Source organism: Ahaetulla prasina, chromosome 18 (assembly GCF_028640845.1).
Source record: "Ahaetulla prasina isolate Xishuangbanna chromosome 18, ASM2864084v1, whole genome shotgun sequence".
In the NCBI taxonomy this organism is placed as follows: domain Eukaryota; kingdom Metazoa; phylum Chordata; class Lepidosauria; order Squamata; family Colubridae; genus Ahaetulla; species Ahaetulla prasina.
This window is the reverse complement of record NC_080556.1, coordinates 9024764-9230000: the sequence shown is the minus strand read 5'-3', so window position 1 is coordinate 9230000 and position 205237 is coordinate 9024764. Positions and strand designations below refer to the sequence as shown.

At 46.3% G+C, this 205237-nt stretch overlaps 1 protein-coding gene across 7 annotated transcripts; it reads left to right on the top strand.

Annotated features, from left to right (window-relative positions):
* The first annotated feature begins 7397 nt into the window (after window positions 1–7397).
* Window positions 7398–153092, top strand: PAX7 (paired box 7). 7 transcript variants are annotated; one of them, XM_058160903.1, is made up of 9 exons: window positions 7398–8007; window positions 13546–13781; window positions 14909–15035; window positions 19265–19393; window positions 76648–76847; window positions 87803–87968; window positions 89532–89728; window positions 141680–141926; window positions 147736–153092. In XM_058160903.1, exons 1-9 carry the CDS (start codon window positions 7923–7925, stop codon window positions 147849–147851), a joined length of 1503 nt encoding a protein of 500 aa, XP_058016886.1. In that variant the 5' UTR covers window positions 7398–7922; the 3' UTR covers window positions 147852–153092. The 7 variants fall into 7 exon arrangements, with proteins under 7 accessions (XP_058016886.1, XP_058016888.1, XP_058016887.1 ...); XM_058160901.1 differs by having other exon boundaries at window positions 7399–8007; window positions 19259–19393; XM_058160902.1 differs by having other exon boundaries at window positions 7399–8007; window positions 14906–15035.
* The last annotated feature ends 52145 nt before the right edge of the window (window positions 153093–205237 follow it).

Below are 205237 nucleotides of genomic sequence, written 5' to 3'. Positions count from 1 at the left end.
AATAAAACGCATTAACGGAGGCGGCGAAAGTCCTTGGAAATCGTGTTTCTAATATATCCTGCGAGGATCCAAATCTGTTTGTGTGTGTGTGTATATGTGTGTGTGTGTCTTTGGTTAGTGCGCTGCCATAAAATACCGGATAATGGTTTGTCATTATTTTCCTCCTCTGTTCTCGGAAGAAACACCCAGCGAAATGTGCCGCTGGGAAAGGATGGGAGTTGTAGTCCAGCAGGCCTAGAGGGGACATCCCACAGAGGACAAGGATGACGAGGAAAACCAGTACAAGCTGGCACTTTAGCGCTATCCCTGGTGGGAGGGTGGTACTGCAATTGTCCATGCCAGAGGGGTCATGTGGTTCTCCAGCCATCAATCAAAGTCCCTGTGAATTCCCAGGTTAGGGTGCAAATTCTTTAAAAAAAAAAAAAAAAAGACGGAATTCCAGATAGTCCTTGACTTATGGCCACAATTGGGACCATAGCTTCCTTTACTAAGCCGTAGGGTCGTTCAGTCAATTTCAACCACTTTCTTTGCCAAGGTCGGTAAGTGAATCGTGTCATCATTGAGAAAACCCACCCGTCTTCATGGCATGCTTGGCAGGAGTGACAACCGCCATAAATACTAGTGAGTTGCAATCAGGTGACTCCAGGGATGCTCTGACGGTCGTAAGTACGAGGATCGTAAGACACTTTTTTTCAGTTCCATTGTAAGGTCGACCAGTTGCTCACCTCAACGTTCATAAGCCGAGAGACTTCTTGTACTCAACGCGGAGCACCAGAAATGTTTCCATATTTGGAGGAAACCTCTGAAGACTTTTTAGGTTGGTCTTTTTACCCCTATCCATGGGGTGGCCACTGTTTGGGGGCATCCATCACTGTCACTGGGGTTTCCAGTTGTAAAAGGAAAGCGGTTTATAGAGCCAACCTATTGCTCCCCCACCTCCCAACAATCTGGGTTCTCGTTTTACCCACTTCGGAAGGATGGAAGGCTGAGTCAACCTGCAGCTGGTCAGGATCGAACTGTTGACAGTGGGCAGAGTTAGCCAGCAATAGCAATTAGACTTATATACTGCTTCACCAGCCCTCTCTAAGTGGTTTACAGAGCCAGCCTATTACCCCCCACCAAACAATCTGGGTCCCCGTTTTACCCACCTTGGAAGGATGGAAGGCCGAGTCAACCTGCAGCCAGTCAGGATCGAACTGTTGACAGTGGGCAGAGTTAGCCAGCAATAGCACTTAGACTTATATACTGCTTCACAGTGCTTTACAGCCCTCTCGAAGTGGTTTACAGAGCCAGCCTATTACCCCCCACCAAACAATCTGGGTCCCCGTTTTACCCACCTTGGAAGGATGGAAGGCTGAGTCAACCTGCAGCTGGTCAGGATCAAACTGTTGACAGTGGGCAGAGTTAGCCAGCAATAGCACTTAGACTTCACAGTGCTTTACAGCCTTCTCTAAGCGGTTTCCAGAGTTAGCCTGTTGCCCCCAACAATCTGGGCCCTCATTTTACTGTCCTTGGAAGGCTGAGTCCACCTCAAGCCTGGTGAGATTCGAACTGCCAAGTTGCAGGCCAGCCGGCAGTCAGCAGAAATAGCTTGCAGTACTGCATTCTAACCACTTGCGCCACTGAGACTCATTGATGGTAGAAGGTCCAAAGGAGAAAAGACGCTTACCATTAAAGCTCCATTTCTTGATGATGAGACCCGTCCGATAGATCTGACAGGACTTAGATACTTTTGGGTTCAGTGTTGAGAAAAAGATCACTCAACTTCCCTGTCTTGGAGGAAGACCAACCAGGACCTTCCATGACTTGAAGCTTCCAACCTTCACCGTGTCTATCTGGCCAACGTCCAAGGTGCTGAAAACTTCTTTGGTCTTTGGTGATGGTGAGAGGAGTCCATCTCAACTCCATCTGTTGTCAAGGAAGCCACGGGAAAGATGTCCTCTTTGCTTCCAAGTGAGTCAAAAACCTAAGGGGACATCTCATAGAGCTTGGTAGGGTGGGATTTCATGACTGGTACCCATAGAAATGAACAGGTGAGGAAACCATGGAAACAAGAGAAGGAGATCACTATAAAGTAGTCTTTCTACCCCAAAAAAGAAACAAGCTTTGGAGCCACACATGGCGGATCTTCTAGAGAAGGGAAACTTCTCTGGCTCTTCTGAGGACACTCAACTGTATCCTTAAGAAATCTCCAAGCCCCAAGTTTCCCTTCTCTCCCTTCCCCTATTCAGGGGTGAAATACTACCGGTTTGCACCGGTTCGAGCGAACTAGTAATAAAAAAAAATGCTACCGGTTTACACCGCTTCGAGCAAACCGGTAATAAAAAAATGCTACCGGTTCTCACCAGTTCAAGTGAACTGGTAATTAAAAAAATGCTACCGGTTCGTACCGGTTCAAGAAAACCGGTAATAAAAAAATGCTACCAGTTCGTCCGAACCGGTATTTCCAACAATCAGCTGTGCCGCGTGATTTACATTCACTAGAAAGCAGGAAATCCTGCACAGCTCTTCCCCCCACCCCCACCCCGTTGTTCCACTTACCTTCTTAAGCCTCCTTTTCCAGTGCTATGCTGGAGTGCCTGTGGTGCCCATTGTGTGTGCAGTGTGCGTTTGATGCGCACTGTGCATACGCGCATGAGCAGCATGCATTTGTCGCCCCACCCCAGGCATGCGCACGCAGCGAACCGGTGGCAGACCTCGGAGGATTTCATCATTGCCAACCAAACAATGCTTGGCTCAAAGATTCAAGGGTGTAAATTTTCATCTCTTTGCAACTCTACTTGTGCCAGCAGCAAACGGAGCCTCCACATTCTTGAACCCAACTGGTTGAGGGCTTTCTATCATCATCGGGGGACTGGTCCCCCTGGAAGATGGTTCCCTTGGCTGCTGCCATCCTGGTTACTGAACCCAGAATGATTGAATCTAAAATCGGTCCCTTCTTCCTTGACATGTCCTTTCTGGAAGAAATGATGAAATAAGATTTCCAACAGAAGTGAGTTCCTGTCCTCCACCATCCTTTGGAGTCCATTTAAACTCATTCATGCTTCAGTGACTCCATCCAGCCACCTCTGTCGTCCCCTTCTTCTTTTGCCCTCAATCTTTCCCAGCATTTGGCTCTTCTCCAGGGAGTTTGATGACTCCTCCTTTAATTTTAATTTTTATTTTTTTGAGTTGAGCAAACTCAACATTTAAGAGACTTCATGTTTTATGGTGCGAATCCAGAAGTGGAACGCTGAGCGTCTGGGATGTAGGCTCTCTGGGATGAAATGAACACAACCCCACACTTAAGCGAGCGGCAATGGAGACCTGTTGGAGCTGAAGATACCATCTTATGGTTGATGTTCTCCAAGTATCCAGACAGGCCAGGAGTGAAATCCAGCAGGTTCTGGAGAACCGGTGGCAAACCTCGGAGGATTTCATCATTGCCAACCAAACAATGCTTGGCTCAAAGATTCAAGGGTGTAAATTTTCATCTCTTTGCAACTCTACTTGTGCCAGCAGCAAACGGAGCCTCCACATTCTTGAACCCAACTGGTTGAGGGCTTTCTATCATCATCGGGGGACTGGTCCCCCTGGAAGATGGTTCCCTTGGCTGCTGCCATCCTGGTTACTGAACCCAGAATGATTGAATCTAAAATCGGTCCCTTCTTCCTTGACATGTCCTTTCTGGAAGAAATGATGAAATAAGATTTCCAACAGAAGTGAGTTCCTGTCCTCCACCATCCTTTGGAGTCCATTTAAGCTCATTCATGCTTCAGTGACTCCATCCAGCCACCTCTGTCGTCCCCTTCTTCTTTTGCCCTCAATCTTTCCCAGCATTTGGCTCTTCTCCAGGGAGTTTGATGACTCCTCCTTTAATTTTTATTTTTACTTTTTTTGAGCTGAGCAAACTCAACATTTAAGAGACTTCACGTTTTATGGTGCGAATCCAGAAGTGGAACGCTGAGCGTCTGGGATGTAGGCTCTCTGGGATGAAATGAACACAACCCCACACTTAAGCGAGGGGCAATGGAGACCTGTTGGAGCTGAAGATACCATCTTATGGTTGATGTTCTCCAAGTATCCAGACAGGCCAGGAGTGAAATCCAGCAGGTTCTGGAGAATTGGTAGCGGAAACTTTGAGCAGTTCAGAGAACTGGCAAATACCACTGGCCCCAGAGTGGGGAGGGAATGGAGATTTTGCAGTATCCTTCCCCCTGGAGTGGGGAGGGAATGGGGATTTTGCAGTATCCTTCCCCCTGGAGTGGGGAGGGAATGGGGATTTTGCAGTATCCTTCCCCCTGGAGTGGGGAGGGAATGGGGATTTTGCAGTATCCTTCCCCCTGGAGTGGGGAGGGAATGGAGATTTTGCAGTATCCTTCCCCTACAGTGGAGAGGAAATGGAGATTTTGCAGTATCCTTCCCCTCTCACGCCCACCAAGCCACGCCCACCAAGCCACACCACGCCCACCAAGCCACGCCCACATTTTTTTAAAAATTGGATTTCCCCACTGAGACAGGCCCAAAGTTGGCGACTTCAAAGAAACAGGCCATGACTGTTTGCAGTTGTGGGCTTCTCGCTCTTTAAACTGAGACGGAAAAAGAAGAAGAAAAATAGAAACTCGGGCCTATCCAGAGGCCTCTCTCCTCTGGCGGGCAGGGTGATCCCCCTTCTGAAGTACCCCAAAATCTTCCTTCAGAAGGTTACACCTCTTCCTCACTTTTTCCCACCTCCACAATTCCACAATTCTGGAAGGGAGAGGAAATTGAAGGGCATCCCAGCAACACTCCCCCACCCCACCCCACCCCCGGAAAAGGCTGTCAAATTTATGCCTTGGAAAACCAAATTCCCATAACTTTAACTTTCAACTGTCTACTGTTGACCTCACCCCGTTCCTAAGAAGTCCGCAAGAGGCGTGCATAAGCGCACCGCTCTATCCTACTGTCCCCATCTATTCGTATCCTAAATCCTGAGGCCCTCCTCCCAGCTATAAAGACTACCTCACCTTTCATTCATTTTTTTTCCACTTGCAGGTAGAAAGACTTGTGACTTGGTCAGACTTGGGGAGGGAAAGCGGGCCGGATTTGGGGACGGCAAGTGGGCTGATGATGATGTAGTATGTTGTATGTTGTATGTTGACTTGTTTCAAAAAACGGGTGTGTAGTGTGCTCACCTTCCTCCTTCAACATAAGGTAAAGGAAAAGGTTCCCCTCGCACATCTGTGCTAGTCGTTCCCGACTCTAGGGGGCAGTGCTCATCTCCGTTTCAAAGCCGAAGAACCAGCACTGTCCAAAGACGTCTCCGTGGTCATGTGGCCGGCATGACTCAACGCCAAAGGCGCACGGAACGCTGTGACCTTCCCACCAAAGGTGGACCCTATTTTTCTACTTGCGTATTTTTTTTTTACATGCTTTCAAACTACTAGGTTGGCAGAAGCTGGGACAAGTCACGGGAGCGGGGCACTAGGGATTGGAACCAGTGAACTGCCGACCTTTCGATCAACAAACTCAACGTCTTAGCCACTGAGCCACCGGGTCCCTTCCTCCTTCAACATAGCTGCCCGTAAATCTGATGTATTGTCTAGCGCTGGGTTTGACTGCAGGGGGAATTTGTGTCCTACTGAGTGCCGTGTGTGTGTGTGTGTGTGTGTGTGTGTGTGTGTGTGTGTGTGTGTGTGTGTCTGATGGGGACTGATGGGGAAGGGAGGGGTTGGGGTGGGTGGCTCAGCCCTTTTCTAGGGATAGAGAATCTGGAATTCCAATCCCATTTCTGGAAAATTGGGGAGCGAGGGAGAGCGATTCTTGTTGGGATCCCTATAACTGGGCGGGGATGGGGGTGGGGAGGGACGACAGGAGATGCGGTGCTTTTCAAGAACAAGAGTCTGGGCTATGCCGGCTGGGGAACATGGGGCCCGAGGGTTGTGTCCCCCCAAAGGCGGAAAAGCTGCCAGAGACTGGAGCCTCTCTGCGGGTTACACACACCTGCCCTGTACACCTTTCCTTTCTACCTTAAAGCTCCCCACCCCAGCCTCTAGTCCTCTTCCAAATATATCTGGGGGGGGGCAGAAATCGCTAGACGCCCCCCACCCTGGTTTTGTTAGGACGGCATGACATTTTTGAGGCGGTGGGCGCTGCGTTTTTTGAAACCTGTGGCAGCCAAGAGAAAACCTTCAACCTTCAACCTCTTCTCCCCCTCTCGGAAAGCCCTTGTGGTTCTTAAGGGGCAGACAGAGGGACCCCGAGGATCCCCCATCGGGGTGCTTTCGCTTCCTCTCCCACCACCCACCCACCCTTCACCCACTCACCTTCCTTCCCTTTGGAAAAGGTGGCCAAATCCTGAGACCCTCCGCCCGAGGTGGGCCCAGGAGTGGGGCGGGAAGGGAGTGGGGGGGCGAGCGTCCAGGAAGACTGACCCTCGCCGCTCCGCTCGGCAGACGGGGGTGGTGGTTAGAGAGCTGAGCACATCTCGCCCCCCCCCCACATCTTTTCCCGGAGTTTTGGGCTGCGCTGGACGTGGGGAGTGGGGAAGCGGGGCTGGGCGAAAGCTGGGGGGAAGAACGGACGCCGGGGCCGCCTGGAGCGCCCACTCTGCGGCGGGCAGAGCCGGGGGTCGGACGGGAGGGGTGCCTCCTTGCAGGAAAATGAGCCTCGGAACGGGCTGAGACTACGGGAAAGCGCCCGCGGGCGTCCTTCCTTCCTTCCCCCGACCGGACCGCTCCCCGGTTGCCTCTGACCCTCTTCCTTTGGGGAGGAAGGGGTCTTGCGCGGGAACCAGGAAAGGAACCTGCGGGGAGAAGCCCCCATCCCACCCAAATTGAACCGAGTCTTTGGGGGTCCCAGGCCGTGGGGCTTCCCTGGCGGAGGAGACCCCTGTCACAAGGTGGGCTTTTAACCAGCCAGACCCTCCCAAAGCCCCACCGACCCGTAGGGCAGAGCAAGAGGACTCTGGGGCAGCCCACCCGCCACCCCCACCCCCGGAGGCGTCCCGTCGCAGATCCCATCCTCCTCAGCTGACCTTTGAGCTGCGGATGATGGGGACACCCTCCGGGGTGTAGAAGGGGCATCACTGTGCCTCGGCCTCTTCCTGAGCTTTGGGGGAGGGGTGGGGCGGAGGGAGGGAGGGAAGGCGCCCCCCCCCGCCTTCCCGCCACCTCAACTTTGCCAAAAAAAAAAAAAAGCCGGGCGGGCCGCGGCGGCGGGGGGGGGGATAACGGGGAGACCCCGCTGAGGTCTCCTAGGGGCGAGCTCCTAGGCGCGATCTCGGGGGCAGCCCTGCAGAGGAAGGCGCAAACGGGGAGGGTGTGTGTGTAGGGGGGGGCCGCCTCCTAGCCTGCCCCCTCCCCCATTGGCTTCCTCGCTGCCAACTCCCTGCCTTCAGCTCATGAATAAAAAGAGGCTTGGATTGGAAGTAGAGCGGGTTGGGGGGGGGGGCCGGGCGGGTGGCAAGAAAGGAGAGGCAAGCTGCGGAGGCCCCTGCAGCCCGGCACAACTCCTTTACTCCCAGCCTTGGCCGAAAGTTCCCTGGTGGTGGTGTTGTTTTTTTTCTTCTTCTTCTTTTTTTCTTTTCTTTTTTTTTCCCAGCAGACGCCCCCCCCTTCCCCCCCCCACTCCCGCCTCCCGCCCCCGAAGTAGCACAAAATCCAAGGGAGACGAGCCGGGGAGCCGTTTTCGGGAGGCAGAGAGAGACCGGCGGCGGCGGCGTGGTTGCTTTGCCCGGTGTGCCAGCTGCAGAATTGGGGCGCTTTCCCAAACACCCCCTTAAGGAAAGCCTGCCCGCCCGTGCTGGCGCTGCTCCCCGGAGGACAGCAGCTCGGGGAGGGTCGCTCTGCCCCCTCCCACCCACCCACCCGCCTAGCCTCGCCTCGAGTTAGGGACCAAGGAGACTCCGGCGCTGCCTTCGCCGCCGCTTCTTCTCCACCGAGCCCGGCAACCTGGATTGGAGCATGGCCGCCCTGCCCGGGACTGTCCCCAGGATGATGCGCCCGGCGCCCGGGCAGAATTATCCCCGCACCGGATTCCCGTTGGAAGGTAACGTGGGAACCTCGGGACGGGTGGGAAAAAGCTGAACCGGCCGCCCCGGGTCTCCTTCGGAGAACCTTCTGCCAACTTTCTGGTTCTTTCGATGCTTCCTTTTTTTAAAAAAAGATGCCGTTTTCGCCCTCTCCCCTTCGGCGAAGGAGGGAAGGGGGGCGCCGCATCCATTCTTTCTTACCCCCCACCCACCCAGCCACCTTCTTGGGGGAGAAAACTCCTCGGACTTACAAAACAAACAAACAAAACCCCAAAGACAAAAGTTTAGCGCGTCCTTCGAAATTCCCAGCGGACTCGGAAAAAAGTCCCCGCGGGAAAAGCAGGGGACGCGGCTTCCGGGACAGCCGGTGGGCTCCTTTCGGGTGGGGGTGGTCTTTCCAACCGGGGGAGGGGGCAACTTTGGGCTTTGGACATCCCTTCCCCGAAAAGCCCCTCTCCCTGCCCATCGACGCGAGCAGCGGAGCTCCCTTGGTATAAGATTCGGGAGGGTTGAAGAAGAACGGAGGGGGACGCGCAAAATCTAGCCTTTGCCGTTTTGGGTGGGTTTTGGGGGGGGACGGGATAAAAAGAGTTTGGTCGCTGCTCAATCTTCTCTTAACCGAATCGGAGGGTGCGGGGGGGGGCGCTTCTTTTCCCCATAGTGTTTATTCATAATTTGTTGGCATCGTTATTTTTGTTTTACGGTTTAGATTGCTCGGACGCGGGCGGCGGAAAGGCGGGCGCGCGTGGGCTTTCCAAATATATATATATATATATATTCGTTCCTTTTCTCGCCCGGCTTTCCTTCTTTTCCCGCCGGCCCCGGAAAAAAAAAAATCTGGGAAAATGGGATATGAATTCATCGGAAGACTTTCCCTTAGCCGCCTCGCTTTCTCTCTCTCCCCCACCCTCCCTACATCCCATCCCTCCCGCCCCTCCGACCGTTTCTTGGCTGCTGCTCCTCCGCCGCGGAATTAAAACAAACTCGGGAGTCCCTTTCTGCATTTATTAAAGCAAATTGGGTGCCCCTCAAGCGTGCTCAAGTGGGAAGCCGGGAAGGGTGGCGAGGAAAGAGGGGAGCCGCGGCCGGCCCGCGAAAACACACACGCGCGCGCGGCGAGGATTGGCGTGAAGTGGCTCTTCTCTGTAGCGAATGGAAAGGAAACAGTCCGGGCAAAAGAAAGAAGGATCAAAAGGATTACCAAAATATTTGTACATCGTGATGGAGAATAATGACCGCGCGTCGGCAGCGGCGGCGGATGGTCCACTCGAGGCTTAGCCGTGGCTAATGAGGTATCACTCCGAGTGACTTCGAATTAGTGGCGCGTGATTCTTGGTTAAACAGCCAGGCGAGGGTCTGGAAACGACTTTTTTGTGTGCGGGGGAACCGCGTCAAAGGGGCAGAGGGACAAACACGCACCTACACAAACCGTCATTTAAAAAAAAATATTTATAATAATAATTATTATTATATACTTTATTCATTAAACATGAAACTCAGTCAACTGAAATAATATTTTATTTACTTTATTCGTTCAACATCAAACTCAGTCAACTGAGTTACTATTATTATTATTATTATTATTATTATTATTATTATTATTATTATTATTATTATTATTATATACTTTATTCATTCAACATGAAACTCAGTCAACTGAAATAATATTTTTATTTACTTTATTCATTCAATATGAAACTCAGTCAACTGAGTTATTATTATTATTATTATTATTATTATTATTATTATTATTTATTATTATATGCTTTATTCATTAAATATGAAACTCAGTCAACTGAAATATTATTAACTTTTTTTTATTAAACATGAAACTCAGTCAACTGAGATGATATTATTATTATTATTATTTATTCATTAAACATGAAACTCAGTCAACTGAGATGATATTATTATTATTATTATTATTATTATTATTATTATTATTATTATTATTATTATTATTATTATTATTATTATTATTATTATTATTATTATTATTATGCACCCAGTGTGATAGGTTGGTTGGATCTCGACCAGCCGGGATGAGAAAACGGCAACGAATTTGCACTTAAAAGCACCCGTGGGCGCATGAACCCGCCTGATTAATCGGACAGACTTTACATATTTCAAACGGGTGGGAAATTGAAATTTCTCCCGGGTTGGGGGGGGGGAACCCCGCAACACGGGATAAATTTAACTCCGAAATAAGAAGTGTCCCTAGCTTTCCTTTGAAAATACAGAACGGAAGCTGGGCTCCCCGGCGGTTGTTAAAATTTATTTTTAATTGTGCGCTGATTGGTGTGTGGTTGGTGTGTGGCCGTCCGTTTTTTTGTTTTGTTTTTTAATGTAATTAAGAAAGTGAGGCCATTACGAAAATCTTAAATTTTAAGGTTAGGGAAATCTTGTTTTTAAAACCGGCTTTTGCAAAGGCGGCGGACAAAGCAAATTCCGCACTTTTTGCTAGTTTTTCTCCCGCGCCTAAAGTAGAAAAACCAAGGAGAAAGTTTTTAGAATAGCAAGAAGATTCTTTCAAATATGTAGGCGGGGGGCGGGGGGGGGAATTGCGTCCGGAGATTGGAGAAAAGCATTTTTTTTCCCCATTTTGTGTTTTAGGATGTTTAACTTCTCCAACCGAAAGCAAACCGGGGGGTTAGTAAAACGGGCAACCAGATGTAAACGCTGGGTGCATAGCTGGAAATTAAAAAAAACAAACCCGAGGAAAATCTTTTTAAACCTTTACCTTTAGGGTGAAAAGCAGAGCGGGAGATGGCCGCCCGTTGGGCAATTAAAAGCACCAGATGTGCTTAAGATGTGTTTGTTAAATAAACCACACTCGGTTGGTTTTTGTGTCACACCCAGGACTGACCGACACCAAAGTGACTCTCTGGGTAGTGGAGGGAACTCATGAAAAGGCAGGTTTTGCACACCTACATCCAATTAAACTAGGTAGTGTTAAGTGTACACACTGGTTTACTTAAAGGGTAGGCAACTTGGACATAGCAGCATTCAACACTCGGTCATAAAGTGAGGCAATGTAACGGTTCACGGTACAGTCAACCAGATGTTTAGACTAGCGTTTTGACCACCTATTGAGACCTTCCCAAAAACCTGGGGTAGTATTATTATTTACACAAAATGACAGTATACACAGCAAACGAGATAACTATGCTGGATTTCGTATTATTATTATTATTATTATTATTATTATTATTATTATTATTATTATTATTATTATTATTATTATTATTATTATTATTATTATTATCTTTTATTCATTAAACATGAAACCCAGTCAATTGAACATTTAAAAATGTATCACAAATATCATTGACTGGAGCTGAAGATTGATACAGCTTGCTGCCAGCATCCTAGGTATCAATCAAGTATCTTCTTAAATATTATTATCATCATCATCATCACCATCACCGTCTCTTTTATTCATTAAACATGAAACTCAGTCAACTGAACATTTAAAAATATATCACAAATATCATTAACCGGTGCTGAAGGTTGATATGGGTTACTGCCAGCATCCTAGGTATCAACCAAGTATCTTCTTAAATATTGTTATTTTTTACTTTATTCATTAAACATGAAACTAAGTCAACTGAACATTTAAAAATGTATCACGAATATCATTAACCGGCGCTGAAGGTTGATATGGCTTGCTGCCAGCATCCTAAGTATCAACCAAGTTATCTTCACTATTATTATTATTATTTAGTTTATTCATTAAACATCAAACTCAGTCAACTGCACATTCAAAAATGCATTATTATTATTATTATCATCATTATTGTGACTTATTATCATTGTAAGGGATCGCATGCTGAAAAGCTAGCTGTTGGCAGAAAGTTTTCCCAATTTCCGCCCCTTTTTAGATGTTACTGGGCATTTTAATTTTTCCCAAAGAGAGGTTTCCCCCCCCCCTCCCGCCAGCCCCGTTTTCATTGCAGGTTGCAAAACAGAACAGATCCGGGGTTTGGTTTTGTTTTTCCCCCTCTGTTTTGCCACGTTTACCCGTCGGTCCGTGGGTCCCGCGTTTGGGATTTGCAAAATTTAGCGAACCAACCCAAAGGAGAAAAAGAGGACGTCTCGTTGACTCCTCCGACGAAGGGTTTGACCCGCTGTAAGTAGATTCAGCGGCTGGAGGTTTCTCTCTCTCTCTCACTCTCTCTCTGCGTCCCCGACTTCCAGCCTTGTTGGATTGCCCACCCGCCCGCCCACCGATGGATGGCTAGCCCGGACTCCGCCGCTGAGAGATTTCTTCTCCTAAAACAGACTTTGGAGAGACAGCAGAGGCGACCCTTCCTTTCCCCCAAAGACCCTCCTGTGGGATACCCACGGGGTGGGGGGGCAGAACAGGGAAAAAAAGAAAAAAAAGAACGGGGAAGGAATTGCCCCGGCTCAGCCTTCACACTCCAAACGCCAACTCTTTTAAAAAGCAGATTCTGGAAGGGAACGGCGTACACAAGAAGAGTCTAGGCGCGGGGGTCGTCGTCGCCGTCGTCCCCTCCTCCGTGTTTGGTAGGAAGAGGAGACCCCCTGGGACCGAGGAGAGGTAGCATCCCCCCCCCTTACCCACCCACCCAAGCCATTAATCAAGGGGGCTTTTAAATGGCTGCAACTGCATAGCCTCACTTCATCCCCCAATTGTCTCTAATCCCCCGTTCCTGCATATAGGGCAGGGTACTTCTTTTTTTCTGAGGGGGGGGGTGCAGAAGGGAGGATTGAGGGAGTGGGGGAGAGAGAGAGAGGTCTGCACCCTCCTCGTAAAACCAGCGCTGGTTGCTGGTGGGGCTCCGGGCACCTGAATTTCGCCGTTCTGCCCTCTTCAAAAGAGAATGCAAAGTATGGTGCGGGCCCTGCAGAGACCGAATGGATGGGAAACGATGCTATGTAGGAATCGTGTTGTCGGGTAGTCAAACGGGGGAGGGGGGGCGTTGTGGAAATTTAAGCGGCCCCCACCCCACCTCAGGATGTACTTTCGCGCCCCCCCTTTTTTTTTTCTTGCTGGAGAATCCGTCCAAGGTGGAGCAGAGGGGAGAGGAGACAAACTCCCCACCCATCCCGCTTTGCAGCTTTCCATCTGGAAGAGCTCTCTCTCTCTCTCTTACACACACACACACCCTAAAAGTGAGCAGGGGGAAGCAAATGTTGGCTGCTCCCCAGGAAAGAGGAGACGGGGTCTCCTCGCTTGGGTCGTCTTCTTCATCATCAGCATTGTAGCGTGATGGTTGAGCTGCCATCGGAAGTCTGCGGAGGGGTGTCCCGGTCTTCGGAATACTGTGAGGGTCTCGGGATGGGGGGTGAGGGGGGGCCTTGACTGGACCCTTCCCCAATTCTCAGGCTAGAAGCTGAGCTACCGAGACATCTCCAACCGGAGAAGCAACCTATCCGTATCAACTTCCACGGGATTTTTGCACAGGGGTGGGTGGTGGGTGGGATGGTTGACGCTGTGCAGTCTAGGGGCTAAGAAGGGGCAGCCCTTGTAGACTGGGCAGGTTACACCTTGACCCCTTTCCCTCCCTCCCTCCCTCTCCCCCCCCCTGCAGTCTCGACCCCGCTGGGCCAAGGGCGAGTCAACCAGCTGGGAGGTGTCTTCATCAATGGGCGCCCGCTGCCCAACCACATCCGCCATAAGATTGTCGAGATGGCGCACCATGGCATCCGGCCCTGCGTCATCTCTCGCCAGCTGCGGGTCTCCCACGGCTGCGTCTCCAAGATCCTTTGCCGGTACCAAGAAACAGGATCCATCCGGCCGGGAGCCATCGGTGGCAGCAAACCCAGGGTGAGTGAGGGAGGGGAGTAGAAAGCCCACCGAGAGAGGGCAGTGGCGACCTCAGCAGCTGGCCAGGCCAGGAGAAGCCAGTCTGGGTTCTGTGCCCCCTTCCTGGCCTTCCATTGGCAAGGAGAATAAGGGGGGAATGTCAAGAACTTGGGACACGGTGGCTCAGGGGGCTAGGACGTTGAGACTTGTCGAATCGAAAGGTCGGCAGCTCAGCGGTTCGAATCCCCAGTGCTGCCTTGTAAGGGGGTGAGCTCCCGTGACTTGTCCTAGCTTCTGCCAACCTAGCAGTTTCGAAAGCAGGTAGAAAAAATAGGGACCACCTTTGGTGGGATGGGAACAGCCTTCCGTGCGCCTTTGGCGTTGAGTCATGCCGGCCACATGACCACGGAGACGTCTTCGGACAGCGCTGGCTCTTCGGCTTTGAAACGGAGATGAGCACCGCCCCCTAGAGTCGGGAATGTAAGTGCGAGGGGAACCTTTTCACCTTTAGCTTTACAAGAACTTGGGTAGATGCCCTTGGAGTGAGATCTGCTTAGGTGAGGGAACAGCCTCCCTCTTCCATCCTCCCTTACGTGGCTGGGCTTAGCCACTTTCCTCAAATTTCCTCTCTTCAGGACGATCTGGTCTTCTGTCCTTTCTTAAGAAGTAGAAGGAAGGGTGGCTGGTCCAACCTTCTTGAGAAGTGGGCCTTCTGGGCTGAGCACGGAAAGGACTTCCCCAGATCAAACCAGCTTGGCAGTCCATTGCTAGCCAGTAGAATTTGAATTTAAAAGTGCATTTTTGTTCTCTCTCTTTCTCTCTCCCTCCCTTTCTTTCCTCCCTCTCTCTTTTCTGTTCTCCCTCCGTTTGTCCCTATCTTCCTCTTCACCCTTCCTTCCTTCCTCTCTTTTCTCTGTTCTCCCTCCATTTCTCCTTCTCTTCCTCTTCACCCTTCCTTCCTTCCTCTCTTTTCTCTGTTCTCCCTCCATTTCTCCCTCTTCCTCTTCACCCTTCCTTCCTTCCTTCCTTCCTTCCTTTCTTTCTCTATCTCTCTTTTCTCTGTTCTCCCTCCATTTCTCCTTCTCTTCCTCTTCACCCTTCCTTCCTTCTTCCTTCCTTCCTTTCCTTCCTCTTGACCCCAAAAGCAGGTTGCCACTCCAGACGTGGAGAAAAAAATCGAAGAATACAAGCGGGAGAATCCTGGCATGTTTAGCTGGGAGATCCGAGACCGGCTACTCAAAGATGGCCACTGTGACAGGACCACTGTCCCTTCAGGTGAGAAGGAAGCCAGACCGCAGAGTTAAGATTTTTCGGTTCTGTATTTCCTGTGGCCCCAGTTCCACAATGGCCAATGTCCTTCAGCTTAAGGAGGGAAACCTTGTAACTGGACCTTCACTCCCTTTAACCCAACTTCCTTCGTGACTTTAGGCCAAATCTAAACAAGCCACAAGGGATGCGATGGCTCAGGGGCTAAGACGCTGAGCTTGTCGATCGAAAGGTCGGCAGTTCAGTGGTTCGAATCCCTAGGGCTGCGTAATGGGGTGAGCTCCCATTCCTTGTCCCAGCTTCTGCCAATCTAGCAGTTTGAAAAAAATGCAAGTAGAAAAAATAGGGGCCACCTTTGGTGGGAAGGGAACAGCGTTCCGTGCGCCTTTGGCGTTGAGTCATGCCGGCCACATGACCACGGAGACGTCTTCGGACAGCGCTGGCTCTTTGGCTTTGAAACTGAGATGAGCACTGCCCCCTAGAGTCAGGAACGACTAGCACAGATGTGAGAGGGGAACCTTTACCTTTAAACAAGCCACAAGAACTGGGTTTGCACATCTGGAATTTCACTCTGTGTCGCCAACCCAAACCGTATACTTAATTTTGGGCTCAGCCCTGTGTAGGCTCAGAATATTGGGTTAATTGAAGATGGAGCAAAGTCCTAGCAATTTAGCCCAAATATCTTTCTAGCCACTCTACAGAAGACTTCTTGGGTTTTCAAAAACTTTCTTTAATCTTCATCAGAATTTGGCCTGTACCATTTCACTGAGGGGGGGGGAAGCATTTTCCTTTAGCCCTAGGCTTTCTGATGAGGTTCACCTCCCTTGACCAAATTGGACCATTCTTGGCAATGGCAATGGCAGGAGCCACATTCAGCCACGGCTCTCTAACATCTGATGAAGTTGAAGCTAGAAAGCCATTTCAGCTTCTTCTTTATCGAAGAAGGCCAAAGTCGGTTATGGTGGACGTTTTAAACGGAGACCCCTTTAGCCTGCAGTATATCAAAAATGGCAAGATTTTATTTATTTTTGCCCCCCCACCCCAGCTTGCAAGTCAGAATTTTTTTTTATCGCGGCCATTTGAAGACGAGGACGATGTCCTTGCAAGAAAACAAAAAAAAACTTCCATTTTAACATTTTTTTTAATTTGTTCTCCTCGTAAGAAAAGCAAATCAAGAAAAAAGAAAAAAAAAAGGAGACCAAAAGGAGACCAAAGGGCCCAGGAAAATTTCTAGGGCCCTGCAGAAATGGTTTGGCTTAAAATCCAGTCTTAACTCTGCATCACCAACGTGATGTTCAAAACAACTTCCTCGCAGGAATGTCTGCTGAACAAGTCTCTTTTACGATGTGCATATTCACACATGTGGGTGTGTTTGTGAGTGGGTTTTTTTTTTTTTACAATTAAAGATTGATCGCTAGCTTCCCACACACCTTTAAGAAATAGGAAGGAAACCTAATTTGATTAGTGTGTGTGTGTGTGTGTGTGTGTTTTCATAGGTTTTCACAGGTATAGGTCTTGACATATTCGGGTTTTCTCCCGTGTAAGGTTGAGAGTATCTTGGCGACTTTTCGACGAGACCCCACTCGTCATCTTCAGGCTGGGGCTTTCGGCTTCGTGCTTGTGCGAGCAAAGCGTGGTCGGAGCTGCCGTCTCTCTATAAATACTCCCCACCTCTCCACCAGTATTTATAGAGAGATGGCAGCTCCGACCACCCTTTGCTCACAGAAGCACGAAGCCGAAAGCACCAGCCTGAAGATGAGAGTGAGACCTCGTCGAAATGTCGCCAAGATACTCTCAACCTTACACGGGAGAAGACCCGAATATGCCAAGATCTACAATATATATACACACATACATACATACATACATACATACATGTTCAGTGATCCATGCGGAGTTATCTACCTTCTCGAAAGAAAGCTATCGACGCTAACCAGAATGTTGTTTTTTTTAAAAAAACCAAACACCAGTTAATCTTAACTGACAACCAAAATATGAGTCTCCAACCATTTCAAAAGCCACTTGTGGTCTCTATCACCACACTGATGTATTTATTAGGGCGAGGTTTGTAAAAGGCAGGAAGGGTTTCTGAGATGTTCGGAGCCCTTTACAGAGCTTATCTCTCTCTCTCTCTCTCTCTTTTTTTCTTTCTTTCTTTCTTTTTTTTTTTCAATTTTCTCCAGGCCTTGATAGCCCTTCTGAGTCTCGCCCTCCCCCCCCCACCATTCCCGCTCCCCTGTTTGTTTCATGGTTCTGCTTTTTTATCCTGAAAATAATCACTCGCAGGCAGGGGAATCGGAGGTCCTGTAGCAAAGCAACCTGTTGAAAACAGATTCTCCTTGGGACTGCCGGTGCGGTGTGTACGCGTTGCCTGCAAGCGCATTCAAAACCCAGGGTCCTCTTGCTTGTCATCTTATTCCTTTCGTTAGAATATTAATTGTGCGCAATAAATAAATAAATCGGCTCTCCTGAGCCTCTTGACACCGGAACAGATAATATTGTAATGTCCAAGAAAGTACCATGGAGGAAGGAATTAGCCTTCAAGAACGGCAGGGGATTAAACAGCAGTGTGGAAGGGCGGTTATTTTATTTAGACGGGCGGCGTTTACAGAAGCGGGCGGACGTATTAATAATCCATCACAATTAAATGGGTAGCTGCAGCACTTAGGCCCCGCGAGTTGCCCGTGGGCTTGTTGTTTACCTAAAGTACCCAATTTTATTCCTGGCTCTGTCCTTTGAGTTGTTCGTGTCTTGGAGCACCATTTTTTTTTTCTTTCTCGGGCGCGCGCATGCATGTTTGAAGTTGTGTGACTGCAGCGTGACTCGGAGTGGCTTACCATTTCATGGTTCAGCCCAGTTTAAAATAATAATCATCACAATAATAAATTACAAAACAGAGAAGTCAAAATATGGTTTCAGTTGATTGCCAGCCACCCTCCAGGGATTCTGACTTTTAACCTCTGACCAGGAAGTTCTCTGTGAATGGCGCTCCAAAGAGGCATGGATTATATTCAATAGGTTCTAGATTCCTGCATTGTCTGTTTCTTTGGGTGCTTCCAAAAATGACATCTTAAGGGTTTGGTGGCACCCTCTTGCATCGATAGAAGCCCCCAAACCAGAAGCAAACATCGAAAAGTCGGCAGGCAGCTCAGCGGTTCGAATCCCCAGTGCTGCCGTGTAACGGGGTGAGCTCCCATGACTTATCCCAGCTTCTGCCAACCTAGCAGTTTCAAAAGCACATAAAAATGCAAGTAAGAAAGAATAGGGACCACCTTTGGTGGGAAGGGAACAGCGTTCCGTGCGCCTTTGGCGTTGAGTCATGCCGGCCACATGACCACGGAGACATCTTCGGACAGTGCTGGCTCTTCGGCTTTGAAACGGAGATGAGCACCGCCCCCCTAGAGTCGGTAACGACTAGCACATATGTGCGAGGGGAACCTTTACCTTTATGGATGAATTAAACAATGCATCCTGGGGGGGGGGGTTGCATGGAATTATTTTCAGTCAGCATGCTAGTTGAGAACGATGGGGTTCTGAATAGACGAGAGGAGGTGGCCTTCAACCACATGGATTGAGGTGTGCTGCTTTCCCAGGGTCTTGGAGGTGGCCTCTGCACAGGAGAAGGCAGGTAACCACGAGTAAAGAAAGAAAACCAATCGATTTGGGTTGGCCATTGAATGAATTTCTCGATTGGTTCAGATCTTCAGCCAGAGGACAGGCCTTGCCCCGTAAGCAGCCAGCCCAACAGCCTCAGATTGGTTAACCATGTTAATGTGTCTGGTGTTAACGAGCATCCCGGAAGATGCTGTGACCATCTAAAATCTAGATCATGGGTCGGCAACCTTAAACACTCAAAGAGCCACAAAAGTCCTAACCCGAAGCCACCAACCCCATGTTCAATTCTGGAGCCGAGCGGAAGTTGGTTTCCCCCCCACCATAGAGCAGCATCCTTTTTTCCTCTACCTGTCCTAACCGAAAACCCTATCAATTGTGGAGCCGATCCAGCGACAGGGAGCCTCAGCAGAGGGATGACAGAGCCACATGCGGCTCCAGAGCCCCGGGTTGCCGACTCTTGACCTAGATCAAGCCGGAATCTTGTCGTCATTTTCACCTAACGTTTCTCCGATTCCAGGCCGCTGGTTTTTTTTGGGGGGGGGGGCTCTTCTGGGTCCCCCCCCCGCTTCCCTTCCAAAGCAGCTTATATGTTCTTCTTCTGTCTTTGACTGTCTGAGGTTTAGTGAGTTCGATTAGCCGTGTGCTCCGAATCAAGTTCGGGAAGAAAGAGGAAGAGGAGGACCACGAGAAGAAGGAGGAAGACTGCGAGAAGAAGGCCAAGCATAGTATCGATGGCATTTTGGGTGACAAAGGTAGGCGTGGCTTAAAAAGAAACCCCTCCCCCCCAAAAAAATTATCTCTTTTTTTTTTTTTTAAAGTTTAGAGGTTCCCCTTTCAATTTCCCTGCACGGTTTCTTCCTGAGTAAATGAAATTCACATCGTGTTTCCTACTTACGATGGCTTTCTATATATACCGCTCTACTTTTCACTCTAATAATTTATTTTCTTCCCAGCGGACGGTCGAAATTTCTATAACTCTCCGTTTCCCAGTTTCAAGATTTTCCTTCTTCTAAAGAAATGTGCACTTTTACAAACTTAAGGGTTTTGTTCCTCCCCCCTCCCCCCCCCTGCAGATTTGGCAATGGATGCCTCAAGACAAATGGAAAAAGCCATTTGTCTGAAACTGGTCTAGGGTTTCCTGCCTGAGCAGGGGGTTGGGCTAGAAGACCTCCAAGGTCCCTTCCAACTCTGGTTGTTTTGTATTCTATTCCGTTTGCTATCGGTCTGCATTAAATTCTGCATATGAGACTCTGGAGTTAGCTAGATTTCTACTTTACTGGATTCCCCTGAGCGGCTAGTTTTCTGTGCTTGGGGAAGAGGCAGTTTTCCACACAAGGGACCCACCGCTTTGTCGCGATGTTGAAATGGTTGTTTTGTTGTAGCACGTAAACAAAAATAAGTACACTTGTTTCCAAGGGTTAGTTTATCCTGGTGGCTAGTTCAACAGAGCACTTGGTTTAAATCGAATAAGAATTGTTGGGTCCCTGCAAACCAGCCGCTTACGATTTTACGAAAGAGAAATCGGTGCAAAACAATAAACGAGAATCATTAAGCTTATTTCAGTTGTGCATAGGGGTGTGTTTGGTTTAAATGTGGATGTGCAGTTTGCAAAATGTTATATATTAGCCCAGGGGTGAAATGTAAAATTTGTTACTACCGGTTCTGTGGGCGTGGCTTGGTGGTGGTGGTGGGCGGTAGTGTGACTGGGTGGGTGTGGGCAACTTTTTTTTTTACTTTTAAAAGCATTTTTTCTACAACCTCTTCAGCCGAAGAGGTTGTTAAAAAATGCTTTTAAAAGCCTCTGACGATCAGGCAACTCAGCTGGGATCACCAGAGCCTTTTAAAAGCATTTTTTTCTACCGAAGGGTCTGACGATCCGGCAACTCAGCTGGGATCGTCAGAGGAGCCTTTTAAAAGCATTTTTTTTACAACCTCTTCAGCCGAAGAGGTTGTAGAAAAATGCTTTTAAAAGGCTCTGACGATCCCAGCTGAGCCCCGCGATCATCAGAGGCTTTTTTTTACTTTTAAAAGCATTTTTTTCAGCCGAAGAAAAAATGCTTTTAAAAGTTTTTTTTAAAAAAAACCTCTGATGACCACATGGCTCAGCTGGGCATGCGGAGGGGCAGGGATTTTTGCTACCGGTTCTCCGAACCACCCGCCGCCATCGCTACCAGATCAGGCGATCCGGTCCGAACCGGGAGCATTTCACTCCTGAATTAGGCTCTTTTTTTGAGGAAATGAGTTGTTTGCTTTAATCTATGAAGACATTCTCAGACAGGTGACATTTAAGCTAGAATAAGACCTTTGAGAAAGTAATAAAATCTTGGATGTCTTTTTCTGACACCTTTAAGGAATTAACTAAATATTCACAAAAATTGGAACTGTACAAAATCTTGGGTAGTATCTATACAAGACTCCCCCCCCCCCAATATTTTAAAGCAGGAAGAAATCAGATTTTTTTTAAAAAAAAATACAGTATATTTAAGATCAGTTTACCTCTTTCTCTACCTGTTTCATATTCTAGAAGACCATCAGTGTTAGTATATTTTCCGGTTAAACAATGGGGAAAAAAACCCTTAGTAGAAATTAATACATTTTTATTAAAAAAATTTACTTATTTTATAATTTATTTTGCATTGGAGTTTGAGGCGCAGAGTCATTAAACGCATTTCTTCATTCGCTCAACTGGGGCACTGTATCAATTCTTGAGACATTTGGGATTTTAGATTTTTTTTTTTACATTACCTTTCCCAGTTTGAGGCCAGAAAGCCTACAAACTGAGGGGTGGGGAGGATTTTTTTTAAAAAAAAAACAAAAAAATCTATTTCACACTTTTAAAACCATGTTTGAATTCATAATAACGGAGAACCAACAAAATTAAATATTTTTAATAAACTCTTTATTTATAATAAAGTCTTGAATGTGGGTGAGAGAGAGAGAGAGAGAGAAGAGAAAAAGAGAAAGAAAGAAAGAGGGGGGAGAGAGAAAGAGAGAGAGAGAAAGAAGGAAAAAAGAGAAAGAGAAAGAGAGAGAGAGAAAGAAAGAGAAAAAAGAAAAAAGAAAAAGAGAGGGAGAGGGAGAGAGGGAGGGAAAAAAGAAAGAAGGAAGGAAGGAAGGAAAGAAAGAAAGAAAGAAAAAAAGAAAAAAAGAAAGAAAGAAAGAAAGAAAAAGAAAGAAAGAAAGACATTGTGATATTAACAAATGCACAAACCAGGCATGCTTCTTCCTAGGGACTTCCGCCTTGGTTTTCTTTTTTAAATAGAATAGAATAGAATAGAATAGAATTTTTATTGGCCAAGTGTGATTGGACACACAAGGAATTTGTCTTGGTGCAGATGCTCTCAGTGTACATAAAAGAAAAGATACCTTCATCAAGGTACAACATTTACAACACAATTGATCAATATATCAATATGCACCCAAACAATAAATCATAACACAATTCAGAAGGCAGGGATGAGCAAGGACAGTGCCCGCATTTGACACGAGCATCATCGCGAAGTGTTCAAATCAATCCCACGTGAGTTGCTTTCTTTTATTTCCCAAAATCAAAGAAGAAGAATACCGAAAAGGGAAAGGGAAAGGAAAAAAAAGAAAAAGGCTGGGAAAATAGGGAAGGAAGCGGGGAGGCAGGGGAAAGGTGGTGGGGGGGGAATGTTCCCTTCCCTGCAAATTCATCCCGAGAATTACAGGATAAAATTGGGAGAGACACAAATTGCCCCCCCAGAGGGAAATGTCTGTCCTTTTCTTTCTTTCTTTCTTTCTTTCTTTCTTTCTTTCTTTCTTTCTTTCTTTCCTTCCTTCCTTCCTTCCTTCCTTCTTTCTTTCTTTTTTTCCTTCCTTCCTTCCTTTTCTTCCTTCCTTCCTTTTTTCCCCAAGAAATAATGCTTGCATTGCCAATTGAAACTTAACTCTTTCTTCCTTCCTTCCTTCCTCTTTTCCTTCCTTCCTCTTTCTTTCTTTCTTTTTTCTTTCTCTTTCTTTCTCTTTCTTTCCTTTTCTTCCTTTTCTTTTTCCTTCCTTCCTTCCTTTTCTTCCTTCCTTTTTCCCAAGAAATAATGCTTGCATTGCCAATTGAAACTTAACTCTTTCTTCCTTCCTTCCTTCCTCTTTACCTTCCTTCCTCTTTCTTTCTTTCTTTTTTCTTTCTCTTTCTTTCTCTTTCTTTCCTTTTCTTCCTTTTTTCCTTTTTCCCCAAGAAATAATACATGTGTTGCCAGTTGACACTTCTCTTTCTTTCTTTCTTTCTTTCTTTCTTTCTTTCTTTCTTTCCTTCCTTCCTTCCTTCCTTCCTTCTTTTTCTTTCTTTCTTTCTTTCTTTCTTTCTTCTTTCTTCCTTTCTTCCTTCCTTCCTTCCTTTCTCTTTTTCTTTCTTTTTTCTTTCTCTTTCTTTCTCTTTCTTTCCTTTTCTTCCTTCCTCCTTTTTTCCCAAGAAATAATGCATGTGTTACCAGTTGACACTTAACTCTTTCCTTCCTTCCTTCCTTCCTTCCTTCCTTCCTTCCTTCTTTTTCTTTCTTTCTTTCTTTCTTTTTTTTTGAGGCGGGGGGGGAAACATCTTTAAATACAAATCTCAAAGGCCACTAATCAAAAATTAAAATTATAAATTATAAATTATAAAAGAATTCCGGTGAGGGAGGGGAGGGCGTCGTGGCGAGCTCCCCTCGAGGTGTTGGTGCGTTGTGTTACTTTTGGCATCCAAATTGTGTATGTGTGTGTGTTCAAATTGAGAGGGGGGGTTCAGATGGGGAGGGGGATTTGGACTGTTTCTTTTCTTCTTCTTTTTTTTAAAGTTGAAAGGGAGAAGAGGGCGGCCGTGGGGCGGGGGAGGGAAGGTTGAGGAGGGGGCTCCGGCTGGGAAGCGGAGTCACTACGGATCACTTGCTTTGAGAGCCGCCGCGCGCGCCTGCTTAAATGGCTCTGTTAAAGAGATCAATTCCGCTGCCTGTTTCTTCTCCTCTTTTTAAACGGTCCCCAGGAACCTCCCGTGACAGCTGAAGGATGCCCCCGGGGGGACGGGGGGGACGGGGGGGGCGGTGGACGGGACAGGGGACATCAGATTCAATTATTCGCGAATATCGTTCGGAGGAGGGAAGGGGAGGGGAGGCATCCAGGAGAAACCCCCGTCAAATTCTCTTTAAAAAAAAACCACACACACACAAAACGGATTCTGCCTGCGTTCGGGAGGGGGGAGGTCAGGCGAATTTAGGGGGTCGTGTTGCAATCGAATGGAACCGTAACCCCCTTCTTTCTTTCTTTCTTTCTTTCTTTCTTTCTTTCTTTCTTTCTTTCTCTCTCTCTCTCTCTCTCTCTTTCTTCCTCTCTGTCTTTCTTTCTATCTCTTTTTTTTCTCTTTCTCTCCCTTTCCCTCTCTCCCTTTCTCCCTCTGTATTTTCTCTTTTCTCTTTTTCTTTCTCTCTCTCTTTCTCAATTTTTTTCTTTCTCTTTCTTTCTTTCTTTTTCTCTTTCTCTTTCTCTCTCTGTTTCTGTCTGTCCTTCTCTTTCTCTCTCTCCCTCTCTTTTCTTTTCTTTTTTCTTTTTCGCTTCTCTCAAAGGGAAAAACTACTTTTTTTCAAAGGGAAAAAAAAACCCTTCGTCTCTTTTTTTTTCCGCCTTTTTTTTTAAAAACGCATCTTCCATATTTCGTTTGGAGGGCGGGCGAAGAGAGAGAGAGAGAAAGAGAAAAGGCGTCGCCGCGATTTCGCGTTTGGCCGGCCGGCCTTTTCTGTTTCGCCGGCCGGCCGGCGTGGGTGGGTGGAAAATAAAAGATCATTTTCGGGATACCCGGCGGGGACCCATCCGGAGCCGGGGGGAGGGGGCTGGGGGTCGGCAAAGGGATTTGGCGGGCCCCCAAGGGAAGGTTTCCCCGCTAACCGCGGCGGGGTTCGGGAAACAACGCTGAACTTGCGGCGGCCGACATCGGCCGGCCCTTCCCCGGCCTGTAGCCGAGTCGGGAGCCGCGATAGGACCGGGCGGGGGGTTTCTCTTGCCGCCGGGACCCTCGCCAAGAAGCGGGCCGCGTTCCGCCCTGTCGAGTCGGGAAAGGGATGGGCAAGAAAGCCACTCTGCACCCGACTTGAGCCAGCCCATCTGGAGCGACTGAAACCCCTCCTGGATGGCTCGGCTCGGCTCGAAAACGACTTCCCCAACGACCCCCGATGGCGCTTGGACTCTCGGTTGGCGGCCGGTCGGAAAAGCCTGGCGAATCCGGCGTTACGGTCTCTCCGGGCCCAGCGGGGACGCGCCGGGAGCCTCGAGGTCCGGCGTTCGGCCAGCCGAGCCCCCCCTCCTCCTCTTCCTCTTCCCTCCTCTTCCTCTTCCTCCTTTTCTTCCTCTTCTTCTTCCTCCTCTTCTTCCTCCACCTCCTCCCTCTTCCTCTTCCTCCTCTTCTTCCTCTTCCTCCTCCTCCCTCTTCTTCCTCATCCTCTTCCCCTTCCCCTCCGCCGCCGCCGAGTTGTTGAACTTCAGGGGCGAGGGGCGGCGGGGCGGCTGGGCGGACCCGGGGCGGCTCTTTCCACACAGGCACCCCCCCCCACTCCACTCTCTCTATCTCGCAAGCCGCCCCTTTGGGTCGGGGGCGGCGGGGTGGATGAGTGTCGCGGGGGTCGCGCTTATTCTCATTCAAAGGCTCGCGCGCGGAGCAAAGTTGGGAACAAAAGCGACGGGGGGTGGGTGGGAGAAAGGAAAAGTAAATTATTCCGCGCGACACACACACCCTCCCCCACCTTCCCCGGCCGGCCACTGTTTTGTCCGAGTGCCCGCGCCGTCTATTTGGGGGGCGGGAGTCGGGGGGGAGGGTGGGCGCTTTCTCCCCTACCTCCTCCAGCCCGCCCGGGGGCCGCCGAGACGCCCCGGCAAAAGGCGCCTTTGTGCGCGGACCTGCCCGTTCGCCCGCCCGGCTCTCTCTGTCTCTCTCTCTCTCTCCTCGGCCGGAGTGCGGGTCCCCCCCCCCAAACCGCCTTTTGGGGGTGCTTCAGAAAGGGTCATGATGATCCAGGATGCGTTCCTCCCGGAGGCTCCGCGTCGGGGTCTTCTTGGTTCGTTAAGACAAGTGGAAGAAAACCCGAATGATGGTTTTATATATTACAGTAACGCCCCCCCCCTCCACTTCGATCACCCCCGCATTTCACAATCCGTTTAGTGTTTCACCCGCCCTCCCCCACCCCACCCCGAGAAAAGGGGCGGTTTCAAGCGCCCCCATCTTTCGACTCCTGTCCAGCGGGCCCGCTTCCTACGTCCAGGGATGTTAAGGCGAACCGCGAGGAGGAGGAGGCAACCGGGGGTCGGGGGTGGGGGAAGCACCCCGAAAGCCAGCAGGGGAGCTTTCTCGCGAGGAAACCCCCTTTTTTTCCCTCCAGTTTCCTTTCCCAACCCCGTCCCCGCCTGCTGTGGCTTCTCCAGCGAAGTTTGTGGGCTTTCGAAATTTCCCACCTGCCTTGGGGAGCATCCCGCAGCATCCTTTCTCCTCCTCCTTCAGAAAATGTGGAAGTTGGAGGGGATCCGCAGGGTTTTCAACTCCTGATTTGCAAAATTCAATTCCTTCTGTCCGTCTGTCTCTGACTCTCTTATTTTCTTTCTCTCTTTTTCTCTCTCTCTCTCTCCCCCTCTCTCCCTTTTTCTCTTTTTCTTTCTCTCGCTCTTTCCTCACTCTTTCTCTCCCACCCTCTCTCTCTCTTTTTTTCTTTTTTCTTTTCCCCCCTCTCTCTCTTTTCTTCTCCTTCTCCCTCCTTCTCTCTCTCCCTCTCTCTCTTTTTTCTCTTTCTCTTTTCCCTCCCTCCCTCCCTCCCTCCCTCTCTTTTTCTTTTTCCTTTTTCTCTCTTTCTTTCTCTCTCTCTCTTTTTTCCCTTCTCTCTCTCTTTCTCTCCCTCTCTCCCTCCCTCTTTCTTTCCCTTTTTCTTTTTCTCTTCTCTCTCTCTCTCTCTCTTTCTCCCTCTCTTTCTCTCCCTCTCTCCCTCTTTCTTTCTTTTTCTTTTTCCCTTCTTCCTCCCCCCCCTCTCTCTTTCTGTCTCTGTCGCTGTCTCTCTCACACACACACACTTTCCCCTCCTCCTTTCCAAATTCTTTCAGGAGGCAGAGAGATTTCAAAACCGCTGGTAGAACCTTACAGAAAGCAGCTGACCCAGAGTCCCGTCTCCCCCAAGTTGTTCCATTCACACCTCTGATAGAGAGTCTTAATAGCAATAGCAATAGCCCTTAGACTGGTATAATGCTTCACGGTGCCTTTATGGCCCTCTCTAAGCGGTTTCCAGAGTCAGCCTCTTGCCCCCAACAATCTGGCTCCTCATGTTACCGACCTTGGAAGGCTGAATCAACCTTGAGCCAGTCAGTCAGGATCAAACTTCTGACAGTGGGCAGAGTTAGCCTGCAATACTGCTTTCTAACCACCTGGGAGGGAGGGAAGGAGGAAGATAGATAGATAGATAGATAGATAGATAGATAGATAGATAGATAGATAGATAGATAGATAGACAGATAGATAGCAATAGTACTTAAGACTTATATACTGCTTCACAGTGCTTTTACAGCCCACTCTAAGCGGTTTACAGAGTCAGCCTCTTCCCCCCAACAATCTGGGGTCCTCCTTTTACCCACTTCGGAAGGATGGAAGGCTGAGTCATCTTTGAGCCTGGTGAGATTTGAACTGCCAAACTTCTGGCAGCCAGCAGAAGTATCCTGCAGTACTGCATTCTAACCACTGGGAAGGAAGGAAGGAAGGAAGGAAGGAAGGAAGGAAGGAAGGAAAATAGCAATAGCACTTGACTGCTTCATAGCTCTCTCTAAGCAGTTTACAGAGTCAGCCCCTTGCCCCCCAACAATCTGGGTCCTCATTTTACCCACCTCGGAAGGACAAAAGGCTGAGTCAACCTTGAGCCAGTCAGGATTGAACTGCATGCAGTGGGCAGAGTTAGCCTGCAATACTGTATTCTAATCATTGGGAAAGGAAGGAAGGAAGGAAGGAAGGAAGGAAGGAAGGAAGGAAGGAAGGAAGGAAGGAAGGAAGGAAGATAGCAATAGCACTTCTTAGACTTATATACCGCTTCACAGTTGCTTTTACAGCCCTCTCTAAGCAGTTTACAGAGTCAGCCTCTGTTAAAAACAGGAAGTAACGACGACTGGGTGGGTGGGTGGAGCCTCATGCTGACGTCGCTACAGGTTCTCTGAACCACCCGCTGCCATCGCTTCCGGTTCGGCCAAACCGGTCCGAACCAGTAGCATTTCACCTCTGACTTGAACTGTTCAGTTTCTACCGGTCCCAGATTGTGAATTGAATTGAAGTTTTAACAATGACAGTAATACATTCTGTTCCAAAATCAGGGAGCCCATATTGGCATTGCGAGCTGCCTCTTGGTCATATATATGTCATGCAAAGAGTTGCATGCCAATCCTTCTGCCTTGAATGCATTCCCTGAAAAAACAAAAAAAACCCACCATGCGTTGTCTTCTATTTGTCGGGCCAAACTCTTTGTCATGGCCACTTTTCTCAAAACGTCCCTGTAAGGTAGTCTCACCTTTGGGGTTTCCCTAAAGCAGGGGTGTCAAACTCAAGGCCCGGGGGACCAGATCCGGCCCGCGGGGTGCTTAGATCCGGCCCATGGGGCCAGCCTGGAAGCAGCAAAGGATCGGCCCCGCAGTGCCTCTGCCAGCGAAAATGGAGCATGTGCGCTCCGTTTTCACTGACAGAGGGCTATCAAAACAAAAGAAGAAATGTTCCCCCTTTTGCATTTGAGCGTGCAAGAAGGGGCAGGAAAGGAGAAAGGGAAAGAGGAAAGACAAAGAGGAAGAAGGGAAGGTGGGAAGAGAGCAAGGAAGGAAAAATAAGGAAAGAGGGGAAGGAAGAAGAAAGGAGAAGGGAGAGGGAAGGAAAAAGAAGAAAAGGAAAGGAAGGGAAGGGAAGGGAAGGGAAGGGAATGGAGGAAGGAAGGAAGGAAGGAAGGAAGGAAGGAAGGAAGGAAGGAAGGAAGGAAGGAAGGAAGGAAGGAAGGAAAGAAGGAAGGAAGGAAGGAAGGAAGGAAGGAAGGAAGGAAGGAAGGAAGGAGAAAGAGGAAGGGAGGAAGAAAGGAAGGAAGGAAGGAAGGAAGGAAGGAGAAGGAGGAAGGAAGGAAGGAAGGAAGGAAGGAAGGAAGGAGAAGGAGGAGGAAGGAAGGAAGGAAGAAAGGAGAAGGAGAAAGGAAGGAAGGAAGGAAGGAAAGAAGGAGAAGGAGGAAGGAAGGAAGGAAGGAAGGAGAAGGAAGGAAGGAGGAGGAGGGAAGGAAGGAGGAGAGGAGAAGGAGAAAGGAAGGAAGGAAGGAAGGAAAGAAGGAGAAGGAGGAAGGAAGGAAGGAAGGAAGGAAGGGAGAAGAAGGAAGGAAGGAGAAGGAGGAAGGAAGGAAGGAAGGAAGGAAGGAAGGAAGGAGAAGGAGGAAGGAAGGAAGGAAGGAAGGAAGGAAAGAAGGAGAAGGAGGAAGGAAGGAAGGAAGGAAGGAAGGAAGGAAGGAAGGAAGGAAGGAAGGAAGGAAGGAAGGAAGGAAAGAAGGAGAAGGAGGAAGGAAGGAAGGAAGGAGAAGGAGGAAGGAAGGAAGGAAGGAAGGAAGGAAGGAAGGAAGGAAGGAAGGAAGGAAGGAAGGAAGGAAGGAAGGAAGGAAGGAAGGAGATTATAATGAGAGGGAGGAAGGGTCTCAGGGAAGTCCTGCCTTAGCACTTGGCCACTACAGGTGCCCCTGACATGAATCCCGTGTCACGCCCACCATGGCCCCTCTGAGGTCAAACACAACCCTGATGCAAATGAAATTGAGTTCAACACCCCTGCCCTAAAGTGTCAGGAGCAGGAAATCTCCAGCGGCCATGAATTCGTTCACAAATCTCGCGCCCCACCACCCCCCACCACCACCCCATGGGTAAAATTCAAGAAAGGAAATCTTTCCGAACACTTCTTTCTAAAAACTTCTGTAGCCATTCCTCTTTTTAATCCGGCACCATTTGATGAATAGATACAGACCAGTGGTGGGTTTCTACCGGTTCAGCCCGGTTCGGCCGAACCGGTAGTGGTGACGGCGGGAGGCTCCGCCCAACCCGCCCAGACGTCATCACGGATGCTCTGCGCATCCCGTTTCCGAACCGTGAGCGAAGGTAAGAGGAACCCACTACTGATACAGCCCCTCCTCAGCCGTACTAGAATTGGGTCATTGGGTGAGGTGTTGACATACGAGGCCTTTGAGCTGTAGGGGAAAGAATTTAGCCGAACGGTTTTCATGAAGAGCCGTGCCGATGCTGTGATTGCCCTACTTGAATCCTCTCCCGTCCCCGCTTCCCCGTTTCGTTTCAAGGAACCTCAGGATCTTGTGCCCATTCGGAACAGGGTGGGACCAAATCTCCATGGCTAGATTCCTTATCGTTTTCATCTTTTATTTTTGGCCTGCTACCGGGGGGCGAAGGTGGTGGTGGGAAATGAAGTCCCATATTTTTCAGAGTATAAGACGCACTTCCCCTCCAGCCCCCACGCAAAAAAAGTGGGTGGAAATGTCGCCCATGTGTCTTACACAGCGAATATTGCAGCAGGATGGAGGGGTTCGGTGCGTTGCCGATCAGCTGTTCTCGAACGGGCCGTGGTGGCGAACGGGCCGCGGTGGTGGCGAATAGGGCCACAGTGGTGGCGAATTGGGCCGTGGTGGCAACTGGGCGGCGGTGGCAAGCGGGCCAGATGAATACTGGATGGATGCTGGGAGGCAGAGGCAGATTTTTTTTTTCTTGTTTTCCTCGCCAAAAGCTAATAAGTCCGGAGCGTCTTATAGTCCGAAAAATAGGTTAGCTCACCGTGTATTGTTCTTCAAAGCAATTGAAGGCCACTTTATTTTACTAATTCCAAGCTACCACGTCCGTTTCTCTTTGGGCTGGATGCCACTTAAGAATTGAGTTAATTGCTGACTGCGTCTTGGATTGGCCAAGAAGGCAGCGTAGAAAGTTTTTTTAAAAAAAATTTCACCTGCGCTCCAGGGCAGAGAAAGGTGACCAACAGGTGATTTTTCTGATGGGAGGGCAGATAAGCACAGCCTTACACTTTTTTTCTTTTTTTTTGGCCCTACTCCTCCTCTTCCTCCTCCTCTTCCTCCTCCTCTTCCTCCTCCTCTTCCTCCTCCTCTTCCTCCTCCTCCGCTTCTTCCTCCTCCTCCTCTTTTCCATACAACAACAACCCTGTGAGGTGGGTTTGGCTGAGAAAGAGAGAGAGAGAGAGAGAGAGAGAGAGAGAGACCCAAAGTTACCTAGAAGGGATACTGGCCCCAAACCCAACACAATTGGGTCTCCACACAACCTTTGCTTTCGACCCACCCTTTAACCCAGCATCACTGAGATCCAGGGTTATTTGTGGGAAAAGGGGGATCCTTCTGTCCCCTCCTCCCAAGTCTTCCAAAGCTGCATTTTAAAACACATTTAGGGATGAAAGCCACACAATTATCCCCCCTTATGTTTGCTGAAAATTAGCCCGGAGAGAAAATGACAGCAGAATTGGGGTTGCGCTGTTAGATGCTTGAGAATTTTTTTTAAAAAAAAATGTTCCTAACATTCTAGAATCAGTTCGAAATCTGGTCTGGTTGGCATCTCCTGGCAATTATGTCCAACCTTGGCAACTTTATTTGTACCCTATGACTATCATCAAGTGTTGTACCTTAGGATTCTTGACAAAGGTATCTTTCCTTTTATGTACACTGAGAGCCTATGCACCAAAGACAAATTCCTTCTGTGTCCAATCACACTTGGCCAATAAAACATTCTATTCTATTCTATTCTATTCTATTCTATTCTATTCTATTCTATTCTATTCTATTCTATTCTATTCTGATTTCTTATTCTATTCTATAATTCTCTTTTCTTTTCTTTTCTTTTCTTTTCTTCTCTTCTCTTCCCTTCCCTTCCCTTCCCTTCCCTTCCATTCCATTCCATTCCCTTCCCTTCCATCCCATTCCATTCTATTCCTTATTTCTGTTCTGTTATAGATAGATAGATAGATAGATAGATAGATGATAGATAGATAGATAGATAGATAGATAGATAGATAGATAGATAGATAGATAGATAGATAGATAGATAGATAGATAGATAGATAGATAGATAGATAGATAGATAGATAGATAGATAGATAGAGAGAGAGAGAGACAGACAGACAGACAGACAGACAGACAGACAGACAGACAGACAGACAGACAGACAGACAGACAGATAAATATGTGGACAGACAGATGGTAGGTTAGATAGATAGATAGATAGATAGATAGATAGATAGATAGAGATAGATAGATAGATAGATAGATAGATAGATAGAGACAGACAGACAGACAGACAGACAGACAGACAGACAGAAAGACAGACAGATAAATCTGTCGCGAGTTTAAAACACATTTATTCATCTGCGCAGGACTGGATTAGATTTTAAATTTATATTGGTTTTTAATGGGTTTTATTATTTATATTGCTTTTTAATAATTCGGCCTTTTAGAATAAGTTTTTTAATTGTTATTTTAATTTGTATTTATATGTTTTTACTTGCCTGTGAACCGCCCTGAGTCCTTCGGGAGATAGGGCGGTATATAAATGTGATTAATAAATAAATAAATAAAAAATAAATATGTGGACAGACAGATGGTAGGTCAGATAGATAGATAGATAGATAGATAGATAGATAGATAGATAGATAGATAGATAGATAGATAGATAGATAGATAGATAGATAGATATGCACCAAGACAAATTCCTTTTGTGTCCAATCACACTTGGCCAATAAAGAATTCTATTCTGTTCTGTTCTAGATAGATGGATGGATGGATGGATGGATGGATGGATGAATGGATGGATGGATAGATAGATATATACGAAGACAAATTCCTTTTGTGTCCAATCACACTTGGCCAACAAAAAACATTCTATCCTATTCTATTCTTTAAGACTTGTCGACTTCAACTCCCACAATTCCCCAGCCAGCCGGGGTTGTCCACAGGCCGTTAAAGTTGCCAAGGTGTTGGATGCCCCTGATGTAGACTGTTGGCAAACCACACCTCTACCATCAACGTTGGCAACCAAACACCTGAGGTTATCGCTTTCCAGGTAGTCCTTAACCTTCAGCGCGGTTGGACCAACGCCTCGAGGCTCGACCTCAACACGTTTGGATCGTGGTTTGAGGATGATGCTCCTCCATTAGAAACCGCGCCCGAAGGCCTCCGGTCCAAAATTCGCCCCTGGCCTTTTCTTTTCCAAATCCAGCCTCTGGCGGAGGGCTTAAAAATGGAGCCACCCCCCAGTTCAGAAGCGGAGCGTATATATAAACTATTTTCAGATGTATCGGTCAATTTGCCATGCTCCTCTTCGCCCTGGGCTTTTGAGGTAGAAAGTGTAGGCCTGTTTTTCCACCCTCCCTCCTTCCTGGGATCTCCCTGGGCCCCCCCTCAGGTTTCTAAAATTGGAATGAAGCACTTGGCTTGACCCTTCAAAAAAAGGATGCGGAGCAATGCACTCGCTTTTGAAGGGTTGGTCCACTCATGGCCTCCTTTGTCCGAAGGGCCTAAAGTTCACAGATCAAAGTGACCTCTGGTGACCTCTTCCTCTACAACAAGAAGGAGGGAGGAGGAGGAGGAGGAGGGAAGGAGGAGGAGGGGAGGAGATGGTGGGCAGTCCAAAGTAGGAAGCCCTCTCCTGCCTCCTTTGAATTTCTCCTCCATCTTCGTAGTAGACCGACAGACTCAGCTCTGTTCAGTGTTTCCAACAAAGATACGATTGTGGCTTTAGGGTCTCCAGATTTCAGGTCTTTGTGAAGAAACTCTTGGCCACCGTTGGAGATTTCTTCTTCGTTGGAAGATGAGAACCTCGATTCGTCCTCCAGGCAGACAATTACCATCCCTGGGTCTACCTTCTCTACCGTTTTCCAACCGATCTATTTTTTATTATTTAAAAAAACAAAGAAACAAACAACCTCAATTTTGACTTGCTTTTTTTTGGGCCGAATATCCTCCGTTTGATTATTATTATTATTATTATTATTTATTTATTATTTATTAAATTTTTATACCGCCCTTCTCCCGAAGGACTTAGGGCGGTTTACAGCCATAATAAAAAACAACAGCAATATACACATAAAACCATAGTTTAAAAAACTTATTATACAAATGGCCGAATTAAAACATTTAGAATAAAACCCCAAATTTTAAAATGTTAAAACATTAAAACTAATTAAAATCCTATTAAAATCCTATGCCAGTCCTGTGCGAACAAACAAATTCTCGCGTTCTTGTGAAACGGCCGTAGTAGCCAGGCGGGGTTGGGAAAACGAGCTGTCGGTCGGCTAAGTCCTCAACGGAACAACCGACCATGACGGAGCCCTCCCTCCCCCCCAATGTCCGTTTTACTAAGTGAGACAGTTGTTGCGTCTGTTTTGCGACCTTTCCTCGCCGCACTTTTGGAGTGAATCAACTGCGTTGGTTAACACAAGTGGCAACGTGAACCCAGCTTCCCCGTGGACTGGTCAGAAGGTCACCAAAGACGGGGGGGAGGGGGTTGTCACATGACCCACCCACCCATTCCCTGGGGACGCTACGATCGTCATAAATACGAGTCCGTTGCCAAGAGTCTTGAATTTTGATCACGTGAACTATGGGGTGGGGGGTGGGGGGAGAGGCTGCAATGGTCGTGTGAAAAACGATCCCGTCAGCGCCGTTGTAACTTTGAATGGTCCCTAAACAAACCGTTGTCAGTCGAGGACCATAAGAAAGGCGAATTTCATTCTCGGGCTAAAGATAAAGATAAATTAGGGGCGGCAATTGTGAATCGTTTAGGATTTCCATTGCTATAGCTTCTGCTTGAGAATTACTGAATTTTTATTATTTTCAAAAAAAAGAAAAGAAAAGAAAAGGACTAGAATTTTAAATTTTAAATCTGGTTTTAACTGGGTTTTATTATCTTATTGTAGTTTTAATATTCGGCCGTATTTAATAAGTTTTTTTAAATTGGTGTTTTATTTTGTACTTATATGTATGTTTTATTAGGCTGTAAACCGCCCTGAGTCCCTTGGGAGATAGGGCGGTATAAAAATGCGATTAAATAAATAAATAAATAAAAGAAGCAAAGCCTTTATCCCGGGGTGGGGGGGGGATGGGGGCTTTCCAGCCTGGACCCCTGGATGAATTCTGCAAAGCCTTCCATTATTTTAATCTCTGACGGAGCATCCCGTCTCTCTCTCCCCCCCCCCTCTCTCTCTCTCTCGCTTCTCGGTGCGTTGTTGAACAAACACTCAGCGGGAATGCCTCAATTCCCGCCTTTCAAACTCTGCGTATAGACAGGGGAACCTCGAAAGAAAAGCATTTATATATTTATGTATTCCCGTTGATTCTTTCCCTCCTTCTCCTCTTTTGAAAGGCCCTTGAATTCTAACCACCTTCACAGATTTTAGGCGGGAGGAGTGGGGGGGAAAGAGAGAGAGAGAGAGAAGCATTTAGAATAGAATAGAATAGAATAGAATAGAATAGAATAGAATAGAATAGAATAGAATAGAATAGAATAGAATAGAATTTTTATTGGCCAAGTGTGATTGGACACACAAGGAATTTGTCTTGGTGCATATGCTCTCAGTGTACATAAAAGAAAATAGAATAGAATAGAATAGAATAGAATAGAATAGAATAGAATAGAATAGAATAGAATAGAATAGAATAGAATAGAATTTTTATTGGCCAAGTGTGATTGGACACACAAGGAATTTGTCTTGGTGCAGAGGCTCTCAGTGTACATAAAAGAAAAGATACCTTCATCAAGGTATTTAAAATATCTACCTTGAATTGTATACATTTCCCATCACCAAACCCTTCGGGAGTGCAAGGCAACCCTTCCCTTGCCTGCTCTGAGGAAAATCTCCCTGAATTATGAAGGAGACGGAAGTTTATCCGCCCGGGTTCTTCCCAAGGTTTAATAAATTTATTTTTTGGAACGAAACCGCGACGGATTTTTGACAAGGCAGAAACGTCGCAATAGATCTTTAACTTCGTCGTAGCTGTCCAAAGCCAAAGACATACGAAGGAAAAAGGGAAAAGGTTTAATTTTGAAGTGTGTGTGTGGGTGTGTGTGTATTGTGTTAAATTTATATTTAAGATAAAGGTCAAGGTTCCACTCACACATCTGTGCTAGTCGTTCCCGACTCTAGGGGGCGGTGCTCATCTCCGTTTCAAGGCCGAAGAGCCAGCGCTGTCCGAAGACGTCTCCGTGGTCATGTGGCCGGCATGACTCAACGCCAAAGGCGCACGGAACGCTGTTCCCTTCCCACCAAAGGTGGTCCCTATTTTTTCTCTACTTGCATTTTTTACCTGCTTTCGAACTGCTAGGTTGGCAGAAGCCAGGACAAGTCACGGGAGCTCACTCCGTTACGCGGCGCTAGGGATTCAAACCAGTGAACTGCCGACCTTTCGGTCAACAAGCTCAGCATCTTAGCCACTAAGCTACCGCGTCCCTTCTAAATTTATATTTACTGACAAAGAAATAAAGAGAGGCTAATATAGATCTATTTCAAGCTATTTAGTTCTCATCAGCTAGCCATACCCTTCTGGGATTCGAAACCTATCTATCATCTGTCTATCTATCTATCTATCTATCTATCTATCTTTTCCCTCTTCCCTTCTTTGAAATCCTTCTGTGTTTTGTCCACTTAAAACCTTTCGCCACATTTTTAGAGAAGGAAGGGGAAGGGAAGGGACAATTTCCTTTTTGCTTCTTAACTGCCAGGTGTATCTTGCAATGACTCTTTTATTTTTTCCCCTGAACGGTGCAGTTTTTCTTCTGGTTCTTATTTTCTTCTTCTTTCTTCTTTCTTCCTTCCCCTTCTTCTTTTTCTTCGACTTCTTTCTTTCCTTTTAATTCGCCCTTCGCGGCTCTTCATTGCCTTCGCCGGCCGCTGCATTTCGGCTTTAAGAAAAGACGAGCAACTTTTCTAAAAACTCCGGAGAGAAAACCCGTGCGCCCGCGTGTGTGTGTGTGTGTGTAAGGGCTTTTGAATGAGGGGAAATAGTTGTCCGATTTTGCCATGGTATGCTCAGCCACCGTCGCCTAATCTATCTTTCATTTTGACCGACAAATGTCGAGAATCTGTATCTGTCTCCAACCCCTCGGGAGACTTGATTAATTCACAAAAGGGTACCATTATCCAAAGGAGAGAAACAGGGAGAGAGGGCGAAGGAAACCGTGATCTGCAGAAGGAGGGTGTCTTTAAACGATTGACTTAGTGGGTGAAGTCAAAAGCAAACACACTGGGATCTTTAAAGAGAGGGAGGGAAAGTGGGGGAAGCGAGGAGGCGGTGGGCTTGGGTGGAAAAAACGAAATAGGAGCAACCGAGCCGGAAAGCAGAGGGAAAAGTCATCGTCCCCGAGTATCTCTCTTCCATCTGGTTGCCCTTCTTTGAGCTTCACCCGTCTTCTCAAAAGTTGCGTCCACCTTTTTCTACCGCCTTTTCCTGAAAATAAGACCGGGTCTTATATTAATTTTTTTTTTTTTTGCTTTTTGGGACTTATTTTCTGGTTAGGTCTTATTTTGGTGGTGGGGGTGGGGGGGGAAATGCGGTAATAAATGCATCCATCTGCCTGACAATCTTAACTGGGGCTTATTTTGGGAGGTAGCCGGTAATGAAATCCATTATTTTTTTTTACTACTGGTTCTGTGGGCGTGGCTTGGTGGGTTTGGTATGGCTTGGTGGGCGCGGCAGGGGAAGGATACTGCAAAATCCCCATTCCCTCCCCACTCCTGGGGGAAGGCTATTGCAAAATCTCCATTCCCTCCCCACTCTGGGGCCAGCCAGAGCTGGTATTTGCCAGTTCTCCGAACTGCTCAAAATTTCTGCTACCGGTTCTCCGAACTGCTCAAAATTTCCGCTACCGGTTCTCCGAACTGCTCAAAATTTCCGCTACCGGTTCTCTGAACTGCTCAAAATTTCCACTACCAGTTCTCCAAATTGCTCAAAATTTCCACTACCGGTTCTCCAAAGTGCTCAAAATTTCCACCACCGATTCTCCGAACTGCTCAAAATTTCCGCTACCGGTTCTCCGAACTGCTCAAAATTTCCGCTACCGGTTCTCCGAACTGCTCAAAATTTCCGCTACCGGTTCTCCGAACTGCTCAAAATTTCCGCTACCGGTTCTCCGAACTGCTCAAAACTTCCGCTACCGGTTCTCCGAACTGCTCAAAATTTCCGCTACCGGTTCTCCGAACTGCTCAAAACTTCCGCTACCGGTTCTCCGAACTGCTCAAAATTTCCGCTACCGGTTCTCCTGAACCTTTCAGAACCTGCTGGATTTCACCCCTGGGGATAGGGCTTATATTACGAGCATCCTGAAAAATTATGTTAGGACTTATTTTCCGGTTGGGTCTTATTTTGGGGGAAACATGGTAGATATCTCAGAGATTCCCCACCTCCCACTTTCTTTTCAGTCTGAAGTCTCCAAAATTTAAATTTTAATGGGAACAGTCAATGTTAACAACCCCTTTAACTTGCTAACTGCGTTAACCTGTTTTCTAGGTTTGTCCAAATCTAACCCTATTGAGATGGATTCACCCAAGACCTTGGGCCACCAAAACCTGGGGGGGGGGAGAAATCCTAACCATGATTGGTTAACATTCAAGTTGGTCAGCCAATTGAAGTAGAGCTTTTTTTATTTACATTTATATCCCGCCCTTCTCCGAAGACTCAGGGCGGCTTACAGTGCGTAAGGCAATAGTCTCATTCTATTTGTATATTTACAAAGTCAACTTATTGCCCCCCCCAACAATCTGGGTCCTCATTTTACCTACCTTATAAAGGATGGAAGGCTGAGTCAACCTTGGGCCTGGTGGGACTCGAGCCTGCAGTAATTGCAGGCAGCTGTGTTTTAATAACAGGCTATCTTACAGCCTGAGCCACACCGCAGCCTTGAATTCCACTTGGTTGTAAAAAAAGATATAAAAGTAACAGTTTGAACCCCAGCAGAGATTCTCTCCTGGTTATACTAAAGAGAATCAAAGTGAGGCAACCTTGAGCTTCTATCTCACCTCTTCCGGTCTGTCCAAGCTAACTTAAGGATGGTTAGTTAAATTCTTTCTTCACCTCCATGCCAGCTGGTGGGTGTTTTTTCATTAAATTGGTTGTTGAAGAAACTTGGTCAAAACTTAAAAGAGAGAGAGAGAGAGATAAGAGAGGAAGAAGGAAGGTGGGATGCTAGTAGATGGTCTAAGAGTCTTGTGTGAACGCAATCCCCAAGTGAAATGGCCACAGGGAAGTTCATTGATGTTAGAAAGAAGTTGGAAAGAACAACACAATTGTTGTGCCTCGTCCGCTTTCCCTGCAGCCGGGCCCATCTTATCTGCTTCCGAACGCTGAGGAATGTCCTAGCATGCCTCCCGGCCCCAGCCCTGGCTCCATGCCCAGACAGGCCGAGGAGGAAGAAGTGCCTCCAGCCCCCAGCTCTGGCTCCATGCCCAGGCAAACGGAGCAACTAGACCCCTCCCCCTCCCCCACAGCATGTGAGCCTGAGGAAGGTCAATTACCAACAGCTGCAGACTGGAGTGACCCGCGCTTCAGGAGAATTGATAGGTGGCGGCAACAGAAGGAAGGGAGGGGCAGGCCTGGATAAGTGCTGAGTCATGGAGCCACACCCCATGGCCTATATAAAGGATCTGCTTTCTGGCATTCTCTGAGTCAGGCAAAGTCTAACTTGGATTGCTGAAGTCACTTTCTGGTCTCCTGCCTGCCTTGAGAACTTTGCTAGGACTTTGGCAGAGCTGCAGGGCACACCTGATTCGGATTTCCCTGACCCGGCCGTCAGCGGAGGGACGGGCAATTGAGGCATCTGAGAGAATGAATGCTAGACCAGAGGTCTCCAACGTTGGCCACTTTAAGACTTGTGGACTTCAATTCCCAGAGTTCTGGGAGTTGAAGTCCACAAGTCTTAAAGTGACCAAGGTTGGAGAGCCCTGTGCTAGACTTCTCCAGGGATTCTTTGAAGGCCTTGAAAATACTACTGACAAGTTGGGTGCTACTACCGTGAACTTCACCCTACAGGCATCTTCTAGCTAAGCTAGTCCCAGTTTGAGACCAGAATGACTTCCATCCCAAAAGACTCGGGCCAACCTACATTCTCTAACCTAGCTTATGGGTCTCTGAAGCTGGCCAATTGGTCTCCCTTGTGTGCTGCTGGACTGATGCTCACAAACTGGACCTCAGGTTGATGTGGACCACAAGAGCATGAGTCCAGTTCCAGGTCCACCCTAGAAATCTTGAGTGGTTTAAAAAAAGCTACCGGTTCATCCGAACCGGTAGTTCCGACAATCAGCTGTGCCGCACGGTTTATATTCGCTAGAAAGGGAAGCTAAATTACGTGGCACAGTTGTTTTTCCCCCCGCCCTTGCTGTTCTACTTACCTAGTGAAGTCTTCTTTTTCCTTGCGAAGTATGCATTTGGTGTGCACTGTGCATGCATGCGCTGCATGTGTTTGGCACACTATGCGCCTGCACGGGCAGCGAACTGGTGGCGATCCACGGGGGATTTCACCACAGGGGCACTGGAAACCGGAAGAGCAGCTCCCCGCCACGCACGCTTCTGGTTTCTGGTGTACATGCGCGTGTGAAGACCTGCTGGCTCACACTGGGATGCTCAGCTCAGCTTCCTGGTGTGCGCATGTGCGCCAGGGAACTGCTCTTCCGGTTTCTGGCGCTTTTGCACATGCGAAGACCAGCTGGCCGGCACCAAAACCCATAAGATGGCTGGTGTGCCCAGAGAGATGGCTTTGCATGCCACTTCCGGCCCGCGTGCCATAGTTTTGCCATCACGACTGGTTGTCCAATTTCTTCTTAAAAACTTCCAGTGGTGGAGCATGCACAACGACTGAAGGCAAGTTGTTCCACTGATTCATTGTTCTCACTGTCAGGAAATTTCTCCTTGGTTTCTCTCCTTGATTAGTTTCCACCCATTGCTTCTTGTCCTGCCTTCAGGTGCTTTGGAAAATAGCTTGACTCCCTCTTCTTTGGGGCAGCCCCTGAGAGATTGGAAGGCTGCTATCATGTCTCCCCTAGTCCTTCTTTTCATTAAACTAGGCATACCGAGTTCCTGCAACTGTTCTTCGTATGTTTTAACCTCCAGTCCCCTAATCATCTTTGTTGCTCTTCTCTTAACTGAATAAAAATGGAGGTAGGTTTGCGTCATGTACAAATAGTCCTACTGAACTCCACAGAACAGTTACCAAAAGTTGCATCCAGAGCATTAGAGTGCATCATTCTAGGCCATACTTTCCAACCGCTGTTTGTAGAGGTACTACAACTTCCAGGGTTCCCAGCTATCACACTGACTCAGCCTTCTGGACATTGTAGTTCTGTGCATCTGGCAAGGATCAAGAGTAGAAACCTGATCTTGAAGGGGCCCTCCATATTTCGGGACTTCCCCTAGCATTTGGCTTGTAGTTCTTCTGAAGAGTTGGCTTGGGCGAGTCCCACAGTAACCAGGTAACCAAGGGAGGTACTAACACCACTCTGTAAACCCCTAGTAAGGCCACACCTAGAGTACTGCATCCAGTTTTGGTCATCGCACTATAAAAAATGATGTTGAGACTAAAATAGAAGAGAAGAGCAACCAGGATGATGAGGGGACTGGAGTCTAAAACATTTGATGAACGGTTGCAGGAACCGGGCATGGCTAGTCTAGTGAAGAGAAGGACCAGGGGAGACAGGATAGCAGCTTTCCAATATTTGAGGGGCTGCCACAGAGAGGAGGGGGGTCAAGCTATTTTCCAAAGCACCCGAAGGCCAGAAAAGGAATAATGGATGGAAACTAATCAAGGAGAGAGATTCAACCTAGAACTAAGGAGAAACTTTCTGACAGTGAGAACAATCAACCCATGGAACAGAAGTTGCCTTCAGAAGTTGTGGGAGCTTCATCCCTGGAGGCTTTCAAGAAGAGACTGGACTGCCATCTGTCAGGAATGGTGTAGGGTCTCCTGCTTGGGTGGGTGGGGGTTTGGACTAGATGACCTCCAAGGTCCCTTCCAACTCTGACTGCAAGAAACAGTGGTGGGATTCAGCCAGTTCGCACCACTTCGGGAGAACCGGTTGTTAACTTTCTGAGCAATTTGGCAAACTGATTGTTGGAAGAAATCATTAGGGCAGAGAACCGGTTGGTGAATTACTTGAATCCCACCACTGGCAAGAAACCATGGGTGGAAGTGAATTCAAGGAGAGAAGCAACCTGGAATTAAGGAGCAACAGTGAGGACAGTTAACCAGTGGAACAGCTTGCCACCAGAAGTTGTGGGAGCTTCCTCACTGGAGACTTTCAAGAAGAGAAATGGTGCAGGCAGGGAGGGTCTCCTGCTTGGGCAGTGGGTGGGGTTGGACTAAATGACCTACAAGGTCCCTTCCAACTCTGTTCATCTGGGGGAAAAAACCACCAGTTAATTGAGGGATGCTACCCGAAAGCTAGAAAGGGTAAGGAAGAAGACAGGAAAAACCAAGAGAGGTGGGGGAGGTTTAGCAGCAGTGGGGGGTTTTTTTTTGGCCAGAGCCATAATTAGATGTAAACAAGAGGCGTGCGGGGGCACCTCAGCCCAGGCGCACAATTGTGAAGGGATTAACTCTTCAATAAACTAATAAAAGAGAGCAGAAATTGCAGGAGAGATACAAAGCAAAGCAAGGCTATCAAAGGATGCCGAAGTTCCCAATTTTCTGACAATGCCATGCAGAGGTTCCCCCGCCAACAGAAAGGTAGAAGGAATGTGCCCAGCTGGCATCTTTTCAACCACGCCGTGTAAAAACCCTTCCTGAATCTGGAAAAAAAAATAAAAATAAAAGGCCAGGCCGAGAGAGGTAAAAATGGGACCTTGCGGGGACCCAGCACCCCTGAACCTGCAAACTCGTGAGGCTGTGGGGGAGGGGCGGCTTTTATTTGAGGGGGTTTCTTCTACTCCCTAAATCTTATCTGCTGGTGCTCATGGTTTTAAATCGAGGACAACGGCCTTGGTGTACTTTGCTCCAGCTTGGTCCAGCTGTGGGTTGTTTTTTTTGTTTTTTTTTTGTTTTTTTGAGGTTGCTTAGTTGGGAGCAGGGGTGGTATTGATTTATCTTGACTACCGTTTTGCAAATGTGAGCAACCACCTCCGTGCATGCGCAGGACCTTGTGTGCATGTGCAGAGCATTAAAAAAAAGGATGTGATGACGTCCGGGCGGGTGGGCGGAGCCTCCCACAGCCCCAGCTACCGGTAGAACCGGCAGAATCCCACCACTGGTCGGGAAGCTGAACACAAGGGGAGGGGGAGGGGGCTTCTGCCCAAGAGGGTCCTTCCCTTGAGCCACAGAAAGTGGGCTGGAGTCAGGAGGTCCCCCAGTCTCCATAATTTCCAACCTCAAGGTCTTGGGTTCAAGCTTTGATCTCCTCTCTAGGTAGGACCGAGTAGCTCAGATGAACCTCACAGAACAGAACAGAACAGAATATGTAGAGTAAAATAGAGTAAAGTAGAGTAGAGTATAGAGAATAGAATAGAATAGAATAGAATAGAATAGAATAGAATAGAATAGAATATGTAGAGCAGAGCAGAGTATAGAGAATAGAACAGAATAAGAACAGAACAGAACAGAACAGAACAGAACAAAATAGAATAGAATAGAATAGAATAGAATACATAGAGTAAAGTAAAGTAGAGTAGAGAAGAGTATAGAGAATAGAATAGAATAGAATAGAATAGAATAGAATAGAATAGAATAGAATAGAATAGAATAGAATAGAATATGTAGAGCAGAGCAGAGTATAGAGAATAGAACAGAATAAGAACAGAACAGAACAGAACAGAACAGATTAGAATAGAATAGAATAGAATAGAATAGAATAGAATATAGAATAGAATATGTAGAGCATAGTATAGAGAATAGAATAGAACAGAACAGAACAGAACAAACAGAACAGAACAGAACAGAACAGAACAGAACAGAACAGAACAGAACAGAACAGAACAGAATAGAATAGAATAGAATAGAATAGAATAGAATAGAATAGAATTCTTTATTGGCCAAGTGTGACTGGACACACAAGGAATTTGTCTTTGGTGCATAGGCTCTCAGTGTACATAAAAGAAAAGATACGTTGATCAAGAATTCTAAGGTACAACACTTAATGATAGTCGAATCGAGTCGAATCGAATCGAAGTCCCTACTTAACTTGTAGATGGGCCTTTTGGGGCATATTGACTCCAAATATGTTCTTCCAATGTCTTCTCCTCCAAGTGCAGGAGGGGGGGGACACATCGAGCACCCCAAAAATCACTCCCCTCCCCCCCGCCGTGCTTCCTCTTCTCCGTTCTCCCCTTTTTTTCAACGTCTCTTGATTCTCAGGTATTTAATTCGTCTTTTTTTGCACGGTTCAGTTTCTCTTTTCTTCTCCTGGGCCGTTCCATTCTTTATGTTTGGCTTTAATCCCAAGAGATCAGAGAGTTTAACCTTTTACGGGGTCCACTAAGACGGGGTGGGGGGGTGAAATACCTGGAATTTGGATTTGTGAGGGGGGGGTGTCTCACGCAAACACACACCCGCCCAGCAGGAGTCTCCGAGGGCGAACTGTGGGTCGGGGATGAGGCCAAATTTTGTCGCCAGGTGGATCTTGGTTCTTGGTTAGCTGCACACAACCTACCTAGGGTGTTATTTGGCCCCGTCTTCCGGATTGCCAAAAGATTACCCCTTGCTAGCAGCTGTTTTGTAGCAGGAACAATGGAGAGGCCATAGGAAATAGCACAAGATTGGGGGGGAAAAGAAAACACACACACACACACAAACCTCTCCTAATCAGCTTGAGTCAAAGTTCATCAAGTTAGTCTGCAGGACTTAAAAACCAACTTGAAGTCATTTCCATTCCTTGGTTGAGTGTGTGTTTGTGTGTGTGTGTGTGTGTGTGTGTGGAGGGGGGTTGCATGTGTGTCCTTCCACAAAACTGCCCCCCTCCATCCCATTAATGAAATTCCACCTTTGACAATAGGGCAGAGGTCTCCATGGGGCAAACGGGAGAAACGCTCAAAGGGCAGCCAAGAAAGAAAACTTCGATTATGTGAACGTCGAGTTAAAACAGATTTAATTTCTCTCCGAGTCATTTGGCTTCCTTCCTCGGAAGGTGGATCAAAATGCATTTGCCCCCACTCCCCATCCTTTATTAACAGCTTTTCTGATAGGGAACTACAATTCCCAGCCTCCTCGGCTGTGGGGGTTGCAAGCTTAGTCAAAATTCCAGGTTTTGATTTGTACCAGGGGTGAAATCCAGCAGGTTCTGACAGGTTCTGACGAACCGGTAGCGGAAATTTTGAGGAGTTCGGAGAACCAGTGGCAGATATTTTGAGGAGTTCGGAGAACCGGCAAAATCCCGCCTCTGGCTGGCCCCAGAGTGGGGTGGGAATGGGGATTTTGCAGTATCCTTCCCCCTGGAGTGGGGTGGGAATGGGGATTTTCCAATATCCTTCCCCCTGGAGTGGGGTTGGAATGGGGATTTTGCAGTATCCTTCCCCTGGAGTGGAGTGGGAATGGGGATTTTGCTGTATTCTTCTCCCAGGAGTGGGGAGGGAATGGGGATTTTGCAATATCCTTCCCCCTGGAGTGGGGAGGGAATGGGGATTTTGCAATATCCTTCCCCCAGGAGTGGGGAGGGAATGGGGATTTTGCAGTATCCTTCCTCCAGGAGTGGGGAGGGAATGGGGATTTTGCAGTATCCTTCTCCCAGGAGTGGGGAGGGAATGGGGATTTTGCAGTATCCTTCCCCCTGGAGTGGGGTGGGAATGGGGATTTTCCAATATCCTTCCCCCTGGAGTGGGGTTGGAATGGGGATTTTGCAGTATCCTTCCCCTGGAGTGGAGTGGGAATGGGGATTTTGCAGTATCCTTCCCCAGCCACGCCCACCAAGCCACACCCACAGAACCGGTAGGAAAAAAAATTGGATATCATCACTGATTGGTACCCTGAGTGAAGGAATCCAGCTTGTATCTCTGCATGCAAACGTCAGAAAGGAACGAGTAGGAAAGATGAGTTGGTTGCTTTGCGCCTAGGTGTGGAAGCCAGAAGAACCAGGTGCGGGATAGGAGACCACCAAGAAATCATCAAAAGAAAGAGAGGTCGAAAAAGCATTCTAGCAAACTGCCTTCTGTAGAGCTGAGCTCATGAAGTTTGTAAGAACTGAGCGAGTCCTTACATTTTTTATTAAAAAAATTCTAGCTGCTCCAATCGCAAAGTATATGCCTCTCTTCAACTTTCACAACAGCCTTGCATGATAGACCAGGCTGGGGGGGGGAAAACCCCCACATCTGGCTAAATGTCTTCCCCTGCCTCCCGCGCACACTCTCCCAGTTCCAGGCCTGAAAAGACAAACCATTAGGACACCTTGTCCTTGTTGAAAATAAGACAGGCAGCGGAATTTGTCGGTCACATGACTGATCCCCCATTCCGCCCTGTTAGATTATTATTATTTTTTTTTGCAGCCGAAAAACAAAAGCTGCGGGAAAACTTTTATGGGAAACTTTTATGGGAAACGGGATGGCCAGAAAGTGGTGCACAAATCGGAAAACCAATTTCCTAAAAGGAAACTGGGCATTAGCAAAATCGGACCTGAAGCCGGGGATTTGGCCAGGCCTTGGTTTTTCTGGCCTTTTATTTATTTCATAGAATAGAATAGAATAGAATAGAATAGAATAGAATAGAATAGAATAGAATAGAATAGAATAGAATAGAATAGAATTTTATTGGCCAAGTGTGATTGGACACACAAGGAATTTGTCTTGGTGCATATGCTCTCGGTGTACATAAAAGAAAAGATACGTTCATCAAGGTACAACATTTACAACACAATTGATGGTCAATATCAATATAAATCATAAGGATTGCCAGCAACAAGTTATAGACATACAGTCATAAGTGGAAAGAGATTGGTGATGGGAACTATGAGAAGATTAATAGTAGTGCAGATTCAGTAAATAGTTTGACAGTGTTGATGGAATTATTTGTTTAGCAGAGTGATGGCCTTCGGGAAAAAACTGTTCTTGTATCTAGTTGTTCTGGTGTGCAGTGCTCTATAGCGTCGTTTTGAGGGTAGGAGTTGAAACAGTTTATGTCCAGGATGCGAGGGATCTGCAAATATTTTCACGGCCCTCTTCTTATTTATTTCATAGATAGGTTTATTTTACAAATTAAAACTTGCTGGCGCTACTAAAGCATTAGCAGGTGCCAATCCAAAAGGTGGGTCTGCTTTCCCCAAATTCCCTCCCCAGGAAGATTCTGGGGTCACTCAAGACCCCAACTTAGCCTGCAGTCTTTTTCCGCTCTTCTCTCTCTCTCTTTTTTGTTTTCAAAAAGCATTTTTGAAATACCCCAAGGAGTATAGAAAGCAAGGGTTGGGCGCTTTTTTTTTTTTTTGTCCCTTGTAATTGCTGTGTGCAAAAACACGAGGAGCTATTGTGTAACTCCCAGGTGGCTGTTTAGTTAGGCTTCCCCTGGTATCCAGAAAAATAAATCCTGAGTGTTTAACATCCCTTTATCTTAATTGCTCCATCAAGATAACTCTGGAGGCAGCAGCTCTGCGGTTGCGAAGCTGAGAGTTTTCATCGCTTTCTGGTTGTTGTTTTTTTCCCCCTCTGTTCTTCTTTGAACTCATTTACGGGGGTCTTCTGACAGGCCAGGTTGCTTGCTAAACTAACAATGGCTGCTAAAGTCCTTGTTCTCTGTCGTCTAGGAGAATAGACACCGCTATGGGCGTGTGTTTCACCCATAAAAGAGAGTTCGGATGGTCACAAAACGGAGGCTCAGACTTAGCTTCCGTCTGGAAACGGGGGAGGTGGGGAGAAACGTCTGGGCCGGGCTGTGAATGCTCAATTAAGCTTGCATTTGGCCAAGCTGTCAGTGTATTTTGGAACGAGAGACCCTAATGGACTTGACTCGGAAATCTTGATCCGCTTGGTTTTTTTTTTTTTTCCCTTTTCTTCCCCCCCCCCCTTAAAACAAACTCATTAAACTTGTCAACACTCATTAAGGGTTTTAAACGATGAACTGGAGTCACTGGAGGAATAGCTCAGCAGAGCTGCTGGTGTGGGGGGGGAACACAATTCCCGTAGTGGAGCAGGGAATAGAAAGAGCATACAGAGAGAGAGAAAGAGAGAGAGAGTGAGAAAGCGGAAGAGAGAGAGAAAGAAAGAGAAAGACAGAAAGAGAGCACGAGAGAGAAAGAGGGAGAGAAAAAAGAGAAAGAGAGAGAGATAGAAAGAGAAAGGAGAGAGAAAGAGAGAAAGAGAAGAGAGATAGAAAGAAAGAGATAGAAAGAGAAAGGGAGATGAGAGAAAGAAAGAGAGGAGAGAGAGGAGAGAAAGAGAAGAGAGAGAGAGAAAAAGAGAGAAAAGAAAGAGAGGAGAGAGAGAGGAGAGAGAAAGAGAGAGAGAGAGAGAGGAGAGAGAGAGAGAAGGAGATAGAAAGAGAAGAAAAGAGAAGAGAAGAGAAAGAGGAAAGGCGATATAGAAGAGAGAAGAGAGAGAGAGAGAGAAAGAAGAGAAAGAAGAGAGAAGAAAAGAGAGAAAGAGAAAGGAGAGAAAGAGAAGAGAGAAAGAGAGAAAGAGAAAGAGGAAATAGAAAGAGAAAAGAGAAGAGAGAGAGAGAGAGTGAGAAAGCGGAAGAGAGAGAGAAAGAAAGAGAAAGACAGAAAGAGAGCACAAGAGAGAAAGAGGGAGAGAAAAAAGAGAGAGAGAGAAAGAGAAGAGATAGAAAGAAGAGAGAGAGAGAAAGGGAGACGAGAGAGAGAGAGAGAGGGATAGAAAAAGAAAGAGAGAGAAGAGAGAGAGAAGAGGAAGGCGATATAGAAAGAGAGAAAGAGAGAAGGAAAAAGGAGAAAGAGAGAAAAGAAAGAGAAAGAGAGAGATGGAAAGAGAAAGGAGAGAGAAAGAGAAAAGAGGAAATAGAAGAGAGAGATAGAAAGAAAGAGAAAAAGAAAGAGAAGAAAAGAGAGAGAGAGAGAGAGAGAAAGCGGAAGAGAGAGAAAGAAAGAGAAAGACAGAAAGAGAGCACGAGAGAGAAAGAGGGAGAGAAAAAAGAGAAAGAGAGAGAGATAGAAAGAGAAAGGAGAGAGAAAGAGAGAAAGAGAAGAGAAAGAGAGATAGAAAGAGAAAAAGAGAGATAGAAAAGAGAGAAAGGGAGACGAGAGAGAGAGAGGGATAGAAAAAGAGAAAGAGAGAGAGATAGAAAGAGAAAGGAGAGAATGAGAGAGAAAGAGATAGAAAGAGAGATAGAAAGAAAAAAGAGAGAAAAAGAGAGATAGAAAAGAGAGAAAAGGAGATAAGAGAGAGAGGGATAGAAAAAAGAAAGAGAGAGAAAGAGAGAAGAGAGAAAGAGGGAAAGGCGATATAGAAAGAGAGAAAGAGAGAGAGAGAAAAGAGAAAGAGTGAAAGAAAAGAGAGAAAAGAAAGAGAAAGAGAGAGATGGAAAGAGAAAGGAGAGAGAAAGAGAGAGAAAAAGAGGGAAATAGAAAGAGAGATAGAAAGAGAAAAAAGAGAGAAAAAGAGAAAGGAAGAGAGAAAGAGAGAGAGAGAGAGAAAGAGAAAAATAAGCTAGAAAGATGAGCGCAAACAGGGTCCCCTACTTGCATAGGACTGGCATAGAAATTTTTAGTAGTTTTTAATATTTGGATTTAAATTTTATGGGGTTTTATGGTTTTAAATGGATTTTAATTTGGCCTTATATTTAATAAGTTTTTTAATTACTGTTTTATTGTGCACTTTTTACTGTTTTTACCTGGCTGTGAACCGCCCTGAGTCCTTCGGGAGAAGGGCGGTATAAAAACCTAATAAATAAATAAATAAATACTTCAAAAGCTCTCTAGATCCAAAATTTTACCTGCCCAAATCCAAGCATCAAAATGCTCACTTGGAGAGAGAGGGAGAAACCCTGTCCAAATACTTTCCCTCTTCTGTGCCTTTTTAATATTCGCTAGACCAACCAGGCAGAGGTTTTCTGTCTGCCTCTCACTCCACGGTTCACACAGGAATGTCGTGTGGCACACGGGGATGATGGTCGTGGTGGTGGCGAACTCGTGCGCCAAACACCCGAGGAAGTGAGCCACAGGTGTGCCCTGCAAAGCAGTCTGTCCCAAAGTTGTTTTTAGAGGTGACTTTCACCTCTAGGCGGGTGTGTGTGTGTCACACAGGGCTTGTGGGGTTCACGTGTGTGTCTGGGTTGCGATGCTTGCTAAGTTCCGATGTTGGCCCTGCCTGATCCCCTGATGCCCCAACATAGTTGACGAAAAGAAATTGGAATATTTCTTGATTTGCTGCAAATTTTTAAGTTTCGAGGCGTCTCCTTTGCCGGTGTTTTGCGTTGAAGGAGTGTTGTTTGTTTGCGGCTGTGTACGTGGGGAGGATAATTGAAGAAGAAAATGTGCCTTGTGTAAAATAAATTCCCCTTTTTCCTGCTTTTCCATGGTGTGAGGTAAATTTGCCGTATTGCACAGGCGGCCGAGTCTCCTATTAGAAACTTCCTCAAAGATCACTCTGTTTTTTGTTTTGTTTTATGTAATTCTGGCTAAAATGGATTTTTAAAAAGATGATCTTATTGTGGGTTGAACTGGAAACCGGATTCTCCTGAATTCTGCGTTCCTTTGGGTCGGTTTTACTTAATAAATTTATTTATGAAACAGATTTCTAGGGCCGCCCAATTCGCACACGGGTGACTCCGGCCAAGCAGGAGCCAAATAAGAATTTGTCAGGTTTGGTTTGGTTTGGTTTTTTAAATCGAATTGCAGCTAGCAAAATAGCTGAGAAGAAAGGAAACTTCCAGCATTCAAACCGTCCTAAAATTGACAGCAGACAATCTATAATAAAATAATGAAAGAAGAGCGATTTATCCCTAATATAGAGTGATAAAATAGAGCGATAAATGAAAGAGCACTGCTCTTAACATAACCATGCACTAAAGTTTTATTTTTCCCTCACGGAAGAAAAACTAAAGAAAGTGGCCAATAAGGAAAAAAATATATCAAAAAAAGATGTTTGCCGTGTCAAACATTTGTGTTTCCTGAAATCCCCTTTTTTCAAATAAATAAGATAACCAGGCAGCTGTGACTTCCCTGTCAACCCATCTAAATGGTTTGCCCTTCCTTCCTTCCTTCCTTCCTTCCTTCCTTCCTTCCTTCCTTCCTTCCTTCCTTCCTTCCTTCCTTCTTTCCTTCCTTCCTTCCCTCTCTCTTTCTTTTTCTTTCTTTCTTTCCTTCTTTTCTTCCCCCCTCTCTCTCTTTCTTTTTCTTTCTTTCCTTCTTTCCTTCCTTCTTTCCTTCCTTCTCTTTCTTTCTTTCTTTCTTTCCTTCCTTCCTTCCCTCTCTCTCTCTCTTTTTCTTTCTTTCTTTCCTGCCTTCCTGTCTTTCTTTCCTTTCTTCCTTCCTTCCTTCCTTCTTTCATTCCTTCTCTCTCTCTCTTTCTTTCCTTCCTTCCTTTCTTCCCTCTCTCTCTTTCTTCCCTTCCTTCTTTCCTTCCTTCCCCCTCTTTCTTTTATTTCTTTCTTCCCTTCCTTCCTTCCTTTCCCTCTCTCTCTCTTTCTTTTTTCTTTCTTTCTTTCCTTCTTTCTTTCTTCCTTCCTTCCTTTCTTCTTTTTTTGCTTCCCTCTCTCTCTCTCTTTCCTTCCTACCTTCTCTCTCTTTCTTTCCTTTCTTCTTTCTTTCTTTCTTTCTTTCTTTCTTTCTTTCTTTCTTTCTTTCTTTCTTTCTTTCTTTCTTTCTTTCTTTCTTTTTTGCTTGATTGTTAATTCTACCTCAACACATTTCTCTGCAGCAAAGATCTTGTGGAAGGCAAACATAGGTCTTTGTTATTTATTTATTTTTTTAAAAAAATTATGCTGGGGTTTTCTGAACCTTTTCAAGACTTTTTGTCCCCTTCCTTTTTTTTTTTTTTTTAATATACCGAAATCTCTCTTCCTCCTCCTCTGTTATGGGTGTGTATATATTATATACCCACATAAAAAAAGAGAGACCTTCTGTTAGTCTTTTGGACAATGAGAGTATCGACTATTCAACTGGATTGATTAACTCTCCGAAAAAGTTTATTAAGAGAGCCCAAGACAAAGCCGGTAAGGTTTGGCACAGGCCTGTCCGTTTTATAGACTCGGAGCCATTGTCTGCTTTAAAGAGCGACGCCTGAGTAGCTTTCAATGACGGCGTTTCTTTGGAGTGACAAGGCCCCAAAAAAAGAGAGAGAGAGAGAAAAAAAACTGTGGCTTTTCTTTTTCCTGAATTCCTCCCTCCCTTTATGGCTGCTTCCCTTCATGGCTCCTGCATTAATGGACATCTGCAGTTTGGAGAAGAGAAAGGGGGGGTGGAAAAAAAACACACACCCCCCCGTTTTTCTCTTCTCTGGATGCCCTTCCCCAGCCCCACCCACTTCAACCTCAAGGCCAAACAACTCTCCTCCACCATATGTTCCCGATCAGGATCCCCCCAAATTTCCACCACGTCGTCGTCGCGGTGGGGCAAATACAGAGACAGTCGCGGCCAAAATTGTGGAAACTTTTTGGGGAAAGTTGCATTTTCCTAAAACTAGCTAATAATGCCACTTTGGGGTGTTTTGTGTTTTTTTTGTTTTTTGTTTTTTTGGTGTGGAGGGGGGAGTAGTAGTACCATAAAATTAAATACCAATGGAAAGATAATTTAATCAGGAATGTAATGCAATCACTTTTATGAAGGGTTTGCTGTTGGAATAGCAGTGACGGTATAAGGAAGAAAAGTGAAACACGTAGACCTATAAAAAGCACTGCACACCAGAACAACTAGACACAAGAACAGTTTTTTCCCCCAAACGCCATCACTCTGCTAAACAAATAATTCCCTCAACACTGTCAAACTATTGACCAAGTCTGCACTATTATTAATCTTTTCATCGTTCCCATCACCCATCTCCTTCCACTTATGACTGTAACTTTATTGCTTGTATCCTTACAACTTATACTGATATTGTTTCCTGATTGCTTATTTGTAGCCGATGACTATCGTTAAGTGTTATATCATTAAGTGTTAAATTTGTACCCTATGACTATCATTAAGTGTTGTAAGTGATGATGATGTTGTAAGGGTTGTGATACCTTGTATCTTCTTTTATGTACACTGAGAGCATATGCACCACTCCCTTGTGTGTCCAATCACACTTGGCCAATAAAATTCTATTCTATTCTATTCTATTCTATTCTATTCTATTCTATTCTATTCTATTCTATTCTATTCTATTCTATTTTTATGTACACTGAGAGCCTATGAACCAAAGACAAATTCCTTGTGTGTCCAATTACACTTGGCCAATAAAAAATTCTATTCTATTCTATTCTATTCTATTCTATTCTATTCTATTCTATTTTCTTTTTATGTACACTGAGAGCCTATGAACCAAAGACAAATTCCTTGTGTGTCCAATCACACTTGGCCAATAAAAAATTCTATTCTGTTCTATTCTATTCTATTCTATTCTATTTTCTTTTTATGTACACTGAGAGCCTATGAACCAAAGACAAATTCCTTGTGTGTCCAATCACACTTGGCCAATAAAAAATTCTATTCTGTTCTATTCTATTCTATTCTATTCTATTTTCTTTTTATGTACACTGAGAGCCTATGAACCAAAGACAAATTCCTTGTGTGTCCAATCACACTTGGCCAATAAAAAATTCTATTCTATTCTATTCTATTCTATTCTATTCTAAAAACAATCACCCTAGAAAAAAACGGGATATACAAAAATGATCCCCATGTCAGTTAATCCTTCGTTGGGTTACCTTTAGCATGAATGACGGCCTTACAAGGTCTTCCCATGGAGTGAACCAAGTCTTTGAGTTCTGCAGCCGTTCTAATGGGAAACCAAGATTGAAGGATTGCTTCTATTAACTGGGTTTTATTGCTGGGTCGCTTCTGACTGAACCAGTTTCTTTAGTCGGCTCCGTAAATTTTTCAATGGGGTTAAGGTCTGGGCCATTCCAGCAGTGGAAGAGGATTATCTTGAAACTCCCCACCCACAAAAAAAAAGGGTGTGATTAGCCATCAAACCTCAAAAATACACTTTTCCCAAAAGGTTTTCACAATTTTGGGCCACTGCTGTCCATTCTGCCATTTCCCTGGTAGGAAAATCGCAGAGGGTTCCACGCGTGGCTGGTTTGGAGGTGGGATGGGAGGAAGTTGGTGTCTTCTTTGCAATTTTTAGCAAACAGGTAAAGGCAGTTTGAAGCCCCTTCCTTTGGGCCCACCGCCCATTGATATAGAAAGAACACTTGTAGTTTTTCTTCGACTTACGACCGCCGTTGAGCCCAATGTTTCTGTTGCTGAGTCAGATAGTTGTGAAGTGAGCTTTGCCTCATTTGAACGACTTTTCTTGCCACGGAGGTTCCATGAAACGCTGCCGTTGTTAAATAAGCCACGTGGTTGTTAAACGAATCTGGTTTCCTCATTGACTTGGCTTGTCCGAAGACGGTCGCAAAAGGGGGAATCGCGCGACCCCCGGGACGCTGCTACCGTCTTAAATATGAGTCAGTTGCCAAGCGTTTGCATTTTGATCACGTCACCTCTTGGGGAGGCGGCAAGGGTTGCGTGAAAAATGGTCCTAAGTCATTTTTTTTTCAGGGCTGTTGTAACTTTGAACGGTCACTAAGTGAAGCGCTGTATATCGAGGACTAAGCTGTATGCCGATTTTGTTGGGCTACCTTTCCTCAAGATCGGAGAGCCCGTCAGCGCTCTTTAATCAGTGACATAAGGTAGAAAGACCAAAACGTCCAATTTTGCATCCAACAAGCCAAGTGTTGTGACCCAGGCCCAAGTAGGTGGTAGGAAACTCAGTCCGTGGAAAAACAAACTTTATTCGAACAGCTGGGATTTACTTCATTCCCAACGTCGTTCAAATCAAAGTAAAACAAATGCCTCCCAACACAAATTCCTCAGTTATCTCACAAACCTTAGTCCAATTAGGCAAACTGCCAAAGGCCCTTCCTGGCAAACGTCCAGAAGCCACAAAAACAAAGATGTAGACGAAGCAGAAGATGAAGCAGAAGACGCAGCTACAACGTTGTTTTCCGGCAAAGAGCCCAAACGCCATTGCTGGTCTTTTAAGCCTTATGGGAGGGGCCAATTATTTCTTTGACCTATTCCCGAGTTGTCCTCTTTGTTTGAGCTGCTCTTGCCTTCTGGCAGCTCTTCTCATGCATGCATCAGGAACAGGCTCCTCCGGTTCCTCTGCCTCACTACTGTCAGTCTCTGGAGGCCCTGGAGTCCGCACGTCACTTCCCAATGGCCCTGGCCCCACTTCAGCCTCATCGCTGTCCGACTCCATTGCTAGCTCCGCAGGCTGCTGGCGGACCACAACACCAAGCCTCTGTTCAGGAGGATTGTTATATGTGTCTTAGGGACTAGCGACCCAAATAAATGGTGGTGGGTCTAGCTCAGAAAGTCCATGAAGGCCATTCTTCTCAGCACTCCTCATTGTTGGTCAAGGATGGTCCAGGGAGAAGAAGAGGTCAGGAGAAGTTGCTTTTTAGTAGTCTCAAAGGTGCTTTTTCAGGAGACAACCGGACTTCCTTGTTTTTTCTTTGAAGACATTTCACTTTTCACCCAGAGGTGATATTCAGTCTGTTCAGACCAGTTTGTGCGAACCGGTAGTAGCGACCCAGGGGCAATCCCTTCCTATATCGCTGTGTTTTTGTGATGCCGCACCCATGTGTGGACGGCGTCCATGAGCAACTTGCGCGTTGTTTGATGTTGCACGCATGCGAACAGTGTGTGCGAGCGAATTGATGTGTTTTGTGATGCCGCACCCATGTGTGGACGGCGTCCGCGAGCAACTTGCCGCGTTGTTTGATGTTGCACGCATGTGCGAACAGTGTGTGCGAGCGAATTGATGTGTTTTGTGATGCCGCACCCATGTGTGGACGGCGCGCGCTCAGATTTCCGGTGTTGGACAAACTGGTTGCTACAGTATGTGAAAATTACCTCTTTCTCATCCATATTTATTTGTTTATTTTGTCAAATACATATTAAATTTTATATATATATATATATATATATATATATATATATATATATATATATATATATATATATATATATAGTCTTTAGTTGTTCGGGTTTTCTCCGTGTAAAATTGGAAGTATCTTGGTGACGTTTGACGAAATCCCATTCGTCATCTTCAGGCTGGGTGTTTACAGCTACGTGCTTCTAGGAGAAGCCTGAAGATGACGAATGGGATTTCGTCGAAACGTCGCCAAGACACTTCCAATTTTATACGGGAGAAAACCCGAACAACCAAAGACCTACATACAAACACCCGTGAAAACCTCAAAATATATATATAGGTAGGTAGGTAGGTATGTATGTATAAGCATGAATTGAATACATAAAATGAATACAACTGAAGGAACATTAAGACAGGGATGGTAGGCGCACTGTCTTAGCTTCTTGTATTTCGCTTCTTCGTACATTTATATAAATCCTTCTATTCTCCGCCATTTAGTCAGAGCTGAAGAAGCTTCTTGGATGAGAAGCGAAACGTCTTCAAAAGAAAAACCAGAAAGTCCAGTTTCCTCCTGAAGAAAAGGCGCCTTTGAGACAAGGGTGACCTGGAGGACGGAGAATCTCCATAGACTTTTCCCTCTTTAGTAGTTCGGAAGCTGGAATCCTTAACAGGGTTGGTAGGCCCACCAACCCAGTAGAACATCATCCCGTTCAATTTTCTGTAGAACCCTGTCTGGTACCTACACGGCCAACTTTTTACTTCTTCCAGGGTCTGATAGGAAGCCCTCCAGCTGTTTAACGGTAGCTCCCTTCGGGCCATGGATGGGGCGTGATGGGAATGGCGGCCCAACATCTGCTTTTAATAACAAATCGCCGTCTCATTTTATCTTGCATTTGTTTTTAAGAGGTTTATTTTGGGAGTTTGTGTGTGTGCGTGTGCGGGAAGGGGGGGGGAACTGAGACATTAGCGCGGTTTTTTTTTAAAAAAGTAAATAAATACGAGATAATATCTCAGCCTCTTCAAGATGATAAGAGTGCAAGAACGTCCTGTGTAGATCTGTTGATGCTTTCCTATTTTAGAGGAAACGTTCAAAAAGATTTGAGGATAAAAGGTTATATTTCATACTTATTCCTTCCAGGATGAAATAGCTATGTAAGGACAAATCCTCGACTTACAACCAGATTTGGGATGGCATTAAACTACTCTGGTTAGTGAATTAAGTCGTTTTTTTTGAGCACCTAACTGCACCAGTGATGGCTAACCCTTTTTCTCTTCGGGTGCCAAAAGCGAGCGTACATACGTGTGACAGTGCACATGCGTGCCGGCACACATAATGCAATGCGCGCCCCCCGCCCCCCACTCCTCCCGCACATGCGCATGCGACTCCTCATGGGCGTGAGGGGTGGGATTCAAAACTTTTAGCAATCTGCACCACTGGCCCCTTTCGGGACTTCCGTAACTTCTGGGAGGCCTGTTTTTCGCCCTCCCCAGGCCCTGGAGGCTTTCCTTGAGCATCCGGGAGGGCAAAAATGGCCTCCGTGGGCTCCAGCGGCCCCTCCAGAGGCTGGAAACGGGCCCGTTTCCTCACTTCCGGAACACTCACACTGCTTCCCCCCACGCTACCCCTGCCCCCCGCTTATGGACACCCACCTCCTGTATGTCCCCTGTCCCCTGCACATCCTGAAAATAAGCTAGCAGGCGGGAGGTGCGTACACATGCACAGTGGACAGGAGCTGGGTGATGGCTCGCGTGCCCACAGAGAGAGCTTTGCGTGCCAGCTGTGGCACACGTGTCATAGGTTCGTCATCATGGTACTACAACATAGGAACGTAGACAATGGGATGGCTTCTTACCACGCAATGCCTCACATGCAAACTCAGAAACCACACCATGCAAGGCTTGCACTGAGCCAGTTGAAAATAGTGGGTTGAATTGTTGGGAAGATGTAACATGGATAAAGACCATGTTTGTAGAAGGGCCCCTTTTTCTAAAAACATTGAGGTCCTAAGCAGAAGAGGGAGAATCCAACCCAGAAGGTAGACCTCAAATAAGTTTCTGGGTCTCAGACGTTCTCAGCGGACTTGAGAATCTTTTTTTTTTTTTTTGCAGAATTTATGGGCATTTATTTATTTATTTTTAACCGACGAAGAAAGGTTTGCCACTCGAGGTGTCACCTTCCATGTCTGAAGGGGGGATTAAGGATCTGACAGACAGTCGAAATGTGAAGGCTTGAAACATGTTAGAGGAAACTAGGGCCAGACTATGGTTTCAGAGAGGGGTGGGCATCAAAAATTTTAGCAAGGGGTTCTCTGCCTGGTTGCTAGGTGGGCGTGGCCTAGTCGGCCTCCTGCACTAAGGTGGGGGGGGCATTTTTGCCCTCCCCGGGCTCCAGAGGCTTTTCTCGAGCCTCCGGGAGGGTGAAAACAGCCTCCCCAGGCTCTGGAGGCCCTCTGGAGGCTGGGAACAGACCTGGAACTTCCAATAGTCCCATTTTTCACCCTCCCCGAGTCTCTGCCTGCACTTACCTGCATCCAAAACGGGCTGCGTGGGGACTCCTGGGAGGGGAGGAGCAGTGTGGGGAGGTGGTAGCCAGGAGTGGGATTTGGGGGTTCTCCGAACGGCACCGAATCTTAGCTGGAGGTTCTCCCGAACCCCCTACGAACCCCCATCAGCCCCACCCCTGGTTTCAGAGGAGATGGGGGGAGGCGGGGATAAGACGGCTGGGTCTTGGTTAACTCGTGAAGCTCATTCAAGGTGGGTTGGAGAGCCACACCAGGCTTAACGTGCCTTGAGAGGCGACATGGACGGCTTTGTGTGTCGTCATCTCTCTCTCTCTCTCTCTCTCTCTCTCTCACACACACACACACACACACACACACACACACACCAAATTGAAGAAGCAGAATCACACCAACAATCGCATCAGGAGGAGAGAAAATGAAAGAAAGTGCTTGGTTGCCTGTCTGCTAAGTAGAAGGCCGCCTGTCTTTTGGGGTTTAAAAGAGAGAGAGAGAGAGAGAGAGGGAGAGGGAGAGAGAGAGAGAGAGAGAGAGAGAGAGAGAGAGAAGTGTCTTTTTCCAAATTGAAAAGACCCCGATGCTTACCAAAACAGAGGGGCGGGGGGGGGGAGAATGGAGAACTAAGGAGGAAGGTCCCTCATCCTTCTCCTCCTCTTCCTCCTCTTCCACATGCCTAGAACAGTAGCTGTTTCATGGCTGGCTGAACCGTTCCCCAGGGGAGATATTTGACATCTGACCCCCGTAACCTGTGTTTAGCACTTTTAAAAGAGACAAGACCACCGCCCCCCCGTCTCCCCCTTGGAGAGGTGACCTTAGCAAGGTCTCAATTGCCAGGGCAAAGAGAGGCTATATATATATATTTAAAAGACGGTGTTGAGAAAGGTTGGGAACAGGGCAAAAGGCGGGGAGGGGGGGGTGGCGAGGCGGAAGACGACTGAACGTAAAACCAGAAGTCCTCCCAGCTAGAGGCACCATTCTCAAATTAACCAGCCTGGGCTACATTTAACACGCTTCCCAAATGCCTCAGAAGGGGGTCAAAAGGGGGGCGCACGGGCTGACCCTGGCGTCAACAGGCCTGTGGCAGGTGGGGGACAGCCAGCGAACCTGGGGGGGGGCAGGTACTTGCTGGCGTTGCTCCCAGGGGTCCCGGCTCTGCTGAGATCTTCAAACAGCTGGCAAGGAAAAGATCGGAACAGGGCAAGCAGGAGGACAAGCCGGAGGACGACGGAAAGATTTCGGGTTGTTCCTCAGGGACGTGGCTGCAATGCTGCACCCCCGTAAAGCTGCCGTCCTCCCCAGCCCGAAGAGCTCAGGAGTAGAGTCGCAAATGGGTTGTCAGATTAACGCCGATGATTCTGTGATTTCCCGAATTTCGATTCGGGAATCGGTTGATTTTCCTGAACGAACTTCACTCCTGAAATGGGTCTCCCCAAAACTGGGGAGATTGACTTCCAGGGTGGGGCCTCCCCCCACCCAAAAGGCCTAAATCATAGCACCTCTTTTGTCCAATTCTTCGCAAGGGGGAAGAAACGACTCTGTTTGTTCCAAGTGGGCTAGGTAGGACTATGGGGGATAGAGGGAGCGTCTCGGAGCTTCCATATAACACCTCTCCTACACAAGCTGCACTGGTTGCCGGTGGTCTTCCGGGTGCAATTCAAGGTGTTGGTGATCACCTTTAAAGCGCTCCATGGCATAGGACCAGGTTACTTACGGGACCGCCTACTGCCGCCAATAGCCTCCCATCGACCTGTGCGCTCCCACAGGGAGGGTCTCCTCGGGGTGCCATCAGCTAAACAATGTCGGCTGGCGGCCCCCAGGGGAAGAGCCTTCTCTATGGGGGCACCTACCCTATGGAACGAATTGCCTCTGGAGTTACGCCTCCTTCCCGACCTCCGGGCCTTTAAGTGTGAGCTCAAGACTTTTTTGTTTCAACGAGCAGGGTTGGCCTAAGAGTAATTTTTAATTGAGTGGTTTTATTTCTTGTTATTTTAATATTCGGCCTTATGGTTTCAGATTTTTAAATTTCAAATATTGTGTTTTAATTTTTGTATATGTCTTTTTAACTTGGCTGTAAACCGCCCTGAGTCTTCGGAGAAGGGCGGTATAGAAATTTAAATAATAAATAAATAAATAAATAAGGCTGTCCGGCCGGCTAAATAGGAGTCATCTGACCAATGGCCGAATGGCACCCTTGTGACATCCCGGTCTTCAGGGGTCAGATGAGCGCCAGTGGCTTTCATGCCTCTTCCAGAATTGAGCTTCTCCAACTTGGCGCCTCGAAGAGAGGTGGCGGGCTTCCAACTCCCAGAATTCCCCAGCCAGCCGTGGAATTCTGGGAGATGAAGTCCACCCATCTTCCGCTTGGAAAAGGTTGAGAAACACGGCTTTAGAACAGGGCTTTCTCTCCAAAAACAGGACGCTTGGACGTTTCGCCTCTGTTTCCAAGGATGGAGAAGGTTGTACCTCAAGGAGGGAAGGAAGTTGGAGGACCATTTGTCTGAAATGACCTAGGGCCGTGATGGCAGAGCCTTCTTTGCAGGCACACGTAGGCGCTCTCGCCATCTGGGCATGTACCAGTTGGTTTTCACGGGTGCCGGAGAGCCAGAAAACGGTCTGAAAAATGACCTAGGGCCATGATGGCAGAGCCTTCTTTGCAGGCACATGTGCTCTCGCCATCTGGGCATGTACCAGTTGGTTTTCACGGGTGCCGGAGAGCAGAAAACGGTCTGAAAAATGACCTAGGGCCATGATGGCAGAGCCTTCTTTGCAGGCACATGTGCTCTCGCCATCTGGGCATGTACCAGTTGGTTTTCACGGGTGCCGGAGAGCAGAAAACGGTCTGAAAAATGACCTAGGGCCATGATGGCAGAGCCTTCTTTGCAGGCACATGTGCTCTCGCCATCTGGGCATGTACCAGTTGGTTTTCACGGGTGCCGGAGAGCAGAAAACGGTCTGAAAAATGACCTAGGGCCATGATGGCAGAGCCTTCTTTGTAGGCACATGCGCTCTCGCCATCTGGGCATGTACCAGTTGGTTTTCACGGGTGCCGGAGAGCGAGAAAACGATCTGAAGAATGACCAAAAAAAACCCCAGGCCGTTTTCTGGGGCTTTTGGGGGGGGCGTTTTGGGGCCACTTTCCAGCTATTTTTGGCCCTAAAAATAGCCTGAAAAACAGTCTGGAAATGGTCCCCAAAAACGACAAAAAAAAAAAAAAGGCATGCACGCACTGCCCGGCTGGTCTTGAGGTTTCCAATGCTCTGGCGCATGCATATGCAAACACATGCATGCACATTCTGGTTTCGGCACTGGTTTGCCATCACTGATATAGGGTTTCCTGCTTAAGCAGGGGGTTGGACTAGAAGACCTCCATGGTCCCTCCCAATTTTGCTACTCTGTTCTGCATTTTGCTTCTCTCCCGAAGATCTTTGTGGATCTGCTTGTTTTCTGAGGCTAGTCATGATATCTTTAGGTCTTGTTCTCGTTTATTAACAAGCATCATTTGAACCCAGTTGGAGGGCTCCGAGGGTTGGGGCGGAGGAAGCAGTTCTTTCTCTTTGCGTCGGCTGATAAAAATCAAAGCAAATTCTCCATTTAAGATGCAGGATGAAGGCAGAAATGCGATTTTTTTTTCCTCCCCTCCTCTTCCCTTTGAGCAATTTTTCCCCTTCTTCTTCTTCTTCTTTTTCTTCTTCTTCTTCTTTTTTTTTTTGCTGTCATTTAGGGAAATAAATTTCAGCTTCAGTAGCATCCACGGTGTCTTTGATGGGAGCATTGTTTTCAGGAAAAAGCTCCAGGCGAAGTCAAAATCGGCTCGACGTTTTTTTTTTTTTTTTTTGAGAATGGAAAGGGAGCGGATCTGTTCGTCTGTTGAGAAGGGGAAAAAAAGCTTAGCTCTTCTTAGGTCTTCAAGACCAGCAGACCTTGGAAAACAACCGATTGATGGAAGCTTCTCAGAGCCAATAAGGAGGCATTGTTGGGAGAACTATCTCCTGCAGTCGTAGTTGGTCCATCTCTGCAAAGGCAGGAAGAAAGTTCATCTTGCTGTTAAGCCAAATTCCCAAATATTTGACTTTTTTCGTTATCTGCATGCCCGTCTTTTCCATCAATTCGTTCTTCGGTTGATTTGTAAAGTCCTGTGATGACCCGAGGTGCGACACAAAGGCAACGCAGCCAGAGGACCGATAGGAGTCCTTTTATTATCACCCAACTGTGCCCCCAATGTCCTTTTCAACTCTCCGACCTGGAGAGAGAGCTCTTCCACCAACCTGTCATAGTCTTTGGCTGGCAATATTTCAGTCCCAAACGTTGTAAGCGGAAAACTTCTAACAAAAAAAATCCAACAAGGCAAGACCAGGTTAATTAATCCAGCAGGGCAAGCAAAATAAGGAATTCCACAAGTAAAATAGCACGGCAATAAATCAAGCCCGTTGGGAGGATGGCAGGATTCCAAGAAACACCAGATAAACTCAACGTTTGTTCCTGACAAACGCCCCTCCCATTTGCCTCTCCTTTTAAACTCCAGCAGCACCTGTGCCTTGTAAAGAAGATCGGGTCCCTTCTCTCCCTCGTAAGCCACGCAACTCACCTTGCTCTCTTCTCCGTTCCTCCCTGCGCTGCCTAGGATGAGGAGAGGGTGGACCTTAGTCTTCATCTGAACCCCCTCTCCCTTGTTCTACCTCTCCCCTGCTCTGCCCAGCCTGACTTTGCCCTTCCCCAGTTTTTTCCACAGCCAACGGAACCACTCTCTCACTCTGTTCCTCTTCCCCTTCAGATTCAGACTCCGACAGGGGCATGACAAGTTCTTGGTATTATAAAATACAAAATACAAAAGTAAATAAAGGAACAATGAGGAGGAAAGGGGGAAGAGAAGTGAGGAAAGGTAGGGAAAAAAGAAAAGAAAAAAGAAACGTTGACTTCCAACTCTCTGTGGCAGTAAAATAAGGCATTTAGCATCAAAACACAGCTTTTTTGTTTTCCCATAGTAATATGAACAAGTCATTTCTATAAAAAAACAATCTCTCAGTCATCATCTCCCTTTTATGACCCCGTCATAATCCTTTGCGGGGTGGACTCAGTCTACACAACTGAGTGGAGCTGAATGTTTACTGGCCGGATGCTCTTCTTGTCACCAATGCAGAGTCTACAAAAATCTTATCCATCTAGTCTGTAAAAACCCCAAAGTCAACGTTACATTCTTTTCCACACCAAGCACGAAATTCGGAAAGCAGTTTCCACGCGGAAACAAGAGGCATTTCTGTTCTTTTCTTTAATCGGAGTAGTCAGTTTTGCCCTTTTCAGCCAACTTCCATCTACTTCTGCAACCGTGCTTCCGTGGTAGGTATCGAAGCGTCTTCCCAGTTTTGCGCGTACAATACAGAGATGCGTTTCACATAATTTTAACCACTGGTTCGCCGTGCACTGAAAATGTGAGTGTCCAAGCGAAGTGAAGCCTTTTGCGCATGTGCTTTGCTTCCGTGCGCGGCTTGCATGCGTGCACGCGGCTTAGAAAACGTGGCTAAATAAGACGGCATTGCGCTGGGACGGGTGGGCGGGCCCATCCGTAGGTTGCCACTACCGGTTCGCCTGAACCGGTCTGAACCGATAGTCTTGCTGCTGTCAACATGTGTAGTAACAAAGTTCCATTTTTTTTCTCCAATTCTTTTTCCATTAGTCCCTACCCTATCCTGAAAGTTTTGACGCACCGGTCAAGCCTCAGGTTTGATTCCAGAGGTCTCTAGGTCCAAGCTCTTAGCTTCTAACCCTGTGTCTGTCTCTGACCCATCTCTTGGTTTGGACTCAGAACAGAAAACAGGTACGCTTACACACCTGTGTCCCAGGTAGGCAAGGCAGCTGGAGGACTTGGGCAGAGGCCAAGTACAAATCCATCCCTGCAGTTGCCACTACCGGTTTGGCCGAACCGGTTTGAACCGATAGTCTTGCTGCTGTAAGTACGAATCCATCCCTGCAGTTGCCACTACCGGTTTGCCCGAACCGGTTTGAACCGATAGTCTTGCTGCTGTAAGTACGAATCCATCCCTGCAGTTGAAACAAAACGTGGTTTCTTCTGGTCCCCAGGAACTGCCGGAAGGGCATTGGTGGAGACCAAGAAAAAGTGAGCCCTTCTTGCTGAGTGTTCCTTTTCTTTTACTTCTTAAACCACCTCGCCCCATCGGGCTTCACTTAAGCCGATGTCCCTACAAGCGAGGGGAAGGGGGTCTTTGGCGAAGGGGGAGGGGCATTTGAAATGCTTTAGATATGGAAATCTTGGCCAGTTGTTTGCAATTTTCTACCCTCCAATAACCCGAACCTGATGGACTCAAATCGTTTCTAAGCCTCGATGTGATTTCCTACCTCTGAAAGTTTTAGAGCCCATCCAGAGATTGGGAGGCAAATGGTTTCCATAAGAGAAGAAAATACTTTTTTTCGGGGGTGTGGGAGGGAATTTGGATGGGGAGAAAAAGGCAGAATTTGTGTGGGGGGTGTGTGGTTTCTTTTTAAGGAATAAGCTTCCTTGCACCCGGGGCCCTTTCCCACACTTCGTAAATAACTTTTTATTTATTTTTTTGTAATTATTCTTATACGTCAAGGGTGCCTATCAAGAGTCAGGAAGGATCAAATAATCCTCTTTTCGTCGCCACAATCTTATTAAAAGGCAAGGGCGTTTAAAAAAAAAAAAAAGTGCTTCAAGGCGGCCTCCGATTTTGGCCCGTGAAAAACAAACCCACCCTCATTACAAAAGGATTTTTGATTTTTGTACTGAGCGATAATAGCCAAGCAATAACCAACGGGGTGGGGAAAATTTGGAATCCGAGTGGGATTTCAAGACCTCTTCATTTTTATATTGGCTTCCATCCAGTGGTGGTGGTATTCAGCCGGTTCTATACGGTTTGCCCGAACCGGTAGCGGGACATCATCACGTCCCGGTTTGGACGTTCTGCGTGTGTGCGGAAGGCTCTGCGCATGCGCTCACATTTGACAACCGGTAGCAAAGGTCAGGGAATACCACCCCTGCTTCCATCGCCTCTTACTGGGAGCTTTACCGCAGTTTTAGAGACAAAGCGAGTTTGCTAAGCGAAAGCTTAGCGCCGATCCATGTTTGTTTCTCCAGAGTCTGCAAAGCAATTCATATTGAAGGAATTCACCGGGGAATGTTTGATCTGAATCATCTTTCAATGATTCGTCTTTAAATGAATCATCCAGCTGCGACAAGCTGGCCACAGAGAGGTCCTCTTTTGCAATTAGAGCTGGCCACTGGCCTGAGTAGAGAAATATGACCGTTCTAAGTGACCCGGTCAAAGGAGATCACAACTTGAATTTTCCTTCTGCACCAGTGGTGGGTTGCTACCGGTTCGCCCCGGTTTGGGCATACCGGTAGCGGCGGCGAGACGTTCCGCCTACCCGCCCAGACGTCATCAAAAATTCTCTGCCATGCTACTGGTAGCGAACTGGTAGCGCCGGGAATTGAAACTCACTACAGTTCTGCACCTAAGCTCATTCCCCTCTCCTGGAGAACATCCAGGTGTTCTCCTGGATCTTTGTCTCCGTCGGTCAACGGACCAGGCTGAAACCTTGGATCCTTTTAAGAAAGAGGGGGTATCTTCAGCTCCGCCATGAATGAGGGATGCTGGGAACTGTAGTTTACCCCTTTCTGAAGGACCAGAAGAAGGCCCATGTTGACTCAACAGGATACCACCCCAACATGGGTCAAAGACCCTCTATCTGGGTCTGTTTGCCCTTCGGGAGCCCATCCCTCAGCCTTCCCCTTTTTTTTGCCTCCTCCTCCTCCTCCTCCTCTCACTTGGCAAACCTAGAAGCCGACATCCGCTGGCCGCCGCGATCTGTCAGCGTGACTTAATACGTACCGCTAATTAAGAAATAAGTTGCTGGGCAGGTTCCGCAGCAATCATTTAAGAGAGTTTACTAACCACGGTCGGCTGCTTAAAAAATCATCATTACACCATGCCACTTACGGGCAGAAAATTTCTCGTTTTCTGCTTTTCACCGGCCTCACCCTGGAATCTTGGTCGGGCTTTATTTATAAATTTGCACTCAAACAATAGCAATAAGGCCATTCCTAGAGTGTTGCAAATCAGAAATTTGTCAACGTGGTTCCCCGCACCCACCCACCCTCTGCACCCGCCACCTTGCAGGGGTAACGTTTCCCCCCCTCTCTCTCTTTTTTTTTTGGCTTGGGAACTGTGGCCAGCTGGGAAAAAGGGGACTAGCAAGGGGGCAAGGGGGGCGGGGAGCAGGACGAAGATTGATTGGAGCCAAGGGGGGGGCGAGCAGTGTGCGGAGAGAGGGGGGAAGCTAAAACTCAGCCCCTTTTACAAGGAGGAGCTGCATTGAGCGCCGTTGCAAGGACGTTTCGACCGACCCTCTGAGTTCGCATCCTGCAAACGACACTTAAAACCCAAATTTGGCTTCGATTGCAAGACCCCCGAGGCTCAGACTTGGCTCCCCCACCATGAACCCCCCCTCCCCATTGCCCAGGGCACCCCTCGGACATCCCCAACCAAAGCTTGGACGGCAGGGTTTATTTTAAATGCACAGTGTTCTTTAGAAGCGAATTGGGTGCGTGGGTGGGTTTCTTGGGGACTTTCAGATTATTTCTTAAAGGTTTTCAGTGTCGGTTCCCGCTTTGCTGTGACCTCCGCAGGGCCTCGGTTTACCAAAAATGATTCTCCCCACCCACCCACCCTCAAAACCTTCTGGGGTGGGGTCCACCAAAACCCACTCCCAGCATCCTCTTTGGAGGCCTTGTCTGGGCAACGAAGCATGAACGGTCAATATTTCTATTACGCAGTCATCTTTGGCATGGGTGGGGGAATAAGGTAGACGTGTTTAACGGAGTGGTTTTTCTTCCGTTTATTTTATTTCTTAAACCCCATCCTCCTCAACTCCTGGTGTAGTCAGTGTAGTCAGTGGGACTCTGAGGTCTTGTGTCTTTTGTCCCCCAATTGTTCACAAACTCCCCCCTCCCACTTTTTGCTTCTGAGGCTTCCCAAGCAGACATAGGCTTCACATACTGCAACAACCGGTTTGCCCAGCACCGGAAATGTGAGTGGCCGCCATCTGTGCAGGCTGTCGGCCCGTGCGCGCGGCATCAAAAACTCAGCGATGTAGGACGGGATTGCGCCCGGGCGCAAGCGGCAGGTCGCTACTACCGATTCGCCTGCAAAAAAATTTGCCGAACCGGCTGAATCCCACCACTGTCGGCAAGGTTGATCTGAGGGTTTTGCAAACCTCCAGCAATGAGTTATAATTTGCTTTTTAAGGTGGGCAAAACCTGCTGGAGGATAGAAGAAGATATTATTAGTCCCTTTTGTTAAAATGAGTGACACGCTAGCATGAAAGGACAATTCCAGGAGTAAAATCACGTCTCAAGTAAGTGGGACACGGGATGGCCTTACCTGCTCTCGCCTCACATGTTTTTCTCTCTGTGAGATGAATCGCTCAACCTTTGGATGTGGGGAGAGCTTACTTTCCCTTGCAAACCCCCACGTTCTTCCTCTTTTGATCGTCATCAACAGATGGAAAAAAATCCAGAAGCTCCGTGAATCCGCCTAGGGTCCGTCTCTTGAGCTTGGAGTGAACTCCTAGGACAGTTACCAATTTGACGTTGCTAAATCGTTCAACCGGATTTGCACCCCTGAATTAGATTGGTTATGTTTTTCCACCAGGTGCATTGCTTCATTTGGACAGACAGGTCAAAACGTGGCCCTCTCCAGGCTGGTATTAGTAAAAGGGGCTTTTGGATCCACGAAAGTTGAGTATTGCCGTGTTTATTTTCCTACATGGAAAGTAATTACTTCACGGCTAAGATATGAGCGTCCTTAACAGTTCGAGCTTAGTTCTACCAATAATGGGTATAGTGGACAGAAAAGGTTTTTCCAATGTCTATCTCAAGATGTGATTTTAGGGCCCGTTCAACTTTCTTGGTCTTTTCTGAACTCTCCTTTCAATTTCAGTTAGGACTAGAACTTCAGTCGGTAAGCAAGGTGATAAAACTAGTCTAGTGAAGAGAAGGACCAGGGGAGACAGGATAGCCTCTTCCAATATTTGAGGGGCTGCCACAGAGAGGAGGAAGGGGGTGAAGTTATTCTCCAAAGCACCCGGAGACCAGACTAGGAATAATGGATGGAAACTGACCAAGGAGAGATTCAGTCTAGAAATAAGGAGAAATTTTCTGACAGTGAGAAACAATCAATCCATGGAACAGAAGTTGCCTTCGGAAGTTGTGGGAGCTTAATCACTGGAGGCTTTCAAGAAGAGACTGGGCTGCCATCTGTCAGAAATCTGCTTGACTGGGGGGTTGGATTAGATGACCTTCAAGGTCCCTTCCAACTCTTGTTAATCTGCTTATCAGAAGCCAGCTGGAAAGGTTGCAGATGGCAAGTCAGATGGCCCCCAGAACCTCCCAACCAACCAACATACATACATACATAAGTGTTGATTGCCAAGGGCCCAAATTTGGATCATATTATGGCTGTAAGGATGCTGCAAAAGTACAACAGTAGTGGGTTTCAAATTTTTTTACTACCGGTTCTGTGGGTGTGGCTTGGTGAGCGTGGCTTGGTGGGTGTGGCAGGGGAAGGATACCGCAAAATCCCCATTCCCACCCCACTCCAGGGGAAGGATACTGTAAAATCTCCATGCCCTCCTCAATCCAGGGGAAGGATACTGCAAAATCCCCATTTCCTCCCGATCAGCTGGGACTCGGGAGGCAGAGAATAGATGGGGGCAGGGCCAGTCAGAATTTTTACTACCAGATCTCCGAACTACTCAAAATTTCCGCTACCGGTTCTCCAGAACTGGTCAGAACCTGCTGAAACCCGCCTCTGAAGCGTGAGGACTGGAGGAAAGAAAATAAGGAGGTGTGTTTGTAGACCCTTGAAAGACTCCAGCTGCTGGATTATCATTTTCAGAAGACCGACATCGAGAATAAACACATTTTTAATATTTTAGCACAGAAGTACCCCTTAGGGTGCTCATTGGCTAAGGCTGAATTTCCCCCCACACTCGCTGTTCAGAAACAACTAGCGAAATATCCCCTATTTAAAACAAGTTCGCGCTCACAAATTAGACTCAACAAGTCCTGTGTTTTCCCTTTTAATAAACAATTTTCCTATTAACGGGGTTTTTCAATACCCATTTTAAGCCCTTTCTATTGGGGGAAAAAAAAAAACCAGAACAAAAAACAGGTCCGTTGCTTGCATCGCTTGCTCTGTGCATCATTTTCTAGGAAAAAAAATGGATTAATTATAAATACTGTATGTGGTTGGGAAACCTCTGGAGTTGTTGTTGTTGTTTGTTTTTTTAAAACAATTGCAAAAAAAGAAAAGAAAAGAACTTGCTTGGCACGGATGGTTAAATCTGCTGTGTCGACATCCCTTCTCCTTTTTCAGGACTTTTTCGAAAATAGGAAATTGGGGGTTAGTGATGGAGTGATGGTTAATGTACAGGGATTATTGAAGATGTATAAATATAATTAATGTACGGTTGGGTCTGCCCAGTTGCCATTTTAGAACGGTGGGGAGGGAAAAAAGAGAGAGTAGGAGGTAGGAAAGAGGAGAAGAGGAAGGAAGAGGGGTAGAAGAGGGAGAAGGAGTGTAGGGTGGAGGGAGGAGAGGAGGTAGATAAGAGAAGGAGAGGAAGGTTTGGAAAGTAAAAGAAGGTAGAAGAGGGAAGAGTGTTAAAAAGGGGGGTGGTGACTGGGCAGGCCCGACTAATTGTATATAACTGTACATTGGATGAATTATTTGATATGATTGTAAAAATAAAACTTTTTTATAAAAAAGAAAAAAAAGAAAATAGGAACTTGCAAAAAAGAAAAAGAAAAAGAAAAGAAAAGCAAGGAGCCAAGCTTAAAATTTAAGGAGCGCGGGTCAAACAAGATGGGTAGAATTTTAGTGTGCAAATTTGGCCCTGCCCGAAAATCCCTGCACAAGCATCGTTTCTGGGGCTGGGAAATGAGCATCTTTCTTTGTTTGTTTCTAATTTTTAGCAGAGAAAGAAGTTTTAGAAATAAGTAAGCGCGAGACCCGGAAGATGTTTTATCTCGCTCCTTAGTGGAGTTTTCCCCCTTCCTCCTCCTCCTCCTCCTCCTCCTCCTCCTTTTCTCCCTGTAAGCGACCCTCCTCGCCCGCCGCCCCCAATGCCTTTTTCCAGGCCACTGAAGGGGTCTCTTAATATTCAAGCCATACCTTCTCCTGCAGGCGCATCAAGGGGTTGACATGGGCCGCTTTATTGAATATCACTTTGCAAAGCTGTCAGCAGGACATTCAGTGCCCTGCGGCCCCCTAAGGTGCCCGTCCAGGCAGTTCTAAAGAGATTCGCACCAAACAGGGGGAGAAAATGATGGGGAGATCACTCTCTCTCTCTCTCTCTTTCTCTCTCTCGCTCTCTCTCTCGCTCTCTCTGTCTCTCTCTCTCTTTCTTTTCTTTTCTGATTTTTGTCCAAGGTGAGACAATGCAGGCGGGAGAAAGAGCAACAGAGGACGGGTGATAAAGGGCCCAACGACGCAGGGATATCTTTCTTTTCACTTGGCACCCCGATTCTTTTCTTCTTCTTTTTTTTTTCCTTTCTGTCACTTCCATTCTCTTCTCCCTCTTTTTCTTTCCCGCCTTTTTTTTTTTTTTTGCTCTGGGAAGGAAGGAGAGGCGGACGGTTCAGTCGCGAGGACTGTCACTCTCTTTGTTCGGTATTGTTTCTCTTTTAAAGCCAGCTCCCTTTCTAAGCCCTTCTGTCTTTCTTTCTTTCTTTCTTTCTTTCTTTCTTTCTTTTTCTTTCTTTCTTTCTTTCTCTTTCTTTCCTCCCTCCCTCTTTCTTTCTTTCTTTCTTTCCTTCCTTTCCTTCCTCCCTCCCTCCCTCTTTTTTCTTTCTTCCCTTTCCTTTCCTTCCTTCCTTTCCTTCCTCTTTCTTTCTTTCTTTCTTTCTTTCTTTCTTTCTTCCCTTTCCTTCCCTTTCCTCCCTCTTTCTTTTTCTTTCTTTCTTCCCTCCCTCCCTCCCTTTCTTTCTTTTCTTCCTTCCTTCCTTCCTTTCTTTCCTTCCTTCCTCCCTCTTTCTTTCTTTCTTTCCATTCCTCCCTCTTTCTCTTTCTTTCTTCCCTCTTTCTTTCCCTCTTCCTTCCTTCCCCCCTTTATTCCTTTCCTTCCCAATGCCAGCAGTTCGATTCTGACCGGCTCAAGGTTGATTCATCCTTCCATCCTTCCGAGGTGGGTCAAATGAGGACCCAGATTGTTTGGGGGCCAGAGGCTGGCTCTGTAAACTGCTTAGAGAGGGCTGTAAAAGCATCTGTGAAATGGTATATAACTCTTAAGTACCCTTCCTTCCTTCCTTCTTTCCTTCCTTCCTTCCTTTCCTTCCTTTCTCCCTCTTTCTTTCTATCTTTCTTTCTTCCCTTCCCTTTCCTCCCTCTTTCTCTTTCTTCCTTTTCTCCCTCTTTCTTCCTTTCTTTCCTTCCTTCCTTTCTTTCCTTCCTTCCTTCCTCTTTCTTTCTTCCCTTTCCTTCCCTTTCCTCCCTCTTTCTCTTTCTTTCTTTCCTCCCTCTTTCTTTCTTTCTTTCCTTCCTTCCTTTCCTTCCTTCCTGCTTCTTTTTTTCTTTCTTTCTTTCCTTGCTTCCTTCTCTCATTTTTCCCTCCTTCCTTTTCCTTCCTTCCTTCCCCCCTTTATTCCTTTCCTTCCCAATGGTTAGAATGCAGTATTGTAGGCTAACTCTGCCCACTGCCAGCAGTTTGATTCTGACCGACTCAAGGTTGACTCATCCTTCCATCTTTCCATCCTTCCGAGGTGGGTAAAATGAGGACCCAGATTGTTGGGGGCCAGAGGCTGGCTCTGTAAACCACTTAGAGAGGGCTGTAAAGCACTACGAAGTGGTATATAAATCTAAGTTTAAGTGCCATTGTTAAGTGCGATTCTTGGGGACGCCTCTGGGACAACTATTGAAAAAAGAATGATCTTCTACGCAGCATACGCTATTCCGCCCAAAACCTTGTAAACTCAGAAACGGGCATTGCAGCTTCGGTTACAGTTGGCTAGTTCCAGGCGCTGCATTGGCCATTGATAAGGTGCCTCTGACGCTCATCCCCAGCTGAGCTTTAAATGACTTTTTTCATTTTTCTAGTCCCGCCGTCTTGTCTGTTTGGTATTCTCGGGCCTCCTTGCCAATGTGCGTTCTCATTCTGCTGCAACCGAATTACTAGATTAAAACGCATATCAACGATTACACTATATATATATATATAAATAATAAATATAAATATATTTATATATAAATATATAAATATATATATATATAATAAATATTATTTATTATATATTATATATATATAATTTTACCCCCTTCACCTCCAGGTTTCGTGCCACGCAAAACCTTAAATTATGTTAAAGTGTAATCAAAACTTGCCTGGAGGGCAGGAATAGGAGGAGAGAGGTTGGGGGGAAGAAGAAGAAGACGACGAAATGAGTCAGATGCATTTTGGTTCTGTCTAGCAATCGAGAACTTCATCTTGGCAGTTAAAGAAGAATAAACTATGTCAAGGGTAGAGTTGTATTTACTTTGCAGGATATCGTTTGGTCCAGATCGCCACCTCATCTCTCATGTTGGAAGAAGCAATGGGTGGAAACTGATCAAGGAAAGAAGCAACTTAGAACTAAGGAGAAATTTCCTGACAGTTAGAACAATTAATAAGTGGAACGACTTGCCTGCAGAAGTTGTGAATGCTCCAACACTGGAAATTTTTAAGAAAATGTTGGATAACCATCTGACTGAGATGGTGTAGGGTTCCTGCCTAGGCAGGGGGTTGGACTAGAAGGCCTCCAAGGTCCCTTCCAACTCTGTTGTTATGTTATGATTACAATATATATATATATATATATATATATATATGTAGGTCTTTGGTTGTTCGGGTTTTCTCCCGTGTAAAATTAGAAGTGTCTTGGCGACGTTTCGACGAAGTCTCATTCGTCATCTTCAGGCTTCAGCTTCGTGCTTCTGGGAGCAATGTGTGAATGCAGCTGTTTCTTCCTTTTTAAGGAAATGCTAGTGGGGGTTTGAACTGATTGGGTGGGAGCTTGGCTGTGCTCTGATTGGATGGAGGTTTTTTTGTGCTCTGATTGGCTGGGTGTGTGTCCTGTCTGGGTGGGGGTTTGGTTGTGCTCAGATTAGTCTGAGTTGCAGGGGGATTTGAGCTGGTGAGCTGCATTGCTGTTGTTTGGCTTCGTGTTTGTGGTCGTGCTACATCTTCATAGTGGGTGTCTGTCTGCTGTATGTATGGATTGGAGGGGTTTGAAATGGCACAACCAAACCCCCACCCAAACAGGACACACCCCCAGCCACTCAACTGTGCCCAGCTCCTGCAACCAAAGTAAACAGACCAGGGAGTTATCTGCAACTCACCACCCCAAACACTGTTTTTCGTTGGATAATAGCATAATAGCATAATAGCAGTGACGAGGCGGATTCTTCTGCATTTACAGGGCAGGACAGACTTATAATTATTCAGACAGTGTCACAAGTGACATCATTTAGGGGCTCCTGATTAAGAGTTATTGTTCTGTCCCCCTCCTCAGTCCAGGAGACACAAGCGATGACTTAACAAGCCGGCAACTATCAGCTCTGGTAGCAAACTAGAGAGCGTCTGCCAAGTGTCTCTGTTATCCCCCTTGATGCCGATGAGTCAGCCAGGAAACCAGGAACAAAGAGGACTTCAGCTCTAGTTCTCTCCCTCTAAGCAGTTGATTTGCTCGCCACGAAGGGGTATAGCAGCCCTTGCTGCTTTTATATCCTGTGGGGTGTGGCTCCATAACTCAGCACTTCCTAGGCCTGCCCCACCCCTGCTTCTGTTGCTCCCTCCTCTCCTGCCTACGAAACCTAGGGTCCAGCCAGGCCTGATTGCCATCAGCCGGGTCTGGAGGCGTGGCCTGGGGGGGAATAGTCAGGGGACGGAGGCCTCGTTATCTCTTCCACCTGGCCTGCCTCTGGCTCCTGGAGCTGAGCCAGGGAAGCCGGTGCTCCAGAGGTAAGTCCTGATGGCCCTTCCCCCTCACTTTCTGGCAGGGGGCCCTGCTCGGGGTGCGCAGACACAACAGTTATCAAGTCTTCCCAATGTGCTCACAAGCGCCGACTACCAGTTTCTCATCATCTTGGGACAACCGGTTCGCCCAGCACCGGAAATATGAGCGTGTGCGGCATCACACGCGTGCGGTGTCACAAAAACACTGTCCACACATGTGTGTGCCGTCAAAAACACAACTATATAAGATGGGATTGCGTCCGGGCGGGTCGCCACTACCGGTTCGTCCGAATCGATAACGAACCGGCTGAATACAATTTCTGGTCTTGGTGTCCTCCCACGGATTGCAACTCCGAACGTCTGCAGCCGGCGTGGCTGCTTCGATCAGGAATCTGGCAAGCGTGCTCCAGATTGGGAATCCTCAAGGGAAAGAAATTACGGCTATCCAGATGGGACCGGAAGGGAGGAGAGGCGAAGGAAAGGCAAGAGGAAGGGATCTGGTTTGGATTCTGCCTCTCCGAAGGCGCGAGCTCCCCGTCTTTTAATGAATGCGTCTCCATGTATAGCCTTCTGAAGGGTTCTTGAGGGAAACGAAGCCGTTCCTCGGTGCTCTTTGAGAGCCGGTAAAAAGATGGAGGGTCTCAGCGTGGCCAATTTCTGCCTAATCCTGTTGATTAATTTAACTTCAAGGGTTAGTGTCCCTCTGAAGTGAGGGAAGCATTGTACGGGTGTGAGCAGCGGGAAGGAGGACGGGGAGGGTGGGGGAAAGCAATTCTTCCTTCTCGCGTTGGATGGAGGCAGAAAGCAAGGGCTACTCGGGAGGAAGTGACATTCTGGAATAAGTCCGGGAAGAGCTTTTATCAGTCTTGGTCGGACTGAGAAGAGGGGTGTCAAACTCAAGGCCCGCAGGCCGAATCCAGCCCACGGGGTGCTTAAATCTGGCCCGCGGGGCAGGCCTGGAGATAGCAACTGACTGGCCTGCGGTGCCTCTGGCAGCCAAAAACGGGGCGCAGACAGAGGTGGGTTTCAATACTGTTACCACCGGTTCGCCCAGCACCGGAAATGTGAGCGTGCGTCGTCAAAAAAACAGTGATACAGGACGGGATTGCGTCCGGGCGAGTGGGCGGTACCCGCAGGTCACTACTACCGGTTCGCTTGAATCATGCCGAACCGGCTGAATCCCACCTCTGGCTCAGGGGCCACATACGGCCCCTCTATGACCCGTTTTTTGGCCGGCAAAATGCTTCTAGGAGTTGTGAGCGGTCCAACACTCGCAAGTTTTAAAGAAGAGATTGGATAACCATTTGTCTGAAATGCGATAGGGCTGTGATGGCGAATCGATGGCACGCGTGGAGCCATGTCGCCTGGTACGCACGGCTTCTCCTGTTCCTCTTCCAGGTTTCTGGCGTGCATGCGCGGGCGACGATCAGCTGACCTTTGTGTCTTTTCCTTGTTTATTTTAAGTCCTGCCACTGCACCAAACTCTTCTTTATTTTTTTACTAATTTGGGTCCCGTTATGAATGGTTCCTCCAAAATAAATACCAAATCATCAGCAAATGCTTGTACTTTATATTGTTCTTTTTTTTTTTTCATCTTCAGATCTTTTATTACCCGGTATTGTCTGGCCTGTCTGAGTAGGACTTCCAGCATTAATATTGTTCTGACCTAGGCTTCCTGAGACAGTAAAAAACACACAATTAGTCCCCAAAACCCTCTTTTTATTTCAACGGCTGTGAACTCTGTTCATTCACAGCCCGTCATGAGTCACAAATAGTTTGTAAAGAGTCCGACAGAAGTCTGCCGCAGTCCTTCGGGATAAGATCGATAAACACCCACCTTTATCTCCCCTGATATGCTGCCAAAGACCTAATTGGCAATTAGCTTTGCAAGGCCACACGGAGCACAGAGTCAAAACAGAGCTTCAGAATTTAAACCGACCAGAATGAACAAAGTTGCTTCCTACAAAGGCTCAGGTGCCTTTGCTCCTCCTTTATGTCTGGGGAATTCTGGATTTTTTTTAAAAAAAAATAATTAAGAAGAGCTAATGAAACTGGCTTGGTGAGTGACTAAGGAGCCTCCCCTGAAATTGAAATAATCTGGTTTTTTTCCAATTTAAACCCGTCTCTCCGTTGTTCCTCAACAGTTAACGCCCTTGAGAGAATAAATATAAAAATTAGAAATACAAATAGACGAGTGGGAATAGGGAATTATGTATTAATAGAGTTAATAAATAAATCAAGAAGAGGATTGTCATAGTGTTAGATATTTAATGTATCGGTATTAAGCTAGATGAATAGATGAAACAACGAATATGGCTGTCAACTTTTAACTGTGGTTGCACAAAATATTTGTACCCGGACGACACATTTTTTAATGGAAGATGGATTGTTTGTATTAAAAAAACAACAACAACCAGTTATGCCCTGTCTTCCCTTTTTAACCCTATTTTTCTCTTTTCTTTTTTCCTGCCCCCCCGCACTAACCAGGCGGTAGATTGGATGATGGTTCCGATGTCGAATCCGAACCGGATCTTCCTTTGAAGCGCAAACAACGCCGCAGTCGGACCACTTTTACGGCCGAGCAGCTGGAAGAGTTGGAAAAAGCCTTCGAAAGGACCCACTACCCAGACATCTATACTCGAGAAGAGTTGGCCCAGCGGACAAAGCTGACGGAGGCCCGCGTCCAGGTCAGCGAAAAACATCTGCCTTGGGTTGGGGGGGGGGTTGGAAGGGAAGCTGTGGGAACAGGCATGCCAAGGGGGCGCCAAGAATTTGAAAACTGGAATCGCCCCAGATGCAAACCGCCTCTTTAAAATTGTGCTTTGCTTTTTTTTTTTTTCCCCTGGGTGAAAAAAAATAATAATAATATTTCCTTTGTTTGCTTTCCCCATTGCATTGGGGAGCTGTTTCTCTCTGCAACACCGAATTACCGAGAATTTATTTAAAAAAATAAAAATAAAGAGGCAAGTCAGAGAGAAGGGATGGATTTAGCCAACCCTTTACAATTTGTATCATTTTTAGAAGGGTTAGGGTTAGGGTGGCTCAGTGGTTAAGACGCTGAGCTTGTCGATCGAAAGGTCGGCACTTCGGCGGTTCGAATCCCTAGTACCGCGTATAACCGGGTGAGCTCCCGTGACTTGTCCCAGCTTCTGCCAACCTAGCAGTTCGAAAGCACGTAAAAAATGCAAGTAGAAAAATAGGGACCACGTTTGGTGGGAAGGTAGCAGCGTTCCGTGCGCCTTTGGCGTTGAGTCATGCCAGCCACATGACCACGGAGACGTCTTCGGACAGCGCTGGCTCTTCGGCTTTGAAACGGAGATGAACACCGCTCCCTAGAGTCAGGAACGACTAGCACATATGTGCAAGGAGAACTTTTACCTTTACCTTACAATTTTAAAAATCTGGTTGATAAATCTAGGATCAACATGGCACAGGTGAGGATTGTGTCGTGAATGTCCGGAGTGAAATGCGAAGGAATTTATGCAAGGAGGAAGACAGGAATGGCACTTTGGGCATCTTATAAATTTAATTCACCATTCGTCTCAAGGGTTTTTGGGTGGAGAAAACTTTTTTCACTCTGCCACCTTGTGGGAAAACTCTGCGAGTCCCAGAGTTATATATTCCAGAGGGTTCACAAAGCAGCAACTTCTGTTTAATTCAATTTTAATTGTGCATTGGCACCTACGGAGTTTTGAAGGGACATTCACCTAGCCGGCGTCTTTATTGGCCTCTTAATGAAGTTTTTGGGACGACCGTCAATGAAAAATGGCCCCGATGGAAAGGGTGCGCAACTTGGGCGTTCTCCTGGATGGACAGCTGTCTTTTGAAGATCATTTGACGGCCGTCTCCAGGAGAGCTTTTTACCAGGTTCGCCTGGTCCACCAGTTGCGCCCCTTCCTAGACCAGGATGCCTTATGCACGGTCACTCATGCGCTCGTGACATCTCGCTTGGATTACTGCAACGCTCTCTACGTGGGGGCTCCCCTTGAAGGGCATCCGGAGGCTGCAGTTGGTTCAGAATGCAGCTGCGCGGGTGATAGAGGGAGTCCCTCGTGGCTCCCATGTTACACCAAACCTGCGCAGACTGCACTGGCTACCTGTGGCCTTTCGGGTGCGCTTCAAGGTTTTGGTTAGTATCTTTAAAGCGCTCCATGGCATAGGGCCGGGTTACTTACGGGTCCGCCTACTGCCACCGATTGCCTCCCACCGACCCGTACGCTCTCACAGAGAGGGACTCCTTGGGGTGCCGTCCGCCAGGCAGTGCCGACTGGCGACACCCAGGGGAAGGGCCTTCTCTGTGGGGGCTCCCACCCTCTGGAACGAGCTTCCCCCAGGGCCACGCCAACTTCCCGACCTCCGAACCTTCCGCCGCGAGCTTAAGACACATCTATTTATTTGCGCAGGGCTAGCCTAGGGTTTTTAGTTTTAAATTTAGTTTTAATGGGGTTTTATACTATTTTAGTGATATTTTAATTTCGGCCTAATTAATCAGTTTTTTAATTGTTGTTTTTATTTGTATTATTCTTATGTTTTTTTTTTGGCTGCACACCGCCCTGAGTCCTTTGGGAGATAGGGCGGTATAAAAATTTGAATAAATAAATAAAAATGAAACGTTTTGAGAAAGGCAGGGGATGTTTTGTTTTTTTAGCAAGGACAGCCTCTTTTTACCTGAAACATTTCAGCGTCCGCCGTGTTAGTTTAGGGAAAAGGGGGAAAATCTCTATCCAAAATCCAAAGCTGCAATTTGCAGGATTCCTTCTTCCACGTTCGTCCGTCTTTGCCAGCCCACTTCCAGCAGCTGTTCATTCCCCTGCGTTTCTCATGGGTTTCTCCCACCTCCTTCTGGCTCCGTCCGCATCTTCCCACCACTCTGCCCCCTTGAAAATTTTCTGGGTATCAAAAAAGGGATCTTTTTACTGGCTCCAGGAGACATCCTGGATGGCAGCGTGGAAAAAAAAACCGAGGAGCCAAAAAAACCTTTCCTTTTTCCCCTCCCCACTCTTCTCCCTTTTTCTTCTCTTAGTGACAAGGGAACCCAATGAAAAATTAGCCACGTGCAGGTTGATGTTTGGAGTTTCTCCGCTGGGGGAGAAAAATAAAAAACCAGAGTTTTGTTGAGGTTTCAAACCTTGAACCCAGGAATGGAGGAGCGAGGGGATGGTGGTAGGATGGCCAATGGAGAAGGGTAAGATCAGATAATGTCAGGTCACGTGTGTTGCCGCTTTTTTCTGTGAGCACACTGGCATACGCGACGGAATGAAATCCCGATGCCTGCTGTCAAAAGAAAATAAATGAGTCACCATACACATACATGCGCACACGTATACATATGCTATATATACACATGCACACAAATATATATATATGCATATATATAGACATATACACATACACATGAAATTTGAGATTTGTATTCTGAAGTATGTATGTATGTATAGGTGTGTGTGTGTGTGTGTATGTCTTTGGTTGTTCGGGTTTTCTCCCGTGTAAAATTGGAAGTGTCTTGGTATTAATTTGTACAAATAATTTATAAAGGATTGATTTATAAGTGAATAAATTAGCCTTTTGTTGTGTTCCTGGCTCGATTCTCTCCCAAGCAGTGGGAAGTTTCAAGAAACTATTTTTTGGTTTACACCGTAGAATAGAATAGAATAGAATAGAATAGAATAGAATAGAATAGAATAGAATAGAATAGAATAGAATAGAATAGAATAGAATAGAAAATAGAGTAGAGTAGAGTAGAATAGAAAATAGAGTAGAGTAGAGTAGAGTAGAGTAGAATAGAATAGAATAGAATAGAATAGAATAGAATAGAATAGAATAGAATAGAATAGAATAGAATTTTTTATTGTCCAAGTGTGACTGGAGACACAAGGAATTTGTCTCCGGTGCATATGCTCTCAGTGTACATAAAAGAAAAGATACCTTCATCAAGGTACAACATTTACAACACAATTGATGGTCAATATATCAATATAAATCATAAGGATTGCCAGCAACAAGTTATAGTCATACAGTCATAAATGGAAAGAGATTGGTGATGGGAACTATGAGAAGATTAATAGTAGTGCAGATTCAGTAAATAGTCTGACAGTGTTGAGGGAATTATTTGTTTAGCAGAGTGATGGCCTTCGGGAAAAAACTGTTCTTGTGTCTAGTTGTTCTGGTGTGCAGTGCTCTATAGCGTCGTTTTGAGGGTAGGAGTTGAAACAGTTTATGTCCAGGATGCGAGGGGTCTGTAAATATTTTCACGGCCCTCTTCTTGATTCGTGCAGTATACGAATAGAATAGAATAGAATAGAACATTGAAAATAGAAAATAGAAAATAGAAAATAGAAAATAAGAGTAGAGTAGAGTAGAGTAGAGTAGAGTAGAGTAGAGTAGAGTAGAGTAGAAAATAGAAAATAGAAAATAGAAAATAGAAAATAGAATAGAGTACAGTACAGTAGAAAATAGAATAGAATAGAATAGAATAGAATAGAATAGAATAGAATAGAATAGAATAGAATAGAATAGAATAGAATAGAATAGAATAGAATAGAATAGAATAGAATAGAATAGAATAGAATAAGAATTCTTTATTGGCCAAGTGTGATTGGACACACAAGGAATTTGTCTTTGGTGTATATGCTCTCAGTGTACATTAAGGGGAATAAAATACATTCTTCAAGAATAAAAAGATACAACACTTAGTGATAATCAAGGTTACTAATAAACTATCAAATCGTACTAGGAAACAAATAAAAACAATATAAATTGAAAGAAACAAGCAACATGGTTATAGTCATAAGTGGGAGGAGATGGGTCATGGGAACAATGAGAAGATTAATAGAAGTGCAGATTCAGTAAATAGTCTGACAGTGTTGAGGGAATTATTTGTTTAGCAGAGTGATGGCCTTCGGGAAAAAACTGTTCTTGTGTCTAGTTGTTCTGGTGTGCAGTGCTCTATAGCGTCGTTTTGAGGGTAGGAGTTGAAACAGTTTATGTCCAGGATGTGAGGGATCTGTAAATATTTTCACGGCCCTCTTCTTGATTCGTGCAGTATACAGGTCCTCAGTGGAAGGCAGGTTGGTAGCAATTATTTTTTCTGCAGTTCTAATGATCCTCTGAAGTCCGTGTCTGTCTTGTTGGGTTGCAGAACCGAACCGGACAGTTCTGGAGTGTCAATGGTGAAACGTTCAAACAGTAGGGTTGATGTGACATCACCGGGTGGTGACGATCATCATGCACGCACAATAAAACAAATAAGGTAGCCCCTGACTTACAACAGTTGGTTTAGTGACCGTTCGAAGATACAACACCAGTGAAACACCTACGACCGTTCCCGTGGTCATGTGATCAAAGTTTGGACGCTTGGCAACTGGCATGTACTCATGACGGTTGCAGTGTCCCGGGGTCAGGCGATTTCCTCTTTGACGACTGTCTAACAAGCCAAGTCAATGGGGAAGCCAGATTCACTTAAAAACCGTGTGACTGGCTTAACAACTGCTTAACACCTGTGGCAAGAAAGGTCATATAACGGGGCAGCCACTCATTTAACAGATGTCTCACGTTAACAGAAATGTCGGGCTCAACTGTGGTCGTAAATCGAGGACCACCTGTAAAACTGCTAGAATTCCAGCGGAATGGGGTGGGGTGGGGCCAATGAGGGGGCTGTTTCCTATTTTTAAGAAGTGGGAGGCGGAGCTTAGAGAGGAGGTGGAGCTAAGGACTTGCCCTGGACTTATGACCCCAATTGGAATTTCTCTTGTTAAGTGAGACATGTGTTAATTGAGCTTTGCCCCATTTTCACCACCCCTTTCTTGTCCCCGTCGTTAAGTGAATCACTGTAGTTGATATAAGTTAGTCGCCCGGTCATTAAGCGAATCGGACTTCCCCATAGACTTGGCTTGTCAAAAGGTCGCAAAAGGCGGGTCCTTGGGACACATACGACGGTCGCGAATACAAACCCCGGGTCTGAATTTTGATCCCGTGACCGTGGGGATAGCCGAGAAAGGTCGTAACCATGAAAAATGGTCGTAAGTCACTTTTTTCCCCAGTGCTGTCGTCACTTTGAACAGCCGCTAAACGAACTGTCGTACGTCGAGAGGGCTACCTACATTAGGCAGAAGGATTGGGTTGGGTTTGGGGCAGTAGTGAAATTCAGTTTTTACTACGTTCTGCGGGCGTGGCGTGGCGGGCGTGGCTTGGTAGGTATGGCAGGGAAAGGATACTGCAAAATCTCCATTCCCACCCCACTCCTGGGGGAAGGATACTGCAAAATCCCCATTCCCTCCCCACTCCAGGGGAAGGATACTGCAAAATCCCCATTCCCTCCCCACTCCTGGGGGAAGGATACTGCAAAATCCCCATTCCCTCCCCACTCCAGGGGAAGGATACTGCAAAATCCCCATTCCCTCCCCACTCCTGGGGGAAAGACACTGTGAAATCTCCATTCCCACCCCACTCCGGGGCCAGCCAGAGGTGGCATTTGGCCGGTTCTCCGAACTACACAAAATTTCTCCTACCGGTTCGCCAAAACCTGTCAGACCCTGCTGGATTTCGCCCCTGGTTTGGGGAGTTAACGAAGTTTGAACCCGCTGAAATTCAGCGTGGCCGTGGCAGGATTCTTAAGGTGGCTTTGCTGGCTGGGCTGGTGGAGGATGATGGACGCCGGAGTCCGAACAACTGGAAAACTCTGCTTAGCAGTAACAACGTTATGGTGGGAACTTCTCAGTCTGGACCAACCTCCAGGCATCCAGAATCACCTTAGGCTTCAACTGTGGGGGGGGGACCTTTGATTATTTCTGGGATGGGGTGGGAGCAGAGGCCATCTTTAAACTGCTCTGTCCCCCCTCCCCATTTCTTATTTCTTCTCCGGTTGGCCCTATGGGGAAGCCATGGGTCTCCATCGGGAGACGAGCGCCAGTCTGTTTATTTTTTGAAACGGATCCCCATGGCAGGAGAGGCTCCTCAAACGGCTGATAAAACCTTAAACAGTGATGGAGTGAAAACAGCTTTGCTTTGAAGTGGGTCTCGCATTACCCTCTCCCGCTCCAGCCTGTATATTTTATTCACCCATAAAATGATTTATAAGCATTAAAAGAGAGAGAGAGGGAGGGGAGGGAGGGAGACATCAGCTACCGTTTGGAGAAGCGGAGGGTGGGGGGACACATTACGGATGGTCGGAACCGCTGGGCTGTATTTTAAATCGTCTGCAGTTTCTTCTTACACACAAACACACACACACCTCTCTAAGTAACAGCAGGGGGCTTTGAGGGGTGGGCAATGAATCCATTTCTGTCACTCATTCCCCAATTTTTCCTTTCTGTGTTGGGAGAAGAAAAAAAACAACACACCACCCAACAACAACGAGAAAAGAAGAACGCTACAAGCTGGAAAAGATGATTAAAAAAAAAAAAAAAAGACAGGGATTGGGGTTGGACTAGATGACCTACAAGGTCCCTTCCCGCTCTGTTTATCTGTATCATCGATGTCAGTGTTGGCGAAACTTTTCGGCCATGAGCGCCAAAACGGGAGAGTGCAGGCGTATTGGAGCGCGGGAAACCAAAACAGTAGCTTTTCGGTGTGCATGTGCCGGAGCGCCAAAGACCAGAAGAGCATGCGCGCGCCAGGAAGCTCAGTTTCTGTTTTCCGGCGTGCGCATGCACCCCCGTCACCTGGCCTTCCTGTTTCCTAAGACCAGTTGAGCTTCCTGGCACATGCAGCCAGGGAGCTGCTCTTCTGGTTTTTGATGCTCTCCCGGGTGCAAAGTCCAGCTGGCTGGTACGCATGTGCGCACTGGAACCCAGGAGAGCAACGGGCGACAGCTGGCATGCCTGGAGAGATGGCTGCGCGTACCACTTCTGGCACACATGCCGTCGGTTCGTCATGATGGATCTATATACTGCTTTGCATCCCTGAGAGACAGGTCTTTCGTGATTGGCCAGGTGGAGCCTCCATAGACAAGAGCAGTGGAACTCTACGGGCAAGGAAGCAGCCTGGAGCGCTCCTAATTTCGTTAAACTTCCTCCTGTTCTTTAGCTTGACCGCCTTCCCCTGGCGACAGGATAGCAGGCACCGATTTTTATTCTTAGGTTCTGCTGGTAATCCTTGCTGAATGACCGCAGTTGGGGCCGGCAGCCCCAATCGCTAAGCAGTGTGGTCATTAAGCAAGACATCGTGTGGCCGTGGCTTGCAATTTCATTCCTGGTTTTTCCATTGATTCGGCTTGCCGGAGGCTGGCTGTGACGTGCGCCGATGCTGACCCCGAGTTATTTTTCCCCGCATTGTCATCACTTCAAACGGTCACTAAACAGGGCAGCCGTTAAACGAGGACTCTGTTGTGGCTCCGGCCCCCGAGGGGGAACAGAACAGACTCCCCGTGTATAATATATGAATTATAATATATATAATAATTGAAGATGCAGAGTTGAGGAAGAGAAGATTACTGTGTGTAGCATAGAGGCTGTGCCAATTTTTTTTTTTAGCATACCCGTCTGGAGGAAGATAGCGGCTTCCTGGATTTCGCCCCCCAACAGCTGCTGTTCAGGGATATACTCTACCTGAATAGGGAGGCTCTAATCTCAGTAGCTTTAATGTAATCTCAGGTTTTTAAACCGAGATTGGGCAGTCATTTGTCTGAAATAGTATATGCTCGAGCAGCGGGTTGGACTACAAGACTTCCAAAGTCCCTTCCAACCAGGGATAGAAATGTTACCAGTTCGGGCCGGTTCGCCCAAACCGGTAGTAAAAAAAATGTAAAAAAAAAAAAAAAAGTTCCAATGATCAACTGAGCGACGTGCGATCGTCAGAACTTTTTTTTTGTTTTGTTTTTTACTTTTTAAGCATTTTTTTTACTACCGGTTCAGGCGAATAGGTAATAAAAAAAAAATGCTTTAAAAAGTTTTTAAAAAGGCTCGGATGATCGTGCGATGCAGCTGTGATCGTCCGAGCCTCTTTTTTTCTTTTAAAAATTTTTTAAAGCATTTTTGTACTACCTATTCGCCCGAACCGGTAATTATAAAAAATGCTTTAAAAAGGTTTTTTTTAAAAGGTTCCCAAGATCGCACATCACAGCTGATTCCCCTCTCCTCCCCCACCCCCGTGCTGTTCTACTTACCTTCCCAAGCCTCCTTTTGCGCAGGTGCGGTCAGCAAACCGGTAGCAAACCGGTTCATATTTCGCCACTGCTTCCAGCTCTGTTTTTCAGTATTTTGTGTACCTAATTTGATTTGGAAAACTTCTTGTTTCCATAGGGAAAGGAGAGGCTGGGCATGCTCATATAAAGACCAATAACTCCCAGGGGCCCAAATCTCAGATAGCAGATATATATATATATCAGTGGTGGGATTCAGCCGGCTCGCACCACTTCGGGCGAACCGGTTGTTAACTTTCTGAGCAGTCTGGCGAACTGGTTGCTGGAAGAAATCATCAGGGCAGAGAACCGGTTGTTAAATTACATATATATGTAGGTCTTTGGTTATTCGGGTTTTGTTTTCTGAGGTTTTCGCGGGTGTTTGTATGTAGGTCTTTGGTTATTCGGGTTTTCTCCCGCGTAAAATTGGAAGTGTCTTGGCGACATTCCAGCCTGAAGATGACGAATGAGACTTCGTCGAAACGTCGAATAGATGCCATTTTAAATTAATGCCGTCATTCTCCATCCACCACTGAAGCCATTGCAGATCCGATGAGCTTCATCGTCCGGCGTCGCACCTGGCTTGTCCATTACATGTCAGCCAAAAAGGAAAAAAAAGAAGGAAGAACCAACACACACATATCCTATCTCCCCCCCCCCCACGCAATCTAATCCATCAAAAATCTTTGCCAGGGGAAATTTGGGGAAAGAAATCTCTACCATCCTGGGCTAATGGACGAGATCGGTGTCTTCAAACCCCAAGCTCTAGCCGTAAGGGATTAAATATATATATATATTTGCGTTCTTTGGCTTAGCAATTCTCCTTCAGCATAACAAGGGGGGGGTAGGGTGTTTTACGCAACAGTTCCCCCCAACTCAGCAATTTCTCTCACTTCTCAATTCCTGGAGTACGGATTTTTTTTTCTTTTTTTCCTGTTTATTTTTTCACTTCCCCCCCCCCAAAAAAATTCCAGTTGCTCTGAAATTTAATCACGTTACTCATCCTGTGAGGCCTCGGAAAATATTAAGCAGCTGCAATGCCGACACTCCTAAAAGCTAAAAACTTGCCAATTGTTCATCCCGTTTCCCAGCCTCCTTCCTCGCCAACCTGTGTGAATTTATGGCTGACAATTTTTGCAAAAAAAAATATATGTATATATGAAGGTTTCCCTTATAAGATTGTGGTTGCCCGGAACGGGTCCGCATTCCAATAAAGAGGTGGCAACGGTGTCAATGAGAGAAATGGCATGTCGTGTTTGCGTACGGATTTTATATTTTGTTTCCCCAAAAATAAGACCCAACCGGAAAATAAGTCCTGGCATGATTTTTTTCAGGATGCTCGCAATATAAGCCCTACCCCCAAAATAAGCCCCAGTTAAGATTGTCAGCCAGATGGATGCATTTAGTACCGTATTTCCCCCAAAATAAGACCTAACCAGAAAGTAAGTCCATAATGCGTCTTTTGGAGCAAAAATTAATATAAGACCTGGTCTGGGAAACACGGTAATATTTTATTTAAAAAGTCACTATACAAATATGGGGGGGAAATCGTTGATTGTCCCTTAGAACAGTGTTTCTCAACCTTGGGAACTTTAAGACATGTGGACTTCAACTCCCAGAATTCCCATGTGGATTTCAACTCTCAGAATTCCCACGTGGATTTCAACTCCCAGAATTCCCATGCAGACTTCAACTCCCAGAATTCCCATGTGGATTCCAATTTCCAGAATTCCCACGTGGATTTCAACTCCCAGAATTCCCATGCAGATTTCAACTCTCACAATTCCCACGTGGATTTCAATTTCCAGAATTCCCATGCAGACTTCAACTCCCAGAATTCCCATGTGGATTCCAATTTCCAGAATTCCCACGTGGATTTCAACTCCCAGAATTCCCATGCAGATTTCAACTCTCACAATTCCCACGTGGATTTCAATTTCCAGAATTCCCACGTGGATTTCAACTCCCAGAATTCCCACGTGGATTTCAACTCCCAGAATTCCCATGCAGATTTCAACTCTCACAATTCCCACGCGGACTTCAACTCCCAGAATTCCCACGTGGATTTTAACTCCCACAATTCCCACGTGGATTTCAACTCCCAGAATTCCCATGTGGACTTCAGCTCCCAGAATTCCCTAGCCAACTGTCTGGGGAATTCTGGGAGTTGAAGTCCACATGTCTTAAAGTTGTCAAGGTTGAGAAATATTGCTTTAGAAGGTAGAAATTTGTCTGTGAGCAGCAACTGCCAGGCCAAAAAATGGCAAGAAGAAGGAAAAAAAACACACTTGTATTTCCTAATTCTCCGTTTCTTGCTCTCCACGTTTCTACCAATAGTTCGCTTGTTCCTTATCTGGTGTCCCTGCGGGACTTCAGTTCCCATAATTCTCAGCCTCCCTGAGGATTCTGGGAGTTGTAGTCCCATGCAAGAAGATGCCTTTCTTTCCCTCACTGGTGATGTATCAGATGCCATCAAGGTGTGCGTAGCCCCTAACAGGCTCCACCTCTTTCTCCCTCCCCTCGCAGGTGTGGTTCAGCAACCGAAGAGCTCGTTGGCGCAAGCAAGCCGGGGCCAACCAACTGGCCGCTTTCAACCACCTTCTGCCCGGTGGCTTCCCTCCAACCGGAATGCCAACGTTGCCACCCTATCAGCTGCCCGATTCGACGTATCCGACCACCACTCTCTCCCAAGGTGAGCTCCTCTGAGTCTTCCCAGGTAGGCCCGACCGGGAACACAGCCGGTAGAGCTAATTCTAATTCTAATTCTTTCTTGCAAAGCCGTATTGAAACCATGTAGGCCTGCCTGTCCCTCTTACAGAATTCCCTTCCCATCGTTTTTTCAGAAGAGAATGGACAAACGTGAGTTTGAAAGGTTACAGGGTTTTCTTGCTTAAGCCGGGGGTTGGACTAGAAGACCTCCAAGAGTCCCTTCCAACTCCATTGTTCTGTTATGCAGCCTCTTTCCCCATCTGTTATGCAGCTGGGGGAGGTGGGGGGGGGGCTAGGCTGCCTCTTATCTAATCATCCCTTAATCATCTTCACCCCTTCTTCCAACATCTTTCTCACATCGCCATAGCACAGGGGCGGGCTTCAAAAATCTTAGCAAGGGGTTCTCTGCCCGGTTGCTGGGTGGGCGTGGCCATGGTGGGCGTGGCCTAATTGGCCTCCTGCACCCACAGCGAGGGGAGGGGCGTTTTTACCCTCACCTGGCTCTGGAGGTTTTTCTTGAACCTCCGGGAGGGCGAAAAGGGCCTCCCCCAGGCTCTGGAGGCCCTCTGGAGGCCAGAAATGGGCCCATTTTCGGCCTTCCCGAACTTCCGGTAGGCCCGTTTTTCGCCCTCCCTGAGCCTCCGTGCGCGCCCTGCACTTATCTGCATCCAAAAACGGGCCGCGTGGAGACTCCTGGGAGGGGCAGGGTAGGCAGGGCCAGCCAGGAGTGGGATTCTCCAAACTGCACAGAATTTTAGCTAGAGGTTCTCCCGAACCCCCAGCAGCCCCACCCCTGCCATCGCAGCCTCCAAGCCTGCGTGCCACTTATTTTATTTACAATCAATGTCATCTCCCACTTTGATTTGCCCAAAACAAGGTGTCAGGGCATCAAACGCCCCGCCTCTTCTTCTCTTCCTTCCTACAAACCGAAACAAACAACCCTACAAGGTGGGTTGGGTTGAGCTGTGCGAAGTCACCCCAGCCCTCTTGCGTGAAGCCGAAACTCCCATGCCGGCTGGGGCATTCTGGGAGTGGAAGTCCCCACGCGTCATAAAGCCAACCAGGTCGAGGAATACTGGCTGCCTGTTCCCTCTCGCGGAGGGTGGTGTTTCTTCTCCTCAAACTTTGTGCGAAGTTCAGGATGAGGTCCTTACTACAAGTTGGGGGTCCAAGGAAGTGAGCGATGGCCTCAGATCTGTTGGTTGTCTGTGCCTTCAGACAATTGTGTGGGGTTTACACAAAAATGCATTGCAATTCCTTTCTGGATTGCTCAGTGTTGTTGACTTCACAAGCTAGCCTCCCCTCCTGGTGGTCTCCTTTCCAGTTCTCTTTACTTCTTTTCAGTCAACTCTCAAAGGAAATGCACGTTCCCTTCTGAATCGTTAGTCTCGTTGACTTCTCAAGCTGGCCTTCCATCCTGGTGGTCTCCCATCCAATCCTGGTGGTCTCACATCCAGTCCTCCTCTAGCTTCTTCTGTCAGCTCTCCAAGGGAAATGGTTTGACTGCAGGCACCTCTTTCTCACGGCTCCTTCTTTTCCCCCGCAGACGGAGGCAGCACCGTGCACCGGCCCCAGCCTCTCCCGCCGTCCACCATGCACCAGGGGGGCCTGTCGGCAGCCACACCTGACTCCAGCTCTGCCTACGGAGCCCGGCACGGTTTCTCCAGCTACTCGGACAGCTTCATGAACCCCACCGCTCCAGCCAACCACATGAATCCCGTTAGTAACGGCCTGTCTCCACAAGTAAGTCATTCTTACTTTTCCTCTCGTAGCTATTTGCAAAAAACAACGACAACAACAGGGGGGCAGCGGAGTCCCATGGACGAGTGATGGCTCCCCGTGTGGGGCCCTTTGGGAATCAGAGGTCCACAACCGGGGTGGGCTTACTGCTTTTCAGATATATCAGATTCTTGCCCACCAACACAAAGATTGACAAAGCATCACACTCTATAATGAGCCAAGAAAATCATTATTTGTTCGTCGACATCACCTGTGGTTTCCTCCTTGTATCAGCCCCACCCCACCCCTGGCAGCCCTCAACAGGGGCTCAGTTTTCCCCCCTCAGATTTTGCTAAAATAAAATTTGCCCTTGCGTTGGGCCGATATTGCTTATCTTCAGAAATCCTTCCTGTCAGGGGTGAAATCTACTTACTTTCCTTACCGGTTTGGAAGCGCGCGCACCATTTTCACATCCGATTTTAGACCCTCCGCGCACGCGCAAAGCCTTCTGTGCATGCGCAGAGGGTCAAAAACAGGTTATTTCCCGGTTAAAACCCGGAAGTAAGGTGGGCGGAGCCTCACGCCACCGCTGCTACCAGTTTGCCCGAACCGGATCAAACTGGTAGCATTTCACCCCTGGTCCCTGTATCCCAAAACTGTTATTTTAATTTTCCGTGACTCGCGAGCATTTCGTTGGGATTGGAAACATGCCGTTGTTTGAATTTCGTCCAGAAAATGGGATCTGGCTTATGGAGAAGCTGTGGATTCCTGCCTGGTTTGGGGGATCCACCTACCCAATTTTGGCCCACTTTGACGGAGCGAGCAAAGGCAGATCCATCCACTGCGTTGTCCCCATGTCAACAAATCTCAGCCGCTCACTCTGAAGATCCAAACGGCTTTTCTCACGCATCATTTAAGTTTATTACTTGGTGTTTTGAGCGAGGCATGAGAAAAATTCAGATCTGGAAACCTTTTTCTCCTGCGCACAGTTTTTTAGACAGTTAGTTTATCGACGGAGCAGTAAAGTTTGGTCCCCGATCAGCAGCGGAGAAAAGGATTTCTGAGAGAGAGAGAGAGAGAGAGAGAGAAAGAGAAATTCACCGCACCAAACTTGTCTCTTCTTTTGATGTGTTTCTCTGTGACATTATTTTGATTTTACTGCATGGTCTTGTAACGGATTTAAAGATGTTCTCACTTAGGTCATTCTAAGGAAAGGGGTCGGCAACCTTAAACACTCAGAGACCCATTTGGACCTCTTTCCCACAGAAAAGAAAACACCGGGAGCCACAAAAGTCTTCCCGTGCCTGACTATTTCTTGAGCGGCCACAAAACTAGAATATGTAGTTGAATTAAACATTCTGCTTTCTTCTGAAACTTCTTTTCTTGGATTTATCCATGGTTGGCCTACCGGAGATTGAAAAGCTCAATAAATTGCGTGCCACCGAGTGTCGCACATTGGCGATTGTGACGCATATTTTGAGTGGCAGCGAGCCGCAGCAGAGGGGCTCCAGAGCCACATGCGGCTCCAGAGCCACAGGTTGCTGACCTTTATTCTAAGGGAAGGGGTTGTAACTTGTTCGTTTTGTTGATTTGCAAACTGGAAAAGCACGCCTTCTTAGTTTATTCCTTTTTGAAGTTTCGTTTCCATCCGAAGGGATAGTGGAGATCTACAGAAAAAGGAATAAAGGAAATTCATCAGACATAAAAATAACTGGGGTTTTTTCCCCAAAATTTAGGCATGTTTTGGGTACGAGGTGGAGGGGACTGCGAAACCGCAAATGTGTGGGTACAAACTGTCTACATTTCTTTCCTGCAAGGCTTAGTTTGGAAAAGTCAAAGATCTTTCTTCATGTGCAAAATTAGAATTTCCTAATTATGTGGGTTCTAACCAGGAGAAGACACTCTGTACATGCTCAGAGGCCGGTTGAGGAAAGTCAGAAAGACAGAAGTGAGGGTTGAGCAGTCAGATAGAAACCCAAACAGGAAGAGATAAATTTAGTTGACCGATTTCAGACACCTGGAAGTTGGTTTGCAAGCCAGAAGAAATCCTTTTTCAACCCAATTAGCCAGTAAGAAAAATAATATTTTAATCTAGTTCTGCCAATTTTCCACTTAGGAGAGGGGGGGAAAAATCAGAATAATTTCATTCCAAAACACACGGACCTGCAAAATTGGGAGAAAGGGGAAAATAATGTTGCATTATGCAGGTTCCTTTCAAAAATTCCTAAAAAGGCGTGGGGGAGAGGGAGAAATAGATGACATCTGTAATTCTCTCTTCGCAAGAGGAGAAACTAAATTAAAACTTGTATTCGCGCTCACGCCAAACTACTTTCCGCGTCGATCGCCTTTGGTTTCCGAAAGGCCTGACAGGAAATTAGGAGATTAATCTTTTAGAAGGTAAAAAAGAAAAGAAGATTCTGTATAATCTTTTATCCAAAATAAAAGATGGCGTGAAAGTCCATTCGAGGAAGGCGTTTTTATCCACGGTAAAAACGCTCCCCCACGGCCGGTTGTTTTCTTTCGGCCTTGTTTGATGGCCAGCTTCTAGGTTTCACAGAATTCTTGCGGCGGGACAGTGAGGAATTGGAAAAGCGTCTCATTGCATCCGCCTGTCTCAATTAGCGTCTCTCTCGAGCTGTGACGGGGGGTCAGTTGTACAACCACGGCCCTCCTGGGTGTCTTTTGACCCCTTCCTAAATTGGACGGCGGAACCATCTTCCCGAAAACCTGCCAGTCAACAGCAGGTGTCAACTTCATTGGCTCTCTTTGTTTTGAGCCAGGCGCCCAAAGGTTGAGAGTGTGGGTTTTGGGAAAGGGGGGGAGGGTTTGTGCATTTCTTTCTTCTTCTTCTCCTCTCTCTCTCTCTCTCTCTCTCTCTTTGCAAAAGTCTTGTACCTACACGGTGCTAAGCCGACGACGAAGCTACGAAGGGTGTTCTTTCCCCAGCCGCGGCCTTTTTTTTGCAAATTGGCGAGCGCGCCGGGGTCTCTAATGCCTCTTCCTCCTTGTGTCGCCATAATGCCGCGATGTTCCCAATCTGCTTTGAGGGATGGAAAGATTAAGAATAATAAAAAAATTGCAATAAAATATGTGTGAACGCGGGGGTAATTGTGGACAAATGCGGCATTCAAATTCATTTTTCCACTTCTTTCACATACCATTTCAATCTTATTTTCTGCTTATTAATGAGATCTTGTTGGCTGGAATGGGTAGAGCTGCCCGTTTTCTGGAGTAATTGCACATAATTTTCTTTTCCAGCAGTGATTTGCATCTTCGCTGCCACCCCCTTCATTCTTCACTGTTTAACCCCCACTCCCCCTTTCCAAATCTCCCTCTCTTTTTTTTTTCTCTCTCTCTCCTTATTTCACCCCTCCCTGCCTGTCTGGCAAGACTTAATTTTAAATGCTTATTATACACTTAGACACTTGGACCAAACCAAGCTACGGGTGGCAGAACGAAACCATCCGTGTCAACCTCCCTCTCTCCTCCTCTTCTTTTTCTTTTTCTTTTTTTCTCTTTGGCTCCCTCGTTACCAGCCTTATCGCAGTTGTAATTAACGCTCTTAAAAACTGGGCGAAATCAGTTTTCTAGTTGCGGGAGAAACAGCCCCCGACGTGGCTCGAAACTTTTTTTTTCTCGAAAGAAATTCAAAACGGAAAAGGGCGCTAATCCCCAAAGGTGGATTTTTTTCCCCCCCAAGTTGTTCGGTTGTTTGGAAAAGGGAATGGTGTGGACCGGTGTCAACAATGGGACACACAGTTTTGTGACCTGGCTTTGTCTAGCCTGGGTCTTCCATTGTGAGAGATAGCAGTGCCACCTTCTCAGTTAACTGGGGGGGGGGAAAACTGTTCAGCAAACGATGAGGAATTATTTATTTATTTATTTATTAATTAAACTTTTATACCGCCCTTCTCCCGAAGGACTCAGGGCGGTGTACAGCCAAGATAAAAAGCAGTAAGTATACAAAGTTAAAAATCAATTTAAAATACCTATTCAATAGTGGCCGAATTAAAACCGTCAAATTGACCAACCTAAAATACCCCATATAAAATTACAGAAAATTTAAAAATTTAAAATTTAAAATTTAGAAATTTAAAAAATCTAAAAAATCAGTCCAGTCCCGCTTGGATGAATAAATAAGTTTTAATTCGACGAAAGGTCCGAAGGTCAGATATTTGGCGCAAACCGGGGGGAAGGTCGTTCCAGAGAGTAGGAGCTCCAACAGAGAAGGCCCTTCCCCTGGGGGCCGCCAGCCGGCATTGCTTGGCGGACGGCACCCTGAGAAGACCCTCTCTGTGAGAGCGTACGGGTCGGTGGGAGGCATGTGGAAACAGCAGGCGGTCCCGTAAGTACCCGGGCCCTAAGCCATGGAGCGCTTTGAAGGTGGTAACCAAAACCCTGGAGCGCACCGGAAGACCACAGGTAGCCAGTGCAGACTGCGCAGGAGAGGTGTTACCGGGAGCAACGCGGTGCTCCCTCAATCACCCGCAGCTGCATTCTGGACTAACTGCAGTCTCGGTACACTTCAAAGTAGCCCCATGTAGAGAGCATTGCAATAATCCAGTCGAGAAGTGACGAGCATGAGTGACCGTGCATAAGGCATCCCGGTCAAGAAAGGCGCAACTGGCGGACCAGGCGAACCTGGTAAAAGCTCTCCTGGAGACGGCCGTCAAGTGATCTTCAATCGACAGCCGTTCATCCAGGAGAACGCCCAAGTTGCGCACTCTTTCCGTTGGGGCCAGTGACTCGCCCCCAACAGTCAGCCGCGGTTGCAGCTGACTGTACCGGGATGCCGGCATCCACAGCCACTCCGTCTTGGATGGGTTGAGTCTGGGTCTGGTTCTCCCCATCCCGACCCGTACGGCCTCCAAACAACCGGACAGCACTTGACAGCTTCGCTGGGGTGGCCTGGGGTGGAAAAGTACAGCTGAGTATCATCAGCGTACAGATGATAACTCACCCCAAAGCCACTGATGACCTCGTAGCGGCTTCATGTAGATGTTGAACAGGAGGCGAGAGAATCGACCCCGCGGCCCCCCACAGGTGAGGCGCCCCGCGGCCGATCCCTGCCCCCCTGTCAACACCGACTGCGACCGGTCGGAGAGGTAGGAGGAGAACCACCGATAAACGGTGCCTCCCACTCCCAACCCCTCCAACCGGCGCAGCAGGATACCATGGTCGATGGTATCAAAAGCCGATGAGAGATCCAACAGGACCAGGGCAGAGGAACAACCCCTATCCTGGCCCTCAGAGGTCATCCACCAACGTGACCAAAGCTGTCTCCGTGCTATAACCGGGCGGGCGGACTGGAGCAGGTCTAGATAGACAGCTTCCTCCAGGTACTGAGGAACTGCCGTGCCACCACACTCTCTACAACCTTCGCAACAAAGCGAAGGTTGGAACTGACGATAATTACCCAAAATAGCTGGGTCCAGGAAGGCTTCTTGAGGAGGGTCTCACCACCGCCTCTTTCAAGGCAGCGGAAAGACCCCTCCATCAAAGAAGCATTTATAATACCCTGAGCCAGCCTCGTGTCACCTCCTGAGTGGCCAGCACCAGCCAGGAGGGCAGGTCCAGTAAACATGTAGTGGCATGCAGCCTCCCAGCAACCTGTCCATGTCCTCGGAGCCACAGAATCAAACTCATCCCAAACCACATCAACAAGGCGAGCCTCAGTCATCTCATCTGGATCATCGCAATCTTGGTCCAAGCTATCCCGAGCTGAGCGATTTTATCGTATAGATAACCACTAAACTCCTCGGCACGCCCCTGTAGGGGTCATCCCGTCCCCTGGTGAAGAAGGGAACGGGTCACCCAAACAGGGCGGCCGGGCGGTTATCTGCCGGCGCAATGAGGGAGGCGTGGGCGCCTCGCCACCCTCAGTGCCACTAGGTAGGTCTTTGAAAAGACCTAACTAGTGTCGATCAACCGGGCGGCTGGACCTCCAGGTGCTCTCTAGGCGTCTTCTCCGGCGGTTCATCTCTCTCAGCTCCGCAGAGAACCAAGGAGCTAATCGAGATCTGCGCCGGGTCAGAGGGCGCAAAGTCACGGCACGGTCCAAAGCCCCAGCCGCGGCCTGTTCCCAGGCCGCGACTAGTTCTTCAGTCGTGCCATGGGTAAGATCCTCAGGGAACGGCCCAAGCTCCGTCTGGAACCTCTCAGGGTCCATCAGGCGCCTGGGACGGAACCAACGCATTGGCTCCGTCTCCCTGCAGTGGTGAGTAGCGGTCTGAAAGTCTAGGCGGACCACTCCCTGCAGTGGTGAGTAGCGGTCTGAAAGTCTAGGCGGACGTGAAATTAGGTTCACGTCAAACCTTATTTTCACAGCCTAAGAATTATTATAGAGGTAGATGATAGACAGACAGACAGACAGACATGGTAAATAGATAGACAGATAGACAGGCAGAGAAAGAAAGGAAGGAAGGAAGGAAGGAAGGAAGAAAGAAAGAAAGAAAGAAAGAAAGAAAGAAAGAAAGAAAGAAAGAAAGAAAGAAAGAAAGAAAGAAAGAAAGAAAGAAAAGATAGACAGATATCTGTATTGCCATTAGCAGCAATTTGGTTCTGAACCCAGCTACTTTTGCAAATAATACATTTGTCTATCATTAAGTGTTGTACCTTAGAATTCTTGATGATCTTTTATGTCCACTGAGAGCATATGCACCAAAGACAAATTCCTTGTGTGTCCAATCACACTTGGCCAATAAAAAATTATGTTCTGTTCTACAATTCTTTTTATGGATTTATCCTCCCCCCCCCCACATCCCCTCATTCCCGCTTCTCCTGCGACAATCATTAGATGGAAAGCTTTTGCAGAATTACCGTGATTATAGCTACTACGCACAGTCGGATTTTGAAGAAAAAGTTTTGGGAGGTTTTTTTTAGCCATTAGCTGGGAAGGAAGAAATAAGGGTCTCTGTAGATCAGGAAAACCTGTGAAGACGGTGGTGGGGGGGACCTTTTAAGAGTAGTGTCCTTCTTGTCTAGAGTCAGAAGGTGTTTCCTGAAAAACAAGAGTGCCATCCAAACTGCTCAGAGTGAATTTCTCTGCAGCCTTGTGCTTTTTGATCAACTTCTTTTCAACCCCATCCTATGCGATGGGGGTCTCTTTTAATTGCGCATTTTGTAAAAAAAAAACCCTAAAACCCTCCGGTCCTCTTCCTTGTGTGTGTGTGTGTGTGTGTGTTTGTGTTTGTTTCTCAGCTCCCTCCCTACCCCCAAGCCCCTCTCCCAGAGTCTCGCTGGCATGACTCAAAGTTTGGTAAATTATTAAACTCGAGGATCCCACAAAGCTGCTATTTCTTCACTCTTTCCCCACCCACCCCCACCTCTTCCATCTGTTCCTGTCAATTCGATGTGTCAGCTACAGGCTTTGGGAGGGGAGAGGAGAGGAGAAAAGATGGACTTTCTCGTGTGAAAAGAGAAAGACATTTATTTTCCCAGAATGTCAAGGTGTCGGCCCTTATAATGCAGGCCCAGAAATCTCCTCGTCTCTGTTGCGGACAGGTTGAAAGTCAGGAAAATAGATGGCAAAGATAGAGAAGGCTGGTTTTGTATTTAAAGCACATCCATGGAGGTCGGATGGAGAGAAGGAGCTTTTGATGAAGGTAGGGTGGACAGAAGAAGTTTTTGATGAAGGTAGGGTGGAGAGGAAGCTTTTGATGAAGGTAGAGTGGACAGAAGAAGCTTTTGATGAAGGTAGGGTGGAGAGAAGCTTTTGATGACGGTAGAGTGGACAGAAGAAGCTTTTGTTGAAGGTAGGGTGGAGAGGAAGCTTTTGATGAAGGTAGAGTGGACAGAAGAAGATTTTGATGAAGGTAGAGTGGAGAGAAGGAGCTTTTGATGAAGGTAGAGTGGACAGAAGATGTTTTTGATGAAGGTAGAGTGGAGAGAAGCTTTTGATGATGGTAGAGTGGACAGAAGAAGCTTTTGTTGAAGGTAGGGTGGAGAGAAAAAGCTTTTGATGAAGGTAGGGTGGAGAGGAAGGTTTTGATGAAAGTAGGATGGAGAGAAGGAGCTTTTGATGAAGGTAGAGTGGACAGAAGATGTTTTTGATGAAGGTAGGGTGGAGAGAAGCTTTTGTTGAAGGTAGGGTGGAGAGAAAAAGCTTTTGATGAAGGTAGAGTGAAGAGAAGAAGCTTTTGATGAAGGTAGAGTGGACAGAAGAAGCTTTTGCTGAAGGTAGGGTGGAGAGGAAGCTTTTGATGAAAATAGGATGGAGAGCTTTTGATGAAGGTAGGGTGGACAGAAGAAGCTTTTGATGAAGTTAGGATGGAGAGAAGAAGTTTTTGATGAAGGGAAGAATGAAGAAGCTTTTGATGAAGGTAGAGTGGAGAGAAGAAGATGTTGTCCTAAGATGGACAATATCAATGGCTGATCCTGAATTCTACTTAGAAAGGAAAAGGTTCCCTTCTCCTGACAATGTGCTGGTTTGAAGGAGCCCAAACCCATCTCCTTAGGTGCCCCATTATTCTCTTTTTTGAAAAATAGTAAAAGGGAATCAGGCTTGTAGCGAAACTTTCATCCTCTCCACCATCTATCTTCTTTTCCAAAAAATTTGCTCTCAAATTTTCCAAGCGTGTGCAAAAACCTGAGTCTCTCCTCTTCCCCATCCATCCAGTCTCCCTTCATGGGCAGTCATGTTTTCTTGGTGCATTATGTGCTGTGGTTTTCTGTTTTGCTTTGCTTTTTGAAAGCCTTTCAACATGCCAACATCTCTGGTACCTTCACCATTTCCCTTTTCGCCCAGAGATGTTTTCTAAGCCAGGGGTCTCCAACCTCGGCAACTTTTAAGACTTGTGGACTTCAACTCCCAGAATTCCTCAGCCAGCTTTGCAAAGCTGGCTGAGGAATTCTGGGAGTTGAAGTCCACACGTCTTAAAGTTGCCAAGGTTGGAGACCCCTGTTCTAAGTCCTTTCAAATGTCCCTTCTTCTCTTAAACGAGAGAAAAAAAACAAAACAGACATTTCCCATCATTCCCTCCTGCCATTTCAGAGGCGGTATTCACCGGTTCGGACCGGTTCGAACAAACTGATAGCTGCGACTACGGGTGGGCCTGCCGACGCGCCCGGACGTAATGCCATCCTATTTAGCCACGTTTTCAAGGCCAGGCGAATGTGTGTAAGGTGCACATGCAGCAAGCATGCGGAAGGCCGGGTGCCTGCGTGAAGGTGTGCACGAGTGAGGTGAGAGGATGCACGCATGGCGAACCGGTGGCAACAATATGTGAAACCCACTCCTGTGCCCTTTCCAGCGGCTCTCTGTCTTTTTCCATGCCCAGGTGTCTTAACGGGTGTCCACGGCTCTTGGCCACGGAGAATTGCTACGCAGAATGAGATCCCTCTGCTTGTCGTTTTTTATCCTTCTTTCCGAGACTAATATGGGAACCCGGGAGACAAGTTGAGGCAGGCCAAAGAGAGGAGAGAAAAATGAGAGATTAGCAATTAGCAACGCAGCCAAGCCCCAGGCGACCTCTGGACTTCAGGGACGTTTCTCCTTATGACCAGCTGCAAAGCGTTGTCCGGGTGGTGGGATCCAATCTCTGAGAGGATCCCCAAGTCAGAGCAGGGAAGGAAGTCCAGTGGATCTCCCAGCCTGGGTGCAAAATTGTGAGTGATCCTCCTGGTCTGTGGCAGGGGTGAAATCTACTTACCTTCCTTACCGGTTCGGAAGTGCAGACGCCGCCCGCCTGCGCACACACAGACTTTCTACGCGTACGCCGAGGGCAAAAAAACACATTACTTCCTGGTTAAAACCAGGAAGTAATGACACCCAGGCGAGTGGGCGGAGCGAAGTTACTGGATCGCCGAACCACCAGCCACGATCGCTACCGGATCACGAGATCCGGTCAGAACCAGGAGCATTTCACCCCTGGTCTGTGGGTGATGCCAAGAATGATTGGCAGGGGTCCCTTTGAATTGTCCATCACCCTCTTGGTTTATCTCTCTTGCCCAATTCTCCAGCCAGTGCAGAATTTGGTGGAAGTCCAGCCCCCTTCCCTACTCCAGAGCGCTCTATCCTCGGAACATAGAGCGAAGGTTCCATGGAGAGTTTCACTGAGAAACTGACTTGTCCACTGTACAGTTGGAGACAAAAATGTTGCTTGGGAAGAGGGGAATGGCCTCAAAAGTGCAGAGGGTTTCCCCACCCCCTACCCCCCAAGGTGGAGGGTGCCAGGTTCTTCCCCTCGAAGGAGAACGGGGCCGTTTCCAGCCAGGCGAGACGAGGAAGGCGTCCCCGGCTGGAAAGCCCCACACACACATGGGTCGCCAGGCTGAAAGGAGGGAAACTGATCAAAGGTGTGGACAGCTGGAGCTTCCCCGATAAGGCCGGCATTAAGGCTTATCGGGTGCAGGGATGAGGCCTATCCGGTTGCAGTCAATAAGGGCTTGAAAACGGATCACGGCTCCCTCGGGAATCCCAGCAGAGAGCAGGGGGGGGAGGTGGTGATAGGGGCTGCGATTTAATCGCAGCTCTGCAGCCAGAGGGGACCGAAACGGGCTTCTCTCCCAGCCATCCTCCCTGTCTCGGCTTCTGCTCTGCAGCCCCACACGGGTTACAAATAGGGCCAGTCCCTGGGACAAAGGAATAATGTCTTCAGCCGCGCAAGGACAGAGGAGGGGTGGTGGTATCCCCCAGGCCCCTTTCTGACAGCCAACACAGCAATCAACTTCTAAGGGTCTGTTCGTCTCTGGCCAGGGGAATGTAGAGTGGCCTTAAGCGGGGTGCACCAGGGGTGGTATTCCCTACCGGTTCACCAGTGTGCGTTCACATCCACGCAGGCGCACGGCCTTCCCCGTGTGCGCTTTGCTTGCTCGCGCACCTACCACGTAGGCGCCCAGGCCTCAAAAACATGCCTAAATAGAATGGCATAGAGACAGGACAGGAGGGCCCATTTGTTATTTCCACTACCGGTTCGGGCAAACCGGTCCGAACCGGCTGAATACTACATATGCTGGGCACCATTTTTTGTGTGTGGGGCATCAAGGCTCCCTCGTACCCTACGAGCACCGGAACGTGACCCAGAGGGAAGAATTCCAACCCCCCCACACACCTTCCTCCTGTTTCTTGGCTTGCCAAACAGCCTCTCCCACCCAAGCCCCCCAGACTCAGGTAGCACAGAGGAAAATATCCTGGACCAACCTGGCTTCTCCATCCGAACTCAAGCCCTCCACTCTGGTTTTATCGCACTGAAGCCATCCTGCCTCCATCCCCTTCCACCCCACCCCCATGGAAGGGCTGGGCACCCCACGGGGGGCGAGGGGCACCTCCTTAGTGCAAAGTAGGACGATGTTTGGTGGACCCTGCTGCGTCTGGAGATTTGTCCATCCCTAAAGAGGTTAGAGTTAGGGTTGCGGGTCCAGCCCTGCCTCGGTCAGTCGGTGTTAGGAGATGGCTGAACTACTTCAGACACGTCATCCCTCCCCAGCTGGAGCATTTGCAGGCTTCCCTTCTTCCTGGCAACGGTCTCTTCACCTTTCTTCTCCTCTTCCTTCTCCATTTTATCTCTCCCTCCTCCGTCTTCTCCTCTTCCACTTTCTCCATCTCCATTTCCTTCTTTGTTCCTTCCTTCTCCTCTTCTATCTCAATATCTTCTCATCTTCCTCCTTCTTTTTCTTCTCTACCATCTTCTCCTCTTCCTTCTCCATTTTATCTCTCCCTCCTCCGTCTTCTCCTCTTCCACTTTCTCCATCTCCATTTCCTTCTTTGTTCCTTCCTTCTCCTCTTCTATCTCAATATCGTCTCTTCTTCCTCCATCTTCCTCCTTCTTTTTCTTCTCTACCATCTTCTCCTCTTCCTTCTCCATCTTATCTCCCCCTCCTCCATCTTCTCGTCTTCCACCTTTCTCCTTCTCCTTCTCCTTCTTTGTTCCTTCCTTCTCCTCTTCTATCACAACCTCTATCTTCTCCTCTTCCGCCATCTTCCTCCTTCTCTTTCGCCAGCTTCTCCTCTTTCTCCACCTCCACCTCCTCCCCTTCCTCTTCCTCCCTTCTCCTTCCCTTTCTTCTCCATCTCCTCATTCTCCATCTTCACCTCCGTCTTCACCCGCTCCTCTGTTTGGAGATGCCAGCCCATGCCACCCAGCCCATCTCCCAGGTGCCACCTTCGCCCCCACCTCCCCTCTGTGCCGGACCCTCCCTTGCCCTCCCCCAACATCCAAGGTGAAATTCAATTTTTGTTACTACCGGTTCTGTGGGGGTGGTTTGGTGGGCATGGTGCGGTTTGGTGGGTGAGGCAGGGGAAGGATACTGCAAAATCCCCATTCCCTCCCCACTCCTAGGGAAAGGATATTGCAAAATCCCCATTCCCTCCCCACTCCTAGGGAAAGGATATTGCAAAATCTCCATTCCCTCCCCACTCCTAGGGGAAGGATATTGCAAAATCTCCATTCCCTCCCCACTCCTAGGGGAAGGATATTGCAAAATCTCCATTCCCTCCCCACTCCTAGGGGAAGGATATTGCAAAATCTCCATTCCCTCCCCACTCCTAGGGGAAGGATATTGCAAAATCTCTATTCCCTCCCACTGGGGCCAGCCAGAGGTAGCATTTGTCGGTTCGCCAAACTACTCAAAGTTTCCGCTACCAGTTCTCCAAACTACTCAAAATTTCTGCTACCGGTTCGCCAAACTACTCAAAATTTCCGCTACCGGTTCTCCAAACTACTCAAAATTTCCACTACCGGTTCTCCTAACTGCTCAAAATTTCCACTACCGGTTCTTCGAACTGCTCAAAATTTCCACTACCGGTTCGCCAAACTACTCAAAATTTCCACTACCGGTTCGCCAAACTACTCAAAATTGCCACTACCGGTTCGCCAAACTACTCAAAATTTCCACTACCAGTTCTCCGAACTGTTCAAAATTTCTGCTACCGGTTCTCCGAACTATTCAAAATTTCCACTACTGGTTCTCCAGAACCTGCTGGATTTCGCCCCTGCCCACGTCCCTTCCCTGCGCCCCATCTAGGCCCCCTTTTCCTCCTCTTCCCATTTGTTCTCCCCTCCTTTGATGTCGAAGAGAGCCACCCGCCCGCCCGCCTGCCCATCGCTGCCGCCGCCGCCTCTCCCGTTGCTGCCACGGAGGGATCAGAAGTTTGCTGTGTCTTCCGCGGCCTCCTTCTTTGATCCGTGTCCTGAGGCCCCCTTGACGGCGGGGGGAAAAAATAAAAAAATAATATTAAAAAAAAACGACACAAAACGAGTCACTCAGAGTGATTCCTGACAAGTGTCTCCTTGAGATAAGGAAGCCGTGGGTGTCTTGGGTCTCCCCCCCACCCCTTTCATTTTTAATACCTCTCTTCCTTTTCCCTAAGAAGCGGCTGCGTTAAACTGCCTAGGAGAGCAACCGAGCCTTTTCTCTCTCTCTCTCTCTCTCTCTCTCCCTCCCTCCCTCCCTTTCTCTCTCACTCTTTCTCTCTCTCTCCTCTCTCTCCTTCTCTCTCTCTTTCTCTCTTTTGCTCTTTCTCTCTTTCTCCTCTCTCTCCTTCTCTCCTTCTCTCTCTTTCTTTCTCTCTCTCCCTTTCTATCTCTCTCTTCCTTTCTCCCTCCCTCTTTCTTTTTCTCTCTCCCTTTCTCTCTTTCTTTCTCTCTCCCTTTCTCTCTCTCTCTCTCATTCTCTCTCTCTTTCTCCCTTCTCTACTTCTCTTTCCTTCTCTCTCTTTCTCTCTCTTTCTCTATCCTCTCCCTCTTTCTCTCTCTCTCTCTCTCTTTCTTTCTCTGTTTCTGTTTCTCACCCTTTCTCTCTCTTTCTCTCTCTTTCTCTCTCTTTCTTTCTCTTTCTTTCTCTCTCTCTCTTTCTTTTTTTCTCTCTCATTGTCTCTCTCTCTTGCTATCTTTCTTTCTCTCTTCTCTCTTTCCCATTCTCTCTCTCTCTTTTGCTCTTTCTCTCTCTCTCTCCCTTTCTCTTTCTTGTTATTTCTCTTTCTTTCTCTCTCTCTTCTCTTTCTCTCTCTCTTTCTTTCTCTCTCTCTCTCTTTCTGTCTCTCTCTTTCTCTACTTGCTACCTCTCTCTCTCTCTCCTTCTCTCCTCTTTCACTCTTTCTCTCTCTCTCTTTCTCTCTCTTTCTCTTTCACTCTCTTTCTCATTCTCTCTCTCTTTCTCTTTCACTCTCTTTCTCTGTCTCTCTCTCTTTCTCTCTCTCTCTTTCTCTTTCTCCAATCCCCCACCTGTGTGTGTGTGTATGTGCACGCGCGCACACATGTCTGTGCATGCAAAGAATTGGACACTGCTGAGTTTGCCTGGAGTCTCCCCGCTCACCTGCCTCCTGTTTCTCCCCCCCCGTTCCGACTTGTCTTCCCTTTTTCTTTTAATATTCCCCACCGCTTCATTTCCTTTCTCCGTCTAATGCGGTGTGTCGGATGTTGCCACTTAAACCCAGCAACGGTTTAATTATGCGCCAGAAAGAAAAAGGCTGGTGAATGTGCAGGTGGCCGGGTGGGCGCTGAGTTATTATCTTTCACCTTGTCCACAGGGAAACACCTGCATTCTGGGTTTAGTCGGAGGGGGGGAGCAGAAAAAGATCTGGGAGGGGTTGCCGCAGAAAGACCCAACGCTAATAGCCGTCTCCCACGGGCGGGCGAACCCTGCACGGATGCTCCAACAAGACAGGCACAAGCCAACCAGGTTTTGCATGCAGAGAGCTGGAGGACTTTTAACCAGGGTTAGCTGGATGGATGGTCGTGTGAAGCGAGCCTGTTTGATTCGCAGATGTGGCAGGGACTCGCGTCAGTGAGGCCATCAATCGGTTGGGATCGAACTGTTGGTAGTGGGCAGAGTTAGCCTGCAATACCACATTCTAACCACTGGGAGGGAGGGAGGGAGGGAAGGAGGAAGGAAGATGGGTGGGTGAATGAGAGAAAGAAGGAAGGAAGGAAGGAAGGAAGGAAGGAAGGAAGGAAGGAAGGAAGGAAGGAAGGAAGGGAGGGAGGGAGGAAGGAGGGAGGAATAGCACTTAGACTTATATACCGCTTCACAGGGCTTTACAGCCCCTTCCTAAGCAGTTTAAAGAGTCAGCCTCTGGCCTCCAACAGTCTGGCTCCTCATTTTATTGGAAGGATGGAAGGCTGAGTCAACCTGCAGTCGGTTGGGATCAAACTGTTGGTAGTGGGCAGAGTTAGCCTGCAATAACACATTCTAACCACTGGGAGGGAGGGAGGGAAGGAAGGAGGAATAGCACTTAGACTTATATACCGCTTCACAGGGCTTTACAGCCCTCTCTAAGCGGTTAACAGAGTCAGCCTCTTGCCCCAAACAATGGAAGGCTGAGTCAACCTTGAGCCGGTCGGGATCGAACTGTTGACAGTGGGCAGAATTCGCCTGCAATACCGCATTCTAACCACTGCGCCGCCACGACTCACCATCTGCACTGTGTTGTCCAGTTTGGTGGACATCGCATTGCAGATGCGGTGGGGTTCGCTTTTCTTTCATGGGGGTGGGTGGGTGTCAGAGAGAGAGAGATCTTCCTTTTGACTGGCGTAGATCGTACATAGAATAGAATAGAGTAGAATAGAATAGAATAGAATAGAGAAATAGGAATATAGAATAGAATAGAATAGAATAGAGAAATAGGAATATAGAATAGAATAGAATAGAATAGAATAGAATAGAAAAATAGGAATATAGAATAGAATAGAATAGAATAGAATAGAATAGAGTAGAATAGAATAGAGTAGAATAGAATAGAGTAGAATAGAGAAATAGCAATATAGAATAGAATAGAATAGAATAGAATAGAATAGAATAGAATAGAATAGAATAGAACAGAACAGAACAGAACAGAATAGAATAGAATAGAACAGAACAGAACAGAATAGAATAGAATAGAATAGAATAGAGAAATAGGAATATAGAATAGAATAGAATAGAATAGAATAGAATAGAATAGAATAGAATAGAATAGAAAAGAATAGAATAGAATAGAATAAACAAGAGCTGGAAGGGACCTTGGAGGTCTTCTAGTCCAACCCCCTACTCAGGCAGGAGACCCTATACCATTTCAGACAAGTGGTTGTCCAATCTCTTCTTAAAATCCTCCAGTGTTGGAGCATTCATCAACCAACCGAACAGAAGTTGCCTTCAAAAGTTGTGGGAGCTTCATCACTGGGAGCTTTCAAGAAGAGGCTGGGCTGCCATCTGTCATAAACAGTGTAGGGTCTGCTTGGGCGGGGTGGGGGGGTTGGACTAAGTGCCCTACGAGGTCTCTTCCAACTGTGTTTAATCTGTTAATCACAACTTCTGGGGGCAAGTCGTTCCACTGATGAATTGTTCTCACTGTCAGGAAATTTCTCCGTAGTTCTAGGTTGATTCTCTCCTTGATTAGTTTCCACCCGTTGCTTCTTGTTCTACCCTCAGGTGCTTTGCAGAATAGTTTGACTCCCTCTTCTTTGGGGCAGCCCCTGAGATATTGGAAGACTGCTATCATGTCTCGCCTAATCCTTCTTTTCATTAAACTAGACAGACCCGGTTCCTGCAACCGTTCTTCGTATGCTTTAGCCTCCAGTCCCCTAATCAACTTTGTTGCTCATCTCTGCACTCTTTGTAGGGTCTCCACATCTTTTTGAAAAGGATGTTGTGGGTTTTGTGACTTTGGAAAAGAGATACCAGTGGTGACACCTGCTTCAGTGCCCACTTTGTGTCAAGGAGGAGGGAAAGGATGATGCAGCCAGGGGGTGGGTCCTGCGTATGATAGATAGCAGGTCAACAGTGGAATGATTAAATTGCACCATCAAAGCCAAACATAGTTTAGGTGGACTCTGGCTGCAGCAACAACAGGCCTCCGTGAACTTGGTTGGACTCAATGTGTGGAAATCATAGTTTGTGGTGCACGGCAGAAAAGAGAACAGAGGTGGCATTCAGCCGGTTTTGACCGGTTCGCCCGAACCGGTAGCGGAAATTGCAGGTGGATTTTTATTATCCAGAACCCAGGAAGCATCCGTTTCTCCAACTTCTGGTTTAGATTCCCAGATGGGCACAGAGAGTTGGTCCCCTGCCACCCACTCTGCTGCTACCCCTCCAAACGATCCCTGTGGAAACAAGAACTCGCGGCTGGGTAAATCGGCAGCTACGGTGGGTTCAAACCAGTGATGAAATTCAAATTTTTTTCACTACCGGTTCTGTGGGTGTGGCTTGGTAGGTGTGGCAGGGGAAGGATATTGCAAAATCCCCATTCCCTCCCCACTCCTGGGAGAAGGATACTGCAAAATCCCCATTCCCTCCCCACTCCTGGGAGAAGGATGCTGCAAAATCCCCATTCCCTCCCCACTCCTGGGAGAAGGATGCTGCAAAATCCCCATTCCCTCTCCACTCCTGGGAGAAGGATACTGCAAAATCTCCATTCCCTCCCCACTTCTGGGAGAAGGATACTGCAAAATCCCCATTCCCTTCCCACTCCTGGGAGAAGGATACTGCAAAATCCCCATTCCCTCCCCACTCCTGGGAGAAGGATGCTGCAAAATCCCCATTCCCTCCCCACTCCTGGGAGAAGGATGCTGCAAAATCCCCATTCCCTCTCCACTCCTGGGAGAAGGATGCTGCAAAATCCCCATTCCCTCCCCACTCCTGGGAGAGGGATACTGCAAATTCCCCATTCCCTCCCCACTCCTGGGAGAAGGATACTGCAAAATCCCCATTCCCTCCCCACTCCTGGGAGAAGGATACTGCAAAATCCCCATTCCCTCCCCACTCCTGGGAGAAGGATGCTGCAAAATCCCCATTCCCTCCCCACTCCTGGGGGAAGGATACTGCAAAATCCCCATTCCTACCCCACTCCTGGGGGAAGGATACTGCAAAATCCCCCTTCCCTCCCCACTCCGGGGCCAGCCAGAGATGGTATTTGCCAGTTCTCCGAACCTCTCGAAATTTCCGCTACCGGTTCGCCAGAACCTGCTGAATAAGCTGGTTCAAACCCTGCCTGCGGGAAACCTGCGGCTGGCTGGCTCCTTGTCTGCTTTAAAGTTGAATTTTTCCACCAGCTTTTTTTTTCTTTTCTTTTTTTCTGATGGGGGGGGGGAGTGGGGCAGCGGGTGCGAGTGGGGGTGGGGGAGGAGAGGCTGGAAAAGGTGACACAGAGGAAATGGGGAAGGACGCCATCCCTTTTCTTAACGCCCCTCCCTTCCCAGAAACCGCGCTGCGTTTCACTGATAAACAGGAAATATTGGCAATAAGGATTTCCACATTTATCTGAGCGCAGCAGAAAATAAAAAATGTTCAGTCTAAATCCAAGGAGACAAGACCCTAAGCTTCCTTGAGCCGATACAGGCAGCCCCCGCCTGCCCCCCCCCACTCCTAGCCCCAGAGAGAGACTCAGGGGGTGCAGATAGACTTTTCCTCATTTTAGAGAGGATGTGTGTGTGGGGGGGTGGAGAAATAGAAGACGGAGCCGTGGGGAGGGAGGGAGGGAGGGAGGAGAGACCCTTTGGAGGGAGAAGAAGAGAGACAAGATGCTTCGGTACCCTCTCTCCTTTCGGGGGAGAGGGGGAGGGTCTCATTTGAAAGGAGTGGAAAGGCTTCCGGTGGCAGGTGGAACTCGCGGCCACAAGAATGCAGCCAGATGGTCTCTCTCTCTCTCTCCCCCACCCACCCACCCCCTGTCTTCTCTCAAGTTTTCTAGGGCTCTTTGCTTAAAAAAAAAAAAGTACGGATCAGGACAGTCTTGGGTTTGGATAGCGAGCTACAACACCAAAAGACTAGCCGTCCCTCTTTTCTCTGAAGGTCCCCGAGCTTGGTTCTTTCCCTGCGGACAACAACTTAGTCTGGCACTGATGATATTACCTAGTTGGGTCATGAAACGTTTGGAAGAAAACCACCAGGCTCAGAAAGTATCAAGGACCTCACAGTTCTCCTCCTCCTCCTCCTCCTCCTCCTCCTCCTCTTCCTCCTCCTCCTCCTCCTCCTCTCTTCCAGCACTGATGAGGTTACCTAGTCGGGTCATGAAATGTCTGGAAGAAAACCACCAGGCTCAGAAAGTATCAAGGACCCCACGGTTCTCCTCCTCCTCCTCCTCCTCCTCCTCCTCCTCCTCCTCCTCCTCCCAGCAGGCCTCTCTTCCAGCACTGATGAGGTTACCTAGTTGGGTCATGAAACGTTTGGAAGAAAACCACCAGGCTCAGAAAGTATCAAGGACCCCACGGTTCTCCTCCTCCTCCTCCTCTTCTTCCTCCTCCTCCTCCTCTTCCTCCTCCTCCTCCTCCTCCTCCCAGCAGGCCCCACTCTCTTCCAGCACTGATGAGGTTACCTAGTTGGGTCATGAAACGTCTGGAAGAAAACCACCAGGCTCAGAAAGTATCAAGGACCCCACGGTTCTCTTCCTCCTCCTCCTCCTCCTCTTCCTCCTCCTCCTCCTCCTCCCCCTCCCAGCAAGCCTCACTCTCTTCCAGCACTGATGAGGTTACCTAGTTGGGTCATGAAACGTCTGGAAGAAAACCACCAGGCTCAGAAAGTATCAAGGACCCCACGGTTCTCCTCCTCCTCCTCCTCCTCTTCTTCCTCCTCCTCCTCCTCCTCCTCCCAGCAGGCCCCACTCTCTTCCAGCACTGATGAGGTTACCTAGTTGGGTCATGAAACGTCTGGAAGAAAACCACCAGGCTCAGAAAGTATCAAGGACCCCACGGTTCTCCTCCTCCTCCTCCTCCTCCTCCCCCTCCTCCTCCTCCTCCTCCCAGCAAGCCCCACTCTCTTCCAGCACTGATGATGTTACCTAGTTGGGTCATGAAACGTTTGGAAGAAAACCACCAGGCTCAGAAAGTATCAAGGACCTCACAGTTCTCCTCCTCTTCCTTCTCCTCCTCTTCCTCCTCCCAGCAAACCCCACTCTCTTCCAGCACTGATGAGGTTACCTAGTCGGGTCATGAAATGTCTGGAAGAAAACCACCAGGCTCAGAAAGTATCAAGGACCCCACGGTTCTCCTCCTCCTCCTCCTCCTCCTCCTCCTCTTCTTCCTCCTCCTCCTCCTCCTCTTCCTCCTCCTCCTCCCAGCAGGCCCCACTCTCTTCCAGCACTGATGAGGTTACCTAGTTGGGTCATGAAACGTCTGGAAGAAAACCACCAGGCTCAGAAAGTATCAAGGACCCCACGGTTCTCTTCCTCCTCCTCCTCCTCCTCCTCCTCCTCCTCCTCCTCTTCCTCCTCCTCCTCCCAGCACGCCTCACTCTCTTCCAGCACTGATGAGGTTACCTAGTTGGGTCATGAAACGCCTGGAAGAAAACCACCAGGCTCAGAAAGTATCAAGGACCCCACGGTTCTCTTCCTCCTCCTCCTCCTCCTCCTCCTCCTCCTCCTCCTCCTCCTCTTCCTCCTCCTCCTCCTCCTCCCAGCAGGCCTCACTCTCTTCCAGCACTGATGAGGTTACCTAGTTGGGTCATGAAACGTCTGGAAGAAAACCACCAGGCTCAGAAAGTATCAAGGACCCCACGGTTCTCTTCCTCCTCCTCCTCCTCCTCCTCCTCCTCCTCCTCCCAGCAGGCCTCACTCTCTTCCAGCACTGATGAGGTTACCTAGTCGGGTCATGAAACGTCTGGAAGAAAACCACCAGGCTCAGAAAGTATCAAGGACCCCACGGTTCTCTTCCTCCTCCTCCTCCTCCTCCTCCTCCTCCTCCTCCTCTTCCTCCTCCCAGCAGGCCTCACTCTCTTCCAGCACTGATGAGGTTACCTAGTCGGGTCATGAAACGTCTGGAAGAAAACCACCAGGCTCAGAAAGTATCAAGGACCCACGGTTCTCTTCCTCCTCCTCCTCCTCCTCCTCCTCCTCCTCCTCCTCCTCCCAGCAAGCCCCACTCTCTTCCAGCACTGATGAGGTTACCTAGTCGGGTCATGAAACGTCCGCCAGAAAACCACCGAGCCCAGAGCCCCTCATTCCAACCCTGAGCTGAGTTTTATTCATCCCTTCTCTGAGTTTAATGGGAGATGTGAACGTGGCCCCAAATGCCGTGGCTGGAGGGAAGGGGGCCATGTGCCCTCACCCATCCCATATGCCGCCTTCCACAGCTTTCAATATTTTAGACCCGCAGCCCGTTATTCTTTTGAGCCGGCAGGGAGAACTTAACTTGTGGACCAATCCTTGAAGTTTCCTTCTTCCTTGCCCGGCCCTTCCTTTCTTTCTCCATCACCTCTTGCTCTTTGCCCTCCTCTCCTCCTCCTCCCCACCCCCATTTTCATCCTGGGAGGGTGGGGTGGAGTCAGTGACGGTCACCACCGTGGGCTCCTCCGAGCAACCCTACCAAGGAGATCAGCCCCTCCCGGCTGCCCAAATGGTTCCGTTTAGTTCCAGATGCCAACCTGACCGGTGGGTGCCCGTGATTGATGCCCGGCGCGGTGCAAGGACGCCCTTCCTTGAGGCTAGGGAGAAAGGCTTCGCCAGCTTGGTGCCCTCCACAGGCTGGACGTTGGAACTGGTTGGCATCCAGAAGCGAATCTTGCCCACGTTTCAGTCTTCGGGGGCCCCACCACCACCTTTGCCAAAGGGAGAGATCAAAAAAAAAAAATTCTGACTAGGTGGCTCAGTGGCTAAATTACTGAGCTTGTCATCAGAAAGGTCGGCAGTTCGGTTCACGGTTCGAATCCCTAGTACAGGTCTCCTGCGTCAGCAAGGGGTTGGACTAGAAGACCTCCCAGGTCCCTTCCAAGACGGTTACAGTAAAACAGAACCAGGAAAAGGCGATGGGTTTTAAGAAAGAGAAGGCTTGCCTTCAGCATGTCGGTGTGTTTGCCACCAATGCCCATGGGCACCTAGGGCATACGGTTCCTCTGTTCCAGTGGTGGGTTTGTACCGGTTCACCCCGGTTCAGGCGAACCGGTAGCGGTGGCTGGCTCCGCCCACCTTCCCAGACATCATCAAAAACACTCTGTGCAGAAGCACTGCACACTCGCAAAGCTACTGGTAATGAACTGGTAGCGCCGAGGCGGGAGGCTCCGCCCACCTGCCCAGACATCATCAAAAACGCTCTACGCAGAAGCACTGCACACTCGCAAAGCTACTGGTAGAGAACTGGTAGCTCCGGGGCAGGAGGCTCCGCCCACCTTCCCAGACATCATCTAAAACGCTCTACGCAGAAGCACTGCACACTCGCAAAGCTACTGGTAACGAACTGGTAGCGCCGGGGCAGGAGGCTCCGCCCACCTGCCCAGACATCATCAAAAACGCTCTCGTAAAGCTACTGTTAACGAACTGGTAGTTCCGGGGCAGGAGGCTCCGCCCACCTGCCCAGACATCATCAAAAACACTCTGCGCAGAAGCACTGCACACTCGCAAAGCTACTGTTAATGAACTTGTAGCGCCGGGGTGGGAGGCTCCGCCCACCTGCCCAGACACCATCAAAAACGCTCTGCGGAGAAGCACTGCACACTCGCAAAGCTACTGTTAACGAACTTGTAGCGCCGGGGTGGGAGGCTCCGCCCACCTGCCCAGACATCATCAAAAACGCTCTGCGGAGAAGCACTGCACACTCGCAAAGCTACTGGTAACGGACTGGTAGCGCCGGGGCAGGAGGCTCCACCCACCTGCCCAGACATCATCAAAAACGCTCTCGTAAAGCTACTGTTAACGAACTGGTAGTTCCGGGGCGGGAGGCTCCGCCCACCTGCCCAGACATCATCAAAAACGCTCTGTGCAGAAGCACTGCACTCTCGTAAAGCTACTGGTAACAAACTGGTAGCGCCGGGGTGGGAGGCTCCGCCCACCTGCCCAGACATCATCAAAAACGCTCTGTGCAGAAGCACTGCACTCTCGTAAAGCTACTGTTAACGAACTGGTAGCTCCGGGGCGGGAGGCTCCGCCCACCTGCCCAGACATCATCAAAAAACGCTCTGCGCATGCACAGAAGCGCTGCGTCCTCACAAAGCGAGCCCGCGAGCCCACACGCTACCGGTAGCGAACTGGTAGCGCCGGGATTTTGCTCTCTGTTCCCAAACCCCACTTTTCCAATCCTTCAATATTGAACAGGAATCGAAAAGGAACCCTACCCATTTTTACCACGGAGCGCTCTCTACTATGCCTCTACTACGAGACGTGCGGGGAATTGAGAGGGAAGCATTTGAAACCTACCTCCGTAATAATCGCTTGTAAATTCAAATTTCTCTTTCCCCCCCCCTCCTCAATTTTGCGGATAACATCTCCCACAGCGCTTAAGGCCTGTACGTACACACATCCCAAAATGGGCTATTGTTATCGTCCAGGATATCTCCTTGAGAAAACTTAATTTGATAAGGCTGGGTGTGTGTGTGTGTGTGTTTTTTTCCCCCTCCGTTTTTGCTCTTTCTTTCTTTCTTTCTTTCATTTTTTTTTTTTAAAGGGTGCCTTGTTTGCAAATTCTTCCTGCCGTCCTCATTCATTTCCTCCCCCCACCTCCCTCCTCCTCTGCTTAGTTGCTGTTTTAAATATAAAACAGAAGCCATGGGCAATTCTTCTTCTTGTTGTTTTGGTATGTCTATGCTTTTTATTGTCCCTGTGTTGTGCCAGTGGCTTTATCCCCCGATAAGTGGATTAGTCGAGCTAAACAAAAAAGGTGTTTCACAGCGGAAAAAGCTCCCAAGAACATACTTTTATTTTATTTTTTGTTTGTTTTCCACCGAAGAAAGCTGAGTTTTTTTGGTTTTTTTTCCTTTTTAATTTTTATTCCCTTCCCTGGCAAGTCGCAGTCTGGATCAGTTTTTGGATTATGCCAAGAGCAGACCATCCCTCCCCCCACCAAAAAAAACCCTTAAAGGTCTCTCTCCCTCCCTCCCTTCTTTCTTTCCTCCCTCCCTCCTTTCCCTTCCTCCCTCCCTCTCCTTCCTTCCTTCTTTCCTCCATCCTTTCCCTTCCCTCCCTCCTTTCTTCCTCCCTCCCTCTCCTCCCTCCTTCCCTTTCCTTCCTTCTTTCCTCCCTCTCTCCTTCCCTTCCTCTCCTTCCTCCCTCCTTCTCCTTCCTCTCTCCCTCCCTCCCTTCTTTCTTTCCTCCCTCCCTTCTTTCCCTCCCTCCTTTCCCTTCCTCCCTCCCTCTCCTTCCTTCCTTCTTTCCTCCATCCTTTCCCTTCCCTCCCTCCTTTCTTCCTCCTCCTCCCTCCTCCTTCCTTCCTCCTCCTCCTCCTCTCCTCTCCTTCCTCCCTCCCTCTCCTTCCTTCCCTCTCTCCCTCCCTCCCTCCTCCCTCTCTCTCTCTCCCCTTCAGTCTCTCTCTCTCTCTCTCTCTCTCTCTCTTGTACTGACAGCTGTCTTGGGGCCATTCGGGGATTTATTTGGTTATTCAACCCCCCCCCATTACTTTTTTTTTTTTTTTGGTCATATTTCAGAGCATATTTATGAGCTTTGAAAAGGATATTTCTCCTAATGTGGGTCACTTCCTAACCGGGGTGGACTCTTTAACTCCCATCGGCCCAAGCAGAGGGCAAGAATGATGATAACAGATTGTAACAGATTCACAGAGATAGAAGGGACCTTATAGGTCATCTAGTCCAACCCCCTTTCCAAGCAGGAGACCCTAACATCATTTCTGACAGATGGCAGTCCAGTCTCTTCTTGAAAGCCTCCAGGGATGAAGCTCCCACAACTTCTGTTCCATCGGTTGATTGTTCTCACTGTCAGGAAATTCCTCCCTTATTTCCAAGTTGAATCTCTCCTTGACCAGTTTCCATCCGTTATTCCTTGTCTGGCCTTCAGGTGGTTTGGAAAATAGCTCGACCCCTTCTTCTCTGTGGCAGCCCCTCAAATATTAGAAGATGCTATCCTGTCTCCCCTGGTCCTTCTCTTCACTAGACTAGCCAGGCCCAGTTCCTGCAACCGTTCATTGTATGTTTTATCTTCCGGTCCCCTCATCATCCTGGTTGCTCTTCTCTGCACTTTTTCTAGAGTCTCCACATCTTGTTTTATAGTGTGGTGACCAAAACTGGATGCAGGATTCTAGGTGTAGTCTTACTAAGGCTTTACAGAATGGTGTTAGTACCTCCCTTGATCTTGATTGTATCCCTCTGTTCATGCAATTTAGGATTGCATTGGCTTTTTTGGCTGCGCCTGCACACTGTTGGCTCATATTTAGCTGGATGTCCACAAAGACTCCGAGATCACAGTTACTGCTATTAAGCCTGGTTTCACCCAGTCTATATGTGTCCTTTTGAACTTTACTTTTCTCTATATTGAATTTCATTTTGTTCTTGTGGCCCAGAGCAAGTCCTCCTGCTTTAATAGGATAAGTCAAGCCTTGTTGTTGTTGTTAATTGTGAAGTTGTGTCCAATCCATCGCAACCCCATAGACAACATTTCTCCAGGCCTTCCTGTCCTCTACCATCCTCTGGAGTCCATTTATGCTCACGCCAACTGCTTCAGTGACTCCATCCAGCCACCTTGTTCTCCGCCGTCCCCTTCTTCTTTTTTTTGCCCTCAATCGTTTCCAGCATTTGGCTCTCTTCTCCAGGGAGTCCTTCTTTCTCATTAAGTATTTGAGTTTCCTCTTCAGGATCTGGCCTTCTAAAGAGCACTCAGGGTTGATCTCCTCTAGGACTGACCGGTTGGATCGGCTTGCAGTCCAAGGGACTCGCAGGAAGTCTTCTCCAGCACCAGAGTTCAAAGGCCTCCATTCTTTGGCGCTCAGCCTTCTTATGGTCCCAACTTTCGCAGCCATCCATTGCAACTGGGAAAACCATCGCCTTGACTGTACGCACTTTGGTTGGCAGGGCGATGTCTCTGCTAAGGCAAGCTTAGGAAGAAACTAAGACACCCTTGGGTGTAGGTCTGTTAGCCCATCCTGCAGATTTTTCCAAGGGGTTTGGGGGATCGTCTGGGATCAGAGAAAAAGAGGGAGACCTTCCCACCCTAGAGACACTGTTGTGACCTAGGCCCAAGTAATTATTACCAGACACAATTAGTCCTATTTTATTAGAACAGCTGAGAATTATTTCATTCTCAACTTAGTCCAAATTAATTCCAAAGCAACATCCTTCAGAAAAAGGTTGACTCAGCCTTCCATCCTTTATAAGGTAGGTAAAATGAGGACCCAGATTGTTGGGGGGGCAATAAGTTGACTTTGTAAAAAATATACAAAATAGAATGAGACTATTGCCTTATACACTGTAAGCCGCCCTGAGTCTTCGGAGAAGGGCGGGATATAAATGTAAACAAAAAAAAAAAAAGTCCTTCGGCCTTATCACAAACCTTTATCTGCTTTGGCACCCTGCCAAAGGCTTTTCTTGGCAAAGCCCCACAAAGTTCAGAAACAAGAGACACCAAGAAGAACCAAATGTAGCAATGTTGCTTTCCTACAAAGAGCCCAAGAGCCGTTGCTGCTCTTTTAAGCCTTAAGAGAGGGGCCAATTATCTCCTGGCCTTACTCCCGAGTCGTCCTTTTTGCTTCAACTGCTCTTGCCTTCTGGCAGCTCTTCGCATGCGTGCGCTAGAAACAGGCTCCTCCTGTTCCTCTTCCTCTCTGCTGTCTGCCTCTGGAGGCTCCGGAGTCTGCGCATCACTCCCAGATGGCCCTGGCCCCCTCTCTGCCTCTGATGCAGAGCCCACATCCGGGCCTTCCCCTGACTCCAGGATTGACCCATTGTCCTCCCCAGCCTCCTCACTGTCCGACTCTGCTGCCAACTCCGCAGGCTGCTGGCGGACCACAACAGACACCTTTCTCTCTTTCCTCTTCGACAGTAGAAACCACCTACTTTGGGGAGGCAGAATTTGGAAGGCGGGGTATGTCTCTATCTCTCCCCAAAATGATTCCTCCTGCCGTGGTCCAGCTCCTGGTAGGAGAAGAAGTCAGTCCTCTCTCTCTCTCTCTCTCCAGCCTCTGGGGTGGCACCAACTTATAGGCTAAGAAGTTCTCGCGTGGAGTTGCGCCATCTATTGCAGTTCCACCCAAGGGCCAGCAGGGGCCTCTAGACTAAAAGTTGAGCAGGATCTTCCACGATCTTGAGAAGCGGTTGAGTGTTGGGTTCTTCGAGAAAGAGCTACAGTTGCAGGATGGATTGAAACTAGAGGGGGGGGGGGCGGACGGGCAGGATAGGACATGCAAAACTCCCGACCATGAAAAGGTCCCCAGCTGGCAGTGAGACGCATCTGCACTCATCTTGATGGCTCCAGCTGAGCGGTATTTCACTAGTTATCTACATGTAATTATTGCTATGTGGTGCAGATATTAACACTGTCAAGAGTAATTTACCCTGACATTTTTCACTTGCTCTGTAGGCTGAAGTCTCCCCTCCCTTCGCAGTTTTTTTCTCCCTTGCTTTGCTAGGTCTTGCACACATGGCTAAGCTTGGGTATAATTCTCTGCACGGCCCAGGACCTCTTTCTCTCATCCTGGTGGATCCTTCCTAGCCCATTTTAGATTTAACCCTGCCATGGGGAAGAGAAGGGCAGCCCTCTCGCCTCTCCACGGCATTCTATCTATCTATCTATCTATCTATCTATCTATCTATCTATCTATCTATCTATCTATCTATCTATATGTGTGTGTGTGTTTTCTGAGGTTTTCGCGGGTGTTTGTATGTAGGTCTTTGGTTATTCGGGTTTTCTCCTGCGTAAAATTGGAAGTGTCTTGGCGACGTTTCGACGAAGTCTCATTCGTCATCTTCAGGCTTCAGCTTCGTGCTTCTGGGAGCAAAAGCACGAAGCTGAAGCCTGAAGATGACGAATGAGACTTCGTCGAAACGTCGCCAAGACACTTCCAATTTTACGCGGGAGAAAACCCGAATAACCAAAGACCTACATATATATATATATAGATAGAGATAGAGATAGAGATAGAGATAGATAGATAGATAGATAGATAGATAGATAGATAGATAGATAGATGATAGATAGATAGATAGATATAGTCTTTATTGGTTTTATTACAATGACACAACACAACACAAACATACATAACACATAAACACGTAATCCGTGTTTTCTTTTTACATGACGGTTTCGTACCTTCAGCTTTTTGCTTTATACATTCCCTTTTTTCCCTTCTTTTTTTTCTATCTTTGACTTTATCGTCCCTTTACATCGAGTTTCATTTATTTACAATATTTTACACATTTGTTCTCTTCTCTTCTCCATCCTTTTTTTTTTTTCTATTCAGTTTTCCTATTCCGCAACCACTCGTACCATTTGGTCCGTATTTGATAATATTCTGTCTCTTCCTTTTCCTTTCTTTCTTTCGTTAACTTATCCATCTCCGCGCAGTCTGGAATTTTCTTGATTGTTTCTTCGTCTGTTGGTATCTTAGCATTTTTTCCCAAAACTGTGCGTAGGCATTCCTTGCCGCCCTAATTATGTGTAATAGCAAATACTGAATATCTTTACTGTAAGTTCTGGTTAGTAGCCCAAGTAATCTCTGGTTTCAAGTCCACTTGATGTCCACTTATCTCTTCTGTCTAGTTTCTGATTCTGGATCAAATTTTTTTCGCCTTGGGACATATCCACCATAGGTGATAGTATGTTCCAGGAGGGTTTTTTGTTTGTTTGTTTGTTTTCATTTCCAGCAGTTTGGCAAATTATTAGGAAACATTTTAGCTAGCCGTACTGGTGTAAAATGTTATCTCTAAAACATTTTTAGCTGGTTTTCCTTGTAAGTCCTCACAGCATTCTTTTGAGGTGCTCCTGTCCGGCTTAGATTGCGCTCTCCTCTTTCTGTCCTCCCACTTCTATCCACCCTCAAACCCGAATTCGGTGGCTGCCTATTCAGTTAGCAGGTGATCTGGACACTCTGTTTGGGAAGGGTGCCCCAGAGTCGGTCTAGGGCCCCCCCTTTGAAAGGAGAACCTCTTCTGAGATTCCCTTTCTCTCCGTAGCCCTTTCCGGCAAAGCTTCGCCCGGCTGGTGACAGCTCAAATTAAGCCTCCCAACCCGTAGTTGGATCTTGATTTAATGAGACAGTTATTGTATGTTCCCTAATAAATATAAATTGCCCGTTTGGGGTGCGTTTGTGGCGATATGACGGGGGAAACAAACCGTGACCATCGCTTCCATCCGTCACCAAGAGGTTGTGTGTGTTTAGGGATTGCGGGGGTGGGGTGGGGGGAAATCCATTGTCGCTTGGGCAAGGCGCAGAATTCACCAGGTTACAAATGCCGACGTGGGCAGGATGGTTTCAAGGGTCTGGTGGGCTTCCCAGGTTCTTGGAAGATGGCAACGAGGAGGCCTCGATCGAGAGCAACCCTTTCTGCCGACTCTCCCCACCACTCCCACCACAAGAAAATCCTTCCGAGTCAGGGTTCCACAATTCACTGAGAAGCTCAAGGGATCATACGGGCCGGCGAGACCTTTTGAAGAGGCGTCTCTTGGCAAGCCAGCTTTCTTTGCTTGAAGGACTAGCATGATGGAGACCCTTAATTGCGCGTAAGTGAAAAGGGAAATGGAGGATGGCGCAAAGTAAACATATAAGAATAAAAATAAGAATCGATGAGAAACAACTTGAAAAAGTCACCAGATATCAAGATTTGAGAATCGAATTCCTGAGACTCTGGCATAAACCAGGGCAGGTGGTTCCAGTGGTACTCAGCACACTGGGAGCTGTGCCTAAAGACCTAGGCAAGCACTTAAAAGCAATTGGCGCTGACCAGATCACCATTGGTCAGCTGCAGAAGGCCACCTTACTGGGATCTGCTCGCATAATCCGCCGATACATCACGCAGTCCTAAACGCTTGGGAAGTGTTCGACTAATGATCTGTGATACGAAACCCAGCATAGTTATCTCGTTTGCTGTGTATACTGTCATTTTGTGTAAATAAAATAACAACAACAACGAGTTGGAAGGGACCTTGGAGGTCTTCTAGTCCAACCCCCTGCCCAGGCAGGAAACCCTACACCACTTCAGACAAATGGTTATCCAACATTTTCTTAAAAATTTCCAGTGTTGGAGCATTCACAAGTTCTGGAGGCAAGTTGTTCCACTGATTGATTGTTTTAAATGTCAGGAAATTTCTCCGTAGTTCTAAGTTGCTTCTCTCCTTGATTAGTTTCCATCCATTGCTTCTTGTCCTGCCTTCAGGTGCTTTGGAGAATAGCTTGACTCCCTCTTCTTTGGGGCAGCCCCTGAGATATTGGAACACTGCTATCATGTCTCCCCTAGTCCTTCTTTTCATTAAACTAGACATACCCAGTTCCTGCAACCCACCTCCCTATTTGCTGCGTCCTTCTTTCTTACCCCCAATTGGTGGGCTTCCCTTAAACCCTGCCTCTCCGTAACCCGTCTGTTTCCAGCATGATTGTGACAGCAACGTCAGTAGCTCTTATTTATCCCCTTCTTCAGGGAAGATTTGAATAATGCCCTTGGCATGCCAGGGACAATCATGGGCTCTTTAAACTTCTCCTCATGCGGAGACATTGACTTTCCTTGGCTGTGGCCCACTCTTAGATGTGCCTTAAGGTGGCTTCCTTCCTTCCAAGATTGAGGGTGTTTTTTTTCCCCCTCCTTCAGTAGAGTGGGTGAGGCAATGGTGGCTTTGTTTTTATTTATTTTTTATTTTTATTTATTTATTTATTTATTTTGTCACACAATATATAGAAGCACAGGGCCTCTGTGGCTCAGGCTGCTAAGACAGTCTGTTATTAACAGCAGCTGCTTGCAATTACTGCAGGTTCTAGTCCCACCAGGCCCAAGGTTGACTCAGCCTTCCATCCTTTATAAGATAGGTAAAACGAGGACCCAGATTGTTGGGGGGGGGCAATAAGTTGACTTTGTATATAAATATACAAATAGGATGAAGACTATTGCTTGACATAGTGCAAGCCGCCCTGAGTCTTTGGAGAAGGGCGGGATATAAATGCAAATAAAATAAGAATCGATGAGAAACAACTTGAAAAAGTCACCAGATATCAAGATTTGAGAATCGAATTGCAGAGACTCTGGCATAAACCAGGGCAGGTGGTTCCAGTGGTACTCGGCACCCTGGGAGCTGTGCCTAAAGACCTAGGCAAGCACTTAAAAGCAATTGGCGCTGACAAGATCACCATTGGTCAGCTGCAGAAGGCCACCTTACTGGGATCTGCTCGCATAATTCGCCGATACATCACGCCGTCCTAAACGCTTGGGAAGTGTTCAACTAGTGATCTGTGATAGGAAATCCAGGATAGTTATCTCGTTTGCTGTGAATACTGTCATTTTGTGTAATAATAATAATAATAATAATAATAATAATAATAATAATAATAATAATAATAATAATAATAATAAGAAGAAGAAGAAGAAGAAGAAGAAGAAGAAGAAGAAGAAGAAGTCCTAAACGCTTGGGAAGTGTTCAACTAGTGATCTGTGATAGGAAATCCAGGATAGTTATCTCGTTTGCTGTGTATACTGTCATTTTGTGTAAATAAAATAACAACAACAACAACAACAATGAGTTGGAAGGGACCTTGGAGGTCTTCTAGTCCAACCCCCTGCCCAGGCAGGAAACCCTACACCACTTCAGTCAAATGGTTATCCAACATTTTCTTAAAAATTTCCAGTGTTGGAGCATTCACAAGTTCTGGAGGCAAGTTGTTCCACTGATTGATTGTTTTAAATGTCAGGAAATTTCTCCGTAGTTCTAAGTTGCTTCTCTCCTTGATTAGTTTCCATCCATTGCTTCTTGTCCTGCCTTCAGGTGCTTTGGAGAATAGCTTGACTCCCTCTTCTTTGGGGCAGCCCCTGAGATATTGGAAGACTGCTATCATGTCTCCCCTAGTCCTTCTTTTCATTAAACTAGACATACCCAGTTCCTGCAACCCACCTCCCTATTTGCTGCGTCCTTCTTTCTTACCCCCAATTGGTGGGCTTCCCTTAAACCCTGCCTCTCCGTAACCCGTCTGTTTCCAGCATGATTGTGACAGCAACGTCAGTAGCTCTTATTTATCCCCTTCTTCAGGGAAGATTTGAATAATGCCCTTGGCATGCCAGGGACAATCATGGGCTCTTTAAACTTCTCCTCATGCGGAGACATTGACTTTCCTTGGCTGTGGCCCACTCTTAGATGTGTTTTAAGGTGGCTTCCTTCCTTCCAAGATTGAGGGGTTTTTTTCCCCCCCCTCCTTCAGTAGAGCAATGGTGGCTTTGTTTTTATTTATTTTTTATTTTTATTTATTTATTTATTTATTTTGTCACACAATATATAGAAGCACAGGGCCTCTGTGGCTCAGGCTGCTAAGACAGTCTGTTATTAACAGCAGCTGCTTGCAATTACTGCAGGTTCTAGTCCCACCAGGCCCAAGGTTGACTCAGCCTTCCATCCTTTATAAGATAGGTAAAACGAGGACCCAGATTGTTGGGGGGGGGCAATAAGTTGACTTTGTATATAAATATACAAATAGGATGAAGACTATTGCTTGACATAGTGCAAGCCGCCCTGAGTCTTTGGAGAAGGGCGGGATATAAATGCAAATAAAAAAATAAATAAGCATGAAATAACTATACAATATATAAGCATATATATAAGCATGAGTATGTAATAACTATATTAATTGGATATAACGAAAGGAAACAATAGGACAGGAACAGTAGGCACGCTGGTGCTCTTATGCACGCCCCTTACAGACCTCTTAGGAATGGGGTGAGGTCAATAGTAGACAGTTTTTGGTTGAAGCTTTGGGGATTTTGGGAAGAGACCACAGAGTCAGGTAGTGCATTCCAGGCATTAACAACTCTGTTACTGAAGTCATATTTTCTGCAATCAAGATTGGAGCGGTTAACATTAAGCTTAAATCTATTGTGTGCTCATGTAATGTTGCGATTGAAGCTGAAGTAGTCTTTGACAGGAAGGACGTTGTAATAGATGATTATATGAGTTAAACTCAGGTCATGTTGAAAGTGGCAGAGTTCTAGGTTTTCTAAACCCAGGATTTCAAGTCTGGTGGCATAAGGTATTTTGTTGTATTCAGAGGAGTGGAGAACTCTTCTTGTGAAATATTTCTGGACATGTTCAATTGTATTGATGTCTGAAATGTGGTATGGGTTCCAGACAGGCGAGCTTTGATAATGTCATGCTAGGCAGCTGGGGGAAGGCCTGGGAGAGGACATCCATCTCGGCTCGCCTTGGAATATCTTCCAATTTTGCGCGTAAGCTATACGTGCTGCTGTTAATATGAATATAACCCACCAACAGAAGAAGTTTTAATTAAGAAAATCCTCGAATGGATAAACTCACAAAAGAAATCGAAGAAAAAGAGGATCCAGAATATTATAAAATCTGGCGTAGATGATGTGAATGGTTGGAAGATAGGAAAGATAACGAAAATCGAACAACAGGGTAAAATGTAGATGAAATAAAGGAAGATCGATAATATAAAAGTAGAATAAGGTAGAATTAAAATAGGTATAAATGGTAAGAAAGGACCGCTTTGAATAGCTGATAAGAAACAGTGATATGTATATAAATGTTGTATGTTTGTCTTGTGTTTTAATGTGTTCAAAATAAATAAAAAAAAATTTAAAAAAGAAAAGAAAGATCCGGTGGAAATCCATTACCACCACCATTCTGGCAAGCAGACCAGATTGAACTGCTCGGAGGTTTACCATCTACCAGTCCCAACCTCAGAGTTACTCTGGTTGGCCGCAGGGGTGAAATCTACTTACCTTCCTTACCGGTTCGGAAGTGAATGCGCCACGTCACATTCGCGCACACACCCTCTGCACATGCGCAGAACGATACAAAACACACTACTTCCAGGTTAAAACCAGGAAGTAACGACAGCTGGGCGGGTGGGCGGAGCCTCACCCCGCGATTGCTACCGGTTCTCTGAACCACCCACCAAGATCGCTAGCGGATCGGGCAATCCGGTCCGAACCGGGAGCATTTCACCCCTGGTTGGGCGAAACCCTGTCGAGTTTCAGGGTTTGGTGACCTCCGTCTCCCCAGTAGACATCTGGATGTCAACTGCGGTAGACCCCCTTCAGAGGCTATGTCGTCCTGCTACACCAACCATGAAAGACTACCCATCGGGAGGTCACCACACTTGGGCAACTTTTAAGAGTGGTGGACTTCGACTCCCAGAATGCCTCAGCCAGCTATGGAATGGTGGGAGTTGAAGTCCACAAGTTTTAAAAGTCGCCCCCGTTTGGAGTATGGAAGCCATACTGGGTTGGAAGCTTCTGTGCTGCCACCCTGGCCTACCAAGAGCCTTTGGTGGAGTTACAAACTCTAAAGTTATACCGTGTTTCCCCGAAAATAAGACCCTGTCTTATATTTTTTGAACCCTGAAATAAGCGCTTGGCCTTATTGCCGTGCACTCAAAAGCCCGATTATCGGGGGATGTCTTATTTTTGGGGAAACAGGGTAGATAGATAGATATAATGATATATATATATAGAGAGAGAGAGACAAAGAGAGACAGAGAAAGAGATGACAGACAGACAGACAGAGATATACAGTACATACATACAGTATATTGGCCAGCTTCAAAACCTTTTACCGTGTTTTCCCAAAAATAAGACCCTGTCTTATTTATTTTTTTTGAACCCTGAAATAAGCGCTTATTGCCATGCCCTCAAAAGCCCGATTGGGCTTATTATCAGGGGATGTCTTGTTTTTGGGAAAACAAGGTAGATAAATAGATATAATGATAGATAATGATAGATATATAGAGACAGAGAGACAAAGAAAGACAGATATAGAGATGATAGATAGAAGATAGATAGATAGATAGATAGATAGATAGATAGATAGATAGATAGATAGATAGATAGATAGATAGATAGATGATAGATAGATAGATAGATAGATAGATAGATAGATAGATAGATAGATAGATAGACTACTCTACATACCTACATATAGCATATTGGCCAGCTTCAAAGCCTTTTACTGTGTTTCCCCGAAAATAAGACCCTGTCCTATATTTTTCCCCCACCAAAAAAGGCACCAATGATTCAACCCCCCCGCCCCCCCAAGCCTCCTTTTCACTGTCAGAGGCCTTGAGGAACTTCTTTGGCTTCGGGTAGTTGGAGCCAGGCCTCGGACACCTTGATCCATTTCTTCTGTAGCCGGCAATGCTTTCCCGAAGGCCTCTTTAGCCGGTAACCGAGCTCTGTTATCGGCTACAGGAGCCTTCGGGAAAACCTTGCTGGTTGCAGAAGAAATGGGCCAAGGTGTCCGAGGCCTGGCTCCAACTGTCCAAAGGCAAGTACCGTGTTTCCCCGAAAATAAGACCCTGTCTTATATTTTTTTTTGAACCCTGAAATAAGCGCTTGGCCTTCTTGCCATGCGCTCAAAAGCCCGATTATCAGGGGATGTCTTATTTTTGGGGAAACAGGGTAGATAGATAGATATAATAATAGATAATGATATATATATATATAGAGAGAGAGAGACAAAGAAAGACAGATATAGAGATGATAGATAGATGATAGATAGATAGATAGATAGATAGATAGATAGATAGATAGATAGATAGATAGATAGACAGACAGACAAACAGAGATATACAGTACTTACATACAGTCATATTGGCCAGCTTCAAAACCTTTTACCGTGTTTCCCTGAAAATAAGACCCTGTCTTATATTTTTTTGAACCCTGAAATAAGCACTTGGCCTTATTGCCAGGCGCTCAAAAGCCCGATTATCAGGGGATGTCTTATTTTTGGGGAAACAGGTTAGATAGATAGATATAATAATAGATAATGATATATATATAGAGAGAGAGAGAGAGACAAAGAAAGACAGATATAGAGATGATAGATAGATGATAGATAGATAGATAGATAGATAGATAGATAGATAGATAGATAGATAGATAGACAGACAGACAGACAGACAGACAAACAGAGATATACAGTACTTATATACAGTCATATTGGCCAGCTTCAAAACCTTTTACCGTGTTTCCCTGAAAATAAGACCCTGTCTTATTTATTTTTTTTTGAACCCTGAAATAAGAGCTTATTGCCATGCGCTCAAAAGTCCAATTGGGCTTATTATCAGGGGATGTCTTGTTTTTGGGAAAACAAGGTAGATAAATAGATATAATGATAGATAATGATATATATATAGAGAGAGAGAGACAAAGAAAGACAGATATAGAGATGATAGATAGAAGATAGATAGATAGATAGATAGATAGATAGATAGATAGATAGATAGATAGATAGATAGATAGATAGATAGATAGATAGATAGATAGACTACTCTACATACCTACATATAGCATATTGGCCAGCTTCAAAGCCTTTTACTGTGTTTCCCCGAAAATAAGACCCTGTCCTATATTTTTCCCCCACCAAAAAAGGCACCAATGATTCAACCCCCCCCCCGCCCCCCCAAACCTCCTTTTCACTGTCAGAGGCCTTGAGGAACTTCTTTGGCTTCGGGTAGTTGGAGCCAGGCCTCGGACACCTTGATCCATTTCCTCTGTAGCCGGCAATGGTTTCCCGAAGGCCTCTTTAGCCGGTAACCGAGCTCTGTTATCGGCTACAGGAGCCTTCGGGAAAACCTTGCTGGTTGCAGAAGAAATGGGCCAAGGTGTGCGAGGCCTGGCTCCAACTGTCCAAAGGCAAGTACCTTGTTTCCCCGAAAATAATACCCTGTCTTATATTTTTTTTGAACCCTGAAATAAGTGCTTGGCCTCATTGCCATGGGCTCAAAAGCCCGATTATCAGGGGATGACTTATTTTTGGGGAAACAGGTTAGATAGATAGATATAATGATAGATAATGATATATATATATAGAGAGAGAGAGAGACAAAGAAAGACAGATATGGAGATGATAGATAGATGATAGATGATAGATAGATAGATAGACAGACAGACAGACAAACAGAGATATACAGTACTTACATACAGTCATATTGGCCAGCTTCAAAACCTTTTACCGTGTTTCCCTGAAAATAAGACCTTGTCTTATATTTTTTTGAACCCTGAAATAAGCACTTGGCCTTATTGCCAGGCGCTCAAAAGCCCGATTATCAGGGGATGTCTTATTTTTGGGGAAACAGGGTAGATAGATAGATATAATGATAGATAATAGAGAGAGCGAGAGACAAAGACAGATATAGAGATGATGACAGACAGACAGACAGACAGACAGATATGTACATACATACATTCAGTATATTGGCCAGCTTCAAAACCTTTTACCGTGTTTCCCCGAAAATAAGACCCTGTCTTATATTTTTTTTGAACCCTGAAATAAGTGCTTGGCCTTCTTGCCAGGCGCTCAAAAGCCCGATTGGGCTTATTATCAGGGGATGTCTTGTTTTGGGGGAAACAGAGTAGATAGATAGATATAATGATAGATAATGATATAGAGCAGTGGTCACCAACCAGTGGTCTGTGGACCACTGGTGGTCCGTGAGACAATTTTGATGGTCCACAGAAAAATTATTTGCATTTTATATTGCACTAAATACTATTTATCTTTTTTTAAAATTATATTAGTAGTCCACGGGATTTAAAATTATGAGGTCCGAAAGGTTGGTGACTCCTGATATATATAGAGAGAGAGGGACAAAAAAAAAACAGAGATAGTGATATAGAGATGATAGATAGATAGATAGATAGATAGATAGATAGATAGATAGATAGATAGATAGATAGATAGATAGATAGATAGATAGACTACTGTACATACCTACATATAGTATATTGGCCAACTTCAAAACCTTTTACCGTGTTTCCCCGAAAATAAGACCCTGTCTTATATTTTTTTTGAACCCTGAAATAAGTGCTTGGCCTTATTGCCACACACTCAAAAGCCCGATTGGGCTTATTATCAGGGGATGTCTTATTTTGGGGGAGACAGGGTAGTAGGGCAGCTCCACCACCCCCCATCCCCACCCTAACTTAATTTTTATCTGTGTACTCTGGAGTGGGCGTGGTCTTAATAAGGGCTTATTTTGTGGGGGTAGGGCTTATATTGGGCGCACATGTAAAAACCCAGCGAGGTCTTACTTTCTGAGCAGGTCATATTTTCGGGAAAACACAGGAGCCCTCCATCTTTTGTCCCTTTCGGAGGGGTTGGCCTGAAGCGCGTTGATACGTCTTGGAGCCAGGGCTTGGAGCCAGGGCTTCAACCATAGCAGAAGACGGGTCCGGTGTCAAGAAGTCAAGAGCAGAGATGATTAAAAATGGGTGCAAACAAGCCGCCCCTAGCAACAGGCGTGGGCTTTCGGTGCTGATCTGTCACCCAATCTCTAGTCAATTAACGCGCAATACTACCGCTTCACCCCAGCCCAGCGCCCGAGATATAAGATGGAGCCCCTTCCCAAATCCCACCAGCCTCCCCCTCCTCCCTCCTCCTCCTCTCACTTTCAGTAACCTGGTGCTCCCAATTAGGGATTTGACACCCGGACCCGTTGATAAATTGTTTCTGTCATTTCCTTTCTGTCTTTCATTACATGCAAACGACAGGACGGAAGGAGGAAGGATTGGGGTGCAGGGCGGAGAGCGGAGAGCGGTGGGGGGAAGGGAGAGGAGATTTGATCTCCCATGCTTAGTGCAGCTAGATACATTAATTACAAAATAGCCCTTTTGCAGCATGAAAAAGCATTAATTAAATTTATGCAATCATTATCTTTAAATAGTTCTGTCTTCCAGTGAGCGGCCCTCCCCTCCTCTTCCCTTTTCCTCCGCCAAGCCTTTCTAAATATTCCAAAATTTATCCGTGCAGCCAAGTTCAGACTCAGGTGCCGGGAGGCGCAGCTTGGCGAGCCCCCCCCCCCCAAAATAATATTTGTCATTTTCAGGAACTCTTGGAAGTTATCATTCATAATCTCAGCCGCCACGGGTTTTCTCTAAAAAGTAAACCAAGTTATTATTATTATTTTTTTTTAAGGCAGCCAAAAAAGGAGTAAGGTTATTTTCCTAGGCTTGCCAAATCGAGCAGAATTTGGCCGGCATGTTTTTAGGTTGATCTTTCCATACTCAGATCATTTCTTCAGTGGCAATGAAAAAATAGCTTTTCAATATAAACATCTGGGCTACCTCTAGCTCTCAATTCGTATTGTTGTTGTTTTTTTAGCAGCAAATAGAATTTTTTCAAGTCCAATCCTGCAGCTTTCTTTTTATGTCTGTTTCCTGGGTGTTAATTAGCCACCTTGCTGCAATCCCACAATTTATTTTATTTTATTTTGTTTTTAAAAAAAAATTCTTTGGAGAGTTTGAAAGGCCCTCGAGGAAAATTCAAGGATGGGAAAATAATACTTTCTCGAGTTGAATTCATATTGCCTTGATACTTTCTTGTCTCTATGGCTTCTGCTATGGTTCCAGTGGGTCGATTTGAAGATTTTAGGGCAGGGGTGAAATGTAAAATTTGTTACTACCGGTTCTGTGGCCGTGGCTTGGTTGGGGAGTGGTGGTAATGTGACTGGGTGGGCGTAGCCATCTTCTTCTTCTTTTTTTTTTTTTACTTTTAAAAGCATTTTTTCTACAACCTCTTTGGCCGAAGAGGTTGTAAAAAAAATACTTTTAAAAGGTTCTGTCAATCAGGCAACTCAGCTGGGATCACCAGAGGAGCCTTTTAAAAGCATTTTTTTAAACAACCTCTTCGGCCAAAGAGGTTGTAGAAAAAATGCTTTTAAAAGGTTCTGGTGATCAGGCGATTCACCTGGGATCGCCAGAGGAGCCTTTTAAAAGCGGGGTTTTTTTTACAACCTCTTTGGCCAAAGAGGTTGTAGAAAAAATGCTTTTAAAAGGTTCTGACAATCCCAGCTGAGCCACGTGATCATCAGAGGTTTTTTTTTTTCACTTTTAAAAGCATTTTTCTACAACCTCTTCGGCCGAAGAGCTTGTACAAAAAATGCTTTTAAAGGGTGCTGACAATCCTAGCTGAGTTGCCTGATCGCCAGAACCTTTTAAAAGCATTTTAAAAATGCTTTTAAAAGGTTCTGGCAATCAGGCAACTCAGCTGGGATCGCCAGAGAAGCCTTTTAAAAGCATGTTTTTTTAAATAATCTCTTCGACCAAAGAGGTTGTAGAAAAAAATGCTTTTAAAGGGTTCTGACGATCCCAGCTGATCATCAGAGGCTTTTTTTTTTACTTTTAAAAGCATTTTTTCGGCCGAAGAAAAAATGCTTTTAAAAGTAAAAGAAAAAAAACCCTCTGATGATCGCGCCGCTCAGCTGGGCATGGGCTGGAGGCGGGGGGGGCAGGGATTTTTGCTACCGGTTCTCTGAACCACCCGCCGCCATCGCTACCGGATCAGGCGATCCGGTCTGAACTGGGAGCATTTCACCCCTTGTTTTAGGAGAAGGAAGAGAAAAATGCAGTGGGCATTATTTAAAAAACAAACAAACATGACAACTTTCTGAAAAATGCAGCTCTGAACTCTGGGAATCATCCAGAAAAGCCGGGATAAAGAAAACGGTGTCCTCAATTGAATTCAAATTCCCAGAATCCTCCTTCTTAGTTTATGGAGATTCTCGGTCATCCAGGTCACGGTTGTCCCAAAGGTGTTTTTTTTCCAAGAGGCAACTGGACTTTCTGGTTTTCCTTTGAAGACGCTTCGCTCCTCACCCAAGAAGCTTCCTCAGTTCTGACTGGAGGATTGTGAGGAAGGGTTTATACTCCTTGCAGGCAGCTGGTCATTTGCATCCTTTTAAGAGGGTCGTTGAGGCCGCTTGGAGGTTTATCTGTGTCCTCAGCATCACCTGAGTGGGGCTAACGGGTGTGGAGTTGCAGACTGCAGGAACTATTTAGAGTTTCGGTTTGAGATGCAGACCCCAAAGATTCATACCCATTGTCCTGCACCTGTCTTCAACAGGGAAGGGACACAAAAAAATATCCCGCAGCCAAGAAGGCTGCACACCCATCGGGTAACCCTGCAAGGAGCATCAGTCCTTCCCTTCCTCACCATCCTCCGGTCGGAGCTGAAGAAGCTTCTTGGAGGAGGAGCGAAACGTCTTCAACGAAAAATCAAAAAGTCCGGTTGCCTCTTGAATTAAAAAAAACACAACAGAACAAAAAACCTTTGGGACGCCCTCTTAAGTTGAGTTGGCTGAGACGGCTGGGAATTGTAGTTTGAGAACATTTCAGGAGCTGCAAGCCCCCACCCCACCCCGCCCCCTGGGAGAAAAGCAAGTTTGTTTGTTTGTTTCTTGGTTTATTTGTTTGTTTGTTTGTATTTTGTCAAGCGTGTATTTTATGACAGATACAAGTGTAAACATAATTATAAATAACAGACATAAACTGTTCCAACTCCTACCCTCAAAACGACGCTACAGAGCACTGCACACCAGAACAACTAGACACAAGGACAGTTTTTTCCCGAAGGCCATCACTCTGCTAAACAAATAATTCCCTCAACACTGTCAAACTATTTACTGAATCTGCACTACTTCTCATTGTTCCCATCACCCATCTCCTCCCACTTATGACTGTAGCTTTGTTGCTTGTATCCTTACGATTTATACTAATATAGTTTCCTGATTGCTTATTTGTAGCCGATGACTATCATTAAGTGTTGTATCATTAAGTGTTAAATTTGTACCCTATGACTATCATTAAGTGTTGTAAGTGTTGTACCTTGATGAAGGTATCTTTTCTTTTATGTACACTGAGAGCCTATGCACCAAAGACAAATTCCTTGTGTGTCCAATCATACTTGGCCAATAAAGAATTCTATTCTATTCTATTCTATTCTATTCTATTCTATTCTATTCTATTCTATTCTATTCTATTCCATTCCATTCCATTCCATTCCATTCCATTCCATTCCATTCTATTCTTAGAATTCTTGATGAACATATCTTTTCTTTTATGTACACTGAGAGCATATGCATCAAGACCAATTCCTTGTGTGTCCAATCACACTTAGCCAATAAAAAAATTCTATTCTATTCTAAATACGTGAAAAGGATACGAGTAAAAAGGGATATTAGGACAGGGAGGGTAGGCACGCTGGTACTCTTACACATGCCCCTTACAGACCTCTTAGGAATGGGATGAGATCAACAGTAGACAGTCTAAGGTTATAGTTTTGGGGGTTTGGGGACGAGACCACAGTCAGGTAGTGCATTCCAGGCATTAACAACTCTGTTGCTGAAGTTGTATTTTCTGCAATCGAGTTTGGAGCGGTTCACTTTAAGTTTGTATCTATTGTGTGCTCGTGTATTGTTGTGGTTGAAGCTGAAGTAGTCAGTGGCTGGTAGGACATTGTAGCAGATGATTTTTATGTGCTATGCTTTCCCATGGGCATGGAAAGGGGTGAATTGCTTGCAAAAGCTTTGCGTCGTTCATATATTTAGAATTCGTTTGAAAAATGAGTTCCAGAGGCCTTTTTTTTCTTCTTTTTTTTAAAGCCAAGGCGCCTTGATACAGGAATAAAAGGAAATCAACCAAACATTAAACCCAGCGCCCAGATCTCAGGTTGTGAAATTTTAGCTGCTGTCCGAGGTGCTGATTCCAAACCTTGCTTTAGGTTCAATCTCTTTGCTACCCGTCTGGTTGCAAACATTTACAAAGAGTTGTTAGGCGTTGGCTGTCTAGAGAGAGGCCCAGAGAGGCCCAGTTTCCAGATGCCAGCGTTTTTGTTGTTCCTTCCAACTCTTTCCCATCAAGAATCGGTATTCCAGATTCCCAGGAATTGGAGACAGGGCAAAAAAAGGACTCCGTTCGGGCAAGCAGACTGCACCATTCATGGAATCAAAAAGGGGACTGCTAAGGGTTTCTGCGAGGCCAGGAATCAAAACCTGCCCACAGTAGCTGTTATTAGTGCTGTCCCAACAAAAGAGGTTAGAATAGGAATAGAAATAGAAATTAGAATAGAAATGAATAGAGTGTAGAGTGGAGTGGAGTGGAAAGGAAAGGAAAAGAAAAGAAAGGAAATATAAGAAATAAGAAGAAGAAATAAGAAATAGGAAGAGAAGAGAAGAGAAATAAGAAATAGGAATAGAATAGAGAATAGAATAGAATAGAATAGAATAGAATAGAATAGAATAGAATAGGAATAAGAAATAGGAATAGAATAGAGAATGGAATAGAACAGAACAGAATAGAATAGAATAGAAATAAGAAATAAGAAATAAGGAGTAGGAATAGAATAGAGAATAGAATAGAATAGAATAGAATAGAAATAAGAAATAGAATCGAGAATGGAACAGAACAGAACAAACTAGAAATAAGGAATAGGAATAGGAATAGGAATAGGAATAGAATAGAATAGAATATTAATAAGAAATAAGAAATAGGAATAGAATAGAGAATAAAATAGAATAGAATTAAGAAATAGGAATAGAATAGAATAGAATAGAATAGAATAGAAATAAGAAATAATAATAGAATAGAGAAGAGAAGAGAAATAAGAAATAAGAAGAAATAGTAATAGAATAGAGAATAGAGAATAGAACAGAACAGAATAGAAATAAGAAATAGTAATAGAATAGAGAACAGAATAGAATAGAAATAAGAAGTAGTAATAGAATAGAGAATAGAACAGAACAGAACAGAATAGAAATAAGAAATAATAATAGAATAGAGAAGAGAAGAGAAGAGAAATAAGAAATAAGAAGAAATAAGAAATAGTAATAGAATAGAGAACAGAATAGAATAGAAATAAGAAGTAGTAATAGAATAGAGAATAGAACAGAACAGAATAGAAATAAGAAATAGTAGTAGAATAGAGAACAGAACAGAACAGAACAGAACAGAACAGAATAGAAATAAGAAAAAGAAGAAATAAGAAATAGGAATAGAATAGAATAGAATAGAATAGAATAGAATAGAATAGAATAGAATAGAATAGAATAGAATAACAGAGTTGGAAGAAGGGACCTTGGAGGTCTTCTAGTCCAACCCCCTGCTCAAGCAGGAGACCCTATACTATCCCTGTCCAGCCTCTTCTTAAAAAAACAAAAACACCCCAGTGATGAAGCTCTCACAATTTCTGAAGGCAACTTCTGTCCCACTGGTTCGTTGTTCTCCCTGTGAAGGAAGTTTTCTCCTTCATTCCAGGACAAAACAAACAAACAAACAATTTTTTGTTTGTCTGTTTTTGCTCTGGGCCCCGAGAAGCTGAGTTTTGCAGCCGGCGTCATTGATACAACGAACCCAAGGGTTTTTAAACTCCCAGCTTCTGAATGGAGAACCTGCGGAGCGTTACAACCGGCAAGCCTCCCTGGCCCATTGTCGCCGCACGCGGAGCCAAGGGCGGATGGATGGAGTTGCCGCTGCTGCGGGAAAGAAGAAGAGAACGGCCTGCATTTTTCTCCAAAAGCAAACACAGCAGGAAGAGGGAGGGAGGGAGGGATGGAGGGAGTACCAGCCCTGTGGAATTACTTTCTGGATTTTCTCCCCTCTTTCATTCTGCTTGCCAGCCAGCCTTATTAATAGCCGGGTTTGACATCCAACTGGCTGGCAACATCTTTGGTGGACATTTATTTTATTTTTATTTCATCTCCTCCAAGACCTCTCTCTCTCACTCTCTCTCTCTTTTTGATATCCTTCCCTGCCTGATGAAGGGCCCCCGAGGCACCGGCTTGACTTAATGGGTTGTCTCTTCCCTGCCCGTCCTCGTCGTAGTAGTTAAGCTGGACTTTAACTGATTGCAAACGCTTGCTGCATCCCGAGCTGGGGATGAAGGCAGGGAGGGTTGGGTTGGGTGGGTGGGTGGGGGAACTGAGAGACTATCAGTGCACTAAACAACCTAGCCCCAGGCTGGGATAGGCGGCCTTTCTGAGACGTCTTTTGTACTGTCAGGACCGTTTTCACCGTTGTTGTGGCTTCTTACGGCTTTCGCGGGAATGAGGAGGGGGGGAGAAGGAAAGCAGAGGGGGCTTGGGGTGGGGGGAACCTCAAAGGATCTCATGAAATCTTGTTTGGAAGCAATAAAGCGGCAACCGGCACTCCATTACCGGAGTCTGCAGGGGGCTGCGATAGGGAAAAAAGGATCCGCTTAGCGGAAGGGGCAGAGGAAGAGGAGGGAGATGGAGGGCAGGGTGACCTTCAGCGGCCGGTGTCTCCCCTCTTTGGGGTGGCAAGGAGAATGGGGGGGGCATCATCCTCTGCAGAGGAAAAACGTGCAAGGTTTGTGGGCTTCTGGTTTCCCCTGTTTCCCAAATGTGGATTTGAACACCGGTTAGATTCTCCCCCGCACCCCCCCAAAAAAATCCCCCCCAAATTGCCTTGTTTATAAGCCCCTGGGAAAATCTGCACTGGGTGGCGTTCCGCAGACATTCTTCTCCAAAATAGGCCTTATCCTTTGCAAATCCACGACAGATCTAGCTTCCAAAGTCGACGTATTTCAAAACTGTTTCGTCCTTCCTTTCCTTCTACCCATTTGAGATAGGTAGAATTCTTTATTGGCCAGGTGTGATTGGACACACAAAGTGTACGTAAAAAGGGAAGATACGTTTCGGTCAAGAATCATAAGGTGCAACACTCAATGATAGTCATAGGGAATAAATAAGCAATCGAATCATACTAGGAAACAATCAGGATAAATGGTAAGGATACAGCAACAAGTTACAGTCATAAGTGGGAGGAGATGGGTGATAGGAATGATGAGATTAATAGTAATAGTCATGCAGATTTAGCAAATAGTTTGACAATGTTGAGGGAATTATTTGTTTAGCAGAGTGATGGCGTTTGGGAAAAAACTGTCCTTGTGTCTAATCGTTCTGGTGTGCAGTGCTCTATAGCGCCTTTTTGAGGGTAAGAGTTGAAATAATTTATGTCCAGGATGTAAGGGATCTGTAGATATTTTCCCAGCCCTCTTTTTGACTCGTGCAGTATACAGGTGCTCCATGGAAGGCAGGTTGGTAGCCATTGTTTTTCTTGCAGTTCTAATTATCCTCTGAAGTCCGCGTCTATCTTGTTGGGTTGCAGAACCGAACAGATCAGGTAGACAGGGGCCTCCATGGATAGAGGTTAGGAACATCTAGGAATTACGAAGCCCTAATATTTAGGTCCTTGCTAGATCTGCCTTCCGGCGCCTGTGAATGAAATTTTTGTCCACTGGGATGTGTTGATTTGGGGGGATAAGAAAGCCGGCCTTTGTCCATTCTGGCGGACACCTTGGTCGTGAACCCCAACAGCTGCTCCACGCAGCATCTCGCATCCGGCCACCCTTGCAGGTAACATCTCTTTCACATATTCCCCAAAGAGAAAAGGGGAAAATTTCAGGAACTTTTTCTACCGTCCATATTTAGAGATGCTTTATAGAAATGGTGGCCTTCAACAGTCTGATGCGTTGCGAGCATCTTTTAAAGTTGCGCGAAGTTGAAAAGAAAGATGAGGAACTTCCTCCTCTAACTGAATGACCCACCCACACCCACCCAAATATGGTCTAAGGGGAGAAGAGAAAGGAGCTTCGACTTTATCAGCTTTCGACGGGGGTGATAATTCTCACACAAGACCAGACACACAGACACCCAGCACAGCAGAAGGGATAAGTAAGCAAAATAACTCCTCCGGGTACCGTCCTTATCGCCTCTCTTATTGATGCCCATTGATTAGGCAGAGGGTGTTAGCATGAAGGAGTGGGGAGGGGAGAGATGGGGGATGGACACTTACTTAGCTCTGGAGAAGAGGGATAAAGCCAAGAGATGGAAATATTAAATTGGGCCTAGGGTAGCCGTCCCCGCAATCCGCAGCGGGGATTAGGGGACGGAGACGGAAGCACGAGAGAAAATCTTCCTCTAATGACGGCGAGATCTCCGCTTTGTGGAGCGGTTCCGCCAAGGTTGGCAAAGGCCTCTTGGACGGATTGACCCTTTACAGCTGAAATCCGACTCAGCTTTGCACGCAAGACGTGCGGCGGGGAAATATTCTTTTCCTGTAGCACTGAGGGCAGATAACTTGCCCGGTTTTTCTTGCTTACGGACCCCCCCCCCCAAAAAATAGGGGGAACTGGGGAAGGGCCCAAGAATCCCCCTTGGTCAAGTGGGATCCCTTTTAAAGCGCGGGATGTATCTCCCCACAATCCCCTTTGCTAGCTGAGGATTCTGGGAAGTGAAGTCTGAGCACCTGGGCTTTTATAATATCTCTTCTTTTGTTATTGTTGTTGTTGTTGTTGTTGAAATATTTTTTATTGTTTTTTTTTTTAATCATACATTCCATTTCTGTGTGGAGCAGTGAATTCCCTAGGTCTCCATGGTGTAAAACATACAAACATCACAGCGGTGGGGTTCAAGTAATTTAACAACTGGTTCTCTGCCCTAATGACTTCTTCCAACAACCAGTTTGTCAAACGGCTCAGAAAGTTAACAAGCGGTTCGGCCGAAGTGGTGCGAACCGACTGAAACATCATCATCGCATATATATATGTATGTATGTATGTATGTATGTATGTATGTATGTATGTATGTCTTTGGTTATTCGGGTTTTCTCCCACGTAAAATTGGAAATGTCTTGGCGAAGTTTCGACGAAATCCCATTCGTCATCAACAGGGTAGGTGCTTACAGCTTCGTATTTCTAGAAGCACGAAGCTGAAGCCTGAAGATGACGAATGAGACTTCGTCGAAACGTCGCCAAGACACTTCCAATTTTGTGCGGGAGAAAACCCGAATAACCAAAGACCTATATACAAACACCCGCGAAAATCTCAGAAAACAAATATATATATGTGTGTGTGTGTATGTGTTTTCGTAGTGTGTGTACACACACACACACACACATAAACAAATATACGGTAATGTATAAATAAATATGCAGTACTATCCATCATCTTTACAACGTATACTATCTTCCATCGAAGTACTGATTATATGACCATCCAAGTAATAGCTCGTCTGTTTTCCTTTCTCATGCAGACCATATTTCATCCAATTCCAGTCCTTCTAAAGCAGGCAATGCCCTTGTAGAGTCCATCTGCCCTCAAAAAAACAATTTGAAACTCTCTTTTCCTGATACATTCTCCCCCACCGCCTGGTGGGATGTGCCAAATGTGCCCTTAAAGCTTTAATAGCCGGAGAGAACATAAACAATGAAAGATCAAGATAGTTCGATAAAATAATGCGGGCCGGGGAGGCGTAGAGAGAGAGAAATCTGCAAGCTTTATAGATAACGTACGAAGAACGGTTGCGGGATTTGGGGTTTGGCCAGTCTAGAGAAAAGAAGGACTAGGGGGGACATGATTGCAGTCTTCCAGTATTTGAGGGGCTGCCACAAAGAGGAGAGGGGTGGGCCGACTTATTTTCCAAAGCACCTGAAGGCAAGACAAGAAACAACGGATGGAAACTAATCAAGGAGAGAAGCAACCAGGAATTAAGGAGAAAATGCCTAACAGGGAGGACAAGAAATAGAAGTTGACTTCAGTCACTTGTCTGAGGTTTTTCCTCAGTGGTGAAATCCAATGTTTTTTTTTTACTACCGGTTCTGTGGGCGTGGCTTGGTGGGCGTGGCAGGGGAAGGATACTGCAAAATCCCCATTCCCACCCCACTCTGGGACCAGCCAGAGGTGGCATTTGCCAGTTCGCCAAACTACTCAAAATTTCCGCTACCGGTTCTCCAGAACCTGTCAGAACCCTGCCGGATTTCGCCCCTGGTTCTCCTGCTTGAGCAGGGGGCTGGACTAGAAGACCTCCAAGGTCCCTTCCAGCGCCATTCGTTTCTAAATTCTCCGGGAGAGAAGCAAGAGACGGCGAGGTGACTTAACCATCTTTTTACAAATCAGAGCCTGCCGTGAGGCATTCAGACCAGGTTCGCAATCTGGATTCGCCCCACCAAAATCTGGAACCCACTCGCCTTTCTCACCCTGGGACCCCAATTCTGCAGCCCCCCCACACGCCCCCTCCGCCCTCCCCAGCATCGACTCGCAGCCTCCAATAAAACCCGAACACGATGGTTTGTGATTGCCTCTGTTCGCTGCGCGTGGTGTGCCAAAGCCGACCGAGTTTATCGTAAAGGATGCACATTTGCGGCGTGAATCTCCACAGCGAGATGCCCTCGGGGCCAGCTCAGAAACGGAGAGAATTAATTACATTTTTAAAAAAAGAAAAAAGAAAAAAAGAAAAAGAAAAGGAAGACAGAAAAGAGGAGAAGTGCCACTTCTTTTAAAGTGTGAGGGACAGACGGGTGATGAAATCCTGCGGGGAGAAGTACAATGGTGTGTGTGTGTGTCGCGGGGGGGGGGGTTGTTGTTTGTTTTTTTTGAGGGGAGGGGGTCTGTTTCTACAGACAAGCCCAGAAAAGGAGAGGAGAAGGGGGCAAAAAATCAGAAAAGGACAGAGAATGGAGCTTTCACCTGCCCGCGTTGTATCCGGAGATCAGGCCTCTGCAGCATTTTAGGTTAAGGTTACCGAAGCAGTAGTGGGATTCAGCCGGTTCGGGCAAACCGGTAGCGGCGGCTGCCGGAGGCTTCCCCCCACCTACCCGGACATCATCGCATTCCGTTTTTGACGCTCCGCCCATGCGCAGAAGATCCTGCGCATGCACAGGAATGGCGCATGCGTTCACATTTGCGAACCGGTAGCGAAGTTAAATGAATGTCACCCTTGTACCGAATACATGCAGAACGAAGCCCGTTTTGTCTAACCTGGTAGGTCTGGTCTTTCCTTTAAAAAAAAAAAAACACCCTCCAGGTTCAGGCATTGTAAACTAGAGAAGGTGAGCTGTAGGGATTTGTGGGGGGGACTTCCTGGAAGTCTCTCCTCATTTTCCCTCCCCACAAAAAAGACGACGAGTTTTGGATTGTGTCTTCTCTGCCGAGTTTTGGATTGTGTCTTCTCTGCCGAGTTTTGGATTGTGTCTTCTCTGCCGAGTTTTGGATTGTGTCTTCTCTGCCTTGCAAAAGTCCCAAGTTGCCCAGTGAACCTGAATTGGGTAGGGGGGGCTTCCTAGAGGGCAATGCAAGGGGAGGAAAACGAAATGGGAACTCGGGTGGGTGGGGGGGAGAGAGAAGGCTTCTGTCCTGCAGATCGACCGAAGGAGAGATTTTGCTCCTGATAACAATAATAATAATAATAATGCTATTAAATTCTAATACCGATTGGATACGGAGAGAGTATTGATTTTTGGTTAGCCACGGTGCTCCCCTCCCCTCGGAGTAAAATATAGAAAAGCAAGGTCAAAAATGATGGGGTGGGTGGGGGGGTGGATGAGCTAGGATGGAAATCAGCCTTCTCAAAAAACCCCAAAAAAAACAGGAGTGGGGGGAGTTTCTGGATGGAAACAAGGCATGCAACGAAACCAGTGCAACTCAACTGGGTTGGAAACTGAGGCGTGCTCAAACTGGTGAGCCTGCGCTCCTCCCTCTCCAGCTGCAGGGGAGCCCCGCTCAGCACCGGTCTAGGGCAGTGGTGTCAAACTCAAGGCCCCTGGGCCAGATCTGGCCCACGGGTGTGTGGGTGTGGGTGTGTGTGTCTGTGCTTAGATCTGGCCCGTGGTGCTGCTGTCCAAGAAATAAGCATGCAAAGAAGGGACCTTAGGAAAGGAGAAAAGGAAAGAGGAAAGACAAAGAAGGGAAGAGAGCAAGGAAGGAAAAATAAGGAAAGGGGGGAAGGAAGAAGAAAGGAAAAAGAAGGAAGGAAGGAAGGAAAGAGGGTGAATGGGAGGAAGGAAGGGAGGGAGGGAGGGAAGGAGGAAGAAAGGTGGGTGGGTGGGTGAATGAGAGAAGGAAGGAAGGAAGGAAGGAAGGAAGGAAGGAAGGAAGGAAGGAAGGAAGGAAGGAAGGAAGGAAGGAAGGAAGGGGGGTGGGTGAATGAGAGAAGGAAGGAAGGAAGGAAGGAAGGAAGGAAGGAAGGAAGGAAGGAAGGAAGGAAGGAAGGAAGATGGGTGGGTGAATGAGAGAAGGAAGGAAGGAAGGAAGGAAGGAAGGAAGGAAGGAAGGAAGGAAGGAAGGAAGGAAGGAAGATGGGTGGGTGAATGAGAGAAGGAAGGAAGGAAGGAAGGAAGGAAGGAAGATGGGTGGGTGAATGAGAGAAGGAAGGAAGGAAGGAAGATGGGTGGGTGAATGAGAGAAGGAAGGAAGGAAGGAAGGAAGGAAGGAAGGAAGGAAGGAAGGAAGAAAGAGGGTGAATGAGAGAAGGAAGGAAGATGGGTGGGTGAATGAGAGAAGGAAGGAAGGAAGGAAGGAGGGAGGGAGGGAGGAAGGAAGGAAGGAAGGAAGGAAGATGGGTGGGTGAATGAGAGAAGGAAGGAAGGAAGGAAGGAAGATGGGTGGGTGAATGAGAGAAGGAAGGAAGGAAGGAAGGAAGGAAGGAAGGAAGGAAGGAAGGGAGATGGGTGGGTGAATGAGAGAAGGAAGGAAGGAAGGAAGGAAGGAAGGAAGGAAGGAAGGAAGGAAGGAAGGAAGATGGGTGGGTGAATGAGAGAAGGAAGGAAGGAAGGAAGGAAGGAAGGAAGGAAGGAAGGAAGGAAGGAAGGAAGGAAGGAAGGAAGATGGGTGGGTGAATGAGAGAAGGCAGACAGGCAGGAAGGAAGGAAGGAGGAAGGTTGGTTATAATGAGAGTGAGGGAAGGTCTGAGGAAAGTCCTGCCTTAGCGCTTGGCCACCACAGATGCCCCGGGCACGAGTGATGCTGAGCTGCCCGCTGCTACCCCCCACCTCCAAGGTCAAACACAACCCTGATGTGGGTCAAATACAATCCTGAGTTTGACACCCCACGTCTAGGGGATGGGGTTTATGGGAACTAGCGGTGAAATGCACTTTACTTTGCTACCGGTTTGGAAATGTGAGCCCGCGCGCGCTCCTCTTCCGCGCATCCGCAGAGGGTCAAAAACAGGACGTAATGACATCCCGGTGGGTGGGTGGAGCTACCGGTTCGCACGAACCGGATAGATCCGGCTGGTATTTCACCGCTGATAGGAAATTGTCAGGTTCAATTTAAGCGATTTATTACAAAAAGCCGATACACCGGAATCTTCTCCAGTAGCAGCCAGCACTTGGCTAGAGTGTGATAAGAGTCCATGGCAGTCAAGGGGAGTTGGATGTGATTCCTTGGTGACTACGTAAAGATTCCAAACCGGTTCCTCCTTCTCACTCCTCCCTTTGGCTATGCCAATGCTTCTCTGACACAATTATCGTTAGAGACAGAGGGAGATGCCCAGTAGTGGTTTCAAATCCCGTCGCTAACCGGTTCGTGCATGTGCGCGATGCTTCTCCTTGTTGAGGGGGGGTCCGTGATGGCCGTTGCCCCCCCTCCCCAAACACGCTTACCCTTCTCTCTCTTCCCTCCCCCCTCCCCGTTGCAGGTGATGAGCATTCTGAGCAACCCCAGCGGAGTGGCCCCCCAATCCCAGGCCGACTTCTCCATCTCCCCGCTGCACGGCAGCTTGGACAGCGCCAACGCCATCTCGGCCAGCTGCAGCCAGCGCAGCGACTCCATCAAGTCCGTGGACAGCCTCCCCACCTCCCAGGCCTACTGCCCCCCCACCTACACCACCACGGGCTACAGCGTGGATCCCGTGGCCGGCTACCAATACGGCCAGTACGGCCAGAGTGAGTATCCTTCCGTTTTGGACGACCCCCCGACCCCACCCCCGGCCCGGGGAGGAGGGAAGAGGAACCCCTGGCAGGTTCGCCCCCCTTCTCTGATGGTGGGGAGGGAAGGGAGGGGCTGCACTCCCGCCTAATGGGCCTCCCCAGTAATGCCAATGGTGGGGTGCAGATGGGGGTCTTCACGTGACTTTTAGGGGATTCCAAGGCTGTCTCCCGTACCCACCAGGCAGCCCCTAAGTCAGGGGTCTCCAACCTTGGCGAATTTAAGCCTGGAGGACTTCAACTCCCAGAATTCAAAGCTGGCTGGGGTGGTTCTGGGAGTTGAAGTCCACCAGGCTTAAAGTTGCCAAGGTTGGAGACCCCTGCGCTAAGTCCCAGTCCTGTAAGGGTGAATAGGATCCTCTGCAAAATGCTCGGCGTTGCCTATCTTGGGGAGGGGGAGGTGCCTTTGACATTTCCCCCTCCCCTCCCCCGTGTCTCCATAGATTCTCACTCCTTGGGGGTCACGGGGTGACCCCAAAAGGTGAGTGGGGATTTTTTTCCTTTTCCTTTTTTTTCCTTGAAGACATTTCCCTTCCCACCCAAGGAACTTCTTCAGTTCTGAACCAACGGTGGAATGGATTCAGTCCTGGGGTGTAAAATTTGTTACTGTGGGCGTGGCTTGGTGGGCGTGGCGTGGCTTGGTGTTCTGTGGGCGTGGCTTGGTGGGGGGTGTAATGTGACTAGGTGGGTGTGGCCAAGTTTTTTTTTTACTTTAAAAAGCATTTTTTGTACAACCTCTTCGGCCGAAGAGGTTGTAGAAAAAATGCTTTTAAAAGGCTCCTCTGACAAACCCAGCTGAGTTGCCTGATCGTCAGAAGCTTTTTTTTCTTTTAAAAGCATTTTTTTTTGCCTTTAAAAGAAAAAAAAAGGCTCTGACAACCAGGCAACTCAGCTGGGATTGTCAGAGGAGCCTTTTAAAAGCATTTTTTTCTACAACCTCTTCAGCCGACAAGATTGTAGAAAAAAATGCTCTTAAACGGTTCTGACGATCCCAGCTGAGCCGCGCGATCATCAGAGGCTTTTTTTTTTTTTAGTTTTAAAAGCATTTTTTCCAGCCGAAGAAAAAAGGCTTTTAAAAGTTAAAAAAAAAAACAACCTCCGATGATCACGCAGCTCAGCTGGGCACATGGGTGGGGAGGGCAGGGAGTTTTGCTACTGGTTCTCTGAACCATCCGCCGCCATCCGCTACCGGATCGGGCGATCCGATCCGAACCTGAAGCATTTCACCCCTGATTCAATCAGAACCGAAGAAGCTTCTTGGATCAGAAGCGAGACGTCTTCTTTTCAAGGAAAAACAAAGTTTTGATACTCCCCTCTTCTTCACAAGACGAGACCCTGCCTTGCGTCCAGGGGCTCTGAAGCGCTGAGGGGGAGGAGAGCCCCTAAGGATGGGGGGCAGCCCCTCCCCTAAGGACCCCCGGACCAAGGAGTGAGTGTCCCAGGCCTTTTCTACAGCGATGGATGGCTCAGATACCCTTTTACCATCCCGGGGTCCCGTCGGTCCTAAGTGCCCGAGTCCGTTACCCGGTGATGTTTGGGGCACACACACCCCGTTTCCCCTCCCCTGGGGGCTCCCAAATTGACCTCTGGGCCCCTCCGTTTTCCTTTTAATGCGCTTCCCTTCCCCAAATGAGAAACGGCTGCCCGGAGGAGGGTGGTAGGGGGGAAGGCCCGTGAACGCTCCCTCACCTCTTCTCCAACCCCCACCCACCCACTCCCATTTCTCTCAGGGAAGTACCCCACCCCACCCCAAAGAAGTTTGGCCTGTGACCCTCCCCCCCCCACCCAACGACCTTCCTCTCGTTTCTGGTGCGGAAACCCAGCCACACGTGGAAGTGATAAAAACCTGAAATAAATTCCAGGGGCAGAGAGATGCCCCCCCAGGCCAAGCGTTAGTCACAGGCCCCCTATAGAGGGGCTTGTCCGTGTGTAACGTACCGTTGTGTGTGTTTGTGCACGGCTGAGGACAGGAGGGGGGGACCCCCACCACCCATACACACACACACACATACACAAATGAGGAGCTGCGGGGAGGCGGGTTAGGGTGGTCCGTCCGTTTCCGAAGCTGGGAAAGAAAAAGGGCATAGGGGGCACTTGGCAAAATCTCTCCCGATTTAAAACCCGGAGGGACTGGGATGCCCTGCTGCCCTGGGAGACCCTGACTCACCCTAAGGAGTTGAAGAAGCAAGGGGGCTCTGAGCTGGCAGCCCACTCCTCTCCCTGGGCTCCGGTCAGCAGGCAAGCCCGGCTTTGACTGGAATGGACTTAAGGGCTGCTCTTCTCTTCTCTTCTTCCTTCCACCTCGGCTCGTTGGACGAGGTGAAGCAAAGCAGCTTTCCCATCTTTTCCGGCTCGGCCTTCCCTTCACCAGCCATGGGCCCAAAGGGGGACTCTCTTCTAGGTTTCTAAAGGGAGAAGAGGGGGAGAGGGGAAGAGGAGAGGAGAGGATAATTTTAGAGGAATGGAAAGAAGGGAGAGTGGAAGGGGGAAGAGGAGGAGAGAGAAGGGAAGAGAAGAAGAGAAGAGAAAGGGAATTTTAGAGGAATTGAAAGAAGCGAGAGTGGAAGGGGAAGAGAAGGGAACCGAAGAGAACAGAAGAGGAGAGGAGAGGAGAGGAGAGGAGAGGAGAGGAGAAGAGAAGAGAAGAGAAGAGAAGAGAAGAGAAGAGAAGATGGGGTGTCATGTGACTGGGTGGGTGTGGCCAACTTTTTTTTTTAATTTTACTTTTTAAAAGCATTTTTTACTACCTATTCGCCCGAACTGGCAGTAAAAAATGCTTTAAAAAAGTAAAAAAATGCTCTAAAAATGTTTTTTAAAAAAGGTTCCAACAATCGCGCAGCACAGCTGATCAACAACTGGCGATCAGCTGTGCCACGCGACCGTCGGAACCTTTTTTTTTACTTTTTTAGAGCATTTTTTTACTTTGTTATCACTTTTTTTTGATAAATTTTTATCGCTACCGGTTCTGCCGAACCGGAGTGAACCAGTAGCATTTCATCCCTGCGTAGAACGTTTTTTAAGTTGGCACTGCAGTGACCGCCCTTGGCAAGGCCTGCAGGGAGGGCATCACCTTCCCACCTGCCCACTGTGCCAACTTTCTAAAAGTTGGGTGGGCGGGTGAGGGCTTAAAAGGACCTGAGGACAAGCTGCGGCTTAAAGCTTTAATGGCATCCAAAGCCCACCCTCTTTCTCCGGCCTGGTGCCCGAGCCGTTGCCCACGGTTGCCCACCTCCTTGGTCCCGACTCAACCGAGGACGAGTGCCAGCCTGAAGAATTGAGCTGGTCCCACAGGCCAAAAGCTACACTAATGATGGCGGTTATGGAACGCCGAGGCGTGAAACAAAATGCTAATGGATATGACAAGTCTAATAAGAATTTTTGCTAGGAAGGACCTCCCTTTGGGGAAAGGGCGCTGACAGGATACTGACGGCTGAAATTTGTTTACTTGCCCGCACCAAGTGGGGCTTTCTGTGCGCGATTCTTATTAATCTAATTTGAGGCTGAAGAATTGCAGGGGGTTTGGGTGGGGAGAAGCAGGCAAAAAAAAAAAATCGGACTGAAGCTCGGCTAACAAAAGAGTTTCGACATTGGGTGCCAAAGAAATACAAAAATGTTAAATTTATTTCAAGCCTGCCGCCCGTCGAGAGCCGAAAGTCAATCAGTACAGGTAGTCTTAGACTTACGGCCGGAATTGCGCTCCAATTTTTGCTGCTTAAGTGAAGTGAACGTAGCTCCGTTTGATGACCTTTCTCACCACCGTCACTAAGCGAATCACTGCCATTGTTAAGTTAGTAACCGGGTTCTTCAGTGAATCCAGTTCCCCCCCCCCCGTCGCCAAAGGGGACACGGCGACCATCATAAATGTTGAGTCGGTTCTCGGGTGTCTGAATTCGATCGCGTGACCCACCCAGTAATGATGCAAGTGTGGAGAAACTATTTGGTAACTTTGAGCGGTCACTAAATGAACGGCTGTAAGTTGAGGACGACCTGTAGTTAGATTTCAAACCCTACCGTTAAGTTTTATCAGCCCTTTCTCAGATCATGAGAACCATCAGCACTGACTGAAATGCTGTGTTGTTTTTTTTAATTTAATTTTATTTGCATTTATATCCCACCCTTCTCCGAAGACTCAGGGTGGCTTACACTATGTCAAGCAATAGTCTTCATCCATTTGTATATTTATATACAAAGTCAACTTATTGCCCCCAACAATCTGGGTCCTCATTTTACCTGCCTTATAAAGGATGGAAGGCTGAGTCAACCTTGGGCCTGGTGGGACTAGAACCTGCAGTAATTGCAAGCAGCTGCTGTTAATAACAGACTGCATTAGTCTGTTGAGCCACCAGAGGCCCTTATGCCAGTGGAGCTACCAAACACTCTTATGTTTAATTCAGGTTTTTCTAACACCCTTACAATATTTATTTGGGGAGGGGAGAAGAATATAAAGAAACTTCTAAGGCACAAGTGTCCAATCATGGCAGATTTGAAGACTTGTGGACATCAACTCCCAGAATTCCCCAGCCAGAAGAGGAATTGAAGTCCCCAAAGTCTTAGAAGTCACCAAGATTGGACATAAAAACACACACACACCATTCTAAAGGATTTCAAAAGCTGGAATCCGACTGCTTGTTATCTCTATGCTAACGATAACGTGAAGTCTGACCTCTTAACTTTGGAAATCTCTTCCTCCGTTAGCAGATGATAGCTGGGAAGTCCCATTTACCGTATGTTTAAACTTAAATAATTCTATCATGGTTTAAAGATAGAATTTCTTTCCGATATACTCAATGGTTGGATTCAGCCGGTTCGGCAGAACCGGTAGTTCAATTGCTGGCTGGCCCCGCCCTTTCCAGGAGTCCTCACGGGCCTCATTTTGTCTCCCAGGTAAGTGCAGGAAGGCCTGATCAGTAGCCTTACTCCCTTCAGCCCATCAAAACACCGATTTTAGATCGGAAATATAAAAAACTGGCCGTTCCAGAGAGTAAGGCTTCCTCACGTGGTATTCGACGGAGTAAAAAGGGAAGGGTTTTTCCTTTTAATCCGCGTCAACCACGTCTGTTTGTGCCCGATCGATCAGTCGTTGTTGTAAACCGCCCAGGTTCACTTCAGCGAGGTGTTAGGGCGGCGTGGGAATTTAATTAAAAAATGAAACGAACTCTGGAGGTTCCTGCTTTTACTACAACTGGATCCTTTTGCCATTGGTTTGTCTACGCGGCTAATTCTTTCCTCCCTTCGCAAAATTTCCCCCGAATTAATTCAGCAATGATCGGTCATTTTGCAATGGGGGGAAATGCCTCCTACTGAGCTGGGAATGCATGTGTTGTGACATTCCCGTGTTGCCACACTATCGACAATTATACATGTTGCTGGGGGGGGAGGGGCGGGAAATTGCACCTGGCCGGGGATAGGAGGGTGGGACTCAGGAATCAACCTGTTTCAAGATTCATGCATCTGTCTCTTTCTTTCTTTTTCTTTCTCTTTTTCTTTCTTTCTCTCTTCTGACTTCCTGCCTTTTTTTCTTCCTCTCTTCCTTCCTTTCTTTTTCTTTCTTCCTTCCTTCCTTTGTCTTTCTTTCTTTCTTTCTTTCTTTCTTTTCTTTCTTTCTTTCTTCTGACTTTCTGCCTTCTTTCTTTCTTTCTTTCTTTCTTTCTTTCTTTCTTTCTTTCTTTCCTTTCTCTTTCCTTTCTTTGTTTCTTTCTTTTCTTTCTCTTTCTCTCTCTCTGTTTGTTTATTTATTTATTTTCTCCCTCTCCTTCGCCCCTGCCAGCTGCTGTCGACTACCTGACCAAGAATGTCAGCTTGTCCACACAGCGCCGGATGAAACTCGGGGAACATTCAGCCGTGCTGGGGCTGCTACCTGTCGAAACAGGCCAAGCCTACTGAAGGCTCCATTCCTGGGGGAGGGTCCTCCCCATGGCCAGCCCTCTGCCATCAAGAACCCCGCACTACGACCACCGAACTTTCTGGGACCAGCAGCCTCTGTCGTCCGTCACCGGCGTTTCTTTCGGAGACTCAAAGGACCAAAACTTCCCACCCTTGCCTCCACCACCACCTCCCCGCCCTGCCCCACCACCCTCTCCTTTTCTGTGTACCTACGAAGACTTACGACCGTGTTCCCAGCTCTAGAGACGGTGGGTTTGTAAAGGACTCCTCCCACCTGGGAGCTGGGTGGCCAACGTGGTGTCTTTACGAACGTTCCTCCCAGATGTTTTCCAATCGTGGCGACCGCTCGGTGGAGTCAAAGCGAGGAAGCTCTATTCTTTGTTCATTATGTAGCTAGGTAGATACCGATATATTCTTTGGCCCACCTACCCTCCCCGTGACACATACCCCCATCATTTTTATTATGGTACACGATCAATAATACATGGAGGAAACTGGCTGACCAAAGGACCACGAGGGGATGCTTTGGACCAAATACTATACAAGCATCAAGAAGCGAGACTGACAAAGCTAAGAAAAGCTGATCCTGGTCAGAAAAGGAGAGAGAGAGAGAGAGAGAGAGAGAGTTGCTACTCTTGTAAATATGTTCACCTCCGCTTTGGGGTTAGGAAGGTTTGACGGGGAGGCAGATCCGGTAGATTCCAAGGAAGCTCTGGCTTCGGTCTCGGAGTCATCTTCAAGGGTTCCTCAAAAGAGCGCGAATCCAGTGGTGGGATTCAAGTAATTTAACAACCGGTTCTCTGCCCTAATGATTTCTTCCAACAACCCGTTCGCCAAACTGCTCAGAAAGTTAACAACCGGTTCGCCCGAAGTGGTGCGAGCCGGCTGAATCCCACCACTGCGCCAATCCATGCTTGCACCTCGGAGGCCTCTGGCTTTGGGGAACGGCCAGTTCCCCACTGGGTCACTTCGGAGGCCCCCACCTGTCCACCAGGAGAAAATTGGGGAGGGTGGGGGTGGTTAGAGAAGGCAGAAAGGTTGCATTCACATCCACCACCACCCCCCGCCCATCCCCCGTGACGTGAGTTGCTAGCAGCCCAGCAGAAAGCGGCCGATCATTTATGGCGGCGTCTGGGGTGTGCAAAACATCTCCAAAATGGCATTTCCGCCCCCCACCCCAGCCGTTTGCCCACTCTTTGGAAATCAAGTGGGGACCCAAAGGATCGCCCGCTCTGCTCCAAGACCCCTAACCCAGATTGCGAAGGACAGCTTGGAGGGACAAACAAACCCCCGGCTTCAGATGCTCCCCTAGCAGGGAACCATGGGTTCTTCGAAGGTGCATCTGGGATGACCCGCTGGGGGGTACCCCTCCTCGGCCCCTCGTCTTCTCCCACCCGTGTTCTAACCAGCATGTTTGCCTCTCCTTCTTTCAAAACTGTCATTACTGATTGCACTCTTTAACCTCAGAGGTGAACAGAGAGTGATAAAAAAAGATTGAGTCAAACACACACACACACACACACACAAACACACACACACACACACACATCTGGGAAATCTCTTCTACTCAAGCCAGCCTCTCTCCTGCCCTTAGCTCCTCGTTGAGTGCCTGTGGAGAAATTTAAGAGCTTGGGTGACCTTTCCCAGTCCGTATGGCTCGATCGAAACTGTTTGATTCAAGATTTTAGGGATCTGGGAGGGAGAGATCTCTGCAGAAGGGCAAGTCAGGCTGACTTGTCTAACCATTTCAGCTACAGCATCCTGGCCTCCTGGTCCAGCCACATCACACACATACCCCCCACAATACCCAAAGCACCAACCACAGCTGGCCCTCGCGGCTGACCCGGATTCATTTTGCATTCCCAAGTTTCCTAGATCCTCCACAGATCTAGAAAACAGATCCTAAATACAGGTACTCCTCGACTTAACGGCAGTTTGCTTCATGACCGTCCAAAGTTACGGCAGCACCGGTGGGGGAAAAAAACGTGACTTAGCACCTTTCCCACCCACCCACCCGCCGCCCCGCACTTACGCCCATTGCAACATCCTCAACGTCAAGCGATCTGCGTGTGGAGATCTTGACGACTGTGATTCACATTTACGATGGTCGCAGCATCCTGGGGGAGGGGTGTGTGTCACACACGCGATCCCCTTTCGCGACAAGCCAAGTCCACGGGGATTCCCTGTACCGCCGTGTGACTCACTTAACGAACGCTTGACAAAAGGCGGCGAGAAAAGTCATAAAAGGAGCCCAAAAGCTCACTTAGCAACATAAAGCTCGGGCTCAATTTGCTGTCGTAAGTTGAGGGGCTACCCATAGAATCCATGCACCCGGAGTTAAGGGGTCGACAGTTGTGGGTGCTGGCCAGTGGTGAGTTTCATTTTGCTACCGACACGTGCAGAACGTATTTGATGACATCCGGGGCAGGTGGGCGGAGGCTCCTGCCTTTGCCGCTACCAGTTCGCACGAACAGGTAGCAGCCCACCACCGGTGCCGGCTGACCAGGATATGACAATTTTCCTTTTTGGGAAAAGAAAAAAAAACTTGTGGCCCAAACGAGCCAACTTAACCAACACCAAGGGAACCAGGCTGCTCCCGTTGGCCATTTCTCTAAAGCCGGGTTTTTCCAAACTTGGCAACTTTAAGACTTGCAGACCGCAACTCCCAGAATTCCTCTGGGAGTTGAAGTCCGCAAGTCTTAAAGTCGCCAAGCTTGGACACCCTTGCTTTAAAGTGTGCAAGACTTTAAACCACCAAATTTGCAGCTATTTAAAAAAAAAAAAATCAGAACAAGACAGCGGCCAATTGACCGAAATTTTCCCCTTTGATCTCATCTCCTGGAAGGGAACACGCTTGTCCTGGTTTTTATTTTAATATTAACACACAGAGTCACACAGACACAACACACAGTGTATGGTGCTGGTTTTTATTTTTTTACACGCGCAAGAGGAGTACGAAGCCTATAGAAGTAGGCACAGAGGCAGAGAAACATACTATTTACCTTACTGATCGCTTTTAAAAAAACCGCAGCGCTGCTTCTCCAGATGTTTATTAAAGGCGGGAGGGTGGGGAGAGACTGTTAGCCGCTTTTGCTTTTTTTTAAAAAAAAAGATGCGTTTTTAAAAAAAATTATCAGTGGGAAAGGAAGAAGGAAGAGAAGGATGGAGGGGGGACATGGCTTTGAGCAGGATTTTTCTAGCAACACCTCAGACCAGATTTGGGCACTGGGAACTGCGGGGCTGCCTCTATACAGTGGCTTTAATTCCTCCTTGTCGGTTTCTCCCCGTTACGGGTTATAAAAGAGCCCAGGGGTTTTGATGAAAAAAAAGGACGACAGAGTTTGATCTGGTGGCTCGGTGGATAAGACGCCGAGCTTGTCGACCAGAAAGGTCGGACAGTTCGGCGGTTCGAATCCCCTAGCACGGGTCTCCTGCGTGAGCCTGGAGTTGGACTAGATGACCTCCAAGGTCCCTTCCAACTCTTGTTACTGTTAGGGCGAAGTAGAAAACCCAAGGAAGCATCTGCAGTTGAGGCATAGGCATCGAAAGTCCTGCCATCCGTTGGATTCCTTCATTTTTCTTGCTTCCTTTGTTTGTTTGTTTGTTTGTTTGTTCGTTTATCTTCTGGGACTTTGGAAGAAGTGGGAAATAACCAGGGGTGAATGCTACCAGTTTGGTGCGTGCGTGCGCATTCGCAGTGTGTGCCCATACGCGCGTTTCGATGCATGCGCACCGCAGTTCTGAAAAAGGGAGGCTTAAGAAGGTAAGTAGAACAGCGAGGGTAGGGGAACGGCTGTGCCGCGCGAATTAGATTTGCTAGAAAGCAGAATTTCCTGCTTTCTAGCATATATAAATTGTGTGGCACAGCTGATTGTCGGAAATACCGGTTCATCTCAACCGGTAGCATTTTTTTTTACTACCAGTTCAGTCTGAACCGGTAGCATTTTTTTAACTACCGGTTCTCCTGAACCGGTCCGAACCGGTAGCATTTTTTTTTTGCTACCGGTTCTCCCGAACCGGTCTGAACCGGTAGCATTTCACCCCTAGAAACAACCCACCACTTTTCATTTTTAGGAGAAGACCCTCTTCTCTGGCTGAGCCCCAACTTTTTTCCTGCCTCCTAAAGACTCAGGTGGCTTCCCTTAATTTTGACTCGGATCTAACAATAACTCTGTGGTCGTTACTGTGGTCGTTGCCCGCCAGTTTCCCTCTTCCCGGCTCGGGCAAGAGACCCCACAGATGGTGAAGGACACACAATCCTGTTGGAATACCGCCCCTTGGCTCCTGTGCTTTATTCAAGGAACAAAAAAATCAAAATTATCCAGCAAACAACATTCCTCCCAGAATCCCTTCTCTCCAGTTCTTAACAAACTGATGATGGCCACACAAATCCAAGTTCGATGATCATTCCAGGAACTCAGGTTATATCTCCCCTCCCCCCAAAACACACACAAAAAAAACCCCTGGTCCCGAAATACAGGTACACCTCAAACTCCCCCCCCCACTACCCGTCCCACTTCTTTTCAAGGAGGAGAAACAGCCTGACTATTTCCAGATCAGAAAGGTCAGCGGTTCGAATCCCTAGTGCAGCTCTCCCGCGTGAGCAGGGGGGTTGGGCTAGATGACCCCCACGGTCCCTTCCAACGTTGTTACCCTTAAAAAGCTGCCCTCCCCCGTAAAAGCTTTGAAAGGAGAAAACCGCCATCACCCGCTCCCCTCCTCTTCCCCCCCTCCCCAAATATCATTCCAAGAACTGTGTGTATTTTTTTTTTAATTTTTCTTTTCTATACTCCCCACGGACACACACAACACCCCCACAAATCCATGGGGAGCTCGGGGGAGACGGAGACGTATTGCTGAAAACATTTTGTGTATTTAATGTTTCTAATTTTCCAGCCCTAACAAACGTCATATACCCGAACTATTTACCCGTAGCACAGGCCTTTATTAGTAGTCAGTTGCTGATTTGTTGCTTCTGTGTTCAAGTCATAGCTAATTTTGCTCCATTGTGTATGGTTGTGGCCGGGCAGGTGTGCGAAAGAGGACCAGGTTTGCTTGCGTGCAAGTGTGTATGAGTAAGCATGAGGTATAATCGCCCCATAATTTATTCAGCTATATGGAATAGTAGAATAGAAAAAAAAAAAAACGAAACTGGTATTGCTTTAACCTTCCGCTGCCTGTGGTGTCCTTCTATGTAACTCAGGCATAACTGTTATACATTAAAAAAAAGGAAAGAAAAAGAAAAATGAAACGTGGTTTTGGAAGTCTCATTTTTCCCCCCCTCCTTTTTATCCTCGGCGACACCTGGGAAAAAAATACGGCATCGTAAACCTCGACGAGCCCAAAAGCGATACCGCTTGGCAAGGTTGTTCAGCCGACTCGCTAACACACCTCGTTGGTGCCAATCGTAATAAAATTGGGGGCAGACCATTTTTTTGGGGGGGGGGGGACTCGAGAGACGAGATTTCAGAACGTCTCCTTTGAAAAGAAACAAAGTCAGTGGGACTCGGGGACGGTTCGTTTAAAGTAGAAAAGAGGCCAACGCTGGCCCAGAATTTTGTTCTGCAAAAGTTGGTGTTGTGACCCAGGCCCAAGTAGGTAGTAGCAAACTCACTCAGTTTAAAAACAAACTTTATTAGAACAGCTGAGAATTAACTCATTCTCAGCGTCGTCCAAACTAAATCGAAGCAAATTCTTCCCAACACAGTCTTATCACCAATCTTGGTCTAATTAGGCAAACTGCCAAAGGCCTTTCTTGGCAAAAGTTCAGAAGACACCGATACAAAATAAATGCAACAAGACAAAGCTATCAACGTTGTTTTCCAGCAAAGAGCCCAAATGCTGTTGCTGGTCTTTTAAGCCTTATGGGAGGGGCCAATCAATCAATTTGCTTGAGCAGCTCTTCTCATGCGTGCATTAGGAACAGGCTCCTCCTGTTCCTCTGCCTCACTACTGTCAGCCTCTGGAGACTCTGGAGTCTGCACCTCACTTCCCGATGGCCCTGGCCCTACCTCTGCCTCCGACGCAGAGCCCTCATCCGGGCCTTCCTCAGCCTCCAGGACTGGCCCATGCTCTTCCTCAGCCTCATCGCTGTCCAACTCCGTTGCCAGCTCCGCGGGCTGCTGGCGGACCACAATAGTCGGGCACTTGAAGAAGACCGCAAAGTTTGCACAGACTTGGCCATGGGTGGCCTGTTTCCTGTCTCTCTAACCAACAACGTGGAAAAAAATGACAAGAGCTGCTATTAGGGCCAGTGTTGTGCTAAGGGACAAAAATAAAAAATAATTATCGCAAAGCCGCTAAAATACAAACTAGGGGAAAAACAAACAGGAACGGCAATCTGAAATCAGGATTTATGAAGTTGGGAATGAACACTTCATTTTCTGTTTTTGTTGTTTTTGACTTTGGCACCAAGACACCCACTCGGTTTCCCTGTTTTGAAGACCAACCCCCCACCCCACTCCTAGAGGCAAAAAGAGGAGGGGGTGAACAGCCTTGACATAGACAGAGATGTCCTCCCCTCCCCACACCCTTCCCACTATCCTAATTCCATAAGTGAGAATTTAGGCATGTTGCCTAGAGACACACAAACGCGTGCACACACACACACACACAAAAGACCCCTGGCTCTAAATCAAATGGAAGGGATTGCCTGCCCTGATCAGATAAACGGGCTGGAAAAAGTCCTGACTACATACCCTGCTGGTTTAGAGGCCTCCTAGAGGTCATTTAGTCCACCTCTGCCCCTTTGCAGGATGTATGGTTCTCCAGCACTTTAAACCAGGGGTCAAATGTTCCCGGTTCGGACTAGATTGCCCGATCCGGTAGCAATGGCAGTGGGTGGTTTGGAGAACCGGTAGCAAAAATCCCTTATCCCTTCCCCCCCGGCCCATGCCCAGCTGAGCCGCGCGATCATCAGAGGTTTTTTTAAAAACTTTTAAAAGCATTTTTTCTTCAGCCGAAGAGGTTGTAGAAAAAATGCTTTTAAAAGGATCCTCTGACGATCCCAGCTGAGTTGCCTGATCGTCAGGGGCTTTTTTTTTCTTTTAAAGGCAAAAAAAAATGCTTTTAAAACAAAACAAAAGCCCCTGATGATCAGGCAACTCAGCTGGGATTGTCAGAGCCTTTTAAAAGCATTTTTTCTACAACCTCTTCAGCCGAAGAGGTTGTAGAAAAAATGCTTTTAAAAGTTTTTTTTTAAAAAAAAGTTAGCCACACGGTCACCCAGTCACATTATCCACCCACCACGCCACGGCCACAGAACCGGTAGTAACAAATTTTACATTTCACCACTGCTTTAAACTGGTCTCTCCACCCTCTTGCCCAATTAGCAAATTCCTTTGGACACCCTATTTCTCTCTCGTCATGCCCGGCTAACGGGTGCCTCCTTTCCTACTTTCAATGCCATCCTTGAGTGTGGAAGGGGAGTTAAAATGCCATCCTAACCGTCTTTTGCAGTAACACAAGGAAAAAAAAAAATAAAATAAAAAACATCAGCCAGAATTGGAGGTAAATTGCAAAGCGGCTCTATTCCAAACGGAGATTCGTTTGGACGCCTGCTCTGTGTCCTTAAAATAATAATCATCATCATAAAAAACTATTCCAGGGAAGGTGCTAAAATGTAAGGCGGTTTGCTTTTTAAATATCAGCGTCGCGTAATCGATTTTTTATACACCTAGAAGAAACTGTGGGCCTGCATAAAAATAAGAGGATTCTCAACGGGAATTTGAAGGAAGGGTGAATTCGGTTGGCGGCGGAATTAACATGGTTAAAAATCGCCCTTAGAAATATTCAACACGCCATCTGATTACCTGAGACTGCAGTCTGCCCTTTAGTTAATGGTCCCCTCTTAGTTTTCTATTAACTAGTTTGTTATCACAGCATGCTTTAGTTCCGTAGAGCAGTATTTTTCAACCTTTGAAATGGGTGGAATTCAAGCCCCCAGAATTCCCCAGCCAGCATAGCTGACTGGAGAATTCTGGGATCTGAAGTCCACTCATCTTAAAAGTTGCTTCCATTGAAGAATACTGCCTGGGGGCGGGGGGTGGGGGGGCTTTTGGAATTGTAAACCATTAAAAAGAAAAGAAAACACAAGTTATTTACGACAGAATTGGATCGCCTCAGAGCAGGGGTCAGCAACCTGGGGCTCTGGAGCCGCATGTGGCTCTTTCACCCCTCTGCTGTGGTTCCCTGTCATTCAAAATATGCATCACAACCATGCCAATGTGCATGTATGGATTGGAAGGGTTTGGAATGGCTAATCCATACATGCAGCAGACTGACACCCACCATGAAGATGTAGCACGACCACGAACGCGAAGCCAAACAACAGCAATGCAGCTCACCAACTCAAATCCCTCTGCAACTCAGACTAACCTGAACACAACCAAGCCCTCCCCAAACAGAACACCACCCCCCAGCCAATCACAGCATAGCCAACCCCACCATCCAATCAGAGCACAGCCAAACCCCCAATCAGTTCAAACCCCCACTAGCAGTTAAAAGGAAGAAACAGCTGCGATCACACATTGTTCCTAGAAGCACGAAGCTGATAACACCAGCCTGAAGATGACGAATGAGACTTTGTCGAAACGTCACCAAGACACTTCCAATTTTACGTGGGAGAAAACCTGAATAACCAAAGACCTACATACAAATACCCGCGAAAACCTCAGAAAACAAATATATATATATATATATACACACACACACACACACACAAACACACAGATAGATAGATAGATAGATAGATAGATAGATAGATAGATAGATAGATAGATAGATAGATAGATAGATAGATAGATTACTAGAGCACTACAGTAGGTGAACGCCTCTTCAAATTTCTAGTCCTCTTTATAGTCAGGGAGTTGAGTTTGAATATGATCTGATTTTGACCGCAAAGCCGCTCTTGTTTCCCTGAGGTAATTTATATACTCATATAATCTCCTCAGGGAAGGTTTTGACAGCAAATAAAAGTATTTTACTCAGCTCTCCTTTCCTGGAAATATTTGAGAAGACCCTGTCCAGGATTGCCAGAAGAGAAAGATTCAAATTACAAAGCGCGGGGGGGTGGACTAAATGACCTTCAGGCCATCTTAAGGCCGTAATACTGTATTCATATTAAATGGGGAAAAGAGACAGCTTTTAAAGCCACCTGCGCACATTTGCTACTTTTACAGGTGCTGTTTTGGAGAACCAGTTTGGAAAACAAGACATTTTTCCAATGATGTATTTTTTAAAAAAACCAAAAACCAAAACCCAACAACAACCCAGGAAGGGAAGAAAAGAATCTATAAAAGTTCGCTCGGAGCTTAATAGGTGGTTGTTCTTTTAAATCTCTTTAAAACAACCAAAACATTGAAAAATAAATAAAAACGGGACACTTTTGAAGTCGGAAAGCTTTTGCAGAACAATCCGACTTCTCCAGCGGGAGGCCGCGAAAAGACTTCATGAAAATTGCCGCGATGCGCTTTAGGGAGCACAGTTCGAATTCTTCTCCAAGAATTCCCATTAAAACAGAGCGTCCGTGCCAGTGGTGGGTTGCCCCTCCCCCCCACCCGGTTCGGACCGGTTCGTCAGAACCGGTAGTAAAACCGGCGGGAGGCTCCGCCCACTGACCCGGACGTCATCAAGTTTCGGCGCATGCGAACCAGTAGTAAAAGTTAGGTAGAACGCACCTCTGGTCCGCGCCATCTTAACATCTGCACAACTCCAGTTGAGTTCTTCTCGTTTCAATTTATCTCTTGAGATCAACCCATCTTTATTTATTTGTCACACAGTATATATAAGCATAAGCACGAAATAACTATACAATATGTAAGCATATATATAAGCATGAGTATGTAATAACTATATTAATTGGATATAACGAAAGGAAACAATAGGACAGGGACGGTAGGCACGCTGGTGCTCTTATGCACGCCCCTTACAGACCGCTTAGGAATGGGGTGAGGTCAATAGTAGATAGTTTTTGGTTGAAGCTTTGGGGATTTTGGGAAGAGACCACAGAGTCAGGTAGTGCATTCCAGGCATTAACAACTCTGTTACTGAAGTCCTATTTTCTGCAATCAAGATTGGAGCGGTTCACATTAAGCTTAAATCTATTGTGTGCTCGTGTATTGTTGCAATTGAAGCTGAAGTAGTCTTCAACAGGAAGGACATTGTAACAGACGATTCAGGTCATGTCGAAGGCGGCGGAGTTCTAAATTTTCTAAACCCAGGATTTCAAGTCTGGTGGCATAAGGTATTTTGTTATCTTTACGGACCGAATCCAGGGTGTGTCTCAGGGGTGGGTTCTAGTTACCTTTACTACCAGTTTGCATCCTGCCCATGTGCGTGTGCTCGCTCCGCTCGTGCACGCGTCTACTCTTCTGGGGACGGGCAGGAGAGTTTTGATGACGTTTGGGTCAGTGGGTGAAGCCTCCCGCCGGTTTTACTACCGGTTCTATAAAACCGGTCCGAACCGGTTCGGCAACCCACCGCTGGTGCGTCTCCCTTTCTCATTGGCAAAACTGCTGGTATTGAACCATGTTATTCTTTGTTTAAAAACAAGGAACCATGTTAGATTTGCAAAAGCGAGGGAGTTACAAAAGCTTGGAGGGGAGGCAAAAAAAAAACACAACTCAGCTTAAGGACATCAAACGGACCAGCTTGTTTGTGTGTGTTTGCCAACTTACCAGAGGCTTAAATGATGATTTAAGCCACAGCACCTCTTGCTTTTTTGCAATCTCAAACAAGAGGAAATGGCTTTTTTTTTTCTTCCTCCGAGTCCTTCCTGCTATTAAATACTTCTATTAGCAGAAATGGGTTTATTTCAGCCACAAAGGAGAATTGGAGTGGGTAGGGAAAGGGGAGGCGGACAAAGATACTAGGGGAATGAAATATTTTTCTTAAAAAAATGCAAGAAAACTCCCAGCTTTTTCCCTATGACATCAACAAACCTTTTATGACTATAACCGGATTTGCAGCCGTCCATTCCAGCCACATTTAAAGCATTCAGACAAGGAGACCATTTTCCTAGATAATAGGGTATCACGCAGGATACAATTTAAATTAAAAAATGCAATTTTCACCTTGAAATGAACAAATGATTACAATTTCTCTACAAATTAAGGCATTCACTCTTTCTTTCAGTAGTTCCACCCGTCCGTGAAATATGACATAATTTCCATGAAATATATTTTCAAATATTTTGGTTTTGTGTGCGCCGGGGTCTGTGCGTCTCCATCATGTTAAAATGTACGTCCACGCGGAGTCGGGAAAAAAAGAAAGAAAACCGGTGGGGGGGAGGAGGAAAATAATAATAATAATAATAATAATAATAATAATAATAATAATAATAATAATAATAATAATAATAATAATAATAATAATAATATCATCACAGGCCCGGTTTGGTAGGCTTCCCACATCCCTCCGCAGGGGCGGGGAAAAAAATGAAAAGAAAGGCATTATAAAAAAAAAAGAAAAATAATTTAAAAACAAACGAAGATCGGCTTTATTTGGCCTGTCAATTACTCTCCTCCTGCCACACTTTTTGACTTGCAAGATAAAATGGGGAGGGGGAAGGAGGGGGAGGGAGGGAGGGAAGGTTTCATAGCAAGAGAAAACAGAAGCCGCAAATGCCTCCAGTTTTTTATCTAATCTCAATTATTATGCTTATCTCCAAAAATCACATCTGTTGAGTTATCTCTAAGCTTGCCAGATTCTCCCGTGCACTCGTGTGTTTCCACCCCCCCCTCCCCGCTTTGCCTTGCCTTGGTAGGGCTCTCTTTTCTCTCTCTCTCTCTCTCTCTCTCTCCTTTTTTTTTTTTCCCTATTCCTCAGTCTTTTATTTTTAATTATTTTTCCATTACGCCCTCCTCCTCTTCTATAAGCTGTGGTTACAAGGCTAATCAGAGAGATTATTAAGAATCAGAAGAAGCGAAGAAAGTTTTCCGGTAAGAGGGAAGGGAAGGAATAAAAAAAAGAGAGAGAGAAAGAGAGAACTTTTTAAGGAGAGAAAGAGAGAGAAAAAATAGGGGGGGAGGAAAGAGAGATGGGGAGTGGGAGTGGGAGCGAGGATGAGCTAAGGAGCCATTTTGAACCGCCATGGCAGTGGTGAAATTCATTTTTTTTTTACTATCGGTTCTGTGGGCGTGGCTTGGTGGGCGTGGCAGGGGAAGGATACTGCAAAATCCCCATTCCCTCCCTGCTCCTGGGGGAAGGATACTGCAAAATCCCCATTCCCTCCCCGCTCCTGGGGGAAGGATACTGCGAAATCCCCATTCCCTCCTCACTCCTGGGGGAAGGATACTGCGAAATCCCCATTCCCTCCTCGCTCCTGGGGGAAGGATACTGCAAAATCCCCATTCCCTCCTACTCCTGGGGGAAGGATACTGCAAAATCCCCATTTCCTCCCCGCTCCTGGGGGAAGGATATTGCAAAATCCCCATTCCCTCCCCACTCCTGGGGGAAGGATACTGCAAAATCCCCATTCCCTCCTTACTCCTGGGGAAAGGATACTGCAAAATCCCCATTCCCTCCTCACTCCTGGGGGAAGGATACTGCAAAATCCCCATTCCCTCCTCACTCCTGGGGGAAGGATACTGCAAAATCCCCATTCCCTCCTCACTCCTGGGGGAAGGATACTGCAAAATCCCCATTCCCTCCTTACTCCTGGGGGAAGGATACTGCAAAATCCCCATTCCCTCCTCACTCCTGGGGGAAGGATATTGCAAAATCCCCATTCCCTCCCCACTCCTGGGGAAAGGATATTGCAAAATTTCCATTCCCACCCTACTCTGGGGCCAGCCAGAGGTGGTATTTGCCGGTTCTCTGAACGACTCAACATTTGCACTTACCGGTTCTCCAGAACTTGTCAGAACCTGCTCGATTTCACACCTGCGCCACGGTGATGCCCGAGGGGAGGTGGCATTAGGGGGGGGATGGGCGGGCATGGGGGGGCAAAGAGGACGTCAGCTTAGCCAGCTTCTCTCCCTTCAGCAGCTGGGGGGAGAATATTTTTGGAAAACCTAAAGAGAGAAAACGGTGGCTCACGGGCTAGGACGTTGAGGTTGTCGATCGAAAGGTCGGCAGCTCAGCGGTTTGAATCCCTAGTGCTGCGTATAACGGGGTGACCTCCCGTGACTCGTCCCAGCTTCTGCCAACCTAGCAGTTCGACAGCACGTAAAAATGCAAGTCGAAAAAATAGGGACCACCTTTGGTGGGAAGGGAACAGCGTTCCGTGCGCCTTTGGCGTTGAGTCATGCCGGCCACATGACCACGGAGACGTCTTCGGACAGCGCTGGCTCTTCGGCTTTGATACGGAGATGAGCACCGCCCCCTAGAGTCGGCAACGACTAGCACGTATGTGCGAGGGGAACCTTTACCTTTAAAGAGAGAAACTGGACAACCCATTTGGCCAAGATTGTGATAAGGCTTCTGCCTTGAGCTGGGGGGTTGGACTAGAAGACCTCTGAGGTCCCCCTTTATGTTTTTAATCTTGTGTTGCAAATGACTCGGGTTTTGTCTGCAGAACGGAGCTGCCGTGAAAGGCACAGCAGCGATCCAGGGAGGGATTTTTTTCTCCCCTACTAAATTGGCAACTCATTCACCCTTTAAAATCATTTCTGCCTTTTAGACACAATTTGTCTAGACGCAGGGACAGTTTTTTCCCCTCGTGCCATCAAGTTGCTGAAGTTCTTAATTCTTTCGATCCCAACTCCCTTACATCTGTGTATACTTTATCCACTAGCTGTAGTGTTATTATTTATTATTATTTATTATTTATTCTTATTATTTGCTCCGTTGTGATGATGATGGTTCTGCTGTTTTGGGTGTCGGGGGGAGCACAAATTCCTTGTGTGTCTAATCATACTTGGGCAAATAAAATGATTCCGTTCAATTTATGCCCAGTTCGGCTTGTGGCCTCTAGTGTTTGCATCCTTTTCATGCCTACAATTATTAAAATACCAAACACACCCTCACTACGAGAGACTCAAAGAGTGCAGAGAAGAGCAACGAAGATGATGAGGGGACTGGAGGCTAAAACATACGAAGAACGGTTGCAGGAACTCGGTATAGTCTAGTTTGGGTTGTGGCTGAGCTGGGAGCGTTCGGACGCGCAGGAAGACCCTCCTCGAGCGAGCGCCAAAGCGTAGGAAAGGCGTGCAGGGGCCACTTTTGCATTCTCTCACTTTTCAGAGACACAGAAACAGAGAGAGAGATAGACAGAGAGAGACAGAGAGAGACAGAGAGAGACAGAGAGAGACAGAGAGAGAAAGACAGAGAGACAGAGAGATATACAGAGAGAGAGAGGCAGACAGAGACAGAGAGAGACTGAGAGACAGAAAGAGACAGAGAGAGACAGACAGAGAGAAACAGAAAGAGACAGAGACAGAGACAGAGAGACAGACAGAGAGAGAGACAGAAAGAGACACAAAGAGAGAGAGAGACAGAGACAGAGAGAGACAGAGACAGAAAGACAGAGATACAGAGAGAGAGAGAGAGAGACAGACAGACAGACAGACAGAGATAGAGAGACGGAGACAGAAAGAGACAGAGAGATATACAGAGAGAGAAAGACAGAAGAGACAGAGAGAGAAAGAGACAGAGAGAGAAAGAGAGACAGCGAGAAACAGAAAGAGAGAGAGAGAAAGACACACAGAGAGAGAGACAGAAAGAGAGACAGAGACAGAAAGAGACAGAAAGAGACAGACAGAAGTAGACAGAGAGAGACAGAGAGAGAGACAGAAAGAGACAGAGAAAGAGACAAAGAGAGAGACAGAGACAGAAAGAGACAGAGAGAGAGAGAGACAAGAGAGAGACAGAGACAAAGAGAGAGACAGAGAGACAGAGAGAGAAAGAGACAGAGAGAGACAGAGATAGACAGAGAGAGAGACAGAGAGAGAGAGACAAAGAGAGAGACAGAGACAGAAAGAGACAGAGACAGAGAAAGAGAGACAGAGACAGACAGAGAGACAGAGAGAGAAAGAGACAGAGAAAGAGAGACAGAGACAGAGAGAGAAAGAGAGAGAGACAGAGAGAGACAGAGAGAGAAAGAAAGAGAGACAGAGAGAGAAAGACAGAAAGACAGAGAGATATACAGAGAGAGAGAGAGAGACAGAGACAGAGAGAGAGAAACAGAGAGAGAGAGAGACAAAAGACAGAGAGATAGACAGACAGACGGGAAGATATGGAGAGGGACAGAGAGATACAGAAATGGGGAGAGAGGGGGAAACATAGAGAGAGAGAATGATTTTGTGGCTGGGTAGGCATGGCTACGGGGGTCATGTGACTGGGTGGGTGACATCGAGTTGGCTATGCCCCACCCGGGTTTTGGGGTTCCCGGTGGGTTTTTTTTCTGTGGGAAACGGGACAAAATGGCTCTTTGAGTGTTTAAGGTTGCAGACCCCTGGTCTAGTTTAATAAAAAGAAGGACTAGGGGAGACGTGATAGCAGTGTTGCAATATCTCAGGGGCTGCCACAAAGAAGAGGCAGTCAAGCTATTCTTCAAAGCCACCTGAAGGCAGGACAAGAAGCAATGGGTGGGAACTAATCAAGGAGAGAAGCAATTTAGAACTAAGGAGAAATTTCCTGACAGAACAATTAACCAGTGGAACAACTTGCCAGCAGAAGCTGTGAATGCTCCAACACTGGAAGATTTTAAGAAGATGTTGGATAGCCATTTGTCTGAAGTGGTGTAGGGTTTCTTGCCTGAGCAGGGGGTTGGACTAGAAGACCTCCAAGGTCCCTTCCAACTCCGTTATTCGAAGACCAGTTGAAGGTTTAATCTTAAGAATTGATGAGGGTTTATGTCTCCGGAGACAAACCAAGATCCTATTCCTTTACATGAGGTTTTCTCCCTCCAAGTGGGTTTTTCAGCAGGTTCTGACCAGTTCTGGAGAAACATGCTGGAGAAACTCAAAAGCTTCCCCTTCCTTCCCCATGCGGGATGAGAGATTCTGCACAGCCTGGCAAGGATGGGTGCCATCGTAACGGAGCGCCGGGCATTGCGCTTCCCAGCATTGCAAACACTGGGTTTATTCTTATTTTTTTCCACCCCCCTCTAGTTCTGGAGGGTTTCCAATATCTGGGACGGCACCCTGAGAAGGAAAAGGAGGGAAGGAAATAAAAGAGGGAGGGGGAGAGCCAGGAGTTGGAAGCGAAGCGGGTTGGGGTGTGGGACGGAGATGCTGAGCTGGGCTCAACTCCTGGCGAATCCGACCTGGGTCACGGCACATTTGAGAAATAACTCTGAAATTTAATTAGGTGGAAGCTCGGCACGGACGGACGTGTAGCCCGACACCAGCTCGAGCCAGGCGGAGGAAGAGGAAAACGGGGCTCGGGAGTGAAACCTGAAGCTTTCCCCCCCCGGGCCTTTTACACTCAGATGGCGTCTGAATTTGGGGTGGGGGTGGGGGGCAAAGAAAGGCATTTTTTGCCAAATGGGTTGTCTTCCAACTCTTTATTTCTCTTATTATTTGGCGGTTGCCGATGAGATCCCGCTAAGAAAGGCCACGAGGGTTGGGTGGGGGGAAGCATCATCCCAGGAAACCATTTTTTAGATTAGATTAGATTGAGAGTTGGAAGGGACCTCGGAGGTCATCTAGTCCAACCCCCCCACCCCGCCCAGGCAGGAGACGCTACGCCATTTCTGACAGATGGCACTCCGGTCTCTTCTAGAAAGCCTCCGTTCAGATAGAATAGAATAGAATAGAATAGAATAGAATAGAATAGAATAGAATAGAATAGAATAGAATAGAATTTTTTTATTGGCCAAGTGTGATTGGACACACAAGGAATTTGTCTTGGTTCATAGGCTCTCAGTGTACATAAAAGAAAAGATATGTTCATCAAGAACTCTAAGAATAGAATAGAATAGAATAGAATAGAATAGAATAGAATAGAATAGAATAGAATAGAATAGAATAGAATAGAATTTTTTATTGGCCAAGTGTGATTGGACACACAAGGAATTTGTCTTTGGTGCATAAGCTCTCAGTGTACATAAAAGAAAAGTTACGTTCATCAAGAATTACAAGGTACAACACTTAATGATAGTCATAGAATAGAATAGAATAGAATAGAATAGAATAGAATAGAATAGAATAGAATAGAATAGAATAGAACAGAATAGAATTTTTTTATTGGCCAAGTGTGATTGGACACACAAGGACACACACAGAGGACACACAAAGATACAGATTAACAGAGTTGGAAGGGACCTTATAGGTCATCTAGTCCAACCCCCTGCCCAAGCAGGAGACCCTACCCCATTTCTGACAGATGGCAGTCCAGTCTCTCCTTGAAAGCCTCTGTTCGGAGAGAGATGGAAGAGAGGAAGAAGGAGAGAGAGGAAAAGAAGAAAGGGAAGAGGAGAGGAAGAAGGGAGGGGGACATAAGAGTAGGAGAGAAGGTTAGATAGAGAGGAAGTGTTGTGACTCGTCCTCCCTCCTCTCCTCAACCGGGCCTGTTATCAGACTCCGAGTCTGATAATGAAGATGAATGGCCTGTCATGCCTCCAATCCCCGGCCCTGGCCCCATGCCCGGAGAGGATTCCAGGAGTGAAAGGAGAAGCCCAATAAACCTCACTCATACAGCGTGTGTTCCTTTGGCTCAGCCTTCAGAGCAGGAAGCCAGCCAGGTGGTGGAATTAACCAGGCCTACTCCTTCTGACCCCTCCTTTTCCCAGATGGTGACAGCAGATCCACTGAAGACAATTCAAAGTGGGAGGACCCTCGCTTCCGGAGATCTGAGAGGCGACGCCAGCAGAAGGAAGGGAGGGGCAGGCCCGGATAAATGCTGAGTCATGGAGCCCCCCCCCCCCCAGCGTATATAAAGGACCTGCTTTTGGCATTCCAACCTTAAGTCAAGCAAAGTCTTATCTAGTTGGCTGATATCGGACCCTATCGCTGAAGTTACAACTTGGACTCCTGCCTGCCCTGATAAACCTCGAAGGAATTTGGCAAAGCTGCAGAGGCTTCGTTGCCAAGTTTGTTACGGACTTCCTTGACTCGTTCGTCGGAGTGGGGGTGGGACACGACAGGAAGAAAGGAGGAGGGGGAGAAAGGAAGGGGAAGTAGAGAAGGAGTAGGAGAGGAGAGAAGAAAGTAGGAAGGATAAAAGAAGGGAGGGAAAGGAATGAGAAAGAGACGAAAGATTGCTGTAAAACGAAAAAGATGAAACGGTAGAAAGACAACCCCAGACATGTTTGGATATATCAGGATAAAAACTGAAGTATTCAAAAATAATAAAAGAGAATATATCTCAGTAAAAATGGAGAAATTAGAATTTGAGGGTGAAAGAAGATGAAGCTTACATAAATCAGTATAGAAACATTAAGACACGATTAAAAATATGGGGAAAGAATAGGCTGGCAGAAACTGTAACTTAAGTAAAATGAATTTGGATATGTTAAATTGTATAAGATATGATATGGCCAATACTCTGTTCGTAAAAAAATGTGGGGGGGGGAAGGAAAATTAATAAAAATTGATTTTTTAAAAAAAGCCTCTGTTCAGATACAGATTAACAGAGTTGGAAGGGACCCTGTAGGTCATCTAGTCCAACCCCCACCGGCCAAGCAGGAGACCCTACACCGTTTTTGACGGATGGCAGTCCAGTCTCTTCTTGAAAGCTTCCAGTGATGAATCTCCCACAACTTCCGAAGGCAACTTCTGTTCCATGGGGTGGATTGTTCTCAATGTTAGAAAATTCCTCCTTATTTCCAGGTTGAATCTCTCCTTGGTCAGTTTCCATCCGTTCTTCCTTCACTGGCCTTCAGGTGCTTTGGAAAATAGCTTGACCCCCTCATCTCTGGGGCAGCCCTTTAGATATTGGAAGATGCTATCCTGCCTCCCCTGGTCCTTCTCTTCCCTAGACTAGCCATGCCCAGTTCCTGCAACCGTTCATCGTATGTTTTAGCCTCCAATCCCCTCATCTTCCTGGTTGCTCTTCTCTGCACTTTTTCTAGCGTCTCGACATCTTTTTTATAGTGTGGTAACCAAAACTGGATGCAGTCTTCTAGGTATACTGCTGCTGTAAAGGGAGGCTCCATCGAGTGAGTCTAGTTCTCCTCCTTTTTCCTTCTCCAGCTCCAAGTGAGGGGTTTCCAGGACCCCAAACTCCGTAGACTCCAGCTCATTGGCAGGATCTGGGGTTCCGCAGATGAACTACCCCTATGTATGGAGGCTCGTCGCCTCCCATCTCTGAGAACGGAAGGCTATTGTGAAGCTGCAGCATATGTTATGGGTCCTGAAATAAATGCTCCAGAGGTCGAGATATTTCCACAGAGCGTCGCCCAAGTGATATAAACAGAAGGCGAAACCCACGTAGCACATACCAGCTGCAGCAAAATTCAGCCATGCACCTACTAAAATCCTGCCAAATTTTTTTTTTTTTTAGGTTGACTCAGAAGTGTGTTTTAAGCCTGAAAAGAACTATTAATATAATAGTTTTTTTAAAAAACTACTAATATTCAACTCCAAACCAGGGGTGAAATGTAAAATTTGTTACTACCGGTTCTGTGGGTGTGGCTTGTGGGGGTAATGTGACTGGATAGGCATGGCCAACTTTTTTTTTCTTTTAAAAGCATTTTTTCTACAACCTCTTCGGCCGAAAAGATGTTTTTAAAAATGCTTTTTAAAAGCACTTAAAAGATGCACCGAAAAAATGCTTTTAAAAGCCTCTGATGAGCCCAGCTGAGCCGCACGATCATCAGAGGCTTTTTTTTTTACTTTTAAAAGCATTTTTTCTACAACTTCTTTGGCTGAAAATATGTTTTTAAAAATGCTTTTTAAAAGCATTTAAAAGATGCATCGAAAAAACACTTTTAAAAGCCTCTGATGATCCCAGCTGAGGTGTGCGATCATCAGAGGCTTTTTTTTTTTACTTTTAAAACCATTTTTTCAGCCGAAGGGAAAAAATGCTTTTAAAAGTAAAAAAAAACCCACAACCTCTGATGATCGTGCGGCTCAGCTGGGCATTGGGAGTGGGGGCAGGGATTTTTGCTACCGGTTCTCCGAATCACCCGTCGCTATCGCTACCGGATCAGGCAATCCGGTCCGAACCGGGAGCATTTCACCCCTGCTCCAAACGGAAGGAGATTCAGTGCGGTTAACGGAAAGCAGGGGAATTTTAGGGTCACATTTGACTGGGGCTAAAATTAGGCCACGGCCTAATTTGTAGAAATACGTCAAAAAGCCAAGCAAGGGAGTTGTCTGTCCCTTAGGATCTTAGGATCCCTCACATAGAATAGAATAGAATTTTTTATTGGCCAAGTGTGATTGGACACACAAGGAATTTTTCTTGGTGCATATGCTCTCAGTGTACATAAAAGAAAAGATACCTTCATCAAGGTACAACATTTACAACACAATTGATGGTCAGTATATCAATATAAATCATAAGGATTGCCAGCAACAAAGTTACAGTCATACAGTCATAAGTGGGAGGAGATGGGTGATGGGAACGATGAGAAGATTAATAGTAGTGCAGATTTAGTAAATAGTTTGACAGTGTTGAGGGAATTATTTGTTTAGCAGAGTGATGGCCTTCGGGGAAAAACTGTTCTTGTGTCTAGTTGTTCTGGTGTGCAGTGCTCTATAGCGTCGTTTTGAGGGTAGGAGTTGAAACAGTTTATGTCCAGGATGCGAGGGGTCTGTAGATATTTTCACGGCCCTCTTCTTGATTCGTGCAGTATACAGGTCCTCAATGGAAGGCAGGTTGGTAGCAATTATTTTTTCTGCAGTTCTAATTATCCTCTGAAGTCTGTGTTTTTCTTGTTGGGTTGCAGAACCGAACCAGACAGTTATAGAGGTGCAAATGACAGACTCAATAATTCCTCTGTAGAACTGAATCAGCAGCTCCTTGGGCAGTTTGAGCTTCCTGAGTTGGCGCAGAAAGAACATTCTTTGTTGTCCTTTTTTGATGATGTTTTTGATGTTAGCTGTCCATTTGAGATCTTGCGATATGATAGAACTTCTGGACATAAACTGTTTCAACTCCTACCATCAAAACGACGCTATAGAGCACTGCACATCAGAACAACTAGACACAAGAACAGTTTTTTCCTGAAGGCCATCATTCTGCTAAACAAATAATTCTCTCAACACTGTCAAACTATTTACTGAATCTGCACTACTATTAATCTTCTCATCGTTTTCATCACCAATCTCTTTCCACTTATGACTGTATGATTGTAACTTTTTGCTGTTATCATTAAGGGTTAAATTGCAACCTCTGACCATCATTTGTGTTGTAAATGTTGTACCTTTGATGAAGGTTTTTTTTTCTTTTTCTTTTATGTACACTGAGAGCTTATGCACCAAAACAAATTCCTTGTGTGTCCAATCACACTTGGCCAATAAATTCTATTCTATTCTATTCTATTCTATTTTATTCTATTCTATTCTATTCTAATTTTTTTATGTACGCTGCAAGCATATGCCTCTGTGGCTCAGACTGCTAAGACAGTCTGTTATTAACAGCAACTGCTTGCAATTACTGCAGGTTAAAGTCCCACCAGGCCCAAGGTTGACTCAGCCTTCCATCCTTTATAAGGGAGGTAAAATGAGGACTGTTGGGGGCAATAAGTTGACTTTGTATATAATATACAAATGGATGAAGACTATTGCTTGACATAAGCCGCCCTGAGTCTTCGGAGAAGGGCGGGATATAAATGCAAATTAAAAAAAATATGCACCAAAGACAAATTCCTTGTGTGTCCAATCACACTTGGCCAATAAAAAAATTCTATTCTATTCTATTCTATTCTATTCTATTCTATTCTATTCTATTCTATTCTATTCTATTCTATTCTATTCTATTCTATTCTACTGCTTTTTACTTCCGTTTTTTAAAAAAAAGAGGAGGGGGAAATTAATGGGCAGCTGCCCTGCTGTGGAAGAAACAACCTTCCTTAATATTTAGAGGCACTGCTTGTAAAATAAATAACATTTCCGCGATGCACAGCTGCACGGCTAAAATTGCAAGGTTCTTCAAAGGCAGGGGAACCCAAGCAGCTGCCTTGCTAAGGAAATGGGTTTTGTGGGTATTTCTTGACACCCCGAAAGTGAAACACTGCAGGGCTGGGCATGATCTCGCCCGGCGGCCTCAACGGGTACCGCCTTGGCAAGGAAGGCACCCCCACACACCCAAAATGGGTCTTGCACCTGGGGTTTAGGTGTATACGGAGACAGGAGCATCTCGGCTGCTTTAATAACAGTAACAAGAGTGGGAAGGGGACCTTGGAGGTCATCTAGTCCAGCCACTCCGGCTCATGCAGGAGACCTGTGCTAGGGATCTGAACCACCGACCTTTCTTTTTTTTTTTTTTTAATTTGCATTTATATCCCGCCCTTCTCCGAAGACTCAGGGCGGCTTACACTATGTTAGCAATAGTCTTCATCCTATTTGTATATTTATATACGAAGTCAACTTATTGCCCCCAACAGTCCTCATTTTACCTACCTTATAAAGGATGGAAGGCTGAGTCAACCTTGGGCCTGGTGGGACTCGAACCTGCAGTAATTGCAAGCAGCTGCTGTTAATAACAGACTGCATTAGCAGTCTGAGCCACAGATGCCCCCTTTCTGATCGACAAGCTCAGTGTCTTAGCCATGGAGGCCCCTAGTGAGGCTAAACAAACAAACAATAACCGAGTGGGAAGGGACCCTGGAGGTCATCTAGTCCGACCCTCTGCTCATACAGGGATTCAAACTGCCAAACTGCCGACCTTCCTGATCGACAAGCTCGGCGTCTTAGCCACGGAGCCACCTAGTGAGGCTAAACAAACAAACAGTTAACAGAATGGGAAGGGACCTCGGAGGTCATCTAGTCCGACCCCCTGCTCATGCAGGGGACCTGTGCTAGGGATTTGAACCGCCGACCTTTCTGATTGACAAGCTCGGCGTCTTAGCCACAGAGGCACCTCATGAGGCTAAACAAAAACAGTAACCGAATGGGAAGGGACCTTGGAGGTCATCTAGCCCGACCCCTTGCTCACGCAAGGATTCGAACTGCCGAACGGCCCGACCTTTCCGCTCGACGAGCTCGGCGTCTTAGCCACGGAGCCACCTGGTCAGGCGTTGCCTTTACTGACCTCTGGCTGCACACCTTTGTCTCAAGAGTGGGGGGGGGGCTGTTGATCCAGGCCCTTCCTCCTTCCCTACCTTTGCCCGTAACAAATCAAAGGTGGGGGGGGTGGGGGGGTCAGGAAGGGAAAATAGGTTTGGGGGAGGCGAGGGTGGGGGAGGGGGCACGGCTTCGGCAGAGCATATGCAGAGCAGCATATGGAACAAGTTACCAAGAAGAACAGCCAACAAGAGAAAAAAACTGTAGGCTTTCCGCCACCCCAAATATGTAGGGAGTATTAAAAGAGGGGGGGGGGTGGAGAAATAATTTTGGATTGCAATCGGCTGGATGTCTCCCCTCACCCACCCATCCACCCTTCCTGTTCTTATCGGATGGGGAGGAATTAACCAGATTCGTTCTAGAGCAACAGCTCTGTTAAGTTCATCGTGCGGGGAAAGTTTGGCTGCTCGGATACGGTACCGGGGGGGTGGGGGGTAGGTAGGCAGAGCCCCCCTCTCCCCCCCTTGGGCGGTTTTGCTGCCAAGAGGGGAGGACAAAAGTTCCCCTGAACATCAGCAAACTCCAAACAGCAGCAAAGGCCTCTGGGAAATAAGGGCTCAGAAATGCACCCGAGTTTAGGGTGGGGTAAGCTAGACTAAAGGGCTCAGGGGCTAGGACGTTGAGCTCGTCGAATGAAAGGTCGGCAGCTCAGCGGTTCGAATCCCTAGTGCTGCCGTGTAACGGGGTGAGCTCTTGTTACTTGTCCCCGCTTCTGCCAACCTAGCAGTTTCGAAAGCACGTAAAAAATGGAAGTAGAAAAAATAGGGACCACCTTTGGTGGGAAGGTAACAGCGTTCCGTGTGCCTTTGGCGCGTTGAGTCATGCCGGCCACATGACCACGGAGACGTCTTCGGACAGCGCTGGCTCTTTGGCTTTGAAACGGAGATGAGCACCGCCCCCTAGAGTCGGGAACGACTAGCATGTATGTGCGAGGGGAACCTTTACCTTTACCTTAAGCTAAACTAGTGGATCCGCCTCAAGGAAATTAGGAAATTATGCCTCCTGCTATACCTGAAGAGCATCTTGGAGGGAGACAGGCAGGTGGAGGCTGGGGGGTGTTCCTCGGGCAATTGCATTTAAGAAAGCTCCATTGGAGAAGATGGAATAGGAAACGATTAGAATGTGCAGGAATGAATAGATTAACACTAGCAATTAAGGAGAAAGAACAAACGGGATATTATGAGATACGGGCGGTATTCTGTCGATGGTTTGAGGATGAAAAGGGAAACTGGAAATAAAAGGAGAAGATTGAAGAGCGGTGTGGCTCAGGCTGTAAGAAGCCTGTTATTAAACACAGCTGCCTGCAATTACTGCAGATTCAAGTCCCACCAGGCCCAAGGTTGACTCAGCCTTCCATCCTTTATAAGGTAGGTAAAATGAGGACCCAGATTGTTGGGGGGGGCAATAAGTTGACTTTGTATATAAATATACAATTAGAATGAGACTATTGCCTTATACACTGTAAGCCGCCCTGAGTCTTCGGAGAAGGGCGGGATATAAATGTAAATAAATAAATAAATAAAAATAGAAAATATGATAGCAGTGTTGCAATATCTCAGGGGCTGCCCCAAAGAAGAGGGAGTCAAGCTATTCTCCAAAGCACCTGAGGGTAGAAGAAGAAGCAATGGGTGGAAACTAATCAAGGAGAGAAGCAAATTAGAACTAAGGAGAAATTTCCTGACAGTTAGAACAATTAATAAGTGGAACGACTTGCCTGTAGAAGTTGTGAATGCTCCAACACTGGAAGTTTTGAAGAAGATGTTGGATAGCCATTTGTCTGAAGTGGTGTAGGGTTTCCTGCCTGGGCAGGGGGTTGGACTAGAAGACCTCCAAGGTCCCTTCCAACTGTTATTCTTATTATATGTTAAGATGGTGGTATAAATAAGAAGAAAATCGTTAGTATTATTATGATGAGGATAATTATGCTTAATCAGTGGTGAAATCCCAATTTTTTTTACTACCGGTTCTGTGGGCGTGGCTTGGTGGGCGTGGCAGGGGAAGGATACTGCAAAATCCCCATTCCCATCCCACTCCTGGGGGAAGGATATTGCAAAATCTCCATTCCCTCCTCACTCCTGGGGGAAGGATACTGCAAAATCTCCATTCCCAGCCCACTCTGGGGTTCAGCCAGAGGTGGTATTTGCCAGTTCTCTGAACTACTCAAAATTTCCGCTGCCGGTTCTCCAGAACCTGCTGGATTTCACCCCTGTGATTAATGTTACTATCATGATTGTATTTTTACCAGAAGACATGTTAAGAGGAAAAATGGATAGGCTTATAATGTTCAACGGTTTAATATACTATCATTTTAAAATTAGAGAATTAATATTAACGGGAGTGAGGTTGTAAATGCTGAAGGTTGTTGCACGGAGATAGTTGTGACCCAGACAACACAGTCCTTAAGGAAAGATGGAATGTTTATATTTTGAAAAATAAAAAACAAGAAAGAAAGAAAGAAAGAAAGAAAGAAAGAAAGAAAGAAAGAAAGAAAGAAAGAAAGAAAGAAAGAAAGAAAGAAAGCAAAAGAGAAAGAAAGGAAGCAAGCAAGCAAGGAAGGAAGGAAGGAAGGAAGGAAGGAAAGAAGCAAAAAGAAAGGAAGAAAGAAGAAAGGAAGGAAGGAAGGAAGGAAGGAAGGAAGGAAGGAAGAAAGAAAGAAAGAAAGAAAGAAAGAAAGAAAGAAAGAAAGAAAGAAAGAAAGTGAAAGCAAGCAAGCAAGGAAGGAAGGAAGGGAGCAAAAAGAAAGAAAGAAAGAAGGAAGGAAGGAAGGAAGGAAGGAAGGAAGGAAGGAAGAAAGAAAGAAAGAAAGAAAGAAAGAAGAAAGAAAGAAAGAAAGAAAGAAGAGAAAGCAAGCAAGGAAGGAAGGAAGGAGCAAAAGAAAGAAAGAAGGAAGGAAGGAAGGAAGGAAGGAAGGAAGGAAGAAAGGAAGGAAGAAAAAGAAAGAAAGAAAGAAAAAAGAAAGAAAGAAAGAAAGAAAGAAAGAAAGAAAGAAAGAAAGAAAGAAAGAAAGCAAGCAAGCAAGGAAGGAAGGGAGCAAAAGAAAGAAAGAAAGAAGGAAGGAAGGAAGGAAGGAAGGAAGGAAGGAAGGAAGGAAGGAAGGAAGGAAAAAGAAGGAAAGAAAGAAAGAGAAAGCAAGCAAGCAAGGTAGGAAGGAAGGGAGCAAAAAGAAAGAAAGAAGGAAGGAAGGAAGGAAGGAAGGAAGGAAGGAAGGAAGGAAGGAAGGAAGAGAAAGAAAGAAAGAAAGAAAGAAAGAAAGAAAGAAAGAAAGAAAGAAAGAAAGAAAGTGAAAGCAAGCAAGCAAGGAAGGAAGGAAGGGAGCAAAAAGAAAGAAAGAAAGAAGGAAGGAAGGAAGGAAGAAAGAAAGAAAGAAAGAAAGAAAGAAAGAAAGAAAGAAAGAAAGAAAGAAAGAAAGAGAAAGCAAGCAAGCAAGGAAGGAAGGGAGCAAAAAGAAAGAAAGAAAGAAGGAAGGAAGGAAGGAAGGAAGGAAGGAAGGAAGAAAGGAAGGAAGAAGAAAGGAAGAAAGCAAGCAAGCAAGGAAAGGAGCAAAAAGAAAGAAAGCAAGGAAGGAAGGAAGGAAGGAAAGAAGCAAAAAGAAAGGAAGGAAGAAGAAAGGAAAAAGGAAGGAGGGAAGGAGAAAAGAAAGAAAGAAAGAAAGAAAGAAAGAAAGAAAGAAAGAAAGAAAGAAAGAAAGAAAGAGAAAGCAAGCAAGGAAGGAAGGAAGGAAGGAACGGAGCAAAAAGAAAGAAAGAAAGAAAGAGGAAGGAAGGAAGGAAGGAAGGAAGGAAGGAAGGAAGGAAGGAAGAAGAAAGAAAGAAAGAAAGAAAGAAAGAAAGAAAGAAAGAAAGAAAGGAAGGAAGAGAGAAAGAAAGAAAGACAGGAAGAAAGCCAGCCCAGGTGTGGATCAGACAGGTGGGCAGAGAGAGCCCACCTGTAAGCATGGATGGAGGGGGGGGAGCCCCTCCCCTCGGGTCTCCGGCCGGGCCTTCCTAGCTGACCCCAGCTGGGGGCTCCCTGGGGGTGGGGGTGCCGCAAAGACGCCCAATGCAGCCCCCCTGCCGCCAGCCAGGCGCCCAACGCAGCCCACTCTCCTCCTTCCTTTATGTATTCATGAATTTGCTCGGAAGAGAAATAAAGAGACTTCATTACCTCGCAAAACTGTTACTAATGACTCTCTTACCTGCCGCCTGGCACCTCTAATGCGAGACACACAGGGAGAAAATGTATTTGCTTATTCAGAGGCCGGGCGGGGAATGGAAAATTTCCCCTCCTTAGCCTTCGCCTCATTCCGCATTCACTCGCAGCGACATTGACAATTCTTCTGCCATTATGTCCTACCAGGCCCTCTGAGCCGGCTGTCGTGACCTTGATATTAGCTGAAAATTGGAAATTCGATGGCGAGGGAAACAGGGAAGGGATGGGCGGGCAGAATTCCTAGCTCCAGATGGGAAGGGAAGGGAGAGGAAAGAAAGAGAAGAGAGAGAAGAGAGAGAAGGAGAGAGAGTGAAGGGGGAAGAGGGGAGAGAGAGAGGGGAGAGAAGGAAGGAAGGAGGAGAAATAAAAAGGAGGAGGGAGGGAAGGAGGGTAGGAGAGAGGAGGAAGGAAGGAAGGAAGGAGGGAGAGGGAGGGAAGGAAGGAAGGAAGGAAGGAAGGAAGGAAGGAAGGAAGGAGGAGGGAGGAGGAAGAAAGGAGGAGGAAGGAAAGGAGGGAGAAAAGAAGGAAGGAAGGAGAGGGAGGAAGGAGGAAGGAAAGGAGGAGGGAGGAAAGAAGGGGAGGGAGAGAGGAGGAAGGAAGGAAAGGAGAGGGAGGAAGGAAAGGAGGAAGAAAAGAAGGAAGGAGAGGGAGGAGAGAGGAGGAAAGAAAGAAGGGGAGGGAGGGAGGAAGGAGAGGAGGAAGGAAAGGAGGAGAAAAGAAGGAAGGAAGGAGAGGGAGGGAGGGAAAGGAGGGGGGGAGGAAAGAAAGAATGGGGAGGGAGGGAGGAAGGAGAGGGAGGGAAGGGAAAGGAGGGAGAAAAGAAGGAAGAAAGGAGAGGGAGGGAGGGAGGGAAGGAGGAGGGAGGAAAGAAAGAAGGAGGGAGGGAGGGAGGGAGGGAAGGAAGGAAGGAAAGAAGGAAGGAAGGAAAGAGGGAGGAAGGAAGAGAAAGGAGGGAGGAAAGAAGGAAGGAGGAGGGAGGGAGGGAAGGAAGGAGAGGAGAGGGAAGGAAGGAAGGAGAGGAGAGGGAGGGAAGGAAGGAAGGAAGGGGAGGGAAGGAAGGAAGGAAGGAAAGAAGGAAGGAGGGAGGAGGAAGAAAGGAGGAGGAAGGAAAGGAGGGAGAAAAGAAGGAAGGAAGGAGAGGGAGGAAGGAGGAAGGAAGGAGGGAGGAGGAAAGAAAGAAGGGAGGGAGAGAGGAGGAAGGAAAGGAAAGGAGAGGGAGGAAGGAAAGGAGGAAGAAAAGAAGGAAGGAAGGAGAGGGAGGGAGAGAGGAGGAAAGAAAGAAGGGAGGGAGGGAGGAAGGAGAGGGAGGGAAGGAAGGAGGGAGAAAAGAAGGAAGGAAGGAGAGGGAGGGAGGAAAGGAGGAGGGACGAAGAAAGAATGGGGAGGAGGGAGGAAGGAGAGGGAGGAAGGAAGGAGGGAGAAAAGAAGGAAGAAAGGAGAGGAGGAGGGAGGGAGGGAGGGAGGGAGGGAGGAAAGAAAGAAGGGGAGGGAGGGAGGGAGGGAGGGAGAGAAGGAGGAAGGAAAGAAGGAAGGAAGGAAAGAGGGAGGGAAGGAAGAGAAAGGAGGGAGGAAAGAAGGAAAGGAGGAGGGAGGGAGGGAAGGGAAAGGAGGGAGGGAGAGAAGGAGGAAGGAAGGAAAGGGAGGAGAGGAGAGGAAGGGAGTAAGGAAGGAGGAGGGAGGGAAGGAAGGAGGAAGAAAAGAAGGAAGGAAGGAAGGAAAGAGGGAGGAAGGAAGAGAAAGGAGGGAGGAAAGAAGGAAGGAGGAGGGAGGGAGGGAAGGGAAAGGAGGGAGGAAAGAAGGAAGGAGGGAGGGAGGGACGAAGGAAGGGAGGGAAGGAGGGAGGGAGGAAAGGAGGGAGGGAGGGAAGGAAGGAGGGAGGGAGGGAAGCCAGCACATTCATCATATATTTAATATTTTACAGTTCCTAACATTGAAATCATTTTATGAGAGAGAAAAAACAACCGGTAGAAGATGATCCCCCAGCCAAAGCTGTCCAGGGGCGTCGCCTTCTCCATCCAGAGGCCAAAATGCTTGCGACGCACGTCGGAAGATTCAGTAATTGTGTCTACACCTTTCGGTTGCACAGAAAAAGGAACCATGTGGCCCCTTCGACACATTGACTGATACATCCCTTGGAGAAATTTGCTTCATTCCTCACTCCCGCCCTCTCCCCACCCATCCCGGCCCGGCTCCCCTTGTGTGTGTGTGTGTGTCCTGTGTATCCAAACCACGGCACCGTGGTTCAGCAAACCCAGGCTGCGTGTGACGTGGCAAGACAGTTACCCGGCTGCTTTCCAACCGCCGAGGAGTCACCGTTCCTGGTGGAATCTGGAAGCGCTCTCCCAGCCGAGTCCTTGGTTCTTTCCCGGGCAGCTCCCCACTCTCTTTTCGGATGCGTTTTGGCGCAAGACGGTCCGGTTTGCCATGACGTACAAGGCAGAACAGCGGATTTGACACCCTGTGAATTAATCAGAGAACAAAGATGGGCAAACAAGCCGGGGAGCCGGTGTGTCGCTCCGGCCTTGATTAAATTAGAAGCCTTTCCAACTAATGCCAAAAAGAAAAGAAAGAAAGAAAAAAAAAAAAGGACGACAGGCTGTAATGAAGTGGGTAGGAGAGGCCGACCAGGTGACTGGAAAGGTTGGGTAGGAGAAGGGAAGGGGGGGTGGCACGGAAACACCACCGCTTGGCGCTAGCTGGCAACGTTTCCATCTTGATGAGCGAGGCTGAGAAGGAGGATGTTTTGACACCCCTGCCCAAAAATAAAAGCTTGGGTTGCAAAAATTAACCCTAACACCCAGGAGTGAAATCTAAAAATTTTCCTTACCAGTTCTGTGGGCGTGGCTTAATTGATGGGCGTGGCTTGGTGGCCGGCAGGCGTGGCCAATAATAATAAAAATAATAAAATATACAAAACTTGGGAGCGCACGGATCTACTTTCTGTAAAAATAGAGGCACCAGTCTACTAATTGCTTTTTTTGGAGCACACCGGTCTACCTTCTTTAAAAATACAGGCACCGGTCTACTAATTGCTTTTTTTGGAGCGCACCGGTCTACCTTCTTTAAAAATAGAGGCACTGGTCTATTAATTGCTTTTTTGGGGAGGCACCGGTCTACCTTCTTTAAAAATAGAGGCACCGGTATACTAATTGCCTTTTTTGGCGAGAGCACCGGTCTACCTTCTTTAAAAATAGAGGCACCGGTCTACTAGCCCCCTACAGCGCTGATCAGCTGAAGTGCGGCCCTTTGAAGTCATTTAAGGCCGTTTGCAGCATATCACCACCGAGAGCTTCAGGGACAGAGAAGAGGAACAGCGAGGGTGGGCAGTGTCGGGGGGCAGGGATTTTTGATACCGGTTCTCCGAACTACCCTCCCCCATCGCTACTAGATCAAGCGATCTGGTCTGACCCGGGAGCGTTTCACCCCTGCTACCCCCCCACCCCCAGGAGCCTGGAGAATTTTGCAGAAATTTGGGGGAGCAGACCGAGATCCAGGAAGCATTAGAAACATCCCAGGCGGTGCCCCAAACCTGGGCATTCTTTGTGCCCAGTGGATTGGGCGCGCGACTGTTATTTCCGGTCTGCAATTTTTTCTAGACCTACAACAAGGAATATTTGGGGGGGGCGGGGAGAGAGAAATTCCTTTTTTTTTTCCTTTTAAGAAAACCCACAGCACATCTCTGAACAGATGTTTCCCCCCCCCTCCGCCCGGTCTTCCGTTGTCACCTCCCCTTATAGAAACCTAATATAGGTGATTTTTTTTGTTTTAGGTTTTTTTTTTCCAAACTCGGGCTGGGCCAGGCGGAAGTCTTGGCTACTGTTTCTGCTCCTTTGCAACTGAAAATTCAATTAACCAGGCGATGCGCAAGAGAAACCTGACTCCCGTTTCTTCCCTTCTTCCATCATCCTTTCCGGAGAGGCGAGATTCCGAAATTCTCAATTTCCAGGTCTTTACAGAAGCAGCAACAGGCAAGGAGGGAAGAATTAGACTAAAGGCAGATCAATTTTGCCAGAGTTGGTTAACCTGGTATTTTCAACCCTTCCTCGACGAAATGCCGACTGGTGACTAAATTGCTTTCAGCCAAGAAAACAGAATGGAGGGGCTTAGAAGCAAATTAATTGCGTCTCGATTTTGCCTGTGTAGCTCTAGTTCCAGTTTATCCCTTCTTGCAGCCGCCTTAAAAATGCAATTTAAATAACAAAAGCATGGGTAGGTTTCCGTGTTATTTTGCAACTGCGTTTTGGGAGGGTATCTTGAAATCGGTTTACAATCCCGCCTGCCCCGAAAACAGCACTCAAGGTATGGTAGAAGTTGTAGAAGAAGAAGAATGGTAGAAGAAGAAGAAGGGGGAAAAAAAACCTCGTTCAAAATAGGGGGAAAATATTAAACTGATTCAGAAGGGCCCACCTTGACAAAACCCACCCGCTGACAGCCCAGTTTATAAACTCTTTAAGTCCATTTCTAAATACAGCCAGCCATTTCTTTGAAGTTCTGGCTATTGTATTCGCAGGCTACTATATATCCTATAGGTGGGATCACTTCTGTCCAGTTTTTGATTGAAGTATTTCTGCCTTCAAAGATTCCCTTTTAACGAGAGGATCCAGAGTGGATCTGTTGCTGGAGAGAAAAAATATATCCTGTTGCTGGAGATATTTTGAGGTGGAATGGAAGAGTTTATCGTTTATAATCGAGCTGGGCTGCAGCTGCTGTTTTTGTGCAAAACAACAGAATATTTGGGGTGGGTGGGTGTGTTTGTGTGTGTGAAAAGCAGCAATTGGGTTGAAGGACCATTGAAATGCACCGGCCTTGCATTTTAAAAAGGGCATGGTTTTTGCAGAGTTTTGTTAAATCCTGCTGAGTTTTAATTCACACAGAGAGAGAGAGAGAGAGACCAGGCTGAGACCAGGCACACCTATTTTTTCCCTCTACCCTTGTTGTTGCACCTGAAGGCAGGACAAGAAGCAACGGGTGGAAACTAAATCAAGAAGAAAAGCAACTTAGAACTAAGGAGAAATTTTCTGACGGTGAGAACAATAAATAAGTGGAACAACTTGCCACCAGAAGTTGCGAATGCTCCAACATTGGAAGTTTTTAAAAAGAGATGAGATAACCACTGGTCTGAAGTGGTGCAGGGTTTCCTGCCTAAGCAGGGGATTGGACTAGAAGACCGCCAAGGTCCCTTCCAACTCTGTTAATCTGTAATCTATTGTCTCCATGAACCACTTCCGGGGCGGCTTGGAAAGGCACAGTCCATAAGTCTGGGAAGTTACCCTATGACTATCATTAAGTGTTGTAAGTGTTGTACACTTGATGAAGGTATCTTTTCTTTTATGTACACTGAGACTCTATGCACCAAGACAAATTCCTTGTGTGTCCAATCACACTTGGCCAATAAAAAATTCTATTCTATTCTATTCTATTCTATTCTATTCTATTCTATTCTATTCTATTCTATTCTATTTTCTTTTATGTACACTGAGAGCCTATGCACCAAGAGAAATTCCTTGTGTGTCCAATCACACTTGGCCAATAAAAAATTCTATTCTATTCTATTCTATTCTATTCTATTCTATTCTATTCTATTCTCTTTTATGTACACTAAGAGCCTATGCACCAAGAGAAATTCCTTGTGTGTCCAATCACACTTGGCCATTAAAATTCTATTCTATTCTATTCTATTCTATTCTATTCTATTCTATTCTATTCTATTCTATTCTATTCTATTCTATTCTATTCTATGTACACTGAGAGCCTATGCACCAAGACAAATTCCTTGTGTGTCCAATCACACTTGGCCAATAAAAAATTCTATTCTATTCTATTCTATTCTATTCTATTCTATTCTATTCTATTCTATTCTATTCTCTTTTATGTACACTAAGAGCCTATGCACCAAGAGAAATTCCTTGTGTGTCCAATCACACTTGGCCATTAAAATTCTATTCTATTCTATTCTATTCTATTCTATTCTATTCTATTCTATTCTATTCTCTTTTATGTACACTAAGAGCCTATGCACCAAGACAAATTCCTTGTATGTCCAATCACACTTGGCCAATAAAAAAATTCTATTCTATTCTATTCTATTCTAAGTGGCCATGCCAAGCCCTCTGCCTCCACAACCAGCACAAAATGCCAACTTTAAGGTCATGGGAAGGATCCCAACCAACACCCACCCACACCCACCCACGATCAAGACAGATGTGCGACTTCCCAGAACAAAGCGCTGAGCTCTGAGTGGACCAGACTTGGCCAAGAACACCCAGGAGGAAGAGAGACATTTTTCAGACAAGAGGTGGGCTGGCACGGGTAGCATCAAAAGACCCAAAATAAGAACCCACAGAATTCCCCTTCCTTTGTGGCCCAGTGGAAGGAGGCCAAGATGAAAGGGGAAGCAGAAATTTCCCAAAAGGGGCAAAAAATAAAATAGGGCAAAAATGCGCAGGGTTTCTGCTCGCTCCGATTTGCACTCTTTGCTTTAAAAAAAAAAATTATGACTGAACCTGCTTTAAAATGCATCACAAACACACACGCATACAAAGCCCTGCTCCCCCCCCCCCCCGCCTGCCCGCCCTTCCTTGCCCGGAACAGACAGAGACCTCCTCCACAGAGACCTCCTCCTGTGTGAAACATCTTGTTGGGATAATCGAGAGGGGGGCGGATCTCTGTGTGATCCATTCTGCAAACCTGATCGTCCTGAGAGTGTGTGTGTGTTTGTGTGTGAAGAGAAAGATTTTCTTGGTCAGGTTTGACAAATCTCCACTCCTCTGATCACAACAAAATACCTTATGCCACCAGACTTGAAATCCTGGGTTTAGAAAATTGAGAACTCCGCCGCCTTCGACATGACCTTAGTTTAACTCATAGAATCATCTATTACAATGTCCTTCCTGTTGAAGACTACTCCAGCTTCAATCGCAACAATACACGAGCACACAATAGATTTAAGCTTCACGTGAACCTCTCCAATCTTGATTGTAGAAAATATGACTTCAGTAACAGAGTTGTTAATGCCTGGAATGCACTACCAGACTCTGTGGTCTCTTCCCAAAATCCCCAAAGCTTTAACCAAAAACTATCTACTATCGACCTCACCCCATTCCTAAGAGGTCTATAAGGGGCGTGCATAAGAGCACCAGCGTGCCTACCGTTCCTGTCCTAATGTTCCCTTTGGTTGTTTCCAATTCGTATGGTTATTTCATGCTTATACTTATATATACTGCTGTGTTTGACAAAATAAAAAAAATAAATAAATAAAATAAAATAAAATAAAATAATAAAATAAATAAAATAAAATAATAAAATTAAATTAAAAAATAAAATAAAATAAAATAAAATAATAAAATAAAATAAAATAATAAAATAAAATAAAATAAAATAAAATAAAAAAATAAAATAAAAAAATCTGACTGGGCATAGGGCAGTGATGGTGAACCTTTTTTTCCTTTGGGTGCCGAAAGCGGGCGTGTGACAGCAGGCATGTGACAGCGGGCATGCGCATGCCAACACCCATAATGCAATGGGAGCCCCGCAGGCCCCGCCCCCTGTGTATGCATGATCCCCTGCGCTTCTCGCACCCATGAGTGCACGACCCCCATTTTGATACTAGCAGGCCTCCCTGAAGCCTCCTGGGACAAAACCCAAGGGGGGGGGCATGCCGCACTCCGCACATATGCCCCATTTTTGTGCTAGCGGGCTTCCCTGGGACCAAAAATGGGGCACAGGGGAAGAGGGGGGCTGCTTCACCCTCACCTCCCCCCCACCCTGTGCATGCACACACGACCCGTGCGCATGCCTTCCGGCAGAGATCTGAACATCAGCTGGCCGGTCGGAGACACACGGGCATGCGCAGTGTAGCTGACCTGGGCGTTGGCTCGCGTGCCCGCAGAGATTGGCTCTGCGTGTCACCTGTGGTTCGCCATCATGGGCATAGGAGTTTTCCGGGCAAAAACTTGGAAGGATGACCCTTTTAAATTATTTTCCTTCTGAAACTACGGGTAGCGTGGGCCAAAAAACTTTGGATGCCTTATTGAACTAGATAAATGGCAAGGCTTTACGGGAGAGAAAAACCTTCAGGCACCGCGTACAAGAATATAAAACGTGGTCTAGGTATCCACCTACAAGGTTAGCAGAAATGAACAAGAATCGATCACCGCCCTGTTGGAAATGTTAACTCGGCGCTAGGATCGTTTTATCCGATGGGATGGTCATGTACCGGCCTAATAGTTTTTAATGGGGATTTTAATAGTTTTTTAATGTTTTTTTAGGATTTTAATAGTTTTTAATGGGGATTTTAATAGTTTTTTTAATGTTTTTTAGGATTTTAATAGTTTTTTAATGGGGATTTTAATAGTTTTTAGTATTTTCAACCTATCTAAATTAATCTTTTAAATCTGTTTTTAATTTTTGTATTTGTTGTTCTTAGTCGGCTGTAAACCGACCTGAGTCCTTCGGGAGAAGGGCGGTATAGAAATTGAAATAATAATAATAATAATAATAATAATAATAATAATAATAATAATAATAATAATAATAATAATAATAATAATAATAATAATAATAAAAAATGTACGAAAGCCAAGGAATTTTGGGGCCAGATAAAAGACCCGGCTGGAAGAGATGCTAGACCAAAATATAGATTTTGAAACCAGAACTATTCCTATTAGGAATTCTAAAAGAGAAATACAATAAAGGATGGATACGTTTAATGGCGCATGTTATAACAGCTGCAAGATTGGGGGTATGCGCAAAATTGGGAAAAATAAGGATAGAAGAAGAGGTAATAAAGAAAATAATAGCTTGTGCAGAAATGGACACTAGGACTTAAAAATAAAGGTGAGACAGGAGTATCGCGAAATTTGGAACAACATGTACCAACGGTTGGAGACGAGAAAAAGGAGCTGAAACAGAAAATACTGAGGATTCATAGAACTGAAATTGGACAACACTTAGACAAAGATTCAAATGAGGATAAGGACCCAGATTGTTGGGGAGCAATAAATTGACTTTGTATATAGTATACAAAATGGATGAAGACTATTGCCTGACATAGTGTAAGCCGCCCTGAGTCTTTGGAGAAGGGCGGGATATAAATGCAAATAAAATAAATAAATAAAATAAATAAAAAGGGATATGTTTGTAATATCGCTGTAACAATGTATGATGAATGGGAATTGTATCTGTAGTGATGTTAAAAATAGGTATGAAAATGACAAAGCCAGGATGGTCGCGCTGTGTCCATCTTTTTAATGTTTAGTTAATAAAAATTTGAATTAAAAAATAAACTATTTTCCTTCTAAAATCCTAGTTAACGTTACTATTAGCCGCATCCAGACGTGTGCAGATCTCATCCCTTTGGCTTGTATCCTTTCGTTTTTGTTCCCATTTCTATCCTAACATTATGCGATTTTCCCTGCTTATTCCTTCATTGGGGAGGGGGTGTTTTTCCCCCCTGTTCTTCCCCTCCACCCGCAAATATAATGGTGATGGGTTTGTTTTAAACAAGGTGATTTTAAACCTTGGGATTCTGCAAGAAAATTTCCTCCTGGCACGGAGACGCAAATCAACCAGGTTTAAGGATGATTGTGGTTGTTATTTTTTTTTTTTGAGAATGGTGGCCAAATCCTCCCTCGATTTCAGAGCCTTTGAGACAAATCCTGACCAGGTTTCCAAAGCAGCCAATTCAAAACTTACGAGAAAGATCTTTCGGATCCCTACGAGATCTGAAAAAAAAGGGAGAGTTTTAGAACAGATCAGTCTCGTGGGCTTATGTGTGAAAGAAAAGACGCACTCATGTTTCAAGAACGTGGGGGGGAGGGAAAGGAGAGAGGGGGGAAGAAAGGGGGGGGGGATCCCAAAATATTTTCCCAGGCTACGGATAGTCTCACAGCTGGCCTTCATCCCGTAAGCGAGGGGAGGGGAGGGGTCTCCAAGAGGTTAGCAAAGGATTCGGGCCAGGCTGGGCAAGAAAAATGAAACTGTTTCTTTTGCAGCTGCTGTTTCTACTGGCAAATGAGGGAGGAGGAGATGATGAAGGAACATGGAAGTGAAGGAAGAAGAGGAAGAGGAGGAGGAGAGGAAGATGAAGGAACATGGAAGTAAAAGAAGAAGAGGAGGAGAGGAAGATGAAGGAACATGGAAGTAAAAGAAGAAGAGGAGGAGAAGGAGGAGGAGATGAAGGACACGGAAGTGAAGGAAGAAGAGGAAGAGGAGGAAGAGAGGAAGATGAAGGAACATGGAAGTAAAAGAAGAGGAGGAGAAGAAGATGAAGGACATGGAACTGAAGGAAGAGGAGGAGGAGAAGGAGGAGGAGATGAAGGAAGAAGAGGAAGAGGAGGAGGAGAGGAAGATGAAGGAACATGGAAGTAAAAGAAGAAGAGGAGAAGATGATGAAGGACACGGAACTGAAGGAAGAAGAGGAAGAGGAGGAGAAGGAAGAGGAGATGAAGGAAGAAGAGGAAGAGGAGGAAGAGAGGAAGATGAAGGAACATGGAAGTAAAAGAAGAGGAGGAGAAGAAGATGAAGGACATGGAACTGAAGGAAGAAGAGGAGGAGAAGGAGGAGGAGATGAAGGACATGGAAGTGAAGGAAGAAGAGGAAGAGGAGGAGGAGAAGAAGATGAACAAACATGGAAGTAAAAGAAGAGGAGGAGGAGAAGATGAAGGAGATGGAAGTGAAAGAAGAGGAGGAGGAGATGATGAAGAAACATGGAAGTGAAGGAGGAGGAGGAGAAGATGGTGAAGGACATGGAAGTGAAGGAAGAAGAGGAGGAGGAGGAGGAGAAGATGATGAAGAACATGGAAGTAAAAGAGGAGGAGGAGAAGATGAAGGAGATGGAAGGAAGAAGAGGAGGAGGAGGAGAAGATGAAGGACATGGAACTGAAGGAAGAAGAGGAGGAGGAGATGAAGGACATGGAAGTGAAGGAAGAAGAGGAGGAGGAGGAGGAGAGGAAGATGAAGGAACATGGAAGTAAAAGAAGAGGAGGAGAAGATGGTGAAGGACATGGAAGTGAAGGAAGAAGAGGAGGAGGTGGAGATGGAGAAGAAGATGAACGAACATGGAAGTAAAAGAAGAGGAGGAGGAGAAGATGAAGGACATGGAAGTGAAAGAAGAGGAGGAGAAGAGATGATGAAGGACATGGAAGTAAAAGAAGAGGAGGAGGAGAAGATGAAGGAGATGGAAGTGAAAGAAGAGGAGGAGGAGAAGAAGATGATGAAGAAACATGGAAGTGAAGGAAGAAGAGGAAGATGAGAAGAAGGAGATGAAGGAACATGGAAGTGAAGAAAGAGGAAGATGAGGAGGAGGAGATGAAGGAACATGGAAGTGAAGGAGGAGGAGGAGAAGATGGTGAAGGACATGGAAGTGAAGGAAGAAGAGGAGGAGGTGGAGAAGAAGATGAACGAACATGGAAGTAAAAGAAGAGGAGGAGGAGAAGATGAAGGACATGGAAGTGAAAGAAGAGGAGGAGGAGATGATGAAGAAACATGGAAGTGAAGAAAGAGGAAGATGAGGAGAAGGAGATGAAGGAACATGGAAGTGAAGGAGGAGGAGGAGAAGATGATGAAGGACATGGAAGTGAAGGAAGTGGAGGAGGAGGAAGAGGAGGAGGACTAAGAGGTCCTTGGTGCTCACTGAGCTGGGTGGTTTTCTTGCAGACATTTCATGACCCAACTAGGGAACATCATCAATGCCGTAAGAGAGGGGGGGAGGGTTGTGGAGAAGAGGAAGAAGAATTCGGAGACCGCGCCCACCTACTTTATCTCTTCCCCAGCTCCTTCAGCTCCAAGAAAAGCTAAATTTCAGGCTGGCAATCTGCAGCAACACAATGGAAGAAATTCTACCTCCCCTAATTGCTAGGGGCGATGGAGGAGGGGGCTTTTTTTCTCTCGCAACTGTCAGTAAGATCCCTCCCAAAATGGGTGGGGGGGGCTCTGCCCAATCAAAAGCAAGCGGGGCTTAAATCTGATTGCTCTTCGGGATCACAATCAAGGAAGGAAGGTGGCAACTACAAAGCCCAGCAGCCCCAAACCTTGGAGGAGGGTTGGAACGGTATCCCAAACACTCTTGGGGGGAAATACTTCGGCGGTCCTTTAACTTCATCAGGAAAAAAAAAGAAGTGTTTTTTAAAAGAAACCTTCTAGATTTTTTTTAGAAGTCAGACCTCTTAAGCCGTGGTGACGTTGAACGTGGTTTGCCTGAGCCATGGATGTTTGTTCAAGTTAAGAAACTGAACAATGCGTGCCACGTTTTTCGACGAATAAAAGTTAGAGTTTTGAGCCATTCTCACAGCCAGGCTGGGAACCAAAACCTGGTTTGCCAGTCCAGCTGGCAAAACCTGGTTTGCCAGTCCAGCTGTTCGTACCCGGTCAGAGCTGACTCTGCTTTCCAGTTAAAACTGACTCACTTCCTTGGAAAAGCGAGACGGCTTATGGCACGCGGAGGGGCTACATGAAAACCCATTTGGCAGGTTGGGAAAAAATTCGTTAGTCCCAGCTAAGAGGGCAAATACCCTGGGCTGAATTCAATTATTCAGAGCAGAGCAGAACCAAAAAAAAAAGAAAGAAAGGGAGGGAGGGAGGGAGGGAGGGAGGGAGGAAGGAAGGAAGGAAGGAAAGAAGTGTTGTGGTCCGCCAGCAGCCTGTGGAGCTGGCAACGGAGTTGGACAGCGATGAGGCTGAGGAAGAACATGGGCCAGTCCTGGAGGCTGGGGAAGGCCCGGATGAGGGCTCTGCGTCAGAGGCAGAGGTGGGGCCAGGGCCATCTGGGAGCGATGTGCGGACTCCAGAGCCTCCAGAGACTGACAGTAGTGAGGCAGAGGAACAGGAGGAGCCTGTTCCTAATGCAAGCATGAGAAGAGCTGCCAGAAGGCAAGAGCAGCTCAAGCAAAGAGGACGACTCGGGAGTAAGGCCAAGAGATGATTGGCCCCTTGCATAAGGCTTAAAAGACCAGCAACAGCGTTTGGGCTCTTTGTTGGAAAACAATGTTGATAGCTTTATCTTCTTGCATTTGTTTTGTATCAGTGCCTTCTGAACTTTTGCCAAGAAAGGCCTTTGACAATTTGCCTAATTGGACCAAGGTTGGTGATAGGAAGGGTTGGGAGGAATTTGCTTTAATTCAGTTGGATTGTACTGAGAATGAGCGTAGTCCAGCCACAAAACTGAAGAGCCACAAAACCCTTCCCGTGCCTGACTATTTCCTGAGCGGCCACAAAACTAGCATATGTAGTTGAATTAAAAGTTCTGTTTTCTTCTGAAACTTTTCTTTTCTTGGATTTATCCATGCCTGGCCTACCAGAGGTTGAAAAGCTTTAAAAAAATTGCGTGTCGGTGGATGTCGCACATTGGCGCTTGTGTGATGTATATTTTGAGCGACAGGGAGCCGCTGCACAAGGATGAAAGAGCCACATGAGGCTCCAGAGCCGCGGGTTGCTGACCCCTGGGTTAGCCTAACAGTCTAGAGCCTGTTCTGTCCTCCTCCGCCTCCGTCCGAATGATGGCTTAATTAGCCGGCACTATCAGCTCTGGCGACAAAAGTGCCAGCGTCTGCCAAGAGCCCTCGTTATCTTCCACAACGCTGGTGAGTCACAAACTTCAGCTCTAGTCAATCAGTGGATTTACCTGTTACAAAGAGACACAGCGGCTCTGGCTGCCTTTTATATCCTGTGGGGTGTGGCTCCATGACTCAGCACTTCCTAGGCCTGCCCCACCCTTGCTTCTGTTGTTCCCTCCTCTCCTGCCTACGAAACCTAGGGTCCAGCCAGGCCTGATTGCCATCAGCTGGGTCTGCAGGCGTGGCCTGGGGGGAGGAAAGAGTCAGGGGACGGAGGCCTCGTTATCTCTTCCACCTGGCCTGCCTCTGGCTCCTGGAGCTGAGCCAGGGAAGCCGGTGCTCCCAAGGTAAGTCCTGATGGCCCTTCCCCCTCACTGTCCAAGTCACTTTCTGGCAGCAGGCCCTGCTCCAAGTCACTTCCGGACATGGGACCAGGCTCGGGGGCTGGAGTCACAACAGAGCCGTGACGGCAGACCTATGGCAGGCGTGCCAGAAGTGGCACGCAGAACCATCTCTCCAGGCACACGAACCATTGCCTGTTGCTGTTCTGGGGTCCGGCGTGCTGGCCAACTGGTCTTCACACACACGGGAGTGTCGGAAACTGGAAAAGCAGCCGCCCAGTGCGCATGCACACCAGGTGGCTGGACTTCCGGTTTCCGGCACACATGCACGCACTCCTGTTCTGGCACTCGGTGCTGAAAAGGTTCGCCAACACTGATCTAGAGTAGAGCCTCCAGGTACCAGCGCAGTGTACCTTTAAACACCAAAGGCTCGGTGCTTTTCCGTTCGATTGATGAAGCGTTTGTTTGCTCAGGGATAACCTCCCGTTTTAACGCGGATTATTTTGCGCGTAAAAACATTTAGCGGTGGGAAATGCCTTCCTGCAAGTTTTGGAGACTTATGACTTTCAAATAAACTTTTTTTTTTTTTCCCAGGCTGAGTTTGAAGCGGCTAAATTCGGAGGATACCAGAGTCAGCTACTTTCAATCTAAATTGCTCTAACCCATCGCACAGCTTGGCCTCCTTCTCATTTCCCTGCTGCACTTTCAATTTATTTCTGCAGCAGATTTATTATTCATATCTAATCCAAAGGCTGGCTTGCAAAAAGGAAGGAAGGGCTTCGGCTCCAAAAAAAAAAAAAAAAAAAGGCACCAGCCCAGCAAGGTTAGGGAGCACAATCTTGCAAAAATCTTTGGACAAAGCAAGGTGCCCAATCTCAGAAGCCAGCCCGGGGGGAAAAAAAAATTGCTACCAAGCCAATTTTTTTAAAAAAAATAAAATAAAATAGAGTTTCTGGGTGTAATTGAGAGTCAAAACGAAAGCTAAGTGTCGTTTGTTGGAGGGAATAAAAGAGAAATGGGTTGTCCTACGTATATCTTTGTTTAGTGGCAACAGAAAGACTAAAAAATAAATTTAGAATAGAATAGAATAGAATAGAGTAGAGTAGAGTAGAGTAGAGTAGAATAGAATAGAATAGAAGGTATGATAGAATAGAATAGAGTAGGGTAGGGTAGAGTAGAGTAGAGTAGAGTAGAGTAGAGTAGAGTAGAGTAGAGTAGAGTAGAGTAGAGTAGAGTAGAGTAGAATAGAATAGAATAGAATAGAAGGTATGATAGAATAGAATAGAATAAAATAGAGTAGAGTAGAAGGTATGATAGAATAGAATAGAATAGAATAGAATAGAATAGAATAGAATAGAATAGAATAGAGTAGAGTAGAGTAGAGTAGAGTAGAGTAGAATAGAATAGAATAGAAGGTATGATAGAATAGAATAGAATAGAGTAGGGTAGAGTAGAGTAGAGTAGAGTAGAGTAGAGTAGAGTAGAGTAGAGTAGAGTAGAGTAGAGTAGAGTAGAGTAGAGTAGAGTAGAGTAGAGTAGAATAGAATAGAATAGAATAGAAGGTATGATAGAATAGAATAGAATAAAATAGAGTAGAGTAGAGTAGAAGGTATGATAGAATAGAATAGAATAGAATAGAATAGACTAGATTAGACTAGACTAGAATAGAATAGAATAACCGAGTTGGAAGGGACCTTGGAGGTCTTCTAGTCCAGCCCCCTGCTTAGACAGGAAACCCTACACCACGTCAGACAAAGGGCTATCCAACATCTTCTTCAAAATTTCCTGTGTTGGAGCATTCACAACTTCTGGAGCCAAGTCGCCCCACGGATTAAAAATGAAATTAAATTTAAAAAAATCTCTCCCCACCCCTGTGGAGGTGACCAAATTAGCTGAGGTTGCATTCTACATTGTACTCCAGAAAGCTTAACAACAACAACAACAACAACAAAAAAAAACCAGGCTGAGGACTTTAGCAATGTTGGTTTCCCAGTAATAAGGTACGCTGCCCCTGCAGCTGGAAGCTCCATCATCGCTTTGGGAAGCCATCTGGAGAGCTGAGCAGCTGAACCGAGTCAGGAAGCAACTTCCAGCTCGGATGTCCCCCAGGAGGATCCGGTCATCGTATAATTGATCAGGCAGATTATTCCTCCTCCTGGGATCTCTGCAGGACCTCCATTCCGAAGAGTACCGGGTAGCCTGGCCTTCAATGTTTGCAGTTCAGGGTCAGCTCCGGTGGTGGCTCCCACTAGCCGAAGGAGGAGAGAATGCAAAGGGAATAAAAATAAAGGTTCCCCTCGCACATCTGTGCTCGTCGTTCCCGACTCTAGGGGGCGGTGCTCCTCTCCGTTTCAAAGCCAAAGAGCCAGCGCTGTCCGAAGACGTCTCCGTGGTCACTTGGCCGGCATGACTCAACACCAAAGGTGCACGGAACGCTGTTACCTTCCCACCAAAGGTGGTCCCTTTTTTTTCTACTGGCATTTTTTACCTGCTTTCGAACTGCTAAGTTGGCAGAAGCTGGGACGAGTCACGGGAGCTCACCCCGTCACGCGGCGGCACTAGGGATTCGAACCGCTGAACTGCCGACCTTTCGATCGACAAGCTCAGCGTCTTAGCCGCTAAGCCACCGCGTCCCCTTGCAAAGGGAATACGCGGGGTGAAATAAAAGGGTTACGTATGAACTTCTATGACCCGGGTGGTCGCCTCCTGAGCCGAAAGCCTTGGCCGAGGCAACCGGGGCAGATGTCCTGCTAAAAGCCTTGAACCCCTGCCAGTGGGTTGGCGTGCCTCCCGAGGAGGTGGCAAACTCACACACACACACACACACACACACACACACACACCTATTTCCTTCTCCTCCGGTTTTCCGCAGCTGCGTCATTCCATAGGATTTGCTACGCTCCTCTCAGCCAAGACCCGGGCAGGGTGGCAGGCATGGGGGGAGGTAGCGGGGGGGAGGGGGGTAGAGGAAAAAAAAGCCCCACAAAAATTGACCCAGGAGTTCTGGGGTGATAGAGGACAGAGGAAAAAGGTCAGTTCGGAAAAATCAGAAGGAGGAGCTTCACAGACAGATAGATGGATGGATGGATGGATAGACAGACAAGTAGGTAAATGATATAGATAGATGAGAGAGAGAGAGAAATAGAGATAGCTAGATAGATAAGATAGATGGATAGATAGATAGATAAGAGATGGATAGATGGATGGATGGATGGATAGATTGATAGATGATACATAGATACATAATTAGGTAATTAGATAATTAAATAGAGATCGATAGTTATAGATAAATGATAGAGACAGAGAGAGAGATAAATAGAGAGAGAGATAAGATGGATGGATGAATGGATGGATGGATGGGTGGATGGATGGATGATATATAGATATCATCTATATATTAGATAACTAGATAGAGGTAATTAGATAACTAGATAGAGATAGAGATATATAGATAAATGATAGAGACAGAGAAAGAGAGATAAAGAGAGAGAGAGAGATTAAGAGAGATTAGATGGATGGATAGATAGATGGATGGATAGATAGATACATAGATACATAATTAGGTAATTAGATAACTAGATAGAGATAGATAGATATAGATAAATGATAGAGACACACAGAGAGAAAGAGATAAATAGGGAGAGAGATAAGATGGATGGATGGATAGATAGATGATACATAGATACATAATTAGGTAATTAGATAATTAAATATAGATAGATAGTTATAGATAAATGATAGAGACAGAGAGAGAGAGATAAATAGAGAGAGAGATAAGATGGATGGATGGATGAATGGATGGATGGATAGATAGATGATATATAGATATCATCTATATATTAGATAACTAGATAGAGGTAATTAGATAACTAGATAGAGATAGAGATATATAGATAAATGATAGAGATAGAGACAGAGAGAGATAAAGAGAGATTAGATGGATGGATAGATAGATGATACATAGATACATAATTAGGTAATTAGATAACTAGATAGAGATACAGATATATAGATAAATGATAGAGACAGAGAGAGAAAGAGAGAAATGAGAAAGACAGTGTGATGGAGAGATAGACTGGCTAGCAGATAATTTTGATCCCTGTTTTCATGGTAAATTTGGGACAACCAGTTTGAAAATTACAGAATTATCTATCATTTATATCAGTGGTGAAATCCAATTTTTTTTACTACTGGTTCTATGGGCGTGGCTTGGTGGACGTGGCAGGGGAAGGATACTGCAAAATCCCCATTTCCACCCCACTCCTGGGGCCAGCCAGAGGTGGTATTTGCTGGTTCTCCGAACTGCTCAAAATTTCCGCTACCGGTTCTCCAGAACCTGCGGGATTTCACCCGATTTATATCCATAATCTGTCTGTCTGTCTCCATCCATTCTTTCTATCTATCTATCTATCTATCTATCTATCTATCTATCTATCTATCTATCTATCTATCTATCTATCTATCTATCTATCTATTATCTCTATCTAGCTATCTAACTACCTAGCTGCCACCTATTTTTCTATTTTATCTACTTTGAATCTATTTAAATTTTTAATATTTAATCATATTTCCCCTGCCCCCCCCCACCTATTTTGCGACCGTTAATATTGGGGAAAAAGAACTAAGTTAGTAGGCAACCTAGTTTTTGAATCGGCCCATCCTTGTTAGTCAAAGGGTTGTTTGAAAGGTTTCTAATTGTGCCCAGGATTGTTTTCTAGCCTTGTGGATTCACGTAAAACGGATCAACTGAAAAAACTAAACCTGATAGGTTAACATGCTTCAGCGTGTTCTGTGCATACAATCAGAAAATGGTAGAACAAGCTTGATCTGAGCTCTGAGTTCAAAATGCGGCGTCCAGACACTGCTGGGATAATCTAGATAGGTCTCCCAGCCAATCAGGAGGTCGGGGAGGGGCCAGAGGGGTCGACCGCAGAGAAAAGGCCAATCCCCTGTTTCGGAGACCCACCCATGCAAATGAGAAAGCTGGTTGCCACAGCACCATCTAGTGGACCGAGGCTGCAACGGGAATGGAGCTCATTGTGAAGGGTGCCTCTGAGCAGATGCAGAGTGCCCTTCCTCTCCTCCCTAGCCAGTTTTTTCCTCCTCCCCCTGCCTTTTTTATTTTTTGAAGCGCCTTACCATATTCCACCCGAGTCACATGGGATGTAGAAATCTACCATGGAGAGGGAGGGAATAAAAAGACAATTAAACAGGTCCACTTCAACCGTGATAAGATCTTAATTGGTTTTGTTGCATCAGCTTTGGAAAAGAAGCATGGAATTGTTGTATATATCAGGAAGGATTTACCAGCTAAGCTAATTGAGGCAGATATTCAAGGAAGATTTATTGCTATTGAGCTGGTGATAGATGCAAAAAAGACTTTGTTGATAGGTATTTATGCACCTAATCAGCAACAAGAAAAGTTTTACAAAATGTTACATGAGAGGTTGACCCTCTGGGATTATAGTTCGTTTATTTTATTAGGAGACTGGAATGGAGTAATTGATACAAGAAGGGATAAGAGATACCTATACATGCAAAATTACCAAAATCCTTTTTTGAAATGATGGAAGACTTTGAGTTTAGAGATATATGGAGGTTACGGAATCCAGATGAGAGAGATTTTACTTTTTTTTCTGATAGGCATCAATCTTTTTCACGCATTGATTTTATTTTAATTTCTAATGACTTGCTTTCTAGGGTGAAGAAAACGAAGATATTTCCGAGGTGTTTAACTGACCATAGCCCAGTATGGATGGAATTATTACAAGGGAAAAAAGGTGGTAGAACATGGAGGTTGAATGAAAATCTGTTTAGATATGAGGATAATGTAACTTATTGTAAGAAACAGTTAAAAGAATTTTTTGATTTTAATATGTACAAAGGGACACCTATAGGAACTGTGGGAAGCGAGCAAAGCGTTTATTAGAGGATATTGATTTTATTTGGACAACAGGCAAAGGAATAATAAACAAAGGCAGCGTAGATATTTGGAAGAAGAAATTCAAAGGAAGCAACAGTTATTAATTCAAAACCCACAAGATCATAAACTTAAAGAGGCTATAAAAATATTACAGAGTCAATTTAATATGTTAATGGCAGACCAGGTGGCAACGAATATACAATATGCTAAACATAATACCTTTTGTAATGCAAATAAACCTGGGAGATGGTTGGCATATAATTTAAGGAAGAAACAGAAAGCACGTGTCATACAAAAAATAGAATATAAAGGTAAAGAGACATATCAACAGGATAAAATTAAAAAGCATTCTCAGAATTTTATACTGCACTATATGCAAAAGACAAAATATTGGATAGGGACATTTATGATTATTTGAAAGATTATAAGGTGAATATTCTAACATTAGAACAGAGGAGGAGCTGAACCGGCCGATAGCTACTGGAGAAATAGTGGAGGCAATTAAACAATTAAAATGGGAAAACCCTGGTACAGATGGTCTTACAGCAACTTATTATAAAAAACACAGGATGAAATATTAGGCCCACTTAAAGAATTATTTAATCAGATACAATTAGGGTGGGAATACCCCGTCATGGAAAACATCTTTTATTTCACTGATACCAAAGAGGAGCAAGACTGCTCTAAACCTGGTAACTATAGGCCGATTTCACTTTTAAATAATGATTATAAGATTTTTGTAAAAATAATAGCAAATAGATTAATGTTAGTTTTACAACAAAGAATTCATACTGATCAATCTGGTTTTATAAAAGGGAGGCAGATGAGGAATAATGTTAGACAGATTATTAATATATTGGAATATTTGGAAAAGAAGAATACTTCAGCGGCACTTAGTTTTGGATGCAGAGAAAGCCTTTGATCGATTGCATTGGGATTTTTTATTTAAATTAATAGAGAAAATGCAATTTGGAGACTGTTTTATTAGAATAATTAAAGCGATTTATGGAGAGCAAACAGCACAGATTATAGTAAATGGTAGTTTGACAGAAGTTATTAAGATTGCGAAAGGAACAAGACAGGGATGTCCCTTATCACCATTATTGTTTGTTTTGACTCTGGAACCATTATTAGATAAAATACGAGAATTAATGAAAATAGAGGAATTAAGATTAGACAATATGAGTACAAAGTTAGAGCTTTTGCAGATGATGTAGTGGTTACGTTAATGAATCCTATAAATTCAAGTAGATTTTGTTGGAAGTAATTGATAAATATGGAAAGGTATCAGGATTTAAAATAAATCAGAATAAAACAAAAGTGATAATTAAAAATATGTCTATACAACAGAAACAAAAACTAGAGGAAATGACAGGATTTGAGGTAGTAAAAAAGGTTAAATATTTAGGGGTCTATATTAGCTCATCGAACAAGAAACTTTATAAGAATAATTATGACTTGCTATGGCAAAAAGTTCAGAATGATATGAATGGCTGGAAGAAATTGCAGTTATCCCTATTGGGAAGGATTATGCTATTAAAATGAATGTGTTACCTAGATTTTGTTTCTGTTCCAGATGATACCTATAATTAAAAAGGATAAAAATTTGGAAGATTGGCAGAGTGGGATTAATAAATTTATATGGCAGGGTAAAAAGGCGAGGTTAAAATGAAAATAATACAGGATTCACGGGAAAGAGGTGGTTTAAGAATGCCTAACTTTAAACTATATTATGAAGCAGTAACCCTTTCAGTAATAAGTGACTGGTTTAACTTAACAGAGGAAAGAATTTTGAATATAGAAGGTTATGACTTGTTATATGGATGGCATGCGTACTTATTTTATGGAAAAAAGTGGATAGGGCTTTTAAGAATCATGTGTTGAGAAGTGCTCTTTTGGTCTGGAATAAATATTCCTATAAATTAGATTATAAGATTCCTATATGGCGAGCCCTAGACATGCAATAGAGAATATAAATATAGAACAGAAACAGGAAATGATTACATATAAAGAACTTTTGTATGCTGAAGGAGGTAGATTGCAATTAAAATCATTACAGGTATTAAAATGAAGAAGGAGGAATTATACTTGGTTTCAATATGGGCAAATAAGTGCTAGATGGAAAGAAGATCAAAAAATTGGTATAATGCAAAGGGAGGAAAATTTAATAAAGCAAATTAGAAATCAGACCCAGGAGCATATAAAGAGATTGTATAATGTGTTGCTTGAAATAGATTCGAAAAGGATTTGGTAAAGGATTGTATGATAAAATGGGCACAGAATATTCAGGAACCAATAATGTTGGAAACATGGGAGAAAATTTGGGTTAGAAATGTTAAGTTTACACAAGCACAGAATTTAAGGAAAATTTTATAAGATGTTTTATAGATGGCATTTAGATCCCAAAAAATTATCATGTATGTATCCTAATATCCAAGCGAAATGTTGGAGGTGTGATTGTGATGATGCTACATATTTTCATATTTGGTGGACTTGCAAGAAAATTAAGGTCTTTTGGATAAGAATTTGGTGGATTATTCAAAATGTACTGAAGAAGAAGATAAAGTTCCTGCCACAATTTTTCCTTTTGGGAATTATAATGGATTGTACAGGGATTGAGACTAAACTGATTTTGAACTTAATAACAGCAGCAAGACTGTTGATTGGACAATACTGGAAGAAAGAAGAGATACCTACAATAGAAGAATGGATATTGAAAGTTATTAATTTGGCTGAGATGGCTAAAATCTCAGCGTTTTTAAAAGACAATACGCAGGAAAGATATTTAATTGAATGGAAAAATGGATTGATTATCTACAAAACAGATATCAGATTAAGAAATATCAGATTGCCTTTGAATAATTAGAAAGTTATTTTATGTAATGGGAGGGGTTGGGAGACGAAAAGCTTTGGATGTGGTTATTTGGATTGGACTTTACCTTGTGATTGACCCGGGAAGCCGGGGTGGGGAGGAGGGGATGTTTTGTTTTTGGGAGGAGGGGAAAAAAGGGGGAAAATGTTTTTGTTTTTTTTAAAACTCTTTCAATTAAAAAAAAAAAAAAAAGAAAGGTTTCTAATTGTGCCCAGGATTGTTTTCTAGCCTTGTGGATTCACGTAAAACAGATCAACTGAAAAAAACTAAACCAGATAGGTTAACATGCTTCAGCGTGTTCTGTGAATACAATCAGAAAATGGTAGAACAAGCTTGATCTTAGCTCTGGGTTCAAAATGCGGCGTCCAGACACTGCTGGGATAATCTAGATAGGTCTCCCAGCCAATCAGGAGGTTGGGGAGGGGCCAGAGGGGTCGACCGCAGAGAAAAGGCCAATCCCCTGTTTCGGAGACCCACCCATGCAAATGAGAAAGCTGGCTGCCACAGCACCATCTAGTGGACCGAGGCTGCAACGGGAATGGAGCTCATTGTGAAGGGTGCCTCTGAGCAGATGCAGAGCGCCCTTCCTCTCCTCCCTAGCCAGTTTTTTCCTCCTCCCCCTGCCTTTTTTATTTTTTGAAGCGTCTTACCATATTCCACCCGAGTCACATGGGATGTAGAAATCTACCATGGAGAGGGAGGGAATAAAAAGACAATTAAACAGGTCCACTTCAACCGTGATAAGATCTTAATTGGTTTTGTTCCTACACGATTGTCCATTAAAGGAGGCTGTGTAAACCCAAAAGGAGAAGTGATAAACACAGCGATGCAAGTTTTTCAAAGCGTGAACAATCCGGGATTAAAAAGGAGAAGACCTCAGCCAGGATTAGTGAGCGAGGAAGGAAGGAAGGAAGGAAGGAAAAGAAAGGGAGGGAGGGAGGGAGGGACTGGAAGAAGAGATGGAGGATCTGATAGCTCAGATGCACCAATTCCCCCCTGACCTAAGCCAGGATTAGTGTGAGTGAGTGAGTGAGTAAGGAAGAAAAGAAAGAAGGAAGGAAGGAAGGAAGGAAGGAAGGAAGGAAGGAAGGAGGAAGGAAGGAAGAAGGGAGGGAGGAGGAGGATGTAAAGAAAGAAGGAAGGAAGGAAGGAAGGAAGGAAGGAGGAGGGAGGAAGAAAGAAAGAAAGAAAGAAAGAAAGAAAGAAAGAAAGAAAGAAAGAAAGAAAGAAAGGGGGAAAGAAAGAGGGAAAGAAGGAAGGAAGGAAAGAAGGAAGGAAGAAAGGGAAGAAAGAAAGGGGGAAAGAAAGAGGGAAAGAAGGAAGGAAGGAAAGAAGGAAGGAAGAAAGGGAAGAAAGAAAGGAGGGAAAGAAGGAAAGAAGGAAGGAAGGAAGGATGGAAGGAAGAAAGGAAGAAAGGAAAGAAAGAAAGGAGGGAAAGAAGGAAAGAAAGAAGGAAGGAAGGAAGGAAGGAAAGAAAGAAAGGAGGGAAAGAAGGAAAGAAAGAAGGAAGGAAGGAAAGAAAGGAAAGAAAGTAGGGAGGAAAGAAGGGAGGAAGAAAGGAAGGAAGGAAGGGAAGAAGGAAGGGAGGAAAGAAAGAAAGAAGGAAAGAAAGAAAGAAGAGAGGGGAGGAGGAAAGAAAGAAGGAAAGAAGGAAGGAAAAAAGAAAGGAAGGGAGGGAGGAGGATGAAGAAAGAAAGGAAAGAAGGAAGGAAGGAAAGAGAAAGAAGGAAAGAGAAGGAAAGAAGGGAGGGAGGGAGGAAGAAAGAAAGGAAAGAAAAAAGGAAGGAAGGAAAGAAGGGAGGGAGGGAGGAAGGGGCTGGAAGAGGAGATGGACGATCTGATAGTTCAGATGCACCAATTCCTTCTTGGGGAGGGGATAATGGATCCAAACAGGGAGCTCCTACCCCCCCCCTCCCCAATAACACCAGTCCAAAGGGAAGGGAGGTTTGCGGGGGGGCGGGGCGGGAAAAGGTCCCCTGCAATCCCAAAGGCAGCTCAGGAAGAATCAAAGACATTGAACAAAACACTAAAAGATTAAAACAAACCCCAAAACCCAGAGAGGAGACAGGAAAGAGACGACATCGTGCAAACATTTGGAAAAACAGAGGTTTGGATGTGCGGTCCCTGCACTCTCCGAGGCGCCCTGACACCAAGAAAAGAAGCCCAAATGAAAACGAACCTTCAGATGGGGGCAGAAGCAGGAGACAGGGAGCAGGGAGCACCAGAAGGGCACGGGGAGAGATGGTGGGTCATCTCCCCAGAGCCCCACAGCACCGTGTGGCATCCCAGCTCAATTTCAGTTGATTTCTTCAGATTTATTCAGGGTTGGGTTTTTGTTTCGTTTCGTTTCGTTTCGCTCACCGCTGCATCTTTTGAGATGTAAGAGAAAGGACTGCATAAGGTCCCCATCAATATATATATATATATATATATATATATATATATATATATATATATATATATATATATATATATATATATATATATATATATACACGTCTGTGTGTTTGTGTGTGTGTATATATATTATATGTCTACGGTATATACTGCAATATATTTAAATTATATAAGCAATATATTTCTATCTGTTTGTTTCTGTCGTCTCTCTCTCTCTCTTTCTTATCTCTCATATCTCTATCTCTATATATATATCATCTCTCTCTCGGATTATCTATCTATCTATGTATCTATCTCTATCTATCATATCCTTCTATCTCTATCTATCATGTATCTATCTATCTATCTATCTATCTATCTATCTATCTATCTATCTATCTATCTATCTATCATATCCCTCTATCTATCTCTATTTATCTATCATATCCCTCTCTCTCTCTCTCTCTCTCTCATATCCCTCTATCTATCTCTATCTATCTATCTATCTCTATCATCTATCTATCTATCTATCTATCTATCTATCTATCTATCTATCTCTATCATATTCCTCTATCTATCTTTATCTATCATATCCCTCTCTCTCTCTCTCTCATATCCCTCTATCTATCTATCTATCTATCTATCTATCTATCTATCTATCTATCTATCTATCTATCTATCTATCTCTATCATATTCCTCTATCTATCTATCTTTATCTATCATATCCCTCTATCTATCTCTATTTATCTATCTCTCATATCCCTCTATATCTATCTATCTATCTGTCTATCTGTCTATCTGTCTGTCTGTCTGTCTATCTATCATCTCTCTCTCTAATCTCTATCTATCTATCTATCTATCTATCTATCTATCTATCTATCTATCTATCTATCTATCTATCTATCTATCTATCTAATCTATCATCTCTCTCTCTATCATACCCCTCTATCTATTTATCTATCTGTCTGTCTATCATCTCTCTGTCCCTCTCCCCCACTCCCTCTCTCCCCACCCTCTCTCTCTTCAACATTGACCAAGACTGAAGCCCAGTCCTTATTTGGCTGAGGCTTAAAGAAACCTGACCTGTTGTAGTTCTATTAGAAAATACCGGTAGCAAAATTTTGTCTGCTACGGGTCAAACTATCTCGGCCTTTCCAGGTGAGGTGATCTGGCCCTAAAGCCGAAAAGAGTTTCGTCGAGCGGAGCAAAATCAATTATAATTTACCACCTCATGTAAAACACGGATGTTTTCAATGGTGTGTTTGTTTTTCCCGGGCACCGACAAAACTGCATTTTTTGGACCAAAACTCTCTATTATCTCACCACCCGAGTTTGCATTTCGAGACCTTGAGCCATGCAAAACCTCTGGAACATCAACACACACACACTACACACAGATGGTGCAGCCCGTGTGCGAAGGCCATTTTCTTGGCTTAAAACCTCCACTGTCCCGAATACGCTCTTCCTTTCTTTCCAAAGGTTGATTGCACTATGCAAATCTTTTTTTTTCCGCTTCTCTGCTCTCTTCTGCTTCCCTTGGCACTCTGGATTTTTTTTAAAAGTGCATTTTTTAATATATATATATATATATATATATCCACGTGAGAACCAGCTTAAGAGGCTGTTGGGACAATTGCAAATAATTTATCTCGAGAGGCGCTGCCCCTAGAGAGAGAGAGAGAGAGAGAGAGAAAAGGGGGGAAAGGAGGGGTAGAATGGCGCCAACTCGCTTCACCTGTTCTTCTCCCTCAAATTTTCCTGGCTCCAGAACTGGAGTGTTTAGACAAGGTCTCCTTAGGGTATTATGAGAATCGAGGGGGTAGGATCTCGTGCCTCCACCCCCCCCCCCGGTTCCCGTCTGCCCCCACCCCAAGTCAGGCTTGGAGAAATCTCAGACTGAGCTTGGAGGTTGGGGGGGGGCTGAGGGTGAAGATGCTCCCCCCCCCTCTCCCCAAAACCACCTGCCTCCTGTTTTCATCCTTTTTTTTATGTCCAGAGAACAGAGTTGATCCTATCCCGAACTTGACAGGAAGTGAGCAATTACGAGCAAATTTGGACCAGGGGAGGGGAAAAAAAAATAATAATTCCTCAGATCGTCTCCCCCTCCCCGCCCTGCAACTCTTTGACACCCTCAAGTCAAATTTTCTCCCAAGATTGTTTTGTTTTGCAAACAGCTAACACCATTTCCCCCCCCCCCTTCTCCTCTCCCCTAGAGAAATTTGGTGAACACGGTGCCATTCCTTGCACACACAAATCCATCTCTTGTCAAACGTTCGCAGCCTCGATTTTCTTTCTTTCTTTTTTTCCCACACAAGAGGAAATTTTTACAGGCGAGGGTGTCTCCCCCCCCTCCCTTTCTTTCTACGAAATTGTCTGTCAGGCAGATATTTTATTTCACGTAGTTGGATCTGTTTGTTCACCCGAGTGGCCGGCGGAAAAATTATTTCTGGATAGCATCTGCTAATCTAGCTCACAAGAAGCGTGTTTGCGGGGGGAAAGATGCTTCTATAGTCAAATGGCTTTTCTTTAAATGCTTCTGTATTTAAATCCAATCAATAAAGGCTTAAACATAATTCTGGCAAACAAGAACAAGAAGAGAGAGAGAGAGAAAAAAAATACCTGAAAAAGTGTCGCGATAAAGTATTATTGTATTTGTCGAAAACATTCCAGCTGCTGTTCTTTTTTTTTTTTTTCCCCTAGGGATGCTGCGATTAAGAAGACAAACCAAACATTAGCCTTAAGAGCAAATTCTTTACCTTGTTTAGATATATTATAAATATTAAGTCGGTTCTGGGAAGCCACAAATATTGCTCAGAAATGATTTGGGAAGGAAAGCACAAGTACATAAAAAGGAAATGCAATTTATCTCCTCAATTTCTGGTTTACTACCTGCAAGGATTTGAACAGAGAAAGGAAAAGAAGGAGGGGAGGCAGGCAGGCAGGCGAGATGGAATGGATAGATGGAAAGGAAGGAGGGAAAGGAAGGAAGGAGGCAGGCAGGAAGGAAGGAAGGAAGGAAGGAAGGAGGAAGGAAGGAAGGAAGGAAGGAAGGAGATATATGGAGTTATATGATGGATGGATGGGAGGGAGGGAGGGGAGGGAGGGAGGAAGGATGGAAGGAAGGAGAGATGGAATGGATAGATGGAAAGGGAGGAGGGAAAGGAAGGAAGGAGGCTGGCAGGCTGGTAGAAAGGAAGGAGATATGATGGATAGGAAGGAAGGAAGGAGATATATGGAGTTATATGATGGATGGATGGATGGATGGATGGGAGGGAGGAAGGATGGAAGGAAGGAGAGATGGAATGGATAGATGGAAAGGAAGGAGGGAAAGGAAGGAGGCAGGCAGGCAGGCCAGTAGGAAGGAAGGAGTTATGATGGATAGGAAGGAAGGAAGGAAATATATGGAGTTATATGATGGATGGATGGAAAGGAGGGAGGGAGGGAGGGAGGAGATATGATGGATGGATGGATGGATGGATGGATGGACAGAAGTACGGAAAGGTGAAGAGGAAGAGAGGGAGAAATGGAGGGAAAACGGAGAAAAGAGAGAGGAAGGACGGAAGGAACGAAGGAAATCCCAAATGCACAATTTTCTGTTCACAAGATATGGAAAAGATCTCATCTGTCAAAGGTGGGAACTGGGTGCTAAATTTGCTCCTGGTTCAAAAGACAGCAAACTAGGATTGTTAATGTTGGAGAGAAGAGGATGTAATGGCCTGAAGCACAGCTTAAATGATTATTTACAGGCCCTCTCTGGTGCTTGTGCCAGCCTAACAGGGTTGTTGTAATGGCCGCGTGGTCGTAAGCGAGCAAAATCTATGCCAATCCTAAAGAATTCGGTCATCTTTTCCACTTAAAACAAATCTGTTTGTATGGGAATTATTGCAGGCTGAGTGAAACAGCACCATCTGCTGGTCATTTCTGGTAGCGGCCTATTGTAAACTCACAATAGTGAGGTTCCTCAAATTAGACGGATTTCCAGAATATTTTGGGGCGGGGGGGGCACAACGGTAACCCTCAAAGAGAACATTAAAGGCCTATTCGCATTGGGGGTGGGGGCACTCCTGAAAGAAGGGGAAATGCGCAAAAACCGCATAAAATGGGCTGAAAAAACACGGAACGACGACCCTGCCAGGTTGCCCACCCTGCCCAGAAGCAGGCAAGCACCTGCATTGTTAGCAAAAGGGCTGACAAAGAAAAAAAAATCAAATCAGAGGGCCTCTGGTGGCTCAACAGACTAATGCAGTCTGTTATTAACAGCAGCTGCTTACAATTACTGCAGGTTCAAGTCTTTATAAGGTAGGTAAAATGAGGACCCAGATTGTTGGGGGCAATAAAAGTTGACTTTGTATATAATATACAAATGGATGAAGACTATTGCTTGACGTAGTGTAAGCCACCCTGAGTCTTCGGAGAAGGGCGGGATATAAATGCAAATAAAAAAAAATCAAATCAGAAGGTTAAGTTAGACTACTCCTCAACATGGAGGTTCTACTGACTGCTCTGCTAGTTTGCTGATAAGCCGTCCGGGGCGGGGGCGGGGGGGGGGGAAGCACCAAAGCATTAAAGATGGTCAGTAAGGAAATCCCACCGCGTGTTCCCTCTTTTCTCGGGATCTTAATGATAGACTGCTCCTAAACAGAGAGGCTCTGCTGATCCTCGGTGGCCTGGCAGGGTCGTTTCCCAGACCTAGAAGGTTAAACCAAGGCAAGATTAAAGGTTAATCTTTAATCAAGATCCAACCAAGATTAAACCAAACCTGGGCAGATTTTAAGAGGTGTGGACTTCAACTCCCAGAATTCCCCAGTCAGAAATAATGGAGGCCGTTGGGGGATTTGTAGTCCCTCCGGGTGGGGCTGAACTACATCTCCCAGCATTCCGTTGGGCAGATTTTGGCACAGCTTTTAAAAACGATTAAAAAAACACACACACGCACTTTATTATACCGAGGAAAAAGCAATACAAAAACATATTAGGAGTGTAATAAAGCTCAAGTTTTCAGTAGATTTAAAATTTTGAAC

Coding starts and splice junctions, on each gene's coding strand:
- PAX7 (XM_058160900.1), top strand. CDS start 7,923: ATGGCCGCCCTGCCCGGGACTGTCCCCAGGATGATGCGCCCGGCGCCC. Junction 15,036..19,258: donor CAGGACCACTGTCCCTTCAG/GTGAGAAGGAAG, acceptor TGACTGTCTGAG/GTTTAGTGAGTTCGATTAGC. Junction 87,969..89,531: donor GACCACCACTCTCTCCCAAG/GTGAGCTCCTCT, acceptor TTTCCCCCGCAG/ACGGAGGCAGCACCGTGCAC.